Raw genomic sequence first — 288,358 nt, forward strand, 5'->3', positions numbered from 1 at the left:
GTTCAGGAATGTCCAAGGTCGGTCCTTGAGGGCCGCTGTTCTGCAGGTTTTAGATGTTTCCCTACTTCAACATCACTGATTCAGACCAATGCATCATTAGCAGGCTTGTACAGAACTTAATCTTTTGAAGAGATCCATTTAATCTGAATTAGGTGTACTGTATTTTTATTTTTCATATTTTCAATCAGGAGAGAAGTGTACTGTGGATGAGGCCTTGGTTGCTATGGTGATAGAGGACTCACAGCCCTTCACTATTGTGGAGGATAAAGGGTTCAAAAAGCTTGTTAAAGCCCAACTGTGTTCTCCCCACAAGGCAGGAATGTATGTGAGCACATGAAGAATTTCCGATATTTACCAAGAATGTTTTCTCTTTCAGGTTCTGAAAGCTATCATGGACGATAGATACCAGAAGTCCAATGAGAAGACCAAAGCCTCTGTGTCCCAAAAAACAGCAGTTAGCTTGACAGCAGATATGTGGACCTCTTTACAATCTGTTGTTTTAGGGGTGCTGCATTTCCCTCAGTCACATACGGCTGAAAATCTGGCTGGAGTAATAGAAGCACTGATGTCATAATGCAGTATAACTCATAATGTTACTGGCCTTGAAACTGACTGTGCAGCAAACATGGGTACAATTAATTTGTGTCACTCACATTGTGTGACACATTGTTTGAATGTAATTGTTAAAAAGGCTCTTGAACAAAACCCCGTCTTGTGTAATATCCGGGCACAATCTCAGAAAATTGTGGGTAAATTCAAGAGCAGCACCACTGCAAAGGTGAGTTCTTTATCTCACTGACGTATTCTTGTTGACACACCTGTTTAAGTTGCTGCTGCAGTGACGCTTGAATCAATCCCTTTTTGTTGTCAAAATTTGGAGTTGAGACTAGAGTTGTCACAATACCAAAATAAGTAACCACAATACCAGACAAAGTATCACGGTTCAGGGGTATTATCATGATACTGCAGCCTTTTATTATTATTATTATTTTTATGAATTGCAATGTATTTGTACAAGTTATAAATAAATCCAGCATAACAAAACATATAGGACAAAATACAAAAAACAGGAATAGTTTTCCCGTGAAAACTATATTTTTTATGTATTTTCTAGGTGCTTTAACATCTTTTAACTCTTCATTCTTCAGCCTGTACATGGAGCACATAGCCTAATATTAGCCAATTAGAAAATAAACAGGAAAAACAAACCTGAGGGGTATTCCAGAAAGCGGGTTATGTGAAAACTCAGAGTAAGTTAACCCTGAGATAAGGGAAACTCTGAGTTATTCGTTCCAGAAAGAGAAGAAACTGAAACTCTGAGTCAATCACCATGGTAACAGACTCTGTGAACATAACCTGCTCACTGGCAGGTTTTCAATAAGAAACCCAGAGTTTCTACCTGTCTCCTCCCACATGAAGAAAGCTGGTAGACACGGATTGCCCATTCCTACCAAATCCGATTGACATTGAAACCTTATTGATTCAAAATGCTTTACGTCAAGAAACCCTCCCTCCAACTCATGTGGAGAATTATCGGCCGGTCTCTCTCCTCCCGTTTCTGTCTAAAATCATTTAAAGGGCGGTCTTTAAGCAGGTCACCGATTACCTCTCACATAACAACCTCCTTGACCCAAACCAATCTGGGTTTAAAAGTGGACACTCTGTTGGCTGTGACAGAAGCCTTAAAAGAAGCCAGAGTGACAGCTAAGTCCTCTGTACTTATCCTGCTCGACTTATCAGCTGCATTTGACACAGTCAACCACAGTATCCTTTTGTCCATACTCTCTAGCATGGGCATCACAGGGAGAGCACACTCCTGGTTTGAATCATACCTCACTGGTCGGTCTTTCAAAGTATCCTGGCATGGTCACACTTTTGCAGTGCACCACCTCGCCACAGGGGTCCCCCAAGGTTCAGTACTGGGACCTCTTCTCTTTGCCATATACACCACCTCACTGGGACAGATCATCCGATCACATGGCTTCTCATACCAATGGTATGCTGATGATACCCAGCTCTATCTGTCATTCCCACCTGACGACCACACGGTCTCAGCACGAATCTCAGACTGTCTCTCTGACATATCAACATGGATGAAAGCCCATCACCTCCATCTTAACCTCCCAAAAACTGAACTGCTTGTCTTCCCAGCCAAACCAACCATACACCACAGCATCTGCATCCAAACTGAATCCCTATCAGACTATACCTAACCCAACATGCCACCCAACTCCTGGTGCAGGCCATGGTCATCTCCCGCCTTGACTACTGCAATGCTCTCCTAACTGGTCTCCCAGCCTGTCCTGTGAAACCTCTGCAGATGGTCCAGAACGTGGCGGCGCGTCTGGTCTTCGATCAGCCCAAAAGAACACACGTCACCCCTCTGTTCACTGAACTCCACTGGCTACCCTTAGCCGCCCGCATCAAATTCAGGTCACTGATGTTAAGACTACAAAGTGCTTAATGGAACGGCTCCCATCTACTTGAATGCTCTTGCAAAGGCTTATGTCACAACTCGGTCCCTCCGTTCATCCCAGGATTGTCGTCTAGCAGTGCCTACACCACGCCTAAGACAATCCAAACTCTTTTCATGTGTCGTCCCACGATGGTGGAATGACCTACCGAGTGCTACCAGAACAGGGGCGTTCCTGTCTATCTTCAAGAAACTCTTGAAAACCCAGCTCTTCAAAGAGCATCTCCTATCCTAGCACTTACCTTGTACTTACCTACCCCCTCTATCTTTGCACTCTATCTTTCTGCACCTCCTTCTATGTCAACTCTGACAGAGTCGGACTAGTGGGTTCCTTCTATGTAGTTCATTGTTAGCTTTTTATATAGCTTGTTATATCTTCATTTGTAAGTCGCTTTGGATAAAAGCGTCTGCTAAATACATAAATATAAACATAAACGTCGCGAAAGAGTCTTCCTACCCAGATTAGACGTTTTATAATTTCCAGAGGAATATCTACCGCTTTTCCTCAAACGGTATCATTTATCTCAATAACATTCTCCGGCCATATATCACCAACCTCACACCGCGGACATCAGAGCAAATTTTATGCATTGCGCTACGTTTTTGTTTTTTTTTGAAAATGGTAGTTTTCTTTTCAACATCAGGGATGCAGAACACTTTGGAAAGGCAACAGTTTGTAGAGCTGTGAGTAAAGTAAGCCTTGTGTGTGTACTGTTACATTTCTTGTTCCTCTTCAACTACTTAAAATCACCTTATTTCTCCCTATAATTTACACATCTTGCATAGTTAACTCTATCGCATACTTGTTATATTCTAACGCTTACTTTTACAGATCTTTAGTCTTTATTTTTCACTTTTTAGCGGTGTGTCTGGTTCTCTAGCTTAGCATGGCTACCAGTTCTCTTCCTCCGTCTCCTGCTTTCACCTGCTCCGTGTGTCAGATGTTTAGTTACTCCCCTGCCTCCTTTAGTGATAATGGTACATGTAACAAATGTTTTTTTGTAGTTTTGGAGGCGAGGTTATCTGAATTGGAAGCTGGACTCTGTACTGTTGAAAACCAGCCGATAGCGAGCCAGGCCCCTTTAGTCAGTGTTAAGCCAACTAGCCTAGTTAGCTCTATTAGTCGTCCCCATGCAGATCCCGAGCAGCTGGGACGTCAGACTGGCTGGGTGACTGTCAGGAAGAGGAGTCATAGTCCTAAAGTTCACCATCAACCTGTCCACGTTTCAAACAGATTTTCCCCACTCAGCGACACACCCTCTGAGGACAAAACCCTGGTAATTGGCAGCTCTATAGTCAGAAACGTGGCATTAGCGACATCAGCAACCATAGTCAAATGTATTCCAGGGGCCAGAGCGGGCGACATAGAATCCTATTTAAAATGGCTGGCTAAGGATAAGCGTAAATACAGTAAAATAGTTATTCACGTCGGCGGTAATGACACCCGGTTACGCCAATCGGAGGTCACTAAAATTAATGTTGCATCGGTGTTTAATTTTGCCAAAACAATGTTGGACTCCATAGTTTTCTCTGGACCCCTGCCAAATCTGACCAGTGACGACATGTTTAGCCATATGTCCTCATTCAATCGCTGGTGTCCTGCAAACAACGTGGGCTACATAGATAATTGGCAATCTTTCTGGAGAAAACCTGGTCTGATGAGGAGAGACGGCATCCATCCCACTTTGGAAGGAGCAGCCCTCATTTCTAGAAATATGGACAAATTTATTAGTCATCCAAAAACATGACAACCCAGGGTTGAGACCAGGATGCAGAGTTGTAGTCTTACACACTTCTCTGCGGCTTCCCACCTGATGCTGCCCCCCCAATCAAAAAACACAAAAGGAGCAAATCCTCTTGTGCAAAAAATATTTAAAACAAAAACTTTAACTGACCAAAAACATCAAACTATTAAATTTGGTTTGCTGAATATTAGTTCTCTCCTTTGGAAGTCTCTGTTAGTGAATGATTTGATCTGTGATCATCATATTGATATATTTTGTCTTACAGAAACCTGGCTGCAGCAGGAGGATCATGTTAGCATTAATGAATCAACTCCAGCTTACTATTTAAATGTTCACGTTCCTCGAACCACAGGCAGGGGAGGAGGAATGGCAGCTATCTTCAGATCAGGGTTACTAATCAGTCCTAGACCCAAGATTAGTTTTAGCTCTTTTGAATCTCTGATTCTCAGTTTTTCCCACCCAAAGTGGAAATCACAAAAACCTCTTGTGTTTGTTGTTGTGTATCGTCCACCTGGCCCTTATTCTGAGTTTCTGTCTTAATTCTCAGAATTTTTATCACAGTTAGTGCTGAGTACAGATAAAGTCATTGTAGTGGGTGACTTTAATATTCATGTAGATGTTGAAAATGACACCCTAAATATTAACTTTAATTCTGTATTAGACTCTATTGGATTTTCTCAAAGTGTTCACAGACCTACTCACTGCTTTAATCATACCCTTGACCTTGTGCTGACTTATGGCATTGAGAGTGAACAGTTAGCAGTGTTCCCTCATCACTCTGTCTTGTCTGACCATTTTTTAATTACTTTTGAATTTACATTACTTGACTATATGGCTTCTGAGAAGAATTTTACATATAGTAGGTGTCTATCAGAGAATGCTGTAACCAGATTTAAAGAGTTGATTTCATCATCCTTTTCTTCACTGCCATGTGCAGATATGACAGAGGACGGCTACCTAAATTTTACTCCAGTAGAACTCGACTCTCTTCTTGACAGCACTATAATTTGAATGCGTACATCCTGAGCGCTTCAGGGAGAAATTGTCTAGGTATACAGTTACTCTAGATGGTATTTCCTTGGCTTCTAGTACTACAGTGAGGATTTTTGGAGTTATTTTTTACCAGAATTTATCATTTGACGCACATATAAAACTGCTTTTAAGAGAAGCTAATACTAGAGAAATACGGAGAAACCTGATCTCTCCTTTTAGTTCTCATCAGAACCATGGTTGCAGCATTTTGGATCAGCTGGAGGCTTTACAGAGAATATGTGGGACAGTCCAATAATAAGGAATCACAGTAGTCCAATCTTGAAGTAACAAATGCATGGACTAGTTTTTCTACATCACTCTGAGACAGGATGTTCCTGATTTTGGCAATATTACGAAGGTGAAAGAAGGCAGTCCTAGAAACCAGTTTTATATGTGCGTCAAAAGACAGTTCCTGGTCATAAATACCTGCAAGGTCCCTCACTGTAGAACGAAAAGTCAAGGAAATGCCATCCCATCTAGATGAACTATATAGCCGGAGAGTTTCATCATGAAGCGCTAAGGTCCAAAGACAACAACTTCCTATTTCTATGACATTTGAAGCAGCAAATTCTGAGTCATGAAGGTCTTTATGTCTTTGAGACATGCTTGTAGTTAAACCAATTGATTGGTTATATCTGGTTTCATTGATAGGTACAGCTGAGGATCATCAGCATAGCAATGGAAATGTATGCCATGCTGTCTGATAATGTTACCTAATGGAAGCATGTATAAAGTGAAAAGAATTGGCCCAAGCACACAACTCTGTGGAACTCCATAATTTACTCTGGTGTACGAGAAATATTCTTTGTTTCCATGAATAGACTGGATTCAATCAGATTTTTTTTTTACAACCTGTTGTTCAATACTTTTAACGCTTTTTCAAAACTCTTCACACAGTTACCACAACATCAGCCTGTGTGGGCTATACAATTAACACAATTCTTCTTATTTTGATACAAAATACGCACATTTTACACGTTTAAATTAGTTTTAACTCCCTTTACACACAAGTTTAATCAAGACCAAAACAGTAGATGTTAACTGGTGAATTTTCAATTGCTTTCACTCTGTTTTGTCAAAACAGAAAACCTTGTGTTCAAAACTAATGGATTGAAGATTACATTGATCACAGCTTACCAGGGCTGGATAAGGCATGCAAAAAGATACTTCCCAAGATGCCTGGCTTTCTGTGTATTTGACAATACAGTAGTGAATGACAGCTAAATGCTGATTTTTTTCTTTCGTCTTTACTCTGCTGTAAGTCATTTTCATTTGCAATACAGTAAAGTGTTTACTGCAAATCCTGTCATTTACTGTCTTCTTCCTTCATAAACATTCTGCAAAGCTGCTCTGACATGGGTTGTTCACTTTAAGTACTGAGTGTTGTACAAAAAAAAACACAATTCATGCCCAGCAAATAAAAAATGAAGAACATCATCACAAACATTAATTTACATGTATGATCAGTACAATAATCTGTTGATTGTAAAAGAAAAAGGAAAAAAAGTAGATTTGACACTGTGCTGTGACTGACTAAATGTTTCTGTTGGAAGACAATGTGTGTCAGTGCTTTGGTAGATTTGGTGAACTGTGTTAGTGTAATATCATTAGGGCCCGAGCTGTAAAACAGCAAAGCCCTATTGTATTCCTTTGCGTTATTTTTCTTATTCTTTGTACTTTGATCACATTTTTCAGTGCTTTCCCGAGTGCGAAAACTCACCAATTTTGGCATGTGCATCAGGCCTAGTGCGTCATTTTGTTTTACTGTAGTTGCATCATAATTGGTCTTCAGCGCCCCCTAGAAAATGAATAGCTATATATCACATGGGGCTTAGTTTTACGTAGCTGGATGAAATTTGGTACATGCCTTCGTCAAACCGAGATCCACAAAAAAGCGTCTTGACATCATAGCACCGGGTCCACAGGAAGTCGGCCATTTTGATTTGAACATGCAAATTGGTGCCATTTTGCCTTTTTCCACACCTCGCATTTGATCGAACTCCTCCTACAGATTTCATGCTAACGGCTTCAATCTTGGTCTGGTTACTCTTCAGCCATGAGGGATTAAAAGCTGTGATCAAATTTTCCAAATTCTAAAAGGTGTGTCCATGGCAGACCCTCAACCTTTCACCTCTGCTCGCCACAAAACACAAAGTCACTTATAACTTTTGCATACATTGTATGATCGTCACCAAACGTCATAGGCTTGCCAGGGACTTTGCCCTGACTGCATACATATGTGCATCCTGAAACTCACCTATAGCGCCACCTGCTGGTGGTTGGAAACGTCACACTTTTTCCACACCTCGCATATGATCGAACTCCTCCTACAGATTTAATGTTAACGGCTTCAAAGTTGGTGTGCTTACTCTTCAGCCATGGAGGATTAAAAGTTGTGATCAAATTTTCCAAAGTCTAAAGGTTGTGGGCGTGGCAGGGCGGCGAATGTTGTGTTATGGCGTTTGTGGTTTGATAGCCATATCATCATCTCAAGGTCATGAAACTTGGCACAAACGTCCACGCTGAGGACCTCGTACGTATGTAAAGAATATCGTGTGTGGCCAGAGCAAAATGGCTCTGCAGCACCCCCTATGAATTTTCAAAAACCCTGCTGATGATGTCTTCATTTTTTGGCATTCTCACATCCTCCTCCACACTTGACGGACAGCTGTGCTGTGCGATGCGCGCCAGCCAGCGTCCAAAGCATACCCCGACGTGCGCAGATGCTCGCGCCCGATCATCACTGTTTGCAGCTTTAATCATTATTATAAGTGTGTGTCTGTGTTTAGTTACACTGCGTCATTATGAGCTTGAAATTAACTGTTTGAGGAATTGTGTGTTTTAGGTGTGATGTGCTTTAACAGTTTTGAAAAGGTGTTTTAAGTTTCTGACAAACGGGTCATAGCGGTTGTAAAAAACTGTAAATATGACTTAAACCAGCCTAATGCAGTTCCATATTACAGTTACAATTGTTTTTCTATGTGAAGCCATGAAGCAGATATTATTGATAAGAGAAAATATAATAACTGCCAACTTAGACCTGAGTGGTGATGCAGCTTTGAATCCTTCAATAGCTAAGTGATATTACACAGGGGTGCATCACTGTCACGACAAAAAAATCTAAACAATCTTCGTGATTTTGTATAGAATAATTTCTGCCTTGGTTTTCAACGTTTTGACCGCCTGACCTGAACACCCTGAAGCAGGATTTCAGGTTAGAAAGGTAACGTCAAGACGATTTTCTTGTCACGATGATGGTTCACTTCTCATCAGGAAAAAGCTGCACAGCTGTTTGAGCAATTCATTGAGTTAACAGATCATATAAAACCAGACTACAGACAAATTAATTTACTTAGATAATGGTGTTATCATTTCTTGAAGATCAGATGGACTTCGGTGTGCATATGAAGTTAGGATATCTACTCTGTCTTGTCTCTCTCTAGATTTAAACCCTTTAGGTCCCCTTGATGCGCATTTTTACGAGAGCTATAGACTCTCCGTGCTTTATCAAAAAGAGACAAATTGAAGCACTGAATCCTTGTACTTTTTGACCTTATCAAGCAATTTTTGTATGTGCTCTTTAACCTTGAAATTTACATGACATTTTGCAAATGTACTTAAGGTGAAATCACAAATACTGTGGGGAGGTGATTAGTGATGAAGTGCAGCTGTGGAACAGAAACAGGTGACGTGAGTGAAACTTACAAAAAAGATGACAAGGATGAACCTAGAACCTGAAAACATAACAAAATAAAAGTCAAAACGTGACTACCTGGAGGCCCCTCCAGAGCAGCAGCGAGGAGAGGCGAGGGCAGAAGTGAGGCCGCCTGGGCTCCCACTGGCGAAGGCAAGGAGGGAGATGAAATAAATAATGTTGACTGAGATCTTCTTGAATTTTGGAGAACTACTCCTTTCACAGAAACAAGAGGTCAATTTTAGAAAAAGAAGGGCAAAAAAAATCCCTTATTAATTTACCTTTTAGTATTCACTAGTTATCTTATTTTGCTGAGGTTGTTGTTGAAGATGCCATCATCTAGTAGCTTCAGTAACCCCACGCTTAACAAGCAGTACAGTTGTGATTGTGTTCTTTAATTTGATTTTTTCTGAACACAATTCAGGCTGCAATGTTGTGAGTAGGTTCAAGTCAACTGGATTATTGACTACCTAAAAAAGAGACCAGATTGTGAGACTGAGAAGTTATGTCTCTAAGAAGGCTTCCAGTATAACTCAAGAGCTCTGTCATCTCCAGATGACTCTGCAGGTTTTGGGTGTATCAGTGATGGACAAGAGGCTGAGTACATGGAACTAATCAATCACTTTGTAGCAAGGTGTGGGAACAATCACCTCATTTTGAACAAAACAAGAGATGATTTTGGATTTTATGAGGTGCAGGAATTAACCAAATACTATTTTCAGCAGTTGAGGTGGTGATAGATACCTGGGATTTTAGCTGGACAACAGACCAGACTAATAATTCAATACTGTGGCTGTCTACAAGAAGGCAGAGCAGACTATACTTCTTGAGGAACCAAGGTCCATCAGTGTAAGCTCCAAGATGTACTGTATCTTCTTTAAGTCTGCAGTGGAGTACAATCCTCTTTGCAGCATCTGTTGGAGTGGCAGCATCAGAGCCAGAGACTTAAATAAAATAAACAACCTGATAAAGAAGGCTGGTTCTGTGCTGGGGACTGCTCTGGTGTCCCAGTTGCTGATTGTGTTAAGAAGAATGCTCCAAAAGCTGCTCAACATAATGTGCAACAAAGCATGCATTCTACATAACATAGATTGGCTTAATTCAGGTCTGCTGCAAGAAAGAAAGTTACAGGATGTCCATTAATGCCACAGCAATTATTCCACACAATGATACTAATGATGACTAACTGTTAATGATTCTTTAAGTGGTAAAATAATTTCCTATTTTGAGATTGATAAAGTATGTTTCAACTAAATTAATTTAAATATGACTTTTATTTACAGCACACAGTATAAAGCAGAGATATTTCATATTTTCTTTCATCAACTTCATTTAATTTGTTTATATATATATATCCATATGTTTACATTTCAGGCCTGAAACACATTCCAAAAGACTAGAATTGGGAAACTTTCGGGCAAGTAATGCGATCAAAAAATAGCAATGATGTGATTTCAACAGGTGATATCAACTGCCAATTGTAATTATGATTCGGTATGAAAGCAGTATTCAGGCAAGGCTGACTCTTTGAGGTGCAAAAATGGGTAGAGGACCTCCAGTCTTTGAAAAAAATAATCAAACTGTTTAAAAACAAATTTTCAAAAGAAAGACTAAATGGGATTTGCATATTCTGTCCTCTACAGTGCAGCACACTGATTCCTTGAATGATCTAATATTAAACCATTCAAGGAATCTGGAGGAATTACTGAGTAAAGAGCAAGTGTGCAAGCCTAAGCTTGATACCCGTGATCTCTGATCCCTCAAACTGCATCAAGAACCGTCATTGATTACTATGATATAACTACATGGGCAAGGGATTACAGTTTGAAATCTTTTTCAAGCACTATAATAAAGAATTAGATCCACAAACGCCACTTGAAACTCTACTGCAAAAACAAAAAAAAATCTTGTCATCGGCAGTGTCAACTTCTCTGCACACAAAGGCATCTGGGATGGACCATCACACAGTGGAATTGTGTATTGTGGTCAGATCGATCTCTTTTCAAGATCTTTTTGAGCTTTTGCTCCAGACCAAAAACAAAAAAGAGCATCCAGACCAAAAGCCAGGCTCTGTGATGATATGGGGTTGTAACAGTGCCCTCTGCAAAGCTCATTTCCACGTCTGTGATGGCAGCATTAATGCAGAAATCAAGTCAAGACTAAACCACAGTCTGCACACATTACAAAGGCGTGGCTGTGGAGGAGGGGGTGGGGGGGTGGGGGTTGCTGGATTGCAGCAAGACTGGGACAAAATAGTACTTCATTACATTATTGTTCCTTCAATACCAGAAAGTCTTTAAAAGGTAGTGGGATGGAATGGCAACACTTCAAAGAGATAAAAACTTTTTTGGGAATGTGTTGCAAGACCAAAATGCAAAAGTGGATTAATGATGTAAAGAAACTGACAAAAAAAATTAGCATTTATTTTAACTTTCAAAAATGTTCTTTTTTGTGGTTGGAGATCTAAAGCATGATTTAAAACAACTCCATCCAAACATCATCATTCTGTCTGTTGGGATGACGAAAGCTGTTATCGTCGTAATTGCTTTTACTGATGTTGCAGATTCAGTGGTAATGCTTCTAAGATGCCTGTCACTAATGTACACAAATCCCAAAGAGGTGGACAAAACAACCAAGATTTTATTGCCTTTGTGCATGAACTTTGACACTACAGGTTACACATGTTGTGGGTTGATGAACATTCTGACCTGCCAGTAATGTGCTCTAGTCACCCTCAGTGCTGGTTTTGTTGATGGCTTTAGCAACAAAATACTTGCTGTTCCAGCCTCCAATCTAAAAACCAAAGGAATGCAAGATGAGACACTGTCAAAGAACTGGCGAAGTCTGGAAGGACAACACTTTTTTGTTTAGTTTTTTTCCATGTTATTGCACACAACTAGTTTACCAGTGCCAAGTATATGTGGGGCATTGGGAAAGCTATAGCTCTTGGTAAGGTGCTGAGATGTCTTTAGAAAACAACAAAGCACTGAGCCTCTTTAAAAGCCACATACAAACAAAATAAGAATGGAATGTCAATGCAGGGATTCAACAAGCATGCCAGTTATCAAAATAAATGTGGATTATGCTTCACTCTTGCACAAAATATATAGGATGTTAAGAAGGCTGTGTTGCTTCGTGGCAGCATCAAGGTGCCACAAACACTGTAGTAATAGACAGTGAGAGAAAGGCAGGCCAGCACAATCCTTTTATCTGTGCATTAAACACATGAAGGCGCTACCAAATCTGCTACCAATCATCTCTTACATCTGCCTCTCACACTGATCAAATCAAATTGCTGAGATACTTAAGGAATTAATCATCATGAGTCCATTGACTGTATATTCTGGATTCTAAAATCTCAGGAATGCATTTAATGGTTCAGTCTAAGTTTCAATACTGACCTGAATGCAGAGAGGAGATACAGGCTGTAAAAAACATTTATCTGTTTATAGCTCCACATCTTTAGAGTGCCACATCAACTACCAGCATCAAACTTCACACGATTGTTTTTTGGTATAGACATTGTTAACAAAAGTATTGCAGTGCAGGTGCCACACATGCATAAACTTCACAATATTTCAGAATTGGCTAGGTGGCTAGTGTTTAATTCATGAAAAAACTGCAAGCCAACTTTTAGAAATTGACATGATATTTTCTAAAACCAACTTTGGCAGTGTTACACATCTTTTTATTTGACTGCTGATATGGTTTAAAGCAACACTGTGTGACTTTTGAAAGAGGAAATTAAACTTTTGCCTTCTTGAACTCTGCAATACTGGTAAATTGTAGTGTCTAAATCAGATCAATCCAACTTTAACAGCTATTTGCCACTGACATTTAGAAATGGGCCAGACACTAGTTTAGTCTAAGCTGAAATAAACCCCAGCTTCTTTTACTTATAAAAAAGGTTTAGAACATCAAAATGAATAGATAAACCCAAATAAATGTTTTGTGTAACAACTGCACCACCAATCTGCATCCATAAAGAACCAAATACTTCTGTTTGATTCAGCCTTCATGTGACAGAACTGCAGACTCATCAACTTCTGGTCCATTGTTAGCAGGCAATGTCACACTCTCATCAAGCTTAAATAACAACCACTGCACACCATTCAAGTCTGTCCAGCATACTTTCATTTCTACACAAACATCAACAGATTTAATCAATTACAGTGTGTGAGGTTCATGCAGTGTTCCACCACCATCAAAAGAAGGCAACCAAAGGTTAGAAGATTACTACTCCAACCATTTACTCTGCAGCCATTTACTCTGGAACAGAAAGGAATGATTTGTCTGGGAATGAGGGAAACTAATACATGACATTGAATCAGTTCTGCTTTGTCGAGTTGAAGATAGTTATAGTTTAAGATATGGACATACATTCCAAATTACCTGAGTATCGACTCTGATTGTGAAATACCTGAAGCGAGGCCAGATGCACACACTGTGCAATCAATTGTGGCCATTTTGTCTTTTTTTTCCTTTGCCCAAATTATTTACTCGTTGCATTTCTTTGAGAGAGGGTTTTACATGTGACCTGGACAGGTGTAAACATAATCTGGAATAGTGCAGCAATTTTTTCCTGTTCATTACATCACACAGTAATACACAGTTTGGGATTTTATTAAACAAGCATTTTCTTTCTTTTTATAGAGCTATATGTGTTTATATATGTTTAGAGCTTATTCATACTGTGAATGTTGAAACAGAACACAACACATAATTTAATCAGAAATATAATACCGGTTTAAAATGCATACCCCTCCCCCCATCCATAGAGCTCCATTCTTCCCTCCGCTGTCCGTATATGATACCTTTAACCATCAGGTCCCTGCAAACAGCTCAGACATTATGCAGGACATGACATTAAGGTGTCAAGTCTTTGTGGTGGCTGTGGTGGGTATTAAGGAACTTTGTTGCTACGTCATGCAGAGATAGAAGTGGGGTGGAGGGGGTCAGCACAGGGAGACGGCTCTCCTGGCAGAGCAGAGGGAGGTGTTGGTGGGAAAGTTAGTTTTGGTAGTCGGAAGTCGCTTGTATGGATCCCGAAGACAGAGACCAGCTCTGTCCAGGTCTAGCTGATAACTGGGGTTTCTGTCTGGGTCTCTGCAGTCTCTGAGGGCGAGCTCGGCTCTTCTGGGGGGTCATCTGTGCTGGTGCTCGTGGAGACCTGAATGGGGATGCCATAGAGTGAGGTGGCCCCCTGAGGCTCAGAAGCAGAACTCCACTCGGCGTTGTCCTCATCTTCCTCTGGCTCTGAGGCCGGAATGAGGTGCAGGGAGCCGGGGAGTTTGACAGGACAGAAGGCAGAGCCTGTTGGGATGAAGTTGACTTTGTTTTTGTCAGGGCAGGAGAACAGGGGAACTGATGCTGATGCAGACTGCCTGGAGCTGCAGAGAAACATTCACAGTGTCTGATGATCACACATTTTCTGAAGCAGCAGAGTTTTGTTTAAATTCAATAAGTATAAAACAGTCTATACCTCATCTCCTCAAAAGCTTTAATCTTCTCACATCCCTCTGGCGGCTCTCTCTTGAACATGTAGCTGTTGTTGGGTTTGGGTGAGGAGGCAAATTTTGGCAGTGGTGAGCTGCTTCCACTATCTAAACACAGAAACACATGCTTGGGATTGGGCTCAGGAGATTTAAATCCAAAAACACCTTATTCATAACTTCATGAAATGCTCTTCCGGAAGACACAGTGTTTCAGTAGCATTTAAGCCCTGTTATGTCAACTTCTAATTATACAGATTAAACACAAAGGTTGGAAGTAACTAATTACAAATACTTGTATAAATAACTTTTTACTTTCTTGCTTATCTGCCATATTCTAACACAACTGTCTGTCTTTTCCACTTTTCACATTTTTAGTAGAGGTTTTTCATTCCTGTAATTTGATTGTTTTACTTGCTAAACTAAAAAACTACTCTAATTATTATTACTGTATATATATTTGTATTACTACTTCTTATGATTATTGTGATTTTACACAAAATTTAAAAAAAGAGTAAAAGTACTTCTACTTTTATCAAAGCCTTGTAGGTGAATTTTGTGCTTTGCACAGAAGAGAATAAAATAGAAAATACCTTATTCATACCCCGTGGGGGAAATTTAAATTGTCTAGCAGTTCACGAAGGTACATATTCACAAATATTCATATTGAACATTTAAGAAAAAAAGAAAAAAAAAAAAAAGTTAAAAGTTAAAAAGAAGGTATTGCACACTGCCCATCATGTGGATGTGGGGAACATGTCAGCAGTCACTGTTAAAAAGCCTTATGGCTGTGGGGGCAAAGGACATCCTGAACCTCTCAGTCATGTAGCTGCGGCGAGATGAGCCTCTCACTGTAGCTGCTCCTCTGTCCTGCCAGGATGCTGTGGAGAGGATGTTTATTGTTCACCATCATAGAATATAACTTCCTCCTCATCTGCTGCTCCATCAGAGTTCTGAGAGGGTCCAGACCCCTACCTAGCACAGAACTGGTCTTGTTTACCAGTTTGTCCAGATGCCTACAGTTTTTGTCTGCACAGCATAGAACAGTGCACTTCCAGTATGGCAGAATATGCACAGCATATCACTTTGGGCATTGAAGGACCTGAACTGTCTCAGTTGAAGTTTATGCTTTAACGTCATGTTGACGACATTGCTACTTAGTACCGACGTCGTAAATGTTGACCCCTCTGCCATAGCCTGACGTGCACCTCCAAAAAAATTCTAACTACACGTCACGTAGAAGTGAGCCGTAAGGGCTGTGATTGGTCCGCTCAGAACGTAATTTCCGCCAGTTGCCTTTTCCGGTCTTAATGGTGGTATACGGCGAAGAAGCTCGTTGACATTCGAAATGATCTAAAGTGCATTTGTTCATCCAGGTTGTAAATTCACAACCAGTGTTGTAAATTCACCCATTCCCAGCCTCGGTCGGTCGTACAGACCACCCCCGCGAACGTCTTCTTTGTCGCCTGACTTCAACATTTGCAATTTAAGCATTTGTTCTTCACTATTGATGAGTTCCAACTGCAAATACAGCTGCTCCACCTCGGTTGCCATTGTTTACTCTTGTTAACTGTGATCAGAAGAAAAAGCAAGGATTCGGCTATAACTCCCCTACCGGCATGGTGAATTGTAGAGCAACGTGTTCCCTCGACGCAGAACTTTGAATGCTCAATGAAGACGTCACGTTCTGGAAGAGTATAAATCTAGCTTCAGGAAGACGAGGTGGCTCATCCCATTTCTGTACACCGTATCTATGTTGACAGACCACTCCAGTTTTTTTTATCCAGTACCACCCCCAGGTATTTGTAGATCTGCATAGTCTCTATCTCCTCTTCCTCAATGCAGACTGGCTGGCATGGAGTTTTAGCTCTCCTGAAATCCACTACCAGATCCTTGGTCTTGGTGGTGTTCAGGAGAAGACTGTTGTTATTACTCTTTTTTACTCTTTTACAAGTTTCTTTTTGTCAGTGAAGGCCTCAACAAGGTCCCTGTACTCCTTCTCCTGTCTACCACGCACATATGCTACAACAGCTGTATCATCAGAATACTTCTGTATGTGGCAGGACTCGAGTTGTATTTAAAGTTCATTGTGTACAGAGTGAAAAGAAAAAGAACTAAAACAGTACCCTGGGGAGCCCCAGTACTGCGCTCCAGTTTACCAGAAACACATCTAGAGCCTGACATACTGTGGTCTGGCAGTCAGATAGTCTGGGTCACTCAAGTACCTAGAAGCTTGTCTCTCAGTATGGGAGGCCCTATGGTGTTAAATGTGCTGGAGAAGTCGAAAAACATGACTTTCACATATGAACTAGGCACATCCAGATAGGCTTATGCCCGATGCAGCGTGTACACAATTGCGTCTTCCACTCCTATGTGTTTTTGGCAGGCAAACCAGTGGGGGTCAAGATCCTCAGCAATCTGCAGTCTCATGCGACGGACAAGGAGCCGCTCTTCACTATGCGAGATGTCAAAGCCACCAGCCTGTTGTCATTCACCTCCACCAGTCGCCCTAATTTGGGCACCGGTATGAGACAGAATGTCTTCTACAGCACCGGGACTTTTTCCATCTGCAAGCTCATATTGAAGAGACTCTGAAGGGGGACTGCTAGCTGTCCTGCACAGTCTTTCAGAAGCCTTGGACACGCTCCATCTGGGCCTACACCTTCCCTGGAAAAAGTCTCCTGAGTTGAGCTCCCACTTAACCTATAGTTAGAGAAATGGGGAGCTGCTGAGGTCATAGCGGAGGGATGGAAGGAGAGGTGATGTTGGTGGCAGCCACTGAGGTGGAGGTGCAGCTAGGCGTCTTTTTGAGCTCCTGTTGAACACTCCTCTGCTTTACCTTATGCCCGTCCTGGAATGCCCTCTTCTTCTGGTTCAGGAGGTCTTTGATATCACTGTTGATCCACAGTTTCTTGTTCGGATAGCGCCAAATAGTTCTTACTATAATCATAGTTTCCCTACAGAATTTAATGTAGTCTATGATGGTATTGACCTCCTATCCATGTCCACTTCCATTTCCTGCTCTTCCAGCAATTCTCGTCTCGTCTATCCCATAACCCTGGAGGGTCGTTGGGGCACCACAGATGATCTGTTGACCAGCTCTCTCCATCCCTCTCTGTTCTCAGCGGTTCTCATTACCTCACTGAGTTTCAAGTGAGTCCATTCTCCGATGTTGTCTTCCCAATTTTTCTTTTGTCTCCCTTGTCTCTTGCCACCTTTTATGGTTCCTTGAAGGATGGTCTTCGCAAGGCCTGAGGATCTGGTGATGTGTCCGTACCACCTCAGTTTCCGCTTACAAACAGTGGTAAGCAGGTCATCATCTGGGCCTGATCTTCTACCGGACTTCCGTGTTTGTGACATGTTGGGTGTAGGAGATACCCATGAGTCTTCTGTAGTGTCTCATATCCATGCTCTGTATTCTTTCCTGTAGCTCAGCTGTAAGGGTCCAAGTTTCACAAGCATATAGAAATATTGAGATGACAAGTGACTGCAGCAGTCTCACCTTTGATTACAGACTGATGTTTTTGTCTTCCCATATGGGCTTGAGTTTTGCCAGAGCGGCAGTTGTTTGAGCAATTCTGGCAAGGACTTCCTGCTTGGATCCTTTATCGGACATGATTGATCCTAGATATTTGAATCTGGACACTGTATCCAGTACCTGTCCGTTGACCTTGATATCTGAGAGGATGCCCCTGTTGTTGTTGGTCATGATTTTGGTTTTCTCTGCATGGATTTCCATTCCGTAGACTCAGGAAGTGATGTCAAGCCTTTCAACTAGGCTGGCAAGTTCGCTTTCTTCTCCAGCTAGCCCGTCAATGCCATCCAGGTGTGTTCTTGCGACTTTGCTTTGCGGTAAGACGTATTGCATTACTTCCTGTTGCCTTCTGTGTATACTGTGACAGTTCTTGTTCCTCTTGAACTACCAATAATCACCTTATTTCTCCCTAAAATTTACACATGTTGCATAGTAAACTCTATCGCATACTTGTTATATTCTAACACTTACTCTGACAGATCTTTAGTCTTTATGTTTCACTTTTTAGCGGTGTGTGGGCTTCTGCAGCTTAGCATGGCTACCAGTTCTCTTCCTCCATCCCCTGCTTTCACCTGCTCCGTGTGTCAGATGTTTAGTTACTCCTCTGCCTCCTTTAGTGATGATGGTACATGTAACAAATGTAGTCTTTTTGTAGTTTTGGAGGCGAGGATATCTGAATTGGAAGCTCGGCTCTGCACTGTTGAAAACCACCCGATAGCGACCCAGGTGCCTTTAGCCAGTGCGGAGCCAACTAGTGTACCTAACTCTATTAGTCGTCCCCAAGCAGATCCCGAGCAGCCGGGACCTCAGTGTGGCTGGGTGACTGTCAGGAAGAGGAGTCATAGTCCTAAAGTCAAGCCCGTGGTTCACCATCAACCTGTCCACGTTTCAAACAGGTTTTCCCCACTCAGCGACACACCCGCTGAGGACAAAACCCTGGTAATTGGCAGCTCTATAGTCAGAAACGTGGCATTAGCAACACCAGCGACCATAGTCAAATGTATTCCAGGGGCCAGAGCGGGCGACATAGAATCCTATTTAAAACTGCTGGCTAAGGATAAGCATAAATACAGTAAAATAGTTATTCACATTGGCGGTAATGACACCCGGTTACGCCAGTCGGAGGTCACTAAAATTAATGTTGCATCAGTGTGTAACTTTGCCAAAACAATGTCGGACTCTGTAGTTTTCTGTGGACTCCTGCCAAATCTGACCAGTGATGACATGTTTAGCCGCATGTCCTCATTCAATTGCTGGTTGTCTCGATGGTGTCCTGCAAACAACGTGGGCTACATAGATAATTGGCAATCTTTCTAGAGAAAACCTGGTCTGATGAGGAGAGACGGCATCCATCCCACTTTGGAAGGAGCGGCTCTCATTTCTAGAAATATGGACGAATTTATTAGTCATCCAAAAACATTACAACCCAGGGTTGAGACCAGGATGCAGAGTTGTAGTCTTACACACTTCTCTGTGGCTTCCCACCTGATGCTTCCCCCCCAATCAAAAAACACAAAAGGAGCAAATCCTCTTGTGCAAAAAAAATTTTAAACAAAAACTTTAACTGACCAAAAACATCAAACTATTAAATGTGGTTTGCTGAATAGTAGATTTCTCCTTCCAAAGTCTCTGTTAGTGAATGATTTGATCTGTGATCATCATATTGATATATTTTGTCTTACAGAAACCTGGCTGCAGCAGGAGGATCATGTTAGCATTAATGAATCAACTCCCTCTGACTATTTAAATGTTCATGTTCCTAGAACCACAGGCAGAAGAAGAGGAATGGCAGCTATCTTCAGATCAGGGTTACTAATCAGTCCTAGACCCAAGATTAGTTTTAGCTCTTTTGAATCTCTGATTCTCAGTTTTTCCCACCCAAAGCGGAAATCACAAAAACCTCTTGTGTTTGTTGTTGTGTATCGTCCACCTGGCCCTTATTCTGAGTTTCTGTCTTAATTTTTAGTTTTTATCACAGTTAGTGCTGAGTACAGATAAAGTCATTGTAGTGGGTGACTTTAATATTCATGTAGATGTTGAAAATGACACCCTAGATATTAACTTTAATTCTATATTAGACTCTATTGGATTTTCTCAAAGTGTTCACAGACCTACTCACTGCCTTAATCATACCCTTGACCTTGTGCTGACTTATGGCATTGAGAGTGAACAGTTAACAGTGTTCCCTCATAATCCTGTCTTGTCTGACCATTTTTTAATAACTTTTGAATTTACATGACTTGACTATATGGCTTCTGAGAAGAATTTTACATATAGAAGGTGTCTGTCAGAGAATTCTGTAACCAGTTTTAAAGAGTTGATTTCATCATCCTTTTCTTCACTGCCATGTGCAGATATGACAGAGGACGGCTACCTAAATTTTACTCCAGTAGAACTTGACTCTCTTGTTGACAGCACTACAGCTTCAATGCGTACAACACTGGACAATGTTGCCCCTCTGAAAAGGAAGGTAATCAGTCAGAAGAGGTTGGCTCCTTGGTATAATCCACAGCTGCGTGCGTTAAAGCAGACTGCAAGAAAGCTGGAGAGACAGTGGCGTTCCTCTAATTTAGAAGACTCTCAATTAGTCTGGAAAGATAGTTTAATAACGTATAAGAAAGCAAACGTATTTGTAAAGCTAGAACTGCTTATTATTCATCATTGATAGAAGAGAATAAGAATAATCCAAGGTTTCTTTTCAGCACTGTTGCCAGGCTGACAAAGAGTCCGAGCTCTGTTGAGCCATGTATTCCTTTAACTCTCAGCAGTGATGATTTCATGAGATTCTTCATCAATAAAATTGTTTCTATCAGAGAGAAGATTGATGGAATCCTTCCCACTATCATCACTGATGTATCATCAAGTGCAGCAGCTTTAGAAGTATCTTTAGAACCTGATTTGTATTTAGACGGCTTCTGCCCAGTTGATCTCTCTGAGCTAAGAACAACAATAGTCTCTTCTAAACCATCAACTTGTATTTTAGACCCAATCCCAACCAGACTGTTCAAGGAGGTGGTTGACCCTTAATCAATACTTCCATATTGGATTTGATCAATCTGTCTTTGTTGACAGGACATGTACCTCAGACTTTTAAGGTTGCTGTAATTAAACCTTTACTTAAAAAACCTACTCTTGATTCAGAAATGTTGGCTAATTATCGACCTATATCCAATCTCCCTTTTTTGTCTAAAGTTCTTGAAGAAATAGTTGCAGCTCAACTTTGTGATCATTTATACAGAAAAAATCTGTTTGAAGAGTTTCAATCAGGATTCAGAGTGCATCATAGCACAGAAACAGCACTGGTGAAAGTTACCAATGATCTCCTCTTAGCCTCTGATAGCAGACTTGTTTCTGTGCTTGTCCTGTTGGATCTCAGTGCTGCATTTGATACGATCGATCAAAACATTCTGTTACAGAGACATGAACATGTTATTGGGATTAAAGGAACTGCATTAGGCTAGTTTAAGTCATATTTATCTGATAGATTCCAGTTGTTCTTGTAAATGAAGAATCTTCCTCACACACCAAAGTAAGTCATGGAGTTCCTCAGGGTTCTGTGCTTGCACCTATTCTTTTTACTTTATACATGCTTCCATTAGGTAACATTATTAGACAGCATGGCATAAATTTCCATTGTTATGCTGATGATACTCAGCTGTACTTATCTGTCTGTCTGAACTGTCTGCTTCTAAATTCAGACAAAACTGAAGTTGTTCTCTTTGGACCTGAGCGCTTCAGGGAGAAATTGTCTAGTTATATAGTTACTCTAGATGGTATTTCCTTGGCTTCTAGTTCTACAGTGAGGAACCTTGGAGTTAATTTTTACCAGAATTTATAATTTGACGCACATATAAAACTGGTTTCTAGGACTGCCTTCTTTCACCTTCGTAATATTGCTAAAATCAGGAACATCCTGTCTCAGGGTGATGCAGAGAAACTAGTTCATGCATTTGTTACTTCAAGATTGGACTACTGAAATTCTTTATTATTGGGCTGTCCCACATATTCTCTGAAAAGCCTCCAGCTGATCCAAAATGCTGCAGCCAGAGTTCTGATAAGAACTAACAGGAGAGATCATGTTTCTCCAGTTTTAGCTTCTCTTCATTGGCTTCCTGTTAAATTCAGAATAGAATTTAAGATTCTTCTCCTCACATATAAATCTCTTAATGACCAAACTCCATCATATCTTAAATATCTCATTGTAAGATATTTTCCTAAGAGTACACCGAGACCAAACTGCAGGTTTACTTGTTTTAAAATGGGAGGCAGAGCCTTCAGTTATCAGGCCCCTCTCTTGTGAAATAAGCTGCCAGTAAATGTCCGGGAAGCAGACACACTTTTAAGATTAGGCTTAAAACTTTCCTTTTTGATAAAGCTTATAGTTAGGGATGGCTCAGGTAATCCTGAAACATCCCATAGTTAAGCTTCTATAGGCTTAGACTGCTGGGGGACCTCATCTGTCACACCTCCTCACTTTGCTCTCTTTTTCCCCCTGTTTAATTTCTCAAATTATATTATGTACATGTGACATTATTGTGGTTATTAACTTGTGTTTCCCTGTTCCAACAAGTATCCTTTGAATGGTGCCAGAGGTTTCTTCCTGTTAAAAGGGAGTCGTTCCTTTCCACAGTCGCCTCAGGCATGCTCAGGACGGGAGATTGGACTGAAGACAAGTTTTGGTGCAATCTGTTGGTTTCCTTAGCTTGGATATTGTTTTTGAATTGGCTCTACATGAATGAATTGGATTATTTCTAAATTAATTAACTGGATTTCATTGGATTATGATTACAATGAATTGAATTCTAATTGGCTTGAATTGGACTATATTATTTAAGTGCCTTGAGATGATAATTGTTGTAATTTGGCGCTATATAAATAAAACTGAATTGAATTGAATCCGCAAAAAGGAGGTTTGTAATTGGTATGCCTCCTATACTGACGGTTCCTTCATGGTGTGCCAGGGCATCCGTCATGATATGCTCCAGAAAGATGTTAAAGAGAACAGGGGAGAGAAGCCCTCTTTGGCCTACTCCAATTGTTGTCCTGAACCAGTCTCCGATAGCTCCGTTGTAGAGAAGTGCACAAGTGGGTTTGAACAGGTGTTGAATCACTCTGACAAGGTTAGGGCTGATGTTGTACTTCCACATAGTTGCTCACAGTGCAGCATCCCATACCCGGTCGAAGGCTTTCTTGAAGTCTACAAACACGTGGTAAAGGTGTTGTTGATGCTGCAGGTATCTCTCACAGATAATTCTTAAGTTGAAAATCTGTTCTGTGGTACTCCGCCCTGCCCCAAATCCGGCCTGTTCTTCAGCTATGATCGGTTCAGCTTGAGGTTTTAACCTGTTCAGTATTACTTTCAGAAGGACTTTTCTGGGATGGCTGATAAGACTGATGGTACGGTGGTTTTGGCACATTTTGGATTGCCTTTTTTTTCCGGAAGTGTGACGATGAATGACTGGGTCCATGATGTGGGCCACTCACCACTCTGCCAGATTTTATAGCACAGGATGGTGAGAGTGTCGATCATGTCGATCCAGCAGTTCACCCCAGTCTATGTGATGAAAGCAGTCTTTCAGTGCATCCCTTGCCTCTGGTGGCCACTTCCTGAAAGACCCAGTGGTAACAGGAAGCCTCTGTACACAAGGTCTGTATGTGGGCTGGAGATAGACTATGCTGTGGTCAGATCTGCCCAGTGGTGGAAGAGACACTACTCTGTAAGCCTCCTTCACATTGGCATAGAACAGACCCAGTGTCCTATATCAGTCCACATACTGTGCAAAGCCAGTCAGACAGGAAGACAGAGAGACGTGACTGAAATACCCTGTAACTGCAATGAAGGCTTTAAGGTGCTGGGTCTGTATCCTAGCAAAAGCGTCATGGATAATGTCACATGCTGTCGTGGGTGCTGCCCTCGGTTAGATATAAGCAACAACAGCAACAATGTATGGAAATTCTCTTGGCGCATGGAAAGCACAGAAACAGCAGTTCAATATCTGGACAGCGTATCCTCTCATTAACAGTCACATTCTGGGGGTTAACCAAGCCGGTGTCCGGTGTGTTGTTTGTCAGGCAGGACCCAGAGAGACAGATCTAACTGCTCTCCCTGTACAGCCATTGGTCCTGCACAACCACCTGCAGCTCATCACACTTGTTTGGCAACCAGTTAACTTTCCCCGTAAGCACAGAGGGCAGAAAAGGCTTGTATCTCCACTTAGCCCTTTCTCTGCATCCACGGTACAACTTCCTCAGCTCGGTCGGAATTGGATGTTTTTCTCCATGTCCAGTCTTTGACAGAGCCAACAGTTACTCTCTTGTGTACACTGTTTTACCCCAGGCAGTACACACTGTACAAAAACACACAAAAAAATCTACAGAAAAAAGGCAGATAACTACCAAAACAGCAAAAAAAAAACAAAAAAAAAAAAACCCAAAAAAACCCCAGTGAAACTGCCAAAAAACAGCAGAAAAAACCCCTCAGAGCTACTCAGGCCGGCACATAGCAACCATGAATACATGGTTTTCTTGCTAGTTTTTGTGATAAGACCAAACCAACAATGCGTTAGTCTGAAACACTTAAAAAACACAGGTTTTGATGAGAATGAAATGTGACGGATCTTTGGGTTCGTTTTCAGTGCCAGAATGATAATCATTTGGTACAAGTGTGAGAATGTCAGGTCTCACAATGATATAATACTCTAATCAGCCATAAGACTACATCCACAGAGAGTAAAGGTGTAAACACTCTTGAAATTCTTACAATGCAAAGTTCTGCTAACAAAACCTGCATCCTGGCACTCACATGGGCGTGACATTGACACTTGCCACCAACCTAAATATTTCTGCAGAAATTAATGGTAACATCACTCCACTATAATCACAGTTTCAGACAGCGGGTGATACCAATCTGATAGTTCTGATGGCCTCTGTGGAAGCAAGCCCAACTCACCAGTCTCAAATGATCTATTGCTAAAGTCACTGCACCAGATACTCCAAGAAACCCTTACATGATTTTTGTTCCAGCTACGACTAGTGAGAGTTCTTTCGGTGTTGTGTGCAGGACCTACTTAATATTAGGCAGTTGGTCATGTCATGGATGATCGGCATATATGCCAGTTCCATTTGTGCTACATTAGAATTATCAAATTCCTCAGTAAGTTTTTCTTTTACTTTTTGGCAGTCCACCAGATCAATGTGATTCAGAACCATAGAAGCTGCCCCACATATTAAGGCTTCGACAAGACTTTGACATCTCTTACCTTTATCCCGGTCATACAGCAGATCCTCTGTGGAGTAAGGGCTGCCATCATGTGATCCTGGTGGGCAGACTGGTGAGGGACATGGTGACAGACTGGAACAGCTACTAGATCGGCCAGGGGCTGAGGGAGTCTGGGTGTCCACACTGCGGGAACTGCTGCTACGCTGCTGGGGAGGGAATGGTGCCCGTCGCCCATCAGGAACCTCCAGGGACTACAAAGCCCAGAGGAAAATAAATCAACAGACAGAATTCAAGTAATTCTCAGGGTTGAAAAGTGAGGCAGAGGAAAGCCTTGCCTTGAGCTCCTCCTTCTCTCCGTTGTCTTTGATGAAGACTCTCTCTAGCTCATGGTTGATGCCCTCCATGCTGCTGGGCACCCTGGAGATAGAGGGCTTTGGCACTGTGATGTTGGACAGCGGCATCTGGGCCGACCTCGACATGGAAAACTACTGTACAACACACACAGGCGGAGAAGAAAAGCCTTTTTTATGCATATAAAAGTTCTTAAATTCAGAGTGATCCATCTTCACATTAGTGTCGCTTCTGAAGCAGTAATGAAGCACTCCCACTTGCTAAATAAGATTGTACCACTGACCTTCTCACAGATCGATGGCACAGTCCTCAGCTTCCCCACTTCACATAAAAAAGTGTCTTTGGGCAAGATACTAAGCCCCAAATAGCTCCTGACACATTTATTAGCAAAGTAGGTTCACAAATGTATGCACCTTGCTACCACATCAAGGTGTTTTTCTTTTACACAAACACTCCTAGTATAGCTCAGGACAATGATCAGTCTTGTGCCAATTGAACGGTCAATGGTTTGAGCCCTGGACCACATGTCAAAGAGTCCTTAGGCAAGACAGTGAACCTCACGTTGCCTCTGATGCATTCATCAGTGTGTGTGAATGTCTGTAAACACACTGCACAGCCTGTAATGCTGTATAAACTAAGAAGTGCTGTGTGTGGGAATGAGTGAATGTGGTTTGAGTGACCAACTAGACTAGAAAAGCTCTAAATAAATACAGTCTGTTTACCATTCATACATAGCTTCTTATTCTATATAGGTAACATATTTTCAAAACAGAAATTAAGTTTCATGGTGTCAATAAAGATACCTGAATGCGGCTGGCTGCTGTGTAGGTGTCGTTGGTGGTGCTAGTCAAAGCTGTATGAGTGATGTTGTTACACTGAAGGGGGGGGGGATCAGTCCTTGTTTTTACTGTGGCGTCTTTCTAGTTTGCTGTGCTGGATCTGCTGCTGGAGTCTCACAATCTGCTCAGTTCAAAAAAGGAGAAGAGGAGAAGACAACACAAAAACAAAAGTTTTACATTCAGGAGCAAAATCGCCACAACCCCTGTCCCCTCATCTTCACACCATCTTCCCAAACAACACAAGCTAAGGAGCTGAACCACTACAGACCCGTCACCGTGACCTCCCACCTTATGAAGACCCTAGAGAGACTCGTCCTCACCTATCTTCGCCCCGTGGTAGGCACAGCGATGGACCCGCTGCAGTTCGCCTACAGGCCAAACATCGGAGTGGATGACGCAGTGATCTACCTGCTGCACTGGGCGCTGACTCACCTGGACACCGCCATAAGCGCTGTGAGTCATGTTTTTTTAACTTTTCAAGTGCTTTCAACCACCAGTCAGCCATCCCTACTGCAGGGGAAGCTGGAGGGGGCAGGTGTGGATGGACAATTGGTATCATGGACGATCGACTACCTCACCAATAGGCCACAATAGCTGTGTGTCGGTACTCTCACCATTCCTCTTCACCCTCTGTACTTCAGACTTCTCTGATGACTCAGCCATTGTTGGCTGTGTGTCTGAGGGAAATGAGCTGGAGTACAGGTCATCCTGTACTTTGTGGACTGGTGTGAGCGCAACTGCCTGTGCTTAAACACCAGTTAAACGAAGGAGATGGTGATTGACTTTCGGAAAAAAGTATCTCATTTACCAGTGAACATCCAGGGCTCGGACATTGAAACGGTGGACGTTTTTAAGTACCTGGGCTGTAACTGGACTGGTCCAACAACACAGATGCAGTGTACAAGAAAGACCTAAGTTCTTGTACTTCTGAGGAGGCTGAGGTCCTTTGGAGTGTGCACACCTCTGCTCAGGACTTTCTATGAGCCTGTGATAGCCTCAGTTATCCACCATGCTGTGGTCTGTTGGGGAGCGGGCTGCATGGACTGGGACAGAAAAAGACTGAACAAGCTGGTCAGAAAGGCCAGCTCTGTCCTGGGCTGCTTGCTGGACACTGTGGGGGAGGTGTGTGAGAGGAGGATGTTAGCCACACTGACGTCCTTTATTGACAATACCTCTCACCTTCTGCATCAGCCTGTGGAGGCTCTGAGCAGCTCCTTCAGACTGTTTCACCCTAAGTGCAGGAAACAACACTACGGTAGATCTTTCATTTCCACCGCCATGACTGTACAGCTCAACAGTTTAATTGCACTCTGGTCATTTCCCAAAATGTTATTTGCACAGTATTTTTTTTATTTTGCATTTTTCACTTCTCAGCGTTTGCTTTTCTTGTATTTCTATACTTTGAAATCTCATTCTAATTTATATATATCTATATATATATAGATATATATCTCATATTTATTCTACTATCTTTGCACTACTTTCTACTTTCTTTCCTGTGAGCTGCCTTAACAACTGAATTTCGTGACTGTGGGATCAATAAAGTTGATCTAATCTAATCTAAAATGTTAAGATACACTCTCAAGTTTTTTTGTTTTTGTTTTTGGTCCTCTTTGCCCTGTTTCTTGAGTCACTCCTGAGCAGTTTTTTCTATGTGGCCCAATGCATTGTACAATCTTGTAATCTGAATCGTTTAGATTCTAGGTCAGGATCTGACAAAAAGTAAACGTTCCCAAACATAGTTTCTTCAATGTGCTGACAAGTTTAATTAGGTTGACCTCACTTACCCAGTAATCAACACTGGATAGTAGAGGAGAGAGAATAGCAGACTATGACTTGGTCTAATCCAGTTAACCAAAACACTTCAAGATGGTCCGAGAGCCATGATACCAGTTAAGGTACTGTTGGGCATGTCCCCGTGTCTACTTTGTTGGCATCTATGCGAAGACACGGTTAGGACAAATACCATGCCATTACAATGTCTGTTCCACTTTTTGCTTCGTGTTTCCTTTCTCACTCCATTAACACTAAAAGGAGGTGCAGTTACATAATGGAGACGCATTCTGCTGGGCCAGTGGAGTCCACCAGATGTCAGCGTTTCCATTGAAGCTGGCAGGACTGAACTAACCTTCCCCTGCCCTGTCAGTAAAAGCAGGACTTGTAGTTTACTCTTTATGATGTGCTTCACGAGGAGCTGTTTAATATAATTGTGCAACTGTTTAAAATGACAAGAACCAAACTGTACACCAGAACATGTCCAGACATGTCCTCTCACACAGGCCTCACACTGACCCCGTTTCCTGTAGAAACAGAACTAATGGAAAAGGTATTAATAAAAGCTTTGTGTCAAAGCACTGTTATATGATCTCTACACTGGGTCCACTGAACCAGGTAAACAGTATAGTCTTTTTTTTTCCCACTCAGACTTTGTTGAAGTGTCCTTGGGGAAGACACTGAACTCATATAGTTCATCTGTGTGTGAGTGTGTGTGCAATAGAGGGAATAAATACTACTCTTTCATCAGTCAAACAGTTACTGCCAGGTTGGCCATCTTGCAACTGCATCCCACAAACAAACACAGGATGCAGATAAATGATCAATCATGACAACAACTACATTACTATAGCTGCATTCATCTGGAAATTCTCAATCTGCCATGTTCAAAATGTTCTGCTCCAGATACAACAAACAGTTTGAAGAGAAAAAAAAAAGGCAAACTGAAATCGAGAATGTGGCAAATGGTTACTTTACCTTCTCTGTTAAAAGCTCATTTTTGCTTTGTTAATAATGAAAATGTTTTCTGACTCATGTTTTCTTTCAACTGTTAGTTAACTCGAAATGAGGTCCTTACTGGCTTATTAGTGAAAGTCTACAGTCTGTAGGCGCAGGGCTTTCAGTCTATCTATTTGAGTGGGAGGACATCTAAATTGTTCAAATTGTTATTTAAGTAGGCCTGTTGATACTGTTAAAAAACTTCACAAATGTACTGTAAAACTTTTTTCTCAGCTAAAATGGTTACATACCTGCCAAAATAAAGTTTGACTGATAGACTTTCTGTCTTATCCTACAGGCTTCACAATTACTCGTGATGCAAATAAATAGCTCTCTATGCTGCTGTACCACTGAGCTTTGTGCTCTGTCCTTCCCCTCCTTGTAGCTTGTCTATTGCCATCTCTTGTTAGCTCTGCTCCTCCTCTGCAGCCATGTAACTCAATCATGTACTATGCACACTTGGGCTGAGTTGTCATCTGGCCGGCCTGTATTGTTCCCTTTACTGCGGAGGAGCCAGCTGGGACTCAGCTCACTATAAATTGCAGTGGCTACAGCCATTGCAGGGAGAGGAAATGGGTAGTTAGGAGTAAGATAGTGTTATCTACCACCTCCTTGCTGCTACTGAGTATCAGCAGGGCGGAGCTGAGTGAGGCTGATAATGCTAGATGGAGCGCAGTTTCAGTGGATTTGTTTGTTGCTTACAACATCAGTACCATAAACACAAATTTGCCCCAGCTCTCAAACATGAGGTTACAGAACCAGAAAAATGTAAATCAACCGTCCTTGCTTTACAATTGTGTGCTACTACATAAAAATCTTTTGGGTTTTTTTGACAGACGCTTTTATCCAAAGCAACTCACACTCATATCCCAGGTAGGCAGGTAGCATAAGGAGGGTCTTGTCTAAGGAGTCCTACTGGAGGTAGCACCTTTAATGTAGGGAGTCAGGATTTGAACTCTAGTCACCCACATGAAGGGCATCAATCTTACCACTACACTATCCAGTCCCCAAAACTTATTGATCTAACGTGATTTGGGTTTTCATTGCAATCCCTATGGGGAAAGGCTCCCACTGTGTCACACAGGGAATGAGGTTTAAGATTGAAGTAATGATGAGCTCTGAAATTTCAGTACTGGAAAAGTTAACGAAAGTCATTTCCCATTTATGATTGCTAAATAAAATATACTCTTGGTGGTTTTATTCCCGGCTTCCCTTAAGCCCTTAGGCAAGACACTGAATCCTCTATTAGCTCTAATATGTCTGTCGGTGTGTGAATGTGTGTGATAGAGAAAAAAGCACTGCAGACCTTTAAACACTGTATAGACTGAGTGCTGTATGAGTGGTTAATTAAATGAGAAAAGCACTATATAAGTACAGTTGTTTTACCATTACTATTACGTCTATTATTACTTCTAACTTAAGTTACATTGTTTTTACAGTATGAAGAGAGTGGTGTACAGTAAGAAGGTCCGGCTGGTAGCGATACCGAATACCAGGCACTGGTATGTCTGTTGTTAAAAATGTGAACGATACCCAGCTTTATCAAGAAGTGCAACATTTTTAATCAGGCTACACTAACTTCTGTTGTGTACTATATGAACTCTTGATACTTATTGCTTCTTCTTTAGGGAACCCATGTCAATGAGTTTTTGATCATTCACATTATTTAAAAGTGGAAAATGTTTTGGGCAATTGATGTTCACAATCAAAACGGCAGTTTTACAGTTCTGTGGATCAAAAAAGCGTGTGGCGTAAATATGATTATGGTCAGGGTAGTGTCATACCTCTTTGAGCTGGTCAGTGCTGCCCCAAGATGCAGAGCGCTGGTGTGTGCTCCTCTTCTCTGCAGTTTTGTCACTCCAACATCTAGGTGTCTGGAAAGAACACTACAGAAATACAATATTATCAGCACCTGAGCATTTAAGTTTTTAAATGTGGCCACTCTACAGTTCCCAAAAGATAACACCACTTCACTAAAATTTTATGGGTAATCAAGCAAAGAATTGATAATTAAAATGGGAGCATTTTAGCAATGCAATCCAAATTACTTGTAGAAAGAGCCAGCATTGGACACAGTCCACACAGTCCTCAGTGAAAGATGGGATGAGATCATAGAGAGATGCCAGCAAATAAGTTACAAGGTACCTCTTACCACACAGGAAACTCCTCACTGATCACAGCTGTTTTCAAATATTGCACTTGCTTCATAATTACAAGAAAAAAGTATTGTAGAAAAATAAAAGTCTAAGCCTAACATACTGAATGTACCAAACAATTAGATAAGCGATTTTGTTTGCGAGACCACATCGTATGCCCTGTCATCCAAATAATAGGTGAACATGTTCAACAAAAATGCTGGAATACCAAAATGAGGCAAAGGCAGATCTGAATTCTGAACTGCACATTAAATACTGCTCTCTTTTATCCAACAACAGGTAAGTCTCTCTCTGTTCAGGCTTCACATCTTACCATACAGTGGTGATGGTGAATCAGTGTCAACGAGCGTTAACCAGAGAATTTCCAGCTTTCTCTGCCTCCGTACACTGGTGATGTTTCACACAACAGCACACTTGGCATGCTAACATGATTTGTTATTGTAATATGACATGATGTCAGAAAGGTGTGACTGCCATGTTTCCGGGTGGTGATTTGGCTTCTAATGATGTCCATATGGAGCACCTGTTGGGCTGAGCATCTCTTCTCCACACAGAAATCTCCAAGTGAACATATGCTTGCATTTGAGAGGATGGAAAGAGCAGATTACTTTCTATTTTTTTTAGGATTCTTTTCTAGAAATAGTCAGTAATTTAATATTTCTAGTTTACTTTCAAGGAAATTGTTTTTTTTCAACACACATTTGAGGGAAAATTTTCTTTTTTTGTGGAATGGCTGACAAGTGATGAAAATTATTTTGCACCCTGATAAGATTATTTGGTTTTTGTTTTGTTCTTTCCCTAAATCTTCCCCTGATGTTTACACAGCTGTCAGATGATTGTATGTGGCAGTTGTAGAAAGCAGAATTTCAGTTTCTGTCAGCTGGTGCTAAAGGCTATGATTATAGTCAATAAAAGTTGTTTCATGACTTGTTTGATTGTAATGATGATGCAGAAATGATATTCTTCGACCACTGCAGAGACTAAAAATGTGCCACAAGTAGCTGTACAAACTACTATCGTCCCCAGTTTCTGAGGTGCAGACATTCAAAAAGAAGGGGATACATTGTCCAACGTTTCATACTTCCATTCGTCTTGTTTTTGTTGTTCCCAGTGGAAACTAACTTTTCAGTCAGAAACTTGTGGAACACCTAAAATTCAGATGAGAATCATCATTACGTGATTACCACACATATCCAGTATTCTATAATGAAATTAGCATTTGAGCATCATGGTGAAATGCACCATGTAATATGTCTATTTCGATGCAATCTGTTGGTTTCTTTAGCAAGGCAAACCTTTTTGAGTTGGCATGAATTAGACTGCTTTGGATTTGAATTAAGATGACATGGGAAATGATTATATTACAATGAACTGGCTTGAATTGGACTGTATCTTTGAAAAGACAAATAAATGCTCAACACAAATAGTAAATGCACCAAATGTTTCGTGTCTTGGATAAAGTTGTTGGTAGCTGTACAGTCATGATTAAAAAAGCTGTCGGGTTGGCTGCTCTGGTCAGATGTGACTGCTTAACATAAAGGTTTAGACACATCAAGCAAAATATATCAAAATAATTTGGAAAAACAAATCATTTGGATTTATTCACATGTAAATTGATACAGAAAAACAATTAATTGAATAAATATGGGATAGTACATTTTTTCTTTTAAATGGACCATTAAACTAAACAGTGTTTAAACTACATGTGAAGGCCCTCTGTATTGGGGCCTTGAAAATGTACATCTACAACATGTTTTTGAGTTTTGCCGTCACTTGTAAGCAATATCAGAAATATGTGGAACAATCTGAGCTGTTGGCCTCCCCTGGTTGTGTTGGTGCTGCCGTTGGTGCTTTTGCTTGCTCTGAAGCCCACATGCTTTTAGCCTTTTGTTAACCCTGCACGTCTATCTGTTTGTGTTGAAAAAAATTCCCTTCTGCAGGGGCTGAGAGAAACGCAGAGATACCACCATGCAAGCATTAACCGGCCAGCCCTTAGCAGAGAAACACATTCCTGTACACCAATATCTGTCCAGCAAAAGAACCAAGCCAGTCAATACTCATAATCATACCTTTTCTGACACTTCAAGTGTTAATAATCAACTATTATCTAAAGAGGTAATTTAGCTTCTGTGGCTCCACACAGATGTATAGGTGGTAAATGTCACACAAGGTGGAAGAAACAGGATGTATGAGTATGAGCAGGCACATCTGAGGCTGAACAACATGAAAGAATTCCAAAGCAGGAATGTGTGGGTATAAATTAAGGTCAAGGATGACACATTTCTAAAACGGCTACAGGAATACAATGATACTAATATCTTAGCTAGACCCAACACAGATACAACCACGGTATGAAGTGAATTTGGGGCTTCAAGACTCATTCAGGAGAGCCAAGCAATACATTTCGCCATAACAACACTAAGTTAGTAAATGTGGAATGTACAAACATGAATACTCTTGGCTCAAAACGTTCATTTAGGCTTGGGCTGCAAAAAGTGTAACACAACTCTTCAGTCTCAAGAAAAAAGTCCTGTGTAAGTCAAACACAAACCTTAAAAGCAACCACTTTTCTCATCCTTTCCTCTGAGATAACTGTGCAACAACATTTGACAGCATGCTAAAATATTTGCTTGGCTGGACATATGGAGAACGTCAAGTTCTTCAATGGTTGTAACCACCAGTCAGTCTTCGTTTAATGCAACTCCACTCTAATTTTTTCACTGACAGTATTTCCAAGATTGTATTTTGACAATATTTCCTGGTAAAGTTTGCTGAGATCAAAATGCGGTACATCTAAGTATTCCAAAAATGCATTTTGACCACAGGAGCATTTAGGTCTATTAGGGGTTTAATTCCTTGGTACCCCTCCATTTCCTTTGCAGGAACTAAGAGCTAATCTAAAGTTCTGCTGGAGATATTTTACCCTGAAAAATGGCACTGGTAGGGAGTTAGGATTTTTTATATTACCCAGAACCTTCATCTGGGGCTTGGAGCCAGGCCCAGAGTGGCTAAATGTGAGGATCAGTACAATTCCTGGTGGTCCGGTCTGATGTTAGGGCCGTAAGGGCCTGTGTTCAGTCATGGCAGTGGGTTGATTACGAGCTGCTACCGCTGTCCCTCTGTCGCCTACGGCTCCACTGGCTCGTTTTTTTGTTTGTTTTTCTGCAGATGCAAGATGGAAAGTAGAAAGAGCAAGGGTGGCGCGGAGAAGGCCAGAATTAAAAAGAGGAAAGCTCTGGAAACAGACGCAGCTAAATATACAAAAATTGGCAACTTTTTCACAAAGACATGCTTGCGGTTTGTAACGTCAAATGAGGATGATGAAACGGGTAAGGCAATTGAACTCTGCCTGCAAACCACCATTCAAGTTAATTAAATTATTAATTGTGTGGCATTGTGGCATATAACGTAACGTTCTATAATTCAGATGATAGTATGATGCGACGCCACATAACTGGGAAACTTTGTCTTGTCACCCCTCAGAGTCAGAAGATACAGCACCAAGCACCAGCTATAAGTCCAGAGTGGACAGGTAGGATTACTTATTGAGTGAATATTATTAGAATTAATATAATGAAAAGTAGGTGTAGACCTGCTCTATATGAAAAGTGCCCTGAGATGATAGATGATTCAGCACAACATTACTGAAACTGACCTGAATTGATCAGAAGGCTTTGTAAAAAGAGGAGATTTGCGCTGAGAGTTATGAGCATTTTTAAAATGTGATTTAGTGTCAGAAGCAGAGCCAGGAGCGATGAGGGGACTGCTTCTGTCAGTATGGAAGGAACAGGTGAGCTGTTGTAAAGGAGTGTGTGAACAAGCAATCATTAGTTCCAATATAACCACTTTATATGCTCAAATGATAAAGTCAGCCGTTACATTTTTATCATTAAAAGTAAGATAGTAAATACACAAAGCCCACAATTGAAAGGGAAAAGGATGAAAGTAATATGAAATAAACCTGCATATTTTGCTATTGAAAATATCTTACTTAGTTAAGTCAAAATGTGTTTTCCATATCAAATGTAAGGTAATATTTACATGACTTTAATAATAGGTCATGATCTAAAGTGGGCCAGTCTGAGGCATGGAACTCCAGGGCTGAAAATAAGTCCCCACTCCCTGCTTGCAGCACAGAACATCATTGACTGGTCGAGAATTCCCAGTAGAGCTGTGAATCTTTGCTTGCCTCGTGACACAATTACCATTCAGATGTAAACGGAGATGGGACTCATTTGAAATTAAATACATATTCTACACACTTTATTGGTTTTTATGTTTATTTTTTTCTTACTTTTTCTGCTTATCTTTTCTGATCTATGGTGCAAACATTTAATTTCACATTGGGAATGATAAAGTATTACTTTTAATCTTAATGTCTTGCATCTTTAAATTACTACATGACACACATAACTACATATTGATTAATACATACAAAAGGTCAGATTAGTCTGAATTCCCATGTTGTTTAGTTTTTTTAAAAATCCAGGAAAAAAAAAACAGACAACTCGCCCAAACTAGCTCACTCATTAATTCCTTTATGTGGATTGTAATTTGACTGAAGAATGCACATAGATCTGCTTCAGTAGGAAATAGGCTGCTCACACTGTGCTTCTAAGAACTTCAACAGCTGGTGGAACCTGGCGTTCTCTACAAATAAATACAAATTTACTCTGAAAGCTGCCGTAGATTTGGTGATTCTTTTCCTTTTTTCAGAGTTTGAGTGAGAGCTCAAAGTTGATAACGCCTCGCTAATCCCCAATAGTTGGGCTGCCTGCAATGAGGTTGCAGATATTTGCTCAAGGCGTGGGTTACCTGTACCGTTGCACCCCTAACCCAAACCAATCTGGGTTTAAAAGTGGCCACTCCACTGAAACGGTTCTGTTGCCTGTGACAGAAGCCTTAAAAGAAGCCAGAGTGACAGCTAACCAGGCGCTCACACCAAAAGCGTCTTGAGCGGCCGCGGTCGCTCAGGGTGCTCACAACCACCTCTGCTGCCAAAACGGCCAAAGAAGCCAAAGCGGCCGAATGGGCGGGGCTTTCAAATAGCAGGCATTATAATAATCCATTTATACATCGGTTCCTGCAATAATAAGTTTCCCCTTCATGGTTTTCCTCTCGCTCTGCCCTTTTCCGCCTTTTCCCGCCTTCGGAATCCAGATCGGCTGTGTCACGTCACTGCTCATTTGTATAAAGTTGAGCCTCTCTCAACTTTTGAAGCTCACGACGCTCAAGAAGCTCATGAAGCTCACAACGCGCTGCTCACAACGCCGGCTGCTCATCAACGCCAGTTTACATTGAAAATGAATGGCAGCTGGCCGCCTCGGCCACTCAAGACGCCCGGTAAAGCAAGGCAAGGCTATTTTATTGGTATAGCGCATTTCATACACAAGTGTAACTCAATGTGCTTTACATAGCAGGAAAATAAATTACAGAATAAAAGGATGAAAAGATAAAAAGATAAAAACGGCCAAAGACACGTAAAACAAAGCAAGACAATAAAACCCTTCTGTAAGTGCAAGATAGAATTAATAAAATGCTTTGGTAAGTCAAAAGGTAAGTAAAAGGTAAGTCAAAAGGTAAGTAAAAGATAAGTCCTCAGTACTTATCCTGCTCGACTTATCTGCTGCATTTGACACAGTCAACCACAGTATCCTTTTGTCCATACTCTCTAGCATGGGCATTACAGGGAGGGCACACTCCTGGTTTGAATCATACCTCACTGGTCAGTCATTCGTGGCTTGGTCACACTTCTGCAGCGCACCACCTCGCTACAGGGGTCCCCAAAGGTTCAGTACTGGGATCTCTTCTCTTTGCCATATACACCACCTCACTGGGAGAGATCATCCGATCACATGGCCTCTCATACCACTGGTATGCTGATGATACCCAGCTCTATCTGTCTTTCCCACCTGATGACCACAAGGTCTCAGCACGAATCTCAGACTGTCTCTCTGACATATCAACATCGATGAAGGCCCATCACCTCCTACTAAAACTCTTTAAAACTGAACTGCTTGTCTTCCCAGCCAAACCAACCATCCCTATCTCTTGATCCGTCAAAGGTAGCTAGATACATGGGTGTCATGATTGATGACCAATTGACCTTTAAAGATCATGTTGCCTCCGTTTGCATTGGTATTCAAAATCAGGCCGTACTTAACCCAACACACCACCCAGCTCCTGAAATAGTCTACAGTCATCTCCCGCCTTGACTATGGCAACGCTCTCCTAACTGGTCTCCCAGCCTGTGCTGTGAAACCTCTGGTCCAGAACGCGGCGGCACGTCTGGTCTTAAATCAGCCTATAAGACCACACGTCACCTCTCTGTTCATTGAACTCCACTGGCTACCACTGATGTAAGCCTACAAAGTGCTTAATGGAGCGGCTCCCATTTACTTGAATGCTCTCGCAAAGACTTATGTCATGACTCAGTCACTGCGGTCGTCAAAGCATTGTCTTCTGGCAGTGCCTACACCACACTCAAGAGAATCAAATACGTGGCGTAAATCCTTTTTTTTTTACAAACAGTGCCTGTAACACCGATGGTTTTAACTTAAATACCTGTCGCTAATGCACAAATACGTGGCATAAATGTTTTTTTCTCCAACAGTGCCTTTAACACTGATGGTTTTAACTTAAATACCTATCGGTAACGCACAAATACGTGGTGTAAATGCTTTTTTTCCCGAACAGTGCCTGTAACACAGATGGTTTTAACTTAAATACCTATCGGTAACGCACAATTACGTGGCGTAAATCCTTAATATGATGTACAAAGGGAGGCTAGAAAAGGTGCTGGATTTGTGTCCTGGGGAAACGCTGGAGAAGGCAGGTGTCACAAGGAGGTCCTGGGAAATGCTGGAGGAAACAGGGATCACAATGGCCCGGGGCAGCTGGAGCACTGAGTGATGACAGGTTAGTGAGTAGACAAAGTCCAAGTGGAAGACAGTCCCGAACAGTATGGTGAGATTGCCTTACTCTGATCTGAGGAAGCGGCGGCAGGAGGGAGAGGTAACGACTGACTGGCTGGAGGGTGTAATCCAGAGTGGCAGTGGGTGAGCAGGCAGGAGGTGAGACAGGTCCAGAATGCCGAGAGACACGAAGAATGCGAAGAGAACCAGGAAATCTGTAAGACTCAGGAGGACGAGGCAGAGCTGGGGCACAGAGATGACAAAACGATCTGGCAAAGACTGGTGCTCCTGCTGCTCCTTAAGAAGGGCTCTTGATGTTGGTAGATGCGTCACAGGTGTGTCAGCAGGCAGCCGCCAGACTCCGCCCAGGTAACCAAGGAAACCTGCTCACCCAGCCTGAAACTCACAACACACCTCCAAACCAGGTCAGATCATGACACGTAAATGCTTTTTTTCCAGAACAGTGCCTGTAACACCGATGGTTTTAACTTAAATTTCTATCGTTAACGCACAATTACGTGGCGTAAATGCTCTTTTTTTTCTTTTTTTTTTTACGAACAGTGCCTGTAACACCGATGGTTTTAACTTGAATACCTATCGCTAATGCACAAATACGTGAAGTAAAGGCTTTTTTTTCGAAAAGTGCCTGTAACACCGATGGTTTTAACTTGAATACCTATCGCTAATGCACAAATACGTGAAGTAAAGGCTTTTTTTTCGAAAAGTGCCTGTAACACCGATGGTTTTAACTTGAATACCTATCGCTAATGCACAAATACGTGAAGTAAAGGCTTTTTTTTCGAAAAGTGCCTGTAACACCGATGGTTTTAACTTAAATATCTATGGGTAACGCACAATTACGTGGCGTAAATGCTTTTTTTCCGAACAGTGCCTGTCACACCGATGGTTTTAACTTGAATACCTATCGCTAACGCACAAATACGTGAAGGCTTTTTTTTTCGAACAGTGCCTGTAACACCGATGGTTTTAACTTAAATATCTATCGGTAACGCACAATTACGTGGCGTAAATGCTTTATTTCCGAACAGTGCCTGTCACACCGATGGTTTTAACTTGAATACCTATCGCTAACGCACAAATACGTGAAGGCTTTTTTTTTCGAACAGTGCCTGTAACACCGATGGTTTTAACTTGAATACCTATCGCTAACGCACAAATACGTGAAGTAAAGGCTTTTTTTTCGAACAGTGCCTGCTACACCGATGGTTTTAACTTGAATACCTATCGCTAACGCACAAATACGTGGCGTAAATGCTTTTTTTCCGAACAGTAACACGGCTGGTAAAAAAAAAGACGGTAGCCTACCAGGAAAAGTCATTGATCGCCTTCTTCACCTGTGCACTAAAACCATCAAAGTCATCTTTCTTCAGTGTCCGAATTGAACAGCCTCAGAACTTTGTCACTCACTTCAGTCTCTTCGTTGTCGCTCTCACAATCTCATCTCAGATTGATCGCCTTTATTTAAAAGCTGCATATGCATTTCTTCGTTTGTTTTCCATGTTGGGGGTGAGTACAATATTTACAATATTTCAATAATTCAGTAGTGTAAGTGTGTTTGATTTATCGTACAATTTCATTGGACCGCTGTGAACTATTTGTTAATTTTATTGGTCTAATGTTCCGAGTGTGTTTTTGGCATCATGAAAAAAAAGAAAAAAGAAATATTAGCCGCATTGTATTATAAGCCGCGGTGCTCAAAGCCTGGGAAAAAAGTAGCGGCTTATAGTTCGGAATTTACAATACATTGATTTAAAGGCCTTATGTGGTATTGAACATAGCTACAAAAAAACTGTATATGTCATATATTGCCATTCAACCTATAAAATACCAGGATAGAAATTTGTCTTCGTATCACCTAGCCCAAGCCTCAACGAGACCTGGTAAACTTTCCTGCATCTAGCAACAGTGATAGGGTAACACCTGTGTCTGTTCTGCCATGGCTATCAGACACACATGGTTACGTCCTCTGCATAGACATAAACCATATCCATAGGGTTTTGTTATGTCTGGTACTTTCCAGTGTTACACCTGGTACCTATTACTGATTACTCTCACCTGTTTTCAATCCCATCATTACTCCCTCTGTAAATACTGTCTACTACTGTTTTTTTTTGACAAATCATTGTCATGTTGGTTTCTTTTCTCTTAGCCTGCGTTACCTCCTATGGATGTACTTTGTTTTACTTTTTCCCTCAGTTGTACTCAGTTCAGTTTAATTATAAGCTCTATGACCATCTGCTGGCTTCGTCTCTCTCTCTTCTCCACCCTGCTTTTGGGTCCACTTTCTCCTCTAATCTTAACACCATAAACTGTATCTATAATCACGTACACTGGCATTACAGTTTACTATTGAACTAGCAACCAGTATAACTTTTCCACAAATTCTTTTTTCCAAGTATACATTTAAAATTTTACAATTTTTGCAATTCTTCTGTTTCTTACGCCCACAAAATTCCATTAGTTTAAGTTTTTATTTATTATTGAGAGTTAACCATGATAGTTTTACGCTGTAATTTTAAGCACTACATGGTTTTTGGTTATAATGTACCATTGTTAAATAAATTCACTGAAAATAACAGCTGATATACAAATTAAGTAAAAGATTATTAATTTCCAATACAGTTGAGGAGGGTTGGGTTGTTACCAGCCATTTAATATTTTTTTAAATTTTTAATTCAAGTCACATGACTCAAATGTGTACAGTCTGCTGGATGTTGCATTACACATAAAGGCAAAAAGTTCTGTGTTGGCTGTGCTCACCTTTGTGGATTTATCTTTCATACAAGATGTGTGAGGCACATGGGTCACTGCCCTGTGAGGTAGGGCCCACTGATAGTACCAAAAGAAGAAGACCCAAGCTCTGCACCAATTGTCTTTTCAGCTGCACAGATACAAAGAAGAAAGAGAGCAGCTTTAGCTCAATGTAAAAGAAAAAGTTCAGATAAACGTAAATAATTTTAAACTTAGTACAGTTTTTCACTGTAAACTGGAACTCAAAATTATAGATAACAGTACCAGAAAGAGTATCAGTTAGTACTGATATCAAAACCAGGACTGCCACCGACAAAATTCAATCTAAAACCTTTCCACAAAATGTTAACACTTTGGTGAGCTGCTCAGAAATATTTAAAGTCACTATATATTTAAAGTCAATATATTTAGCAACCCACTGACATATTTTTAGTAAATACCATTCCAACACAGATCTACTATTGCAGAGCTGCATGTAGCTCTTCTGTTCAGCCCCCTGCCACTCTCTCCCACACACAGAGACTTTACAATCGGTTCTTCCCCTCCTAATACACATACACCTGATCAATACTTTTTCCCAAACCCTTGGTATATTTTTCAATCTAACATTTTGAACAAACCTTAGCTTCTTTCTCTGTGAGCACTTGTCCATCACATTGCTCCTCTTTGTCAAAAGTAAAATCTGTTTGATTGCAACAACTTTATGGGTGGTGTTACTTTGATGATTCACCAAGATGACAAGCACAAGATCTTTTCAGCTGTTCAACAGTATGGATTTTCAAAGGAATCGTCTTAAACATTTGTTGAATTAAAGTAGATTTCTCATTTAAGATGAGTCTTTAAGACTTGTGGATATCGTTGCGTAGTAAACACATTAGTACTTGTTTAAGGACATGTAAAGAAATGCTGTTTCCTGTATGTGCTTTGGGACACAACAAGAACTTCAATTCATTTGCCCAAATCAAACTGTATTATAAGTGTGGAGTGCAAAACTGCTGAAGACATGCTCATGCAAGACAAACTGTAAGCCTAACTGTTTCATTGGATGATAAAGAAATGCAGTCTTTGGAAAGCTGTCCTGTGTGATCAGTTTTGAGGGATTTTTCAGTTGACACTTGGTCCTTTGACAATGAAATGAAGAAGCTTGAAAGGTAGATGAATGATCTCTCTTTTACATTTCCTGCTCATAATTGGTGTTGTCAGGTCTGGCAGCACATGTAAAATCAAACATAAGTATTCGAGCCATTTGTACATACGAACAAGATGATTAATAATTTAGATTTTGTAATATTTGACCTAATTGTATTTTTGAGTAACAGTTGCAGTTCTGTATCATTTTGTGGAGTGCTTGCTTATTATTGTTAATAACTGCCGTCCTCTCATTAGTTAATACAGATAACGTGATGTAGTACGTGTATTTTGTTTAGTGAAGCTATGGAACCGTGAGAGCACACTAGTTTTGACCTTGCTTGCACAAGAATATTATTTTGTTGTAGTATTGCACAGTTTTTGTAACGCAAAGAATGGTTCTTCAGTAAACCCTTGAAAGAAGAACACGGACTGTGGAGTTTTCATTGAAGCACACGTCAGCTACATGCTCAGGATCTATAGTTTAGTGTGCCGGAGCCACTAGACAGAGCCACACTTACAGTAAGTTTTTGGCTTTTCCTTTGTAGAACAACACACTTACTAACTTCAGTTAAAAAGACTCCTGCAAGTTTCAAATTTGACACCAACTTTGCATGTTTTATCTGAGTTATAGAGATTTAAAAGTTATTTGAAAAGCTGCACCTTGGGTTTTTGACTCAGTAGCTGTTACAATAATTCCATATGGCTCTACATCAACCCCATTAAAGATATGACTTGTAAATCCACTGCTAAAAAATTTAAAGGAACACTTTGCGATCAGATTATAGCATCAAGTCAATTAAACTTCTAGGATATTGCTCTGGTCAGATAAGTAGCCGAGGGGGTTGTTAATCAGTGGCTTTGAACAATCTTTTCTGACTGTTTTTCACAAGTTTTGCATTTGGCTAGGGTCCGTTTCATTACTGGTAGCATGAGGTGATACCTGGACCTGGAGAGGTTGCACAGGTTATCCAACTCCTCCAGGATGGCATATCAACACCTGTCATTGCCAGAGTGTTTGCTGTGTTTCCCAGCACAGTTTCAAAAGCATGGAGGAGATTCCAGGAGACAAGCAGTTACCTTTGGAGAGCTGGACAGGGCCACAGAAGGTCCTTAATAAATCCATAGTACCGGTATCTGCTCCTTTGTGCAAGGAGTAGCAGGATGAGCACTGCTGGGAAAACTACAAAATCCAACAGGTCACTGGTGGGAATGATTCTGACAAAAAATATTAGAAACAGACTCCTTGAGTCCTCCTCTAGTAGGCCCTGTGCTCACTGCCCGGCACCGTGGAGCTCCAGTGACATTTGCCATAGAACAGCAGAATTGGCAGGTCCACCATTGGTGCCCTGTGCTTTTCACAGATGAGAGCAGGTTCACCCATGTGACAGATGTGAAAGGGTCTGAAGAATGGTAAATGGACTGTACGTGTGTAGTGCTTTTCTAGTCTAGTTGACCATTCAAAGCACTTTAACACGACATGCCACATTCACCCATTCACTCACACACTCATGCAGCACGTCTTAGTCCTAAGACGTTATTTCTTTTATGCATTCACACACATTCATACACCCATGAATGTGTTGGTTCAGTGTCACATGTAGCTCAGGGAAGTCGGGAGTCAAACAACTTGCGATTGGTAGGCCACTATTCTTCCTCCTGAGATACAGCTGGAGCCATAGAAAACGTTATGCTGCATGTGACATCATTCAGCATGATCGGTTTGATGATGGGTCTGTGATAGTCTGAGAAGGAATGTCCATGGAGGGACACACATACTCTACAGGCTAGACAATGGCATCTTGACTGAAATTAGGTATCAAGAAGAAATCCATGGACCCACTGTCAGACTCTATGCTGGTCCTGTGTTCCTCCTGGTGCACAATGGCTGGCCTCAAGTGGTGAGAGTGTGCAGGCAGTCCCTGGAGGATGAAGGAATTTATACCACTGACAGGCCGCCAGTCAGTGGTATAAATTCTAGTGGACTAAATCCAACTGAACACCTCTGGGGCATTATGTTTCGGTCCATCTGACACTGCCAGATTGTACCTGTTTTGGAGCTCAGTGATGCTCTGGTCCAGATCTGGGAGGAGATCCCATCTTTTCGTATCATAAGGTACATGCCTCGACGTTATAAGGCATGCATACATGCACATGCATACCATTTTGAGTTGGTGCAATGACATTTAGGCAAAATAGACAACCCTGTTTTATCAATGTTTTCATTTTGATTTTTTGGGGTGTCTTTGAATTCAGGTATGTAGGTTGAGCATTTTAATTTCTATTAAACAATGTGGTATCCTTTCATTCCTAACACATTACCCAGTCCATATCGGTATATGCAGCATGATTTTTTTATCTGATCTGTTCTCAACGTGTTCCTTTTATTTATTTATTTTTGAGTAGTGTATAAAAACAAGTTATTATTAAACACTATTATCTGACTGAAGTGTTTGTTAACTAATGCCACATTTATAGTAATGACTTGCTTTCATTTTGAATGGAAATACCCATGTGAAACAAATGTTTCAGGCTGCACTGAATCATACCAAAAGGTATTGTCTCTGAATCTTATTGTTCCACATGCTGAATCTATGGAGATACACACTCCCACTGCAGTTCAGTTCAATTTGATTCAGTTTTATTTCCATAGCGCCACATCACACCAAATGTCATCTCAAGGCACTTCAAAGACACAGTCCAATTCAAGCCAATTACAATCCAATTCACTGCCAATCACTCATACATCCAAAATTCAATCAAATCCAAGTCGTAAAAATTAGTACAATTCATCAATTCATACAGAGCCAATAAAAAAAAATAAAAAAAGCAGCTTAGCTAAGGAACCAACAGATTGCATTAGAACTTCTCTTTGATCCAATCTCCCATCGTAAGCATGCATGAGGCCAATGTGGAAAGAAAAAACTCCCTTTTAACAGGAAGAAACGTCTGGCAGAACCAGACTCAGGAAGGGCGGCCATCTTCCTCAACCGGCTGGGGTTTGAGAAGACAAAAAAGAGGTGACAATAGATACCATAACACCAGACCAGGGATACCTGCTGAGAAAGAGAAACACGAGTTAATGACAACAATAATGTCATATATACATGGAGAGTAAAGAGAGCAGAGGGAGGAGATGGGCATCATGGAAGCTCCCCCCTACAGTCTAGGTCTATAGCAGCACAACCATGGGATTTCAGGGTTACCCGAACCACCCCTAACAATAAGCTTTGTCAAAAAGGAAGGTTTAAAGCCTAATCTAGAGAGGGTGTCTGCTTCCTGAATGGAAACTGGCAGCTGGTTCCACAAGCGAGGGGCCTGATAACTCTGCCTCCCATTCTACTTTTAGAAACAACTTGAAGTTTGACAGCAAAGTACTTTGTTTGGAAAATATTGCACGATAAGATCTTTAAGGTATGACTGAGCATAGTCATATGTGAGAAGAATCTTAAATTCTATTCTGAATTTAACAGGGAGCCAATGAAGAGAAGCTAAAACTGGAGAAATATGATCTCTGCTGTTAGATCTCATCAGAACTCTGGCTGCAGCATTTTGGATCAGCTGGAGGCTTTTCAGAGAATATGTGGGAATATGTGGATTTTAACAATATTACAAAGAAAGAAGGCAGCCCTAGAAACCTGTTTTATATGTGAGTCAAAAGGACAGGTCAAAATAACTCCAAGGTTCCTCACTGTAGCATTAGCAGCCAAGAAAATGCCATCTAAAGTAAATGTATAGCTAGACAGTTCTTTCCTGAAGCGCTCAGGTCCAAAGATAACAACAGTTTTGTCTGAATTTGGAAGCAGAAAATTAAGCAGTCACTTACCAATTGGAAGGTTGGTGATTCAACTGGGCCACATGTCAAAGTGTCCTTGGTCAAGACACTGAACCCCACTCTTCCTACAGATGCAGCCATCGGTATAGGATATGTATGAATGCTTAGAAGAAAGCACTGTATAGCCTAAGTGCTTTCTAAGACCTGCTGTATGAATGAATGGGTGAATGTGGCATGTAGTGTGAAAGTGCTTTGAGTGGTCAACTAAAAAAAAATAAAAAATTCGCTATACAAGCATAGTCCATTTACCATTTAGGTCTTTATGTCTTTCAGACATGCTTGTAGTCTGACCAACCTATTGGTTCCATCTGGTTTCATAGATAAGTACAACTGAGTATCATCAGCATAGCAATTGAAATTTATGCCATGCTGTCTAATAATGTCACCTAATGGAAGCATGTATAAAGTAAAAAGAATCAGCCCAAGCACAGAACCCATGACTTACTCTAGTATGTGAGGAAGATTCTTCATTTACAAGAACAAACTGGAATCTATGAGATAATTATGACTTAAACCAGCCTAATGCAGTTCCTTTAATCCCAATAACATGTTCAAGTCTCTGTAACAGAATGCTGTGATCGATCGTATCAAATGCAGCACTGAGATCCAACAGGACAAGCACAGACACAAGTCCGCTATCAGAGGCTAAGAAGAGATCATTGGTAACTTTCACCAGTGCTGTTTCTGTGCTATGATTACGGCTGGGTACCGAACTTCGGTTCATTTAAAGCACCGACCGAAATGCTTCGGTAGTACCGAGTATCAAAACATGCCTCGTCTTTCGGTGCCAAGTTTCGGTACCCAGAGATTAATCATGTGATCAAGAACTGATCATGCTATGCAATGCTCCTGGATTGGCTGTATTAACGTTACACTTTGCCGCATGCAGGAAAATGTGGTTACGCCCACAGATGGGGTTCACATGTATCTGCGTTGGGAACTGTAGTTGTGTGTGTGTGTGTCGTCGAACCGGTTAAACAACGCCACCGAGGTCTAAAGCATGGCTCCATTTCACCAAGATTGATGTCAATTGTGCGCGATGCAGTATATGCCAAAAAAAATCATTGCTGCTAAGGCCAGCAACACGACTAATTTAATGAATTATTTGACCGTGCACAAAATCAATTTAAGAGCAGAACGTTGCTCCGTGTTTGACTGCAGGAAGGTCAGACCGCAACATCCTCCTCCCAGCATTCAAGTCAGCCTGTGGACACCACAGAGCCCGAGCAGCATAATTCAAAGTCTTCACCACTGGATTTGGCTTCATCTAAGAGCACCGAGGACGGCGCAGTGTGTGGGATTTTAACAGGAAAATTAACGTTCAGCAAAATCCGGCAGTAATCTCAATGTTACTGCAACTTAATATGTGCAGAAAGCAGACATGTTGACTTTTCTGAAGAAAAACTGCTCAGTGAAAAGTATCCTCAGTATGTAGGATAGTATTAGACACCAACCTGTCACCTGTTTACAACTGTTTTAGACTGGAAATTATTTGTTATCATTTTTTTCTGTAAGAAAACTACTTGGATTGGAAAAATAGATAGACAACTTTTTTAATACCTTTGGGACGTTCCCTTGGGAAATTGAAATACTGAGCTGAAAAAAAAACCCTGAAGATTTGTACTGTTATGTGTAATGTAATTTCCTTTTTGTTAGAATTGATAATATAAAATTGGTATCTCTCAGGAACCGGTATCGAAGTGAAGGTATCAGTATTGGTACTAGTATCGAAAAATTTTGATTTATACCCAGCCCTAGCTAGGATGCACTCTGAATCCTGACTGAAACTCTTCAAACAGATTATTTCTATGTAAATGATCACAAAGTTGAGCTGCAACTATTTTTTCAAGAACTTTAGACAAAAAAAGGGAAATTGGATATAGGTCGATAATTAGCCAACACTTCTGAATCAAGAGTAGGTTTTTTAAGTAAAGGTTTAATTACAGCAACCTTAAAAGTCTGAAGTACATATCCTGTCAACGAAGACAAACAAAAGTGTTTCAAATTCAACTTTTGTACATCAATACATTTTGTTTTCAATTGATACCTCACTACTGAACTGCATTTGGTGGGTGTCAATTTCAGACCCTGTTCAACAATCGCTCAATCAGTCTATCAGACAGCATTGTGTTTAAAAAGAGGTAGGATGTAGAGCTGCCATTCTTTGGTGTGTTTATACATGATGCCTCTGGCTCACTATTCCTGTAGTAATCTTTGGCCTCTGCTCCAGCAATAGAGTATCCTAATCAATATGACAGAAGGCTAGCCAAATTGCTAAAAATCCAAAGGATTACAGGTGCACTCACAGGACTAAATTAGACTTAGCTGGGATTTTATCTGTGTTAAGTAGCTCAACAACATTAAATAGACTTGTATCCCAGAATAATATCTCTTTTCACTCCATCTTCCTTTGTTCCTCATTAGAAGGAATCTGAAACCTGAGCTTTGGCAGTTGGACTAACACACACAACACCCGAGACTCGAGAAAGTAAATTGTGTCATTAATATAAGAAATGTGGTGTAAACTGAAGTGATCTTTACGGTAGATTTGGGTAACAGAATGTATGTTAAGGTTCAAAATAGTTAAAATAAATAAAATAAAATAAAATAAAATCTCTTCTCCATTCAAAAATCCCTACTGGGCTACTACACTAACACTGCAATGCAACATGGCAAAGAAGCAAGGAAGGTGACCCATGGAATTTCCACAGCTTTAATATGAATACTGCTTGTTCAAAAGTTTACATGTAGTCAAGCATGTAGTAAGATAGTAATGGCCTGATTTTCAGTCATAACTTCCAATGCATTTAGTCATCCGACTAAACCATGTGTGAAAATGTGTGAATGAGAGCAGTTTATTGCAGTTTTGGCTGTATCAATCGAGCTTTACTGTTGTTACAAAAAAACTGGAACTTTTGAGCATTAACATGTATATGCATACCAATGCAGGAGAGAACCCCAATTATTCGGGTTTGTTATTCTGGTTTTGGTCAAACAAACAAAAAAAAGTTCACAGTTATGCATGTTTGAAACATGCTGCAAGACAGATGCACAGTGGTGTAGTGTTTAACACTGTCACCTGTTTGCATGTTCTGCCTGTGCATGCATGGGCCCTGCCTCTTGCCTGATGGTAGCTGGTATAAACTCCAGCCCCCTTGTGACCCTGAATTAGATAAAACAAGTATGAAAATGGAATCGATGGCTGTTAAAAAACTCAAAACTAGGGTTTATTTCACAGTGGAGTTATACTGTTGAACATGTTTTCAACATTTTTCTGTTCAGGATGTTTTGGCGGTTTAGATTTCCAGACCCCATGACCCCTTCAATAACATACTGTTAAAATGTGATATATACATTAAAGTGCTCCTGCCTTGGTTATTGAAGTACAACTTCCCTGGATACCGAAATTATAAAAACACTTAACACACTCTTGAATTTCAAACACTTTACTTCACCACTAATAACTAAGTTTTCTAATCATTTTTAAAACTCCTTCCTAAAGCTAAGTGCCCAATTGATCTCTCTGAGCTAACAACAGCAATAGTCTCTTCTAAACCATCAACTTGTATTTTAGACCCAATTCCAATCAGACTGTTCAAGGAGGTTTTCCCGTTAATTTACACTTCCATATTGGATTTGATCAATCTGTCTTTGTTAACAGGACATGTACCTCAGACTTTTAAGGTTGCTGTAATTAAACCTTTACTTAAAAAACCTTGATTCAGAAGTGTTGGCTAATTATCGACCTATATCCAATCTCCCTTTTTTGTCTAAAGTTCTTGAAAAAATAGTTGCAGTTCAACTTTGTGATAATTTACAGAGAAATAATATGTTTGAAGAGTTTCAGTCAGGATTCAGAGTGCATCATAGCACAGAAACAGCACTGGTGAAAGTTACCAATGATCTCCTGTTAGCTTCTGATAGCGGACTTGTTTCTGTGCTTGCCCTGTTGGATCTCAGTGCTGCATTTGATACGATCGATCACAGCATTCTGTTACAGAGACTTGAACATGTTATTGGGATTAAAGGAACTGCATTAGGCTGGTTTAAGTCATATTTATCTCATAGATTCCAGTTTGTTCTTGTAAATGAAGAATCTTCCTCACACACCAGAGTAAGTCTTGGAGTTCCTCAGGGTTCTGTGCTTGGACCAATTCTTTTCACTTTATACATGCTTCCATTACGTAACATTATTAGACAGCATGGCATAAATTTCCATTGCTATGCTGATGATACTCAGCTGTACTTATCTATGAAACCAGATGAAACCAATAGGTTGGTCAGACTACAAGCCTGTCTTAAAGACATAAAGACCTGGATGAGTCAGAACTGTCTGCTTCTAAATTCAGACAAAACTGAAGTTGTTCTCTTTGGACCTGAGCGCTTCAGGGAGAAATTGTCTAGTTATATAGTTACTCTAGACGGTATTTCCTTGACTTCTAGTACTACAGTGAGGAACCTTTGGAGTTATTTTTGACCAGAATTTATCATTTGACGCACATATAAAACTGGTTTCTAGGACTGCCTTCTTTCACCTTCGTAATATTGCCAAAATCAGGAACAAAATCAGGGTGATGCAGAGAAACTAGTTCATGCATTTGTTACTTCTAGATTGGACTACAGCTGTCAGCAACTATCAGCAGCAGGTTCAGCATATGTACCGTGTCCACCGAAAACCGGTTTAAACACCATGACACTATTTCAACGCATTAACAGTAAAGACCTGGAGGACATCTTACGTCACCTGAAGTCCTCCTCTTGCTGTTTAGACATCCTACCAACAGGTTTTTTCAAAGGGGTCTCAAAGACTTTGGAGTCAGACCTGTTACTGATTGTGAACTTGTCCTTAACGTCAGGTGTGTTTCCAGAGCCACTAAAAACAGCTGTAATTAAACCTCTGCTGAAAAAGGACAATCTTGACAAGACGCAAATGAACCACTACAGGCCCATCTCAAATCTCCCATTTATAAGTAAGATCATTGAAAAAGCGGTTTTTCAACAGCTTAATTACTTTTTAACACAAAATAACTGCTATGATACCTTCCAGTCAGGCTTTAGACAGCACCGCAGCACTGAGACTGCTCTGACCAAAGTGTTTAATGACATATGTCTGAATACAGACAGTGGAAAAATGTCAGTCTTAGTTTTACTGGATCTCAGTGCTGCCTTTGATACAGTTGACCACAATATATTACTTAAACAACTGGAGAACTGGGCTGGTCTTTCCGGAACTGTACTAAACTGGTTCAAAACATACTTAGAGAACAGGAAGTACTTTGTGTCAATAGGTAACTTTACATCTGAGCAGACAAGAATCACATGTGGAGTTCCCCAAGGTTCCATCCTGGGACCTCTTCTGTTTAACATCTACATGCTCCCACTGGCACAGATTATAAAAAAACAGCCAAATAAACTACCATAGCTATGCAGATGATACACAGATGTATATAACAATGTCACCAGGAAACAGAGGGCCTGTACAGGCCCTTGGTAAATGCATTGAGGAGATTAATGACTGGATGTGCCACAACTTCCTCCAGCTAAACAAAAACAAAACTGAGGTAATTGTCTTTGGAGCCAAAGATAAACGATTGAAAGTCACCACAGAGCTTCAATCTATAAATCTAAAAACTACCAACCAGGCCAGAAATCTGGGTGTAGTGATGGACTCAGACCTAAATTTGGACAAACACATTAAGGCAATAACAAAGTCAGCCTACTATCACCTTAAGAATATATCAAGGCTAAAAGATCTGATGTCTCAGCAGGACCTGGAAAAACTAGTCCATGCATTCATCTTCAGTAGGCTTGATTATTGTAACAGCATCTTTACGGGTCTGCCTAAAAAGTCAGTTAGACAACTGCAGCTCATCCAGAACTCAGCTGCTCGAGTCCTCACTAAGACCAAAAAAGTGGAGCACATCAGTCCAGCTCTGAAGTCTTTACACTGGCTGCCTGTCCATCAGAGGATAGACTTTAAAGTTCTGATGCTGGTCTATAAAGCTCTGAATGGTAAAGGACCAAAATACATCAGTGACCTCCTGACCCACTATGAACCTTCCGTCTGGATCCGGTTTTTTATCAGTTCCCAGAGTCAGAACCAGACATGGAGAAGCTGCATTCAGCTTCTATGCTCCACATGTCTGGAACAAACTCCCAGAAAGCCTCAGATCAGCTGAAACACTCAGTGTATTTAAGTCCAGGTTGAAGACACACCTATTTTCAGCTGCATTTGAATAAGCTTGAGTTTCAAAACGGAATCATGTTTTAACTATTGATTTTATCTTTCATATATATCATTTTTTCTGATTTTATCTATTGTTCTTATTTCCTTCTTTTGTTTAAATTTTAAATCATGCTTTTTATTTCTTCTGTTTTAATGTCTCTGTGAAGCACTTTGAATCACCTTGTTGTTGAATTGTGCTATACAAATAAACTTGCCTTGCCTTACTGTAATTCTTTATTATTGGGCTGTTCCACATATTCTCTGAAAAGCCTCCAGCTGATCCAAAATGCTGCAGCCAGAGTTCTGATGAGAACTAACAGGAGTGATCATATTTCTCCAGTTTTAGCTTCTCTTCATTGGCTCCCTGTTAAATTCAGAATAGAATTTAAGATTCTTCTCCTCACATAGAAAGCTCTTAATGACCGAGCTCCATCATATCTTAAAGATCTCATTGTAAGATATTTTCCTAACAGAGCACTTCGCTCCCAAACTGTAGGTTTACTTGTTGTTCCCAGAGTTTCTAAAAGTAGAATGGGAGGTAGAGCCTTCAGTTATCAGGCCCCTCTCTTGTGTAATAAGCTACCAGTAAATGTCCAGGAAGCAGACACCCTTTCCACTTTTAAGATTAGGCTTAAAACTTTCCTTTTTGATAAAGCTTATACTTAGGGATGGCTCAGGTAATCCTGAAACATCCCATAGTTAAGCTGCTATAGGCTTAGACTGCTGGGGGACCTCATCTGTCACACCTTTCTTCACTTTGCTCTTTTTCCCTGTTTAATTTCTCAAATGATATTATGTACATGTGACATTATTTTGGTTATTAACTTGTGTTTCCCTGTTCCAACAGGTATCCTTTGAATGGTGTTTTTCCCCCCTCTTTTCCCTCTTTTCTGTCTTCTCAAACCCCAGCTGGTGGAGGCGGATGGCCACCCTTCCTGGTTCTGGTTCTGCCAGAGGTTTCTTACTGTTAAAAGGGAGTCGTTCCTTTCCACAGTCACCTCAGGCACGCTCAGGACGGGAGATTGGACTGAAGACAAGTTTCGGTGCAATCTGTTGGTTTCCTTAGCTTGGATATAATTTTTTTTAATTGGCTCTATATGAATGAATTTGATTATTTTTAAATTAATTAATCGGTTTTCATTGGATTATGATTATAATTAATTGAATTCCAATTGGCTTTAACTGGACTATATTATTTCAGTGCCTTGAGATGTTGTAATTTGGCGCTATTTTAATTAAACTGAATTGAATTGAATTTAAGACAAGGCTAGTATTTTTAGCCATTAGTTGTGTTTTTTAAACTTTGCTGTGGCATATACCATTTCAAGTTTAATTAGCAACAGGTCTCTATCCTCTTTTCTTTGTGTCAGTTATCATGTGTGTACCTTTTTACTGATCCACTGATTTCACTGTTCCAAAGAGTATAAAGTATTTTATTATTCCTGATTTGTATTGTGGTCTTTAATAAACCTTGTGGTACATTTCCAGTGTCAGCTGGAATGACCCTTGTATCAAAATTCTAAGTTTCCTCTCAATGTATTAATAGCAATAAGATCTTATAAAGTGTTAAAGTGACAAACATCAGAATAGCATGTTGCTCTGTCCAAATACTGTCGATGACCAGTTTTTGTGAACAGTTCTACAGTAACTCCATTGAATCAATAAAAACCCACAGGCAAAGTTATTGTAAAAGCATTGCTGAGTTAGTTACAGCTGCTCAGAGCCTGTCAGGAATCTGTCACTTCCCTCTTGGATTTGGTTGACAAAATTGGTGGAATAATAAGTTTATTAAACCAGAGTTTGAGTCATCTAGCCATGTCAAACCGCAGGGGAAATTCTTCCCTCAAAGAATAATCCATTCATACCTCATTCAATCATTCAGAAAGCTCTGCTTAAAGTCTCTTTCACAGGTTTTGCAAGTCTTTGTACAGAATTTATCTATAAGATGCAGTTTTTTTTTTTAGAATCAGACTTATCCCCACTGCACTGTGCCACCACTGACCCCCTATATCATTCTATTACAAAGAAAAAGGTTTTCTTTAAACCAATCGAAACATTCTTGGGCTTTGCTAGGGAAAGGATGTAGAGATAATACATTCATTTTCTATAGTTGCTTCATCCAATTCAGGGTCGCGGGGGGCTGGAGGCTATCCCAGCTGTCAGTGGTCGAGAGGCAGGGTACACCCTGGACAGGTTGTCAGTCCCTCACAGGGCCATACAGAGACAAACAACCATCCAAACTCACACTAATTCCTATTGTCCATTTAGAACAGTGTTGCCAGGTGGGAAATGTAGTATTATTGTACCAGAGACATAAAATTATTGTTTTTTGAGGGAAATTATCGTACACCCGTCATAACCAAAATAACAAGTCTATTGATATGCTATAGTCACTCTAGTGTTGAATAGCATCTAACAGGCACTCACAGCTTTGCGTCAGTACGGAATGGATTCATCAGCAGCCCCACAGATCATGAGGCCTGGAGGCCACCTACAGTTAGGAACGCATGCACGTCACTTATAGCTCACATAGAAAAGCACGATTGGCTAGAAATGGAATTGGCTTCAGGGTTCACAAAAAAATCCAACAGACAGTTGTGACAGGCTGATTACAACCACACATTCACAGAATGGTCAAATTATCGTGGTAAAATGGTAAAATTATATTTTTTGGGATTATTGATTGTACATCGTACACAGGGCAAAATTATCGTACACTGGCAACACTGATTTAAAAACATATAGAAATATTGACCTTGTAAAATGTAAAGAGGCAGGATTTTTTTTATGGCACCAATGCACAGCTATGCAAAAACATCCCTGCAAATGCTGTGAGCAATTTCTTACAATTTTACAAAAAACAGAGGACAAACACAAGACAGGTGCACATTATCGCCTCAGACAAAACTCAATTTCAGCATGTAGGCTGCCAGATTTTGAAAACAAAGTACAGCAAGCGAAAGGGGAGAAGACTCCCACTCAAAATGTGCAGCCAATCAGCAGGCTGATCCTCATGTTTAACAAACGCTGGGTCAGACCACATCCAATATTACACTGTAGCTCTTGTTATATCATCTACAGCTTAAGAATGGCAGAGATAAGTTCCTAATACAGTAAGTTCAGTTACATGAAAGCATACCTACAGTAAGCCCAAAAAATATTTTCTCAGTGGTAATGTTGCCATGGATTTGCCAGGGTCTGTACAACAGCATCATGACAATGGAACATATTTGCATTGACAAGCCAGTGTCAACCACTGATCAATCTTAATCTTAAGTGTAAAACTTTGATTGCCAGTATGATTGCCTTGTGCCCACATGTTATCAGAAAGCTAATGATTTACCTGTATCACATTCCAAATGCTCCAGTCAAGTCACTTTTATGTACTTTTAAAACAACTGCAGTCCTGTGAAGTGCGTCACAGAATAAATAAAACAATGATAAAACATTAAAAAAAAAATTAATAAAAAAATAGATACATAAAAATGATAAAATCAAAGATAAGCTGGGATTATAAAATTGCTCAAGTAAATGGGAAGGCAGAGAGAAACAGCTGCATTTCTAGTAGTGATTAGAACTGGAGAACAGTGGTAGCAGATCTAATATGGAAAGGGAGGCTATTCCACAGTTTAGGGGCAGCCACAGCTTTTGTCTGGTTCCAGGTATGCAAAGGAGGAGTTGATTTGCAGATCTCTATCTGGGGGATGTATAGCTAAAAGCTCAGATAAATAAGATGGAGCCTGTCCATGGAGACATTTAAAAGTAGACAACAAGATTCTAAAATCAATTCTCAGATGAACAGGGACACTCCAAAGGTGCAGTGCTAAACTGGTTCACCAACAAGCATTGCAACTACACTTTATGCTGTAGTGGGTTTAGCACCAATGATATTAAAAGTGAATAGCAGATGAACCACAACATTTCTTTTCCTGACTGGACGGAGGCTGTAAAACTGTAAAACGTTTAACACAGCAGTCCAACTTGACTGGCATCCTTGACTTTTCGGCAAAATCACAGAGATTTAGCTGTCAAATAAGAAAGTGGTGTTGCAGACTCAGTTAAGTAAGAACAGCAGAAATGTTTACAGTAGTGTATTTTTTTCTTGCCAGCTGTACCAAACACCGTACACCAATTTAGTTCTGTGACTACCTTTGCTTCCAGCAAGGAGGCACAGCAACTTTCCACAGTTGCACCTTACAAACAGGATGTACAATGAAAGGGAATCAGTCCCTTCTCAACAGACAGTGTTGGTAATCATTTCAAAGCTGCACATCTGCAGAGTAACTTTAAATTGGATTATGTAACAGTACAGTATGCCTGAATGTATAGAAACATTTTAAGTTATAAAAGTATGTGTATTGTGTTGGATGCATGTGGGGCCTTTACTAAATGTTGCTGGTTACTATTTTGATCTACACTGTTAGCAACTTTCATTTAGTCCTTCAATAAAAGGTTGAACATTTATGTTTCGTCTGGAACTAGAACACTTCCATGTGCACTCTTCATATGTGTGCTATCTAAATATTTTACAAAATAATAACCAATTCCACCATGAATCAATAAAGAGCGTCAGAATTTACATGTTATGTGTGTTACATTTGCACATGAACAAAATCATAACACGTTTACTAGTTTATCAAAGGTCTGTGCCAGGATGAAGTGCAGCAAACACTGTTGTTACAGACAAAGATGGGTTGTGTGAACAAGTGATTGTGTTTTTATGAAAATAAAGGGGAAAAAAATCTTCAAATATGTAAATATCTTGGAAAATGTACAACCGTGTGAACAGCTTACTGGAGCATTTTAAAATGACATACCTCCTGAACACATTCACTGTCGACAATGAGACCAAAAGAGCAGATGCAGAGTCTATCCAACTACTAACTATCCAACTATCCAGCTGTTTATGCTCGAAACGCACATGGGGAGCTACAACAATTTCCGCTGCAGATGAAACGGTCCAGAGGCACATAATTAGCAATATGAGCATGCTTGGAGTAGAAATTAGGTTTCATTCTACAGCTGTTGGTAAGTACCTATCAAAGAAATTGTGTTAGATGTCAGATATTGAGTGCTACCTCACAGTTTGATAAGATTCCTTGAGTTCTTTAGATAAACAATGTGTTTGAAGTTTTGGTAACGATAACCTAAACATCCTTGAATTGGGAAAAATCTTTCATGCATTCATATGCTAACAGGGCAATAAAACATCTAGCAATCTGCAGGAGGCCATGAAGCAAGAGGCCCGGTGCGGTTGCACACTTCACAAACCCTACGCTACAGCTCTTATCATACCAAGATCTCCATATAGTTTTCAAGACCAAGGAGATGATGGTGGACTTAAAAAGGGGCAGACACCTCCCCCTCCCCTGCACATCAGAGAGACAGCGGGGGAAGTGGTCTGCAGCTATAGGTACCTGGGTGTACACATCACTGACGACCTCACTGGAGCAAAAACCCTTCCTGCCTGATTAGGAAGGCACACCAGCCACCTCTACTTCCTCAGGAGGTTGAGGCGCGCCGGACTTGGGAGCTCAGTCCTGACATCATTCTACAGATGTGCGGTGGAGAGCATCCTCTGCTCCTGCGTCACTGTGTGGCACGGCAGCTGCTCTGCGGCAGAGAAGAGGGCACTGCAGAGGGAGATGAAAGCTGCACAGCGGACTGTGGGACACAGCCTATCCACCACCACGTGCAGGAAGGGGGCCTCCTGCATCATGAAGGAACCCACTCACCCCGTGCACACACGGTTTGTCCCCCTCCCCCCAGACAGGAGGCTGTGGAGCATCAAGAGCAGGACCACCAGACTGAGGAACAGTTTCTACCTAGAAGCTGTGAGACTGTTGACTCTTTTCATGTGTCGTCCCATGATGGTGGAATGAGCTACCAAGCGCTACCAGAACAGGGGCGTCCCTGTCTATCTTCAAGAAACTGAAAACCAGCTCTTCAGAGAGCATCTCCTATCCCAGTACTTCCCTACCCCCTCTATCTCTGCACTTTATCTTTCTGCTCTTCCTTCTATGCCTGCACCCTATCTCTACTCTGTCACCTCTGACAGAGTCGGACTCCTGGGTTCCTTCTATGTAGTTTATTGTTAGCTTTTTATAGCTGTTATATCTTCATTTGTAAGTCGCTTTGGATAAAAGCGTCTGATAAATACAGAAACAGAAACATCAATACAGGACTGTTGAATATTGCTGTGTCTCTTCCTTGCAGTTAATTTCTGTGCTTAATGTATAGAACCTTAGCTGGCTATTTCTTTTTTTAATCTATTCATTATTTGGCTTGCACCGGGACCAGAGTAACCAATTTCGTTTCACCCCATGTTTTTAACGTATCGAAATGACAATAAAGAATCCTTGAATCCTTGAACCCCACACCAAACAACAAAAAAAGTTTACTGGATTCTATTGTTTTTCAATGATACACAGGCCCAATCCAAATTCCTCCCACTGGCCCTACCCCTCCATCTTGCTAGGATAAGGTAACCCTTTCCTTTAGGGGATCAAGGAGTGGTGGTGAATTAGTCATCCAAATGTCCCCAGTTGAAGGAGTAGTCCAGGGGGTCGGCAGCCCGCGGCTCCGGAGCCGCATGTGGCTCCTTCGTCCCTCTGCTGCGGCTCCCTGTGGCTTTGGAAAATAAATAATGAGTATTTGATTTTAATTTATTTTATTTTGGTTCGTTGGTTTTTTAACGTAATTCTAAATGTGAAGATTACGGTGAGCTTGTAAATTGAAATAAAACGTGTTTAATTTTTTGTCGCTCAAAATATGCGTCACAACCGCTGATGTGCGACACCCGCCGGCACGCTTTTTATTGAGCTTTTCCACCCTCGGGAGGCAAACCATTTTTCAGATTTCAAAATGTTTTTGTTGCATGCAGTTTTCTCCATAGTAGCTCATTGAGTCATAAATGCAACACACTATAGTTTTTTATACATAGTATAAAGGTAAAAACGATATGCAGTGTTATCTTCATTTTAGATGTCAAAAGGGTTTTGTGGCTCCTGGTGTTTCTTTTCTGTGGGAAACGAGTCCAAATGGCTCTGTGTGTGTTTAAGGTAGCTGAGCCCTGGCCAAGATGAACATTTATTACGCACATTTAACATTTATACACCATTCTTTGATCCCTCAAAGAAAAGGGACACCTCCTCCTTTGGTAGGGCCAATGACAGTGCCTGGGATGGGAAAAGAGATTGGGCCATAAAGTATCTGAGCACAGAGGGAGGCATTCATACTTTCAGGGTGCTTGGCCTAATTATTACCTGAGGTAAAATGGGATGTTGTTTACTGGTTTACTTTTAACAAAAACTATATTTAATTCTATCCTAAAACACTGGTAATAATCTGCACAGTTTCCATGTACTTAATCATTAGCCCCAACTACAATCTGTGTAACAGCAGTGGCTTTTGGCCTGCTCTACCTGACAGATTTGGTACATTTTAGAAAATTTGCTGAGCAAAAAGTCATGCTGAAGAAGCTTAGCACTCCCTGCAGACATTAATCATGGATAGAAATGCGGCATTCAACGAACTGATTTAGAGACAACAAAATTATTCCAACATTACAAATATCAGGCAAATAGTCTTAGCTCACAATAGCTGCTATGATCTTTTACCCAATGTGACTTTTGCTTAAGTGGAAACCTATTTATACAACATTCTCATACCACTAGGTTTGTTAATATCACACATCCTGTTTTTAGTGGATATGTTCATTGTAATCTGTAACACATCAAGTCTTTTGTGGTCAACTATTAAATTATACAGTCTAGAAACCATAGTGTGTAGAAGAACTAACAGCTGAAGGGACTGTCTGAGCATACGCTATAGTGTATTTGTCAGCATTATTCGGTAGTCAGTATGACGTCGACAAGAAAATACCTGCTTTCAACTAACTTTTTAGTCTTCAAAGTATCGAGAGAAATATATCTGACTCTTTAGTAACTAAATGTTCACATGCTATTCTCTAACTTTTAACTAACTATTCTTAACTTAGAAACAAAGCTGATGACATAATGAGTTTGTCTGCAACTATCCGAAACCTTTAATAGGTTAAAGAATACTAATGATAGCGATCTCTGAAGTCTCATAGTCATTTGTTTTAAGTGTAAATTTTAAGATTATTGTGTTTCAATTGTTTTGTTTAAATCCTGTTTAAAATCTATCTATCTATCTCAGACAGGGATAACACTAGTTGCTCATCTGTGGTTCACTTTGCTACTGTTAGCAAAAATTATTCAAATGAGAGCCTATTGTCTGGGTGTCTGTTTACTGGTTGTTGGAAGCAATCAAAAATGCCACACTTAATGCTTCTGCTACCAGCATTGAAGTCAAGGAGAGGAGAGATGAGAGTCAAGTGCATATAGTACCCTGTCATATCCTAAGTGTAACTGTTATTCTCATCAATATGTAGCATCCATGACACAAGCTACATATTGGTACAGCTGCAAAAATATCAATAATCAAGGTCATCATACTCTTTGTAGACAGATACATAGTCTAACTTGTTTGAAGTTACTTAAAGGTATTTTGTATGTGTCATTTAATTTTAGATGCTGGCTTGCTTGCAGGAGGGTTCTGATTATGTCTCAATGACTGCTAGGCCCAAATGTTACCATAGAAGCCACAAACCTACCAGCTGACGACATTTTTTTCTTTGTCTCTTGTTTCATTTCAGTGATGGTAAATCAGCTTTATGGAACAAATTAACCATACATGCTCAGTGTTCACAGCAGTGTAGCTTATCATCCATATGCTTATCAGTGAGCCTTGTTTATTTTCGACAGTAGCTGCACCATCACCTCACAGACATCTCAACGCCAGCAATATTTACCTCATCACCGACAGGATAATTCTAGTATGCTGTAATAACTCTAGGGGATAATTCTAGACTATTCCGTTGAAATCGCTATTGTAACTGGCACGAATAATATACCATAACAATCTAAGCTGTGATGTGCTAAAACACCATTAATAATATGAGTAAAATGAGTGCATGACTGGTGGAAATATAGCGATGGTTTATGTATCGCATCTATGTTGTTAGCATCAAGCAGGACTTCTAATTCATTATGACCTAATTAGACAGCTAGCCAACTAGCCTAGCGCATCGCTACCAGTAAATGTAGCCCTACAGTAGCTCCAGAGAACGGTTCAGCCGGTTGAATCTACCAATGAAAATTGTAACAATTTTAGATTTTTTGTGTCACTGGGGAAGTTATATGAGCTTTAAAAATGTGTTATAGCGTTTGTCTGAATAATAGACAGTCCACTTTACAATTCGGCTTATTTACAACTATTAGAACTGCTACCACTTGATTTCAAATGTAAAATATTGAATGCCTCGCATTTTATTTCGATTAGCTTGACTCACCAAAACAAAACGTGGCGCTTGATAGCGAATGGTGGGAAATTTTAATATAATTTGTCATCATAAACAACGTTTCATTATGGACAGTGGATTATACATAGGACGATAAGGTTAACGTGCAATTATTCATAAATTGATTTGACTGTCCTTTTTTGATCTACGTATTCTGTTTATATCAGTGAAACCTTTCACTTGCAATGTTTTTAAGCTAGACTGTAGTGGTTGACGCTCTATAAGAATCTGAACGTCATTTAGCATAGCACCAAAGTATCTGAACGACAATGCGTGTATTAAAATCAACATTAATAAATACTAAGGGACGAGGCTACCTTCGAGCGTATATAGAGGGACGTCTGGGAGCTCCTGCTGTGCGGCGGTGAAAGCCTCTGTCTCGGGACCAGCCTGCCGTCCGAGCCGCTTCCACCGGGTTGGCGGAACTGGAGCAACTGGACGTCGTCGGTCCTGTGTTGCTCCCGGCTACAGGGGAAGAGCAGGAAGCGTAGCGGGTTGGGCTGTGTTGATTTCCACGCAAAAGTTGAAACAGCACCGTGGTGCTGCTGTTGCTAAAAGAAGAACTGCTGGGGACTGAGAGGGGACGCTGTGTTTATCTGGCTGGTAGGATGAACTGGCTGCTGCTGTTGATGCCACTTTCAGTTGATTTATTTATTTCTGGAGTTAAGAGCATGAGTGATAAAACGGCAAAATCCTGTTGAAGAATCCATAACCTAAATTAACTGGGTAATTTTGCAACACACGAACTTTGGAAAAAAGTTCCTTTACTTCATTAAGGATGTGTAGTGAATGTCACCTTCCTCATTCTAAAAGCCTTACCATGGCCAGACCACCTTCACGGCCTTACTTTTTACCGTAAATCCTCCACAGTGTTCGGCACCATCATCCAATGAAACCTGTAACCGGGGTTGGACCAGGGCTGTGGCCAACTCGCAATGGCTTCTTTTTGATTGGTACAATAGTACTTCCTGGATATGCCAGGGGGTTGTTCATTGGACTGTGGAGCTTTAATCAAAAGAAATTAACAACAGCTAAATCCTACGTGATTTAGTTTTTGACCACTGCATAGAGGTCTTAAGGTTGTTGAGTACAATTTCTATTCCTTTGATTTGATATGCTTTCAAACTGAACTGAACTTTCTTAGCTGTAAAACATCAGACGTATATCAACTAAAATAATTGACATTGCTTAATCTTTTTTTTTTTTAAATCATAATATATTTTTTATTCTCATATTAGCACAACGCAAGTTGTACAGAACTGTGAATTATGTTTTAAATGTTCTCCAAACATCATGTCCTCCAACCAAAGTTTCAGACATTATTTCTCCCTTTGAAAAACAGCTGATGTCAACCATATGAAGTGGGACTGTGAGTGAACGCCTGCTGTCTTGCAGGTCGGTAAAGGTTGTTGCTGTCAGTTTCAGAGCCTTCATGTGTGACATTACATTTGATAAACGTGTGTTTCAGTAAGGAAAAGGTAGCCCAGACAACAGCACCCACACTGTAAAGTACCAGCTGCTGTGTTGAAGCCGGAGTCGCTAAATAGTTGTGACTTCTGCTTGGGAATTTGACAATAAAATATTGTTATTTTTTTTTCTCTTTCTTGCTTGCTGTCCCCTCAACCCAACTTGTAGAGGAAGATGGGTGCCTTCCTTGGTCAGGCTCTGACAGGTTCTCCCAGTTAAAAGAAAGTTATTTTCAACTGGGTGCTTGTCAAAGTAAGGATCCTAGGGTTTGTAAGGAGGCACTTGACAAAATCTTACGAAAGGGCTGTTTCAACGTGAAGGATCTGTTACAGGACTGAATCCTTTCTTCTGCTAATTATTCAAGGTGCTTCAGTGTATCCTCTGCATTCTCAGTACACCCACAATCCATTGTGCGCGTCCGAGATTCCACAAACAGAAGATGTGTCAATGTCAATGCACTATGGATTTAAGTACAACTAAATTTGTTTTCACTGTAGTTGCTGTCACCGTAAAGTTGTTTGTATTGTCATGTGTTACCAGCAATTTATTATCCATCTTAATTTTTCAGCTGTTAGTGTGTATGCTGTCACTGATGGTGGGGCTGTTGTCGTGATGATTGCCAAATTGTTAGGAATATTCCATTAGATGTTTTCAAATACTCTTTCCTTGTCTAAAAAGGATATATCTCAGGACTAGAATGAGCCTCAGTAGAAACCCCGTCTACAGAGGAAGCATCTTTGCCTTTGAGAGACCTTCTCTCGCTATTTTTGGGGGAACTGTTTCGCATATAGTCATCTTTGTTATTTTGTTTACTGTCCTGTGTAATTTCATACCCTTTTGATGGTACAAGTCTGTGCTTGAAATTTATATTTGATGTTAGTTGTTATCATAATCTCAACAAAGCCACATTACTCGATAACTCTGGGAACAAAATGGATCCAGAAAAAGATTTTATTGGCTAATCAATATGTTAAAGGCACAGCTGGCAGACTCCTAAATGTACAACAATCAATACATTTCCAGGTAAATACATGACTCTTTACAAATGCTTTTTTTTCTTATCAAAGCCAGAATTATTTTTCTGATAATGAAAGTTTATATTTACAAAATAGGTCAAATTCAAACAGGGCATCAGTTTAGTAAAAGTGTAATTACAGCAAAATTCATTTTCTTATGTTACAAAAACAGAACTCAAGGGCAATAAATGAAAAATCACAGTAATATTTATAGTATTTTTAGGCAATGAAACCTCATTCGGTTTATCTTAAAATTCATTAAATGGTGGCTCAAATAAAAAAATAACATGAACAGATAGATTAGGTGTTAAAGGGGAACTCTGGTATTTTTAAACCTAGACCTTATTTCTGGCATGAAATACGTTCATCTACTCACCGAGAACAGTTTGGCGAAAGTCGGTGTCCTTCGGAAGATATTTAGATTACTCGCAATCCATGTAGATCTGTAAAACGGGAAAGAGCTGGGCATAGAAAATACAGCCTCTAAATATCTAAATAAGACATTATTTGTCTTTATTTCACCAATACTTTAAGCTGAATGAATGAACGAACATGTACTATAGCTCTGTTAGCTCATAGGTGCTGTTATGTGGCTACTTGCGGCTATAGGAGAGCTAACGGAGGGATTTCTACACAGGCACTCTACTGGGACCACTTCATCCACAAGCCCCCCTGGATCCTTCCTGAACCTTGTCAGAACTCCAACAAGAGTATTTGTAAGGTCGGGGCCTTGAAGGAGTTGAGTGTTCAGTGATACTCCCTGACATGATGCAGTGCAGTGGAAAACAACTCTTAATTTCCTCCTCTTGGGATGATATACCCCATGGTGAGGAATAAACCACACTCTCCCATCAGCACGGTCTATTTCTTCTTCTGGGACCTTAGTGGTGTATCCCTTGTTTAACAACTCTCTCATGAACCTGCCGTACTCCTTATGGAAGTCAGCATTCCTGTGAAACTTCCTCTTGAGGCTTGTAAGTCGCTGCTTGGCTAGATATTCAATTCAATTCAATTTTATTTATATACCACCAGAATACAAAAATTGTCATCTCAAGGCACTTAAGTAATATAGTCCAATTCAAGCCAATTGGAATTAAATTGATTGTAATCATAATCCAATTAATTCATATAGAGCCAATTCAAAAATTAATATCCTAGCTAAGGAAACCAACAGATTGCACTGAAACTTGTCTTCAGTCCAATCTCCCATCCTGAGCATGCCTGTGGCGACTGTAGAAAGGAACAACTCCCTTTTAACAGGAAGAAACCTCTGGCAGAACCAGACTCAGGAACAGGGAAACACAAGTTAATAACCACAATAATGTCACATGTACATGAAACCAATTGAGAAATTAAAACAGGGGGAAAAAGAGAGCAAAGTGAGGAAAGGTGTGACAGATGAGGTCCCCCAGCAGTCTAAGCCTATAGCAGCTTAACTATGGGATGTTTCAGGATTACCTGAGCCATCCCTAACTATAAGCTTTATCGAAAAGAAAAGTTTTAAGCCTAATCTTAAATTCTAATTCTTAAATTCTATTCTGAATTTAACAGGGAGCCAATGAAGAGAAGCTAAAACTGGACAAACATGATCTCTCCTGTTAGTTCTCATCAGAACTCTGGCTGCAGCATTTTGGATCAGCTGGAGGCTTTTCAGAGAATATGTGGGACAGCCCAATAATAAGGAATTACAGTAGTCCAATCTTGAAGTAACAAATTCATGAACTAGTTTCTCTGCATCACCCTGAGACAGGATGTTCATGATTTTAGCAATATTACGAAGGTGAAAGAAGGCAGTCCTAGAAACCAGTTTTATATGTGCGTTAAATGATAAATTCTGGTCAAAAATAACTCAGAGGTTCCTCACTGTAGAACTAGAAGCCAAGGAAATACCAGCTCGAGTAACTATATAACTAGACAATTTCTCCCTGAAGCGCTCAGGTCCAAAGAGATCAACTTCAGTTTTGTCTGAATTTAAAAGTGGACAGTTCTGAGTCATCCAGGTCTTTATGTCTTTAAGACAGGCTTGTAGTCTGACCAACCTATTGGTTTCATCTGGTTTCATAGATAAGTACAGCTGAGTATAATCAGCATAACAATGGAAATTTATGCCATGCTGTCTAATAATGTTACCTAATGGAAGCATGTATAAAGTAAAAAGAATTGGTCCAAGCACAGAACCCTGAGGAACTCCATGACTTACTCCAATGTGTGAGGAAGATTCTTCATAAAAGGACTATTTACTCCGTGCCCTTTGACAGTCGGCTAACTTCACACGGAGTTTGCTACTGATAGTTCTGTGCAACATGGCAGGATATTTATCAAATTTTGATAATGTGAACGATGACTTTAAGTAAGATGGACGTTCTTACCGGAGTGAATGAGCTGTGCTGCAGCCATGCGTGTCGATGAAGTGGTCCCAGTAGAGGTGTGTAGAATTCCCTGCGTTAGCTCACAGATAATGCCTTATTTAGAGGCTGTGTTGGCTATGCCCCGTTCACTTCGCTATTTGGATCGCGAGTTATCTAAATATCTTCTGAAGGAAGACGACTTTCGCCAAACTGTTCTCGGTGAGTAGATGAATGTATTTCATGCCAGAAATAAGGTCTAGGCTTAAAACTACCGGAGTTCCCCTTGAACAGTACATGGGTAAAGCATTGAGAAGGTTGAAAGTACCTGTACTATAGCAGCTTATCTTGTAAAACTTACATAAAGTGCATTTAATTAACATAAACTCCATCTGTAGACCAATAAATTCAGCCCTTACACATTCCTCTGCTTCTCATGTTATAGTAACAGAATTATTACTTTAATTTACCACTGATATTCAAATTCTTCTCTGCTGTTTTTTTCTTACAGATTGTTTGTCTTAAACATCTAAAATAAGGAGGAAGACTGATCGACTTTAAATGTGAAACTCGGGAGATTTAGTGTAAATAGAAGTTTAACTATTAAACAATAGATGATTGGAAGCTTTAGAAACTTCCTACTGAATTACCTAACAGTCATTAGGTAACTATGAGACAAATCACAGCTATCCACATCAAACCCTCTGCTGATCTCTAAATAAAAGGTAAATACCACAGAGTATGTACAGTTTCAGTACGTGTTTAAAAAAAAACAAAAAAAAACATGATTCATGCCATTCACAACATGCAAAGTGTAATGCAGCCTCACCCTGTGTGCAGTACATGCTGTTATGGCACACATGTTTAGCAGGGTCTCTATCACTCAAGCAAGAATATTTAAGCCATAACATACGTCTTTCTGCATTCCATTGAAAAATGTGTGCCATAAACAAAAATACTGAAAGAAAAGCACAAATAATAAACATGTTTCGAATTTCATTAATATATGCAAATAATCGTGCTATGTGTGTTCCCTTTACATTTCAAGAAACATTTGTCCAATCTACATACACCTTTGTGAGTGTATAAGTGTGACCCCAAGGATAGTTAGTGCCAAACTTGAAGTTGCTTAGATCAGAGGCCCTTGTATTTTGACAATAAGCGACTTATCATTATTAAACAGTGGGAAACATTGCATTGAATAAGTCAAAGTCGAATTTATTTGTATAGCACATTTCATGTACAAAACAGTTCAAAGTGCTTTACATAAAATAAAAGCATTGCAGAAGGGAGCAGAAAAAGCATTAAAAATATGTTAAAGAATATAAATAGAAAGAATTAAAGTAATTAAAATGAATAAAAACAAGCAACAGTCTTGATAAGTTAAAAGATACCATGTAGATTTCATGCATAGACACATGAGAAAATAAATGTTTTTAACCTGGATTTTAAAATGTCTACATTTGGTGACAGTTTAATCTCCACTGGCAGTTAGTTCCACTTGTTTGCAGCTTAACAGCTAAATGGCTGCTTCTCCATGTTTAGCCTGGACTCTGGACTGGACCAGCTGACCTGAGTCCTTGGATCTAAGAGCTCTGCTGGGTTTATATTCTCTGAACATATCACAGATGTATTTTGGGCCTAAACCGTTCTGGGATTTGTAAACCATCAGTAGGCTTTTAAAATCTATTCTGTGACTGACTGGAAGCCAGTGTAAAGATTTTAAAACTGATGTGATGTGTTCAGATCTCTTAGTCCTGGTTAAAACTCTAGCAGCAGTGTTCTGGATGAGCTGCAGATGTTTAATGCTCTTTCTGGGAAGTCCAGTTAAAAGACCATTACAGTAATCAAGTCTACTGGCTATGAATGCATGGATAAGTTTCTCCTGGTCTTTTTGAGAGAGAAAACCTTTAATTCTGTTAATGTTTCTGAGTTGGTAAAAACCTGCCTTGGTGACAGCTTTGATGTGGCTGCTGAAAGTCAGATCTGAGTCTATCAACACTCCAAGGTTAAGAACTTGGTCAGTGATTGTAAGGGCCCGAGTCTCAAGATATGTACCAATGCTGACCCTCTTCTCTTTGCTACCTAACAGAATGATCTCAGTTTTGTCTTCATTTAATTGTAGAATATTCTCTCTCATCCAGGAGTTTATTTCCTCCAGACACTGACACAGTACGTTTGCTGGGCTGCAGTCGTCTGGTGACAGAGACACAAAGTTGTGTATCGTCTGCATAACTGTGATAATTGATGTTAAAGTTCTGTAATATCGGAGCATATACAAGTTAAACAGAAGAGGTCCAGTAATTGACCCCTGGGGGACTCCACAAGTCATGGCCACTCCCTCAGATTCATAGCTGCCAATTTTAACAAAATAACTCTGGCCTTCTAAATAGGACCTGAACCAGTTAAGGGCTGCTCCTGAAAGTCCAACCCAGTTTTCCAGCCTGTGCAACAGGATTCTGTGATCTACAGTATCAAACGCAGCGCTGAGATCCAACAGAACCAGGACTGAAACATAACCAGAATCAGTATTCAACCTGATGTCGTTTAACACTTTGACCAGAGCTGTTTCAGTGCTGTGATGACGTCGGAAGCCTGATTGAAAGTTACCGAGACTTCCACTTTCATTCAGAAAGTCATTGAGCTGGTTAAATACAACGTTCTCAATAATCTTGGATATGAAAGAGAGGTTAGAGACAGGTCTGTAGTTGTTCATCACAGAGGCGTCTAGAGTTCTCTTCTTTAGGAGTGGCTTAATGGCAGCTGTCTTTAGTGACTTGGGAAAAATGCCTGATGCCAGTGAGCTGTTAACTATTTGTAGGAGATCACTTTCTACTGAGGTAAAAACAGTTTTTAAAAAGTCGGATGGTATTATGTCCAGAGTGCAAGTTGTTGATTTTAGATGCAGAACTATTTCCTCCAGGATTTTTAAATCAATTAAATTGTGACATAACATCAGAGTTAGTTCTAGGTTTTAGACACATTAGTTTTCTTATTGGTCTGTGTGGCATGAATGTTTTATCTAATTATTTTGGCTAAAAAAGTTGGCAAATTCGTTGCATTTCTCAGTGGAGATGAGGTCTGGGTTTAACTGTTTGGGAGGATTTGTGAGTTTTTCAACCATAGCAAACAGAGTTGGAGAATTATTGGCATTCTTATTGATCATTTCAGATAAATGCAGCTGTCTGGCCATGCACAGCTCCTTGTTATAACTACGCAGGCTTTGTTTGTACAGTTCATAGTGAATCTGAAGCTTTGTTTTCCTCCTCTTACATTCAGCCTTCCTGAATTCACTTTTCAGGTTTTTGACCATAGTGGTGTTTCTCCATGGTGTTTTCTGTTTTCTCAAGGTGCTCTGGATTCTTATCGGTGCAACAGGTTCCATTACATTCAAAATTTTTAAGTTGAAATGATCCAGCAGTCCGTCAACCGACTGTGTGCTCACTGTTGATAACACAGCTATGGCCTCCCTGAACTGAGCACTTGTTCTCTCATTAATGTACCTCTTCTTAACTGAAAAGCTGGTTGTTTGAACCTTCTGAGTAATCAATAAATCAAATAAAACACAGAAATGGTCAGACAAGGCCAAATCAATAATCCTAATGGAGGAAATATCAGCACCTTTAGAAATGACCAGGTCCAGAGTGTGACCTTGAAGGTGGGTCGGTTCTGTTACATGTTGCCACAAACCAAACATGTCCAGCACAGAAGAAAATTCTCTGGCTTTACCACCTGTTATATTATCTATATGAATGTTAAAATTCCCGGGCAAGATCAAATGGTTAAAATCAGTTGAGATAACAGACAATAATTCATCAATAAAACTTGCACAGTATCCTGGAGATCTGTAAATGATTAAGAACAGAAATTTAGGAACACCCTTTAAAATAAAACTAAGAAAGAAGTGAAATCACCAAATGAGACCTATTTTCACTGGAATTTATCTTTAAATAAGGCAGCTTCTCCCCCACCTTTCCTCCCATTTCAGCATTTATCCATGAAACTAAAATTTGGGGGTGCTGTTTCATTAAGAAGAGTAGCACTTGTGCTCTCTGTTAACCATGTTTCTGTCAGGAAAAGAAAATCTAAATTGTGTGAAATTATGAAGTCATTAACTAACAGTGACTTATTGAACAGAGATCTAATATTAAGTTTACACTGGTCTCTGTTGTATTCAGAGTTGTATGTGGTACTGTTAACTGAATAATGGGCACAATTAATGGGGATGGCTCTCAAAAGGTCCGCCTTACTTAACGGTCGTTAAGTCAAATCCTCACTGGCTCCTTTCAAGTTTTTTTTTATTTATTCTTTCAAGTTCATTTGATTTACTGTATTTATTGTGCTGCCTGAGTACAGTATCAGGTGTTTAAGGGAAATAGATTAATTGTAGTATCTCCCTACAATCTGTGTGGGACATCTCTATATGATTGCACAAAAGAATAAACTGGGCAGAGTTCGAAAACACTTCCTAGATCATTTCCTTGACCAGGACAGAAAACCTCATATGATTGAGAGGAGATTTGTTGTTGGTCATTTGAAAGAATAAAAAAAGAAAAGAAAACACCACAGAAGTAAAAATATTTTGCCACTGATTCCTCACATTGACACTCCTATCCTCACGTCCAACACCTCCTAAATCAATGGGACTATGAGAGAATAATTAGCTCTGTTGTGACCTGGGACTATCTCCTTTTCTTTCGTAAAGGGTGGTTCAGTGTATCCTTTTGATAAAGGAGATGATAAAGAAGGCACTGAAGGTCCTTTCCACAGCATTCAAAGAATTCAACTCGCTCTTATAATCTTGAATATATATACTTGTGGATAATTTCACTCAGTTAGGAACAATTACAATAAGTGTAGTCAGTTAACACAATATTACTGTATTACTGTAGTTAACCCAATCTGACTGTATCTCCAACATAAATGTATCATTCAAATGATCTGACAAGCATCAGGTATTTCCAGACAATGATGCTACTGAACAGTTGGGTTTAACTCAAGCTGAGATAGACATTTTTCAGTGTAATTCCCTGTGAAAGGAAAAAAAAAAAAGACTAAGAATAAGATGTGACAAAAAGAGCATCATTTGTAAGGCAAGACACCAGTGGAGTCAGTTCCAACACTGAGGCGTGAATCAAACCTCAAATGACAGAACTCAACTGAAAACCTGATGCTATATCGATAACTAATTACAGTTAACTGACAAAGTTACTTCAGAACATATACTTTATCACTATTCAATCTGGTAACTGCAAGTCTTACTTAATCAAAAACGTACATAGGTGCAGAGGTACCAGATGGTTCACACAGTTGTAGCAGTGAAAAAACACATCCTCAGGTTAGTCCGAATCCGGCTGACACAAGCAGTAGATGTATCAACCCAAATTATTACTGGTCGTAAACAGCAAACTCACTTTTAGAACAACTCCTTCATTCAACTTTGACCTTCTGGACATTAAGTTTTAGTAGTCATGACCTGAGTTGGGCCGTTTTTTTCTCTCCCTTTTCTGACATTTAAAAAGTTTTAAGTGGATGGTAAGGAACAGACTCATTCACTCAATCAAACTAAATTTGTCACAATTTACATTCCATGAAACGTGGAGGATTCAATTTGGCTTCAGTGGCAAAACAGATGGCAGAGCAAGTAACAGAAATATAAAGTTACACAACTGAATTTTTGTTTGTGAATTTACTTATAAATTAATCATACATGACCCTTTCTGTGTTCTTGTAGAGCTAGTTAGTGATGTAATCCTGAACCGTCTGAAACAGCCTATCAAACAAATTGCCCACAGCGTGAACTCAGAATGACAATAAAACTCAAACAGACTAGCCGTTATGAAGCACAGAGTTTTCTAGAGTGAAGTCATACTGAAAACTGGCCAGGTTGTAGTTTATGTCACGGGACAGTAGCACGTCAGGGACCAGGGGGAATCCCGCCTGCATGGCCAAGACATGAGGAGCCAAAGTGAAAGGGACATCCCCGAGGAGATCTGGGAGAGCCGAGACTGCTTCCATCAGAGGGGGCCCCTCTGCTGGCCCCATATGAAGTAAAACTGTCAGCAGCTTTTCGTCAGTGGCTTGAGATGGAGTTGGACAGGATGACTGTGAGGAGAGGGACATTTTTTTTGTCATTGCTCAGTGTTGAAAGTGAGATATTACTTTTATATAAAACCCACAATGACAAAGTGAAAGCATGCTTTTTGTAAATTTATTAAAGATCGAAGTGTTCAGATGCTTCAATACAATACATATAAGACACTTCTGCAAAAATGCTCTTCTTCAGACAAAGTAACAAAACAGAACCATCTTAATCTCATGCTACTGCTCACATGATTGACAGGTTTTGCATTTTTGGTCATGTTTTATGTTTCTGCCATGTTATGCCACTTTTTTCCTCAGTCTCTCCTGCCCTGCCATCAGGATTTAGTCTCCCAGTTGGTTCATGTTCTTTGCCAGATCCTCACCGTCACCCAAGCCAAGTTACCATCATTCATGTCTGTATCAGGTTTGTCCATGTCAGTTTTTTCATAGTGTCAGTTTAGTTTTTTTTTTTTTTGTATTCTGGCTCAGAATGGGAATAAATCAAGTTTTCTTTGGAATGCCTGCATCTGCGTCCTCTCTCATCACACCACACCCTGTCTGACAATGACGAGGTAAATTAGAAAAATCTCAAAAACAAACAAAAAAATAAAAAATACAGTGATAAATCTCACCACCTGCAAATATTTTCTGTGCATATAATTTCTTCTCAAGCTAAACCGTTTACATCACACAGATGGCTCAGAAACTGATTTAAAATATAAGTTCCAGTTCCATACTTGATGACAGCCTAGAAGCTCATCTGTGGCTAGGGACACCCTATATAAGCATCTTCATTCACAAACTTTTTGTGGTGACTGTTATATGCACACACACAAAACACTTTTGTATACATCTGTTATATATATTAATTTCTGACATAATCTTAGATATTTTTTTAGATATGCAATTTTCATGTACAAGCTTTGGTTTATATTGATAGGGAGATTTAATTTCATAGACTGGATATTTTGCTTTAAGAACCGAGCACCATGTAGTTTGCACTTTTCTGATGAGAATTTTCGCTTATGTCATGTATACATGTATATTAGGGGTGGTTCATCTGTCCAGTCGATTTTCCATTATGAACAATTTGCCATTATTGATTTTCCATTTAACAACAGTAACCGAAAATACACCAAAGTTATTGCAGCATTAAAAAAAACAGTCAGCTGCTGAATTACTTAACTCTTTTATTGAGTAACTCAAAGCACTTTCTGTGTTGTGTAGTTGTAATTTCAGAATTGTTTTAACTTGGCAAAACTTATTGTAGCTTTACTAGCTTACATACTGTAGAGCACAACAATGATCAAGTACTAAACAACAATTAAATGGAAGGCTTATTTCCTTTAGAGGTAGAACCAACTTACTATAGCTTTAGCCTATATACTGTAGAACACAGTGACAGAATGCAACACACTAACTTGTGAATAATCAAGTTGTAATCAAGGCAAATATTTTATTTTGTAATTAATTTTAAGCCTTCTGCCTATTGAGTAGGGCCTGCTTTTGTTCCAGCACATAACTGGCGGTGGTGCTGCGGTGAAAGAAGGCGGTGATCCGTCTGACTCGACCCAACAGTCGGGCTACCGCGGGTAACTTCAGCGCTCATTGGCAGGTGAGGTTTATGGTGTGAGCGTAACACCGGACATGTAGAAAGTTACCAAGCACTGCAACCAGGCTCATATTTTAAGCTTTTTCGGTGACGAGAACCAGGTCATGTGTCTCTATCCCCCACTCGTCCGCCACAGCTTGGAGAAACTCGCACATATTTGCGCCTGTGTGGCTATCATCCATAGCTCTCGTCTGAAGCACGTATGACGTTAGCTTCCACTCACTGTTGACATGATGAGCTGTAACGGTCACATATGAGACGGCTGGATGTCCAGGCATTGCAAGTTATTGTTATCCTGAGAGCAGACTTGAGGGACCCTTGTACTAAAAACTTTGTCTCCTTGTAAAGACTTGGAATCGACTTATGTGTAGAAAAAGCTCCGGGGTGGTATCACATACCGTGGCTCCATATTTGTGGACCATGTAGCGGAACCCTTGGTTTTCCACCACACTGCATGGCCTCATATCTTCGGCAATAAAATAAGATATTGATATTGTGATTTCCTTAGCTCGCTCCGAGCCCGGGGCTACTTTTGTCATATCGAGGAGGCGGTCGTCTTTAACCCACCCTGCCTCCTCCGGATGAAAGCGGGAAATGTGAGACCTCAAGTTGCTCGTATTGCCGCAGTACTTCAGTTTAGTGTGGCAATGTCGACAGACGGCGTGCGTTCTATCAACATGTTTAGAGCTCCTGCCATGAAAACCAAAATTAATCCACACGCTCGCTTTGAGCCCAGATGAAGCTGGGTGGATTGGGTGGATTGGTTGGTTGCTCGTTGCTCGTTGTTCCTCCTCGTTCATTTCACACACCTGCTCTCACTCGCTCTGGCCGTTACACTGGAAGTGGGCGCGCTCGCGTGATGTTCAACTTCCGTTGACCGCGGGATGACAGTCTTACAAAGTAAAATAATGCAAAAAAATAACCGATTTTTGATCATTTAATAATTTATTCATACTATGTCATTCCATAACATACTCATGATTAATCAACTATCGTTTTTTTTCACCAACCCTAATGTATATACTGTATCATTCCACAAAAGATAACTAAGTCCATAGTTGTAAGGTGACAAAAATATTTCCTATCTGTTGTATGTCTTTGTGATTTTACGTCTCACCTATTTGGTTCGGTTAAATGAACTCACGTCTGACTAAGGTTTGCCCAGTTATTGCTGTTAATCTAAGCTGGAGTAAGTTTTCAGTCAGGACCCTCAGCAGATGTTCAGAGTAGAGAATCCTGCTTAACTTTACACCATTTCTCAACATTTACTTTCCATTTTTTAATCATTCAAATCAAGCTGGGCGGTTGATAGCACACTTTGTAACTCAGAAGACACTTATGACTAAGGATTTTTCCCTGAGGCTGATGAACAATGGCAATTTGTTTCCTTTTTTTTTTTTACAGCTGTTTATAGTTTATTTATGGACATGGAATTATATACATTTGGATTTCTGGGCAAGATGGGAAAGGGAGCAGACGTGTGGAAGTCGTTCTCTGGAGCAAACCTTGAAAAATCGATGGTGGACCAGTACACAAGAATAAGATAATCTCTCTACTAAACACTGAAGATACTACAGCACTCAACGGTACCATACCAAGTAACAATAGGAGCCCTAAATAACTTTTTACCGTACGCATGACCAAAGCTAATGTCAAAGCTAATGCTAAGCCTAAGGCATTCTTCCCACATGATTACTGTGTCATGGAAGTTGTGGAAACTGACACTAAAGGTACCAAAAATGTTTTGTCGTCACCAATGAAATCTCCTCAACCCCAGAAAAAGGTCAACCCTACCAAAAAGATGACTCCTGACTCTGACACCAACCATTTTTGCAGCCCATTTCCAATGCCACCATTCTTGCTGAAATTAAATCTCTTCAAAGAACGATGACCGACTTCAAGAAGGATTTGCAACAAAACACGTTAGTCATTGCCAACATCACAAAGGCTGTGGATTTCAATGCGGAAGGATTAAAAGAATGCAAATAAAAAAATAAAAAAAGTTGGACAAGGAGCTGAATGGTCTGAAAAAGCAAAATATTCAGCCAGAAAACAGGATGGCAGAGTTGGAGATAAAAACAGCTGAAATGGAGCGGTTTAAATGGAGATGGAACTTCAGACTGAATGGTCTTAACGAAAAGAAAGACGAAAACACCCAAGAGCTTACAGTTGAACTTCTTCTCATGATTGCTCCACATTGGAAGGACAAAATTGACTTTATTCTGAATTCTGTGCACCCAATTGGGAACATCACCAACCGTCTCTGACAAATCATCATGCAGTTAATCAGAAGAAACTACAGGGATGAACTTTGGAGAGCGACAAAATGCCATCCCATCTGCGAGAGTCTTAACCAAATCTTTGCAGAAGATCTCACCAAAGATGGCTGCGAGGCAAGGAAAGGTGTCTGGCCTAAAGCTGGGCAAGAAAGGAAGGAGGGTCTTAAGACTATGTTCCGGGGTCCCTTCGCTTACATCAATGGTCAAAGAGTATACAGATGGTCCTACATTTGATAAGTTTAAAGTTTGGTAATGTTCTAAGGGGTTTGCTCCCATAATATCTAATTTGGTAAAACATTTGAGATTTTGGGCTCAGCAATGGGGAGACAAAGCTTCCTTTAGTCATCAGCAGGGGTAGCTGTTTTGCTTAAAAACTCTTCTAAACATTTGTTCTCTCTCTGGGAAACATCTTCACTATTTATTCGTGACAGATAAACGACTCGACTGTTACTCCTGCGTGGCTGTGTATGACCAACACCAGCTCCCCTGCTCTGCCCCAGCTATCGAGCCTCACCTCGACTTTCTCACCTTAAAGCCTAAGTTGCCCGAGTACATGCCAACAATGTGGTCCGACAGGATATACATCTGGTCCGTGTGTGCCTGGACTCTCCTGTCGCTTGCTCGCCAGCCCGTGATGGGACTGCTCCAGTACCCAGCTGTTGAGCTCCTGAGACTGCTTTCACCTGCTCGAGCCTCCGCCTCCACCCGGACATCGCTTTCCAGCCCAGTCGGATATACATCCACGGGGGGTCCCGTTGGAGCTTCCGACTGGACTCTTCAAACACAATCAAGTCCATCTGGTCCAACTCCCGTCGCTCCACACCCAACACCGGCCGTGCTGCCAACCACAGCCGGTCGGCTTACACAGCCGGTCGGCTTACACAGCCGGTCGTTCAACACCACCACTGTAAACTTCGGTCTGCTAAACAACCGCTCACTCACAAACAAGGGGCATCTCATCCAGGATCTCTTCAGTGACCGTAAGTTTGATTTGATCTGTTTAACTGAGACATGGCAAAAGCCCAACGACTTTTCCCAGCTCAACAACTCAACTCCACCAGGGTTTGTTTACATCTGTCAACCCTGCGGTTCTGGCCGGGGAGGAGGTCTCGCAATGATTTACCGCGATACGTGGAAAGTCTCGTCGCCGTCTGTCCCTGGCTTCAGCTCCTTTGAATCCACTGTATGTCAACTGCCTGGACCGACTCCTACAACTATTGCAACTGTTTACCGCCCCCCGAAACCAAATAGCGAGTTTCTATACGACTTTGCTGCTTTCCTCACACACACCTATCCATTCTCTCACCAAACACAATATTGCTTTAAGATTTTAATATACACATGGATAATATAAACCACCCTCTTACCAGAGACTTTACATCCTGCCTTGAGAGCTCTGGATTTCAGCAGCACCCCCATATTCCCACACACTCCAAAGGACACATTTTGGATTTAATATGCTGCTCTGGTGTCACCCCCACTGACTGTGCAGCAGCTGAACTCACCATCACCGACCATTTCCTCCTCTCGTTCAACGTCGATCTCACTCTCTCTATCACTAAGTCCCCCCGTCTCATCTCCTTCCGTAATATTAAGGACATAAACATGATTTCCTCTCCTCCAGTGTTGATTAGCCCATGGACATTGAAGACTTATCCAGGGATGGCAGCATTCCTCAAGCGGAATGTGATCATCTCTAATACACCTGTGTATTAGCCGCTATGACATGTCAAAATATCTGTTGTGAAAAGGTTCTACAAAGAATCCTACCGGAACAACTATGTGTGCCACATTACTGTTGTGTCAGACTCTGAAGAGCTAAAACTGGGAGCTAAAATGTTCAAAAGTGACTGTATATCTTTCTTAACTGTTAATAACTGTTATTTAGTCTCCAAATTGCAATTGTGTTGGTAGAAGTAAATATATCCTTATTTGTTCAAATTTACGTAAGAATTCTGAGATAAGTCAGAATTTTGACATTGAAAAAAAAGCACATTGTAAAATTGTGTACATTTACTAGGCATTCAGCTAATAATGCTAGTTGATATAAGTGGATAGTCATACTAAAGTTATCCTGCAGCAAATGGCCAGCTGAGATGCTCTCTTACTGATCTCAATGCTGAAACTCTTCAAAATAATTAAAAAAAAAAAAATCAAAGAAAAAAATAATGCCATTTTTTTCCATCTTAGTGCTATTGATCAAACAAAAAATAATGCTTATTACCAAGGTTGCAAATGGTAAGGGTTTCAAAGAACAATCAGTTCCATATTAAATGTCCTGCTCCAGTAAAACCTGTGAGCCATACAATTACAAAAAAGACGGAAATGAATAAATGTTCCATCTTTGCAATATTGATAAATCCTCCAGCCCTTTGAATTCAACTCAACAACTGGACGAGTGAGGAGGCACCTCAAAGCGCTTTCAGTGAAATTATCCCTGTATCTTCTTCTCATATCCTTGCTGGAAGAGGCTGAGTGTCAGGGCATTAACAACTGATACAAGGATGTTATTATTCCTGATACACAACCATATATACCTGTACACACTCACACACATATGTATATATATATATATATATATATATATATATATACATACATACATACACACACATGTGCCACACAGGTAACTCTTAACATAACAATATACAGGTCATACACCAGTACTGACATTTGCATTATTTTTCTCTTTTTCATGACATTTAATAAAAAATAATAGCCATTGACACATTTTCAGAATATTTTTTTGCGTTCATTTCACCAACTGTACTGAAAATGGACTGAACCCTGACCCTAAATCTAAGCTGCCAGCCGAACCACAAATTTTGTGCACTTCTGCACCATTTCTGAGAAAAATGCTACCAAGTAAAGATTGATCATGATCTGAAAACCTCATCAAGCTCACCTTTGTTGGCTGCACTATGACATTTGTTGAAGGCTGTACAATGCTCGTGGTCTTCCGCCTCTGCTCCTCAGCTGTCTCTCCTGCACATCAAATACAAGATGCGTGTTTAAGTTAAAAAACACCCTGAAAAAAAATTATACCAATGTTATTAATGGCATCTTCATTACATTAAACAATCTTACTGAGTTTGTTTGCTTGATATCTTCTTAAAGAAAGAGAAATAAATGCATGAAATGTATCAACAGAAAACAAACACAATTCACACAACTGAAAAATCATCAATCACATCAAGTAAAAGTTTTTAAACCGACTCGACTGCCAAAACAACGCTGATGTAAAGGGCTTTTATTTGTTGGCAGCTCAGGGACAGCTTGTACATTTGAGGAGATGAAACAGTGCTGAATGCAACTTTCCCAGATGTGAGTGGAAGGACATGGATTGTAACTGCTGATGTGCGTTACGTTTATGGTTGCTGCATTTTGTTCAGCTAAACCGTCAGTAAGTTGTATCGACTGCTGCTAAAAGTCAAATTATTCAAAGCCTTTTCTGATGCTTCACCTCTCAGAATTTTGTACTGACACGATCCATTTTTGTGACTGACCTTCTAAACCTTTGTCCCTGGCTTTAAAGCAGTTCTTCCCCGCTCTGAATAAATTGTGCACATCACTGTGTGTTCATGTATCCGAGTTTATTTGACCAGTGACACAGCACACAACATTCTCCAGTTTCTACGTTCCAAGTTTTAATTTGTGAGTTGAGGTTGAAGTATTCAGAGGCAAAAACCACTTGCACAAAAAGCACTCTAAAATACTAAGTTGTACAATTGTGACACGTATACTGCGTTATTTATATAATTACATTAGGCATGCATTAACTCAAATGTAAGGAAGTATTCACAGTTGTCACTAAAGGAAATAGAGCTCAAATAATTAATATCAGGTTGCAACTCGTGATTATTTGATTACATGAATTATTTCTTCAATTGATTGCTTCAGAAATGCATTAAATAGTCTGATAGTTGTGTATAAGTGTATGGACTGAAACTGACACAATCTGAATTAAATACTAAACTATAAAAAATAACATTTAAAATAACAGTTTCTCGGACTGCCTTCTTTCACCTTCATAATTTTGCCAAAATCAGGAACATCCTGTCTCAGGGTGATGCAGAGAAACGAGTTCATGCATTTGTTACTTCAAGATTGGACTACTGTAATTCCTTATTATTGGGCTGTCCCACATATTCTCTGAAAAGCCTCCAGCTGATCCAAAATGCTGCAGCCAGAGTTCTGATGAGAACTAACAGGAGAGATCATGTTTCTCCAGTTTTAGCTTCTCTTCATTGGCTCCCTGTTAAATTCAGAATAGAATTTAAGATTCTTCTTCTCACATATAAAGTTCTTAATGACCGAGCTCCATCATATCTTAAAGATCTTATTGTAAGATATTTTCCTAACAGAGCACTTCGCTCCCAAACTGCAGGTTTACTTGTTGTTCCCAGAGTTTCTAAAAGTAGAATGGGAGGTAGAGCCTTCAGTTATCAGGCCCCTCTCTTGTGGAATAAGCTGCCAGTAAAAGCAGACAACCTTTCCACTTTTAAGATTAGGCTTAAATCTTTCCTTTTCGATAAAGCTTATAGTTAGGGATGGCTCAGGTAATCCTGAAACATCCCATAGTTAAGCTGCTATAGGTTTAGACTGCTGGGGGACCTCATCTGTCACACCTTTCCTCACTTTGCTCTCTTTTTCCCCCTGTTTAATTTCACAATTGATTTTATGTACATGTGACATTATTGTGGTTATTAACTTGTGTTTCCCTGTTCCAACAGGTATCCTTTGAATGGCGTTATGGTGTTTTTCCCCCCTCTTTTCCCTCTTTTCTGTCTTCTCAAACCCCAGCTGGTCGAGGCGGATGGCCACCCTTCCTGAGTCTGGTTCTGCCAGAGGTTTCTTCCTGTTAAAAGGGAGTCGTTCCTTTCCACAGTCGCCACAGGCACGCTCAGGACGGGAGATTGGACTGAAGACAAGTTTCGGTGCAATCTGTTGGTTTCATTAGCTAGGATATTGTTTTTGAATTGGCTCTATATGAATTAATTGGATTATGATTACAATGAATTGAATTCCAATTGGCTTGAATTGGACTATATTACTTTAAGTGCCTTGAGATGACAATTGTTGTAATCTGGCGCTATATAAATAAAATTGAATTGAATTGAATATCTAGCCAAGCAGCGACTTACAAGCCTCAAGAGGAAGTTTCACAGGAATGCTGACTTCCATAAGGAGTACGGCAGGTTCATGAGAGAGTTGTTAAACAAGGGATACACCACTAAGGTCCCAGAAGAAGAAATAGACCGTGCTGATGGGAGAGTGTGGTTTATTCCTCACCATGGGGTATATCATCCCAAGAGGAGGAAATTAAGAGTTGTTTTCCACTGCACTGCATCATGTCAGGGAGTATCACTGAACACTCAACTCCTTCAAGGCCCCGACCTTACAAATACTCTTGTTGGAGTTCTGACAAGGTTCAGGAAGGATACAATAGGTATGATGGCAGACATCGACTCTATGTTTTTTGATTTGGATTTGCTGCGGTTGTTATGGTGGCCAGATGGCGACCCGAGTTTGGAGCCAGCAGATTACAGAATGTGTGTGCACCTGTACGGAGCTACGTCTTCCCCCAGCTGCGCCTCATATGCACTAAGGAGGACAGCTGAAGATGGAAAGCCATGGGCTGCACCTGAAATGATGACAACAGTCTTAAACAATTTCTACGTTGACGACTGTCTGAGCGCAGTGTCATCAGATCGGACTTGAGGTCATTATGCCTCAGTGGAGGATTTCATCTAAGCTAATGGACAAGTAATTCCAGAGCGCTGCTAACATCGATCCCAGAAGAAGACAGGGCTTCAAGGATTAAAAATCTCAATCTGGACAACGATCAACTACCCACGGAGAGGGCGCTAGGTGTCCAATGGTGCACAAACTCTGACACACTTCAGTTCAAGATTGAGGTACAGCAAAAGCCATGTACTAGAAGAGGAATCTTGTCAGTTATAAACTCAGCTTACGACCCTCTTGGATTTTTGGCACCATTCATCCTTCCTGCCAAGCTGCTCGTAAGGGAGCTCTGCAAAGAGAAAAGAACATGGGATGATGAAGTGACAGAAGAACAAACCAAAAGGTGGAAAAAGTGGCTGTCAGTCAAAGGTTGTCATCTTTTTGTGTTAACAGGTGCATTAAGCCTACAGGATTTGGCGTCATCAAAACAACACAATTGCACCATTTTTCCAACACAATCAAAAAATCAAAAGTGGCACCGCTCAAACTGGTAACCATTCCCAGGATGGACTTGAAGGCGGCTGTGATAGCCATGAAAATTGATAAGATGCTTCAACATGAGCTACAGCCAGAGCTGGATGAATCACGATTCTGGACGGACAGTGTGATGGTACTTAAGTATATTGAAAACGGTACAAAACATTCGTAGCTAACAGAGTCTCATTCATTAAAGAAGCTACAAAGTTATCTCTGTGGAAGTAGACAACCAGCAGACAACTCTGCAGATCAGGCCTCGAGAAGGTTAAGCGCAGAGAGTCTTCTGCAGAGCAAAAAGTGGATACAGGGACCAGAGTTTCTGCTAAGACCTGAGGGTGAATGGCCTGAACGCCCAGACCAGCCCGAGAAGAAGAAGAAGTCACTTATACAAGCAGATAAACTGGATACATTGACTGAGTTTGTACATAACTTCTCATGCTGGTACAAACTCAAGAAAGCGACAGCTTGGCTGATGCGTTTAAAAGAGATTCTGTTAAATATGAGACAAAAGAAAAGAGCTTCAAGAATCAATCTACAAATGTGAAAACAACTCAGCTTGAGCAGAGTCCTTGCTCCAGCAAAGGATGCAAGTACAAACAATGTGTTGAAAAACAAGTGCTCACCACTGAAGATCTTGCCAAGGCTGAGATGGAGTTAATTTGTTTATGTCAGAAAGAAAATTACGCAAGAGGACCTTAAAGCCCTGCGAGATGGGAAGGATGACATCAAGAAAGATAGTTGGATCTTTAAGTTGGATCCATATTTGAAAGATGGAGTGCTGAGGGTAAGAGGACGGCAAAGCCAATCTGCGATGCCGTTGGATGCCAGACACCCAGCTATCTTGCACAAGGATGATTGGATTGCTAAGCTCATCCTCCGTCACATGCATAAAGAGACTGGACAGAAATGACATTCTTGCAAGACTGAGACAGAAGTTTTGGATACCAATGGCCTGCTCAGCAATACAAAGAACAATCTCAGAGTGTAGCACATGCAAAAGACTACATGTCAAGGCAGGCGAACAAAAAATGGCAAATTTGCCAGAAGATCGTTATTGCCAGATAAGCCACCCTTCACAAACACCGGCATGGATTTCTTTGATCCATTTGAAGTCAGTAGAGGTCGCAGCAAAGTGAAGTGGTATGGTGTGCTTTTCACATGCTTAACCAGTAGAGCAGTTCACATAGAGGTAGCCCCCTCCCTCGACACCAGCTCATGTATGAATGCACTACGCCGCTTTCTAAGCAGAAGAGGACAAGTTTCTGTTCTCCCGTCAGACAATGGCACCAATTTTGTTGGTGCGGAGAGAGAGCTGAAGGAGGCTTTAAAAGAAATGGACAAGTCAAAGATCCAAGAATCTATGTTGAGAAGAGGAGTTAAATGGATATTTAACACTCCTGCCGCGTCCCCCCACAGAGGTGTCTGGGAACACCAAATAAGAACGGTCAGGAAAGTTCTGAGTTCATTGGATGACAAGGAACTACAGACTCTGTTATGTGAAGTAGAAAGTATCATCAACGACAGACCCATAACAACAACCTCAGATGACCCCAATGATCTGGAGGCCTTGACCCCGAATCATCTGCTGTTGATGAGAACACAGCCAAATATTCCACCAGGGGTCTTCTCAAAGGATGATCTCTATGTGCGTCGCCGCTGGAGACAAATCTAACATATGGCGGATCTATTTTGGCACAGGTGAACACAAGAGTACCTACCTCTCTTACAAGAAAGACAAAAATGGAGCACAATGAGAAGGAATTTTAACGTGGGAGATGTTGTCCTCATTGTAGTCTCCTCAGCACCAAGGAATTCCTGGCTGATAGGAAAAATTGTGAAGATAATGCCAGACTCACAGGGGACAGTCCGCTCCGTCTGTGTTCAGACGAAGACAAGGACGTTAGAGAGACCTATTACCAAGATATGTCTCTTGGAGGAGGCATCACAAAAGGTCACAAAAGACTGAATAAGTTCAAAACATTTTTCTGTCTCATACCATACAATGTGTACAAAAGTTGAAAAAGGGGTTTATAGTTTATTGTAGAGAAGACAACGGCTCTATGTGTTGTGTTTTGTAATTGATATGCAGTCACCCTAATCAATTAGGGGCAGGTTATGTTAGAGCCATTTGTACATACGAACAAGATGATTAATAATTTAGATTTTGTGATATTTGACCTAATTGTATTTTTGAGTAACAGTTGCAGTTCTATATCATTTTGTGGAGTGCTTACTTAATGTTGTTAATTACTGCAGTTCTCTCCTTGGTTAATACAGATAACGTGATGTAGTACGTGTATTTTGTTTAGTGAAGCTATGGAACCAAGACAGCACACTAGTTTTTGACCATGCTTGCACGTGAATATTATTTTGTTGTAGTATTGCACAGTTTTGTTTTTGTAACGGAAGGTTTTTCAGTAAACCCGTGAAGAAAAACATGAACTGTGGAATTTTAATTGAAGCACGCGTCAGCTACACACGTGGACAAAATTGTTGGTACCCCTCAGTTAAAGAAGGAGAAACCCACAATTCTCACTGAAAGCACTTTAAACTTACAAAAGTAACAAATGAAAATTTATTGCAAATTAAATAATCAAACAATTCATTCATGCAGAACGCTCATTGACAAATACAGAAATCGTTTAATTGCAGTGATTGCCTCAAATGTTGTGCAACAAAATATTAAGTTATGGGTACCATCATTTTTGTCCAGCCCTATTTCATTAGTTGTTTTTTTTTAAATAATTATGTTAATCAACATTTCAAAAGTAATGGCTGATTTTGATTATTTAATTTGCAATAAATTTTCATTTGTTACTTTTGTAGGTTTCAAGTGCTTTCAGTGAGAATTGTGGGTTTTTCCTTCTTTAACTGAGGGGTACCAACAATTTTGTCTACGTGTGTACATGCTCGGGAGCTATAGTTTAGAGCGCTCAGCAGGAAATAGACAGAGCCACACTTATAATGTATTTTCTTTGTCAACACTTATCTGCCATATTTATTACTTCCATCGTTTTTTTCTTGTTTCTTGAAGCTTTAAGAGAAAATACTAACGGCTACATTGTTTTTTCTTCTCCTCTGTGTGCTATTAAATCTATGACAACTATCTCTGAATTACTTGTTAAGAAAATCTTCAAAAACTCTTCAAATCCAGGCAAATTCTGAAGAGTTCCAGGTCCTGCTAGTACCTGAGCTCATAACAATAAAAAATGTGTGTGATACAGTATATAAAACAACTTGTTTTGTCATGTTTCCTGCACGTGGGGCAGTATCTTGTGGCGAAAGGGAGTTACTATCTCTTTTTCTCTTAGACGTGGTTGTTACATGAACCAAATCTGAGACTTTAATCTGAATATCTCAACCTTACCTTTAGATAAACTCTGGACTCTATTCTTGCAAAAACAGAACCATGGTGATGGATTACTGCCCCCTAACAGTTACATTATAAGTGCATTGAGTATATTGTATTGTGTATAGAGACATTTTTGGCATTATTTGAACACAAACATTTAGTCAAGACAGCTACATTAAAATTCACCAACAAAATTCCTATTAATTAAGCTTCACAGCATTTTAGTAATTACAGCTTCTGATCTGAATGCATATCTGAACTTTTTTGAGAACTTAGGTCCTTCAATGTTTCCAACATGATGTTGTTTATCTTCAATCATTGTCTTGTGGAAAGTGCAAAATTCTTTGGAGCCATGTGTTGAAACAGCAACATCAGAGCAAGCAAGTCAAAGAAAAGTATTTTGTGATTTCAAAGAAAACGGGGAATTGCACTTCTTTTGTTAATGTATTTATCTTATCTTTTTTAACTTGATATACAAGTCTGTCACATATTTGTCGGTGACATACAGTCTATTTGCTAAGTTTTACCACAACTGTAAGGTATCATGTAAAAAAAAAAAGCCCTCACTCTCAACCACACTGCAAACTTGTAAATATTCAGCAAAACAGTCAAAATTACCTGTGATCTTGTTGATTTGAAGCTAATTTGTCAATGAAGAAAAGCGACACAAAACCCGAATAAAAGAAAAACCTGAAATATCCCTTAAAGAAAAGGGATCTTGTGTGGGCAGCCAACATCCAAAGAAGAACTATTCCTGAAGACTACATCAATACATAACAGAAAAATTTGTCTAAGCGTGTGCAGGCTGTGCCGAAGAGTATAAATGCTTATACCAAATATTGACTTTCAAGTTTTTTAGAATTGTAAACTCCATTTTGGCCTTATATTCTGTATTTCTTTTATATTTGCACGTTTCAATAAATTCTTGAACGTATTTCCTGTTGTCCTAGAAATATATAAGGAAATTAAGTGTGGCTTTAGACTTCAGCACATCAAAGCAGCTAGCCAACTTCTCAAACTTTGTTTTTAGTTTACACGTTTGGCATTTCATATCATGCGTTCTTACCGATCATGACAAAGCCTCCATCTACTTCCTTGTCGGATGTTGACTTCTTCGAGTCCTTACGGAGCCCAAGGAAACTGAACATGATTTCCCTGTATAAACAGAACAAAAATCATATTGCATAACAGCATGTGGGCCGCGACATAACGTTTGCTTGTAAAAATAGCTTCATAGAGCTTAATTTGAGATAGACGCATTTCTACTAAATGTTTAACGTTGTTCTCTAAGCCATCAAGATGTATGTCGTTGTACATTTGAGAAAATCGCAGAGGAAGCAAGGCTTGTCGAGTTCATTTTGCGTTGACAAAGTCAGTTCTTACTTTCTGTGAACTTATTTTCAGTTCGTTGGTTTCTCTTCCGTTTCTGCTCAGCGTGTACACTTCACTTAACCACTGTTCACATCAGAACACAGCTACATTGATTTCTTCGGTACTTTCTGAAATATCATCCGTACTGTTAAAATTATTTTGGTGATGTCACCAATATCGCTTTGCTCCATGTTCGTGTAGAAACTACAAATAGTGCCTAAAGTTCCACTACAAATCTTTTCTGAGCGACGTGAATCGGAACTGTTTCATCGATAATTGTTTATTGGGGAATGCAGTCTTGGAGCTAAGCGGATATGTCGTAATAAAAATGGGAGGCAACTGGTTTTGTTACTAAGTTAGCCGCAGTTACAATGTTTTAAACCGGAAATATCGACACTCCGCCTGCGCGGGCTACAGTTCGACCCAAATTAAAGCACGTCAGATTTCGCGCGCGCTGTTGCTATTATCAAGAAGTCAGCAACGCCAAAACAGCAAGCGGCTAAGATGGCAGGCATACTGGATGTCCCAAAACCAAGAATAAACTGCTCTATGCTTTCGCAGCATATTAGTCGACCGGTGTGTTTCGTTGGCCGCGTTGGAAAGGTCAGATTTGTTTGCTACAAGCTCATGTTAAAATGCAGTTTCAACGGTTGCAACACTGACTAAAAACATACTCTGAATATCCGTAACACTGACTGCTTGCTTTCCGTTTCTGAAGGTTCACCCAAGTGGAAAAACGTTTGCTGTCACGGATGGAGAAGGAAATAATGCTACAATTGAACTGAACGAACCCGTAAGTACATTTAAAGTACTGTTGCGTGTCTTTGTCACGACATTACCACATCTCCACATTTTCTCAGATGTTTCAACTGGTCAATCGTTTTCTGCATTGCAATAGCAGTTTTTGTTTCTTACGAATTTTCCAGATAGGCCTGTTAGGATTTGTGTTTTATGCTTAATGTTTATTTAGCCATAAAACGGCAATGTGTAACGCCAAGGAAATCCAAATAAAACTATAATTACTAGCTAAAGTAATGTTATTATTTTCATTATTAAGCTTTGATTTTAAATCTCACAGTTATCTATATCTGCTGTTGCATTCGGAAGTGACATTTAAAAATGGCATCTAATATTTTTCATTCTTGTTATATTGTGCTGATTTCATATAGTCCAGCAGAATAATGTAGTTCTACTTTTTTCATGATGTTGCTTTCAGGAGTGGGCAACTCACTGATAAAGATGGTGGTACTAAAATTCTCTTTTTTTTTCAGCTTGAAGAAGAGCTGAGTGGCGTTGTGGAGGTCATTGGTATGGTGTCCAACAAAGGAGTAATAATGGCCACTGCATACAACATGCTACGAGAAGACAAAGGCAGTCTCTTTGGTAGTTTTCCATTTACAAAGAGACAAAGCTGGGATAATGCAGTAACAATCATTCATTTTTACTTACTGTGTGCTTTGCTTGACCAACAGATTTGGAACTGTACAACGAAGCCCTGAAGGTCATTCATGATTTCCCCCAGCACTACCCATTTGAGGTGGCTGCAAGTGGATGAAGATTGTGTCCATGGTTTATTTTGTGCCTAATTTCTGTTGTGTTCAGTTAAAAAAAAAATGTTTGTATTAATATGGTCTTTTAATAAATGCAAATATTGGAAGTTTTTATTCATTCATCCATTTTCAACCCCCATGTCATGAGGGCCTGCAGCCTATCGCAGTTGCTCTCAGGAAACCGGCAGGGTACACCTTGGACAGGTCACCAGTCCATCACAGTGACAAACTAGGTGAACAACCATACGTGCTAGTGGAAGCTGTTTTTGTCTTATTTGGTTAAAATAACTGACCAAGTAAACACTGTCAGTGTGAGATAGTTATTCCTGAACTACAGCTGCAGTTATATTCTAAATTGTAAATAGTAGACTTTTAGGTCGGAGTTTACGTTGTCACATTAAATTAGAAAGAACTCTTAAAAACAAAAAAATAAAAACTGCAGCATCTTGTGTTCATGTTTTCAATCTTTTTTTTTCTAGAAATGCATGCATCACATGGATTGAAACTTTCTGCCACACACTTGATCAGCTCCATTAAATGTGTATTGTCATGACTACTAAGTAACAATGGGCCACAACAATGGGTGTGATCCTATCTCAAGATGGTTTCCAGAATTTTTATTTGATTATTTTTTTTAAAGATTCCTTGAGGAAATTACATTTTTCACTCTAACCCCTGGTATCTTCAGAATAACCTCACTGATAGAGAGTTACAATAATTCCAATAGAGCTCATATTTTATACCGGTCAGCAGGTGGGGGTATGACCTTAGAAACTCTAGAAGTGCCTTCATGAGCCAGGAGATGTTCTCTTCCCTAATTAATTGTGTTACCTTGAATTAAACTTCACTCTATATATTCACTTACATTCTAACTATGTCTATTGTCCAGGGGTAAAAAGGTTTTTACCTTCTGAAACCTATGTGGGCAGTAAATAATCACATCTCAGGTTGGAAAGCTGTAACCACAGTCAAGCCTCACCAAGCTGGTAACAATCTTCAGTCTGTTATGTTTATGCATTTAGCAGATGCTTTTATCCAAAGCAACTTACAATGAGGAGCTTTTGGGCAGAAGCTCCTACTTCTGCCCCTTTGCATCCCAACAGCTTCCAATGCACTGTTCCGGCGTCTCTGGTCAGCCCTCGAGTCCCTCCTGCCGTCTCTGCCCCTCGCAGGTCCGTGTCCGTTCTGACCAATAGCTTCTACTCTCTGTCTCTTCCTGTCCACATCCGGCTACCTGGCCTCCTTAACAGCCAATCTATGGGCCCGTTCCATCACCTGATTGGCTGGCGCAGCGGTCAGCTAACAGGTGTATCCACTACTTGCAATTACCGCTTAAACATAATACATGCAATAACTCAAAGAAACTATATCATAATAAACACACAATTGTAACTGAAAATCCAAAACACAAAATATAAGTAAACATGCCACTTAAACCAAACGCAACACACGGCACATAACAGAAAAGATAAAACAAGTAGTGTATAACACTCAACATGACATATAGTCAGCATAACATTGGTATGAGAAGCCATGTGATCGGATGATCTGTCCCAGTGAGGTGGTGTATATGGCAAAGAGAAGAGAATTTATGATTATCTGTTATTTATGGAAATATATATATATATATCTTATCATATGTACCAAACCTAGGATTTATTTTATTCTCATGAAAAAAGCCGTGGTAATCATTGTTATTGTTACATAAAATGGTCATCAAAGGGTCCTGAACATGGTGGAAATGGTGCACTTAAAGATTTTCATCAATGGTTGAATGTATCTATGCTTTTTCCAGATATAAAGCTGATATTTTTCTTTGTTACTAATCCAAACAGAACATTAGTTCAACATTTGGAATTATTGTGGTACATCATGTTGGGATGACATCTGATTTTTTTTTTCCTTTTTCAAGTATGGCACACATGCACAGTTCAAGAAACTCCAGATTCACTTTATGTCAAGAACCAGCAGGACACAGAACACAGATGCCGGATCGATTTCAGAATAAGATTGTTTTTTATAAATAAACTCTTAACAGGTCTCCGAAAAGAGAAAATAATCACTATGAAAATTACTATGGCACTGATCACTATAACTATAGTTGTGACAGATACCGGTATAAAACTTAATCAAAAGAAACAGTCTCTCCACTCTAGGAGGAAAACGAAAATTCTATAAAAGATTATTACTTTAAATTTCGCACTCTCTTCTAAAGAGGTGAACAAAGAAAATCTCTCCTTCTATTGGAGGCACTACAAGATTAAACAAAGAACAGAAAACGAGCATCCACTCCTATAACGGAGGAGCTATGAAACATTACAACAAAAAACTCTCGAAAAGAGGAAACCAAAAATGACTATGAAAATTTAGTCAAAAGCTAAGCTGAGATAATCACAAAAACATTTACCAAAAGAAACTCTGAAGGAGAAACGCTCGACTTCAGGAATCCACCAATGGGTCAAAACACAAGGTAGCACAATGGAATCTGGGTATTTTCAGAACAACAAGGGATATTCGGAGGCTAGGATGAAGACTGTAAAGTACAACACACTGGCAACGAGACAAGGGAAGACAAAGACTATGTACACATGAGGATCCAAGGGGAACAGGTGGAAACACTTGGGTAATCAGGGGAGACACGCAGACGCAAGACACAGGAGGAAAAGCAAGTTAACTGAAACGAGAGGAGAAGCCAATTTTCAAAATAAATCCGGAAATGACAAGCCAAGTTATAAAATTAAAAGTATACAAGAATCATGACACTTTATACTTGAGTTATTACACAAGAGTGACCAGCAAGAGACATATCAAACACAGAATGGCTTATTTAATTGGGTCTCATTGGTAACTAGCATCTTTTTTGCACTTTAATTCTGTTTTTTCTCCTTATCTGTCACTTTAAGACAGCTCCGTTTAGATGCATAAAATCGCCTAGTTCCTAAAGAAAGTGTACGATTTTTCAAATAGACATGGCAGAGTCAGATATCAGAACATTTAGTTTACTGTATGGAGAAGCCCAGATACAGCTAAATCCTACACTTCTCCAACCGTTTTCTTTAGACTCTATATGGAATGCATTCATTTAATTTAAAACACCAAAAACAAAGTCCAGAAGTTTGTGATTCATCACTTAAAGTGGTCCTCCTCAGTAAAAGGTTTTACACCTCGATATTCTTTACTCTCAAACTTCCTTTCACCTTGGATTAACAAAATAGGAGCTGCTGTTTTAGACTGTAATACATGTTTGCTGCATTTAAAAATCATGTTTTGTCCAACCAGCTGTTCAAAACAGAAAAAGTCTAATTTTCTATCAGATAAAAAAACAAGAGGAAATTGAAAATATATTTCTTTTTAATTTTGACTGAAAAACAATGCATTTGTCAAAGTTTCAAATGATTTAATCAGTTGATTTGCACTGGAAAATAAAATATCTGTTATCTGTGAAGCTTTTTGGTGTAACAAATATGTTTAATTTGTCAAAATTATGTACATATGTACAAAACATATATTTTTTATTTCAACAAAAAAAAATAATTTCATGTGTTTTGAACATTGTACATTCACAAAATATGTATACTTACAGAAAGTTACAACAAAAGGGCTCAAAATTCTGTTACAAGTTACAATTCTGCTTTAAAAATTCTTATTAATATTTATGAGAATTTTTGCCTTTTTGTGAAGTCCAAAGTGAAAATATTTAGCAACCCCAATTCCAGAAATGTCATCAAGCTTTTGAATTTGCGTGTGTGTTAAGGTCAAGTTGGGACAGCAGAACACACAGCTCTAACCAACAGCTTTATTATCAGCTGATTTTGCGACTTTTCTTAGCTGTGTGTAAGCAAGCACTTATTGATTTGGCACTGAAATGACTCTCTTCAGTCTGTGTGAATTACAAAAGGGGGACAGTGGCTCTGATGTGACCATTAAGTTTAAAGGGATATAGATTGCAGGCATCAGAGCTGTAATTCAATTGTTGACAATGACTGAAAATTGTGTGAAATTTTTTAACATGTCCAACTGCTCCTTTATATAAAACATGATAGTATTTCTAGTTGTAACAACTTCTTATCAAGCAGAACAGCCAATTCAACTAGTGTTTTACATCACTGGATGTTATTTAGCTGTCAGCATTTCAAGGTAATAATGGTTCCAAATGAGACAAATTTTACAAAGAAAATATACCACTTTTTTCTTTGGCACTGTAAAGACATACTGTAAAGACACCAAAAATACAAATGAAGGAAAGAGGACAGAACAGATTTAAGTTATGTGCAATAAAGGTTGATCAGAATTAAAATGAATGTAATGATTTTTTTCCATCACAAAGTTATTTTGATTGAAATATACTCTTACCTCTCATAAAAACATGGTGTGGAAGGTTTAATTGGAGACAGTGGATGTTGTGAATTTAGCTGTAACATCCCATTTTACTAAGAAAAATTACTGAAGATTCAACTGAATTTTAACATGGCTTTACTTCAGAGCTGCAGCATCGTGATCAAAGACAAGAAACATTTCACATAGCACTGCATACACACAAGGGATCCTTCTTCGCCAGATATAAGTAGAAAAACAACCGTGCAATAACATGTGGCATACGCACTCTAGCGGTGAAACATTTTGGTGCAGCCAAACTAGTCTTGTGACAAAATTAAATCTTTTAACCTGTAAATAGCCCTTTCATCAATCCTTTATTTATTCAATTCTATTTATTTATTTTACTTGTTGAAATATGAATTTACCATATTATAACGATATTCAGCAGACTCTTGGTGTGTTATTGAGACAATCATTGTTTCTTTTTGAAGCACATGGATTAAATGTTATTTTCAAGAATTTTACTACCATAAAGTTCAGAAAATTTGATGAAATCTCTGATATGTTGTCATTTGGTCTTGTAATAAGTCATTATGAAAACTGACCCTACGAGACCATAGGGTTGACTGTATTTTGACAGGACTTTAATTTTGTACATTTTCTAACCACTGACAAAAATAAATGATTAAGCAGGAAATGATGGGTGTAAAATATAGGTGTATTGTAAACCAGTGGATGGATGTGTATATCATCAGTGAAAGGACAGGGTAATAGTGTCAACCTCTGTAAAATAACTAAGTATGTCCTCATTGCATTCAATGCAATGGTGGGAGAGGAGTAGCCTAAAGGAAGGCAGCTGACGTGTTTCAGCAAGTTGAAACACTGCCATTTAAGTTGCAGCATCTGCTCCATCTGCTCCGATCCACAGATACTATCACTTTCATCTTCCACACTGTCATGGAAACATCCACCCTTTCTGTCATGGCCTATTCTTGTCAAACCCTGCACACCCATTCATACATTCTTTATTTTCCCCCTTTTGGTTTACTTAATCTAAAGCTATCATTTTAGAGGGCTAGAGCCTGCATTTAACCCTGATCAGAATTCTTGTCGTTTCCTCTAAAGAAACTGGGAGTTTTACTTGCTGTCATTAGCCAGTCAATAGAAATATCTTCATCATGTGCACCATTTTTAATTTTTTTCCATATTTTTTTATTGATTGTTGTATCATGTAAACTGCTATTTATTGTAGGTGCTGTTGTCTTTACTTGCCATACAATTTTCATCAAAGGATAAATAAAATATCTATTTGATTGATTATTTGACTGCTGGCTGCATATTGTTTACACATACACTCTTTAAACAGAGGCACTTTTACCAGAGTACACTTGCTTATCAATGTAGCAAACACAACAGAAAGTTGGAAGGGGCTAACAAAAGTCTTGAAAAGAAAATAATACTAAAAGAAACAGCAAGAGAAAGATGTTGCAACTAATAAGGTTAATTGGCAGTAGGTAAGTAACCTGATTGGACATAGGAAGGAGCCCCTTACAGAAGTAGAGCCTTTTGAAGTAGAGATTTCCTGAGGTTCAGCAATCTGCAAACATCTCTACCTATGAAATGTAGAGAAATGCCAAAATAATGTTCCTCAATGCAAACTGAAATTGAAATACATTGAATATCCCTTCATCTGCAGTACATAATATGATCAAAAGACACTATTGTGTGCAAGAGACATGGCCAAAAATCAATATTGAATGCCTGTGTTCCCAGAGCTTTCAGGGGCACTGGATTAAAACAGGCATGATTCTTTCATGAAAATTCCCCTATGAGGAGGGGGATCATATGGCTCGTTATCAGCAATCAGTTTAAAAGCAAGAATCTCTCCCGGTATGGGGGTGCATTAAATGCCAATGGAACTTACAAATCAGGAAAAGCACTATCAGTGTTGAAAAGTAAAAGTACGGGTTCTAAAGCAACATATGCCTGAATTTCAGCAAGACTGATAACCCACATATTGCATCTATCACAACAGCATCTATCACAACAGCATCACAAAACATTTTGTTATGAAACCTAAAATATGACAAAGAAGAGCTAGCTACTGTTGAGTTGCTTGAATCTTATACCAGACAATAATTTGAACAGTCCTTTCCCAAAAGTCCAGAAACTGGACAATGGGGAGATGCTACACAGAGATAAACATGATCCTGTCCCTTTTCTGAGACATGCTGCTGCCATCAATGTCGAGATCAGATAATGTTTTTCATGAAACAACAAACTAGTTTGCTTTCAGCAGTTGATATGTTCTCTATGTTTAGTTGTGAATTAAATACTGGTTCATGAGATGTGAAAATCTTTACACTGTTTTTATCTTGCAATTATATTGCAATTGGGCCTATGAATTTTGCCCCCATTTTATCTCTTGCTTCATTGTGCTGAATAGTGTAAAAGAACTTGGATAAACCATGACTGACAAAAATAAAAAACAATTGCTAAAAGAGGCTACAGGCCTTTGTATAACAGTAGGAAAACACAAAACTGGTAATATGTTACAGCTCTCTTGTAAAAAAATTATGATTTAAGGCAAAAGTATTTCTAATGTTAGGCTTAAAGTTTTTAAAGTGGTCAGCATTTTAGACAAGCCAGTCTACTGAAGATCTATTGAGTGAAATTCTTTGGGCAGACTGAGACATGTTTCATTCCAGGTTTTACAGGCTGACACCCCTGAAACTGTCAAATAGAACGATCCTTTTGAGAGTTTTGGTCAGCCCAGACTGACCAAAATCTTGCACTTGTTTATTTGAAGGACTGGATGTTTATGATTCAATTCTGTTTTCCTTCTTAACTCTAACATTACAGCAATAACTACAAGAATCCACGATGAATCTTGTTTCAACCCATACCATTCCTCCAAAAGTTATTAGTTCATATTCTACATACCAAGGTGGACACTGACTTTTATTTATTTATTTTCTTTACACTGAAATGTAATGTACTGTGAGCCAACTTGCCTAAAAATCTGCTGCATATCTATCACATGCATCAGGGCCCCTGGGCAGGGTTTTAGATGGATCATATGAAGCTGTCAGACCTGCCAAAGGTTGAAGTGCCACAGGGAGTGTTAACAAACGATCTGAGCATGGCAAGTTCAAGAAGACTTTATACCTCCAAAGCATTTCATGTAAGCATCACAGGCTATAAAACTGTCTCTGCAGCCTGTTACTGCAGCAGAGATGGCGGCATGTTTCACTCTGAAGTTACGAATAAACTATGCTTCTATTTTAAATGTATAACTTTAAGTTCAGTGTGAGTTTGTCAACAGCAAATCCCACCCATACCATTATAGCCCTTTTTTGATGCTCCACAGTTAGAGCCACACATTTAGATACCGTCCATTCACCCTATCCATCTCCCACAAAGATATGCTATGTAAACTCTGGGAAACACTAACATTAGCTCTGATCTGAAACCCTGTTTATTGAGTATCTAAGGCTGATCACAATGAGAAACTTCAACTCTCAGAGAGCTTCTGTTATTGTTAACAAACAGTAGCGTAACTGAGCAAATGCCTAATTAGTAGGAGGTAATTAAATAACTTGCTGCTCAGACATGGCCGCTCTCTGTCATTTTTTTTAACTTTTTAAACCAAGGACTTGGCGGGAATAAATCCGAACAACGTTCAGTGTTACAGGAACATAAACCCAAAGAGATCACTACAAAACGTCAGGATAAATGGCTGATCTCTTTTAGTTTATTTTCTCATCTACTGAGACTATTGGTGAGCGGGTAGCATGAATTGCTATCACCAGAGTAATTTCACTTTATACAGCGTTAAGACTAAATCAGAAGTTGACTGTAAAACCCACAAAGTGAGCTTGAAGAAGCCTAATTGCTAATCAAAGGTGAGTAGAATGTTCTACTTCATACTTATATATCATTAAATGCAAAGAGAGGTGGAGCAGTCAGGGTGTGTATGTAGAAACCTTGGATGTCAAATGCTGCTGGGTCTATGGGAAGAGACTGGTGGTAAAGCTGGTGGTGGCACTGTCTGCAGACAGCTCTGTGTTAAAATAACACAGTCAGGCAGCGACAAAGACAATACCATACAGAGAGTTTACAGAGTACTTCCTGATGTATTTCAACATATTTTGATTAAGTCAACTGGCTTTTTCAAGACAGGGACATGCACACAGACACTATGGTCACAAGCTGGATTTGGAGAGGAGCCAGTGAGAGCAAAATACCTTTCACTTCCCACAGTGAATCCATATTAAGTAATACCAAAATTAAATAAATGAGGGAACATGTACTGATAAAATAACACATATCGCATGGCAGATTATACAAAAAAGGGCAAACAAAGCGAAATATATTTCATGCTTTAGTCTCCCCAGATAGGTCACTGCTGGATTGTGACGTCTTTGAACACTGTTGGCATTAACATAACCAACTTCATGAGGCTGTCAACTGAAATGGTTTTGAGTTAAAAAAAATGTAGCCTTGTCAAAAGTTCTTTTGTGTAGTATCTTCATTTTGTACTGGGTACGAGGTTATCAGTTGTCTTGTGCTGAAGCGGTGTTGATATCACAACAAATACATCCAAGGAAAGAAATGTGTTGTTGTAATCTATTTCATGACAAGAACCCTTACCAAAGTAAAGAAAAAGTGGAGTGAATTACTTATTTAGAATATGAAAAAATCCCAAACCTTAAAAGTTTCTGAATTTGCTATCACAAATGCCATTCAGTGCCACAATGCTCTTATTTGTGTTATTTACTCTTTTCTGCCATCACATGAGTAACATATTGATTAGTGCAGTTTTATATGTGAGTAATTTGTGTGAGCAATGACAGAGACATTTGACCCCAAAAAAAGGTATTTAATGTAATGATTAGCCTGTCATGGATACTGACGGGAAAATTCATCATCTGGTGTGAGCTGAAAATGTTAAAAAAAATCCGTCTGACCTTGTAGAATAAACTATACTGTATGGAGGAGCTGACTTTTGTGCTATTCTGTGTTGTACCTCTGTAGAATAAAGAAACTTAGACCAAGACTTTGCTGTCTGATTTATTAAATATAGCTCTCATAGATACTAAGCCATTTTTGCTGGTTAACTTATTGACCGTTTCCTCTTCAAATTCTTTAAAGTTTATGAGGTCAGTTTAGAAGACAAACTGATAGCCTGCATCATATAGCAGGATATAGGTTTACTATGTTTTCCCTAATATTCCAGGTGAAATTGATAGAATGATTGCTCACTTTTTACAGAAAGATTAGGTGTGGCCCACAGACATATTAATGATTGATGTCAGGCATTGGGCATGAGGCCTTAACTTAGCCTGTCTATTTGAATTATATGAGCTGCTAATAGAAGTTTTGCCTACCGATGTCCCCCAGGTACAACTTCTTACAGCTGCTCAACAATTTCAAGTTGCTACTCAGAACATGACTCCATAAAGATTAGCTTTAAAACATCCCAAATAGACCTGTTTTTCTCCCTCACCACGAATCAAACATATATTTCAGTGTAAGCCGCAGACGCTGCTCTGCTTTTATCTGCATGTTCTTTCTTCCTCACACTATAAGTCATTTTATTCGTTCCACTCTAAACAGGAGCATATAGAGCATAAACATCCATTTAGCTGACGAATGAATGACACGGCTGTCCGTCTGAATGGACCTTCTAGTTCTGCCTTTTGTAATCAATTTACATTCTGCATCTCAGTTAGCCTTACTTTGTGTTTCATTTTGCGGCACCTGCCCCTTTTGCTTCGTTGAGTTTCGCTTTAGTTTAGTTTTCATACCAGGTTCTAGTTTACTAATGGCGACACCTGCATTGCTTTAATCATTATTTTCCCTCTATTTCCCTCCTTTGTTCTCTGTCCTCCTTCTGTCCTTCTGATCTCTACTATTTATTGCAAAGTTTAGTTTAGACCTGTTCCCTCATTTCTGCTTATTGTCAGGTGTTTGGGCTTTTCATCCTGCTATGCTTTGTTACTTCAAATTTTCCTCGCTGAAAAACTCACCTCATTCTTTATTCTGTCATCATGCGTCTGGTCCAATCAACTTCTTGCCTACGATTTTTTTAACTAATCAGTCTGATCACTGTTCTTTAAAACTCTTTTGTCATTTCCTTTTCAGGCTCACTTTCATGCAACCCACCTCATTCCTATCTTCACCTATACAACCTATACATACCAATACAGCCTAAACTGAAGTATCGGCCACATCCTGTTGTTGTTCAGTCATCACCAGCAACTAAACTCCGGACATAAAGACTTATTGTCTAATTATCATCGTTATTATATATTCCATTGCTCCATGGAGATGATGCAGTGGAGGCTAATGGCCAAAATTTTGAACAGGTTTAAGGCAAATCTGAGTTTAATTAATTGAATCTTTTAAAAATTCCCAGTTCACTAAAATTATTTTTGTGATGTTTAAACCACAGAATAGTCCCATATGTTGAGCAGCTTCAACAACGTTCTTTGATCTGGCTCTGATGCTGCTGCTGCAACAGATAGACCTAAGCTTCCTCGAAAAGTAAAGTTTGCTCTGACCTTTTTTGTCAATAGTCTGAGCTTTGAATTTCCAGAAGTTTTCCACCAACTCTCTTCTCCTGGGATGGATATAGTTCTTAACCTATTCCCAGTCCTCCTAAAATCCATAATTATGTAATTTGTCTTGTTCACTTTCAATTTTAGGTGATACTTCTTTTAACTCTTTTAACAATTATGTGACGCATAAGCTGCATTCACAATTTCTTACCATGCATTACTCAGTTTGTGTACTTTTTTTCAAAATACTTTTGATATCAACACTCTGGGCTGGATAGTGTAGTGGTATGATTGCCACCATGTGGGAGACCTGGGTTTAAATCCCCTGCATGAAAGGTATTACCTCCAGTAGGGGTCCTTAGGCAAGACCCCCTTAGCCTACCTACCTGTAAGTTGCTTTGGATAAAAGCGTCTGCTAAATGCATAACACATAACACTCATACGAATATGCCCATAGTATTGATATATCCACTCTAATCAACAACAGAGCTGTGGGAACTGGAAAACGTTACAAGCATTGTCATTGGCTCTATATGAATTAATTGGATTATGATTACAATGAATTGAATTCCAATTGGCTTGAATTGGACTATATTACTTAAGTGCCTTGAGATGACAATTATTGTAATCTGGCGCTATATAAATAAAATTGAATTGAATTGAATTGAATTGAATTGGTCAAAAAGAGCTGTCAGTGATTAATTATATTAGCACAAAAAGACTTATGCAATTACCATTTGTATTAAACACCGCTTCCTCTACTTACAAGGTTGAGCTTGATTTCAGGTGTAACTATATGACCAAACACTGCCATTTGTGTCTTGTGTATTCAATGTAGTAAAAGCTTCCAAATATTTTTCCCTCTATGGCTACTGAGACTGTATATGGGAAGTGGACCAAGCAACTGTAACACCAGCTGATGGTAAACTGTGAAACTGGAATTTGAATTATGCTGTCGCCATCTTGGTCTTTTTGGAGCCAGAAGTGACCATTTTAGGACAAATGGGTCGAGTTGTAGAAAAACCTGATCCAAAAAAAAAAGGGGTTGCATTTTTTAGTGATGGAATAATCTGTTATTCTTAAAAAAAGGCTTTGTGTAATGACTATCAAAATTTCTAGATACAAATTATATAAACTACTCCAAATTATATAAAAGGGCTCTGAAGGAAAATATGAATAACAGTTCTAACTTTAAAATGCATATCTAAATCGTGTAGTGATGCCTCGTTTTTAACATTAGGCTTTATTGTGAAGGTAGTACCAGGAAGTTGTAGCAACTGCAGGGACTTGTCAGTGGCTGTAGGTTTGAACCAGAGTGACTGTTTTCTGTGCCTTTGCAGGAGCAGTACAAGGTGCCCCAAAGGGAATGCAGTGCAGTGGTGCTTGTTCATCTCACTGATGGATTAACTTGGAGCTCTTTTTTATAAACACACAGGTACGATCTATTTATCTATTAATTATTATCATTATTTTTGTTGTTGTTATATTAAGTTATTACAGCATCAGTAGCAGCACCACAGCAAGGCTATTTTATTTGTAGGAATATGGATAATTCTGATGACTGGTATGAGTAATACTAACACAGTAGAGTATGTATCAAAGCAAGTAGTGACGGACAGTTGGAGATGCAGTGTAAGTAAATGAGTGGCAGCTGTAAAGCAGAATATATACTTGATATACTTGGTGGCAGTAATAACATTAAAGGTTATAATTGTGGTAGTAATAGAAATGACCATGGCAATGTGACGAGTGTTCTATAATATGATGATTGTATCAGTTAATATGATACAAAATTCAGAGACATGTTGTTATTAAATAAACTAAGCAGAGAGCAATTTCTGTTTTTTGCCAATGCATCAAATATTTTACCAGCGTTGTAGCAAATCACTACTAATCCCACACACAATGTCAGTGGTTGTCTGGAAACTCTGATGGCAAGTACATTTCCGTGGTGTCTCAGTATATATCACTGTGTTGTGCAGTATTCTGATATTCTAATATACCAGTAGCATTAGTGAGTGCCTGTCAGCATTATCAGAATATAAAATTATGTTCAGCAGTCATAGTATTTGATATAATATACCACGATCATCACTTGACTATGAAATTTACCAGTAGCATCTGTGAGCAGTTATAATAGTCATTTCTTCCTCTTGTGGTGATAAGAAGTAGCTGGAGCTTTGCTACTACCAACTGAATTTCACAGAAGCACAATTTACAGCCAATGCTACCCTGATCTTATCTGCATGTTTCCAGGCTTGGCAGCTGATTCTACAATGACTGTGCAGTGGTCTGTGAAACTTTTGATTCTTACTTTGGTGCTGTCAAGCCCAACTGGATGCCAAAACAGAAGGACGAAGGAACAGCGAGATGATCATCAGATCATCAGGAATGAAGTCAAAAGTGAGTATTGTGTCAGTCATCTTTTCTATATGTCAGTTCTTTGAAAGAAAGATTTAATGCATATTAATCACAGAGCAATGTTGACCTGTAGAGGAGAGCCTAAATGTAGTTATAAGTATGTATATGTAAGTTGTTTAAATATTCAGTTCTGGATATGCGGCGGGATCAGTGTTGTCTTCCATACATTATTTTTGTTGTGCAAGGATGTTTCCTAATTGAAACTGAATTGAACTTAGCTGATTCCATTTACTCACACACAAACCAGTGATAGTGCTGACCCCTCTTGGGAGCAGCTTGGGAGCATTCTTGGGAGTATACTGCCAAACGATACTCTGGCATCTTGAGGAGCTGGGGATCCAACCACCAAACATGCAATATGAGTTGAACCCCCAAGTTGCTTAAGAGAAGTTACTGTAGTCATAGTCCACCAGCGGACCAACTGCTTGAACGTGTTGTGTATGACAAATGTAAGACAGCATCTTTTTCCTCCTGCCCAGCCCTCATTTGCCCAGTGGAGCTCATGTTCATTGCTGACAGTTCAGAAATAGCCAAACCGCTGCTATTTGAACAACAGAAGGAGTTCATCCTGCGCTTCAGCACTAAGCTCATGCATCTCCACTCTGGTGGCTGGCGTCTGCGCCTGCGCTTGGCAGCTTTGCAGTACAGCAGCACTGTATCAGTGGAGCACAACTTCAGAGACTGGCAGGACTTAGATGTCTTTCAAAGTCGGGTGGCCTCCATGACTTTCACTGGCCATGGCACCTTCTCTGCCTATGCCATCACCAATGCCACCAAGGTGTTCCGGCAAGAAACGTCCTCCAGCAGCCTAAGGGTGGCGCTGTTCATGACAGATGGAACTGATCACCCACGCAGCCCCAGTGCTGTGACAGCTGCTGCAGAGGCCAAACAGAACAACATAAGGGTATTCACCATCAGGTTGTCTGGACTGCCCAAACAGGGTGCCATGGGTACAAAGCTGCGATCCATCGCCAGTGCCCCACCACAGCAGCATGTATTCAGCCTCACTGACGATCAGCTGGATGATAAACTCTTCAGTGAAGTGGTAAGTGATAATAGTGTTACCTAGCTGTTAAACTCAACAGTTATGCAATAGTTTCTAAGCAGAGGGAGAAAATATAATATAAAGGGAAAAAACACACAACAAACAAAACATATATTTCATAAAAAGTTCCATAAACATACATCAAAGAGCTAATAGTGTTGATTTTGATATACAACAAAGATTGATAGCAATTCATAACAAAAATACAATGATGCAGGTGAAAGCTGTAGAAAAAGCTCGAGATGACAGTGAAAATTTTTAAAGACCTTAATTCTAAGCTTTACACGTTTACTTTCGTATAATGTTATATGGCTGTTTCTTTTCTTCTTTCAGAACACAATTGTAAAGACAAGGGTAAGTATTCACGCAGATGATCTAGCGTCTTTATTATCTTATCATAAATGTGACTGTGTTTTTACATGTTGTTCTTTACCACCTTCTGCATAGAGGCACACCTGCATGAACTGGTCCACAACTCCACTAATAAAGAAATACATAACACAGACTTAATACATGAAATTTTCCATATCTTTATTTCAGTGCCCACAGCCAAAGACATGTCTGTGTAAAAAAGGGGAGAGGGGTCATCCTGGAAGTCCGGTAAGGGTGTTATACTGTATTCATGATGCCACATCCCAAAATTTGTATTGGGTTACAGTACTATCAAAATGACATATTAAAGGGCAAAATTCACACAAGGAAAACATATCTATCAGACTGTACTTCACCAACTCCTTTATTGATGACATTGTTCTCAATATACTTATTTGACACTGAATGTTAATTACTGTACTACCAATTAGCACTGTATAGAGCACGGTTTCACTATGACTATTGTATGACTATGGTAACCAAAACCAGACTAAGTGAATCACTCCATTTCCCCAAACTAGCTGATATTACCATTTGTAAAGATTGCTTTTGGGGCACTGCTACAACCTGTCTCTATTTTGGTTTTTGATTTACATTTAGAGGATGTTAATATGAAAAGTGGAAAGAACATTGTAAAAAAAAAAGAAGACAACTTCTATCTTTATGGAAAAAGTTTACATATGAATATGAATGAGAGTTAAAGCACATTAGAGAGAATGAAACAACTCTGCCAATTGCCTCTGACCTGGCCGAGTTTAAAATGACATGACTCACCAGCTATTCCCAGACTGAGCAAACAGTAAACTCACATACTCTAACTGGTGTCAAATTTCCCAAATATTCCCAGAAACTAAAGTAACTCCTGAAAATGAGCTCTGTCCAGTTTTGTCTTATAGATGTCGACACACTTCTTGTTGGTTTCCCCCTCAAAGGTTGTTTCTGGTTATTTCTTATTCTGAATCGGAATTGCGTACCACCAGATTAAGTGGCGGTACGCAGTAGCAGGAAGATGAGAGAGTGGCTGCCTGTTATAAAGCCCTCATTCAGAAGCAGTCACGGTTCCGCTAGCAATATGCAGTCTTGAAAACTACTTTCTCTGTTTAGAAATTCCTTTTAACTCATTCTGAATTGTTTCTGAACTGTCCGTGCTGTGTTTTAAATTTAGTCCATGCTGGACGGAGCCTTGGCCGGGCATCTCCCTGTCTTCCTCCAGGCTCTTGCCCTGCTTCTCTCCCCCTCCCCTCGGTCTCGTCTGCGCCTGGCCTTTCACACGTGTACACAGTACCGGTTCACCCAATACGCACACTACGCAAAGGGCCCAGCAAACTCACAGAGGCCCCGTGGGAAAAAAGAAACAAACAAAAAAAAAACGCGACGACGAGACCGTCCGTCGCACGTCAGATTCCCAGTGCATGTGCATCAACCTAGCAGGATGAAGCGGAGTTAAATGAAGGGCGTGAAAAAAGGAAAAAGAAACTGAATGAAAATGAACAGCGGGAACAGCAGTCGGGTAACTCTCCTCTCCGGGTGGGAGAGTGGGAGGGACGGAGCTCGTCGGTGTTTGACCTACATAACAGGGCTGTGAGCCCGGCTGGTGAACCCCGGACAGACCGTCCGTGTGCGTCTTGCTGGCTTCTACAATTTAAGTGTTATATAAATCGTTCTGAGTGTAGTTACAACTACACTTATACAAAATGGAAAGTAATGGATAAATATTTACTAAGATTGAATTTTGTTTGCTTGGATAGTCCACAGGCAAATATAGATGCAGGTATATTTGTGAATAAATAAAACTCGTGAAATGACAATGGTGCTAAATAGGCTAAATAATAATCTAAATCACCTACATTTTAAGTACAGTGTCTGAAGGTGAAACAAGTGCAGCCAATTTGATGGAGCTGAATTAATAGTAGCCTCTATATTTTGCAGGTGCTATGCTTAAGTTTCTAACAAGCAGCACAGAGACCAGCCAGTCAGCCAGTGGAGGGAAAGAACCAAATAGACATGCACAGATTAGTCACCTTCAACCAGCACAAATGAGTCATATGCAGTTGCCTCAGCTGAGAGGAGCTTCAGCAAGTTAAAAATGGTCAAAAATGATCTGAGATCTTCCATGTCCCAGAAACGTCTGAGTGGCTTGGCCATCATGAGCATCCACCATGATGTGGGGAAGCAAATATCATATGACGACATTATTGATGATTTTGCATCCAGAAAGTGCAGACAGGGGCATTTCTAATGGTGAGTAATTTGTTACACATTCAGTTCTCTTATTTATTTGGAGGTAGACCAACAGGTGGCGCAATATGTTTAAAGGGGGGATGAGTGGAAGCACTGGGTGTCAGGTGCGACTGTTGAACATTTTGGGGTACAGATAAGAGGGCCCCATAGCAGAATTTTGCCGAGGGCCCCATGAAGGTCTGAACTGGCTCTGTGCCACACGTTTATGTCTTTACGTTTGTAAAATAAAATAAAATGTCCCAATTAAAATCAGTAGGAGATTAAACAGTTGTTTTTCCTGTTATTTTGTTCAATTTTAACGATACATAACAGCCCGGAAAACAAACTGGTTATGAGCTAACGACCGGAGATTTCACTCAGCAGTATGTGAGTGCGCATGCGCGTCTACTTTCGAAACGCAGCGGTTGCTATGGGGATCGGTGCGTTTGATTTAATGTAATAATGCCGGCAAGAATTTAAAACTACTTTCAACCCTGATTATAACTACTTGTGACTTAGCCTTTGCTGCCACCCTCTGGCAACAATATGCAGCCTAGGTTACTAACTTCAAACCAGTCAATGGAAATGTATGGAACATTTCTTTGGATAGAATTAACTTCAAGTTCAAGTGTGGTATTCCTTGATGATACTACCAGTGCACTTAAAACACATGTTTATGTTTAAATCTGCTGGTGTAGAGATGAAACAGGGTCAGCTAAATATGGTGAAAATTCTGATTATGACCTGAAAACATAATGGAAATCTTTCAATTGAAAAATTATGGGTAAAATCAAAACAATAAAGGGGTTTTGGTTTTGGAAATAAACCACACATTTGCTCAGTTGTGTATCTGTTATTAACAGTCACCAAATTTGCACACATGACTTTTTTAGTTTATCTCATTCAGATATAGTCAGCCATTCAGATAACCACTCAGTTTTTTCTGGAGTTTACAGGTAACTGTGAGGTCAGATTGATCAGTCAATCTTTACTGATATGGCTTCATATGACATTAATAGCCACTGTGCCATCCTTTAGGGTTTATGGGCATCTATACAAAATTTGTCTTTCAGTCTTACTAAAAGTTGCCTTGCAGCAAAATGCTGTTCAGGTTATCAGAATAACTAAAAGCTCTCATTTTATTTTCTCCAATATTAGAACATTTGGGTAATGGTGACACAGTGAACAGCTGATACCTAAATACTACTTCTTCAACAGCCTTCTGCCCAGCTGTGGTCATATCTGCTGTTTTTTGGCTGATATTCTCTTCCTCTGCCTCAGAGAACCCATAAAAGTTCCCATAGTGGTTTGTTAATGTTTAAATAGTCAGGTATTCTCTCAGACTTACCACCGTGGATGGTGGCATCTACAAGCAGGTGCAGCTGGCTAATTTCCAAAGCACTACAAGGAAAAAATGTGAAAGAGCAGGGATTTAAAAAAAAAAATTTTTTTATACAGGTAATAACACTAAAGATAGGCCTTTGGAAAGAAGTGAAAGTCAGTGATGGAGGATTAGACATGAGCAAACACATAGGTTTTGATGATTAAATGAAATTCAGTCCAGTTTTATTTATACAGCGCCAAATCACAACAAATGTCATCTCAAGGCACATGATACAGTCCAATTCAAGCTAATTAGAGTCCAATTCATTATAATCATAATCCAATCAAATCCAATTAATTAAATTAAAAATTAATCCAATTCATTTATACAGAGCCAGCTCAAAAACAATTTCCTAGCTAAGGAAACCAACAGATTGCACTGAAACTTGTCTTTGGTCCAGTCTCCCGTCCTGAGCCTGTGGCGACTGTGGAAAGGAACGACTCCCTTTTAACAGGAAGAAACCTCTGGCAGAACCAGACTCAGGAAGGGTGGCCATCCGCCTCGACCAGCTGGGGTTTGAGAACATAGAAAAGAGGGGAAAAAAACCACCATAACACCATTCAGAGGATACCTGTTGGAACAGGGAAACACAAGTTAATAACCACAATAATGTCACATGTACACAATATCATTTGAGAAATTAAACAGGGGGAAAAGAGAGCAAAGTGAGGAAAGATATGACAGATGAGGTCCCCCAGCAGTCCAGGCCTATAACAGCTTAACTATGGGATGTTTCAGGGTCACCTGAGAGCGAAGTGCTCTGTGCTAAAACTGGAGAAACATGATCTCTCCTGTTAGTTCTCATCAGAACTCTGGCTGTAGCATTTTGGATCAGCTGGAGGCTTTTCAGAGAATATGTGGGACAGCCCAATAATAAAGAATTACAGTAGTCAAGTCTTGAAGTAACAAATGCATGGAGCAGTTTCTCTGCATCACCCTTAGACAGGATGTTCCTGATTTTGGCAATATTACAAAGGTGAAAGAAGGCAGTCCTAGAAACCTGTTTTATATGCAAGTGAAATGATAAATTCTGGTAAAAAAAAAAAAAAACTACAGTATAGCTAGACAGTTTCTCCCTGAAGCGCTCAGGTCCAAAGATAACAACTTCAGTTTTGTCTGAATTTAGAAGCAGACAGTTCTGAGTCATCCAGGTCTTTATGTCTTTAAGACATGCTTGTAGTCTGACCAACCTATTGGTTTCATAGATGAGTACAGCTGAGTGTTATCAGCATAAGAAAGGAAATTTATGCCATGCTGTCTGATAATGTTAACTAATGGAAGCATGTATCAAGTAAAAAGAATTGGTCCAAGCACAGAACCCTGAGGAACTCCATGATTTACTGCAAGGAACATTCTTTGTTTCCATGGACAGTCTGGAATCTATCAGATAAATATGATTTAAACCAGCCTTGTTCAGTTCCTTAAATCCTAATAACATGTTCAAGTCTATGTAACAGAATGCTGTGATCGATCGTATCAAATGCAGCACTGAGATCCAACAGGACAAGAACAGAAACAAGTCCGCTATCAGAGGCTAAGAGGAGATCATTGGTAACTTTCACCAGTGCTGTTTCTGTGCTATGATGCACTCTGAATCCTGACTGAAACTCTTCAAACAGATTATTTCTATGTAAATGATCACAAAGTTGAACTGCAACAATTTTTTCAAGAACTTTAGACAAAAAAGGGAGATTGGATATAGGTCGATAATTAGTCAACACTTTTGAATGAAGAGTAGGTTTTTTAAGTAAAGGTTTAATTACAGCAACCTTAACATCCTGTCAACAAAGACAGACTGATCAAATCCAATATGGAAGTATTAATTAAGGGGGTGATCTGTTGACAACAGAAGTAATCTAGATTATTTCAATCAAAACTTCCTTTTATTTGCCATGCTATTTTAAAGAGACTGGAGTTGTCAGCACCCTGCATGAATGGATGGGATGTGATATTTCTTTAAGAGGAATCCAGTCCAAACAGTGGGGTAGGCTATTCCAAACCGCATTTTGGAAAAAGTACAATCTAACTTTCTGTTAACTTTATTTGTGTCACGATTTAGGATTTTTTCATGTCTTTCTCGTCATTTCCTGTTTTATTTTGAAATTCACTAACTTCCCCTCTTGTTTCAGGTACCTTGCCCTTCCTCCTGTGTCAAGTGTCTGATTGTCTTCCCTGATTCCCAAAGTGTTTTCACCTGTTGCCCATGGCTCCTCATGTGCTCAAATAGTCTCCCTTGTCTTGTGCCAGTATGTTGTCTCTGTCCATGAGCTTCATTACCAGCCATTCCTTGAACCACAGCCACAGAATCCTCGAGCCAGCAGTGAGCGATTTTCGTGCAGAGCCATTTCCTTGTAATTTATACCTAGCCATAGTTTATTTGATAACGGTAAGTTTTTCATAGCCTGTTTAGTTCCTCCGTTTTTGGGAGAGATCTTTTGTTGTAATCGTTTATAGTCACCTCCGTTAGCGGAGCTTTTTTGTGCGTAAAATTGTTCATAGTCCTCCGCCAGTGGAGTGAGTTTGTGTTTTGTTTTACATCTGTCACTTCTCTGTTTATGTATTTAGCAGACGCTTTTATCCAAAGCGACTTACACTGGTAGGCAGTCAGGGTAAGGGGGTCTTGCCTGAGGACCCCTACTAGAGGTAGTACCTTTCATGCAGGGGAGCGCGTTAAAGGAGCGCTTTAAGTTTATAGTTAATGTTTCATAGTGCCTCAGTTTTTAAGAGAGCGTTCCTTTGTTTAAATCCGCCACATTAGGAGAGCGTGATTTTGTTTTATTATCTTTCATAGCTTTTCTGTTTTCCTCGCGTTTGGAGAGAACTATTTTGATAATTTTTCATAGCGGCAATCTCCCCAGCCATAGTTACTGAGGAGAGCGTTTTAGGATTTTCAGCCTTTTTCTTTGCTCTGTCGGGAGATCCTCAACTTAGTTTATTGTTTATATTTAATAAACCTCTTTGCTTTGGAACTGACCCTGCATCTGTGTCCTGTGTCCGAGGCTGTGACAGTTTGTCATAAGTAAATGAGTTAATCGAGTTCATTCAGCAGTCTGTAGCTCATTTTCTTGCATTATGTCAGTCATTATAGTTATGACAGTTTAAATATCTGCTGGAGATTTCCTTTGTGGTCTGCATGGTTGTGCTCTGCTTTCTACCACAACTCAAAAACATCCATGCTAGGTTGATTAATAATTCTAAATTACTCTTGATGTGACTGTAAGTCTGCATACTTATTGGTCTCTTTGTTAGCCCTGTGATGTACTGGCAATCTGTTCAGCGTGTGCTGTGCTTCTTGCTCAATGGCAGATGGCGTAGACTCTAGCCAGTCAAAATCTGTTGTGACCAAGGATCAGTGATGGGTTTCAGTGAAACAATTCAACAGATGCTTGAAAGGATTGCCCATATGACTTACTCAATTACTTGTGTTATTCAATTGCTGAAAATGGTCAAATTGATATTAAAATGGACTGCTTGAATAACATCACCTGATTATGGGCACTTAATGATGATGAGATTATTTTTAAAATAAAAATTTGAGGAGTGAAGTGAAAATGTTGCTGCTCCTTAATTTGATAAAACAATGTTAATATATTTGACCAACTTGCCTGTTGCTAAGGTAAGCGGTACCAGCCCCAATTAAAAGGGAGCTGAAAGTTGTTGTTCTGTTCCCTTGTTTTCATTTAGGGGATACCAGGTGAGCCAGGGTTGGATGGAGTTCTAGGTCTAAAGGGATCTCATGTAAGTTTCTGCTGGTTTCATAAAGTGTAGTGCTGTAAACAGAAAGAATTTATGATGGGAATTTGATGGTCTGGGCTTCATCTTTTCAGGGTGATCCTGGTAATAATGGTCGTCCAGGAGTCAAAGGCCTTGAGGTAATCATCAAATATTTTTGTCAACCTTCTCTTGCCAAGGCACAGGCGTCTTAAAGCATTTTCCTTTAATCTTGTTCACAGGTCATAAATTATGTCACAAGGATTTTACCTTGTTTTTACTATAGTTATTTATTTTTTTTAAATCTAGGCTTATATATAGACATGTTTTTCCTCTGTTTTGTTTATACTTTACAAGTTGGAAAAATAGTGTAATATTTAGTTTGACTAGGGGTGTTGATCTTCTCATCTACTATGTAGTTAGGCTGGTAGGTATTTCTATGCCAGTAGTATCTACCCAGACACTAACACGTTTGGATAATTCAACAGGGTTATCATTTAATAAATCTACAGATAATTTTGTAACTGAACTTATAATAACCTGGACTCCACCTGGTCCTAATTGGATAATGTTTGGTTGTCTATTCTATTACAGTAGCATGTAACTGTTCTATTACAGAAATGTTATGTTTGTTGGATAATCATTGGACTGATAGTAATGTAAAGTATTTGTTTCTGTAGGGCCAACCTGGCATCAAAGGGGAAAAGGTATGCATTATAATTTATAAAGTACAGTTTAAAATTTCACCTATGCTCTACCCTCAAATTTAATTATTACATATATACATGCATATATTATTGTATAATATATGTAAGAATTCCTAGGGCTGAAGTTGCCAAGGTGGTCAAAAAGCTCCTCGGTGGCAAGGCCCCAGGGGTGGATGAGGTCCAACCGGAGTTCCTCAAGGCTCTGGATGTTGTAGGGCTGTCTTGGTTGACACGCCTCTGCAACATTGCGTGGACATTGGGGACAGTGCCTCTGGACTGGCAAATCGGGGTGGTGGTCCCCCTCTTTAAAAAGGACTGAAGGGTGTGTTCCAACTACAGGGGAATCACACTCCTCAGGCTCCCTGATAAGGTCTATTCGGGGGTATTGGAGAGGAGGATCTCGGATTCACTGGGTGTGGTTTTCTTCCTGGCCGTGGAACAGTGGACCAGCTCTATGCCCTCAGCAGGGTCCTGGAGGGTGCATGGGAGTTTGCCTAACCACTCTACATGTGTTTTGTGGACTTGGACAAGGTGTTCGATCCTGTCCCTCGGGAGTCCTGTGGGGGGTGCTCCGGGAGTATGGAGTGCCGGACCCCTTGATAGGGGCTGTTTGGTCTCTGTATGTCAGTTTGGTCCGCATTGCCGTAGTAAGTCGAATATGTTTCTGGTGAGGGTTCATAATTTTCTATGAAAAGAATTTCTAGGTGCAGCAAGGGCGTTGAGGGGGTCCGGCGACTTCAGAATTGGGTCCCTGCTTTTTGTGGATGATATGGTTCTGTTAGCATCGTCGAGCCGTGATCTTCAGCTCTCACTGGAGTGTGAAGCGGCTGGGATGAGAATCGGCACCTTCAAATCCGAGACGAGAAAAAAAAAAAAATCCTCAGCCGGAAAAGGGTGGAACGCCCTCTCCGGGTTGGGAATGAGATCCTTGCCCAAATGGAGGCGTTCAAGTATCTCAGGGTCTTGTTTACGAGTGAGGGACGAATGGAGTGTGAGATTGACAGGCGGATCGGTGCGACGTCAGTAGTGATGCAGGCTCTGCATTGGCCTGTCGTGGTAAAGAAGTAGCTGAGCCAGAAGGCTCAGTTTACAGGTCAATCTACGTTCCAACCCTCACCTATGGTCACGAGCTGTGGGTAGTGACCAAAAGAACGAGATCGCAAATACAATTGGCCGAAATGGGCTTCTTGTGCAGGGTGTCTGGGCTCTCCCTTAGAGATAGGATGAGAAGTTCGGTCGTGCGGAAGGAGCTCGGAGTAGAGCCACTACTCCTCTGCATGAAGAGGAGCCAGATGAGGTGGCTCTGGCATCTGGTTAGGATGCCTCCCTGGTGAGGTGTTCCGGGCATGTCCCACTGAGAGGAGACCCCGGGGAAGACTCAGGACACGTTGGAGAGACCATGTCTCTCGGCTGACCTGGGAAGGCCTCTGGGTCCCCCCCAGACGAGCTGGAGGAAGTGGTCGGGGACAGGGATGTCGGGGCTTCTCTGCTCAAGCAGCTGCCCCTGCGACCAGATCTCCGGAGAAGCGGTAGACTATGGATGGATAAATGGATTATTCATGATACAAATTATTTAAAAGAAGAATGTATCTTTTGAAACAATTTTCATGCATGTATAGTCATGTGTCTGTTATTTGGATATATCAAAAGACCTACATACACAGACAGCAGCTGTTGCCATAGTTTTCAAACGGACAAGCCAGTGAAGCTTCTGCATCAGTGCCCAGATAAGTCAGATGCTTGATTTGAACTTCATGTCAGCTATATTTTTTGTGATTGTATCTTCCAGGGTGAAAATGGAGAATGTGGTGCCACTGGTACAAAGGGAGAGCAAGTCAGCTTTGTGGTTTATCTTTCATCTATTCAATAAACAGTAATAGAAAAAAAAATAGTGTTCAGCATATAAAAGTCGCAATGCCTTGTTGTGTCTTAACAGGGTGCGGAAGGAACTCCTGGTCCTAAGGGTCCCAAAGGAGAGCAGGTGAAATTTGTAACCTTTTACTCCATTGTCCAATATACTTCATGCATGATGGATACACACTCGCCAAGCAATTCAATGAAAGCCCATGTATGATTTTCAAATAAACAGACCTTTTTGTGGTCAGATCTAACAGTAAAACTGAAAAATCTTGACTTCATCCCAGTAATCTGTAGAGTTGACAACAGCCATATAACTTTGATTCTCTGTCAACTATGTTTATGAATATGCTCTGAAAAGACAGTATTTCCCCACTCCTGTCTTTAGGGGCCAGGTTTTAGATGATACTGTGCTGCAACACACCTGATTTTACTAAAATGGCTCTCTTCAGTAAAGTTTTTATTTTATGTTATTTCAAATAATTTAATTTCAACAGCTTGTCCTTAAGTTCTGGACAAGCCTCTTAAGGACTCGCTTATTTGGACCAGGGGTGTTGAATCAGGGACACATCTAAAACATGCAGGGAGGGGGCCCCAAAGGGCCAATATAGAGGAACCCTTTCCTAAGCTGTACCTCTACCAAATTTGATGGAAATTAATGGATAAAAATGATGCACTTCAATACCACTTCAGTGTTAGTCGAAGTTATACCAAAAATGTGATATTTGTCTGCTCTGCAAAGATTGATATGAAAAGAGGTATTTCTCCTGGAGGAGTTTGTTATGTCTCAACAGGTAGCTAACATCATGTGTAATTAGAATGATTTTGCTACCATTGCTTTTAGGTTTTTACATTGATAACAAACATGGACTAGTGCTAGTTGTTCTAGCTGTTCTTTTATTATCTAAAAGTGCTTATTAATGAACTCTCAATCATTATTGAGGCTAGACTTTCCCTTTACTTCCAGTCTTAAGGTTAAGGCTGGCTTCATTCTGTCATTAAGATGTTATAGGGACATGTCAAAGTGTCTTTGGGCAAGATAAACCCCACAGCCTCCCCTCATGTTAGAGCCAGCATGTGAGTGTAAGTATGGTGGACAAATGTGCTGAACGTATATCAGAAAAATGCAGTAGGTGTGTGTGTAAATGTGGCTTTTCCTGTACACTACTCTGAGTGGTCATCAAAACTTGGAAAGTGCTATACAAATGCAGTCTGTTTACCAAAGACAGTCCATTTCTCATCTTTTTTTAACATGGCTGCATCTATGCAAAATTATAATCAAAGTGGGAACTTGACATTGATACAGAATGTGTACTGTTCCACAGCTGGCTGTTACTTTCAAGCTTATTTTACCATTATGTACTTCAATTATGATACAGACACATTTGGGTGTGAGTTCAAATTGAAAGAATTTTGTGTCCCCCTTCATCTTTGATGTAACAGTCAGAGCTGCAGTGAAAACTACACACTCTTAGCCTATCTTCTGCTTTGCACTTGTGGAATGTGAGCTGTGGATTAGGTCTTATCCCCCTCCAAATGTAGCCTTTCTAAAGCAGGTATTCCAAGCTTGCAATGTTTGGTTGAAGTCTTTTAACAGGCGTTGTCCCAGAGGATTAGGATTTGGGCACATATTATCCATTCATCCTCTCCTTAAATTCTTGCTGCCCCCTTCAGCATTGGTAGAACAACGGGAAGCATCATCAGAGGTCCACTGGGTTTTATGTCTCCAATTCCCATGAACTCCACCTCTAGATACCTCCAAAAGTTTAGACAACTATCTATTGTTGCACATATACCGTTTAAAATATTACTATCAGCAGTATTTAAGAACAAGAGTCACAGATTTTCAGTTTCAATGGCCAACTGGTGTTTTCCTTGAGTCTGACCTGGTGAAAGAAAGGCACAATGCAAAGTTTGCTGATCAAGTGTGGAACAAAATGTGGCATAATTTCTTAGGAAAGATATTCACAGAATTTAACTTATTGGTGAGCATGAGAAGCTGTGGAAAGCAGTGGATCCTATGTTTTGTGGAGGACTAACTCCCAAAAAACCTTTGCTCCCTATCAGAGCAAGGCCTATAATTATCACTATTTTTCTTTTCCTTACTATTATAATTGCTATTACAATTTGTCATTATAGGTGTTATTAACATTATTATTCCTTAAAATAATGAAAAACTTCTTAAAACGACTCCAAAATAAATGAATACGTTAAACTGAATTCGTAGAACAAATGATAATTAAAATGTATTTGACAGGTCAGACTGTCTGTCAAAAACCAATGCTGACAAAGGTCAAAGTGCACGAATTGGCCATCCTTTTATATTTCTGACAATTCATGAATCATACACCTACTTTTTGGTTGTCTTATTGTAAAACACAATAAAACTGAATTTCTGAAGCTTTCTAGGATTTTAGAATAAGATTTGTGCATTCGAGTGTTCTGTGGAATAACAATACTCCTAGAATCCAGCAGATGGCTATGGAAGTAAATCATAACCATAATTCAAATTAAAAAGAATTTGCAGAAATGCTTTTTCATTTTAAAAATGTGGCTGCATTATTTGACTCATGAATTAAATTAATAATCAATCATCTTATTTGCATTTTAATTTTCTTCTTCAAGAGTGCTCAATCTTTCATTTAATTAAAAAGAAAGACATTTGAGATTTAATTTTCAAAATATGCCCCAGCAAATGGATACCAAAATTCAATTTGAAAATTCAAATGCATTTGCAGAAATGCTTTTTCATTTTAAGAATGTGGCAGCATTATTGGACTCATAAATAAAATTGGCAATCAATCATTCCATTTTATTCTTCAAGACTGCACATTTTTGCTTTTTCATTTTCATGGTCTGCCCGCAAAGTACTGCCCATGATTCGAAAACGAAAAAGCATTCTGAGCGGCGCAACAGAGTGATTTCAGCTCCCTGCTGGCCGAGCTACCCATCTTGTTCGGTAGGGGGCGGTATGCACATCTGCATTGCATTACACTGCAAATGTGCCGGGAAATTGACTGAATTGCCGGGTCTTTAGAGGACGCATCACAGATCATTGTGCGCTCTCAGATTTTATATCTGCAAATGCATTTTAATTTGAATTATGGTTACAATTTACTTCCATAGCTGGCAACCAAAGCCAACCAGAAGCTCTCAACCAAACGTGCTCTTGAAAGATGTCATGCAGTTAAATCAGAACACTCTTAGCTCTATCCGACCCTTCTGACGTTAACTGAACGTGTGCGGAACATGCAATAATGACATGTACATAATAACATGCATACCTTTTAAAGAGAGGCTTCACTTTTGATATACAATTATTGTAAAATAATAATTTTGAGCTTCTTGACTAGTTTAGAATTTTCTTTTGAAGTATTTTTCTTTTTTATTCTATTCAATTCACTGATTTTTATGCATCAACATGTCTTTCCAGGTGTAAGTGAATGCTAGTGAATATGTGCAGAAAGGTGGCTAAAGCCTTCTGCAGAGTATGTCTGCAGAGGCTTATTTAATGTTACACAATCAGCATTGGTAGGGGTTGAGTTTTGAAAAAGTTAAGTGGTAGGAATGACCTTACCTGACCTCTGTTGCGCACATCTAATTTCTTCTGCTGAATAGAGGCTCCTGGCGGCATGATGTCCTTGAATCTGAGACGGAACTGTCAGTGGTAGAGCCACAGTATGATTGATATATAGTAGGTGTCGGGTTTTGAGGGGGAAGAATGTATGGAATATATAATTTGTGCCTAATTATCTTATTATGCATTTGGAGGATTCCATGCACTCTGTGTTCCTGACTGCATTAGTTTAGTATCTTTTTATAAATTCATCATATACTATGTTTATTACGTTAATTATTTTGGTCCCTTGCTAATTAACAAGTAATATTACCAGGAATGAGTCCACAACCCATTTTACAGTACCCATGTACAATCTGTAGGCTTTTCTGAGACTGACCCAAAATTATAAATCCACCCAAAGTGGTGATGCACTCTTGGTGGACGCAGTTGAAGAAACTGTCACTCTCCTCCACGTCTTTGTTTGATTCTATGCTACTGTTTGTTGTTATGAAGCCAGTGAGGGATTCACACTGCAATAAATGGGGGAGACAGTCTCATGTCAACCGACAGAGCTGGTAAATGATCTTTCCAAAACAGTGACAAGCAAAGAAAAAGAGCAATACTTCCCCTTACATTGCTCTCACGTAGAGGAAAATCTTTCAAATACGCCCAACATCTTAATCTATGCATCACAATGTAAAAAAAAAAAAAAATCAAGTTTTCTTGATATTATTTGTAACATCACATGCAAATTCTTCTCCTTCTCTGTTTTGTTCCTCTTTAGGGAATCAAAGGGGCACCTGGAGAACAGGGTCCTGAGGGGGGTTCTGGACCTAAAGTATGAACATTGGCAATTAAGTGTCCGATACTTTAAGAGAAATTTTCTATGCTTGAGGGAACTTGAGTGAATCTCATATCCTTTCCGTGAAAGGGTGACCGTGGTCCAAGAGGTGCGCCCGGACCTCCAGGAGATAATGGTGTTGGATTCCCTGGACCGAAGGTGAATTCATACTTCCTTTTAATATTTGATTAAATAAAGACCGTTGCCTTACTTGGGCTGGCCAGTGGATGTCTTGTGCTCAATCATTTTTTTATCAGTCATCTGTTATTTACATTTCAGGGTGACAAGGGGAACCAGGGAAGATCCGGTTCACCTGGACCAATGGGTATCGGTGAGCCAGGGATGCCTGTGAGTTAATAACTTTTGTTTTCATATTTGTACATAAGATTTTCACATTAGAGATCCAATGAGCAAGCAAAACAATGAACATTGTAATCTATTTGTTGAGGAAATGATCCAGTATTACATATCTGTCAGTGACAGTGATTGGTGGTTTTCTTGAAAACCTTAGGAACAAAGAAAAACTTGACTATAACTAAGAAAAACTACTTGACTTAAACATGACAAAAAAAAAAAACTGACATGAACAACATAACTGACGGTGAGGATTTGACAATAAGCATGAACAAACCGGGAGACTAAATACAGAGGAGGATGATTAGTGAGTCAGTGCAGCTGATTATAATGAAACACAGGTGAAGGGAGTGGAGTTGATGACCAGAGGGAACTGAGGAAAAAAGGTGAAGACAAGGCAAAACTAAGAATAATGGGACTGTGTGTGTACTGAGTGGCTGGCATAAACCTGTTATAACACGTAAGGCCTAGTTGATGAATTTAGAATAATAGGAATATGTGCGCCCTGTCGCGCATGTGTGTCATGAGCAGTGTTGGGCACATTACTTTTAAAAAGTAATTAGTTATAGTTACTTATCCAAAAAAGTAACTGTTAGTAACTGAATTATTCTACTATAAAAGGAACTAGTTTCCAGGGAAAGTAACTACTGCGTTTTTTTTTTACCCTGTTTTTTAGTTTAAACATGTCTAAGAATTTGGATTTTTTTTCTAAGCAGGTTTCACAAGCCAGTTGCATTTTTCCAATGAGAGCTCTGAAGGAGTCAACTGTTGATACCAGGAGCATGTTCTCAACAACATATCTGCCCATCATTCCATTCAGTTCAGTCTGTCACAAGTTTGAAGCTGGAGCACAGCGTGATAACACCTGCTATCATCATCAACGGTGTTTTTGGCCACTAGTTATGTAGAAGCAGGGGCACAGATGGGAACAGGGGACCAAGCTGTCAACAAATGATTTCAACTCAATAAGTTATTTTTGTGTAATTTGGGCATTAACTGGCGCTCAAGTAGTTACTTTTGTAATACCCTATGGGCCAATAGTTTGCGCTAAAAAGCCGTTGTAGAATTATTTGAAATCATGGATAAACAACAATGAACATTGTTAAACAAAGGCCTACCCGATTAACATCAGCCATACATTATGAAACTGTCTGGAATACCAATCATCCACCAAAACCTCATGCTTTACGCAGAATACTTTTTATTTAAACGTTTGTGTGTGAACTCAGAAGTGGAAACCACAACATATTTTTATAGATAAAAATAAGTATGCATACTGTAAATTAAATTCACATTTTAAATGACATTGGTACTATTAGGAATTCCCTATAGTGCAGCTAAACAAATTTATTTTCTAGGAGCAGACTCAATGAAGGATCCAAAACATGTCTCCTCCTTTTATTAGTCTTTTTTCTTCATTTTCTTTAATTTTTCTTGAATTGAAATTAACCACTCCGTCACTGACACGCGCAGCAATGCGTTCCTCTTTAGGACCCTGGGGAGTGACAGTTGTCCCTTGTGCGTTCATTTACAATGAAACTTGGAACTCAGAACTAGATGAAACCCTAAAACTTGATTTATTTTTAAACACAAACAAACAAACAATCCAAACAAAAGTCACGGCTGAGCCGGAATTCCAAAAAAACCTAACAAAAACAAAACCTGACATGAACTATGACTAAGATATGGAAGCAAACTTGACATGACCAACCTTAACACAGGAATGATGGTGAGGATCTGGCAGAGTGCATAGGGAATCTGGAAACTAAATATTGAAGGGAGGTGATTAGTGATGTAGTGCAGCTGAGGGGGAATTCACAGGTGAAGTGAGTGTAGCTAAATAGCAGGGCAAGAGAAACTAAAACTATGGAAAAACTAATTATTTCAACAAAGAACTAAACACATAACAAAGCTAACAGATGTGACAAAAGGAAACTATGGCAAAACTAGTGGTATGACCAAAAGCTAAAACCAACAATTTGTCTAGGAGCAGCAGACATGTTGGACATGAGAAGTGTTTGTGATTTTGGTATTAATTTCAAACTGGTCAAAATAGAGTGTGAGACTCCAGGAGAGTGAGAGGAGTCCTGATTTTTCCTAAAACTTAAACTGCCATTGTGTCAAAGCTATACAATATTTCAACAACCTCTTTAGTCAATTTAATGTTTAGTCTTTCCTGCCCCGTCTAAACTTTGAATGATGTCTCTGTAATGCCATATGGCTGAGTTACGAGGCCTCCAAATAGGACTGATTTTGTCCTATTACTTGCATTACTCATGCATTTACATAGGGCCAAAATTCCCAGTTTTGCCCAATTTTCCTGGATTACGTTCAAGTAATGAGAGAAAAGAATACTAGCACACTATTTCCGATCACTGGGCACATGGGGATGTGCTTTTTATCACGGTGGGACTAACGGTGCGGGACTTGTAGCACGCCAAAATTTAGGGTGTAAACGGGATAATAATAAGAGTCTGACACAATAGTAATATATGTTCTCTAATGCCTTCGGCATTGCCACCCATAAAAATGCTTATAATTATGTACTGTAGCAGCCCCTCTAACAATTCTGTTTACATTTTTATTACGGTGAACATTTTTGCCTTGATGTGTTTAGGGTCCACCAGGGCCTTCAGGAATACAAGGGTCACCAGGTTTTCCAGGTGAGGGTCTCCCAGGACCCCAGGTAAGTTCCTGGAACATACCTTTTCATGACAAATATCACATGTTCTTTCTTTATTGATAATCATATACATACACACACATATATATATATATTAACATATAGATTAACAATAAAGAAAGAACATGTGATATTTGTCGTGAAAAGCTATGTTCCTTTTCATTGTAATGAAAAGGTATGTTTTTTTTTTTTTTTATATAAAAATAAAACCATAATCTTTACCTGTGGTATAATCTAGAGATAATGGTTTTATGGTTTGACTCTTTATTTTCCTGTATGTTTCTTACAGGGTGAGAGAGGGTATGAAGGCCCCAAGGGCAGTCGTGGACCTCCAGGACTTGGGTACAAAGGTGATAAGGTATGGTTTGTTGTTGCTGGAACTGCCAACACGTGCAGTATGAAGCTGTGATGCCATAAAGGTTGATATGCCTCACCTCTTATTACTCTCTAAGGGAAATGTGGGTGACCCGGGGCTGCCAGGTTTATTAGGGTTTCTAGGTGAAGGCATCCAAGGGGAACAGGTAAGGCCATTTGAATATTAGGATTTTCCCTATTCCTATTATTTTATATTTGTGTAACTACATTTTAAATCTTAAAAAATTCATTCTGACTTTAGGGGGAACAAGGACCTGCTGGCCTCTCTGGTGCCAGAGGACCTCCAGGACTGGGTATTGTTGGATCAAAGGTCAGAATAAAGCTGAAACTGTGACTTTCATGTTTGCAGAAGTGGAGAACTGAGAGTAAAGTTCTCTAGAATTAATTATTTTAGATGGAGGAGCTGTGAATAATTTTTTATAAAGGTTTTGCATATATATATATATATATATATATATATATATATATTGCATATATAACTTTATGTTTATGTATTTGGTCGACGCTTTTATCCAAAGCGACTTACACTGGTAGGCGGATAGAGTAAGGGGGCCTTGCCTAAGGACCCCTTCTGGAGGTAATACCTTTCATGCAGGGGATTAAAACCCAGGTCACCCGCATGAAAGCTGTGTCGTGGAAGTTTTGCACTTCCTTCCTAATACCTCTGATGTGAAATTAAATATTAGACCTTTATTTTCTGCCGGACGGCCAAGCTTTTATTTTCTTCTGCAGGAGAGGTCAGTCCACACAACTCAGCGAATTGTGGTGAAAAAAGACCCAGGACAAAGGGAAGCCAAAACATTTCTACCTGAGGGGGGGAGCTTTGTTCTTTGGGTGTGTTACCACACCTCCAGGGGAGGGCAGGATGCAGGATGTGGTCTTGAGAATAATTAAGAGACAGGAAGTTAAAACAATTATCTTGAGACAAATAGTTTATGCAGATTGGAAAGTCTGTTGTGGAGGTTTCTTAAGCTGTCCTAAGAGACGTAAAATTTACCATCACAGGTGACAATCTTACCACTATACTATGCTGTACTTAACGCCAAAAATGAAGTGCAAAAAAAAAGTAGGGTACTCATTACAGAAAAGTAGCCCCTTGGACTGTCTAAATTATATTCGTATTCTATATTAGTTCTGTAGCCAAATTATATATAGCCAGCACATGAGACACCAACAAAATATATTTATAGCGGACACGTAGCGTGATGTGATAAGATATAAGAATTTATCCGAAATTTCTCACTATCTGAATAAGCCTTATTTTACCTAGTTTTAGGGCACCACCTTCAATCGAAGGGGAAAAAAAACAGAATCTTACGATTATAGTATGTTAGATTAATAATAAATTATTAATCATGAATTAATAACAAATTCCAGTCTCATATAGTCTCTACTCGTGAATTCTCATTTTGTTGGACTCACACATACGTAAAGAACACCTACACAAAAACCATTTGATTTGATATATGTATATATATATGAACCATTTATTAAAATGACATGACCAAAGACATGAACCTTAAGACAACAGGAGAAATGCTTTGAATATGGATGATTATATAAGAAACACGAGGGGATGGGTGGATACCGGAATCATTCAAATAGTCTAGGTTTGTTACTATTTGAATTTAAAAGCTAACAACTTGGGTTAGTTTATCATTTTAGCAGAAAATTCTCTCGACACCCACCATCTGAAATGTAAGAACAGGACAGGTCTTACGGTTAGGTCAGCTCCGAATCACAGGTAATCGCCAGTGGGTCCCATTGGGTCCCTCTCGGTTCCACGTCTCGCGGCCTTCGTTGTGGTTGACTTTCAGGAACTGGACCGGTTGCTTTCCTACGCTGGAGGGCTTCTGGTAGCTCAGAAGACGAACGGGGTGGTGTGTCGGAATTACCGCAAATAATGACAAAACTGTCCAAGGGTCAAGTTGGTTTTGGTTGCTGACCAACTCTGATGAGGTGAACTTAAATTCACCAATGATTGACAAAAAGGTTGACAAGCTTAACATTTGTTCCTTTTGGTGATCAAAAATAGGTGAGGAGGCGTACAGCAGCAGAGTTTAAAACGTGCTATAGAGACGAGACAGGATGATGGACAAAGGAAAAATGCAAAATATATCATTCTACTACATTCTTCTCTTTCTGTTTTGTTTGGACCTTCTTCTACCATCTCATCTTCCTCTCCTGCCATTTTCAAAGACTCTTCGCCAGACTCTCATTCCATCAATCTTAAAACTCTCTGCTCTTCATCTTATCATCTGATCTGGACTGCTGATCTTTCAATATTCTGACTTTCCCTTGCGGTTTCCGGAGTTTGATTCGCGGAGGCAGGGCATGATGTAGACCTACACTACACTTTCAGCCAATGGTATGCGTGAAACTGTTTGTAAATAACCAAACAAGGTTATTTTCCTGTGTTAAACATGGAATACAATAAGAAACAGCAGGAAAACATTGGTTAACAGTTGCATTATCTCATATAAATGTCATATGCAAGTTGTTGATTTCGTTTTGGGTTTAACTATTCAGTACTATGGACCACTCTGGGGCAATGTGGCTCCATAAGCTGATTAGTCATTTTCCAAAATAATTACTTCTTTCGTATCCTTCCACGTACGATCATGAAAAAGGTATTAAAATGCAGCTTGTGATATCACTGAGAACATGAGAAGATATCAAGCACATTTAATACAGTTTCAAGATTCAGCTAAAAAGTGATTCTGGGTGAGATCCTTTTGAGAGGTCCATGCAGCGACTGTCTCTGGCTTGAGTCAGAGTCAGGGCAAACTGTCACCATTGTTTACTTTGACCCAGATAGGGTCAGAAGGGTCCTGCTTTGGTTTTCCCCAATACTCTCCTGAGAGGGTCTGTTGTTTGTTCAGCTTAGTTGGCTCTAAACTATTAATGCATTCACCTAAATTTATGGCACAGGTCTGTGGAAAGAGGGGCTGAGAAAACTCCCCCAAAATGCTTTCATGGGCAAAGGTTGTTGTAAATTGATCTTCTTTGATGTAGAAATCCCCCATCTGGTATTTTCACACTGACAATCCACACAAAAGAATGTTGCAGTCATTTAAAGTCTTAAGTTTGTATTAAATTCCACACTTGAATTCGCTACAGTTTATATATAATATACATCCCCAATTCAAAAGAAAACTGTGTAAAATGTAAATGAAAACAGAATTCAATGACTGGCAAATCTCATGAACCAATATTATTTCACCAAAGAATATAGTAAAAACATAACAATAGTTAAAAGTGAGACATTGGATCATCTTATGAAAAATATTAGTTAATCTTGATGGCAATTTGATGACAGCAACGAATCTCAAAAAAGTTTGGACAGGGCCATTTCTATCACTGTGTAGCAGCGTCTCTTAACAGTCCATGAATGTCTGGGAACAGAGGACACCAATTGTTAGAACTTTGGGAGAGGAATACTATTCCAATCTTCCTTTCCTACCACAGCTGGATTTAAACAATGTAGAAATGTAGACACAGACAGAGTGAGCCAGGGACATTGATTGATGCAATTCAGTTCAGTTCAATTCCATTCAACTTCATTAATGTATGATTCAAGCAGATGGGTTTAAAAAAAAAAAATGCTTGGAAAACATGACAGAACAATTTAAAAATAGAAATAATAGTACTAATTAAAACAACGAGCCATCACAGTAAGATGCTAACATAAAAACGAGTCAAAAGTATAGAAAAAGTCATTAATTTACTGTAAAGGTAGGCTCTCTCAAAAACACGTTTAAGGTTAGTTTTAAAAGCAGAAGGGGTCTCTGTGCCGTAGTCAGGGAAAGGTAAATGTACTTTATTTATACAGCCCTTTACAACAATTCTTTCAGTGTACCAAATTGCTTTACAGTAGATGATAAATAAAGAGAAGAATAAGTAAAAACAATTTAAAAAAAAAAAAAAAAAAAAAAAATCAAACAAGATAAGTTTCATCATACTACTAGGTATTAAAAGCCATCTGAAATTAGTATGTTTTTAGCCTAGATTTAAAGAGGCCCAGGTCAGAAATAAGATGCATCTCGGCGGGGAGCTTATTCCAGAGCCTGGGGGCAGTTGATTTGTTGACCTAAAAGCTCTCCCAGGATTATGGACAGTTAAAAGCTCAGATAAATACGATGGGGTGAGGCTGTTAAGAGCTTTAAACATTAAAAGTTTTAAAATCAATTCTAAAAAAGGACAGGAAGCCAATGAAGGGAGTTAAGAACAGGAGTGATATGCACACGTCTGTTAGTGTTGGTTAAAAGACGGTACAGCAGCATTTTGCACAAGTTGAAGGTGACTGAGAGAAAACTGGGAGATGCCGACATAAAGTGCATTGCAGTAGTCTAACCTTGAACTTATTAGGGCATGGATGGCTTTCTCAAGGTTGTGACAGCTTGAAAATATTTTAACTTTGGCCAGGACACGCAACTGGAAAATACTAGTCCTGACAACATTGTCATTTTGTTTGTCAAACCTCAGATGACCGTCAAAGGTCACGCCCAGATTTCTGACGGTTGAATTGAGCTTTGAAGACAAGGTGCCAAAGTTAGCCATCACAGTATCCCCAAACACAATACATTCAGTTTTATCATCATTTAAATTAAGAAAATTTGGGGCCAACCACTGCTTAATATCAGCAATATAGTCAAACAAAGAACATTGTGTACTGTAACTATTTGGCTTCACTGGCAGATAGATTTGTAAATTGCCTTGGGAATTGGTTTTGGATTTTGTAGGGATTGGTAGGAAACTGGTTTCACAGGAGAGGAGCCCAGAAAATAAAGGCTCTACATCCCTTTCTAGTCCCTTTCTAATAGACCTAGATACTGAGAGCAGTGGTGAGTGTGAGCTTTTTCTTGTGACAATAGAGAACAATGAAATATTTCAGATAGGCTGGAGCTCTGATATTAAGTGAAATGATGTTATATGATAAAGATTACTTTAAATTCTGTTCTAAAATTTACAAGGAACAAGTGTGTAGAGACTTGCAAAGAAGAAATGTGTCAGAATTGAATACCGTAAATTCCGGACTATAAGCCGCTACTTTTTTTCCCCAGACTTTGAGCACCGCAGTTTATAATACGGTGCGGCTAATTTATTTTATATTTTTTTTCATGCCGCCAAAAACATTTTGCCTCTTAACATTAGACCAATAAAATGAACGAATAGTTCAGTGGTCTGATGAAATTGTACAATAAGTCAAACACACTCACACTACTGAATTATTGTAAATCGGTCATTTGTACTCACCCTCAACATGGAAAACAAACGAAGAAATGCATATGATGCAGCTTTTAAATTAAAGGCGTTCAATGAATTTTCCTGGTAGGCTACTGTCTTGTTTTTTTACCAGCCGTGTTACAGGCACTGTTTGTTAAAAAAAAAAAAAAAAAGCATTTGTAGTATGTATTTGTTTATGTTACCATACACATTTAATTAAAAGTTTAAAAATCCTCATATGTAACATCTTTCTGTGTAAATATTTCATACTACAGTGTGGACACCCGCGGCTTATAATCCAGTGCAGTCTATACAAAATGGATTTTCTTTTTAAAATTAGAAGGTGCGGCTTATATTCAGGTGCGCTCTATAGTCCGGAATTTACGGTAATTGAATTAAAAATTCAAGTCATGTGGACCTTTATCCCTCCAAGACAAGCCTTTAACTTTAGAAACCGATTAGTTTCATCAGGTTCCATTGATGAACAGAGCTAGATGTCATTGCCATATCAGTGGAAATGTATTTCATGTGTCCTTATGTTTCTCAAAGGAAGCATGTATAGATAAAACAATATAGGTCCCTTTTGGGCAATTGTTGTTGTTAAGCAGGCTTATTAAACAATGTTTAATCACAACTGACTTAAAAGCCAGTTGATAGACTTATTTGAGCAAGTAGAGAGGTCTTGATAAGGGGTAGAGCATCCTCAGTATGATGGAGTCCAAGAGTCATCAACATGATTTAGAGGCCTTTATTATTGACATTAATTCAGAAAGGTCATTGGGAGAAACTCAATGTAAATAAAACTCTGAATCAGACCTTCCACAATTTTCTAAATCCATAGCCTTAGACAAAAGAGTGAGTCAATTGTGGCATGAGAGAGATTCTTTTTCTCTAGTGGACAACTTTCTTGGTAAAAAGGTTGATAAAATCATTACTACAAAGCACTAAATGAATGCTTTGCGCAACAGCACTATGACTCTTTGTAAATCTGGCACATATTCACACAATGCTGAAAAGAAACTTAGTGTTATGTCTCTATTAGCTTTGAATAATTTGAACCAGAAACTGTGCAGGGATTTTATATCTGCAATAAAGGTATCTTACCATGCTTAGCAGCATTAGTCAGTATTTTCTTCTTTAGTGGAGCAACAATATTGTATGTTGAGAGGCTTAAGTACTGTCAATCAGGCAGCCCAATTGTGTGGGCAACACATTTGGAAGGCTACTCTAATTTTACTTTACATCTGAGGATGTGGGAAATGATGATAATAGTTCTTTAAATCTTTAAAACTTTGTCCATAATAGGTACTATTTCAGATAACAAATCAGACAAAAACACCAAATAAAGCTGATTTTTGTGTCTTCCAATGTGGGTGAGCAACGTATTCTCATGAACGGGTTCATATTGAAACGTACGAAAAGTTATGTACAGATTTTTGTGCATTATCCTACCAATATCCAATGACACTAGCGACCAGTGGGAATGCACAATTCCCTGCAGTGAAAAATGGCTTCCATTCGTTTCAGATATTGAACACGCTCCCTTCTGTAGACGAAGCAGAGTGCCAGGAATCCTGTCTAAATTAGCATATGTTTATGTTTTCATAGCTTTTCTCACAACATAAACATACATGTTAGGGTTATACTTTGTCAGTTAAGAATGCGCAGATATTTTTAAGTTTTTTTTTAAACTCTAATTTTGCAACCCTGACCCTAACCCAGAAGCACGATATAAAAACTAAAATTTGTACTCAATTGCCGTACACAGTGGCGGGCAGCGCCATATGTTTTGTAGTTTGAATGTGTTTCCTCTAATATGTGAAATTGTGGCCAGAAAACTTTCAGACTTATTATAGGTTTTGGGGTTGGGAAGCACATCTGTTTAGTCAGACTTGATCTTGCTTATAGTTAAAGGGGTGAAATCATGTTTTTTTTTTTTTTCTGGGTTTTGACCCTACTTAGTGGCACCCCCTACAGGTGTCCCACTGGTGATAGTAGTATAGTAGTAGGTCAAGAGCTTTCCAAAACTGTTTACAACTGGTCTGTAAGCTTTCAACAGTCTCTCAGGTTCAAGGTTCAGAGGTCACCTCCGAGGAGCAGGAGCTGCCCACAATTTTCATACTGACATATGTTACTCCCTGGGTCAAGACCTTTCCAATGATGTCGTCACTCTTGTCCTACACCAAAGTTTAATTTCCATCTCGCTCCAAGGCAAGGCCCTTTGAGGTGTACTTTCTCAGACCCTTATTAAGACCAAGCTGGATTAAATAATGGTCCTAGATGACCAAGACTTCAGTATGTTGTAGTGCCAATACGTATCTGGATATACAGTTTTAACTTTTGCATACATAGCTTTACAAATGTTGTTTATTAGCGATGATGTGCAGATGATGAAGGGATTTCCGGACACTTACAGTGTTTCTTAGCATTTGGATCTTGCAGTAAATTCAGCCAGCCTGGGTCTCATTTTATTTGCTCCACCCTGTCCAAACTGTGTTAGTTTAGCTCAAAACAGAACTGCTATGAGTGTGTAGTGTCTGTAGCTGTTAATTTGTTAGAGCACCTATTAAATGATCATTTTTATTCTCTTTTATCTGTGACTATTTTTATCTGTTTTGATTTATTTATCCATGTTTCCTTATTTATTTATTTTTTTGTTGAAATTAACTGCACTGATCTCCAAACGGTGGATGTGTGAAACGCAATTTAATTTTTATGTGATGCATAAGAATGACAAATAAATCCTATCTTTATTTTGTTTGTTTATATATTAGCTGTCCGTGAATACATCCTCCTGTAAATATAATCATTCAGGCTATCTCCATTCGCCTCAGCGCTCTGATTTGATGCAGAAGATATCGGTGGGCACTGATCGTTCAGGGTGCGCTGTTGTTCATCCAAAACAGTTATTTCTCCGTTGCCTGCCTGTATTTCCTTTATCGCCATGTTTCAGCAGCAAAGCCGGAATAAAAGCAAATTCAAACAAACAAACAAACACACAAAACAGTAGCCTATGGTGATTAACGTGACGCTTGCGGACGCTACAGTGATAGTAGTGTCCTTAGTAACCACTATAGTAACCTTCGAAACAAAAATAAAAACTAACAAACTAAAGCTTGCATACATTCCCTGGAGGAAGATTGTAAAAAAAAAAAAAAAAAAGTAAATTTTTTTTTGTTTTCGACAATGTTTTATAATGTCGAAACTATTTTAAAATGGTTATTTTCCTCTGAATAAAAGCCACGTAAGCCCTGACTTCAGGCTTTGCGCAGGCGCACTGGTCACTCATGTTGATGGATATTCGTAGGAATATGCGCGAAAATCTGTGCATTACTTTTCGTACGTTTTCATACTGTGGGTGAGAGTAGCCTGGGGTGAGACAGGTTGAGTGTGAAGCTTTCAAAGGATTTACTATCATTTTTGCTTTCATATTAAAGGATTTAAAGAGATACTTTAATTTACTTTGGCTATCACTTCTCCTCCTCAGCCAGCGGTACTATAAAATTCAATTCAGTTTTATTTATATAGTGCTGCTTCCCGGACATATACTGGCAGCTTATTCCATAAGAGAGGGGCCTGATAACTGATGGCTCTACCTCCCATTCTAATTTTAGAAACTCTGGGAACAACAAGTAAACCTGCAGTTTGGGAGTGAAGTGCTCTGTTAGGAAAATATCTTACAATGAGATCTTTAAGATATGATGGAGCTCGGTCATTAAGAGTTTGTTATGTTATGTTTATGCATTTAGCAGACGCTTTTATCCAAAGCGACTTACAGATAGGGTAAGGGGGTCTTGCCTAAGGACCCCTACTGGAGGTAGTACCTTTCATGCAGGGGATTCGAACCCAGATCTACCACATGAAGGGTGGCAATCATACCACTACACTATCCAGCCCCTGGAGATTTATATGTGAGGAGAAGAATCTTAAATTCTATTCTGAATTTAACAGGGAGCCAGTGAAGAGAAGCTAAAACTGGAGAAACATGATTTCTCCTGTTAGTTCTCATCAGAACTCTGGCTACTGATTACTCTGCTTGGTAGGAACAGGTAACTATCTAGGTAGGACAGTGGATGTTCAGTTTCTGTTGCATGCACTGCATTTAGTAGACCAGGCTCGAGAGTCCTGGCTGAAGGGTCTTCCCTAGATTCAGGACAATCACAGGAGTTCCTGATAATGGCCTCCTTAAAAATGTGATTCTTCCTCGTGAAAGGATGGCATGCCCCCATTAACATTTGCCACATGTGGACACCACCTCAGTTCAGGGTGGCTGAGACCGAAGATCAACTCAGCTAGGCATGACGGTTAAAACCCAGACCTTGGAATAACTCTTGTATGAACCTCTGGATTACTGTTTAGATAAATTCAATTCAAATTGAAAAAAAAAAAGAAAGATTTGATTTTAAAACAAATCAAAACAAAATCGTTCTATTTAGTTTTCTTTTTCACCAACTCAAAACAAGCTAAAATATCAAACCAAAAACGGCAAAAATAAAAAACCTAAAACAAAAACAAACTTTTATTTTTTTTAAAGTTCAGGATCAGTGTCCTCTAACAGAGTACAGGACATCCTTCACTCCCCATATATTCACAAACTCCTGTGTTTTTACGGTCAGTTTATAAAACCTGAAATCTACTGAGCTGCCATCAGCCCAGTCACCATGGCCACCACGTCTTCTGATCCCTGACCTCTGACCCTGTTCTTCCTGGTCTTCCAGATGGCCAACTTTGCTGTCCCTGAAACACAGTTGATCAGTTGGTGGAAAAGACTTCTCTTTGGAACAATATCGTGGGCCAAAAATAAAAAAAACTAAAACAAAACACCTGACTAAACCCCTTAAACCACCTCTGAAGGTGTTTGAACAGAGCCTCTCATCTGGGACACTGCACAAAGAGATGGAAAACTGTCTCTGACTGGGAGCAGAAAGGGCAGGCGTCCCCCATGTTTGGATCAAGGTGCACCAGATACCTGTTCGTAGCTATGGCCCCGTGTACAATCCTCCACTGGCGGTCTCCTGTCCGTTTGTTGTCAGGGGATTTGTACAGGGACCTCGGGGAAGATCTCACGCTAAAAAGCTCAGTCCACCTCGACACCTTCACCCCTGCCAGCGAGCGTACGTTTAACACCTTAATGCAGAGGAAGTAAATGTCTTTCTTCCCCAGAGTCTCAAAGTCTGTGGCCTCTGAGGTTTCTAGACTAAGCAGGTCATTCTCCTCTGGCTGCCATTGTCCCAAGCTGGAAACACAGCCAGGGAGGGAAAAACGTACTCATCATCCCATTGGTCAGATAGAGTCCGGTTTTCAGCAAACGCCCTGAGGCCTGCTGGCAGGGAAACACAGATCTCTTCCACCAGCCTGAGCAGCACTCTGGTGGACTTGATGCACAGCTGGTCTGCCAGGTGAGGGACAGATGTTTTTAATAGATGGCCAAGTTTCACCAGTCCAGCCTCTCTCAGGCTGGCAGAAGACAGAGAGTGGCTCTTCAAAGAGCCACATCCCCGGTGTGGTTCCAGTTTTCTGTTTAAAAGTTAAAATCTGCCAGGCCTGGAGCACCGACCAGTAGAAAGATGTCAGTCCAGTTAAATCCACTGTCTGAGGCTGGATCAGGAACAAGTGTTTATCATAGCCGAGACGTCCAGCTTTCCTCAGCAGGAGACAGGCAATGTCCGTCCATGGCAGACCAACGGTGTAGAGCAGCCTCTGGGTGGTCTGAAGTCTGAGTGCTGCAACACGACGTGATGTCCACCAGTCCTTGTCCCCCCTCCTGCACCGGAAGATACAGGACAGCAGCCCGAGTCCAGTGCCGCCCAGACCAGAAAAAAATCTACAATCTTCTTCTGAATGTCCTCGATCAGGCCTCTTGATGGAGGCAAGACAGTCAGCCTGTGCCAAAGGGCTGAGGCGACCAAGTTCTTAGCAATGAGGATCCGGCCACTGTCTGAGAGCTGAAAGAGCAACCATTTTCGTTTGGTTAGTCTGGCACACACCCTCTCCAGAACAGCCTCCCAGTTCTTCCTCTCGTACTCCTTAGTCCAGAGAAAAACGCCTAAAATCCTTAGTCACTGTCTTCCCAAGCCCAGGTTTCCTGGTAGCTTTGGTGTCTGTCCAGTGTCCGATTAGTAAAGCTTCACTCTTGTCCCAGTTGACTTTGGCAGAGGAATCTTTCTGGTATATTTTGAGGCTTTCTGTCAGGTTGTCTACGTCTGCCTGGTCCCTAATAAATACATTGATGTCATCAGCATAAGCTGATAACACCAGTGGAGGTCGTTGAGGTAAACCAGGTAACAATATTCCCTGCATTTTGGACCTTAGTCTACAAAGGAAGGGTTCAATGACTTGATAGGAGATAGGACAGTCCTGTCTAATCCCCCTCCTCACCTTTACTCGACAGCTCAGTCCTCCACCCACCTTCATCAAACAGCAAGCATCTGTATACAACAAACCCAGCAGTGACAAAAAAATCCCACTAAAACCAAAAGCCCATAAAGTGCTAAAAAGAAAACCATGATCCACCCTGTCGAAAGATTTTTCATGATCCAGTAAAAAGACTCCGATATCAATACTATACAATTTACATAAGTCAAACAAATCCCTCAATAAAAACAGGTTGTCCGTAATGGACCTGTCAGGAACACAGTAGAACTGGTCCCGGTGGATGATCCCGTCCAGCACTTGTTTGAGCCCGTTGGCAAACACCTTAGATAGGAGTTTGTAGTCTATGCACAATAGTGCCACAGGCCTCCAGTTTTTTAAAAGCGCCAGATCCCCTTTTTTTGGGATTTGTGAGAGGACGGCTCTCCTGCAGTAGGCTGGCAGAAAACCTGTCCCTGAACACTCCTGCAGCACCTCCCACGGGTCAGCACCCAATACCCTTCAAAAGTGTTTGTAGAAATCTGCAGGTAAGCCGTCCAGCCCCGGGGCCCGACCAGACGCTAACTATCCCACTGCAGTGGTCAGCTCCTCCAGCGAGATGTGGGCATCCATGGAGAGCCTGTCCTCAGGGCTCAGCTGAGGAAGTCCCCACAACAGCTCATCCTGGCACCCTCTGTGGATGTCCTCCGCTCTGAAAAAGGTGCTGTTAAAGTCTACTGTATGCCTCCTCATTTCAACCTGCTCTGTAGTCATTTTTCTGTCAGGCAGACAGAGACAGACCATCTGCTTTTTCCGAGAGATGGTAGAGGTGGGCAATATGGCAAAAATATCATATCACAATTTTTTTTTAAATGAAATCACGATTTCAATTTTATCACAATCTTAAATTGAAAAATGAAAAACAGGCAGTGTTGCAGAAGTATTTTCGGCTGGGCAGCTCGTACCACGGGTCAACTACTTGAAGCAGGCGTTCGAACCCCTCCTTTTCTACCGTCTTGAACGGTACCATATCTTTAGCAAGATAAAAGGTAACTGCTTCTGTTACCTCTTTCCATCGCTTGCTTGACTTGTCATACGGAGTGCCTTTGTCAAATGCCTGTGTTAATGTTGTCTGTTTTGGTCTTAGCTAGCTGCTGCCTCTGCATGCGGTGCCGGTGCCACCGGGCCCCTCGCTGTTTGGCTCTCAGCACACTGTTTAGGATGCTTCCTCTTCAAGTGATTGAACAGGTTCGTCGTGTTGCCACTCGATGTGCGAACCGTTTCTGTGCAAACATTGCAGATTACATTTGCTTGCACTTGATCAGTTGCGGAAAATCCAAACCAATTCCAATGGAGGTGGAATTTTTTTTAGCGACCAACTCCTCTGTTTGGATTTCAGCAATGGCTCTCCATGTGCTACTGCTACACACACAAACAAGGAGGCGGGTAAGAAAGCGCGTCACTGCCCGTAATTCGCTGTGATTGGTCGGTCAGGTTGACGACGTAATGTGTCTGGTGCGTCGGTGCATCAGCATAGAACTGCAATTTATAGAATGTGCCTGAGACGATCCCACGATCTCTGAAGTTTGACAGATTGTTACGGATCGTCTTCACGTTGCAATCCATATAGCCCACCCCTAAGAGACGGATTTGGTGCAGTGTGTGTGCAGTCTGTCCTCCATGTCCCTGATGTCCTGCTCTAAGTGTTGTATGGTCCTTCTGACCTGTGTTGTGGAGTGACTGGTGTATTGCTACAGAAGACCCTGATATGTGCCTTACCTACCTTCCACCACTGACTCAAAGACTCAAATTAACCCTCCCTCCCCCTCCAAATTTCCCAGAAAGCCTCAAACATTTTACAAAAACGGTGTCATGCAGCAGCTTTAGGTTAAAGTGCCAATGCAAGCTGTGTTTGGGTGTTTGTGTGATGTGAAAATCTAAAGTGACAAAATGGTGATCAGTGAAACCTACAGGATAAATGTGACTGTTTAATAATCTATTTCTATAGGACTGTGAAATGTAAACCCTGTCTAACCTGGCTGCACTCAGCCCCCCATTCACCACCTTCACCCATGTGTATTGTCTGTCGGTTGGATGTTTGACCCTCCACGCGTCCACTACCCCCACCTCTGCTCCCAGCTGCCTCAAGGCTGCAGTAGACCGCAAGTGGGGATCCTACCCGGTCCTGTCCAGGGTGAAATCAGTCGTGCAGTTCCAGTCTCCTCCCATCACTAGGCAGTCATCCTGACTGCACTGCTTCACAAAGGCAGACACCCTCTATAAGGGTGTTCTATAATAAGCCTATAATAAGTTCAGTCTTTCTGAGCCCAAATTTGGGGCATAGATTTTGAGGAGGCAGAAACTGAAACCTTGAATTTGGGCTTTGACAGCCACAGCTCTGCCTGCCATGATCTCAGAGGTGGAGGTGATGTTAATATCCAGGCCCGGAGAGACCAGAGTGGCCACACCTGCAGACAGGTTAGTGCCACGAGACAAGGTGTGATGGCCTCTCCACCACAGACCCCAGTCCACCTCATTGTTCATGTCACTGTGAGTCTCTTCCAAGAAAATAATGTCCATTTTTTTTGTCCGAGATCTGTGACACTAGTTCGGGGACACCTGCAGGTACAACCCGTTCACCGTCACACCGCTCGCCAACAAATCGGCCACTATTCGCTCCTCTTTAACAAAAACCACCAATCCTTTGTTCATTCTCGAGGTGTGGGACAGGTTGGTGTCCCATCTGGTCTCCTACAGCCAGGAGAACCTCCTCCGCTGGCACTGTCGGGTCAGGCTGAACCCGCACCCCGTGCTGGATTGAGAGGGAAAACGTCCCCGAGGATGCCATCCCTGCCGTGAAACACGGCTAACCCTCCACCAAAACACACCAAAAAAAGAAAAACTATACTTAACTACCCAGACAAAAAACACAAATCCTCACATCACAATCACACCGTAAAAAAAGAGAAAACAGACAGAAAAAACTCAAACTCTCAGCGAACTCACCACGTGCTCTACAGACTAACTCCCAGAATGCACTCAGCCAGGAAGAAAGAAAGAAAGAAAGAAAGAAAGAAAGTTCGCAAACTACAGACGGTTTGAAGTGTAGCAGTGATAGAAATGTGGCCGAAAATATCCAGAGCTTGCAATGAATGCATTGGGGTGCTGTGTTTGTAGCCTGGCAATAACTGAGCTGATGACTCTACATGCATTGTTGACAGGTAACACGGATCTCTCTCAGTTGGTAATGTTGACGGAACCTCACTGCTGACAGTTCACTATCTGAGATAAATCTGCGATCAAGCACTGAAATCCCTCCTCCTTTATTCTTACCCCTGTGTCTGAAGTCTCTGGCTGACAATATAGTCTGAAGATGGTTATCCAGATTTCAGAATATGTCCCTAATACTATGTCTAATAGTATTACATAGTACTACATTCAAGTATTCATTATCATTGAAATAACTGAGTATGATAGTTTAAAATGTGATCGATGGATGGTAGAATACTCATTACTTGACAAAAAAATCTTTTTTCCTTCTTTCAGTTATTGGTCATGTAGTGTGCAGTATGTGACTTCCTTCTCTGATTTGTGTTTCTTTCCAGGGTGACCAGGGTTTCCCTGGAGACCCTGGACCTCAAGGAGAGAGGGTAATAGGTGAACCAGGATCAAAGGTAGGAGAGGCAATTTCAATTTTCAATTTTATTTATATAAAACTGAAGGCACTCAAAGCACTTCAATAATATAGTCCAATTCAAGCCAATTGGAGTTCAATTCATTGTAGTCAAGTTAAGTCAAATTTATTTGTATAGCACATTTCATCTACAAAACAATTCAAAGTGCTTTACATAGAATAAAAGCATTGCAGCGGGCAGTGGAAGAAGCATGAAAAATACATAAAAACTATAAAGAGAAAACAAATAAAATTATTCCAAATTAAATTTAATAAAAACAAGCAACAGTCAAGATAAGTTAAAAGATACCGTGCAGATTTCATGCATAGACATGAGAAAAGAAATGTTTTTAATCTGGATTTAAAAATGTCCACATTTGGTGACAGTTTAAGCTCCACTGGCAGTTTGTTCCACTTGTTTGCAGCATAACAGCTAAATGCTGCTTCTCCAGGTTTAGCCTGGACTCTGGACTGGACCAGCTGACCTGAGTCCTTGGATCAAAGAGCTCTGCTGGGTTTAAATTCTCTGAACATATCACAGTTGTATTTTGGGCCTAAATCGTTCTGGGATTTGTAAACCATCAGAAGGCTTTTAAAATCTATTCTGTGACTGACTGGAAGCCAGTGTAAAGATTTTAAAACTGGTGTGATGTGTTCAGATCTCTTAGTCCTGGTTAAAACTCTAGCAGCAGTGTTCTTTGTGAGCTGCAGATGTTTAATGCTCTTTTTGGGAAGTACAGTTAAAAGACCATTACAATAATGGAGTCTACTGAAGATGAATGCATGGATGAGTTTCTCCTGGTCTTTTTGGGAGAGAAAACCTTTAATTCTGTTGATGTTTCTGAGTTGGTAAAAAGTTGCCTTGGTGACAGCTTTGATGTGGCTGCTGAAAGTCAGATTTGAGTCTATCAACACTCCAAGGTTACGAACTTGGTCAGTGATTGTAAGGGCCCGAGTCTCAAGATATGTACCAATGCTGACCCTCTTCTCTTTGCTACGAAACATAATGATTAATAATAATGTTTTTTTTTTATTTAATTGTAGAATATTCTCTCTCATCCAGGTTTTTATTTCCTCCAGACACTGACACAGTACGTTTGCTGGGCTGCAGTTGTCTGGTGACAGAGACATAAAGTTGTGTATCGTCTGTATAACTGTGATAATTGATGTTAAAGTTCTGCAATGTCTGAACCAAAGGGAGTATATACAAGTTAAACAGAAGAGGTCCAGTAATTGACCCCTGGGGGGACTCCATAAGTCATGGCCACTCGCTCAGATTCATAGCTGCCAATTGTAACAAAATAACTTCAACCTTCTAAATAGGACCTGAAACAGTTAAGGACCGCTCCAGAAAGTCCAGCCCAGTTTTCCAGCCTGTGCAACAGTATTCAACCTAATGTTGTTTAACACTTTGACCAGAGCTGTTTCAGTGCTGTGATGACGTCAGAAAGTGGTTGAGCTGGATAAATACAACTTTCTCAATAATCGTGGATATAAAAAAGAGGTTAGAAATAGGTCTGTAGTTGTTCATCACAGAGGCGTCTAGAGTTCTCTTCTGTTGAAGTATCTTAATGGCAGCTGTCTTTAGTGACTTGGGGAAAATGCCTGATGAATGAGCTGTTAACTATTTGTAGGAGATCACTTTCTACTGAGGTAAAAAACAGTTTAAAAAGTCAGATGATATTATGTCCAGAGTGCAAGTTGTTGATTTCAGATGCCAAACTGTTTCCTCCAGGATTTTTAAATCAACAATATTAAATTGTGACATAACGTCAGAGTCATTTCTAGGATTTAGACATCCATCCATTTTCCGTCTGTCGGGTCATGGGGGGGCTGGAGCCTATCCCAGCAGTCATCGGGCGAGAGGCAGGGTACACCCTGGACAGGTTGCCAGTCCATTACAGGGCCACACAAAGACAAACGAGACAAACAACCACACACATGCTCACATTCACTCCTAAGGACAATTTGAGAGTCACCAATTAACCTAACATGCATGTTTTTGGACAGTGGGAGGAAGCCGGAGTATCCGGAGAGAACCCACGCATACACAGGGAGAACATGCACACTCCAGGCCCCAGCTGGGAGTTGAACCTGAAACCCTCTCGCTGTGAGGCGACGGTGCTAACCAGGTTTTAGACACAGATTAGTTTCCTTGTTGGTCTCTGTGGCGTGAATGTTTTATCTAATTATTTAGATTTTTTTTTTGGCTAAAAAAGTTGGCAAATTTGTTGCATTTCTCAGTGGAGAGGAGGTCTGGGTTTAACTGTTTGGGAGGATTTGTGAGTTTTTCAACCATAACAAACAGAGTTGGAGAATTGTTGGCATTCTTATTGATCATTTCAGATAAATGCAGCTGTCTGGCCATGCACAGCTCCTTGTTATAACTACGCAGGCTTTGTTTGTACAGTTCATAGTGAATCTGAAGCTTTGTTTTCCTCCACTTACATTCAGCCTTCCTGAATTCACTTTTCAGGTTTTTGACCATAGTGGTGTTTCTCCATGGTGTTTTCTGTTTGCTTAAGGTGCTTTTGATTCTTATCGGTGCAACAGCTTCCATTACATTAAAAAATTTTAAGTTGAAATGATCCAGCAATCCGTCAACCGACTGTGTGCTCACTGTTGATAACATAGCTATGGCCTCCCTGAACTGAGCACTTGTTCTCTCATTAATGTACCTCTTCTTAACTGAGAAGCTGGTTGTTTGTTTCTGAGTAATCAATAAATAAAATACAGAAATGGTCAGACAAGGTCAAATCAATAACAACAACAGAAAAAATATCAACAGCTTTAGAAATGACCAGGTCCAGAGTGTGACCTTGAAGGTGGGTCGGTTCTGTTACATGCTGCCACAAACAAAACATGTCCAGCACAGAAGAAAATTCTTTGGCTTTACCATCCGTCATATTATCTATGTGAATGTTAAAATCCCCAGTCAAGATCAAATGGTTAAAATCAGTTGAGATAACAGACAATAATTCATCAATAAAACTTGCACAGTATCCTGGAGATCTGTTAATGATTAAGAACAGAAATTTAGGAACACCCTTTAAAATAAAACTAAGATATTCAAAAGGAGTGAAATCACCAAATGAGACCTCTTTTCACTGGAATGATTCTTTAAATAAGGCAGCTTCTCCCCCACCTTTCCTCCCATTTCTGCATTTATCCATAAAACTAAAATTTGGGGGTGCTGTTTCATTAAGAAGAGTAGCACTTGTGCTCTCTGTTAACCATGTTTCTGTCAGAAAAAGAAAATCTAAATTGTGTGAAATTATGAAGTCATTAACTAACAGTGACTTATTGGACAGAGATTTAATATTAAGTAAAGTTGGCTTAGTGGAGTTTACACTGGTCTCTGTTGTATTCTGAGTTGTACGTGGTACCGTTAACAGATAAGTTAGATTCACCCGGCAAGTTGACTGTATTTTGAGTCCTTCTTTTACTAACTAGTACAGGAATCCTACTCAGTCCCAGCCTGTTCTCAGAACAACTGTCAGTAGTAAGACTACTATAGCAGGGACCCTGAATGCATCATGGCATGTTATCTTTGTTTTGAACTCTGCTGCTGCTCCTTGAACATCCTACACATCCCCTTGTGCCCCGCTCTGCCAGGACAGATGATGTAAGAGGAGGAGGAGGGGGTGCCCTGCTCTGCCAGGACAGATGATGTAAGAGGATGTTAGAAAAATTCTCTGTAAAATTAGGCTCAGAGTCGCTGGATACGATTAATTAACACAAAACATTTATTTCTTGCAAGAAAGAGACAAGTCCGCACAACCTGTCGGGAAGATCGCTCAGAGTTGTCTTCCGACAAAATGGTGCTCCAGCTATTTATGTTGCTTATGCTTGCTGATCACACAATGTTATGAGAAAAGGCGCTTTTCTCACCATTCATTATTATGGGTAGGAATATTCAATGTTATGGGGAAAGGTGCTTCTCTCCCCATTCCTTGTTATGGGAAGGAACATAAGAGGTGCTTCTCACCAGATAATATTATGGGAAAGTCTAGTACCAGAGTCAAAACACTTTTGCTTGAATCATAGAAGGTGAACAGATGGAGTGACTCTTCTGTCATAGTATAACTATATAATTTTTCCAACAGAGGAGGAGGAGGTACCCTATGTTTCTTGGTAGATGGTGGTCGCTGGAGTCCTGGCTGGGATACAGACATCCTTTGGAGACTTTGGGTGATGTGGAGTAAGGGGTCTGGTGAGGGGGAGGGCTGGGGGTTGTTTGCCTCGCTGCTGTGTCCTTCACCCTTATCTGCACACTCATGTTTTGGTTTGCCATCCCAACAGTATGATTTAAGTGTGCAAGTAGTCTGCATCCAGTTAAATTTGGATCCATCAGGTCTGAAATGCTCCTTACAGTTCCAAAAGATATTAAAGCTATCAATGAACTTAATCCCATGAACGATGCATGCATTTGATAACCATGTATTCAGGCCAAGAAGTCTGCTCAAAAGTTCAATTCCTTTACCCACAGTAGGAATGGGGCCTGAAATGGAGACACGGTGTGCCCCATCGTTACACAGTCTCTCCAACAGCAGAGAAGTCTTTCTTCAGGATCTCAGAGCCAGTCTTCCTTCTCAGAATATCAAAAGACCCCGTGTGGATAATGATCCTCATGCCATCTGCATGTGTAGACAGAATGGTCATCAAGTCAGTTCTCTGACTGATGTATCAGAATAGTTATATTATTATTGGATTTGATTTTTATCATAATCCAATTCATTCATACAGAGCCAATTCAAAAACAATTTCCTAGCTAAGGAAACCAACAGATTGCACCGAAACTTCTCTTCGGTCCAATCTCCCGTCCTGAGCATGCATGAGGCGACTGTGGAAAGGAACGACTCCCTTTTAACAGGAAGAAACCTCTGGCAGAACCAGACTCAGGAAGGGTGGCCATCTGCCTCGACCAGCTGAGGTTTGAGAAGACAGAAAAGAGGGGGAAAAAAAAACACCATAACACCATTCAAAGGATACCTGTTGGAACAGAGAAACACAAGTTAATAACCACAATAATGTCACATGTACATAATGTCATTGTAGCAAAGCTCACTTTCGTAAAACCATATTCAGAAGAATGAATGACAGGATGTCATTGTTGGACACAAGTTCCGAGTTGATATGTTTGTGATTTTCTAGGGTGAGTCAGGACCTGATGGGGCTGCTGGGATACCTGGCATTCCTGGTGAAGATGGAACTGTTGGTCCTAAGGTGAGTATACAGGCCTGGTGACTTGACTGGACTCAAAGGTCAATGGTCATCCTTCCATTCATCTATTTTCTGCCTTCTGTCTGGGACCAAGTTGTGTGGGGCAAGTTTAACCAGACATCCACAGACCACCACCTGTCCCTACAGAAGGTGTCTTTGGTCACATTTTGTAAGGTTCACTCTGGATTAAGTGCAGCACTAACATTATAGTACACAGTTTTGTTTTTTATTTCAAAGATTTTGAATTTTTTGTAATATTTCCAAAATCTCTATTTGAAATTGTGTGGTCACTACAAAATTGCAAAAGACATGAAATTAAACAGTTATTGCATTAGACCTTATGTACAATACTGCAAAAAGAAAGTGTCAAAGTTCTTTTTTTTCTCCTCTATCTTCCTATAAACAGTTACAGCCTTGTTGTGCAAATTGAAACGTATTGCTCGTGACCACTTTGGACCTACCATTTTGCAAATACTGAATCAGTTTGTTATAATACAGATCTTACACCACTATGTTAGACTTCATACAATTCTGTGGCATGGGTTTAATACTGTATAATGAGCCTAATATTTGAAATCATATTACGGATTAAAAATATGCATCCACCCATCCATCCAGCCATTATCATCCACTTATCTGAGGTCAGGAAGCAACAGTTTCAAGAGAGAAAGCCAGACATCCCTGTCCCCAGCCACACTCTCCAGCTCCTTCTGGGGGATCCCGAGGTGTTCCCAGGCAATAAGGGATATATAATTCCTCCAGTAAATTCTGGTTCTGCCTTGGGGCCTCCTCCCAGTAGGATGCGTACGGAAAACCTCCAAAGAGAGGCGACCAGGAGGCATTGTAACCAGGCCCGGGCATGGTGTGTGCGTATCTATTGAGCCTCTTCTTGGACAAACTAACTGGGGAGTCTGTTATTCTCAAAATGTCCTTGATTTAGCCTTGTCACAATGTCCTTGATTGAGTGATTGAGACTCCCCTACACAGCTGGTGGTTATCAGACTTATCAATTCCTAAAAAAGAATTTGCACAGGTGGTAAATATCAGACACTACAATTGTTTGTAAAGAATGCAAATAATGTTTACAAACTAATAATTAGTATCTTTCTACTGGTGAACTGAGCATCAGAAATGGTCATGGGAGCTGTTAGCTGGTAACACTATACTGTGTTACAGTGTTGCACTATAATGTCATAGTGAGTGACTCACAATAGGATTGTGAGTGAACGTAGCAATGCTTTATGAGCTTCTAACATATTATCAGGACCAGGAATTTGGATTTGTATATATAACACCCAGAAGTGACACCTGAAAGTTAGGAGAGGTATTGAATATGCCTAAATTAGGCCATCTGTCTTGCCTGTGATATGAGTTACATAAAACAACAACAAAAAAATTACCTCACACTCTTATTCAAAATTTCTTTCTCACATGTGTTATGATGACATATCATAACTCTCACATGTCAAGTAACTAACTGTCTTGTGATAAATGTGGTTGTTTAATGCTACTGATGCATGTTCATCTATTGTTTTAACAAGGGAGAGCCGGGGTTGCCAGGTTTGCGAGGCCCAGAGGGAGCACCGGGGAGAGGCATACCAGGAGAAAAGGTCATTTCAGCCAGCCACAGTGCAGCTGCAGTCCAGATTTTATAAACACCCTTTGGGAGAATGTCCTGGTTACTTTATGTTGTACATGATCAAGGCTGCTTTAAGACTCCTACACCTTTGGCTTTCCTGAGCACACATGGCATAAAATCACAGACTTGCATGTAACCACTTAGGTACATGTTGGCCTACCTATACAGATTATAGTTTAATTGTTCTAGATGTGTGCAAAAAGACTAGTAAAACTAATTGTATTAGTAGCATCTTATTTACTCTTCAGACAAGAGGGGGGGGGGGGGTTAAGTTCCTTACTTCCTTCCTACAGTGTGAGGGGTACTGATTTATGTGATGCTGTGTGTTTGTGGTCTTCCACAGGGAGATAGAGGTGATCGAGGCCCAAGAGGACTCTTAGGGTCTCCAGGCCCAGTTGGACCTGCTGGAGCAAAGGTATGTTGGAGACAAGTTGGCATTAAGAGCAACATGTAACAGCACAAACTGTCAATTTTTTAATATCCACTGTCATTTCAAAAACAAAAAGGATGCTGTCAACGTTTTTACTGCCAGTAGAACAATTCAATTCAATTCAGTTAACAAATATCATCACAAGGCACTTCAAATGATAAAGCAATTCACTGTAGTACAATCCTAATCCAATAAAATCAAATTTATTAAAATCCAAATTAGGACGATTTATACAATGCCAATTAAAAGAAAAAAAAAAAAGGTTCCAAACTAAGGAAACCAACAGATTGCATCAAATGTTATCTTATAGTTCAGCAGAACCAGGCTCAGTAAGGGTGGTCATCTGCCTTGACCAGCTGGGGTTTGAGAGAACAGTAAAGAGGGGACAACAAGCACCACAACACCAGGCCAGGGATACCTGCTGAGAGAGAGAAACACAAGTTAATGACAACAATGATGTCATATGTACATGGAGAGTAAAGAGAGCAGAGTGAAGAGAGGTGCATCATGGGAGCTGCCTAAATAGTCTAAGCCTATTGAACGGATAACAAAGAGATGTTTCAAGGTCACCTGAGCCACCCCTAACTATAAGCTTTAGAGGAAAGTTTTAGGACTAACCCTAAAGGTAGAGAGAGTTGTTGCTTCCTGGACTTTACTACCAGCTGGTTCCACAGAGAGGGGCTTGATAACTGAAGGTTGGTTCATGTTCTTCGTCGTATCTTTCTCAGATAGGTGTGTCGTGGTGGTGAGGAAGGACCCGGATGCAGATATTAAAAAAAAAAACTTGGTTTATTTCAAAGAGCTGTAACAAAAGGCGCGGCTGAGCCGGTATTCAAAAACCCTAGCAAAACAAAACCTGACAAAAACCTGTCATCAACTATGACTGTGACTGTGACTATGACCAGGGTGCAATTTGCCGGTGGAGATGGAGGGGATTCCCCCCTCCCCCTCTGGTTTACACGTTCTACCCTCTGCTGAATTATTTTTACCTCGGTGGGGACAACCTATTTCAACCATTACATCGTAATTATTAACAACCAAAATACAAAGGTTCATTTTGATCTACCGGGAGCGAGTCAGAGATGTCATGGTCGCAGAAAGTAGTTTTATTTTGAAAACCAACTGAATTTCCTTGCGTTTCACAAGTCCAACTTCCTGTCTGCGTCATCCGCGCCCAAACAAAAGCTTAAATCAAGTGGAGAAAAAATTAAAAGAATCCAGAGCAGCATATCATCATATTTTACAGGACCACCACAAAAAATATATACTGTTTTCATAGTCTGACCTATAGTCTACCAGATTAACCATTTAAAAAAAAAAACATGTTGACAGCACATTGTGGTATTTCATGTTTTCCGTTGAACTGATATCGGGAAAGAATTAAAATGTTATTTTTATTTGACAAATTTAAAAACAATATTTTGAGAAAATGTTTCTGCAAATGCAGTGATAAATTCACGTTCAAAATAGCCCTACTGCCTACATTATGTAGCCTAATGCTTAGTATATACTCCTCCATAACGTGACGCCATCATTGAGCGTTCGAAGCAGTTGGAGCTCATCAATATTGAACAACAAATGCTTATATTGCACCTCCAAGATGGCACAGTGGACGGCTGCCTCGGCATGTTGGTGCGCACTTTTTTGTTTTGTTTTGCATTTTAACTTTTTTTTGCGATGGTACCCAGAGCTCTTTCACCAGAGAAGAGCTCATGAACATCAGGGTAAGGTCACCAGAGTATTTATCCCCTACTTTTCTGCTCCCTACACTGGAAATCTTGGACATTCTGGTCAAAGGTGCGCTCACATTTGCTCACACAGTGAAATGCCGGAGGAGAGGGAAACGGGCCGGTGCTCTTGTGTGTCTTTGCCAGTGTGGATTACGCACACCATTACCGGGAATAATTCTCTCTAACGTGCGTTCCCTGTACAACAAACTGGACGAATTACAACTGCTGTTGGGAAAAAACAAGGACTTTTCTTCATCCGCTGTTTTGTGCTTCACGGAGCACCGGACTCTGCGCTGCAGCTAGCAGGCTTCCAGCTCCACAGAGCGGGCAGAGACACAGAACTTTCCGGCAAAGCTAAAGGTGGGGGAACCCGTAACTTGTCGGTGTTTACATCCCGCCGCATGCCAACGTGCAGGAAGCACAGCACATGCTCGCCGACCAGACAATGTGTGTAGAGCGGACCAACACCGACTCTTTAGTTATTGTCCTTGGTGACTTTAACAAAGGAAACATTACTCATGAACTTCCAAAATATAGACAGTTTATCAAATGCCCGACCAGACAGGAGAATATTCTGGATCACTGTTACACCACAGTCAGGGATGCTTATCATGCCGTCCCCCGTGCTGCACTGGGCCACTCCGACCACGTCATGGTTCACCTGATTCCTGCTTACAGGCAGAAACTAAAGCTCTGAAAACCTGTAGTGAGGACATCAAGGAAGTGGACCAGTGAGGCAGTGGAGGATCTCCAGGCGTGTTTGGAATCTACTGACTGGGATGTGTTCTGGGCTGCTACCAACAGTCTGGATGAGTACACAGAGGCTGTGACATCATACATCAGCTTCTGTGAGGACTGCTGTGTTCCACCACGCACCAGGGTGAGTTACAACAATGACAAACCCTGGTTCACAGCCAAATTCAGAAGGTTAAGGTTGAATAAAGAAGAGGCCTTCAGAAGTAGGGACAAAAACAGATTCAAAGAGGCAAAGTGCAGGTTTAGCAAGGCGGTGAAAGAGGCTAAACGACTATACTCTGAGAAGCTCCAACACCAGTTCTCAGCCAACGACTCTGTGTCTGTCTGGAAAGGGCTCAGGCAGATCACCAACTACAAGCCTAAAGCCCCCCACTCAATGAACGACCAACGCTTAGCCAACGACCTGAACGAGTTCTACTGTCGGTTCAACAGACAAGACAGTCCTGTAACCATCCCCCATGACACCTCTCAGCAGCTCCAGCTTCATATCACGTCCACCTCCCCCACCTCAGCAGAGGCCTGGGCACCTCTACCAATACCCACCTTAAAGGCCCACACCTCCTCCCCTCCACCCACCTCAGTGACGACTCTTTCCACACATGAGAGAGATGTCAACAAACTCTTCAGGAGACAGAACCCCCGGAAAGCTGCTGGACCAGATTCTGTCTCTCCATCCACCTTGAAGCACTGCGCTGATCATCTGTCTCCAGTGTTCAGACATTTTTAACACCTCGCTGGAGACCTGTCACGTGCCAACCTGCTTCAAGACCTCCACCATCATTCCTGTTCCCAAGAAGCCAAGGTCCACAGGACTTAATGACTTCAGACCCGTCGCCCTGACCTCTGAGGTTATGAAGTCCTTTGAGCACCTTGTGCCTTCACACCTGAAAGAGATCACTGACCCCTTCCTGGACCCCTTACAGTTTGCCTACAGAGCCAACAGGTCTATAGACAATGCAGTCAACCTGGCCCTTCAGTACATCCTCCAGCACCTGGATTCCACAGGTACCTACGTCAGTATCCTGTTTGTAGATTTCAGCTCTCCCTTCAACTCAGTCATCCCGGCTCTGCATCAGGAGAAGCTCTCCCAGCTGAGTGTGCCTGACTTCACCTGCAGGTGGATTACAGACTTCCTTTCTGACAGGAGCCGGAATGTGAAGCTGGGAAAACACGTCTCCGACTCACACCTCCAGTCATCAGTTCGTCAAGCTCCTGAAGTTTGCGGACGACACCACTCTCATCTGACTTATCTCTGATGGTGACGAGTCCGCCTGCAGGTGGGAGGCTGACCATCTGGCGACCTGGTGCAGGGAGAACAACCTGGAGCTCAACGCTCTAAAGACAGTGGAGAAGCTGTCAAGGACAATGATGGTGCACTTCTACTCCTCCATCATTGAGTCCATCCTCACCTCTGCCATCACCATCTGGTATGCTGCTGCCACCACCAAGGACAAGGGCAGACTGAAGTGTGTCTTTTGGTCTGCAGAGAAGGTGATTGGCTGCAATCTTCCATCTCTCCAGGACCTGTACACCTCCAGGACTCTGAGCCGTGCAGGGAAGATTGTGGCTGATCCCTCGCACCCTAGTCACAAACTATTTCAGACACTTCCCTCTGGCATGAGGCTGCGGTCCATGAGGACCAAAACCTCACGCCACAAGAACAGCTTCTTCCCATCCACTATTAGCCTTATCAACAAGGCCCGGAGCCCCCCTTGACACTGACTCTCTCCCTCCCCCTCTAGACCTTCTCTATTGTAGTCTATTGTGTATATATATCCAGGTATATATATTGTCTGCACCAACTACACCAAGTCAAATTCCTTGTAAGTGCAAACCTACATGGCAGTAAACTTGTTTCTGATTCTGATTCTGAAATGTTGAAGCGCAGGCGACAGAGAAGACGTTTGCGGAGGTGGTCGTCTATACGACCACTAAACCGGCCGAGGCTGGGAACGGGTGAATTTACAACCTGGATGAACAAATGCACTTTCGATAATTTCGAATGTCAGCGAGCTTCTTCGCTGTATACAGCCATTAAGACTGGAAAAAGCAACTGCCGGAAATTACATTCTGAGCGGACCAATCACAGCCCTTACGGTCTACGCGACGTGTAGTTAGAATTTTTTGGAGGTGCACGTCAGGCTACGGCGTAGGGGTCCACATCGACATCGTAGCTATGACGTTGAAATGACGAGTATAAACTACACTCAAGTGTAAGGTTTATCTACACAAGAATCAACAGTTTTCACACTGTTGTGTGGTAATTTTTCTGAATAAAATGTTTCTCAAAATTATTCTCTCCTCTGCTTTTTTCACAAATCGCACCTTGACTATGACTATGGATAAGGACAAACCTGATAACCAACTTGACTTTAGCATGGATGACGATGAGGATCTGATGAAGAACATGAACCAACCTGGAGACTAAATACAGAGGAGGGTGATTAGTGAGTGAGTGCAGCTGAGGGAAGGAACACCGGTGATGTGAATGAAGCTGATGGCAGGGCAAGAGAGACTGAGGAAAAAAGTAGCAAAGACTAAAGACTAAACATGAACATAAAACATGACAAAACTGATAGACATGACACTAACAAAGAGGTCTGTGTTGCAACCCTCAGCTTTTCCTGTTTGCATATATCCTAATATTACCCCAGATTGATCATCGGTGTGTATAAAATTAGAAAAAAATAGTAATGATATATATGTATGTAACAGAGTGAATGAAGCTTGGAGTGTAAGGGCTTAGAGTGGAAAATAAGGTTATTTACCATATTTTCCTCCGCACCATAAGGCACACCTAAAAATCTTAAATTTTCACAAAAAACGGCCGTGCGCTATATAATCCGGTGCGCTTTATGTGTACACCTGATTCCAAAATCTGTCACGGCTACAGCCATTTTGAATTTACCGCAGGGAGTGCCGAGCATTCATCTGGGCATTAATCCCCCTCTGCATCACTCACCGCTCTCCCTTCGTGCTGCTCACCGCAACTTTCACTTTTGCCGCGCCTCTTCGCTCTCATACATTGGAAAAGAATGTTAACTGGCCACTTCCGTCACTCGCTTTGCGTTCGGTGTGAATCCAGGATCAAGCGGATCCCAGCCATTCACTCTGAATGGGGCGAAGATTGTATCAAGCTCATACTTACAACAATCAATGATACAATCAATACTTTTGCCTATGTCCCAGTGAGTGCCTATTCTTCAGTCTGAAATGGGTGATGCAGAACGATGTGCAGTTTATAAGTGTAAAAATGACCGACGATGTTGTCCTTGACCATCGGACCATTTCCCGCTGACACAGGGACGTAATACATACACTACTTGTGCTGGCAGCGATAAAACAATCAGAGAACATTACGTAATACGTACGCCTTATAATCAGGTACGCCTTATGTATGGGTTAAGTACAGAAATGGATCCCATAATTGAGGGTGCGCTTTATAATCAGGTGAGCCTTATAGTACATTATATATGTATATATATATATACTTGTGAAAAATAAACATTTAATACATATTGATTTTACAACCACAGCGTAGCTGAAGAACATCACATTTGAGCAGTGAATTTGACTCTACTTACATGTAAGACAATCTCCTACAGAAAAAGTTGGAAGCCGAAGAATGTCTCGTTAGGGTTTGTGGATTTTTTTGGACTTGTTTTTTCTTGTCTGTATTTGTTTCTATTCTATTTCCTCATTTAGATTGTCGGTGTTTTTAGTCATTCAAGTAATCTCAAGTAATTTAACATACTGACTAGCAGATCACTTCCTTAGATGCTGGATCAAATTTGGTAATGGATCTTTTATGATGGAAGCTTTCATTTTCAACTGAACGTTTTTGTATGATGTTTTTTGAAAATTCATTAATCCAATGTATTTGCATGTTGTGGACAAAAGAATGATCTTTGACATTTTGCTGACTCAGGGAGAACCTGGCAGCCTAGGAATGGTCGGCCTACCAGGTCCTGCTGGGAGTGGCTTTCCAGGGCCAAAGGTGAGTCATTAATCATACACAAACAGAATGATTTTCAGATGGAAATTACTCATACTAGGACTACAATGAAACTAACGCTAACACTTAAAAAAGAGCTATTACTTAAATACAAACAAACATGAGCGCATTCAGCATTCTACCAAAGGTCATTAGTGTTATTAATTATAATATTCTTCTTGTAAACTTTATGCGTGGGATAGAGCAGAATGTGCTGCTGCTAGGATTAAAAGTCGACAAGAAATATAAGCCTTTTAACAAAGCTTAATTAAGAGAAAGTGAGGAGTAATGCCCAGATTATTGTGCCTCTGTTCATTGTAAATATAAACCTGATAAAAATATGTAGGAGCCCTGACTGAATTAGTAGGTGTTTTTCTATTATTAAGGTGAATGGACGTTGCTATTATTTTGTGTTGTTTGTTTTGGTTATAGTATAATTTATTATGTGATGATATTGAGTAGGGGAATAGTGGGTCACATGCTTATGGGTGGGGATTTTAGTTAATTTAGTCACCTGTTCATTTCTCATTGTGAGGCATAAAGAAAGGGGGTGAATTGGGTCGCAGTTTTTGTTGACCGCTATTTTCTTTGATCACTGTGATTACTTTGAGTTTGTGCACTTTATCGTGAGTTGATCATCTTTTTCTTTTTGGTAATAAAAAGTTAAACTTATTAAATCCCAGTGACAATTCGGCCCAACCTCAGTCTCTCAGCAACTCATTTGTTCCTTAAAATCGCTACAGAATATGATTATGTGACTGTCCTTGAGTGAGATATTACTTTATGTTTGTTACATCTATTACATGGACATCCATCCATTTTCCCGCTTAATCCGACTCAGGGTCAGGGTGCGGGTTGTGGAGCCTACCCTAGCTTCCATTGAGCGAGAGGCAGGGTACACCCTGGACAGGTCAAAAGTCCATCACAGGGCAACACAGACACAAACAAAACAAATAGTGAATGCACACTCACTCCAAGGGTAAATTTAGAGTCACCAATAACACTAACGTGTGTTTTTGGGTGGTGGGAGGAAGCCAGAGTTAATGGAGAGAACCCACGCATGCATGGGCAGAACATGCAAACTCCACACAGAAAGGCTCCAACGGGGATTAAAACTAGTAACCCCCTTGCTGTGAGGCGAAAGTGTTATCCACCTCACCAAACATGCAGCCCCTTTACATGGCAGTTATACATATTATTGTTGCAATTGTTCTAAGGTAATGAATTGTATTCATGTCAGCTGTGATTAGTTAGAATGCTATACTGTAGCTCTTCTTTTTTTTTTTTTCCCTTGTCCTGTTCAGCATTATGGCAGCAGAATTGTAGTCTGAATACCTTTGATGCCAAACAGATTTGCTTTGCCAAGGGAAGTTTTATAAATGTAAAGCTCCCCTTGATGCCCATTTATTTATTTCTGTTGACAATATATGACATGTAATAGAACTGAACCGGACCGGGGGACAAGGAAAGAAGAAGAGGAAACAGAACAAAAATAGAAACAAAAACCAGACAACCAGCTGCTACACCTGTAAAAAACAAAACAGACAACAATCCATGGCCTTTGAGGGGAATCCAGCCTTAGCGCCACCAGGAGCACCTGAAAGCAGACAAGCAGAGAAAAAACAAACACACAAACAAACAAAAACAAGCACAAGAAGCGGTAATCGCATACAACACAGCTGTGGATATAGATGACCTGAGACGACATGATAATACATCAACTGCTTAGCGAGCATGCTACTGGGCTAATAAATGTGTGTGTGTGTGTGTGAGAACATGCAACACCCATGACACAGGTCCTACATGATAACCGTGCTTAGTTATGAGTGTATAAGTGTACAGAGCCACAATCCACAGCCCCCCCCCCCAGCAATCAGAGGCAGGCAGAGAGGGCCACAAGACCCAGGCCACCAGCAGCCCCCACGGAGCACAGAACCCAGGAAGCCCACTGCAGGGACAACCACGCATCCACCCAGAAGACTGCAGAGGAAGCCCCCGGACAGAGCCCCCATAAGCATAGGGCAGAGGCCCTCTGAGAGCCAGGGGCAACAGCCCACCGACCCCGCCAGGCCCCAGCCGCCCAGACACGGGCCCCAGGAGCCTGAGCGCCCCCAAACCCCCCGGCAGAGGCCCCACCCAATACCCAGGAGGGCCAAGGGCCCCAGACAGCCACACAGTGGGTCAGCGCCTGCCCCAGCGCCCCTGGCCAAGTGCCCTGGGAGTCAAGACGTGCCCACAGGTGGGTGAAGTCGCGAGCAGCGGGGAGAGGCAACGCCGCCCCCCCATCGGGAGAAGCACAGGCAGGCCAGGCGACAGCAAGTCCCAGATCCAGGCCCAATCATTACCACACACACTTTCACGTCCCATACATCCACACATCCACACGTCCTCCCTCCCTCGACTCCGCTGGGGTGTAGTGCAGCGGGCACACCAGGGGGCCAGCAGCCCCCCAGCCACCACAGACCCCAAACCAGCAGAACAATTAATTAATCCTCCTGGCCTCTCCCGCCCCGAGCAGCAACCAGGAAGCAGGGGTGTGGGAAGAAGACCCCTCCCCTCACCCTTCTGGCTCTTCAATATTTTCTAATAGTGAGCGATTAAAATTGAGGGGCAGCCAAACTTGTAGAACTGGGAGCGCGGCCCTCTGGGCAGCCTACATACCCAAAGAGCCCCGCCCACCAGATGCCACTCAGTGTAACCACCCCCCAAGACCTAATGTGTGTGTGTGAGTGTGTTTGATAAGTAGTAATGTCTAAGGTGTAATTAAAACAGGGGCGGGGAACTGCAGAGTGCAACCAAAGGGGACCACCTACGTGGCCCCATCCACTACACCCCACCGAACACACATGCCTCCAAAACCCTTCATGTGTGAGTGTGTGCTGTGTACAGGAGCCAGAAGGGAGAGGGGTATGGGGATATACACCGGGGGAGCTACTCTCCCCCGGAGAGGGCAGCCAGGGACTGGCTGCAATAGGCATCCCCGCTACCTGGGAGCCAACCCAGGGCAGGAGGGGCTGATGTCCACCAGGCTCGGGGCCTGCAGCGACCATATTCCGGGAGCTACTCTACCCCCAGAAGGTACCCATCCCGCCCCACCCCACCCCACCCCGGAGGACCTCTACAAAAAACAAACAAACAAAAACAAACAAACAAACCACCCGGTCACACCAGTCGCAGCAGCCCGGGCCTGAGACCCACCATCACCCAGGCCCCCCCAGGCCCCCCCCAACAGGGGAAAAGCAACCCCCCACCGCACGCCCCAACACCCTGAAAAAAAAACAACCATCTGCGGACACCTTGGAGGTCCCAGAGCAACAAGCCCGGCACCAGGACCTGCACCAACCCACCCATACTGTGGCGCGTCCAGGGCAACCCAGCCCCCCCAGGCACAGGCAGGCCCCCAGATTGTTCTTCGCTTTCCAGTTCATGAGAATAGTTTTCTTTGCGATACATAACACTGTGAGAACCATGTGTGCTGAGTTAATTTCCATGTTGATGTTGTCTAAGTCACCCAGTATGCACAGTGTGGGGCATGCAGGGATGCTACACTTTAGCCATGTTGATAGGTCCTCACAGACTTCAAGCCAGAACTTCTGGACAGGCGCACAGAACCACAAAGCGTGTGCATAATCATCAGGTGTGTTATCTGTGCAATGTGAGCAGATGTTTGAGTGTGTTAGACCCATCCTGAACATCCTTTGTCCTGTATAGTGTGTTCTATGAAGGATTTTGTATTGTATGAGCTATAAATTAGAATTCTGAGTCATTGTGAAGGTGTTCAAACATGTTTGTGGCCAGAAGCTATGACTAGAACTGATGGATAAATCTGCCTCCCATTTTGAGGATGGAAGAGACATTGTGTCATCTATTTTAGACAATAATTTATATATTTTTGATAGTAGTTTTGGGGTGCAGATGCTTAGAAATTCTGCTACCCTAGTCGGGAGTTGTAAGTCTGGTTGGTGGAGGATATATTTCTTTGTTATTATAGACTTAAGTTGTTGATATTCTAGGAATTTATTGCTGCCTATCTCGTGTTGTGATATGAGCTCATCAAATGAAATAAAATTTCCATTTTGGATTATATGTTCCAGATGTTTGATTCCTTTGATCTTCCACAGAGTAAAGTTTAGCATTTTTTTGTTTTGCAGGTTGTCAGGATTGTTCCAGATGGGTGTAAGCTTACATGGGACAATTGAAGACTTTGTTATTTTAAGAAATTCCCACCAGGCTGTCAGAGAGGTGCTGATGTTAATGCTTTTGAAACATTTGTGATTTTTTACGTTTTGACTAATAAGTGGCAGGTCAGAGATTTCTAGATTATCACACAATGCTTGTTCTATATTTATCCATGGTTCATCTATTGGGCTAGGTTTAAACCATTTTGATATATACTGTAACCTATTGGCTAAGGAATAGTGCTGAAAATTAGGTAAATCTAATCCACCACAGTCCTTGGTCTTCTGTAGGGTTTTTAAACTAATACGTGGTGGTTTGTTTTTCCACAGAAATTTGGAGATGCATGAATCTAGTGACTTAAACCAAGTAGCAGATGGTTTTATGGGGATCATTGAGAACAAATAATTAACTTTTGGTAGTATCATCATTTTAATGGTTGTAACTCTCCCCATAAGTGATATAGGTAAGGACTTCCAACAAGAGAGATCGTCCTCTATGGTCTTTAATAATTGCACATAATTTAGCTTTGTTAGCTCTGAGAGCCTGGAGGAAATGTTTATGCCTAAATATCTGATATTTCCTGACTGTAAAGTGATCGCAGGTATATTCTGGACTCTGCAGTTAATGGGCAGAACTGTGGTCTAAGACCAATTGATAGAGTAGTCAGAAAGTGCTGAGAATTTATTTATGAGTGTGATCGTGTGAGTGAGAGACGTTTGAGAGTTCTGAAGGAAAAGTAAAACATCATCAGCATAAAGACTTATTTTATGCTCAATATTTTGGGGTTGGATGCCTTTAATATTTCTATCTTGTCTGATAGCAGCTGCTAAAGGTTCGATGAAAATAGCAAAAAGTGAGGGAGAAAGTGGGCAACCCTGTCTTGTACCTCTCTGCAGACTGAAGCTTGGAGAGGTTTGATCATTTGTCCTGACACACGCATTTGGGGAGCTATATAATATCCTTATCCAGTTGATGAAGTGTGACCCAAACCCAAAAAAATTTCCAGTTCACTCGATCAAATGCTTTTTCTGCATCTAGAGAGACTATTGTGGTTTCCAGGTTGTTGATGTTAGAATAGTCTATGAGATTAATTAGCCTGTGAGTGTTAGTGGATGAGTGTCTACCCTTTATAAAACCTGTCTGGTCAGGATGTATTATAAGTGGAGTTATTTTTTCCATTCTTTTGGCAAGGGCTTTACAAATTATTTTGAGGTCTGCATTTATTAGAGATATTGGGCGGTAGCTGGATGGAAGTATGGGGTCTTTTCCTGGTTTCTGTAGCAAGATAATGTTAGCAGAGTTCATGTGTGGGGATAATCTGCCATTCTGCTTAACTTGTAATACCATTTTGTGAAATCCCGGGGCTTTGTTACTAGGCATATGTTAAAGGGCTTCATGGAGTTCTCCTATTGAGGTGAATCCAGAGCCATTGCCTGTTCGGTTTGTAATTTTGGAAGGTTGATATTACTAAGAAACTGATCTATGTTACTGTCTGATGGATCATTTTGTGATGAATATAAGGTTTTATAGAAGTCCCTAAAAGCATTGTTGATTACATCGGGGTCATGGGTGACATTTCCTTTTGAGTCTTTAATAGAAGTGATTATTGTTTTCTCTTTGTTTCTCTTTAGTTGGTTGGCTAGGAACCTTCCAGATTTATTGCCGTGCTCAAAGTTCTCCAAGCGAAGTCTTTGTATGAGAAACTGTGTTTGTTTATCAATAATTTTGTTTAATTCAAGTTTAGCTTTTCTTAGTTCATTCAGTGTGTGTTCCTCTTTGGAGGTACTGTAGACAATTTCTAATGATTTAATCCTGAGTTCTAAATCTGATATTCTTGAACTTTCCCTCTTTTTCTTATTTGATGAAAAAGAGATTATTTTGCCTCTCATAACTGCTTTTCCGGCTTCCCAAAGAGTACAAGCTGACATTCCTGGCAGGCCATTATTTTCTAAATATACAGACCATTCCCTTTTGAAATAATTAATAAAATCAGGGTCTTTTAGTAATGATGTATTAAATCTCCAATTCCTAGCTGGTGGTGTAACTCTGTTATTCTTCAGTGTGATAGAAACTTGAGCGTGATCACTGATAGTGATGGGGTGGATTTTGGTGTCTGAAATATCCCTCATCAAGGAACTGCTAACTAAGAAATAATCTATTCTTGAATATGAGTGGTGTACCGATGAGAAGAAGGTGTATTCTCTAAGAGTGGGGTGGTGGGAGCGCCAAGCATCACAAAGACCAAAATCTTTCATATACTGTTTAACAATATTCGTGGACTGCCAGTTCCGCTGACTTCCTGAAGTACTGAGTCTGTCTACTCCTGAGTCTAATACCATGTTAAAGTCCCCTCCTATGATGAGTGTGTTATCTGAGTGATCAGAGAGTGAAGTGAAAAAGGAGTGAAAAAATGAGGGGTCATCCACATTTGGACCATATATATTTGCAATGCATATATTCATATTTTGAATAGATAAATTAACTATTAGAAATCTACCTTCTGGATCTATAACTGTGTTGTTTACGGTGAAATTTACTCTTCTATTTATCAGAATGGCTACACCTCTTTGTCTGGAGTTGTAACAGGCTGAGTACACATGAGGAAACTGTGCTGTGGTGAGAACATCAGCTACAGTCTTTGATAAATGAATCTCCTGTAATAAAACAATGTCCGCCTGTAAATCCTTCAATTTTTTGGAGATTTTTAATCTCTTCTCCCTGGACCCAGCTCCGTGCACATTCCATGAGATAAACCTCAGCGTGGACATGCTCAGACTAACGCAGTGAGTGCTGGATGCTTGCTAAAAGCATCCCGTGCGTGTGTGTGCATATATGCTTCCATGAACATGCCATTGTTGGTGTTTCAGTTGTCAATATGAGCTTGCTACAATATGTACTTGCGCTGTCGATGCTGTGTGGAACTTGATTATGTGCTCTGCTCAAAACTCTATGTGCGCCGTGCTTGTTAACATTACTTATTAAGGTGGAAACGCAGCGGGTTGGGGAAGAAAGACAGAATAGAAAAACAGTGCAAAAGAGTGGAAGTGTCAGATAGAAAAAACAAAAACAAAAAAACATACCCAAATAAACAAATATGAACTGCATATATCCTATGCTGGTGAGACTGGCAGTGAGCTATATATTTTGCCTTGATAGATAACTGTGAATTGGATAGATTATTTCATCTTACTTATGTCATCTACAGTGAAATGATTCATACAAGTTAACGAATACAGATCACCTGGAGTTTAGAAGAGCCAAGGAGTGGTTTCCTGGTCGCGGTACAGCTGCCCGTTGATGAATAACTTATCCACCGCGATGACAGCTCAGGAGCCTCCTTCCATGAACTTTCTCCAGATGGGGAACAGAACTCTGCGTCTTTCCAGGATTTCTTTGGGAAACTGGTCGTTGACGCTGAAGTCCGTTCCTCTCAGCTCCCTGCCGCGTCCCCTCACCCGGACCTTCTGTTGGTAATGCTCGAACTTGGCCACAATCGGTCTCGGTCGGCGGGCATCAGGTCTCTTCCCTCCCAGGCGGTGGACTCGGTGAAAAGTAAGGTTTTTCACTACATCTACTGGAAGTTCCAGTTGATTTTGGATGAAGTTTTTCACTGCGAGTTCAGGATCCTCGTCTGCCTGCTCCGGGATTCCAGAAAACACCAGATTGCCCCTCATACTTGAGCCTGGAGATCAATAATTGATTCTTTTATCCTCTTGTTCTCATCAGAAATCCGGCTCATTTCTTCGGTGAGTGATTTCACCGATCCTCCGAGGGTTGCGTTTTCTGCAGCCAGCGTCTGCACCTGTTGCTGGCTGAACTCCAACGACTCCCGTAATGCCTGGAACTCTCTGTGTAGAATTTCTAACAGAGACATACGGGCGTCGAAGCTGGATAATTTGTTATCTATCGATGTTAAAATGTCCGTCGAATCATTACCAGCTGGAGACGTCGCTCCGGATGACTCTTCATTACGACTTCTCTTTGAAGTTGAAGCCTTGCTGCTAGCAGATGGGGTTTGGTTAGTTTTCCCCATGACGATCCTGTCAAAACACTCGTCGATGAAATCCGTGAGGCTCTCCAGGCTTTCTTCACTGTACTCCAGTGTTTTGTTTTTGTTTCACCCGATAATGTATTTATTTAAACAGTAGTTATTGGCGTAATTATAATCTTACTATATTGTTTGCTCTATTTGAGGCGCGTCTTGTTTGAATCTGCCGATAGTCTCACACAATCTCGCGACACTACAGCATCACACTCCGTAGGTTCCTAACATGCCTCAGAAAGAGCTGTGACCTGTCAGGACATGGGATCTCAGTGGGTGTTCTGCAGTCCTCAGTGGGTGTTCTGCAGTCCCCAGTGGGTGTTCTGTAGCTCTTCAATATAAATTTATAAATGGCTGTTCTTTCATCTGCTCAATGAAACACTCACCGGCCATGTATGCATTTGATCATCTCGTAGTTCCCTGTGAGGTGGACTGCACATGGTATTCAGCAGTATTGAGTAGGATTAAATTAAGAAACTGTTATATAAGGGAACGTTTGCCTGCATAGGGAAAAATTTAACAGTCACTTCACAATTGAGTAGTAAACCTCCTATTAGAAAGTAAAAATAAAACGAGAGCGCTTGTTTAAGAGTTCACATACGTGTTGTAATTGTGATTAATGCTATTACTGATGTCATTTGTGAGAATAAGTTATCTCAAAACAACAGTTTCCTAAACTTTATCCACTGTCATTTGAAAAGAAGCTAAAATATCTAAAACAAGACTAAGCTGATGTTGGTTCAGTTAGCTTAGCTGTGGAAATCTTAATGTTAGCTTTTGATGCTAAAATTTATTTCAGCAGCAGTAACATGTATCTCTTGTACAGGGTTTTTACATGCAGAGAGAGAGTTCCAAATAAAGGAATTTTGTTATGTAATGTTTAGTTGACCCTCCTTGAGCAGGGAGCAGTGAAGTATAGTGTTGTTTATATAAACTACATTGGGGAACGTATCACAGATCATGAGATTCATTGACTTAGCTATGTCTGGCCTTTGTTTGCTACTCAATTGTCTATGCATCTGTTCTATTTTTAATCTAAACTTTGTTGTAAATAAATATATTTCTATGAGTTTCAGTAACATCATATTATCCATTTAGCATACTATGAATAATAACTGCTGTGATTCTTACCAACAGGGAGATCATGGACCCGTGGGACCATCTGGACCTGTGGGAGATCCTGGAGTGGGAATCATGGGGCCCAAGGTAACATGATCACAGATTAGATGTGTAACTTGTTTTAGTCCAACGTGTAATTAAGAATGATGTGTAGGGAGAAGCAAAGTTATCATGGCATTACAAAATTTATCCTTCTAAAAGTATTTTTCAATTTTTCTAAATATAGCGAGTAGATTTTTGTGGTTAGTTGCCCTTCGTTTAATCTGCAATTGCTCATTTTGTTCCTGTCAGTATTCTGACTATTACTTTCTCCCTCTTAAGGGAAACAAAGGAAATATTGGACCTGTTGGTCCACCGGGGGCCAAGGGAGTTGGCTTACCAGGACCACAGGTAAACACAGTTAGGGTCCAGCACGATGACTCTTGTATTCAGTGCAAAACTAGAAAGGGTTTGTCCCAACATATTTGACTTGATCACCAGGGTATGCCTGGCTTGTCAGGAGTACAAGGAGAGATGGGACCTCAAGGGAAAGGATTACCTGGAGTGGAGGTGAGTTTTATCTTATTGCATGAAGTAAGATAAAGTCCTCCAAATTAAGAAAGCAGAATTGTGTTGAATTGTGAGTTGAGGTAGAGACATAATGAACCAAATACATATGGACTGAAAGTGTTGGAAGAGTGGTCGAAAGTTGTATTTGTCCAAGTTTGTTTTTTCTTTTGTTTGTGTTAGGGTGACAGAGGCTTACCGGGTGTCCCTGGACCATCTGGTCCTCCTGGAATCAGACTTTATGGACCAAAGGTCAGGGTGTGCACACAGAGGAAGAACAATTTTTGTCCTCTAATAAAAAATGTATTCTGCTTCTCATCATACTATTAGCCTTATAACTTGCTAGTAGCTTCAATGTACTGTATCTCCAGGGTACTATAGGACAGCCTGGTCCACCTGGTTTGACAGGGCCTCCAGGAGAGGGTATCCAAGGGCCAAAAGTAAGCAAGGAAAACACCATAGTCAACATCATAAAATCAGAATTTCATCTCACTTGACATGTTATTGGCCAAAAATGGGTCAGATATTTCTGCCTGGTATTTGTCCACCCCACTATGTTGGAGCTTGCTGTATTGATCTTGATTGATCTGTATTGATGTATTGATTGAGTCTTTGGCCTTCACTGTCACATTCAGTCAATTGGTATGTTTAACACTAAGTTTATATATAGATTACATTTGGTACTCCTACCAATACATCAATCTTTATTCTCAGGGAGAGCCTGGGTTTCAGGGGGCAATGGGTCCCAGGGGGAAACCAGGTGACAGTCTTCCTGGAGAGAAGGTATAATGGTTCAGATACTGCATGTGGTAATGATTACACAACTCGTCACATATTGGATTCAACTACGAGTGCACCAAATTGCTATCAATTAAAGGCCTTTATTACATACATAGGGTGACCAAGGAATTCCTGGACACAGAGGAAAGAAAGGAGACAAAGGCGACTATGGAACAACTGGTTCACCTGGACAGATGGTAATATAACATGTTCTGTTTATGTTTTGTGATGATCATAATATTTTGTCAATGATTTGTTCTTTTTATTTTACAAAGTTACAATTTATTCTAGTCTTCTTTTAAGCACAGTCGTCTCTCTCACTGAATGAAAAATGGAATCTGGAAAGAAGATTTTACTTTGTGATTGAGAGTCTGAGCTCTGTTGAGTCATGTATTCCTTTAACTCTCAGCAGTGATAATTTCATGAGATTCTTTATCAATAAAATTGTTTCTATGAGAGAGAAGATTGATGGAATCCTTCCCACTATCATCACTGATGTATCATCAAGTAGAGAAGCTTTAGAAGTATCTTTAGAACCTGATTTGTATTTCGATGGCTTCTGCCCAGTTGATCTCTCTGAGCTAACAACAGCAATAGTCTCTTCTAAACCATCAACTTGTATGTTAGACCCAATCCGAACCAGACTGTTCAAGGAGGTTTTCCCTTTAATCAATACTTCCATATTGGATTTGATCAGTCTGTCTTTGTTGACAGGATATGTACCTCAGACTTTTAAGGTAGCTGTAATCCTTTACTTAAAAAACCTACTCTTGATTCAGAAGTGTTGGCTAATTATTGACCTATATCCAATCTCCCTTTTTTTGTCTAAAGTCCTTGAAGAAATAGTTGCAGCTCAACTTTGTGATCATTTACACAGAAATTATGTGTTTGAAGAGTTTCAGTGAGGATTCAGAGTGCATCATAGCACAGAAACAGCACTGGTGAAAGTTACCAATGATCTCCTCTTAGCCTCTGATAGCAGACTTGAGTCTGTGCTTGTCCTGTTGGATCTCAGTGCTGCATTTGATACGATCGATCACAGCATTCTGTTACAGAGACTTGAACATGTTATTGGGATTAAAGGAACTGCATTAGGCTGGTTTAAGTAATATTTACTTGAGAGATTCCAGTTTGTTCTTATAAATGAAGAATCTTCTTCACACACCAGAGTAAGTCATGTAGTTCCTCAGGGTTCTGTGCTTGGACCGATGCTTTTTACTTTGTACATGCTTCCATTAGGTAACATTATTATACAGCATGGCATGAATTTCCATTGCTATGCTGATGATACTCAGCTGTACTTATCTATGAAACCAGATGAAACCAATAGGTTGGTCAGACTACACGCCTGTCTTAAAGACATAAAGACCTGGATGACTCAGAACTGTCTGCTTTTAAATTCAGACAAAACTGAAGTTGTTCTCTTTGGACCTGAGCGCTTCAGGGAGAAATTGTCTCGTTATATAGTTACTTGAGCTGGTATTTCCTTGGCTTCTAGTTCGACAGTGAGGAAACTTGGAGTTACTTTTGACCAGAATTTATCATTTGACTCGCATATAAAACTGGTTTCTAGGACTGCCTTCTTTCACCTTCGTAATATTGCTAAAATCAGGAACATCCTGTCTCAGGGTGATGCAGAGAAATGAGTTCATGCATTTGTTACTTCAATATTAGACTACTGTAATTCTTTATTATTGGGCTGTCCCACATATTCTCTGAAAAGCCTCCAGCTGATCCAAAATGCTGCAGCCAGAGTTCTGATGAGATCTAACAGGAGAGATCATGTTTCTCCAGTTTTAGCTTCTCTTCATTGGCTCCCTGTTAAATTCAGAATAGAATTTAAGATTCCTCTTCTCACATATAAAGTTCTTTATGACCGAGCTCCATCATATCTTAAAGATCTCATTGTAAGATATTTTCCTAACAGAGCACTTCGCTCCCAAACTGCAGGTTTACTTGTTGTTCCCAGAGTTTCTAAAAGTAGAATGGGAGGTAGAGCCTTCAGTTATCAGGCCCCTCTCTTGTGCAATAAGCTGCCAGTAAATGTCCGGGAAGCAGACACCCTTTCCACTTTTAAGATTAGGCTTAAAACTTTCCTATTTAATGAAGCTTATAATTAGGGGTGGCTCAGGTGATCCTGCAATGTCCCATAGTTAAGCTGCTATAGGCTTAGACTGCTGGGGGACCTCATCTGTCACACCTTTCCTCACTTTGCTCTCTTTTCCCCCTTTTTAATTTCTCAAATGATATTATGTACATGTGACATTATTGTGGTTATTGACTTGTGTTTCTCTGTTCCAACAGGTATCCTTTGAATAGTGTTATGGTGTTTTCCCCCCTCTTTTCTGTCTTCTCAAACCCCAGCTAGGATATTGTTTTTGAATTGGCTCTGTATGTATGAATTGGATTATTTTGAAATTAATTAATTGGATTTCATTGGATAATGATTAATTAATGAATTATTCCAATTGGCTTGAATTGGACTATATTATTTAAGTGCCTTGAGATGACATTTGTTGTAATATGGTGATCTATAAATAAAACTGAATTGAATTGAATTGAATTAATATTCATTCAGTCAAAAATTATTAGAATTACAAGCAGATTTTAAAGCCAAAGCAATCCTCAAAAAAATAGTAAGGTCCTGTTTGTGAAGTTCCTTTAAGAAGCAGGTGCAGTAGGCAATAAACAGAAGACTGGACATAAAAGTTGCCATTTTAGATATGTTGACTTTATGTGCTATTGGTTTTCTCATTTTCCAATTCAGGTGGATTTGTATACTGTACACTGTATACTGAAATACAATTGTATACTGAAAGTAAAACTGCAGTGTAATATAAATTTTTCTTTATAGTCTACTCGTTTTCAAGGTATTATTATAAATGAAAAGTTTTTAAATCTCAGACAGCAATGTAGCCCTATGTGTTAGTTTTCTGCTTCAGAGTTTGAGTATCTTTATTTTAATGCAGATATTAACCAACTGCCTCAGCCATTTTGCCAACAGTGATATTCCTATCAACTCCCCAGTCAACTTCATGAATAGCTTATTCTTCCATGTTTGCCTACTTCTTTGCTTTTTGAGGCTGAAAACTGATGTTGAGGTAATCAGTAATGAACGAGTTACTGTTTACTCCACAGGGTATGGTATGATTAAAAAAAAAAAAAAGAAAAAAAATTTCAGTTCTATATCTGTTGCATTCAACAGTTTCAGTAGCTATAAACCTAATTGAATGAATGTACTGATTTCACTTACAGTACATTTCCCCTCCAGTCATTGTGAAATTGTGGAAAATCAAGCTGCTTTTTTAAATAATTTGTTTTATCAAGATTACGTATGCACATTTTTAAAAACCTAGATGTCTACCTACCAAAAACGAACAGAGCATCTCATACAAGGTTATATGTACTTTCTTATCATTATATTTACAGGGGAGACCTGGAGAAAGGGGGGTACCTGGGCTGACAGTGAGTAACAGACAGACACAAATTACATATGGAGACAATACTAGTTTTCTTATCTTCTTCTTTTTTTTTCCTCACACAGAGAGAAGACGTCATTAGAATAATAAGGGAAATATGTGGTAAATTTGATGAAATTATGTTTTATTTACTTGTCTAATAAATGTAACTTTATACAGCTTCTAATTTCTGAATGTTTAATTTTCCCTTTACATATGTTGACTAGGATGTGGTCTCACGTGCAGCAAGAGCCCTCTCGAGCTAGTGTTTGTGATTGACAGCTCTGAGAGTGTGGGGCCGGAAAACTTTGAGATGGTCAAGGACTTTGTGAATGGACTTATCGACCAGGTGACAGTGAGTCGGGAAGCCAGTCGGATTGGTGTGGTACTTTACAGCCATGTGGACATGGTGGTGGTCAGTCTGCAGCAGCAACCCAGACAAGAGGAAATCAAGACTGCAGTCAGAGGAATGCCCTACCTGGGTGAAGGCACCTTCACAGGCAGTGCCATCCATCGGGCAAATCAGTTGTTCCAGGCCTCTCGGCCTGGTGTGAGGAAAGTGGCTGTAGTTCTAACAGATGGTCAGTCTGACCCACGGGATGTCATCGATTTTGAAGAAACAGCCACAAAGGCCCATGCAGAAGGGATCAAGATATTTGCCATAGGAGTAGTGAACAAGAGTGATCCTCTGTATGAGGAGTTCCAGGCTGAGATGAAAACTATTGCCTCTGACCCTGATGATGACTATGTCTATCTTATTGATGACTTCAGAATGCTACACAGTAAGAAGAAACAGCAAAGCTCACTATTGACATAGGCATGCTGACACACTTGTCAAAGAATGATTGATACAGTATTGATCACTTCTATAACATGTTGATAACCCTTCAAATCTGATGCAGTTTACACCAAAACTTGGACCACTTCACAGATTTCAATCTGACAGGAATATATGTAAGATTTCAACTGTATGAAGAAGAATGCAACTTAAAGAGAACTGTGTAGGGAGGAACTGAGAAATGGTCACTTCTTCACTTTAGTCACTTCTTCACTTCACCAGTCAGTCACTGCATTCCATTTTCCATTTCAACACTATACTAAAACAAAGAATATAACCACATACATGTGTAATCACGGAAGATACAACTTCATGAGTTTAATATCATGGGCATTGTTTGGTTTACATTTTAAAGTCAGGTTCCAAAAAGCTCAAGAGATGGGGCCAGAAAGTAAGCAAGTATTTCATCATAGCTCTGTTTTATACCCCTAACGAAGGTATCCGCCTGCATTGCTCTCAGATAGACAATTTTTCAACACAGACGTGCAGTCCTCCAAAAAGCTAACAACGCAAAGGCTCCAGGGCTCACACAATGTGTTGAACCAGTACTGATTGATTGGAAGTTATCTCAATCTGATAACAATCGATTTCAACAAAAAAAACAACAAAAGAATAAAGCTCCAAAAAGCATAAAAAGAAAAGCAAAAACGCACACAACAGCTGCACAAGATAATCTTCATTATCTTAAGCCTCATTCACTCATTCACATCACAAAGCAGATCTTTGTCCACTTTAACATACTCTATATTGCCAATAGTGTTCAATCACCCATCCATAATTAAATTCATGTGTTCCAATAACTTAATAACAATAATAATACATTTTATTTATAATACACTTTACATTTACAACAAAATCTCAAAGTGCTACAGTGGGATAAAAGACAACTAATAAGATAAAAACAGGGGCAGTAAAATGCAAACAAAATACATAAATCAAAGTAGTGAGTCCATTAAATGCAGAAAGAAATAAAAAACAGGACAGGGCATTTAAAGGGAGATCATTAAAAACACTGGGTTTGAAGGATTTCTCAGTCTGTTGAGCCCTCGGTTGTGGAACGCTCTGCCTCCACATCTGAGGGCTCTCAGAAAAAGGCCCAGTCTCCAATGGTGCGGGAGCAAGTTCTGGGAGTGTGAAGAAGGCTAGTGTTGGAGGAACGGCGAGAGCGTGAAGGACAGGGAAGGGTGAGAAGGTCTTTTATGTAAGATGGCGCATTATCATGCAGGGAGTGGAAGGTGAGCAGAGAGATTGGAGAACAGGGGTGATATGTTCATGTTTACGCACTCTCATCAGGATCCTGGCAGCACAGTTCTGAACATACTGTAATCTCTGTATGTTCTTGCCAGGAATCCTAAATAGAAGTGCGTTGCAATAGTCAAGTCTGGAGGAGACAAAGGCTTGGACGAGCCTCTCTGCATCAGAAAGAGAGAGTAAGGGCCGGAGTTTTGCAATATTTTGGAGGTGGAAGAATGAAACTTTGCAGATATGCTTAAAATGGTTTTCAAAGATGAGTTGTGGATCAAAAATAACACCAAGAATGTTGACCATACTGGAAAGAGAGATGTTCTGGCCAGAGAAGGTAATGTTGAGAATTTTTGTTGTTGAATTTCACGTGACATACATAGTATCCAGATCCTTATCCTGGATGTGCTCTTGGATAAGGCATATTTATTTTTTTTGCACATTGCACATTGACGAGTTCAATTTTAAGACGAGACCCAGACGTGTGTCTTCCAGTAGGCCTGAGAAATTTAAACTCTGTGTTTATTATCTGGCGCCCAGAGAGAAGCAGGATCCGCTGTAGTCGTGTCAGGATTACACGTCCAAAGAGCCGCAGCCCTCTGATGTGAACGCCGTGTGCCAGAGCGCCCAGCTGACCAGATACCGGCACGGATGACCCAGTCTGAATGAGCATAAACTTTCTCTGGGAGTTTCTGTGGACATTGCCGTTATTGAGGTTCAACAACTCTGCAGCAGAATAGCTTAGCATCACGCTAGCCGAGTCACACTTTAGCGTCACACAGTGGCACCTGGATGCTGGAGTATAATGTCCCTTCAATGGTTAAACCAATATCCAGGACCGCAGCGAGGTTCAATGACAGCAGAATGTGTATCGCACACAATAAAAACAAAACAAAAAAAACACTGTCATTCAGGCGCAGAAGCGGTGAAGCTTCCTCTCCTCTCCTCTCTTTGGACATCAGCTGCTTATACTTCCATGGCCATAGGTGTATAAATTCAAGTACCTAGGCATGCAGATTGCCACAAACACCTGTGAAAGAATGGATCGCTCCCAGGAGCTCAGTGAATTCCAGCATGGTACCGTGATAGAATGCTACCTGTGCAACAAGTCCAGTCGGTAAATTTCCTTGCTACTAAATATTCCACAGTCAACGGTCAGTGGTATTATAACAAAGTGGAAGCGATTGGAAACGACAGCAACTCAACCACGAAGTGGGAGGTCATGTAAAATGACAGAGTGGGGTCAGCGGATGCTGAGGCGTACAGTGAGTCAATTGCTACAGACCTCCAAACTTCATATTGCCTTCAGATTGGCTCAAGAACAGTGCATAGAGAGCTTCATGGAATGCGTTTCCATGGCTGAGCAGCTGCATCCAAGCCATACATCGCCAAGTGCAATGCAAAGTGTTGGATGCTTTGTTGTAAAGCATGCCACCACTGAACTCTAGAGCAGTGGAGACGTGTTCTCTGGAGGGATGAATTACGCTTCTCCATCTGGCAATCTGATGGAGGAGTCTGGGTTTGGCAGTTGCCAGGGGAACGGTACTTGTCTGACTGCATTGTGCCAAGTGTAAAGTTTAGTGGAGGGGCGATTATGGTGTGTGGTTGTTCTTCAGGAGCTGGGCTTGGCCCTTAGTTCCAGTGAAAGGAACTCTGAATGCTTCAGCATACCAAGAGATTTTGGACAATTTCATGTTCCCAACTTTGTGGAAACAGTTCCAACATAAAACATGGATGAGCGAGTTTGGTGTGGAAGAACTTGACTGGCCTGCACAGAGTCCTGACCTCAACCCGATAGAACACCGTTGTGATGAATTCGAGCGGAGACTGTGAGCCAGGCCTTCTGTCCAAAAGAAAAAAACAAACAGTGTCTGACCTCACAAATGCGCTTCTGGAAGAATGGTCAAAAATTCCTATAAACACACTTCTAAACCATGTGGAAAGGTTGCCCAGAAGAGTTGAAGCTGTTATAGCTGCAACGGGTGGGCTGACGTCATATTAAATCCTATGGATTAGGAATAGGATGTCACTTAAATTCAAATGCATGTAAAAGCAGATGAGCGACTATTTTTGGCAATATAGTGCATGTCTTTTCCAAAGAGAAGTCAAGGAAACAGCATCAATGCCAATACAACTAAGAACAGCCCACAGTTCAGATTGTTCCACAAGTATTATGTAACTGTCCCCAGATGGCAGACACATGCTTTAACATCGAGATGTGCATTTGGAGGTCCCAGTAGAGAGCACATGAAGCTCCATTTTTGGGCTCTTACCCGAAGTGGGACTTCAGGAGGTGAGGTGGAAGACACCAATTTCAATCAGTTCTGTTTGAGAGTTGATACACACAGTTTTTAAATATCTGTATAACTCTGTCCACACAGATTCTCCTAAAAATTGGCACTAAGTACAATATTTTTCACAGGAACAGCTAATTAAAAATTCATCAAAATTTGTCTACGAACCATTTTTCTTAATGGCAGAAAGTTTAAATGCCAGTACTTCAATATTCAATTCAATTCAGTTTATTAAGATAGTGCCAAATCATGACAAATGCCATCTCAAAGCACTTCAATGACAAAGTCCAATTCAAGCCAGTTAGATTCATTGTAAAAAATTTGTTCAATTCATACATACAGAGCCAATTCAAAAACAATTTCCTTGCTAAGGAAACCAACAGATTGCACCGAAACTTGTCTTCAGTCCAATCTCCTGTCCTGAGCCTGAGGCGACTGTGGAAAGGAACGACTCCCTTTTAACAGGAAGAAACCTCTGGCAGAACCAGACTCGGGAAGGGTGGCCATCTGCCTCGACCAGCTGGGGTTTATTCAAAATCTAACCATAAGACAATGTTGATTTAATTGCATATTTTTAACATTTAACCAAGAAAACATTAATTCACAATAGACTTTCAATGTAAACCATAAATCAATCATATTGGCCCCGAAAAAACTGAATTAACAGCCTATTATTCACTCACTCTTTAACTAAACAGTTGCGTGTGGATAATAAACAAATGATTCTGATATCCTTTAAGATTAGACAATACAATAGCAAACACTGAATTTTTATGATTTATTATTAATTTCAACCACGAAATATAATTATTTTCTCTTTAGTTCTTGTAATGAGTATAACCTAGAACAACTTTTCTGTTACCTCTCTTCATTTTGGTACAGCTCTAGAAAGTAACATACTGAAGCAGATTTGCCGCCAGGATGACACAATGGCCTTTCTACCAAAGTCTGTCTTTCCATCTGTGGAAAGCTCTCCAGGCGCTCCAAAAGACATCCACTATAAAAAGATCCCAGAGGAGAAAAACATAGAGGTAACGATGCACTCATCTCATTTACAGATATGATAGATTGACATAATACATGAAAATACATTTTACTTCAGCCTATGAATGCTAACATATAACATATAGCAATTTGAGTTTCAATTTGAGTTTGGAATTAAATCATTATTTAGAATGTTAATTGCTGTCTTGAAGTTTGCAGAGACAGCATCAGACATACTGTCTCAAATTTGTCAAGTTATTTGTTTTCTGATCAAATGTATAGAAAACTTTCCCTTCACCTTCCAGGACACTTACTTAGTGCTAATCAGCAAATCTGTCAGTGCATACCAGTTGCTGTTTGATGAAAGTGTAAGTAGGCGACATGTAGGGCATGAGTACAGTTTGGTTTTATATATACGTGCGTGTAAGTATAAAATTATAGAAAATTGAAAGAGAAAGAGCAAACTAAAGTAGGCTGCCGTTTACTCACAACTAATTTATTATCTGTTCACCCATTAGCTTTTGTGTTATCGTTATGTAGAAGACTTGCATGTGTAGTTAAACCAAATAAAATACAGGAAGATCATCAATGCCAAATCATCTTTAGGTACAACTAATTCTACTAAATGTCATGGCATTGACGCTATTCTGGACAAAGTAATTTATGCAAAAAGCTGACATGATGTTCACCTGGTTATGACCAGGTGGTATCTCTGTACATTGATTTTCATACTAAGAAATCATGTAAAACTAGTGAATACTTTGTTGGTTGGTAAGACTGCTTTAAACCTGAAATATTGGCAAATGTGTTGTGTTTATTCTCATCCTCTACTTCTCAGCTTGAGTTCCCAGAAGAGGCTGCAACGGTCCAGCCTTCACAGACCCCTGAGCCAGGAAATCCTGATGAGAACCAGGTTGAAACTGATTTGCTGTTGGACCCCAAAGATAAGCTGGCAGACTTCACATATACTCTCCCTGATGGCAGGATGATGCACAGCACAGGGCTGACCTTGGTGACAGGCCGACAGAGTCTGACTTACTGGCTGTATGAGACAGAGAGCACTCAAGCGCCCTTCAGTCCTCCTCCTCCCACCCTGACAGATTCACCAGTGTCAGGTAAACAGGCACAACAACAACAGATATATATCTTGTCAAATTGACATGCCTTACCTTTGTATTATATAACTGACAATAGATTCACACAAAACAAAACCTTATATATAAGTTATATATGTGTGTGTGTATAAGTATAAAATTATAGAAAATAGAAAGAGAAAGAGCAAACTAAAGTAGGCTTGACCCACTCCTAGCATGGTGTCCCTGATAAATTATTTATTCATTATAGGAATTTAACTTGTGATGGAATGGAAGGAGCTCCTGATTCAAAACTGCTGAATGCTGTTTACACCACAAACAGATTATAATGTGCTGAGTCGTCATATGTTGAAACTGAAAAACTCAGAGAACAAGTAAAAGGTCCTCTGAGACCTTTTGGGTATATTTTGTTATATTGGTATGCATTCAAGAGGCCCACAACATCACAATAAGATGATGTTAGTGTCCAGTGAGCACAGTTAGATTATTTTTCAGTGAAAAGACAAGTACCACCTTTACAGATGTCTATTGCTTTACCTTCATCTTAATGACTGTGGCACATTGGCATGTTTAAAATAATTACCTGCCAAATTATGAAGTAGCTGAAATGATTGTGGTAATTTATCAATGTAACTGAAATAGTTCACGCATTGCAGACATCTTCTTCTTTCAGATGATGGGTGCAGTCAGCCTTTGGATCCAGGTCCCTGTCGGCAGTACATTATCAGGTGGTACTATGATCCTGAGGCCAATGCCTGTGCCCAGTTCTGGTATGGAGGCTGTCAGGGCAGTGCAAATAACTTTGAGACTGAAACCACCTGCAGGAATACTTGCATCTACACGTAACATACTATTTAGGGGGAAGGGTGTATGCAGAGCTAATGGACTCCATCTGTGCCACTCATGAATAAAATGACTCAGGCTTTACTTTTCAACTGGTGCCCAGGCCAGCAGCTGTTGCTGTCACACTCTGTGGACTACTGCATGTGAAGAAGATGATGGAGAGCAGATATGAGCCTTTATGCAGTCTCTCAGACAACGTTCACACTGCAGTCCCTCCTGCTGTCTTACCAGCTACACATGATGTGTAATCATTGTATGGAAAAGGTGCAAAGACTCATTTGCTACAATAACTCCATGCCCCCCTAAGAACAAGTCTTTTCAGTCACACTTTCTTTTTCTGTTGTTAAGTTGCCGTTCAGACCAACAAACGCTTTGATTTATACAAGTCACCAGGGATTATCATAATGTAAGTTCGACAAATCTGTCCCCTTTTGCCTTACCTGATTTTACTGACTAATCTTACCTGACAGTGAAAAGACATGGCTAAATGTGGTCACTTGATTACATACATTCATATTTGACTCCAGCATAGAGTATAACCACCATTAGAATATGAAATGGAGCACCTGCAGAAAATGAGGAATAAGCAAATAAGAGTAAATAGAAGTAAATGAGAATAACACAACATTTTCAGTATTTTAAGTAGTCTGTTATGAGTATTTCAATCTTAAATGCCCTTCTGGTCTCAGGAAGAACTTATGACAATGTGAGGCACCTAGTTGTCAATTTCATGTAAAGTCTGTGTTGAGATCCATTGAACTGATTCTTCTGTTGGCAGGCTGATCATACCAGCAGTTTAGCTGCAGGTATTACTGGTTATAATCCACGATTAATAAATCCAACTCCAAACATGTATAACTCTGCCCACACCAAATTTGACTGGTTAGTGGGCAGGGTTAGTGTTTAGTGGGTATTAGTGTTATGTGTAATAAATCAATAAGCGAGGTCTTGGTCTAAGTTTCTTTATTCTACAAAAGTACGACACAGAATGGCAGGTCAGTTTTTTTATGACTGGAAGCTTTCCTTGACTAATAAATCAGACATTTTATATACCTAAGCAAACATTCCAAGACTAGCCTTGTGTAGTATCCCTGATTACGTGAGCATTCTGTACCTAGCACAACTGCAATCAGATACATTTTAGATTACCAGTATGGCTTATTCTATTTTAAATGAACACAAAAGTATCAGTCAGATTTGAAAGCTACAGCTGGTTATTAAGCTGTAACTTCTTGTCGTTTCTTTTTTCTAATGAAAACTCAGGTGAAGAATTTGAATTTGTATTTTTGCCAATACAAAATGGTCTAACGAGTCTCAACAAAATAACACCTGGAGGGTTTTACAGCAGCATCAAAAGGATGTTTGGAACACAACAGTATAGCATCAAAGCTCTGAAGTAAAAACCCTATCAATGCAGAAAAATGTGGTGATTTATACCTGTTGAGGAGGAGCGGCTTCTCGTCTAGGTGAGAGTTGTGAGTATGTGTTGAGTATGAATGAGCCAATGACAAGTGTGGGGAGTAGGAATGTTGAGCCAATGAGGAATTTGTTATTGTACTCTCAAACTGCTATGCTATGCTTGTAAGTGGCATAGTGGGGCGCTGCTGCACCATGGCTTGGTGTCTGAGGGTAAATTTGAATGAACAAAGGATTTTCCAGACTAGCTGGGCGTAGTTGTGAAACACAGGATATGTCTGGGAGGGACTTGTAGGTATGGATGAGGGATAGCTCTCACAGCTGGATGTTGCCAGAAAGCTGCAGGGTATTGTCTTCAAGCCAGAGTAAGTGTCATTGCTCAGTCTACATGTTAATGTCTGAGGGTATTCTGCGTGTCTGCTTGCAAATGTGTACGTGGAAGGGGCTTTCAAATGTAATGAGTGTCTGGGCTGACCACACTGTATGGCGCCAAGGGCTGAAAAGCCATCAAAATCCAACAATCTCCTCCAAACAATATAGCTTGTTCTACAAGGTCAAGCAGATTCTTTAAGTAACAGTTTAAGTTCACACTAGATGATGAATTTTCCCATCAGTGGCAAAGACTTCTTGGATGTGGGCAGGATATTGTACTTTAGGAGGATTTTTTTTGCTTCATGTATTTATTCTTCTAAATTTACTTATTGTGAAAATACTGGGAATGTAGTTGCAATTTTCTAGATTGTGACATTTCCTAATTCTAGCTTTTTAGCATGTTTTGAATGAGATGAATGGTAAAGTATGGAAAAAATGGACAATGCTTTAAAATCAGTGCTGTAAATAAATTTAGCTGTTCTTAACTATTCTGCTACCCTGTGCAGTAATTAGCATTCTCAGAAGCTGCTCCGTGGTCAATAGGTACAAAACAACCCAGTTTTCTTCTGCTAACACAACTGTCTTCTACAAAAGCTAAGATAAATTTCACTTTCGATCTTGCATTTTAACTTTTGATTGTGTCTTTATATAAATAACTGCAATTTATTCAATATTTTTTCTAACCTTCCTGCCTAGAGTAAAAAAAATTCCAGTTTGGATAAGAGCTTTCATGTGTCAGCACATGGTAGTTCATGAATATAAGTTTAACTTTACTTAATGTGCTTAGCTTAAATCTAGATGTTTCTGATGCTGCTAAAGTGTCCATGGATGCCACTTGCCTCTTTGGAAATGTGGAAAAAATATACAAACTCTTCTCAGGCTCCCCTCAAAGGTTGGCCATCTTGAAGAAGCATGTGAACATCGCACTTAAGTCTTGGAGTGAAAAACAAATGGGAAAGTCGGGTTAAAGTATCAAAGCAGTACACTACCAAGCAGATAAGGTGAGAGAGGCTTTATTAGCGGTCAGGGAAAAAACTACTATGGATGGTAATTGAGAACCAGTTGAAGAACGATTCCGTGGAATCGTTAATCTGCCTTCCCGTTAATAGGTTCTGTTAACGTCTGATGCATTTGCACGATGTCATGTGCATGTTTTGTATTTTGGCTCAGAATGTTTCATAGCGTCGAGACAAAAGCGCTCTAAAGTTTAGTTATATTTCACCAAAAAGGACAATACTAGGGCCAGTTGCAACACGTGCAGTGCTTTGATCACATCAAAGGGGGAAATACCTCCAGCATGCTGAAACATTTGACCACACAGCATGCAATTTCTTTGCACGAATGTAAAGTCTTTGATGCGCTGCTAAGCGATAGCGGCAACTCTCGCAGGGGAGCAAGTCCCACTTAACGTAGGGCTCTCAAGTAGGGTGCATCCCAATCAACGTGGAATTGAGCGCACATGTCGGAGTATCCGACTCCACGCTGTCCACTTCCCTACTTAAATATGCAAATCATATTTAAATTAGCCCTGCACCTGCGATTCCCCTCTGTGCACGATCAGAAAATGATGTCCTCTGACATAAGCAGCAAACGTAAGAGGAGTGGGTGGGAGAGCTTGTGTGAGACTGTCAATGCTGTGGGGTATGAGAAGCGCACACAAGCAGAGGTGAAGAAGAAGTCCAACATTAAGGTGGATATGAAGCGGAGATTGGCTGCCCACCACCGAAGTGTGGCCAAAACAGGTGGGGGGGGGGGGGCAAGAGAAGAGGGGCCCACCCTGTTTGAACAACTATGGGTGACACTGCTCTCTCAGGGGTGGTGGGAGCATATGTGGGTGACTCTGATTAAAGGTAAATACCTATGTTTTTGTGTAACTCAAACTCAAACGTGTTCATACAGTAACCTTGTGCAAAAGTGCACCGCGGAAAAGGTGAGGTTGATTAAGACATTTCCCACTTTACACACGGGGTTATTAACATTCGCACACAGAGACGATCAGGGGCTTCTTAGAAAGATCTTAAGCTGTAGTTTAACCATCAAAAAATAGCAAGTTACTAACTTTAACCACCAACTATGATGCTGTAAAGACAGGATAGAAATTGGGGGCGCACATGCTCAATGCACATCCTGATAATATTAGGACAATTACATGAATAAAGTTACACACCAAGAAGCCACCCATCGCGCACAGTTCCAGCTTGATTGTTCCCAACAATGCTGTTACTCAGAATGTATGAATCGTGCATTGAACCAGGCCACCTCGCCACAATGTTGGTTAATTGCATTTGTGCATCACATACGATCTGTACATTGATGGAATGAAAATGTTTCCTGTTGACATATACAAATTCATCATGTGATGGCGTTTTTATAGCAATGTATGTGCAGTTGATAACTCCGATTACATTAGGAAAACCGTCTCTTGCTTCAAATTGTGCTTTAATGTTGGCCTGTTCAACTGCATTGTGGGAATTTGATAAACCTGCTGAGATGCAGATAATTCCGTCCCACACGGCTGGCATGGCTCAGGTCAGGGTCGACTGGCACAGTCCCAATCGGTTGGCCAGCTCCCTCTTGAATGCCCCGATTGCTGGGAACTGAAGTGCGCATATCACCTGTGGCACAAGCAGTGCATGGCTCCTCGCTGTGTTGTGCTCCAACGCCGGCCGCAGCTCTGCGCACAGTTCCAGTAGGATTGCCCTCAAAACGGCTGACGAGTCAGTTGTCATCATGTGCCAGCAAATCCTCTCTGTCTCTTAACACACGCTCTCTTCCAATTGCACCATTTACAACGTCTTCCCATACTGCTAAAGCAGCCATTGTTTTTAATGGTATGCATTGCACCACTTTGCACATGCTTTTATATCCACTCGTGTAATTGCAGACACGTGTGAATTGTTCATGTGTCTCACATCACTCAGAGGACAAATTGTGTTCACATTTATTTATTATAACAGTTTCCTAACATCACCTCTAAGTGTCACCAAAGAATCAACAGCTGTAGTATGTACGACAGCCCTAAAGTTGGCGTGAGGCACCCCACATTTCCACGGTCATTTCGCTCTTGATACATCTGATCGTTGATGTGAAAAAGTGCCACCCTTTGTACATGAGGCCCCAGATGTCCCGCTTTGTACGGGACAGTTACGCATTTTCATTACTTTTCACACGTCCCGCAAATTGAGATGTTGTCCCGCATTGTTATTGTCAGGGTTCGTAGTGCGAGAAGGGAGGACTTCACAGTAACTTGGGTTTATTAACAAAAAAGGCACAAGGCAAGACCAAAGGACATGGCTGAGCCGGTTATCAAACGGTGAAACTAAAAACAAGACTATGATTAAACAAGACTATGAATTAAACCTGACCTGACGAGACTGTGGCAAAACGTGGCATGAAAGGTAAGGTGAAGATTTTTGCCATGACTGATGGAAACCTGGAAACTAAATACTGTAGGGAGGTGATTAGTGATGAGGTGCAGCTGTGGAACAGAAACAGGTGACTTGAGTGAAACTTTAGTGACAGGGGAAAAAGACATGACAGAAATTAACCAAGGACCTGAAAACATGACAAAACAAAACTCAAAATGTGACAGTTATTGACAGACTCCAGTTTTGAAATGCATGTTTTATAATCTGGCATTTATCAAATTACTGTGTGGAGAAAGCAGTGAGGCTGTCATCAGGGGGCGGGGCAGGTTGTTTGATCATTTTAGTCAAACGGCAATGCGGACGCAGGTTAAGGGCGCGCCCACTAACAAAAAACAATCCAAATCAGGTCAGAACGACACCGGCATGCAGCGCGAGACATGGTCGGAAAGGGAGGAACTTGTCCAACTAAGGAAAGAAACTGCAGCTACATCAAAGACTGGGAAACTTGCTTGAGTCATTTTTCCGTTTCACATCAGGTGAATACGACATGAAACGACACAAATAAGCACTATAATTGAAAGAATAATTGTAGTCCTGACTGTCTGTTCTGTTTAATTGTCCTCAGTCAGGTGTGTTAACTTGAGACATACTGTGAAATAGTATGAAAGCTCCATGCTGACTATGTTTTCTTATGTAAGAGAACTTGGGAAAGTTGCATTTAAATAAAATATATTTGTTAAGTTTTTATTTGCAGTCTGTTATGTGGTACTGAATCAACCAGATGGCAAAGCATAGTAATGTTACAAGCTAGGGGGCAGAATAGAGAGGTTTATTTTCTAAAGTTATTTTAGACTACCTCGATGCATTGGTGTCCCACATTGTCCCGCACAAACATAGTCTTTGTCCCACATCTGGTGAATTGAAATCTGCTCACCCTACTCTTAAGTCTCATGCATTGAGTGTGACAATCACGCTTTTCGGTCTTTTGTCACGCTGTCCTGTCACGCACTCCTGCCATGCATTGTATTTCTCACGGTGAAAAATAATAATAATGAATTTCTCTGGCGTGCTGCATTGCTATGGAACGGCAGGAAACAAGGACGTCTCTCATGAGTCTGAGCAGAGCAGTTATTAATAACAACAACAATAATATTATTATTACTGAAATACCCCCCTGCATTCAAAACCTGACAGTCCTGTAACATAACACTTCCTGGTCCTGTTGACTGTTAGCGACATACTGTATGAATAATTTCCATCTGGTATTAGCCTTTAGTTGACGAGGACTGAGAGTGACGTCGGTTCAGAGGCAGTCTGTAGCTACCCCTTTCATCGAGGCAGGGAAAAGTAAAATAACGGAGGCGAAAATAGATAAAATGTTGGTGCATACTTGAAATTAAAGTGTTACTGCAACCAAAGCCATTTGTACTATATAAATAACTGGATGAGAATCGATAAGAGAACCGAATCGATATTGATAATGGATAATCGAAATTGCTAAATTCTCAACAATTCCATCCCTAAAAACTACTGACCCCACAGTAAAAGTTGAGACCCACTCGTTTGCTGAATAAACCAGGTCATTCAGATTTCAAATTTGCTGTGTGGTTTGGTATGACAATCTCTCCAGGATTAACACCGCAAGCAAACTACTTCAGTCAGCCAACATGCAGTTTGACGGTGCAGTGGGCCTCATTCAGAAAAACAAAGAATATTTAATCAGTTACAGGGCAACTGGTTTTAAAGATGCACAGATCTCAGCAAAAGAGACGTGAACAAATGAACACTGAAGCAGTGCTGAAACAGAAGAGAGTGCGATCCACAAAAAGGCTACAATGATGAGCCGCAATCTGATGCAATGAAGAGGCTGGAAGTATCCTTTTTTAATGCTGTGGTAGACTGTACCATCCAGTCTTTGGAGGACCGCTTTCAGTCCTTAGGTCAGACCCATTTTTAGAGTGCTTTTCAACTTTGGCCAGCTTAATACACAGACAAGGAAGGACCAGTGTAAACTTGTCAGTGACAAACTCACCTTCGGAGAACAGTCTGATATTGATGGAAGGGCACTAGCTACAGAGATGGAGAACCTTCCAGAACTCCCTAGCACAGATGACCCCATTTGAACTGCTCACTTACCTCTCTCAAAATTATATCTCTGAGCTGTACCCAAATCTTTCGGTAGCTCTATGGATAGCCTGCACTCTTCCTGTGACTGTTGCCTCTGCAGAGTGGAGCTTTTCCAAGCTCAAATTAATAAAGAATTACTTGAGATCTTTCATGGCACAAGAAAGACTGAGTGGACTGGCAGTGATAAGTATTAAGGAGTATTGAGGAAGAACATAATTACAAAAAAAAGTCAAATGTGTGGGTTAAGGTAGTTTATTTAGATTATTTTTTACAAAAACCTTTGCACATAGTTACATGCATTTACATAGTTTTAAGACCTAATTATTCAACTTTATATTTGAACCATTTTTGTTACCTTGTTTCAGGTTACTCTGTTCATTTACATCACTGAAGTATTTGTTTGATATTTTATTTAATTCTGTCTGTTTTTGTACAATTGAATTTGTTATTATTTTTTATATCTAAGTGATTTTATTTGTTGTTGCGCTTTACTTTATTGTTGTTCTTGCACTACAAATTATTTTTGCACATTGCTGTTGCGGTTTTTTTAAACCAAAAATAATAAACCAGATGACACTTTTACAGTAAATACAATGTTGTATCACTTGGAATGTTGTGTAAATCAACCCCAGGGTACTCTTGTAGCCGAATTTTGCTATTAAAAACCATATATGGCACCGTGGACTTCATTCATTGGTATTATTTATGTCATTAACTGAACCAACCCCTTAAATGTGTAAAGATATGTCAGGCTGACAAAAGGATAATGTAAACAACACTGCCAGAGCCGCAATGAGTTTATAGTAGGTGTGCAAATGATCAACAATAATATTACTGGCAGAAATACAGGGCCCCAAAATACAATTTTGCTTAGGGCCCCATGGAGGCTTGGGCCGGCTCTGGTGTGAGTGTTTTTTCTAGGCATGTATCTAATGTAACAGACCTATCTGACAAGATGGAGAAGCTTCATTTGTCCCTGTTATTTAGTCCAGTTATGCCATCTTAAAGTCTTGAACCTTTCAAGGACATACATTGTGTATGAGCAAAGTGGACAAGTACAAAATGGGAACATAGATTGTTTACAAACATACAGAATATGAGTACATAATTTCTAAGAATGAAGCCAATTATAAGCCTTGTGTTGAGGTAACCAACATATTAGTAACATTAACTTTGATTCGTCTTTTTTTTGGTAGCATAAGCAGAAAATGTACAGAAAAATACACCCTTGTCCAAGAACCAGTTTGCAGGATTACCTTCAAATATGTTATTGGGTCATCATTATTTGTGGTCCTGTTGTTTCACCCTTTCCAAACAAAGAGGAAGAAAATTTATGGCAGGGACTATCTTAACATTTGATTTTTCGTCACAATTCTTCATGACTTATTGTACTACTTTATTTAATTTCAATACATTTATCATTCAACTGCTCAGTAAAACTCCCACTCACTGCCAAACATCATGACCACAGTTAACAGAAGACAGTCAGTGCGCAGGCTTTTAGTTACATGGAATTAGCTGTTGTGTTTACTTCCACTTTTTCATCTGGATTGAATCTGTATTTGTATCCATATGGCCGTAGATGGTAGGTCAGGTAGTTCAACACATAGAGCTGGACACTGTTGATATAGTGAAAGGATACAGCTAAATCTGAGCAGCAACCTGGACCCTGGAGACAGAAAGAGAAAAAGCATTTATTTATTTCTTCAGGTGAAGCTGTACCAGCATTTGTGTCAAAGTGAAGCAGGCAAGAGGAAATGTAGACCTGAATATTGTCTACCAGAATATACGGGGACTCCTTGTAAGATGAAGCACCATTAATCTTATAGTTTTATTGCTGCCCCTTGTACATTTGTAACGTTTTTTTACATCTATGGTCAGTTTGAGTGTGATTCAGCTTAACTCTTCAGTGTCCTGTAATACTGGAGGAGTGCTTGGTGTAAGAGTCTGAGCCGGCTGACCTTATGAACTGGCCTAAAATGCAGTCACCTTCCCTTTTATCTATTTCATGTTTATTAAGTTTTAGACAGCAAGTACTAAGTACTAGTGCACAAGAAGGGAGGCTAACTTAACATATCGCACACTCAAATCGCTTTGAGTGGTCAGAGAGACTAGAAAAGTGCAGTCCATTTACCATTACCATTGACAACATCTTCTTATTTATCATCTTTTTAAAATCCAAAACGAGCAACACTTATGACAAAACTTTCTTTTGGAGCAAAGAAACTGAGTACTCAAGAGAGACCTGCTTTGTATGAAATGGGGACAGCAAGCAAACACTGCTTTGTCTAATTTTATTCATATGATCGTACGGTTCCCCGTATTGTACAGCATAAGTACTATCAAACTTCCATGTCATCTTGCATAGGTGTTGATTTTACATCCTGTCCAGCTGTCGGAAGCCATCTTTGCAGTGTGTTCATATGCTTTTTTTTGTCCAGACCCTGGCAACATGAGGAGACCCATTAGGGTGCCTCTTGTTGCCTCTGGTCTCACTCAGTGTATAAGTTTCATACCATAATGATCCTGTCCTCCATGTCAGGAAATTATTCATATTAGTAAATAATTGTTGATAAATGTGCACAACTTTGGAGATGCTCACATGGATTCTGCAGCTGTATGAAGATTCAGTTATTCATAGTGGCACTTTGTGAAAGGGCATGAAAATAATAAAATACACAAGTTGCATCTGAGTCTTTAGAGTAATTGAGTAGTTCTCTTCAAATTATGTTAGAAAAGTATCACTATAGGGTACTTTGTTATCCATTACCATCAGCCTATGTTGTATTTGTGTTTATATGGTGTATGGAGTAGGGATCGACCGGCAGCATTTTGATGCATATTGGCATTGGCCTTTTTTTTAATCCGACGGCCGATAAGAGATCAATTCTGTATATAATCATTTTATTCTAATGGTGCACTGTTATATTATATAAATAATATTATTATTTTTGCACTATTGTTTAGGTTATTTAAATGTTCGCACGGACTGAAAGAAAAATTAATGTTTCACCTTGGAGACTTCTTGATTTTTTAGCCTTTTTCACAATGATTTGGAGACTGGAGTAGTTTGGAACTTGTTTCTACATTCCGTGGCGCACACTCTGAGTGACTGATTCAAATGACTCAAGTGACTCGAAAACCCGATTCACTTTAGTGAGTGATTCATACAAACTCCAGTCAGTAAAAGGAATCGAGTATCCCATCACTAGCTGTCCCTCCAGACGCTCTGCTGAACATATTGATATGGAAATAGTTTGTGATAGTAGACGATAGTAGACGAGAGAGAGAGAGAGAGAGAGAGAGAGAGAGAGAGAGAGAGAGAGAGAGAGAGAGAGAGCTGGGAAGCACGTTGAGGGGATGGCTAGAGAATAGTGTGAATCTCTCCTATTGCTGTTGTACAATTTTTTTTCAGCTATAGTAACATTAATCATTAGTAACGTAGCAGCCTAGCTTTATAAAACGTCAGGATGCTATTTATTTATTTAAAATTTTTATTAAAAATACAATGATTAAAAATAGTTCTGTTATCGGAAAATAAAAGGCATTTAAACAAATTTAAGTTTGGAGTTTGTATTATTAAAAATTTTGCTGCCAATATTTTCACTTTTACTGCAAACGAATATCGGCTCCAAATATCGGTTATCGGCCTCCTTGACTACTAATAATTGGTATTGGCCCTGAAAAAAACATATCGGTCTATCTCTAGTATGGAGTTACTTACCTCTACTGGAGTGTAATACTCATAAGTCAGATGTGAAGGGAGAGGTCTTGGTCGCTGTCGAACTAGGTAATTTTCTGGAGGAAACGGATGAAATGTTTGCCTCTCTTTCACGTCTCTGGTGTCTACTGGCTTCACCTTCATTTTCTCCATACATGTCCCAAGAGCCATGTCTTCTATGCTGGAGAAATGGGTGCACTCTCCTGTACTGAAACCTGTGACAAACCTCCTCAGTGCTTCCTTACTCAGCACGTACCCTGCTCCTCCGCTCATGTAGCCTTGACTGACAAAAGGTCTAAACCTTCTTCCCAAGTACAGTGGCTTCTCTGGATCATATTTGGATAGTATGTAGTGAAGATTCTCTATAACTACAAATGTATCGTCATCTGCTTTCAAGAACCAGTCTGCTTTGTCCAGATAGTGATGGTAAATATACTGGAAGGCCCGGATGGTCTTCCAATACAGGTTTTCCCTCCCCTCACTCACGTTCAGCCCCACGGTGGGAAAGTCAGTCTTCTTCGAGCTTATGTACAGCACGTTCTTGCAGCGTTTGGCCCATGTTTCCCTGATGTGCTTGGTTCGGGAGTCCAAGTACTTGGGTCCGGTCATGATCCAGCATAAGATCTGTGTTGTGTGAGAGGAATTAGCCGAAGAGCTGTTCTCACCTGCTGATAGTACAAAAACAAAATATCATATATGTGTTGCTCAATAACAGTTAACTCCTCAGCATTGTCAGTACAATCCCAGAAACAAAAGTCATTTCATTACTGTACAGCATTAAACACTGAGAGTTTTATGATTGAATGACCCACTCAGCCTCATAAAAGTGCTGTGTTTTTGTTTCAATGAACGGTTGATTATAATAATAAGTTTATATGCATGGGAGGGGAATCAAGTGGTTGACCGACGTATGTCCAATTCCAGATGACTACGGTTAGAAAGGTCATGAAGTCATACTATGAGAAAAGCTTTGAGAATAAAAGTTTATGTGATGGGGCTTCCTCCTACCTTTTGGTTATAATAACATTCTGTAGCTAGCTGTTTTTTGACTGTCTGAACTCAATGTCTCATAACATGACTGTCTGAACTCGTTTTCTCATAACATAGTATGACTAGTAATGTTAGTTTCCCATAACTTTGTGTGGCCAGTAAACATAAATAATATGAATAGCAATAGTATAATTTTGTGAAGGCAGACATCTCTGAGCCAGCTTCCTGATAGGTTGTGCGGACTTGTCTCTTTCTTGCAAGAAATAAATGTTTTGTGTTAATTGTATCCAGCGACTCTGAGCCTAATTTTGAGAGAATTTTTCTGACACTACCCTTTCAGGTTCTGATGTTTTTTTCTTCCTACAGTTGCCTCGTGCATGGTCAGGGTGGGTAATTGGATTGAAGAGAAGTTTGATTGCAATCTGTTGGTTTCCTTAACAAGGCAACTTCTTTTCTTTTAAAATTAGGTTGGACCAATTTGGATTTTGATAAATTTGGCTTGATAGAATCCAATTCATTGTAATACAAATTGGCTTGAAATGGACTGTATCTTTGAAGTGCCTTGAAATTATGTTTATTGTGATTTGGATCTTATTGAATTGAAGTGAATTGAATTCTAACTTTTTCTGAAGGGGAAAGGGGGGCGCATCACAACACAGATGTCTTTAAGTTACTTGAACGGTGATTTTTGTTATCAATGCTGGCGTTATAGAATTAGGATTTCATAAGAGCAGAGAGTCTGTCTGGAAATTGCTTTCAGTTACCATGAGGTCATGTTGTCTTAATTGGTTTATTTTAGTCACAATTTCTGAAGAGTTTAGCCATCTGACAAAAGAAACAAACAAAACAAGACAAAAAAAACAAATGACAGCAGCCAAAAAATATACACTTACACTTTACCATTACAAGAAGATCCAAAACATGGAGCTTTGAAGCATGTGTGGATTGAGGCTTGCAAAACATTTTGGGATTTTTACTCCAATTTTGTGGTTGTTTTAATCCAGTTTGCAGAAACTTAATTTTATGCAATTTGTGTGGGATAAATATGTTTACATGCAGTTTAAAAGTCTAATTTTGATCAGACTAACTAACAACTCTTACACAGCTGTGTAATCACTGTCATGTGTCTTGTTTGTCTTGTGTTTCTCCATCCTCATGTGTAGGAGTTTTGGTTTTGTTGCTGTCTTTCCGTTACTCCTGCCCCCAGAATTCCCTGATTATTTTCACAGCTCTTTTGTTACTCTTCTCACTTCTCAATTTGTTCAGTCTCAATCCCTGCCCTCACCTTCCCACTTTATATCATAATAACCTCCACCAGAGATGAAATTGGAGCAGAGGAACAGACATGAGATAGAGCAGTTGAGGCAATGCAGATAGAATAGAACAGAATGTCTTTATTACCATTGTAAATGCACAACGAAATTCAGTGCAAACACCCGTGATCATAAAACCATGAAAATATTATCCATATAAAATGCTTGTACTTCTAAAGTGCTATTACAAATATAACAAAAAGTATCTAAAAATGAGTAAATAAATAAGAACACCACCAAATACAGACTGCTATTGCACACTCCTAAATAATATTGCAAAAAGTTTACTACGTTTATTGCCATTCAGCAGACTTCTTGGCCTGAACACATGGTTGTCAAATGCATGCATCGCTCATGGGATTAAGTTCAGTGATAACTTTAATCTTTTGGAACTGTAAGGAGCGTTTCAGACCTGATCGCGTGCATCCGAATCGAACTGGATGCAGATTACTAGGTACACAGTTAGGTCATGCTGTTGGGACAGCAAACCCAAACATGAGTTTACAGATAAGGGTGAAGGACACAGCAGCATGGCAAACAACCCCCAGCCCTCCTCCTCACTAGACCCTTTATGCCACATCACCCAAGGTCTCCAAAGGATGTCTCTGTCCCAGCCAGGACTCCAGCGACCACCATCTACCAAGAAACGCAGGGCACCCCCTCCTCTTACATCATCTGTCCTGGCAGAGCAGGGCACAAGGGGATGTGCAGGATGTTCAAGGAGCAGCAGCAGAGTTCAAAACAAAGATTACATGCCATGATGCATTCAGGGTCCCTGCTATAGTAGTCTTACTACTGACAGCTGTTCTGAGAACGAGCTGGGACCCAGTAGAATTCCTGTGTTAGTTAGTAAAAGAAGGAATAAAAAACAGTCAACTTGCCGGGTGAATCTATCTAATCTGTTAACGGTACCACGTACAACTCAGAATAACACAGAGACCAGTAAACTCCACAAAGCTCGCTCTACTTAATATTAGATCTCTGTCCAATAAGTCACTGTTAGTTAATGACTTCATACAGCACGCAAAGAACTGTGTGTCTGCTAGTGTAAGTTTTTTCTAAGCTTCTTGCCAAATTCAATACCACAACATCTTGGTAACTGCACCGGTCAACATCTATATGATTGTCGTATATATCGCCCACCAGGACAACTCGGTGACTTTCTAAATGAACTAGACACCTTGCTCTCTTCTATCCCGGAGCATGACTGTCCTATAATTGTCCTTGGTGACATGAACATCCACCTTGACAGTCCTAACTCTTCTGATTTTCTGACACTAATGCACTCTCGCTACAACTGATCAGCAGTACTCCGACCCATAAAGCTGGCAAAGTGCTCGATCTCGTTTTCTCAAGAAACTGTGCTACAGAGGCCCTATCTGTCACACCTCTGCATTTCTCTGACCATTATTTCATTCAGTTCAGAGTGAGTCTCCCGAGAAGACCATCTCCTTCATCCCCTATGGTTTCCTTCCGCCGCAATCTCCGCAACCTGTCGCCCACCTGCTTCTCCTCTGTTGTTGCCTCCGCTCTTCCAACCTCCAGCACATTCTCCTCCCTTCAGGTTAATGATGCCATGGAGTCCCTTTGCTCTACACTGAGCTTATCTCTGGATAGTCTTTGTCCTCTATCCACCAAACCAAACCCCGATCCTCCCAGTCTCATCCCTGGTTTAATGATACTCCCCGAGCATTGCGCACTAATCTCAGACAGCTGCCGAAAGGAAATGGCACAAGTCAAAAGATCCTGCAGATCTAGCTAAACTCCAGGCGCTACTGTCATCATTCGCATCCAGTGTTACTGATGCAAAAAAGTATTTCTACAGCAACAAGATTCATAGTACTACTGACACCCGGAAACTTTGTTCCACCTTCAAAACTCCACTTAATCCTCCGCCTCCGCCACCTGCTACCAATCTAACAGCAGACACCTTTGCCTCATTTTTTACTGACAAAGTGGCAGCTATAAGCAAACAGTTTACCGAACCTTCTACCACAAAATCTGCATGCAGAAGTCCTACTGCATCATTTTCCTCATTTACCCCTCTTGCTCAGAGCAGTGTGTCTAAACTTCTCACATGTAGCCGTCCTACTACATGCCCACTGGACCCTGTCCCTACTAATCTTCTCCAATCCATTGCTCCTACTGTAACTGCAGCAGTCACACATGTGATTAATGCTTCACTGACATCGGGCAGATTTCTTACCACATTCAAGCAAGCTCAGGTTACATCACTGCTCATGAAACCTTCCCTCCCTCCAACTCATGTGGAGAATTATCGGCCGGTCTCTCTCCTCCCGTTTGTCTAAAATCATTGAAAGCGCGGCCTTTAAGCAGGTCACCGATTACCTCTCACATGACAACCTCCTTGACCCAAACCAATCTGGGTTTAAAAGTGGACACTCCACCGAAACGGCTCTGTTGGCTGTGACAGAAGCCTTAACAGAAGCCAGAGCAACCGCTAAGTCCTCTGTACTTATCCTGCTTGACTTATCAGCTATCCTTTTGTCCATACTCTCTAGCATGGGCATCACAGGGAGAGCACACTCCTGGTTTGAATCATACCTCACTGGTCGGTCTTTCAAAGTATTCTGGTTTAGTCACACTTCTGCAGAGCACCACCTCACCACAGGGGTCCCCCAAGGTTCAGTACTGGGACCTCTTCTCTTTGCCAAATACACCAACTCACTGGGACAGATCATCCGATCACATGGCTTCTCATACCAATGTTATGCTGATGATACCCAGCTCTATCTGTCATTCCCACCTGACGACCACACGGTCTCAGCACGAATCTCAGACTGTCTCTCTGACATATCAACATGGATGAAAGCCCATCACATCCAACTTAACTTCCCAAAAACTGAACTGCTTGTCTTCCCGGCCAAACCAACCATACACCACAGCATCTGCATCCAAACTTAATCCCTATCTCTTGCTCCATCAAAGGTTGCTAGAAACTTGGGTGTCATGATTGATGACCAACTAACCTTCAAAGATCACGTTACCTCGGTTGCTTGTTCATGCCGCTTTACATTACTAAACTTAAGAAAGATCAGGCCATACCTAACCCAACATGCCACCCAACTCCTGGTGCAGGCCATGGTCATCTCCTGCCTTGAATATTGCAATGCTCTCCAAACTGGTCTCCCAGCCTGTACTATGAAACCTCTGCAGATGGTCCAGAACGTGGCGGCACGTCTGGTTTTCGATCAGCCTAAAAGAACACGTCACCCCTCTGTTCTTTGAACTCCACTGGCTACCCTTAGCCGCCCGCATCAAATTCAAGTCACTGATGTTAGCCTACAAAGTGCTTAATGGAACGGCTCCCATCTATTTGAATGCTCTTGCAAAGGCTTATGTCACAACTGGGTCCCTCCGTTGGTCCCAGGATTGTCGTCTAGCAGCTCCTACACCACGCCTAAGACAATCCAAACTCTTTTCATGTGTCGTCCCACGATGGTGGAATGACCTACCGAGTGCTACCAGAACAGGGGCGTCCCTGTCTATCTACAAGAAGCTCCTGAAAACCAGCTCTTCAGAGAGCACCTCCTATCCTATCCTATACCCTATCTCTACTCTGTCACCTCTGACAGAGTCGGACTAATGGGTTCCTTCTATGTAGTTTATTGTTAGCTTTTTATATAGCTTGTTATATCTTCATTTGTAAGTCGCTTTGGATAAAAGCGTCTGCTAAATACATAAACATAAACATCATAATTTCACACGATTTAGATTTTCTTTTTCTGACAGAAACATGGTTAACAGAAAACACAAGTGCTACTGTTCTTAATGACACAGCACCCCCAAATTTTAGTTTTATGGATAAATGCCGAAATGGGAGGAAAGGCGGGGGAGAAGCGGCCTTATTTAAAGATACATTCCAGTGTAAAGAGATCTCATTCAGTGATTTCACTCCTTTTGAATATCTTAGTTTTATTTTAAAGGATGTTCCTAAAATTCTGTTCTTAATCATTTACAGATCTCCAGGATACTGTGCAAGTTTTATTGATGGATTTTCTGAATTATTGTCTGTTATCTCAACTGATTTTAACCATTTTATCTTGACTGGGGATTTTAACATTCACATAGATAATATGACAGATGGTAATGCCAAAGAATTTTTTTCTGTGCTGGACATGTTTGGTTTGTAGCAACATGTAACAGAACTGACCCACCTTGGAGGTCACATTCTGAACCTGGTCATTTCTAAAGGTGTTGATATTTCTTCTATTGTGGTTATTGATTTGGCCTTGTCTGACCATTTCTGTATTTTTTTTTTTATTTATTGATTACTCAGAAACAAACAACCAGCTTCTCAGTTAAGAAGAGGTACATTAATGAGAAAATACATGCTCAGTTTAGGGAAGCCATGGCTATGTCACTAACAGTGAGCGCACAGTTGATTGATGGACTGCTGGATCATTGCAACTTAAAAATTTTGAATGTAATGGAAGCTGTTGCACCGATAAGAATCAAGAGCACCTTGAGCAAACAGAAAACACCATGGAGAAACGCCACTATGGTCAAAAACCTGAAAACAGAATGCAGGAAGGCTGAACGTAAGTGGAGGAAAACAAAGTTTCAGTTATAACAACGTTATAATAACATAGTTACAACAATGAGCTGTGCAAGGCCAGACAGCTGGATTTATCTGAACTGATTAACAAGAATGCCAACATTTTTCCAACTCTGTTTGCTATGGTTGAAAAACTCACAAATCCTCATAAACTGTTAAACCCAGACCTTCTCTCCACTGAGAAATGTATCGAATTTGCCAACTTTTTTAGACAAAATAATTAGACAAAACATTCACGCCACACAGATCAACAAGAAAACTAATCTGTGTCTAAAACCTCGAAATAATTCTGATGTTATGTAACAATTTAATATTATTGATTTAAAAATCCTGGAGGAAACAGTTCGGCATCTAAAATCAACAACTTGCACTCTGGACATAATACCATCTGACTTTTTAAAAACTGTTTTTACCTCAGTAGAAAGTGGTCTCCTACAAATATATAGTCAAATGCATTCCAGGGGCCAGAGCGGGCGACATAGAATCCTATTTAAAACTGCTGGCTAAGGATAAACGTAAATACGGTAAAATAGTTATTCACGTTGGCGGTAATGACACCCGGTTACGCCAATCGGAGGTCACTAAAATTAATGTTGCATCGGTGTGTAATTTTGCCAAAACAATGTCGGACTCCGTAGTTTTCTCTGGACCCCTGCCAAATCTGACCAGTGATGACATGTTTAGCCGCATGTCCTCATTCAATCGCTGGTTGTCTAGATGGTGTCCAGCAAACAACGTGGGCTACATAGATAATTGGCAATCTTTCTGGAGAAAACCTGGTCTGATGAGGAGAGACGGCATCCATCCCACTTTGGAAGGAGCTCTTCTAATTTCTAGAAATATGGACGAATTTATTACTCATCCAAAAACATGACATCCCAGGGTTGAGACCAGGATGCAGAGTTGTAGTCTCACACACTTCTCTGTGGCTTCCCACCTGATGCTGCCCCCCCCTCAATCAAAAAACACAAAAGGAGCAAATCCTCTTGTGCAAAAAAAATTTAAAACAAAAACTTTAACTGAACAAAAACATCAAACTATTAAATGTGGTTTGCTGAATATTAGATCTCTCCCTTTGAAGTCTCTGTTAGTGAATGATTTGATTTGTGATCATCATATTGATATATTTTGTCTTACAGAAACCTGGCTGCAGCAGGAGGATCATGTTAGCATTAATGAATCAACTCCCTCTGACTATTTAAATGTTCATGTTCCTAGAACCACAGGTAGAGGAGGAGGAGTGGCAGCTATCTTCAGATCAGGGTTACTAATCAGTCCTAGACCCAAGATTAGTTTTAGCTCTTTTGAATCTCTGATTCTCAGTTTTTCCCACCCAAAGTGGAAATCACAAAAACCTCTTGTGTTTGTTGTTGTGTATCGTCCACCTGGCCCTTATTCTGAGTTTCTCTCTGAATTCTCAGAGTTTTTATCCCAGTTAGTGCTGAGTACAGATAAAGTCATTGTAGTGGGTGACTTTAATATTCATGTAGATGTTGAAAATGACAGCCTAAATATTAACTTTAATTCTATATTAGACTCTATTGGATTTTCTCAAAGTGTTCACAGACCTACTCACTGCCTTAATCATACCCTTGACCTTGTGCTGACTTATGGCATTGAGAGTGAACAGTTAACAGTGTTCCCTCATAACCCTGTCTTGTCTGACCATTTTTTAATAACTTTTGAATTTACATTACTTGACTACACGGTTTCTGAGAAGAATTCTACATATAGAAGGTGTCTGTCAGAGAATGCTGTAACCAGATTTAAAGAGTTGATTTCATCATCCTTTTCTTCACTGCCATGTGCTGATATGACAGAGGATGGCTACCTAAATTTTACTCCAGTAGAACTTGACTCTCTTGTTGACAGCACTACAGCTTCAATGCGTACAACACTGGACAATGTTGCCCCTCTGAAAAGGAAGGTAATCAGTCAGAAGAGGTTGGCTCCTTGGTATAATCCACAGCTGCGTGCGTTAAAGCAGACTGCAAGAAAGCTGGAGAGACAGTGGCGTTCCTCTAATTTAGAAGAGTCTCAATTAGTCTGGAAAGATAGTTTAATAACGTATAAGAAAGCACTTCGTAAAGCTAGAACTGCTTATTATTCATTATTGATAGAAGAGAATAAGAATAATCCAAGGTTTCTTTTCAGCACCGTTGCCAGGCTGACAAAGAGTCCGAGCTCTGTTGAGCCATGTATTCCTTTAACTCTCAGCAGTGATGATTTCATGAGATTCTTCATCAATAAAATTGTTTCTATCAGAGAGAAGATTAATGGAATCCTTCCCACTATTATCACTGATGTATCATCAAGTAGAGCAGCTTTAGAAGTGTCTTTCGAACCTGATTTGTATTTAGACAGCTTCTGTCCAGTTGATCTTTCTGAGCTAACAACAGCAATAGTCTCTTCTAAACCATCAACTTGTATGTTAGACCCAATCCCAACCAGACTGTTCAAGGAGGTTTTCCCCTTAATTGACACTTCCATATTGGATTTGATCAACCGGTCTTTGTTGACAGGATATGTACCTCAGACTTTTAAGGTTGCTGTAATTAAACCTTTACTTAAAAAACCTACTCTTGATTCAGAAGTGTTGGCTAATTATCGACCTATATCCAATCTCCCTTTTTTGTCCAAAGTTCTTGAAAAAATAGTTGCAGTTCAACTTTGTGATCATTTACATAGAAATAATCTGTTTGAAGAGTTTCAGTCAGGATTCAGAGTGCATCATAGCACAGAAACGGCACTGGTGAAAGTTACCAATGATCTCCTGTTAGCTTCTGATAGCGGACTTGTTTCTGTGCTTGTCCTGTTGGATCTCAGTGCTGCATTTGATACGATTGATCACAGCATTCTGTTACAGAGACTTGAACATGTTATTGGGATTAAAGGAACTGCATTAGGCTGGTTTAAGTCATATTTATCTGATAGATTCCAGTTTGTTCTTGTAAATGAAGAATCTTCCTCACACGTTGGAGTAAGTCATGGAGTTCCTCAGGGTTCTGTGCTTGGACCGATTCTTTTTACTTTATACATGCTTCCATTAGGTAACATTATCAGACAGCATGGCATAAATTTCCATTGTTATGCTGATGATACTCAGCTGTACTTATCTATGAAACCAGATGAAACCTACAGGTTGGTCAGGCTACAAGCCTGTCTTAAAGACATAAAGACCTGGATGACTCAGAACTGTCTGCTTTTAAATTCAGACAAAACTGAAGTTGTTCTCTTTGGACCTGAGCGCTTCAGGGAGAAATTGTCTAGTTATATAGTTACTCTAGATGGTATTTCCTTGGCTTCTAGTTCTACAGTGAGGAACCTTGGAGTGATTTTTGACCAGAATTTATCATTTGACGCACATATAAAACTGGTTTCTAGGACTGCCTTCTTTCACCTTCGTAATATTGCCAAAATCAGGAACATCCTGTCTCAAGGTGATGCAGAGAAACTAGTTCATGCATTTGTTACTTCAAGATTGGACTACTGTAATTCCTTATTATTGGGCTGTCCCACATATTCTCTGAAAAGCCTCCAGCTGATCCAAAATGCTGCAGCCAGAGTTCTGATGAGAACTAACAGGAGAGATCATGTTTCTCCAGTTTTAGCTTCTCTTCATTGGCTCCCTGTTAAATTCAGAATAGAATTTAAGATTCTTCTTCTCACATATAAAGTTCTTAATGACTGAGCTCCATCATATCTTAAAGATTTAATTGTAAGATATTTTCCTAACAGAGCACTTCGCTCCCAAACTGCAGGTTTACTTGTTGTTCCCAGAGTTTCTAAAAGTAGAATGGGAGGTAGAGCCTTCAGTTATCAGGCCCCTCTCTTGTGGAATAAGCTGCCAGTAAATGTCCGGGAAGCAGACACCATTTCCACTTTTAAGATTAGGCTTAAAACTTTTCTTTTCGATAAAGCTTATAGTTAGGGATGGCTCAGGTAATCCTGAAACATCCCATAGTTAAGCTGCTATAGGCTTAGACTGCTGGGGGACCTCATCTGTCACACCTTTCCTCACTTTGCTCTCTTTTTCCCCCTGTTTAATTTCAAAATTGATTTTATGTACATGTGACATTATTGTGGTTATTAACCTATGTTTCCCTGTTCCAACAGATATCCTTTGAATGGCGTTATGGTGTTTTCCTCCCCTCTTTTCCCTCTTTTCTGTCTTCTCAAACCCCAGCTGGTCGAGGCGGATGGCCACCCTTCCTGAGTCTGGTTCTGCCAGAGGTTTCTTCCTGTTAAAAGGGAGTCGTTCCTTTCCACAGTTGCCACAGGCACGCTCAGGACGGGAGATTGGACTGAAGACAAGTTTCGGTGCAATCTGTTGGATTCCTTAGCTAGGATATAAATTTTTGAATTGGCTCTATATGAATTAATTGGATTATGATTACAATGAATTGAATTCCAATTGGCTTGAATTGGACTATATTACTTAAGTGCCTTGAGATGACAATTGTTGTAATCTGGCGCTATATAAATAAAATTGAATTGAATTGAACTTTAGTTTGGTATTAGACACAAACATGGATAGAGCCTCATTTTCTTCTAAGCCTTTATCCTCAGCAGCCAAGGCCCTTAAAAAAGAGCTGACAGATCTCAATCTGTTTGATGTGTGGAGGGCGAAGCACACAAATCTTTGTGAATACTCTTTTTACTCACACGTACACAACAGCTATTCCAGAATAGATATCTTTTTCATCCATGTTGGGATGGAGCACCTTGTCACGTCCTGTGATTATATAGCTAAGACGCACTTAGATCACGCAACTCTCCAACTTCACCTGAACAACCAGGACCAAAAGAAGAGACCTAAACGCTGGAGGTTTCCTACCCATTTGGTCAATGATGAGACTTTTGTCAAACTAATTAACATACAGATTTATTTTGTTGCGTACGGTGAATAGAGGCTCGGCCTCCCCCTCCACAATCTGGGAACCCATGACGTCTTAACATCAGAGGTTCCACAATTAGCATGGAAAAAGAATTATGTTTCTGGAGACTGATATTAAAGCCCTTGAAATTGAACACTCTCATTCTCAAACACAGGCAATCCTAGATAAACTAATTGCCAAAAGATAAGCTTACAACACGCAAGGTAGAAAATACAATGACTATCCTGAAACAGTACTATTATGAACAAGGTGACAAGTCAGGGAAGCTACTGGTCTGGCAGATTAGAAGGGAGGAGGCCGCCAGATACATCTCAGCTGTTAAATCGCCAAGTGGAGATGATGTGGTTCGCAATCCTGAACAAATTAATTTAGAATTCTACAAAACCTTGTACTCTTATCAAGGTGCGAAGAGTCATGACATGCACAGCTTTTTGGACCGCTTGGATATACCAGAAGGAGCTCAGACTAGACTAACCTTGAAGATAAAATATCCAAACAAGAGGCCCTAGATGCTCTGACTAGATTGCCGGGGGGGGGGGGGGAGAGACCCCTGGCCCTGACAGCTTTACAATAGAATTCTTTTAAAAATCTGCAGTAAAGTTAATTGATCCTAATTTAGAGATGTTCAACCACACAACTGAAAACAACCAATTGCCTCAAACACTGGAACGGGAGCTCATCGTTGTTCTGTTAAAACCAGGTAAAGACCCTAAGCGGTGCGGATCCTACACACCAATCTCTCTTTTGTCAACTGAATACAAATTGCTTACTAACTATTCCACTCGAGAATACAGTTCCTTATCTGGTAGACACAGACCAGTCTGGATCCATTCAAAATTAGTCATCAGTAGACAATGTTCTTCAACATAGTGCATTGTGCTAAGTCCCAGAATGACCCGGTTCTTGCAGTCTCACTTGATGCGGAAAAAGCCTTTGACTGTTTGGAATGGTATTTTTTCTTTGTGGTCCTACAAATGAACCTTGGCCCAAATATGTTAAGTATGATTCAACTGCTTTACCATTTACCCCGACAGGGGTGTCCACTATCACCCCTGCTTTTCGTGCTAGCAGTGGAGCCCTAAGCTATTGCAATAAGGACCTACCTCCTGATCTCAGGGGTCAGGGTTGGGGATCCAAACCATGTTATGTCTTTATATGCAGACAATATAATCCCATTTTTGACAAATTTATCCACCACCCTGGAAGCCCTTATAGATTTGCTCAATACATGTAGTGAAATATCCGTATATAAAGTGAACATGCAATAAAAGTGAGGCCTTGCCCCTTAACCTGCCAGTTGAACAAATCCCACAGGAAAATTTCCCTTTTCACTGGATGCTCACTGTTACGTACCTAGGCTTAGACATCCATAACCAGTTGGATAAGACTTTCTCACTTAATTATGACACACTGTTAACTATCCATCTCTCTGATAGGGCGCATGAATTGTACAAAGATTAGCTTGCTGCTGCGACTTCTCTACCTATATCAAACCCTTTCCATATCAATCCCAACACAATTTTTCAAGAAACTAGAAGGTGTGATATCCAGGTTTATATGGAGGGGGAAAGTACCCAGAATTTAAATTAAAATGCTATATAGCGCTCCCCGCCACAGTGGGTTGAAACTTCCCAACTTTGAATATTTTTACTGGGCTGCTCAGCTAAGAACTTTCTGGTTCTGGCAGACAGAGATGCCCAATCCTCCAGTTTGGAAAAAAATGGAGCAATTCCATGCAGCTGATGTGTCACTGGCTAGTATCCCCTTTATTAAATCCTGTCATACTTTGAAGGATAGCACAGATAATCCACTTATCAACCATATGTCCAAACTATGGTCAGTGATACAACTACGTACCCGTAGTGTGAAACTATTAAATAACAGCTCCCCCTTCCATAATAACTGTACTACCACCTGTACTAAGAGATGGTCTCACTAAGACAGTGTTTCTCAGTTCCGGTCCTCATGACCCACTGCCCTGCATGTTTTCGATGGTTCCCTCCTCCACCACACCTGATTGAAATTATCAGCTCGTCATCAAGCTCTGCAGTGGCCTGATAAGGAACCATTAATTTGGATCAGGTGCGGTGGAGAAGGGAAACATCGAAAACATGCAGGGCAGTGGCTGCACTAAGAGGTGGCACAACATTGGGATTTAGACATTTGGTGATCTCTATGAAAATGATATATTGAAATCCTTTGAACAGTTAAAAGATACCTTCAATCTCACTGCTGCACATTTCCTTAAATACCTGCAGGTCAGGCATTTTATTTGCTCCAAGCAGGGTGGACAACTAACCCCTCTGGAATCTCCTGTAACTAATAACATTTTGAAAGGCATTCAATGCCCTAAGGGCATGGTGTCCCTGATATACAGCAGAATACCCGACCTGCTGGCAAATAAAATTCTAAAATCTAGGGTTAAATGGGAACAAGATCTTCACCTTTCACCTTTAAAGACTCTGATTGTGAAGCGCTGTGCAGTGCAGCTCAAAATTTCTCCTATTATAGTCGTCATAGGCTTCTGCAGGTCAACCTCATTCACAGAGTCTATCTCACACCAGAGAGACTCCATAAAATGTACAGTACTATCTCTGAACTTTGTCCTCGTGGTAAGGTTGCAACAGGAAGTCTTGTCCATATGTTTTGGGATTGTACAAATTTGAAACAATTTTGGGATCACATTCTGGATGCACTCAGGGATTGAGATTACTCACTCACCAAGATTGATTTTACTAGGAGATTTATCTGTTTTACTCACTGACATGATAAGGAAAACATGTTTTATTAGGTTATCCCAAATTGCTGGAAATAAATGCAATAATTTGCTATATTGTGGGAAAGGGAAGTATTTTGCACAATATAAATATAAAGCACAATATTTCCTCTATCTTTTTATGGTCTCAATCTATTTTTTATTAATTACCTAACTAATTTGTTTATTTATTATTTGTATTGGTCACAGTTTATGTTCTGTTCCATGTCTTGTCTCGTCATTTCCTGTTTTATTTGGAAAAATTAGTGACCTTCTCCTCTCTGTTTCAGGTGTCTTGCCCTTCCTCCCGTGTCAAGCGTCTCATTGTCTTCCCTGATTCCCAAGTGTTTCCACCTGTTCCCCATGGTCTCTCATGTGTTCAAATAGTCTGCGTTTCCCTCGTCTTGTGCCAGTATGTTGTCTCCGTTTGAGCATCTTTACCAGCCCTTTGTCTTGAACCATAGTTACCTTGATCCATAGCTTCTACGAGCCTGCAGTGAGCGATCCTCCTGCAGTGCTATCTTGTTTTGTAAATTATTCTTGTTCCTAGCCTTAGTTTATTTATTAATACGGTAAGTTTTCGTAGCCTTGTTTTTTCCTCCGCTTTCAACGAGAGATTTTTCGTTGTAACTTTTCATAGTCGCCTCCGTTAAAGGCGAGTTTTAAGTTTAAGTTTAAGTTTTATCGGTGAAGTTTCATAGTGCATCTGTTTGTTAAGAGTGCGTCTTTTGTTAAATCCGCCTCGTTAGGAGAGCGTGTCTTTGTTTTGTTAAAGTGTTCATAGCTTTTCTGTTTTCCTCCCAGTTTAGAGAGCTTTATGTTTGTTAACTTTCATAGCTGCGCTCGTCCTCCACCCCATAGTTACTGAGGAGAGCGCTTAGGTTTTTTTACAGCCCTTTGCTCTGCCTGGAGATCGCCCTGCCTTGCTATGCTCTGTTTGCTTTGTCAAATAATAAAACCCTCTTGGAATCCAAAACGACCCTACGTCTGTGTCCTGAGTCCCCTGGTAACTGACAGTATTATTGTATTTTATTGACCCTTTATTTATTTTTGCATCTTCTTTTATATATATATATATATATATATATTTTTGTAGGGATGAAGGCAGGCAAGAGTTGGCCTATGGGGTCTAATCTGAGAGGGTGTTGGGTTTGGGTGTAATTTGAAGTTCTATTGCTGTTATTGATGCTGAAAAAAAAATTAATAAATTGCTTAAAAAAGATTAAGGTAAATACATTAAATAAACAACATATTCTAAACTAAAATAACATGGATTACAGTGTGGATCTTGTATACCTCTCAAATTCAGATTTATATCTGTAAAGTTACAACATATGAATAAAGAACCAAACAATTTTATCTTCCATTTGAAGAGAACAATGGAGCACAAAAAGAAACAACAGGGAACATAAGTAAACAGTTGAGTTACTTCATATAAATGTCTGGTTACCACAGACTGGTAATGTGGCAACAAAGAAAAGTTGGTCATTTTATTTTAGTTAGAACTATGGGCATCAAGGGGAGCTTTACATTTATAAAGCTTCCCTTGGCAAAGCAAATCTGTTTGGCATAAAAGGTATTCAGACTACAATTCTGCTGCCATAATGCTGGACAGGACAAGGGGGAAAAAAAAAGTATGATTTCTTCCTTATTATACCAAGTTTGGTCATGAAAAGGTATCAAAATGCAGCTTGTGATATCACTGAAAATCTTAAAGAACCTGTACAAAATGTATAAAACACATCTAACACAACTGAAAATCCAACTGAAAGTCAATCTGAAGAAAATAGTTGGTAGAGGTTTGAGAGGTCTGTTTCTTGTCTTGCTAGATCAAAGCCGATAGGGGTCACCTTTGATAAGAATGAAGAAACATGTGGTCTAGTTTCTCCTGCAACTCTCATATACAGGGGTTCCTTTGTTTGTTCAGGGAAAGCTTCGCTAGTTGGCATTAGGGCATTAATGTTTTCCACATAAGTTATGGGACGGGTCTGGTGGGAGTGAGTCCCTGAAATCGTCTCCAAAGGACAAAGGTTGTGGTAAATAATATGATGTCTCCTCCTGGTGTGGAATTCCCACATCTGTGTTTTGAACCAGCATTACCACACAGTAATGTTGCTGGGGCCTCCCAAAGATCAAGTCTCATATTAAATCCACACTTGAGTTCGCTACAACATAGACTTATCTCCTAACAGAGATGAGCTCCACAACAGTGGTATCGGCAGCGAACTTGATGATGTTGTTGTTGGTGTGGGTGGGGGTGCAGTCGTGTGTGTACAGGATGAAGAGCAGAGGACTCAGCACACAGCCTTGGGGAAGCCAGTGCTGAGGCTGAGGGCTGCAGAGATGTGGGGGCCTACTCTGATTTTCTGGGAGCGCTGTCTGAAAGTCTTTAATCCAAGAGTATATGGGAAGGCACAGTATCAGGTCTGACAGTTTGGACACCAGTCTGTGAGGAAGTTTGGTGTTAAATGCTGAGCTGAAGCCTGTGAAGAGTAGCCGACCGTAGCTTCTCTTTTACTCAATGTAGCACAGAGCAGTTTGGCGAGCTGTGGCTATGGCATCTTATGTAGACCTATTAACTCTATATGCAAACTGTTGTTGGTCAAACCTGGGTGAGAGGCTTGTTTTTAGAATCACTTCATGATGAGTGGTGTGAGTATCACTAGACAGTAGTCATTTAGGCATTCATACAGTTCCTCAGTTTAAAATGCTGTACGCTGTCTTTTTTTGCTCACTGGTCTACTTCTCTATTTTGTGATCACTATTAGATTAGCTGCTCAGCACTCATGAAGAGTATACAATTTCCACTTTTAATTTAACTCACAATGGATGGCAATGTGTCTTGCCCCATTCATGTTGTATTGAAATTTAAAAAAGCTTTACAGAGAGATTTTGATTCTGAGGCCAGGAATAGGAGAAGAGTAAATATGCAAATGTAACTTGAAAGCCATGAAATAATCAGGAAATCAGAGAGCAGGATTCTGACTTGTGGCTTTGGGATTTTTCTCACTTTCTCTCAGCTTTGTACAGGGGTGGATTGGCCATAGGGAGTATCAGGAGTTTTCCCGGTGGGCCGGTCAGTAATGGGCCGGCAGCGGCTGACCTTTTTTTTTTTTATATGTATGTAAAGATGCATAAGAGGCCCAGTGGCCCTATGATAGGCCCAGTAGTCCTGTCCACGCATTTTCCCTGCGCAGCGGGTCCCTGTCAGGAGGTGTCGTCGGACAGTGAAAATGAGGCTCCCGCTGCCATGGTGGTACAGGAGGGGGAGGAGGAGATTGGTGGTGGTGGTGATAGCAGGTGTGTGTGCTAGCTAACATGTTGTGGATAAACACTCATTCACTAAACGTTCAGAAACGTTGTCTATGAACTTTACTTGACATAATAGATAGCGTGTGGTGTACACCTAGTTCTAAAGTGTTGGAAAATGATATACTACCCTGATATGCTTATGCTTATGGCAAATTCTCTTTTTTGAGTAACTTCTGTAGTTGTTATTGCATAACCAAGCCACTTGTATTGCTGCCAAGAAATGAATGATTAACTTACAAACACAGGAATCTATCCAGAGTATCCCATTGTGCCTGTTTGCGCCTCCCCCATGATGCAACACACACCCTTTTTTGGTGTGGCATTGTAAAGCTGTGGTCATTTTTATGCACAACAAAAAATTATGAGAGCACTTTTGTTGCCATTGCTGTTTTTCAATAGTGTAGTATAACTGTAGTCATGAATAATATTAAACTTGCATATTTTTTGCCCAGTTTTAGTGACATACTGTGTCCTATCATAGTAGCAAGTAGATAACTACTCAGTTCATAATTAATAACCAAAGTATGAGCTATCTCTGATTAATAACATATATGTAGAAAAGCTTCTTATTCTGTAGTTTTACATAAAGTTCCCCAACAACTATATACAGTATGTTACATTCTTAGTACAGAAAATTCCCCACTTTGAAGGAATTACATAATACACTACTGACTCTTCTCTCAGTTGTTGCCTAAAACTTGAAGAAAATCGTTACCTACCTGTATGTGGATGCTGGAAATTGATTTTGACTTCAGCATCCCTCACTGAATAAGTAAGCTGTTTTATCCTACGGCTTGAGTCCAACCCAAAGTGAAATGAGAAAAATCCACTCATAAGCCCAATAGTGAACAATAAGGTAGATGTGACCTTTCCCATTTTCCTGATACCCCTGCTAAACAGAGACATGAGTAGATGGTGAGAGGGAAATTAAGGAGACACACAGAGGAACATATAAGCTCAAAAACACAAAGTTGCTGAAGCCACACAGGCTTTTTTTTACCTATTCAAATTCTATTCAGGTAGAGCTAAGGTAAACACACCCTGATGTCACCAACTAAAGCAAACAGTGAGAGAAGGAAGAGGTGCAGAGGAGACTAGGTGTGGGAGGAGGACAAAAACAGGTCTAGCAGCTAGTCTGCCAATGGTTTGGTTGGATAGATATTGTCTTTTGATATGCATGTTGCAGGGTTACAGCACAAGCACAAAATCCTTTAAAGGAGACAGGAGGACCAATATTATTATTATTAACTAATTTCAGTTTTTTCACTTCAGATTTATGTTCAGTTTATAATACAACAACACTTTACTAAACACACTGTGCTCTGGTACCAAAGGAGGTGTTTCAAGCCTTAATGTCCTTGCAAAAAAATGTAAAGTTTCAACTGTTTCTATGTATAGAATTTTAGTAATTCTGTTGAAAGATTCAGTACAAGTGTTGCAACCACAAAGACATGCATGATAGGTTAAATAATGATTCTAAATTTACTCTAGGAGTCTGTGTGTTTGTGCAGGGTTGTTTTGTCTCTGTGTTCGTCCCAGTACCCAACTCTCCGGAGATGGCCAACCGTTGAAGGTTGTACCCTGTCTCTCACTCCGTGGCAGCTGGGAAAAGCCAAAATATGTACTGATTGGAACAAATGAGGAAGTGATTGCAGCTAACTGAGTAGACACAGGTGTGCAGTGGAACTGAGGACCAAAACAGGGGTACTAAGGATAACTGGGAGTAATGTCTAGAACAGGATTCTCAAACACAATACAATGTATTAGCTCGAACAAAATGCCAACTAAGAACAGAGAACAGAGTAAATCAAACAACTAAGAAATTGATAGACCAGAAACTCAAAGGACAAGAAAATTAAAACACAAAAAAACATGTACCATGACACCTGTAGAGCCTGAGATGTAGCGCTTGGATTGAACTTTCCACTGTCTGACCTTATGGGAAACTTGCTGGGAAGTCAACTCCTTGGAACAGTCTTAAAAGTTTTCCTCTTATAAATAATTTATGTGAAATTGTTAAACTGTGAAATTATGGAATTTAATTGGAAATTGCATTGTAACCCATCATAAATTGGCATGCAGAAACACGTTTCTGAAAGGCTGCGTTCACATGGCCGAAATCCAACTTTTTTTCCCATTTGTCTGAAGAGTGCAAATCTTTTCCTCTTTTGTATTGTGTTAAAACACGCCTGAATGCTCCAGACCAGCAAACTCTCAGAATTTTGCTTTTATAGAAGTGCTCACACTTGCTGATGATCAAATAATCACATGCATTTGAACAGCCTGGCTGCTATTTAACCTTGTTATTCCTGTGGATGCAATCAGTTTTGACTTAGGTTCTGTGAAATAGATAATGACACATCATAATCTGTCATATACTGTTGCGCATTTAAAGTTATATTTACCTCAATTTAACATGCAGTAATGACCAGATATTTTCTTATACTGTCCCAAACAAAATGAATAAATCCCCAATGCCAACTACTAGTCTTAAATATCAAGCCTTAAAATTTTCATATGATTGTAAATGGGCAATTAACAATAAGAGAGGGTTTGCACATTCTTAACTCCTAATTTAACTGAAAAAAGGGTTAATCAAACATTTTTTTGTAATGCGACGACAGGAACGTTTTTACAATTTTGGAGAAAAATCCAAGTTCTGCAGTTAAGAAAGAAAAACAGTTCTATACATCTTGAATTGCACTCTGTTTTATGTCTTAGGTGTCATGTAGTATTTTGTCACAGTAATCTATTGAACGTTTTTTGTGTGTCTATTTAAACAATGTCAAGTTTAGTTGTGAGTTACTGCTAAAGAACAAGAAAAGCAAGCTAAACAAGATACGGCTAAGCAAACTTCATGTGGGTGAGTGTCTGGATTACATCTCTGACTGTGGCACTTATCAGGAAGCTAGAAATTAGATAGCAATAGGCTTTAGAGAAAAAAGTGTTTGAGATTGAGGATGACACAGAACATAATCCATAAGAGGAGGATTAATCCAGTGATGAGGAAAAAGAAAAAATCTAGCATGTTGTTGTGATAGTTCTGTATAAACTATTACAGATGTGGTCCTAGCAGTATAAAAAGCATCTTGTTTTTTCTTTACAGTATAAAATCCTATGTTTTGAATGAATAAGCATACTAAATTGTGGGTTTCACAGGCTGCTGAAAGGTGGTTTGCGGTACTGTTGGACAGAACCAGCATAGCTGTTTCCCAAATCCCTGCGTTGTGTTGAGGTAACCAACATAGAATAGAATAGAATAGAATAGAATAGAATAGAATAGAATAGAAAAATACTTCATCCCCCAGTGGGGGAAATTCAAAATGAGTCAATAATAATAATTAGTCAGTTAATAATAATAGTAATAATAATAATAATAGTAATAATAATAATAATAATAATAATAATAATAATAATAATTATAGTAATAATAAATTAATACACAAATAGATAAATATATTTGAGAAAAACATCAAAGTCACTGTTAAAAAGTCTTATGGCTGTGGGGACAAAGGACCTCCTGAACCTCTCAGGAGGTCATATTATTAGACCTCTTAGAGGACCAATTATTAACATCTCATATTATTAGAACCTGTGTCTTTTTCACGTTTGTTCAGTTTAATGTTTAATGTTCACTCAGTGTATAAGTTTCATTTCATAATGATCCTGTCCTCCATGTTAGGAAATGATTCATGTTTATGAATAATTATTTATGTTACCGCTGTTGGACCATGTTGAGAAATGTACACAACTTGAGTCAAGCCAAAAAATGTGACGTCTACAGACTGCAGTCCACTGATTGTCCAGGGAGTGACATCACTGGATGAATCATGAAGCAGTCCTAGACAGTTTATATTATACTCCGTTTAACTTCTTACGTGTCATGTTACAAACTTGTCAAGGTAATCTATTCTATGTTTTTTGTGTGCATAATCAAACAAAGTCAAGTTGATTATGTGATTTTAGCTCACTACAGAAGTACAAGAAAAACAAACTAAACAGAGATGGGAAGAGATGACAAGAGCAAGTTAGACAAGTTAGCACCGATCAGGGAAGTTTGGCTGAAGTGGGTGGAGCACCTGCCAGTCAATTACAACCCAGGTCTTTACATCACCATCGACAAGCGACCTGTAGCTTTAAGGAAACTGTTCCTTCAAACAATGTAACCTTCCCTGCAACAATTGTTTTACCAGCTAAAAGAACTGACCATAGTTGGGACAATCAGATTGTGATAAACAGTATAAAAGCTTAATCTGCGTATGTGTTACAATTAAAATATTATCTCCACAATGTTTTTTGTTTCAAAAACTAGTTATCTGCAATAACAATAACTACATCCATGCGCAATAATATATCAACCAGATATATTTCCAAATGTGCAATGGTGTAAATTCCAACACTGTATATATACATATGTAAATGCATGTTCTATATTGTTTATAGAGTTTATATTGTTATTTAAATTTTTTATCTCTTGCTGCTGCTGCTTTAACGTGAAAATTTATCCACTCTGGGACGAATAAAGGAATTCTTATTCTTATATAGTTACAATCATATAAGATGTTATGGTCAAAGGTGAAAAGGAAAATAAGGATACTTAAGCTTAAATGAAAAGTATAGAATAGTTGAAAAACATTGGTCAAGCAGAATAAGTGAAAATAGAAGAAGAGTCAGTTGAGAGGAGCAGTGCACTTATATTTGATGAGATGTTTTTATTTTCTACATCGATAACACTGGAAAAAAACTGTGTGAACAAAACTGGATCTGAATGATTAATGTGAAAACTATCTGTGTAATCTGATGTGTACTCCTGTTTTTAACGTAATCATTCAATTAGATGAAGATACTATACAATGATCAAAATGTGGAGCAAATATAAAGGCTGCATTTTCAGGTCTTGATATATAAATATTGATTTGTTCCCCTTTTTGGGAAGTGATTAAGACAAAGAAACTATAAACAGCATATATCAATCTAATCTGACTGAGATCAATGATACAGTCATGACTTATTTGTCCACAAAACCTCTGCTACACTGATGAAAAGGAAAATAATAACTGAATAAAAACAACAGATCAGTCTTGATAGTAACTCTCAACATTGATGAATTATATTTTTATTGTGTTCTCACACATTGCAACCCTGTTCTGCAGATACAGTTCAGGGTTCTTTAGCGCAATAGGCTTGCTGCTCCAAACCAGCAGATGGCGGTAGCAAGCAACACATTTTTCTGATAAACAGAAAAAGAAAAACAATTTCCGCTATAAACAAGGACACACATTGAATAACCATCCTTGTGAATGTTGGTTTGTGTCTACACCTTCAAACACCGTTAAGTAAAGCTGCTTTGGGGTCTGCATTACAGTAACTAGAACGTTTTTTTGCGTCAAGACACAGTTCACCAGTGGTGTTTGATGTGATGGCGGCGGCTGCACATGTATCCAGAGTCCGCTCACTGTACAAGAGGATTCTGGTCCTACACCGGTTCCTGCCGATAGACCTTAGAGCTCTTGGAGACCAGTACGTGAAAGACGAGTTCAGAAGAAATAAAAGTGCATCACCGGAGGAGGTCAAGAGCTTCATTATAGAGTGGGAGGTAAACAGATACATGTTCAATACTGTTGCGAACATTAATTGCAGAGCCAGCTCAGATTCAGATACCGTTTGACATTTTTACCCATAGAAGAAGAAATCAACCTGCTCAGTCTGTTAACTATACTTTATTATTACAGAATAGAAATCTGAGTTCAACTCAAATGCTGCCTCGTTGATTTGTTTTTGTCTAATTCTGTTCACAAGGTTACTGGCAGGTTAAAAAGGATCCTTTAAACGGGAACAATCATGGTAATTTGGTTTGATATTCTCTGTGAAACTTCTGTCAAGGTGTCTTATAGTCCAGTTGTGAGAGTTTCGGAAACATTAGAACCTTGACACGTCATCAAATCACATCTTTTGTGATTTCTCTAAAATCAAAGCCATCACTTACAAGAACTTGTTTCTGGCTGTTTTAGAAGTGTAGAAGAAGTGGTGAAACTTCTGAGGCAACAAACCGGAAGAGACCTCCTGCATGGCTTTAAGACCAGCCATGTGTAGTTGGAGAACATAAATTAATTATGTACAGACATAAAATGATGCTTTCTTCATTAAAACTGGATGATGGTAGCAATGCCATTTTGTGATAGTCATAGTGCATATTTTGAATCTGAATTTGTGTCATTCAAGAATTACAGGAATTGCTGTCCGGAGATGTCACACTTAATCCAACATGACCATGCTGAACAGCTTCAAATTAATGTCTGTTTCTGAAAGACAAAACTACTATTCTGCTGTGTTCATAATACATCATCAGCTACAGTTGATTGTACTAAAGTAATAAACTCTGTTTCCTCTGTAGGGTTCTCCAAGAATACAGATGGTCACAATCAGTACCCTGTGATATTTTCAGTGTAAAGTCCTCAGACTCCTTTCCATAAACTCAGTGGAGGACATCTTTATGTCAATGTCTCACCAATCTGTTGCCTGTACGGTGTGCTCTGACCTACCATCAGTAATGCTGTCCTTGAGTTTTGTCATGCTTATGTTATATCAGCCTTTCACCACATGATGGCAGAGCAGCCAAAGAAAACAGCATAACATTTTCATTCACCCTGAATTAATGAGAACTTGCTCAATAATGACAATGGAGCTGTATTATTTGCTTGGAGTACAAGCACAAGCATTGTAACTGCTGAGTGCGTCTTATTGTCAGACTAAAGGTGGCTTTGAAGTGACAGATGAAATTTGAACCTGAGGGAACTTGCTCAGGTAGCCAGGGAGACGGTTGAGGAAAGTGTAACTGTGCCCATCCTAAGGTCAAGGTGAATAAGAGGAGATCTCTGAAATATAGCTTTATATTAAGTCCTACTTACCCAGCTATGGAGTTAGGTAAGGTCTTATGTTGCTAAGGTTTTGAGCTTTCTTTTTCTACTACATTTTAAAGGTGAACTCCAGTATTTTTAAACCTGCTTTATTTCTGGCATTTAGTATGTTCATCTACTCACGGAGAGCAGTTTGGTGAAAGTCGGCGTCCTTCGGAAGCATTATCTGTCTTATATGGATCTCGAGGAGTCTAAATATCTTCTGAAGGACGCCGACTTTCACCAAACTGTTCTCGTCAGTAGATGAACGTATTTCATGCCAGAAATAAGGTCTCGGTTTAAAAATACCGGAGTTCCCCTTTAACACCCAGAAAAGATGACATAGAGTCTTCTCTGAACCTGACTTTGCCCCAGATTGCTTTAAGGTGAGAAACTGAGGTGTATCTGTATCATTGATAAGTGATGCTTTGCTATTTAAGTTTATAAAAGGTCAATTTCTCACCTTTGTACTTGTACAAATGCTTTAATTTGATGTTAATGAAAATAAATATGTTTCACAGTTTGAACTGACACCAACCAGAGAGGACTTACTCTATGTCATGTGCTGATGGGGACCAGTGTGTTTGCAGCTTGCCCTCCAGTTCCCAAAATAATCTGAACCATGACAGTATTCTAGGTCTTTCTTTTATGTTGCTGTTGGTGAAGGCCAATTTTTTTCCAGCATAATTATGCACTGCTGGGAGTTGCTAAATCACTCATCTGTAGGTAATTCGTCTAATGAAGTGGACAGTTATTGCAGCTGGAATCCTGAGAGGTTTCCATCATTTGAGAGATGGCAGTCACTCTAATTATGCCACACTGAATTGGCATTGTTTTGAAACCCAGAGTCCATTTGAACTGAATCTTAGCAGTGGATGACGCTTTTTTTCAATTTTTTTTAATCATATTTACTCACAGCTTTGGCTGTATTTGAAATTGATCAAAAAACATTGGATGATGTCTAGATCTAGATTGGGCTGGAGTTGCACAGTGAAAGCCTCCCCAACCCCCATAAACACACACACGCACACAAAAGAAAATCAATCAACACCATACTTGTATAAAGCAGATTGAGCCAAATGTTAAATAATTTTACTTTTACTTTGTAAGGGAAACTTTAAAAAAACAACAACCTTGTTGTTCGTGACATTGATCAACAGCCTACTTTTTACGCTCTTGTGCATACTTGCACTCGGTTGGAAAGCGAGTGGGCATCATAACAGTATCTTGATTTGAAACATGATGAACTGATTGTGTGTGATTGTGATTGACTGGCATTCTATAGATTGATGAGGCATTTGGATTACTCTGTTATCAAAGTTCAAGAAGAAGCTATATTTGAGACTATAGACTATATTTGAATCTTCAGCACTGACTCATTGCTAAAAGAAAGAGTAGAGACTGATCAGACTATGCAAGACATTTTTCCACAGAGCACACATTTTACTTTCTCCAATTTGAATCTAGTCCTGCAAAGCAGTTTGTTAATTTAAAGCAACAAGGTTGAGGTAGTTTAAGGATGTATCTGAGATTCCCTTATTCTTAAAGTCTTGGAAAGCTTTCCAAGCAAGCTGTTATTTGAAAAAAACAAGCCAGCAAGTCGTTACCCTTTATAATCAAGCTTTAGAGAAAGAAGGCTTTTAAGGAAATACAGTGCAACTTTAATTCTCTTGTCAGTTATGCAAATACAAACATGGGGGGGAAGTAAACCCCTAAATGGTAAGTTATTCAGTCCAGCCGAATCAGAGTAGTCCAAAAGGAGGGAAAGCTGGCCGTGTGTATAAATAAGCTTTAGCGGCTAACTAATATTTATCTGAGGAAGTGAATACTTCCTAGGTGTAGGCTTGTCTCCATTCTAACAGCTTGGTCATACCATAAAGACGAAGGGTATATATGGCAAGTCATCAGGGACATATTTGTGTGGGCTGTGGAATCTCCATGTGTCTGAAAGATGGACACGATAAGTGTATGCTGTGTCTGGGTCATCAACATGCCATTTTACCCAGAGAGGATCCTCAGTGCTGCATGTACCAGAGAGGCCTGTTGTTTCTTTGTCATAAAAAAAGGCTGGTTCTCTTACTTCTCAAGCACCCAAGGGTAAGTAGAAGAAAATGGTGGGAACTAGGATGGAAAAAGCAAAGTGTTCAGGGCTTTGGCAGAGTGTCTTGCCATCTTTCACTCAGAGGCCCAGGGAATCTCAGCCTCATGTTAAGATTCTTCTTCCCCATACCCTCAGGGTTGGAATAAGGAAGAGAGGCGGAAGAGGATGCAGATAGAAATAGAAACAGAAGCCATCTTCTCATCTGAGGACAATGAACTGTTCTGTGGGCAGCAAGTGGCAGATAACGATTTGATGAGGTCATTAGCAGAGAAGCCAGAGGCAGATGCTGCTCCCCGTGCCGATACCTCTCTGCCCAGTTCTCGATTTGACGAGGATGTGTGAGACTGACATACCAGCTCAGATGCCCCTCCTAACTGATTTCAAAGATCTGGTGTGTAAACAATTCAGTTTTATGATAACTACACACAAGAGGTCATCATCACATCGAGACTTTCCAACATGCATGGGAAGGAGCACATTGGTTGTTAATCAGATCAGGCCTAACTTGTGTTGTAGGGTTATGGATAGCCTATTTACAAAGTTGGACAGAGCTATGGCTACACCGATGCCCCTGTCCAACACTGGGGCCATTATGTCCTTTTACCTTCGTCACCTGTCCCATCAGGTGCAGGAAGAATCTGGGGATTCCAGCTCACTGTGGGTGAGCTTCAATTAGCTTCTTCATGTAGGCATTATGAAGGAGCAGGCAGATAGTGTAGGCATCTAGAAATCCACATAGATCCCTACTTGGCTTCAGCCGTCAGATCCTGCTCTTTGTGCATGCTCCGCTGGATGGCTGCTGTTACCTTGCGGGTTATGGTGGCAGCAATCACAGCAGTTTGTATCTCTGAATATGCACTGTCTGAGGAAGACAGCTTGATGATTTCCCGATTTCTTAGAGCATTGGAGCTCTCCCCTTGGTGATGCTAAAATGGCTGTCCCTTAAAACTGCATTTCAGATAGCAATAACATCTACCAGGAGGTTTAGCGAGCTCCGAGTGCTGTCTATTCACGGTCATTGTTATAGGTTTCTACATAACAAGTCAGGCATCGTCCCCTATCCGAACCCCCTTGCCTAAGTTCCATCTGCTCCATTTGGTTGAGCTGCAATACTTTTTTTTCTCTTCCAGTGGGGACGGGGAGTCTGAACAGCGCCAGACTACCCTGTCTGCTACACACAGGTCATTCGGAAAACCGATCAGCTCTTTGTCTGCTTTGGCTCCTGCAATTTGGGTGGACCCTTGTCATAGTCCACAGGGTTGTGTGCACAATTTGGCATGCATAAATGCTCTCAGATGTCCCTGTAACATCAGGTGTTCAAGCTCGCTCAACACGTGCTGTGACTACGTCTGTGGCGGGGAGCTTTTTATGTGCAGTAGCGACATGGTCATTTTAATCCACATTCTCTCGATACTGCCGTCTGAATGTGGCAGCCAGTTCCTAATTTGGGATGCGGGTGCTCAATGAGGTAGATGATTGGGCCAGTCTTCTCTTTGCTTTTGTTACTGTCTCCATAGTTGGTTTGCCAATTTTCTGGCTGATCTGTGCATAATTGTTACATTTTTTAATTTTTTTTTAAAGTTGTTTTTTGTTAGTGTTTTGCAGGACTTTCCAAGTCTTATAGTCCAGGACTTGTAAATACTTAATTTGCTGTATCAGGTTGTGGGCTGCATCGTCTTCTCTCTCCAACGTTAGAAAATGTGTGGATACATTGGAGACACTTGGAGACAGGTTTCAATCAAACAATCACTGATTACACGCCCACAAAGGTGTTTTATGTGTTTTATATTAAACCATAAGGCGTGTACAGGCAGGCCAGTGTGTCTTAAATAAATATCCATGTTGTCTGATAGACAAGGGGATCATTTTCCATACATTTGGAATATATAACGGAGTGGAGAGATAGTCTCTTCACTTAGAGAACCAAGGTTATAATGTAACCACATGTTTTTTGTGTTTGTGTATGTTTTTATACCTGGAAATGGTGAAAGCGATGGTGGTAATGAGATCGAAGAAGTGCATCATTACTGACTTTGGCAGAATGAGCTTCCTCTGCAGAGATACACACGTGGACAAAATTGTTGGTACCCCTCAGTTAAAGAAGGAAAAACCCACAATTCTCACTGAAAGCACTTGAAACCTACAAAAGTAACAATAAATAAAAATTCATTGAAAATTACATAATCAAAATCAGCCATTACTTTTGAAATGTTGATTAACATAATTATTAAAAAAAAAAAAACTAATGAAATAGGGCTGGACAAAAATGATGGTACCTCTATAAAAGATTGAAAACTATTTGACCAGAGTGACATGATTAACTCAGGTGTGTCCTTTAATTGACATCACAGGTGTTTCCAAACTCATAATCAGTCAGTCTGCCTATTTAAAGGGAGACAAGTAGTCACTCTGCTGTTTGGTGAAAAGGTGTGTACCACACTGAACATGGACAACAGAAAGCGGAGGAGAGAATTGTCCCAGGACATCCGAAAAAAAATTATAGACAAACATCTTAAAGGTGCAGGCTATAAGACCATCTCTAAACCGCTTGAAGTTCCTGTGACAACAGTGGCTCATATTATTCAGAAGTTCAAGACCCACGGGACAGTAGCCAACCTCCCTGGACGTGGCCGCAAGAGGAAAATTTATGACAGATTGAAGAGACAGATCGTTCGAATTGTATCCAAAGAGCCCAGGACAACCTCCAAAGAAATTAAAGGCGAACTCCAAGGCCAAGGTATATCAGTGTCAGATCGCACCATTTGTCGTTGTTTGAGCCAAAGTGGACTTCATGGGAGACGACCAAGGAGGACACCACTGCTGAAAAAAAATCATAAAAAAGCGAGACTGGAATTTGCAAAAATGCATGTTGACAAGCCACAAAGCTTCTGGGAGAATGTCCTTTGGACAGATGAGACCAAACTGGAGCTTTTTGGTAAGGCACATCAACTCTATGTTCATAGACTCAAAAACCAAGCATACGAAGAAAAGAACACTGTCCCTACGGTGAAACATGGAGGAGGCTCAGCAATGTTTTGGGGCTGCTTTGCTGCATCTGGCACAGGGTGTCTTGAATGTGTGCAAGGTCAAATGAAATCTGACGACTATCAAGGCATTCTGGACAGAAATGTGCTGCCAAGTGTCAGAAAGCTTGGTCTCAGTCGCAGGTCATGGGTCTTCCAACAGGACAACGATCCAAAACACACAGCCAAAAACACCCAAGAATGGCTGAGAGAAAAGCGTTGGACTATTCTAAAGTGGCCTTCCATGAGCCCAGATCTGAATCCCATTGAACATCTGTGGAAGGAGCTGAAACATGCCATTTGGAGAAGGCACCCATCAAACCTGAGACAACTGGAGCAGTTTGCTCATGAGGAGTGGGCCAAAATACCTGCTGACAGCTGCAGAACGCTCATTGACAAATACAGAAATCGTTTAATTGCAGTGATTGCCTCAAAAGGTTGTGCAACAAAATATTAAGTTATGGGTACCATCATTTTTGTGCAGCCCTATTTCATTAGTTGTTTTTTTTTTTCAATAATTATGTTAATCAACATTTCTTTCTCATTTGTTACTTTTGTAAGTTTCAAGTGCTTTCAGTGAGAATTGTGGGTTTTTCCTTTTTTAACTGAGGGGTACCAACAATTTTGTCCACGTGTGTACATCCTTTGTGGTTTCTTTATGAAGAGCTCCAAATTAAGATTCCATTTGAGGCCCTTGATACCAACAGTGTCCACAAAAAGGAGGGTTCCTTAACATGCACTAGGGAGTCCCATTGGATGATTGTGAAAGATGGACTCTTTCTAAATCTCTCTACCATCTCCTTAGATGAATAAGTTAATGGTCACGAGGTGTATCTAATTTATTGGCAGACAGTGATGAGCCAGGGTCTTTAAGAAGGCAGGTAAGTCACAGCATGTCTGAAATGGAAGGGGGTTGTGGAGTGCTCCCTGTCAGCGGTGGTGATGGTCCACTGACAGTGGTGTAAAGAGGACCTAACAACAAACTAGTAAAAGAAGGTTGGAACCACAAAAGCTTCAACTTTCATCTTAAATGGAAAGAACTGCCACTACATGTCATACCACCATCACTATATCAGCTAATAGGGCTAACAGTTATAACCTTTGTTTGCAATCACATGTCCTCCTCCACAAAAATAATCAACTTTTCCACATTATGGTTTTTTATGCGTTTGGAGACATCAAAACTGTGCCTGTTGTGGATTTCTGCTTTGAATCTGCTGGGCACCGCTCTCTTTTTTTTTTTTTTTTTTTTTAAGAGATCAAGAAATGCTGGAGAGAAACATATTAACTCGAAAGGTGTTTAAGAAATGGATATGGTAACTTTCTGCTTTTTCCAAAGTGAAATTAAGGGAAGGACTGACGACCTGTCCAGGGTGTACCTAATGGGGGGGTTTTCAAAGCATTTTAGTCAAAATTTCAGGGTTTCAGTTGACCAAGAATTTATTAGATTGATTACAGCTCTAATGCGGTCCAATCAAACATCACATTAAGACATAAAAACAAACATACTCTGTAGGATTTGGCTGAATAGTGGAAGGAGGAGACTGGTCTCAAGACGTCATCTGTTGCTTGACTTTTATTCAGGTTCACCAGTAAAGTGGCATGTGCAGTTGTGGTGCATTGTGGAGGAAAAACAACAAATAGGACAAACTAAGGGAACTAACTACAAAAATCTTCCAAAATTAACCAACTTAAACTTATCAGTCACATGATTTAACACCAGGCCCTTAGCTGTTGGGCTCTAGCACTGATCTTTCATTGCCCAAACTGCACACTACTCTCTCGCTAGGAGCTGCTACTCCAGACTTTATACTGGAACCCCCTCCTACAACGCCATTCATGTCCCACAAACATTTATGTAATAGCATACTGTATTTGCATGAATATAAATGAACCAGTAGAATTGACTTGACAAGGAAATGCTCAGATTCACTACATTTCTAAGTCTACTGAATGAGGATTCTTTTAACATTAGCAAAAACACCCCAGTGTAGTTTTATACTATTGGTACATCCCAAGCTTCTTGCTCTATAAAAGCATTGGGACACTTCTCATTCTGGTTTAAATGCCAGTCAAAGAAACTGTGCAGGTGAGACAAGGAAAAAACGTGCAATAATCCAAACATCCACAGAAAGGTTTAAAAGTACCTAACATGTCTTGTTAAGAATAATGCTCTGCTCAACACAGTATTTAAAGTGGAGCACAATACAAGACACACAACACAGCATAAACTCCACAATTCAATAAGCCTACCAGATGGAATAATACAATAGAACACTAACCTGGTCTAGACCCTATATCAAGTCATAATGTAAAAATTTAACAAAGAATAATACAACTTATATTATACAACAGTGGCAAGATGAGAGAAATGCAGAATTAAATAAATGTCAAGAAAGCTTTGGAATCAACACAGTCACGAGGAGTAGTTCCAAATTGATAATAAAATGTTCTTCGTGAAAGTAAAAGCTTGCTTTTGCTAATGTCTCAGAATTAGCACAGTAACCCCATGAGTGCTGTCAGATATGTACAAGTGAACTACAAAGTCACAATGAATTTGGAAGACCCTTACGTGGAGTTCGTTGTCGTCCTTGTTATTCATTGTTCATAGGGATATTTCCTTCTTTTAAGTTAAATCCTCCCATCTTCTGGTATGAAAGGCCAAACAGTCCAGCTATGAAATGAGTACAGCAGTGCTTGAACACCACAAACTCTCACTCGGAGGTGAATTACTGCCCCGTATCAGCTTCCTCACTAAAGTATAGCAGACTGAGAACAGATGAAGAGTGAGACTCAAAATGAGATTACAAGGCTTGAGTGTTCAGTGTGAGTGCTCCAAAAAATTAGCTTCAGTGGGCCAAACAATTTCTCCTGAAATAGACAAACACACAAAAGAATTACACAAGCACAAAGTGGGGTAGGAATTTGGGTGGCGCAAGCAATATATATATATATATGTATATATATATATATATATATTTATACTATAGCATACTGCAGAAGTATACATTGTTTAATCCATAATTAAAATGAAAAGAAAAACTCAATTTTAGGAGGAATTAGAAAATCTCAAACTTTTAGAATGAAGTGGAGACAATATGACATAAAAAAAAGACCGCTTGGTTGTTATTAGGGATGGGTATCCAAAAGATTTAAACAATACCACTATTCTTATAAATACTGCTTTTATATCCTTTGTCTTTCAACATTTTTTTTTCACAAGATTTTTTTCTGTGTGATATAATCATTTTATTTAAGAAAAAAATTATTACATCTTTTAGCATTGTGATTAACAACATTTAGTCAGAGAGTGAAAGTAAATCAACACAGTGGTGGTTGACTAGTAAAGGCTGATAGCAGTGCAACCAATGGCCAATACATAATTTCTATAATATGAATAATTGTTTTAATCAAATTAAATATAATGGTAAAATAACAGTTCTTGATGAGTTTAAATTATGTATTTAATTTAAATTGCAATTTCATTAAAAAAATGGATTAAATAAATGTACATGCTGAGGTAATAAAAAAAATGCATACTAGAAGTGTGAACAACACGCATATGAACAGTAACATCCCATTCTTAATCCACCAGGTTTAATATGATGTCGGTCCACCCTTTGCAACTATAACAGCTTCAACTCTACTGGTCAGGCTTTCTACAAGGTTGAGGAGTGTGTTTATGGGCATTTTTGACCATTCTTCCAGAGGCGCATTTGTGAGGTCAGACACTAATATTGGACAGAAGGCCTGGCTCACAGTCTCTGCTCTAATTCATCCCAAAGATGTTCTATCGGGTTGAGGTCAGGACTCTGTGCAGGCCAGTCAGGTTCTTACACACCAAACTGGCTCATCCATGTCTTTATGGACCTTGCTTTGTGCACTGGTGCGCAGTCATGTTGGAATAGGAAGGGGCCATCCCCAAACTGTTTCCACAAAGTTGGGAGCATGAAATTGTCTAAAATCTCTTGGTATGCTGAAGCATTCAGAGTTCCTTTCACTGGAACTAAGGGGCCAAGCCCTGCTCCTGAAGAACAACCCCACATCATATTCCCCCCTCCACCAAACTTTACACTTGACACAATGCAGTCAGTAGGGATCGGAATTGTTAAGAATTTAGCAATTCTGGTTCCATTATCGATATCGCTTATCGATTCGGTTCCTCATAAGTGCTCTTATTGATTCTCATCCAGTTATTTATATAGTACAAATGGCTTTGGTTGCAGTAATACTTTAATTTCAAGTATGCACCAACATTTTATCTATTCCCCCCCCCCCCTGTATTCTCTGTTACATACTTTATGTTGCCAAGCTGTTTTGTGTTGCTTTGTACTGTTAATATACAGTGGGGCAAAAAAGTATTTAGTCAGCCACCAATTGTACAAGTTCTCCCACTTAAAAAGATGAGAGAGGCCTGTAATTTTCATCATAGGTATACCTCAAATATGAGAGACAAAATGAGAAAAAAAACAGAAAATCATATTGTAGGATTTTTAATTAATTAATTGATAAATGCCTTGGTAAAATAAGTATTTGGTCACCGACAAACAAGCAAGATTTCTGGCTGTCATAGACCTGTAACTTCTTCTTTAAGAGGCTCCTCTGTCCTCCACTCGTTACCTGTATTAATGGCACCAGTTTATACTTGTTATCAGTATAAAAGACACCTGTCCACAGCCTCAAACAGTCACACTCCAAACTCCACTATGGCCAAGACCAAAGAGCTGTCAAATGACACCAGAAATAAAATTGTAGCCCTGCACCAGGCTGGGAAGACTGAATCTGCAATAGGTAAGCAGCTTAGTGTGAAGAAATCAACTGTAGGAGCAATTATTACAAAATGGAAGATATACAAGACCCATGATAATCTCCCTCGATTTGGGGCTCCACGCAAGATCTCACCCCGTGGGGTCAAAATTATCACAAGAACGGTGAACAAAAACCCAAGAACCACACGGGGGGACCTAGTGTAGTGAAGCACTTTGAGTGGTCAGTTAGACTAGAAAAGCGCTATACAAGTACAGTCCATTTACCATTTACCATAGAGAATGACCTGCAGAGAGCTGGGACCAAAGTAACAAAGGCTACCATCAGCAACACACTACCCCACCAGAGACTCAAATCCTGCAGTCCCAGACGTGTCCCCCTGCCTAAGCCAGTACAAGTCCAGGCCTGTCTGAAGTTTGCCAGAGAGCATTTGGATGATCCAGAAGAGGATTGCGAGAATGTCATATGGTCAGATCAAACCAAAATAGAACTTTTTGGCAAAAACTCAACTCGTCATGTTTGGAGGAGAAAGAATGCCGAGTTGCATCCAAAGAACACCATACCTACTGTGAAGCACAGGGGTGGAAACATCATGCTTTGGGTCTGGTTTTCTGCAAGGGGACCAGGATGAGTAATCTGTGTTAAGGAAAGAATGAAGGGGGCCAGGTATCGTGAGATTTTGAGTGAAAACCTCCTTCCATCAGCAAGGGCATTGAAGATGAAACGTGGCTGGGTCTTTCAGCATGACAATGATCCCAAACACACCGTCTGGGCAACGAAGGAGTGGCTTCGTAAGAAGCATTTCAAGGTCCTGGAGTGGCCAAGCCAATCTCCAGATCTCAGCCCCATAGAAAATCTGTGGAGGGAGTTGAAAGTCTGTGTTGCTCAGCGACAGCCCCAAAACATCACTGTTCTAGAGGATATCTGCATGGAGGAATGGGCCAAAATACCAGCAACAGTGTGTGAAAACCTTGTGAAGACTTACAGAAAACGTTTGACCTCTGTCATTTCCAACGAAGGGTATATAACAAAGTATTTGAGATTAACTTTTGTTATTGACCAAATACTTATTTTCCACCAGAATTTGCAAATAAATTCTTTAAAAATCAGACGATGTGATTTTCTGGATTTATTTTCTCATTTTGTCTCTCATATTTGAGGTATACCTATTATGAAAATTACAGGCCTCTCTCATCTTTTTAAGTGGGAGAACCTGCACAATTGGTGGCTGACTAAATATTTTTTTTTCCCCACTGTAAGTGCTGTGGATGTTTTTAGTTTCACGGTTTTGGCGCGATTTGTATTAGGCCGTATAACCCATGTAGCATTAGTTTGCTAGTTTGCACATCTTGGTGGTGTGCAAGTTTAAGAGCAGAGGTGTAGGAAGAGACAGAAGATTAATAATCTGTGTTGATGTCCTCTGCAGAAAATAAATGCAGGAAAGCAGCATCTTGAGTCCTCTTCCTCCATGCCCCAAACACACACCCGTTACACAGGCAAGAGTGACATCTCGCTTGTTAAAGCTAAAACTGCTCTGCTCAGACTCATGGGAGACGTGCTTGTTTCCTGCTGTTTCCATAGCGACAGCTGCACGCCAGAGAAATTTATATTATATATTTTTTTCAGCATGAGAAATACAATGTGTGGCGGGAGTTCGTGACAAAAGACTGAAACGCGTGACTGTCACGCTCAGACTTGAGAGCCCTGCGTTACCTGGGACTTTTCAGAAGGAAGACGCTGTCCCACAAGCTGCCCTGCGAGAGGTGCAGCTATCGCTTAGCAGCGTGTCAAAGACTTTACATTCGTGCAAAGTAATTGCATGCTGTGTGGTCAAATGTTTCAGCATGCTGGAGGTATTTCCCCTCTTTGATGTGATCAAAGCTCTACACGTGTTGCAACTGACCATAGTATTGTCCTTTTTGGTGAAATATAACTAAACTTTAGAGCATTTCTGCCTCAACGCCATGTTGGAAACATTCTGTGCCAAAATACGAAGCGTCCACTTGACATCATTGTGCAAATGCATCAGACTTTAGTAGAACCTATAAACGGGATCGTTAGGCAGGTAGATTAACGATTCCACGGAACCGCCAAACCCAGACTCGTCCATCAGATTGCCAGATGGAGAAGCCTGATTCGTCCCTCCAGAAAACGCATCTCCACTTCTCTAGAGTCCAGTGGCTGCGTGCTTCACACCACTGCATCCGATGCTTTGCATTGCACTTGGTGATGTATGGCTTGGATGCAGCTGCTCAGCCATGGAAACGCATTCCATGAAGCTCTCTATGCACTGTTCTTGAGCCAATCTGAAGGCAACATGAAGTTTGGAGGTCTGTAGCGATTAACTCTGCAGAAAGTTGCCGACCTCTGCGCACTATGCGCCTCAGCATTCGCTGACCCCACTCTGCCATTTTACGTGACCTACCACTTTGTGGCTGAGTTGCTGTCGTTTGCAATCACTTCCACTTTGTTATAATACCACTGACAGTTGACTGTGGAATATTTAGTAGCGAGGAAATTTCACGACTGGACTGCACAGGTGGCATCCTATCACAGTACCACGCTGGAATTCACTGAGCTACTGAGACCCATTCTTTGGAACAGCTGAATTTGATTATTTGAATGGGTGAGTGATTACTTTTGGTAATATAGTGTAAATAGAAATACAGTATATAATGCAAAAATTATTTGTAGACCTGTAATAAGCTCAATATTTGATATGACCATCTTTACTCTTCAACACAGTCTAACCCTCTTAGACAAACTGTCAGAAATAGTTCTCCAGGCTTCTCGAAGGACAATCTAAAGCTCTTCTTTGGATGTTGGCTGCTTTCTATTCTTTTCTCTGTCAAGATGATCCCACATTGTTTCAATAATGTTGAGGTTGACAGTAAGTGGTAGATGACAATAGATCTGGGACGATAACAAATTTTGCTGGACGATATATCGTCCCACAAACTATTGCTGATAAACAATATTATTGTTGACATGATAATATATCATAATAATGCACACCCTTTCGAAGACAATAAACTTATTTCTCAGTGTTTTACACCTCAGTGAGTGTTGACTGTCGGGATGAAGGCTCTGCATCTCGAGGTGCAGTTTTTTTTCCCCAGCTGGGAAAACTGGGTAGGGTGGTTGTGCTTTAGGTGGGCATGCAAGTTTATTGTGTTGCCTTTTTTTGTTGCCACCACTTTTGAACAAATTCGGCATACTGGCTCATCCGTGTTGATGGGCTCACCTTTCTCATTTGGTTTGAAGCCGAAATATTCCCACACCGGGGCTGTGGCATTTGGCGTTGCAATCATCTTTTTTCCTCGCGCTACTCCGCACGACGCTCACTTGCTGCACTCTGTGTGTACCCATGCTAGTGGCCCAGCCTCCTCCCACAGAGACATAGAGACTGGATGACTGACAAGAGGGTTCACTCCGTTCATTCCGCTATGGAACAAATGAGCCCAGGTGCTGAGACTGAGCACAGAGTGAACCCTCCTGTCATCCAGCCTGCTAAGAGGCGAGAGACGAGGAAAACAAACACCCATGCACATGGCAATATATCGAGGCCGGTAAAATTATTGAGTGCGTTTGAATTTATCGTGTGATTAATTGATTTATTGATTATCGGCCAAGACCTAGATGACAACCTTTCCATGAAGCTCGTGTCAGTAAGGAGAGGCCGTTTCAAATGATGGAGCAATATTTATTGATGAACAAAGAGTAAGATTACAAAAACCTTGGTGGACTCTAACGAAGTGTCATAGTGGAGAGTGACATGATGAGAAAAGGGAAAGGACATGACACCCGAGTCTTGATGCTGTTTAATTCAGGAAACTTCTGATGAAGCTCCTTATTGAGCATCGAGGTGGAGATAGGAAGTTGGTGTACAAGGCATAGTCTGGAGGAAGAATGACACAACAGAAGTAAGTTATACACTGATAAGAAACATACCAATTTGCTTGAGGATTACCAGAAAAGAAGACCACTGGACCAGAGTAGTTATGTCAGAATTAAGAATACGAGAAAGTGAAAGTGCGGGAAAACAGAAAGTTGCTGAGGAGAAACCCTAACGCCTAAGAATAAGAGCACTTTTAAACAACTTAAGAAAAAGCAAGGAAGTGCAAACAAAATGTCAAGAATTGTGGGGTGGCTAAACCAATATATTGTATCAGTATTGGTTACAGTATGACTCTGACGATGTTTCCTCATATTTCCTTTTGGATTAATCAATCTCTTTTTGGAAAGAACCACCAAACAATGATGCTGGTACCCAAAAACTCAAAAAGATGGTTCCATGAGTAAGTGCTAAGTCTTGCATCCAGACAAATTTAATGACCTTGACTTTGCCCATTACAATTTATGAGTCAAGTTTTCTGAATATTCCTTTAAGGATACCTCCTTGGCAAGTATTCAACATAATTATATTATGTGCAGGAAGAGGCCTCTCAGAGAAATGGCTTGTTACTGCTCACAGCAAAAGCATTCCAAACCCAAGAAACTTTGTGAATGGGTTGGATGATGGATGGCTATTTTTTTTACAAATGGAACCCAGGGGGTGTCCATTTAGTTGCTCGTGGGTTGATTCATATTCAGCACATGCAGCTTCAACTAATTTCACATGGAATGACGTTAACTAGACGGTTTGTTTTGCATTAAAGATAGATTTAGCTGTGCATAGACTGGCCCTGAATGACATAAGTACACTAAAAAAATAAAACAATTTCACCTCGAGTTGAATGCACAATAAACATTTTCCATTTATAGTCTGATATACTTTGTGTGTTAGTAAAAAGCATGCCCACGGTAGTTGGATCTTATCAGGTAAGCTTAATTTTAACATTGTATCAGTGTTGGACTGAATTCTCAGACTTTTTAACACTAGAATTCCTACAGGTTGAAAAAACATTTTGTTAGACTGTAAACAAAACTCCAAGTTAGTCCAAATTACTTGGAAGTTCAAATAAATAAGTGTTATAAAATGAGTGTTAAATTTGTTAATCATCCTATCATTATTATTCCATTGGTTTTTGGTGACTAAAACGATATTTGGGAATAAACCATTTGAAACTGAGATCTACAACATTAAGTTTATAGACAGTCATTATGAAGCTTTAAATGGAAAGTGTCTCATAGAGTGTTAAGTATAGAGTATCAGTGATTAAAAACCTTATTTAAAATGAATGTTTTATGGTTTTGCACCCCCCCCCCCCCCCAAAAAAAGGAAAAAACTGCATTTAAAATACTGTCAGAACAAAAAAAATAACTTTTTTGCATGTCCAAGGATATTTCTTAACAGTTGAGATCACTATTTGCACTTTTCTTTTATAAATGTATTATATTTGTGATGTAGGCATTGGTTATTATTTGTAAGTCCTTTAGCTCATAAATAAAGCATTTGTTTTGTGGATGTCGAGTTGTTGCAGTGTCTTCAAAATTTTCCGATCAATTAAAGATGTAGCGATAGTGTAGATTGTAGCTGGAAAAAATTGTTGCCTTGAGCTACAATGGTTTGGTCAACTGGGATATAAATACTTACAATATTGACCCACTCCAGTATAAAGGGTTTTCATGAATCACGTTGGTTAGCTAACTCAAACTCAGCTAAACCAAACCTCTTTTAGAGGTGCTATTAATGATAGCAACGGAGGAACTGATATATGAGTAGTTTCAGTTGAAATTGTCTATCGCTAAGACATATGAAGTGGAAGAAATTTGTTTACTTGTTGTTACTGCAAGCTAGTCAGCCATCTTAATCAGTCTGGATATTTGAACTTCAAATCAAATCAAATCAAGTAAGGAGATCAGTGCCAGTTTCTAGACCTAACCACTATAGTGCTTCATATTTAGGTTAAAAATTCAACTGCATCAGTTGGGAGAATTTACCATCATAAGAAAGATTGAATTTCTCAGAGGTTCCAGTTCTGTTCGAACTTTTCTTTGGAGAGAAAAAAACTAACTTTAATCAGTTGTGGAAAACCGTATACTAATGCTGAGGTTAAAGTTTGACCATGTTCCTTAGAAGGTTCTTGTAAATTATGAGATTGCTGTTAGGTTAATTTTCAACAAATCTTCTGAAAACAAAAACAGTTTCCTTCTTTTTGTTCAATTCAATTCAATTCAATTTTATTTATATAGCGCCAAATTACAACAATTGTCATCTCAAGGCACTTAAATAGTGTCTTGTTCTCTCTCGTGTGCCTGTAGCTGGTCGCTGCAGGTTTTATCAAACAGAGAAATGTTCTCTGTATTAGCCCTGTAATGAAGTGACAACCTATCCATGGTGTGCCTCACTTGCAGTCCCCTAGAATCCTAGAGGTTTTGGCCAATTGTGGGCAGATTACGTTCAGTGATGGTGTAGGAATTTCACTAGTCGTTTCCTTTACTTACAAATGCCTATACTGTACACTGTATGCTTAAAGACTCTTTCACTCTCTTAAAGGCGCTTTCACACCTGAGCTGTTTGGCCCACTTTAAACGTACCAGAGTTTGTTTCAACAGATAGTCTGCTTAGTATTGGCAGGTGTGAAAGCTCATCCAAAGTCTGGTGTGGACCAAACAAGCAAATTCTGGTCTTTATTCCTCACGGTCTTTATTCCTGAAAACGTGGATCTCAGTTCCCCATGCAGTCCCCACACAAATGAACTGAGTCCCCCAAACTACCCTGGTGTGAAAGTGCCCTTTATGGTAGATTGAATGGTTGACTTTATTCTCAATGATGCTGCTAATCCAGTTCTTGTTAAAAGTGACCTGTGTATGTTCCCTTGCAGAACTATAAGGACACTATGCAGACACAGGTACTGGAGTCAGCAGGGAGGCAGTTCAACCCAGTGAAGTTTGGAGCCCACCTCTCAGAGGCAAAACTCAGAGACTTCCAGGATGATCAGATGGGGCAGCTCTATGAACTCATGCTGGAATCCACCAAACCCAACAGACAGTTTGACATCCAAGAGGATGGCAAATGATGCAGCAGGCCACAGGGATGTGTTCAGACAATGAGATGCGAAGACGAATTCAGACCACTATATTACTTCTGAGTACTTCACATGAAGAATGGTGCTGTAAGGCAAAGGAGATACTTTTATGAATATTTGATTATGTTAAAGTGCTCTGTGTAATTTTTCTGGTCCTGTGCTTTACTCTTTTACTGTCACAATAAAAAGATTCCTCATGCTCCTCCACAGGTGCATTAATATAGAATTTATTGGTGTCTTTTGTCAACTTTTTACTCTCAAATATACAAGTTCCTGATAGAAAGACACTAAGATGTATGGCTCTGGCAGATGCACCCAGAGTTCACATCAGGAAAGCCTTCAGCCTCAGTTTGATGAGGAGGAATGACTGGGGGTGTGGGAGTTTTTTATAAAAGCCAACTCATGCTTGTTGATGCACTGAGTTCAGAAATAATAGTCATTTCTCGAAAAATATATATGTCGTGCTTGGTACTAAATTTACAGCTGCTCTGTAAATGAGTAAATGAATAAAATACTCAAACTCCTACTGAACTCTCATCTTCCATAGACATTGTTTTTGTTTTCCTTTTTGGGGAAAAAAAATCATCTGTTCTATATTTTTCAGCCTAAATGCTAATTATTTAATTTTTTTTTTTCAAAACAGAGCAATGCTAAAGGACCAAAAACAGTCCATACCACATATTTCTGAGACTGCACCAAAGTGGCAGCAACCTTAAGGCTTTGTGGTATATAGCCTGTCAACAAAGATAGATTTATCAGATCTAAAATGGAAGTGTTGATTAAGATTTTTTTTAAAAACTTTCTGGTTGAAGAGAATGAGTTGGTCTGTGTACATCTTAAGAAAAGCCTAATAAGACTTTATCTGTACTCAGTATTCAGTGAGATAAAAAGAAATCTAAGAATTCAGAAGAAGGGCCAAGTGGATGATATACAGCAACGAACAGATTAGTTGATTTCCATCATGGGTGAGAGAAACAGAGTCAGGCATTTGAAATAAGTAAAACTAGTCTTGGGTCTAGTACTAATTGGTACCCCTGATTTGAAAATAGCTGCCACTCCTCCTCCTCAGCCGGTGGTTTGAGGAATGTGAACATTTAAATAGCTTGGGTGAGATGATTAATTGATACTAACATGACCCCCCTGCTGTAGCCAGGTTTCTTTAAGACAAAATAAATCAATATGATGAATCGAGTCATTCACTAACAGACTCAGACAGTCTTGATGTTCAGGTTTTCATGAGTTGGTCTTACATTTTTTTGATGAATCAAAATTGGGTGGTCGGGCAGCAAACTTCTTATGGGGATTTGGGAGGGTGGCAGCAGATGGGAAACTATAGTTGTCAGGTGTTTGTGGATTTTGGACTTTGGTTTAGTTTTTCAGGTCTTGGTTTTTGTTTTTATTAGTATTTATTCTATTCACACTTCTCTGGTCTTGATTTGACTTTTTGTTCATAGTCTCCTTGGTTTCTCTCTGATCTTAGTTGGTTTTTGTTTTAGCTCAGTTTAAGGTGTTAAGATGTTGGTTTGTTCTGAGGTTTCTGCAGTCCAGTCTTTAGTTTTCTTTTAGAGTCGCATTCATGGTTTGTCATCGTTACTTTTGTCTTCTCAGTTCTTTTAGTTACTTGTTTCATATACTCTCTCAGTTTCCTCAGTCTTTGTGTTTAGGTCACGAGCTCCACTACTCATCTGTCATTGCAGTTACATGCGGGCAATCGGATCAGATTAATGGCTAAATTACAGTAAGATTCAGTTATTCAGCTCACGTAACAAGCGTAATCCGACAAGAAATCGAATCGGATCGGGTTACTTGCGATCGAATTAAGACCCTGAGATAACTCAATCTGATTGCCCACTTAACGTGCCTGGAGACGACAGTGGATCGGATCGAGCGTTCTGCGCATGCTCAAGATTTTTTCCTGCGATCGTCACCCGGAAGTCGAAGGAGACGATATTACTGTTGTTGTCGCCGCCGTCAGAAAGAAACAAACAACGCGATGGAGAATGCGCTGTTGTGCATCGCGTTTTTGCCATAACTATGCTCATCACAAATGTAGACGGACGTAGTTTCATCTTGCTCTTCATTCATCTTTCTTGGATGCCTGAGTTTGTTGTTGTTGTTGGTGGTGAAGACCGTGCCGTGCTTTTTATTTGTAAAGTAATAAATTACATCAATTCACCTTCACCTTGGGTCCTTCATCAACATATGTTATACCTCTGTAAAGGTATAACGTGAGATTGCAAAATTGTCACATGTGCCTTGGCGTGTTATCTTGCATTAAGATATTATTTGATTGCATGTTATTTGATTGAATTGCATGTAGATATTTTGAATATATTTTCTCAGGAGGGATTACCTAAAACTCCTTAACATTTTGATACTTAGAATTCAATGTTAGCAACATAGAGATAAACATCAGTGTTACTCTTTGTCAGAAAGGCAAAGCGTGATAAGGCTTTGAGGGTAGCAGATGTCTAAGTCTACCCATAACCAGCGAGACACTGGACTTTAAGTCCATCAGTGTGAACACAGAACAATTTCACACAAGTGTCTGATCTGTAGTCTCTGAACACTTGTACCAGAAGGAATTCTACATGAAAGTCTACTCAGAAATAGCATTAATTTGAATGCACTGAAAGGCAGTATTTCCTTCCCACAAAAAAAGATTTTAGTTTTTATCAGTATTTTTCTTCTGATTCAGGGCACATATAGATATGCAGCTAATTGCAATTGATCATACACTATATTTCAAATATTTGTAAGTTCTCCTAATACATTCCCCAGCTGTTATTGTTGTACAACATTTTTGTAAGATTTCTATTGGTGAAATCTGTGATTTGAATCAGCTGTGAGGAGCCTTGGTTGCGATTTATTGAATAAGCAAGGCAAAGTGCTTTTAGTGACAGTTCAACTGCGCCTTGGTACTTAATACTTAAGTGCCTTGAGATGACATTTGTTGTAATTTGGTGCTGAATTTAACTGAATTTAATTTAATTAATAACAAGCCATGCGTATGCCACCAAATGCAGTGGATGGGTGGATGTGGCAGATTAAACTACCCAGGCAAAGCCTCAAGGTATCATTTGATCCTCATATGTTATCTATGGGGCTGCACAGTGGTGTGGTGGTTAACACCATTACCACACAGCAAGAGGGTTCCAGGTTCAATTCCCAGCTGGGGCCTTTCTGTGTGGAGTTTGCATGTATGCGTGGGTTCTCTCCAGGTACTCCAGCTCAAAGTTAACAGCTCAAAAGACTCCCTATGATGAACAACAAATTTGGACCTCGTGATCCCTTGCCCGGATATGGGACACCGGGGCCTCCCCCCGGAGCCAGGCCCGGGGGTGGGGCCCGGCAGCGGGCGCCTGGTGGCCGGGCCTGTGCCCATGCGGCTCGGTCGGGCATAGCCCGAAATGATGACGTGGGTCCCCCTTCCGACGGGCTCACCACCCGTGGGAGGGGCCAAGGGGGTCAGGTGCTATGTGAGCTGGGTAGCAGCCAAAGGCGGAGGCCTTGGCGGTCTGATCCTCGGCTACTGAAGCTAGCTCTTGGGACGTGGAATGTCACCTCTCTGTTGGGGAAGGAGCCGGAGCTGGTGCGCGAGGCTGAGCGGTTCCGGCTAGATATAGTCGGACTCACCTCGACGCACGGCTTGGGCTCTGGAACCAGTCCTCTTGAGAGGGGTTGGACTCTCTTCCACTCTGGAGTTGCCCGTGGTGAGAGGCGCAGAGCAGGTGTGGGCATACTTATTGCCCCCCGGCTGTGTGCCAGTACATTGGGGTTTACCCCAGTGAACGAGAGGGTAGCCTCCCTCCGCCTTCGGGTGGGGGGACGAGTCCTCACTGTTGTTTGTGCCTATGCGCCAAACAGCAGTTCAGAGTACCCACCCTTTTTGGAGTCTCTGGGGGAGGCACTGGAGAGTGCTCCTATCGGAGACTCCCTCGTTCTGCTGGGGGACTTCAATGCTCACGTGGGCAATGATAGTGAGACCTGGAGGGGTGTGATTGGGAGGAACAGCCCCCCCTGATCTGAATCAGAGTGGCGTTATGTTGTTGGACTTCTGTGCCAGTCATGGACTGTCCATAACGAACACCATGTTCAGGCATAAGGGTGTCCATATGTGCACTTGGCACCAGGACACCCTTGGCCGCAGTTCGATGATCGACTTTGTGGTTGTATGATCGGACTTGCGGCCGTATGTCCTGGACACTCGGGTGAAGAGAGGGGTGGAGCTGTCAACTGATCACCACCTGGTGGTGAGTTGGCTCCGCTGGTGGGGGAGGATGCCGATCAGACCTGGCAGGCCCAAACGTATTGTGAGGGTCTGCTGGGAGCGTTTGTCAGAATCCCCCGTCAGAAGGAGCTTTAACTCCCACCTCCGGCAGAGCTTCAACCATATCCCGGGGGAGGTGGGGGACATTGAGTCCGAATGAGCCATGTTCCGTGACTCCATTGCCGAGGCAGCTGATCGGAGTTGTGGCCGTAAGGTGGTCGGTGCCTGTCGTGGCGGCAACCCTCGAACCTGCTGGTGGACACCAGTGGTGAGGGAAGCCGTCAAGCTGAAGAAGGAGTCCTATCGGGCCTTTTTGGCCAGTGGGACCCTGGAAGCAGCTGATAGGTACCGACAGGCCAGACGGGCCGCGGCTTCGGCGGTTGCTGAGGCAAAAACTCGGGCCTGGGAGGAGTTCGGTGAGACCATGGAGAACGATTTCCGGACGGCCTCGAAGAGATTCTGGTCCACCATCCGGCGTCTCGGGGGGGGGAAGCGGCTCACAGTCAACACTGACCTCAACTAGGGATGTTGTGAGTCGGTGGGGGGAGTACTTCGAGGAACTCCTCAATCCAACCAACACGTGCTCGGAAGAGGCAGAGTCGGAGAGCTCGGAGACGGGGCCTCCCATTTCTGGGGCTGAGGTTGCCGAGGTGGTCAAAAAGCTCCTCGGTGGCAAGGCCCCGGGGGTGGATGAGGTCCGTCCTGAGTTTCTAAAGGCTCTGGATGTTGTAGGGCTGTCTTGGCTGACACGCCTCTGCAGCATCGCGTGGACATCGGGGACAGTGCCTCTGGACTGGCAGAGGCACTGTCCCCGATGTCTTTAAAAAGGGGGACCGGAGGGTGTGTTCCAACTATAGGGGTATCACACTCCTCAGCCTCCCTGGTAAGGTCTATTCGGGGGTATTGGAGAGGAGGATCCGTCGGATAATCGAGCCTCGGATTCAGGAGATGCAGTGTGGCTTTCGTCCTGGCCGTGGAACAGTGGACCAGCTCTATACCCTCGGCAGGATCCTGGAGGGTGCATGGGAGTTCGCCCAACCAGTCTACATGTGTTTTGTGGACTTGGAGAAAGCGTTCGACCGTGTCCCTCGTGGAGTCCTGTGGGGGGTGCTCCGGGAATATGGAGTGCCGGACCCCTTGATAGGGGCCGTTCGGTCTCTATATGACCGGTGCCAGAGTTTGGTCCGCATTGCCGGCAGTAAGTCGGATACGTTTCCGGTGAGAGTTGGACTCCGTCAGGGCTGCCCTTTGTCACCGATTCTGTTCCTAACTTTTATGGACAGAATTTCTAGGCGGAGCCAGGGCGTTGAGGGTGTCCGATTTGGCGACCTCAGAATCGGGTCTCTGCTTTTTGCAGATGATGTGGTTCTGTTAGCGTCGTCAGGCCGTGACCTTCAGCTCTCACTGGAGCGATTCGCAGCCGAGTGTGAAGCGGCTGGGATGAGAATCAGCACCTCCAAATCCGAGACTATGGTTCTCAGCCGGAAAAGGGTGGAATGCTCTCTCCGGGTCGGGAATGAAATCCTTCCCCAAGTGGAGGAGTTCAAGTATCTCGGGGTCTTGTTCACGAGTGAGGGACGAATGGAGCGGGAGATTGACGGGCGGATCGGTGCGGCGTCTGCAGTGTTGCGGGCTCTGCACCGACCCGTCGTTGTGAAGAGGGAGCTGAGCCAGAAGGCGAAGCTCTCTACTTACTGGTCAATCTACGTTCCCATCCTCACCTATGGTCACGAGTTGTGGGTAGTGACCGAAAGAACAAGATCGCGAATACAAGCGGCCGAAATGGGTTTCCTCTGCAGGGTGTCTGGGCTCTCCCTTAGAGATAGGGTGAGAAGCTCAGTCATCCGGGAGGGGCTCGGAGTAGAACCGCTGCTCCTCCGCATTGAGAGGAGTCAGATGAGGTGGCTCAGGCATCTGGTTAGGATGCCCCCTGGGCGCCTCCCTGGGGAGGTGTTCCGGGCACGTCCCACTGGGAGGAGACCCCGGGGGAGACCCAGGACACGTTGGAGAGACTATGTCTCTCGGCTGACCTGGGAACGCCTCGGGGTCCCCCCGAAAGAGCTGGAGGAAGTGGCCGGGGACAGAGACGTCTGGGTTTCTCTGCTCAAGCTGCTGCCCCCGCGACCCGACCCCCGGATAAGCGGCAGATGATGGATGGATGGATGGATGTTTGCTACTAGTCTAAACTTAATTCATTTGATGTATGAGTCATTGAACAACTGTGGTAAAAATATACTGGGGGCTAGAAGGAAACTACAAAGGTTATCTAAAGCACTAAGAGCTTCTTAGGAGCGGTTTTAAGACAGAGTTTATGCAGGAATCCTGAGGTTAAATTTAATACCATTTAATACCTTTGAAACATTTCTTTAAAAACCTCAACGCCACTTGCCTCTAGCCATATAGCAAAAACAGGATCGATACATGAGAGGGCATGCGCATTGTTACTGTTAATCCATTACTTATTGTCATACAATAGTGTGCATGCTCAACGGGCCTGACGTGACGCTGCAGCACCCAATCAGACGCTCGGATCGGACAAACCTCCACAGTCAGCATGAAATGTCGATGAAGATGAGACTATACAGGTGGATTCATGGACTAAACTCTGATACACTACCTGTTGTGTTCTGATTTTGTTTATTTCATGATGTACCCGGCTCCTAAATCTGAATCTGACTCAATTTATGCTGCAAACAGTGACACAAAGATTTAATTTGATTTGTGTCCGATGGGTTAAGCCCCCTCCACCAACTTATCACGTTATAACGTGATAACTGATTCTGGCATGGCAGCAATACGGTTCCGTGAAAACATTATAAACCAAATGATACATTTTTATAAATGTTATTGAACAAATATGATGCAACTTTGAGCCATGCGGCTGGAGCGGTAGCGGGGGACCAAGCGTCTGTATAATTCTCCTCCAATCACGTTGACCCATTTCCATATGTGGTGATTCACACGTGTTTCTGAGTGTTTGTGTGTGTGTGAAATTAGTGATAAATTTGTTACATTTCAGTGAGTGTCTTCAGTTTTTTCTGCAGACATTCAAACTCATTCAGAGAAGAAGATTACATTGTTGCGGTACTTAATTCAGAAATTTAAAAATGACTATAAAAGTACATGTAGTTACATTTGAGTTACATCAGCGAGGAAGAGCAGTCGCCCATCAATCGGAAGGTCGTGGTTCGACTCCGGCTTACCCGGGCTACATGTCGAAGCGTCATTGGGCGAGACAGCGAACCCCACGTTGTCTGTATCCATCGGTGTATGAATGCTTACAAAGTACTTGTATGTGTAGACTTAATACGTGCTGTATGTAGTATTAGCAGTATTGAGTGGTCAGTTAGACTGGAAAAGGGCTATGTACAGTCCATTTACCATTCAACGTAACTGTGAGGCTTATGGTAGTTATGGTAGGGAAAAATCAATAAAACCATTCTACATTAATAAGTGAATTAACCATACAATGCCCATAATTAGAATACTAGTAGGTTAACTTACTTTGATTTGATGCAATCAGGGCCCCAAAGAATACTGAGGTCATGAGTCAGAACTTCTAGGTGGGGCATGCTCCCTCGGAATTTTTTTTTTTAAATTCCACGATTTAAATCTGGCCATTTTCAGAGTCTTAAGGAGCAAAAACAACATTATGACTTCTGAATAGGCTTATTTGTTTTGTTTGTCATCAGAGAACATCACCCTCATCCTAAATTATTTGCAAATGAGTCCCATTGTAACAGACATTGTGACAGAGGATAATATATACAAATGCTGAAAGTCAGTTTAACTACTACTGCAACTTATAGTACCTACATTTTGAGGTCTTAAATGGCCAGAAAGTAAAAAAGACAAAAATAGATCGATAAAAATAATATTATATCAATGTAGATGTGTTCTAAATAGACACACTAATAGACTATAATGAATTCCTTATTCATATGCCTCAAATATGCCTTCTTCATTTGACATATGTTTTCCCTTTAGTGAATATAAACACAGTCAATTACTAAACTGGTGGAAATTAAAACAATACACCATTTCAACATCATGCTTTCAGATGTGTCAAAAATCTTAAAAAACCTTGAGGGCAGTGCGAAGCTTTTGACATTTTGAGGTAAAAATGGGACCATTATGGTGACTCATGAAGTAAGGGCAAGTTACCATTACCATTATTTTGAAAATTAACTGGATGTTTTATTTTGTTTCTGCGCACAACTTCCTGTCCCACACATCTGCTCTGTGCCGTGTTGCTGCGTTGTGCTCCAGCAGAAATATATCACAGGTTCAACATCCAACATTGAGAAATCAACACTGAATGAACGTTTCATTTTCAATCGAAGACGTCGCTGACATTTCAATCCCAACATGAATCTTGGGATTGGATGCAACAGATTATCAGCTCTCCCGTGTCCCAGAAACTGCGATCCAAAGTATCTGGACTGAACACATACACCTTCCCAAAACCGCACATGGACGTATAGTTGTTTTTTTTGTTTGTCTGTACAGACAGTAGTCTGTGTCGCTCCCATTACTGTCCGGAGATCCCCAGGGCTGCCAGTGGATGCGATGGATGAGGTGGAAGCCTGGCTGATGATGGGGAAGCCTGGCTGATGGAGGTTAAGCCTGGCTTATGGTGGGACTCGGTTCAGGCGTACTGGGCACACGAGCAGCAAATAAATTTGATATGGATAGCTGCTCTCCGCGTTGTGTAGTCGATGTGTGGCTCGCAGACTGCATGTGCAAAAGAACAGGGTTTATACCCATCCAGGTAATACCAGGTAATAAGCCTGCCGGTCATTTCTAGCGACGGCCCTCAGCCACGGTTTGAACTCCGGTTCGTCGGTCCACACTAAATTTGCATTTCCTCATATTTAATCTTTCTTTCTTTCAGCAGTAGTAGTAGTAATAGAAATAGTAACTTAGACAGCAATAAAAACTGAGCCCGCTAAAATGTTTACTTCATTATGTCAGTCAAGTCTCAGATCTAACCACGTAGAACAATCCCGAATCTGTGCAGTATGGAAAATAGGTCTACTGTACAGTCTATGTAATAAATTCTGGCGAAGTTTTAACAAAGAAACTTACAAAAAAATCATGCATTAATTAAAAAAAAAATTTAATACCTCTTAATCAGGCATTTAATACTATTTGATACTTGTTAAGGGCCTTAATTTTCACTAAGTTGATTTACTACCTTTTAATACTTTTTAATAGCCCGCGGACACCCTGTAAGAGCGCTATGAAAGAAGGACGTGTTTCCCAGAGTCAATCTTAGCTTAAGAAGATCTTTCACTAAGAAGGAAACGTAAGATCGCCCTGACCCACTCTTAAAAGCCTTCTTAGCGATCAAACGCTCACTGCAGCCGCGTCAAGTAAAGTTATATCTGACACTCAAAGGAATACTAAAACCATGTGTAATGATGAATGTGCGTTCATAGCTGCAGAACACCGATGCAAGAAAAGGAGTATAAGAAGAAAAATAACAATATACAAATAAAGAATTGCCCATGTGTTCCTGTAGCTACATAAATAAAATGAATCATACTATCACTCATTACGTTTTCACACACATTCTATATCTGCATATGAGTTTACAGAAGCTATGAAAACATAATCAACCCTGTGGTACTTCACAGATATCAGGGAAACTGACAGGTGTAATTGAACTCGACTGGAACCTCATCAAGAGAGGCTCCACATGCTAGTGTCTATAAAGGTGTTGCTGAAGTCCAAGCGTGTGAGACACCATGGCTGCAATACAGCATATTCTCGCTGCTAACCAACAGCGTTGCCGTGCTGTTGGTTAGCTCCTCCTCCTCCTCCTCCACTGATGCCTTCAGAGGCTCTTTCCAATTATGGAAAGGTCTTTTTCCTCGTCGGGGGTGAGGGTTGTAGCACCAGGTGCGCCACCACCCATGCCCATGCTCTCTCGCCTCACCTTTGCACTTTGTTTTTTGGTTTGGCTTTGGAACTCCCGCCACTTCTTTCTCACAGCACCCCAGTTTGGGCTGTGGCCTGTCAAATTCGGTTCTTTAATACATTTTTTTTGCCCTTTGTTCCCCCAAATAACACATCACGGTGCTGCCAGACTTCGTCCACTAATACGGTCATCTCCTCTGCGGTAAACGAGGGTGACCTCTTGTTCCGTTTGCTGGCTGCTATTTCTATTTGTGTCTAGCCGCAGGGGTGTATATATATATATATATATATATATATATATATATATATATATATATATGCGTTAATGGGCTTGATTACTACTTGGATACACCTGTTAGCTGTGATCATACACACACACACATACTGGCGCGCGTAGCCTAATTGCACCTGTGTGTGGGGACCATAGGGCATTGTGTGTGATTTATGCACTGATAAAGTGGTGGGTGATCTGTTTGCCTGTTATCGATTGATTTAGTTTCAGCACCACGGCGGTGGATGGCTCCCACTAAGAGCTTCTTAAGAAGCTTCTTTGGCGGGATCTTAAGATCCGTCTGGGAAACACCCGTATCTTAGTGCTCCTTCTTAGCCGAATCCTTCTTGAAAGTCTTCTTAAGTCCTTAAGAATGATCAAATCTGGGAAACGCAGCCATTATTGGCAAACACTGCATGTTATTGGTGTGAAATTAGAGTATTGGAGAACAAACACTGTTGTGGACAGTTAGTAATGTGACAGAACAAAGAAAAATTATGAGATTATATGTAACAGCAGTCAGTGCCGATGTGCCTTGCCATTCAAGCAATTAATTCAAATTTTGAAAGACTTTGAAATATTTCACTTTTGCTGTAATGATTGTTGTGATTTTTTTCAAAGCATTATAAGTGCTTTTAACCCTTTTTTTTAGAATTATCACGTCACAGATTTTTGTAAATGCTTAGAAAAAATGCATGGAGCTTTTAGTTATTCACTCATTTTTAAAATATATAAATTATTGAAACGACCAATTTGTATTCCCAAAACTGGTTTAAAACTGCAATCATACAAAATACAGTGAGCTTAACTGTGGTGAAGACAGGAGGTAAGGAGCTATAAAAGCAAGGTTCAGATGTTCAGGATTTGATGTAACAGGACAAGTGACAAACTGTGTTAAATTGTAATATCAAATAATAAATATAAATGTTTAACATTGATATTCCATATAAAATATATATTTGAATAAAGATATTTGGGACAAAGCCCTGCAGAGTGATTTTCAGGTCTGTCCAATTGTAGCCATGGTGTACAGTAAAATTTAATTAAATTCAATTACATTTTATTTATATAGCGCCAGATTACAACAATTGTCATCTCAAGGCACTTAAGTAATATAGTCCAATTCAAGTCAATTGGAATTCAATTCATTGTAATCATAATCCAATTCATTCATATAGAGCCAATTCGAAAATTTATATCCTAGCTAAGGAAACCAACAGATTGCACCGAAACTTGTCTTCAGTCCAATCTCCCGTCCTGAGCGTGCCTGAGGTGACTGTGAAGAGGAACGACTCCCTTTTAACAGGAAGAAACCTCTGACTGAACCAGACTCAGGAAGGGTGGCCATCCGCCTCGACCAGCTGGGGTTTGAGAAGACAGAAAAGAGGGAAAAGAGGGGGGAAAAACACCATAACACCATTCAAAGGATATCTGTTGGAACAGGGAAACACAAGTTAATAACCACAATAATGTCACATGTACATAAAACCAATTGAGAAATTAAAACAGGGGGAAAAGAGAGCAAAGTGAGGAAAGGTGTGACAGCAGTCTAAGCCTATAGCAGCTTAACTATGGGATGTTTCAGGATTACCTGAGCCATCCCTAACTATAAGCTTTATCAAAAAGGAAAGTTTTAAGCCTAATCTTGAAAGTGGAAAGGGTGTCTGCTTCCCGGACATTTACTGGCAGCTTATTCCACAAGAGAGGGAACTGATAACTGAAGGCTCTACCTCCCATTCTACTTTTAGAAACTCTGGGAACAACAAGTAAACCTGCAGTTTGGGAGCGAAGTGCTCTGTTAGGAAAATATCTTACAATGAGATCTTTAAGATATGATGGAGCTCGGTCATTAAGAGCTTTATATGTGAGGAGAATAATCTTAAATTCTATTCTGAATTTAACAGGGAGCCAATGAAGAGAAGCTAAAACTGGAGAAACATGATCTCTCCTGTTAGTTCTCATCAGAACTCTGGCTGCAGCATTTTGGATCAGCTGGAGGCTTTTCAGAGAATATGTGGAACAGCCCAATAATAAGGAATTACAGTAGTCCAATCTTGAAGTAACAAATGCATGAACTAGTTTCTCTGCATCACCCTGAGACAGGATGTTCCTGATTTTAGCAGTATTACGAAGGTGAAAGAAGGCAGTCCTAGAAACCAGTTTTATATGTGCGTCAAATGATAAATTCTGGTCAAAAATAACTCCAAGGTTCCTCACTGAAGAAGCCAAGGAAATACCATCTAGAGTAACTATATAACTAGACAATTTCTCCCTGAAGCGCTCAGGTCCAAAGAGAACAACTTCAGTTTTGTCTGAATTTAAAAGCAGACAGTTCTGAGTCATCCAGGTCTTTATGTCTTTAAGACAGACTTGTAGTCTGACCAACCTATTGGTTTCATCTGGTTTCATAGATAAGTACAGGTGAGTATCATCAGCATAACAATGGAAATGTATGCCATGCTGTCTGATAATGTTACCTAATGGAAGCATGTATAAAGTAAAAAGAATCGGTCCAAGCACAGAACCCTGAGGAACTCCATGACTTACTCCAACGTGTGAGGAAAATCCTTCATTTACTAGAACAAACTGGAATCTATCAGATAAATATGACTTAAACCAGCCTAATGCAGTTCCTTTAATCCCAATAACATGTTCAAGTCTCTGTAACAGAAGGCTGTGATCGATCGTATCAAATGCAGCACTGAGATCCAACAGGACAAGCACAGAAACAAGTCCGCTATCAGAGGCTAAGAGGAGATCATTGGTAACTTTCACCAGTGCCGTTTCTGTGCTATGATGCACTCTGAATCCTGACTGAAACTCTTCAAACAGATTATTTCTATATAAATTATCACAAAGTCTAGCTGCAACTATTTTTTCAAGAACTTTAGACAAAAAAGGGAGATTGGATATAGGTAGATAATTAGCCAACACTTCTGAATCAAGAGTAAGTTTTTTAAGTAAAGGTTTAATTACAGCAACCTTAAAAGTCTGAGGTACATATCCTGTCAACAAAGACCGATTGATCAAATCCAATATGGAAGTGTCAATTAAGGGGAAAACTTCCTTGAACAGTCTGGTTGGGATTGGGTCTAACATACAAGTTGATGGTTTAGAAGAGACTATTGCTGTTGTTAGCTCAGAAAGATCAACTGGGCAGAAGCTGTCTAAATACAATTCAGGTTCTAAAGATACTTCTAAAGCGGCTCTACTTGATGATACATCAGTGATAATAGTGGGAAGGATTCCATTAATCTTCTCTCTGATAGAAACAATTTTATTGATGAAGAATCTCATGAACTCATCACTGCTGAGAGTTAAAGGAATACATGGCTCAACAGAGCTCAGACTCTTTGTCAGCCTGGCAACAGTCCTGAAAAGAAACCTGGGATTATTCTTATTCTCTTCTATCAATAATGAATAATAAGCAGTTCTAGCTTTACGAAGTGCTTTCTTATATGTTATTAAACTATCTTTCCAGACTAATTGAGACTCTTCTAAATTAGAGGAACACCACCACTGTCTCTCCAGCTTTCTTGCAGTCTGCTTTAATGCACGCAGCTGTGAATTATACCAAGGAGCCAACCTCTTCTGACTGATTACCTTCCTTTTCAGAGGGGCAACATTGTCCAGTGTTGTACGCATTGAAGCTATAGTGCTGTCAACAAGAGAGTCAAGTTCTACTGGAGTAAAATTTAGGTACCCGTCCTCTGTCATATCAGCACATGGCAGTGAAGAAAAGGATGATGAAATCAACTCTTTAAATCTGGTTACAGCATTCTCTGACAGACACCTTCTATATGTAGAATTCTTCTCAGAAACCGTGTAGTCAAGTAATGTAAATTCAAAAGTTATTAAAAAAATGGTCAGACAAGACAGGATTATGAGGGAACACTGTTAACTGTTCACTCTCAATGCCATAAGTCAGCACAAAGTCAATGGTATGATTAAGGCAGTGAATAGGTCTGTGAACTTCTTTGAGAAAATCCAATAGAGTCTAATATAGAATTAAAGTTAATATTTAGGCTGTCATTTTCAACATCTACATGAATATGAAAGTCACCCACTACAATGACTTTATCTGTACTCAGCACTAACTGGGATAAAAACTCTGAGAATTCAGACAGAAACTCAGAATAAGGACGATACACAACAACAAACACAAGAGGTTTTTGTGAAAATATATTTTCCAATGTCATCCTATATATATATTCAGTATAGTCACAAAAAATATACGGGGCACCCCTTCGTCAAACTGGTTTGACAGGTGACCTTTAAATGACATGTCTGTCCCGTGACTTTGAGAAACCAATTAGAGGAACAGGGTGGGGTTTTAGTCATAGATAAAACCCAGAGAGAAGCCATGTGCAGAGAACGACATCAGTGTGAAATATAGCTGGTTCAAGATGGTTAGGACAAGAAGAAGAATGAGGCTAGAAGAAGAGAAATCTATGCAGACAATGGAGAGGGTATAGACTCCTCGGTCTCTCATTTGCGAGACTCCCGTAACGATACATCAAGATCCTCCTCTGATACCAAATGCTCCTAAGAAGAGTATGTTTCTGTGCAGAACATAGCAGAACATAGCAACCACCGCCTGGATCTCTCCAGGAAGAATGGTCACTGGAGCCCTATGGAATGCGTGAAAGATGGGGCTATGTGTTCAAGTATGAAACAGGTGACCTCTGTCTGTATCAGCTCGACGAGGAAGATGAGAAGCTGCGCCCTCTGACCACTGTGGGTATGCTAACTTCCAATGGCTGGAGAGTGCTGAAACTCACGGTTCCCCATCTTCTAGGAGGAGCAGGAATAAATTGGGACTCAGCGGTTGAAGTGGTAGCAGTGAAAGAAGAACCTGAAGAAATCCTGACAACGCCTGCAGCCAAACGGGAGAGATTGGAGGTTCCTCTGAATGACATCGAGCTAGCCAAGAGAAGGGTAGTTTTCACTGCTGTGTGGCAGTTGAAAGAGGTGTTACTGGTCGCTGGTTCTTCCGTGCTGGCTACCGGAAATCTATTGAAAAGACGCATGGGGATCTTTTTGTTCTCAAGTGCTTTAACTCTGACTGTGGCGTGTTTAGAACGTTGCTAGCAATACCTCAAGCAGCGTGGGTGGAGAAGATGAATGAAATAGCGGATCGGCATGAAGAACGGGTTGAGAATCGACGTCCAAAAGATACTATACGAGGAGGCCCCTGATTGGGATTTGGAGAGAGATTCCCCATCGCTCTTGATCCCGCCAGGGAGTCCCTCATCATCGTCCACAGACCCGCTGTTTGGATCGTCAGACAACGGTAGATACAGCCAGGATCTGTATCACCCACCTTCACCAGTGACTTCGCCCAAGAGCTTCTCCGCCTCTTCACAGAGCTTGCACAGAGCAAGCCTAAAGGAAGGAAGTTTGCACGGAGCAGATATATTTCAGGGAATCATAGAGAGAGAGAGAGAGAGAGAGAAAGAGAGAGAGAGAATAAAACATGGCTCTTTTACATCACAAATCCTCTGAATGCACCCTAGCGGAGTTGGACTTATTTTCAGTCCCTATGACCCAGCTTTCTATCGATGATAAAGTCGACACGGAAATTATGCTTCTATCCGCCATTACTGAGAATGGTCCAATTGAGTTTTTTATACCGGGAGATGGTGAAAAATATCTGGATCTGAACGATACCTTGTTACATCTTCGTGTGAAGATCACGAATGCAGATGGTACTGACTTGTTAAACGATACACCCGTAGGTCTCATCAATTATCCTCTCAATACACTTTTCAGTCAATGCGACGTTACTCTGGGGGACAGATTAATTTCACAGTCTCGCACCACCCATCCATATAGAGCTGTTATTTCTGAAGATACTTTAAAGAGTCAGTTCAACGCTGGTCTTTATTATAAAGATACAGCCGGAGCCATAGACTCTATAGTGAACAATAACGGCACAAACAGAGAATTAAACAAGAGAGCTACAGCTAATTCCAGAGAAGTACACCTAATGGGTCCCCTCCAGGGGGATGTTTTTTTCTGCAAAAGACTCCTGCTGAACTCTGTGGATATGAGAATCAAACTAACCAGGGCCAGTGAGGCTTTCTATCTCATGGGAACCAGAGACTCAACTTTCCGATTGATAATATTAGGCGCCTCTCTTTTTATAAAAAAAAGTTTCCGTCTCCCCTGCTGTTTGTTTAGGCCACACATCGGCCTTAATGAGAGGAAACGCTCTCTACCCACTGTCAAGCGTGAATGTAGAAACATACTCCATCCCTGAAAATTCTAGGATAAGTAATCAGGAGAATCTCTTTCTGGGTGCAATGCCTAAATATATTGTTTTAGGTATGGTGCATCATGAGGCACTCACAAGAAGAAGGGACCTGTCGCCCTTCAACTTTAAACATATGCATATAGAGTATCTAGCCCTCTGTCAAGATGGTAAACAAGTTCCTGCCAAGGTATTCCAACCCCACTTCAACCAAGGCATTTCAGTCAGAGAATTTTACAGCATGTTCACCACTACGAGTCGCCATTTGAAAGATCTTCCTCTGAGTATCACTCGTGAAGAATTTAACAACAGTTACCCACTGTTTGTCTTTAATCTTAACCCGGGTGAGGATATTGATGCCTTGTCACCTGTTTCCAACAGCAATTTAAGATTGGAATTGAGATTTAGAGTACCGCTACCTCACACCACTACTCTCATTGTCTACGCATGTTACGACTCCATTCTGGAGATCAACACAAGAACACAAGTGTTGGTGGACTACTATTAAAAGAGTAAGCATGAATAACCATGAACTGGAGAGCCTATTGCATTATCTGCTGGGAAACCTGTTTTGTGGTGTGTGGGCTTGTGACCAGCTCCCCTTACTCACACAGACGTTTACTAAACCGGCCTACTTTATCGTGAACACACATCCTTCTCACATGCCTATGGAACACTGGTTAGCTCTGACTTTGGACGAAAATGGTCAAGCCACCTTTTTTGACTCTTATGAATTACCGCCAGATTTTTCCACACAACCCCTCAGACAGATCCCTGAAAATATTGTACCATAATCGCCAACTTCAAAACACTTTGTCCGTCGTCTGTGGTCAACAGTGCGCTTATTACCTCTGCCAGCGAGCCTGTGGTCCATCCCTGCAGCAAGTATTATCTTCCTACGATTACTTTGTTCATAAAAATGATGCGATGATATCTAACTTTGTGAAAAAATACCAGAGATGCATCAAAAAGCATAGTGGTACCTCTTTCCACCACGGAGCTTGCTCTTTACAGATGTTCAAAGACTGTTATTGTGCACTGTAATTGTGAATGCATGAAAGTGATCCCTCTCCTTCTTTTGTATTTTTTATCATTATCTTTCTTTTTTTTTAAAGACACAAAAAGAAAGAAAAAAGACTGTATACTCTGAAAAATTGGGATCAATGAATGATTCATTTAAAACAGAAAATGGTGTCTCTTGATGAATTTCTTACAAACATTTATTATGAGGAAATGATGAACCATCGTGGAGGTTTTGTCCTTCAACGTGAGCTCTATTCGTCTGCAACCTCATCTCGCTTACCCTACTCCGGTCTCAAAAAATGCAGGGAGAGAATTATTTTCTTCTTTGGTTTAACAGAAGCCGTTTTCTCCACACCAGTTGGTTCTGTTTTAAGATGACGGTATCGTTCACGGGCTTGCGGGTTATTCAAAGAGGATATGGGTATGTTCAGTTCATTTAGGGTATTGAGAAAACTTGCCTGTCAGTTGCAGGTCAGGGGATTTTCTTTTAAAAGGTAGCAAGTAAATTAATCAAGTGAGATCCTCTCACAGCATGCCCCTGATAAATAAATTCTCCTTTGGAGGTCCATCAATTTCTCTCAGATAATTTTTTCAAGAGGTATTCACCATTTCTGCGATCACGCTTGGGAAGGATTTTTAACACCTCACTCGCTGTTGAGTCCAGTTCTAACTGATCGGGCTCATGAACATGGCCTGTCTCACCTGAATCCGATTCAGGTACTGGATTAAGACGGTCACGCTGTAGGGTCACAGTCATTCGGGGCTCCTCTATCTGACCCTGCTTGATTAAGGTGAGGAATCTTTGCAACAGAGCATCATATTTCTTAATTTTTTCATAAGAGGTCATTCCGGGCTCATCGAGTATTATCCAAATCATAGTCAAATGTTTGAACTGATGCGGTGAGACGAGAAACATCTATTGCTCTGTCCTGAGAGACACGGTTCCTATCTTCTGAAGATTCCACCTACTAGAACGGCTTCTCTTATCATCCAGCCTGATAACTTTCTTTTGCTTTTTCAATTTCCGATATTGAGAAGGGGTCAGCTTAATGTTACCCTTTAAAATATTCAAAGTAATCTCACACAGGGCTTGAAGAAAGTCTGGCGAGCAGTGATTGAGGATGTATTTACGTTTCCAAGGTGTGGCGTGGTACAGAGCTCTGAGTAGGGGAGCATTCCTTTTTATATGCGCAGGCATGATGACAAACTTACTTTGCTTTCGGGATGTAAACAACCGGCCAGTGACTAGGAAGTAGACCCGATCTGACTCTGTACTGTTCTGGGCAAGAGTGAGTGAGATCAACGATTACGTACCCGTGCGGCTCTCTGGTGGCATCTTCAAAACTCTTCAGGAAGAGAGCTTTCTCTGAGGGGAAGTTTGACAGGCATTCACCTGCAATTTGTCTCTGGGATTCTTAAACAGCACGAGGTAATTACTGTTCAGACTAATGGTGCAGCTGTATTTCCCTTGATGAAATGCATTTTGAGTCAACATCATAACACTCATATTTCTGTGTTGTCTGTACTGTGTGAAGATTTTCACCACTTTGGGATGGTCAGAGACTTAAACATCATCCAAATCATCCAAAATAACAAAGTGATTTCGATCAGGAGGAAACAGATTTTCTTCTTCAAAAGAATGAGGCAGTCCTTCCACAAACTTAATCTTTTTATTAATTTTCTGAAGTTCAGCATACAAGGATTGGAAGGAAGTGTAAATCCATACAATATTAGCAGGTACAACATCCATCGCATGGTTACAGTTCTGTAAAACACTAACAAAAAAAAAAATTCCCACATCCACTGGGCCCCATAATCAGACATGAAAAAGGAGTCTTTAGTCTGGGGTCAAAATCAATCTCCTTCACGTCAGTGAAGCGCGACATTTTCTTTTTCTACTTCTTCCTCTTAATCACCCTGATGCCTTAATAACCAAAAGGCAGAGTTGTCCCGTCAGGAAAAAGGCGTCTCTTGTCATACACCACCCTGAACTTTTTCAGGAATGTCGCATTTTTTAACAGATACCCCTTTTTATTTCTTCTGATGGTACACTGAGGGGTCTCGATCACCATTTCTCTGGAGTCAGCCAAGTATCCCTCCACTAACTCTTTGATGCTGTCAAAGTTGACCTTCTCGCAGCATTCGTGTGTCTGAGTGATGCCTTTAACGCGCATCAATACCTTTTTCTGGTTTTTGGTCTGGTTGGCGTAACTCTTGGGTCCTGCTGCAACAAATTCCTGAATTGTGTCACCCCCCAGTTCCTAGGTCAAATCCCCCAGATAGTTTCCCAGTTTCAGAGGAGTCTCACCCTTTTTCACCACATTGATCTATGTGGCTGATATGACTGTCTGTGTCTATGTAGAGAATTTTGTTTTGCGTTACTTCCGGACAGCTGTACATCTTTAAACATGCATAAGCGGTGGTGAATGCTGCAATGAATACATTGTTTACCTTGTTGGGAAGAGCGATGCATCGTTTGTTGTAACTCCACTGCCCCATGCATGCATCATGGTTGAGGAAGTGGAAGTACTTGATCGTGTATTTACCCGAGATCATGAGATTAAAAAATTAATTCGGGTCAGTAACAATGGTAGTCTGAGCCAGATCATTCCTCTGCGTGAATTTCCCCCAAAAACTGTTCAGACACAGTTTAGCCACCTGTCTTTTAGCAGGGTTCACCTCTATTTTGCTGACATCGAGCTGGATACCTTGATGGAGTTTGTAGTCTCTGACATACCTTAACTTGCTCTCCTCATCACCAGCCTCAGTCGGGTAACCTGACGCCTCCTCTTTCCCCTTAAGAAAAGTGTGTATGTACCCTTCAAAGATGGAGCTACTGCTTCTGTCAAAGTGCCACACCTCTGTGATTTTAGCTATGTGATAACCAAGTTTTAATGCCTTGCTAAACTGCACACTCACCCACACACCCGTTAGTGCTCTCTCATCACTGTGGCTGCAAGAACCTGCCTGATTATTCATTTCCGCACAGGTGCAACAGAGAGTGAACATTAGTTTACCTCCAGATGACTTGTAAGGTAGAACAGGGAAGAAGAGACCTCGTGGTGGATAAACGACAGCTCCAATGAAACCAAAGTATTTGTCAGGGTCATCAAAATCTTTGCAGATAATCTCAGGGTGGCCCAAGGAGCACGGAAAGCTGCAGTTTACATAAGGGTACGGAGATGTAAAGTCTGCATAGTGCACAGTTTCATCTATCTCTGCAGTGTATCTCAGTCTAAGTGAACAGGTCTGACCACCGTACAGAGCCTGCTGGGGCGAGAGAGGCTCGGGGGGATTAAATTTCTCTAGAAATTTGATCACTCCTGGATGGGATTTTTTCATCTCCGACCAATCGTGCTCCCACAGGACCTGCACACGCAGACCGTGCACAGACTGTAGCACAAGTCACTGCATAGACCTGCTCAAACGATACCTTCCTCAACGGACATGTGTCCTGAGGCAGATAACAGTTGGGACACCCGTGAAAGAAGCAGCCGTAAAACTCAAAAGCCTGCCTCACAGCATCAGTTTCTGCGTAACCGTCTACGTGATAGGGCCCGATTTTCTTTTCCCCCGTGTTCAATGCATGCTGGATGTTCATGTTTCTGCTAGAAGCTAACAACTCCAACCACTGTATGGATGCATTTGAGAGAGTTTTACATTGATGTCTGTAGTCAATGGGTGATGGTATAGCCAAGGTTTTAGGCTGCAGAAAGTTTCATACAGGCTGATGCAATGGTGATGCATGTGAGGGGATCCACGCGCGTCTAGTTAAAGAACTGGTCCCTGAATTTAAGACACCCTCTGAAAAGTATGTCAATATCATTTTTACGGTAAAGAAGACTCTGTTCCTGAAAGTTAAAGGTGCCCTTGCAAGCTTCACCGTACCATCTGTCAAACTCTTCCCGCTCGCGGGGGTTAGTAGTAGCTCGGTGAAGGAAAGGGTCCCAAGTATTTCAAATTCTGTTCTGATGAGAATCTGTGGGGGAAGAAACCCTTGGCGTGATCAGTAAAACCAATGCTTTTGGCATCATACTCAGTTTCATAGGGTTTAATACCTAGCTGTAGCATAACATTGAGGATCAGGTAGCTATCGTATCCTCGCCCGTTGTGTGCAATAAAAGTGTATCCTTTGTATCGAGGCCTCCTGAAATGGAGGAGCAATTGTTGGACACAATCCAGACCTTAGGCAGACCACTCTACACCTTTCAGCGTTTTTGCACAGACCAGAAAGGAGAGGTGTATGTCGTTCTCATTGACAAAGCATTCAAAATCATAGAAGATTATTTTTTCATCACACATGCGAGGTTGAATGTAGCATAGGTGTTTACCGAGAGTAACATTAGCATCGGCAGGTAATTTCTCACCACAGATTGTGCATTTTAGCCCTTCACACACGTGCAGAGTTTTTTCTTTAGTCATTGCAACACAATAAAATCTCTTACACGATGGACACCTTTTAATCAGATCACAATCACTCACACACATACCGGCTCTGGGTCTCTCCCAAGGTTCTTTGTGTCTGGTGAAGCATGACGAGTTACGACAGCTCCTGTTACAATCAGCACAAAACACACAGTTGAACTGTTGGCTAGTACAAGAAGGGTCGTAACAGACGGAGCACTAACCTGGACAGTAATGCGTGTGGGGATGATTATAGCTAGTGTAACAGTATCCGCAGACGTATCTTGACCCGATAAAACCCTTAAGATTTTTTATTCCATAGTAGTGGTTTTGGAGTAATAACAGAAAGAGAGGGTTTGATCGATCTCTGAAATCGGTCTCAAATTTACACAAAGCTTGGTCATCTGAGGCTCTGTGAAACGCCACAATTTTTCTCTTTAGGATGTTTTCATAATTTTCCAACATCACTGAAGGATACAGGTATCTGCTCAGTAAGGCCAGCTTGACGTTGCCACTCTCTCCCTTGTACTAAGGCCTGGTTATCAGTGAGGTTAAGGTCAGAAACATGAGTGAGGCTGATGGCAAAGCAGAGCTGGTTGGTACAATTATCTGTAAAGTACAAGTACACTTTTTCTTATGAAGCAACTCACAGTCTAAGGTTTTTGCAGCCTTGCGTTTTGAAGCCCCTGTGGGTTTTTTTTACTATTTGAACTGATCTGAAAAGTCTAGAAATACATCCAGAATTACATTTTCCTCGTCAGTGACGGGAACTGTGATGTGTCGAGAGAAACCTTTGCTCACAAATTCTAACTGTACGATATCGTTACTTCTGGCAGTGATCTCGCTAATTCTGCCCGTTCAGTAAGATTTTTCGTGACTGCATTGTAGAATTCCTAAATATCAGGCACTGTACCGGGGCATGGACACGGAACTGTGAAAGAACACCTTAACACCGTAGAAGCATGACTTATTGAGACAGTTTCTGAAGACTTGTTTTGCAGACTGTGGGTGGAAGAGATAGGTTCATTTAAATTCAGGATGGCTTGATCTAATTCGTGTAAGAAATCGACTCGGTCATTTTCAGTTATTTCATCCTTTTCACTATCAGACGTAGGTAACGGGTCATTTATATGTAGGAGTGCGTTGTCAAGCCCACCAAAGAAGTCTGAATCATACCCTGCTATAAGTAATCCTTCTGCTATCTGTCACAGGTTTTCTTGAGCTGATTCTACTTCATTTCAAATGATCCCAGCTGCCTGTTCACCCGACAAGTCTGAATGATGGTGTGCTAGCTGCCGCAGTTTCTGTATAGCAGATTTTAATTAATTTGGAACAATACCAGCAGTCTGATTATCCATGTTTACACAGGTTTAAGAATGATTAAGAGAGGGAAAAACAAAAACAACAAAACAAACAAAATGAACAAATAAAAAAAAAAACTGACACGTTTAGTTTACTTGAGAATTACCTTCAAGTCACTGGACATTTTCTGTAACAAAATGGTAAATGGACTTGTATAGCGCTTTTCTAGTCAAACTGACCACTCAAAGCACTTCTAACACTACACACCACATTCACCCACTCATACAGCACGTCTTAAGATACACATAACTACGTGCTTTTTAATCATTCATACCCTGATGGATACATCAGGAGGCAACGTGGGGTTCAGTGTCTTGCCCAAGGACGCTTCAACATGTGGCCCGGGGAAGCCAGAGTTGAACCACCGACCTTCCGATTGGTGGGCGACTGCTCTTCCTCCAGAGCCACAGCCGCCCATCTGGACAATCTGACTTGTATGCATGAACATAAGGGCTCTTGACTTTTCACGTGGATGTTTCTCCTCTGCTGTGGGTCTGCCAGGAATCTGGGATGTATCCGATCTATCAATAACACAGCCTAAGGGGTGAAAAGAAAATAAATAAACTATTTTAAATATTCAAGTACGAGGTTGTGAACATTACAAAGCAAAAGTAAAGAAAAGAAAACACACCCCTGATTAATCCTTTGATGCAAATTTCTCGAGCGCACTCTGCTGCTCCACTGATTTGATACCACAGACCTGACCAACCTCACAGGATTTAAATTCTCAAATTCTATGAAATAGAGCAATACATAGTTTAATAACAAAACAAGAAAACACACATTTAGAACAAGATGCTTAAGTGCACACTATGCTAAATATGCATGTAGGTTACCGGATAATGAACTAATTGAAAGCAGCACTTGATATTGGACGGTGCATTATCATTACATCGGCAGACTTATTTTACTGACAGTCACACAATGCACAAAGTTCATCTGAATGCGTGACATTAAGAACGCCGTTTCAGTCCTCTTTTTTTTATGTCAGTTACGTAGTGACGTCACATGGCGTTTACATAATGACGTTGCATGTAGGAAATCCAGCTCCACATTCAAACGCGAATGTAGACTTTTCCCCAGTGACAGAAAGAAGAAGCAGGAATAATAGATAAAGAATGACACATTTTAACTTACCCACGAACAAGAGACTCTTTCTCCTTCTCCTTATCAAGAGGTTCCATGATTACAATTCAGCTATGACAGTCGGTGAGTAGGTCCTCTGCACCCGCGGGCTGAGGATAATGGTGGATGGTATATGCAGCAAGTCTGATTCTGTCTCCTTTCCTCTGGTAAGGGAACCCTCGAGCGGGTTGGTTGCTGTTGGAAACGGGTTATTTTGACCGGAGATTATGCGTCTTCTGATCCTGTTGTTCTTCAATGAAAGATGTTTACCAACCGGCACAGTTATAGTTAGATCACCTTCAAACACGGCCAGATTCCTCCTGGAAACCCCTTGCTCCCAGTTGTTTTTGAAATCTGTAAATAGTTACAAGCGTTGTTGTTGTTATTTTATTGAATTATTTGAATCATTAAGGTTATTGATATTTACATAAACAGTACCATAATCTGACTGTATTAGCACGAACTCTTCCAGATCACTGGGATCAGGTTCTGAAAAATAACAGTTAGAAATATGTCATAATGGTATATAAGAATACATAACATACATACATATATATTCATTATTAAGATATTTTACTCACTGCTGAAGAGTTCCGAGAATTCATCCTGTTCGTTACATCAATGGACCTCAACTCTGACATTATTTCCTTAAAAGAAAAAATATATATATATATATGTATATACATATATATATATATATATATATATATATATATATATAATTTTATTGACACTTTTGTCTCCTTTCTTAAATTAATTGTATTATTTTCACTTTAAAGGAAACTTTTGCGTACCTGAGGCCATGGTCCGATCTTCACTTTAAGGAACGCTGAGAGTAAATGGTTGAAGCATCATTTTTATTATATACCCCTCCTACAGAAATACAGGATTGATCTGTAGTGTCTGACACTTAATAAAGGTTCAGAAGGGCATCAGGTTTGTGTGCTTGGTGTGTCCAGACAGGAGATGAAGAATGGTAAACATGAACATCCGGAGAAACACCCCTTAACACCCCATGCTTAACTCCCTCAGCTAAGAATGTCCAGATACACCAGGGATATATAAATATCTTTCAGTCTGACTACTGAGCCCACCCAGGCTCAACCCCATAGGGAAAGATTTTACCCAATATAAGGGGAGAAGCACCCCCAGTGAGGGAGAGATGGCACAGACTTTTTGATTTATACGCTCAGCAAATATATTTTTCCAAAATATCCTAGCTGTATCCCCTCCTGGAGACTCTTACAACCTTTATCAACTTCCCCCTAACAATATATGAATGGGAGCCTTTGTCTACACACGTGGCTATCTCTTAAGAAGAGTATCACAATACTGAAGCTACCAAAATGAGGATTTTACATCATTTCCTGGCTCCGACTCATACGATACTTAAATGCTGGCAGCTTCTCTCCTAAAATCAACCTTTCCTATTATTTAATGAGCCATTCTTTCATTTATTCTATAATAAAACATTATTTCATTTATACACTCAACAATTATGTCTCACCCAAATGACGTCACTGAAACCACTCCCCTAACTCCTCCCCCAAACTCCTCCCCTATACTGCAGCCCAACACATCAGGTCATTGAAAGTTCACCTGTCAAACTAGTTTGATGAAAGGGTGCCCTATATGTTTTTTGTCACATGTTGTTGAATTGTTGAAATGTTCACAAATAGAAAAATCTAATACATAGTGCCACTAGCTGTTAATACATTTAAATTCTAATAAAAAATCTAATTACTACCTTGACAGCAATTCAAAATACTAATGATAGATCATGCATGAACAATGATAACATGAAAAAAAGTAAAATGCTTAAAACTTCCATTTCATACCATCATTTACATTATGTCCTTTATATACGGTCAAAGTTGTATTTATTGTAGCGTTCTAGATATGAAATTAATTAGATTTTTTTTTATTTTTACCTTGAGGGGCACCACCTCCCTTCCAAATTGGGAGGAAACAGGATCAGAAGTTATAAACAGGGAGCTTATTACTGAAAGAGAGAGTTCTCATCTGAATTGACCGGAATTATTTAAGAAACATGAGATACGGCTAGTGGCTAGATATGGGTTGTTTATTTAACATTAACAGAAACAGAAACCTTCAAATTCGCTCAGGACATCTAGTGATAATGACTTAACACCATGTCACAGTCTATGTTTTATCTGTCACAGTTTATGTTTAATCATGGTTTCAGTTATGTTCTAGTCCTGTTTTTCCCCTGCCAACTCGGTTCACTCAAGTCACCTGGCTCATTGTTCACAACTGCACCTCATTCACTGATCACTCCCTCCACAGTATTTAGTCTTCTGGTTTCCTTTCAGTCATTGCAGAATCCTTACCTCACTATCCCTCCATGCTTCGCCACAGAGAAGTCTGGTTATGCCTCAGAGTCCTGTTTTGTATTTCAGTCTTGGTTTTTTTGTCATAGTTAAGTATTTTGATCCGGCCCTGCCGCGCCTTTTGTTCTTGTCTTTTGGTCCCTGCTTGTGGAATAAACCCTTTTTGTGAACTTTGAAGAACTGCATCTGGGTCCTACCTCTCCGATCCGTGACACACCACAGTTTTGGTTAATAGCAACGGACAGGGATTAGAGAGATAGGGCACCTTTTGTCTTTATATCAGTTCTGATACGGGTCTCGTACTGGAAGAGCTTATTAACGGTGGGTAAAGTAATGATTATTTTGAACTCTACATTTATTCCGCACCAATCCACAGCACAAGACTCTCAGGAAGCCAGAAGTGGGTCGCTCTTACTTTGAGCAGGTTCAACAGAGGTATCCACCAGCGTCCTCGAGCTATTTCAGGCCATCTGGAAAGCGAATTCCCAAGCTTGTACCAAGTGGTTTGCTCTGAATCAGCTGAACGGCACTTGATGCGTGCCCTGTCTCCCTTTAGCCGAAGATGCTGGATCTGTGGCTGAGTAGCTTCAGAACGGTGTCGAGTCAAAATAACCAAAAATAAAGTTTAAATATACTTTATCAAAAAAGGGAATTGGATTAAGTGTAAAAGAGTCAAGAAATTTACAAGGAAGAAGAGAGGAAGAAGCAAAGCGGTTACCAGATTACTCGTGGCTTTGAATCTCTTCGTGCATGGTTTTCAATGGCGAAGGCGGAGTTTTGTTTTTAGCTCTCAACCAGTAAGATGTCTGACTTGGTTTGGGCGTAACAGACTGGCTTCATTCCTAAATTAACTTTTATAAAAGAAAAAATTATTAATTAATTAAAAAAAGAATCTCTTATCCCAGCATCCCAACACACATTCAAAGAGTACATTAATACAATGATTATAACATAAGCATGGAATATAAGCATGATATACAGGAAACAGTTGACAACTGATAAAAGACAATTGAAGACAATTGATTATGGTGAGTTTAAGTCGGTACCAGCTTCAAGTGGAGATGTTATTACATACACATTTAATTTTGATGTTATTAAATACACATTTATTCCGGTGGCTGGACCTCTGGTTTATTTTAACACACACACAGTTCATTTTTATCAATGCTATAGTCACAGTATTCAAAGTATTTAAATGCAGCATGATTCTAATTCAAAGTTTCGGTACCACCGATCTGGAGATGGTGCTGTGGCTCCACGACACGACAGCCTAGACTTATGACAGAATAATTACTTTGCTGGTGTTTTACTATGATGTCGTGAAAAGTCTTAAAATGAAGCTTGGGCTGTCCGTTTTTATGTTTCACAGCTTGTAGGTATTTATGATGCATATTTGTCACAGATTCATTAATCCGTCTGGAGTTAGCTCTGAAGACTTTTCTTATTTCCAAAAAAGTCTGTGTTTTGTCCGATTGGTTAGTGTCATGTTTTAATTTACAACTCTTTAGATAAGAATGGTAATGTTCTTTCTTGGTAAGCATCCTTCTCAAACCATTTTGGTACCAAAAGGTGAGTCTTTGTTTATTCAAACCCAGCTTTGGCCGGGCGAGCAGATGTTAATCTGACTCCAGAATCTTCCAAAGGTGGAAGGTCCTTGGTTGGAATGTTTTTTCACCCCCTTTCTCATGATTGTAAGTTAGGCGGTCTTTTTGAAACCATTACCAACAGATCAAAGAAGAAAGGTTTCTTGGGTCTCCCCCCTTTCCGGGCACCCCTAAGCACACTACATTATTTACCACCATAATTTAAGTTTAAGTGAGCACTGTAGTGATGTGGTGGTTAGCACTGTCTCCTCACAGCAAAAGGGTTTCAGGTTCAATTCCCAGCTGGGGCCTTTCTGTGTGAAGCTTGCATGTTTTTCCCCGTGTAAACGTGGGTTCTCTCAGGGTACTCGGGATTCCTCCTACCGTCCAAAAACGTGCAGGTTAATTGGTGACGCAAAATTGTCCTTAGAAGTGTTTGAAAGCGTGCATGGTTGTATATCTCATTTGTCTCTGTGTGTCCCTGTCATGGCTTGGTGACTTGTCCAAGGTGTATTATTCTTGACAATCTATATATAACTGTTTTATTCTTGACTACAATCCTTTCAACATGCCCTGTGAAAGCTGTCGGACATATCAACAAGAAATCTGTGCGCTACAAGAAAGGACGTTTGCCTTAGAAACTGAAATGGGACTTAATTTCTCTTGCCGCCGAGAGACAAGAGGAGCTAGAGAAGAGCTCCTGCCTCACCACTCAAGGACCCAGCAAAGGATTCAACCACTGCAGCACCTCCAGCATCCCGAACACAGGATTCAGCAGCTCCTCCATTGCCTTCACCACGGCCCTCACCACAGTCCTGGGACCCACCTGCTGCATCTACACCCTCCAGAGATGTTTCACGATCAAGTTTTCACATAGATCAAGAATTCTATCCTCAAAGCAGCATCGAGCCCCTCTGCCTCCTCAGCCTACTCCACCGACAAAAGCCCCCCCCAGCTCGGCCCCCACCATCTGTGCCCACAGCTGTTATTTCCAACAGCGTTGGACGCTAAGGGCCTCTGTGTTGGTAAGCACCATCTCAACCAGAGGTCCAGGGAGGGAGTGAAGAGAGGGACAACAGAAGCCTTAAAAGAAGCCAGAGCGACAGCTAAGTTCTCTGTACTTATCCTGCTCGACATATCAACTGAATTTGACACTGTCAACCACAGTATCCTTTTGTCCATACTCTCTAGCATGGGCATCACAGGGAGAGCACACTTCTGGTTTGAATCATATCTCACTGGTCGGTCTTTCAAAGTATCCTGGCTTGGTCACACTTCTGCAGCATACCACCTCGCCACAGGGGTCCCCCAAGGTTCAGTAGTGGGACCTCTTCTGTTTGCCATATACACCAACTCACTGGGACAGATCATCCGATCACATGGCTTCTCATACCACTGGTATGCTGATGATACCCAGCTCTGTCATTCCCACCTGACGACCACACGGTCTCAGCACGAATCTCAGATTGTCTCTCTGACATATCAACATAGATGAAAGCCCATCACCTCCAACTTAACCTCCCAAAAACTGAACTGCTTGTCTTCCCAGCCAAACCAACCATACACCACAGCATCTACATCCAAACTGAATCCCTATATCTTGCTTCATCAAAGGTTGCTAGAAACTTGGGTGTCATGATTGATGACCAATTAACCTTCAAAGATCACGTTACCTCGGTTGCTCTTTCATGCCGCTTTGCACTACTAAACATAAGAAAGATCAGACCATACCTAACCCAACATGCCACCCAACTTCTGGTGCAGGCCATGGTCATCTCCCGCCTTGACTACTGCAATGCTCTCCTAACTGGTCTCCCAGCCTGTACTATGAAACCTCTGCAGATGGCCCAGAACGCGGTGGCGCGTCTGGTCTTCCATCAGCCTAAAAGAACACACGTCACCCCTCTGTTCATTGAACTCCACTGGCTACCCTTAGCCGCCCGCATCAAATTCAAGTCACTGATGTTAGCTACAAAGTGCTTAATGGAACGGCTCCCATCTACTTGAATGCTGTTGCAAAGGCTTATGTCACAACTCGGTCCCTCCGTTCGTCTCAGGATTGTTGTCTAGCAGTGCCTACACCACGCCTAAGACAATCCAAACTCTTTTCATGTGCCCACGATGGTGGAATGAGCTACAGAGCACTACCAGAACAGGGGCGTCCCTGTCTATCTTCAAGAAACTCTTTAAAACCCAGCTCTTCAGAGAGCATCTCCTATCCTAGCACTTACCTTGTACTTACCTACCCCCTCTATCTTTGCACTTTATCCTTCTGCACCTCCTTCTATGCCTGCACCCTATCTCTACTCTGTCCCCTCTGACAGAGTCGGACTAGTGGGTTCCTTCTATGTAGTTTATTGTTAGCTTTTTATATAGCTTGTTATATCTTCATTTGTAAGTCACTTTGGATAAAAGCGTCTGCTAAATACATAAACATAAACAATCAGATTGTCCAATCAGAGAAATCTTATCCATATCCCCTGCAAGAACAGTGTCCAGTTCAACTCCAGCAAATCTCAAACATGCAGTGCTCAATGTTTTCAACAATTCAACAATATGCGACTTTAATGAATATTTTGACATTGGAAAATATATTTTACTGTACACCATGGCTACAATAGGACAGGCCTGAAATAATGCTTCCTGCTTCTGAAGAGTGCAGACGTGTCTCTGCTTCCTCCTGCTGCTTATTGCTTCATTTGCTTTTAAATAGTTTGACTTCTTTCCACAAATCTTGGATATAATTTTATTCTTTTTCTTTTAAGTGAACCAAGACTTTTTAAATAATTTTCATTACTTTTTTTACAACTTATCTGACGAGCCAGCGACTACAATCCTTTCAACATGCCCTGTGAAAGCTGTCGGACATATCAACAAGAAATCTGTGCCCTACAAGAAAGGATTTTTGCCTTAGAAACTGAAATGAGACTTCATGAAACGCTCCCAGTGCAATCCAGTGGTAAGAAATTCACATTTACTTCCAAAGGACATGGTGAAAAAACTGCTATTTACAACTTAAAGCTAAATAATACTTTGTCTTTTCCAAGACTCTGTAAAGATACTTATAATCGACTTGGTGCTAAGCCGAAGAAACGTCAAGCTGTTGGTATCAATTGAGGATATGTAACATCACCCGGAATAAAGTTAACAAACAGATTTTTACCATTGTCAGAGCCAAATGTGACTGAATGTAACAAACAGAGACAGTACAAAGCAGATGGACAGAATAACTTTGCCATGTGTCAAGATCAAAGATATTCTTGTGCTTGGAGACAGAGCCATATCTAACATAAACATAAACAGAATAGAAAGTGCCACTGTCTCTGACATCACAAAACGACTACCTGAGGTACTGGCAAAACACCAAGGGGTGAAACAGCTTATTGTGCACGTGGGTGCAGTGGACATCAGAAAGAATCAGTCTGCAATCTTAAAAAAAGACTATTTGAGAGTCTTGATAAAGTGGTGATACCAACGCTCTTTAGTGGAGTTCTCCCAAACATCGACAGGAGGATAAAATTCAGCTGGCTGCTTCAGTTGAACACGTGGCTGTCCAAAGTCTGCATTTCATTGAGAACTTTAATCTTTTATGGCAAAGAGATGATCTGTTTAAAAGAAAAGGCCCAAACCTGAACAGAGGTGGAATGAGACGACTGACGGATAATCTCCTCCACGCTCTGAGGAATCAGAATGGGCCAGGACCGGGTCCTGTGCTGCCACCGAGAGACAATAGGAGCGAGAGAAGAGCTCCTGCCTTACCACTCAAGGACCTAGCAAAGGATTCAACCACTGCAGCCACAGCAGCACCTCCAGCATACCGAACACAGGATTCAGCAGCTCCTCCATCACCTTCACCACGGCCCTCACCACAGTCCTGGGACCCACCTGCTGCATCTACACCCTCCAGAGACGTTTCAGTATTATTCTCTATTCCACCGTCACCCATGAGACTTCCTGATCACCTTGAAAGCTTGGTGAAATCAAAGATTAAAATGGTTCCTCTCACGCCAAACATGGCAAGATCAAGAATTCTATCCTCAAAGAAGCATCGAGCCTACTCCACCGACAAAAGAACCCCCAGCTCGGCCCCCACCACCTGTGCCCAAAGCTGTTATTTCCAACAGCATTGGACGCTAAGGGCCTCTGTGTTGGTAAGCATCATCTCAACCAGACGTCCAAGGAAGGAGTGAAGAGAAGGACAATCAGACTGTCCAATCAGAGGAATCTTATCCATATCCCCTGCAAGAACACAGCGTCCAGTTCAACTCCAGCTAATCTCAAACACGCAGTACTCAATGTTAGATCTTTAAGTAACAAATCATTCTTAATTAATAGTTATGTTTCTTCTCACAATCTTAATTTTGTTTTCAACTGAGACATGGCTCGACAAAGACACAGCTAATTCCATTCAATTAAATTTTATTTATATAGTGCCAAATTACAAAAACTGTCATCTCAAGGCACTTAAATAATATAGTCCAATTCAAGCCAATTGGAATTCAATTCATTGTAATCATAATCCAATTAATTCATATAGAGCCAATTCAAAAAATAATATCCTAGCTAAGGAAACCAACAGATTGCACCGAAACTTGTCTTCAGTCCAATCTCCCGTCCTGAGCATGCCTGTGGCGACTGTGGAAAGGAACGACTCCCTTTTAACAGGAAGAAACCTCTGGCAGAACCAGACTCAGAAAGGGTGGCCATCCGCCTCGACCAGCTGGGGTTTGAGAAGACAGAAAAGAAGGGGGAAAAAGACCATAACACCATTCAGAGGATACCTGTTGGAACAGGGAAACACAAGTTAATAACCACAATAATGTCACATGTACATAATATCATTTGAGAAACTAAACAGGGGGAAAAAGAGAGCAAAGTGAGGAAAGGTGTGACAGATGAGGTCCCCCAGCAGTCTAAGCCTATAGCAGCTTAACTATGGGATGTTTCAGGATTACCTGAACCATCCCTAACTATAAGCTTTATCAAAAAGGAAAGTTTTAAGCCTAATCTTAAAAGTGGAAAGGGTGTCTGCTTCCCGGACATTTACTGGCAGCTTATTCCACAAGAGAGGGGCCTGATAACTGAAGGCTCTACCTCCCATTCTACTTTTAGAAACTCTGGAAACAACAAGTAAACCTGCAGTTTGGGAGCGAAGTGCTCTGTTAGGAAAATATCTTACAATAAGATCTTTAAGATATGATGGAGCTCGGTCATTAAGAGCTTTATATGTGAGGAGAAGAATCTTAAATTCTATTCTGAATTTAACAGGGAGCCAATGAAGAGAAGCTAAAACTGGAGAAACATGATCTCTCCTGTTAGTTCTCATCAGAACTCTGGCTGCAGCATTTTGGATCAGCTGGAGGCTTTTCAGGGAATATGTGGGACAGCCCAATAATAAAGAATTACAGTAGTCCAATCTTGACGTAACACATGTATGGAGCAGTTTCTCTGCATCACCCTGAGACAGGATGTTCCTGATTTTGGCAATATTACGAAGGTGAAAGAAGGCAGTCCTAGAAACCAGTTTTATATGTGCGTCAAATGATAAATTCTGGTCAAAAATAACTCCAAGGTTCCTCACTGTAGAACTAGAAGCCAAGGAAATACCATCTAGAGTTACTATATAACTAGACAATTTCTCCCTGAAGCGCTCAGGTCCAAAGAGAACAACTTCAGTTTTGTCTGAATTTAAAAGCAGACAGTTCTGAGTCATCCATGTCTGTATGTCTTTAAGACAGACTTGTAGTCTGACCAACCTATTGGTTTAATCTGGTTTCATAGATAAGTACGGCAGAGTATCATCAGCATAACAATGGAAATTTATGCCATGCTGTCTTATAATGTTACCTAATGGAAGCATGTATAAAGTAAAAAGAATTGGTCCAAGCACAGAACCCTGAGGAACTCCATGACTTACTCCGATATGTGAGGAAGATTCTTCATTTACAAGAACAAACTGGAATCTATCAGATAAATATGATTTAAAGCAGCCTAATGCAGTTCCTTTAATCCCAATGACATGTTCAAGTCTCTGTAACAGGATGCCATGATTGATCGTATCAAATGCAGCACTGAGATCCAACAGGAAGAGCACAGAAACAAGTCCGCTATCAGAGGCTAAGAGGAGATCATTGGTAACTTTCACCAGTGTGGTTTCTGTGCAATGATGCACTCTGAATCCTGACTGAAACTCTTCAAACAGATTATTTCTATGTAAATGATCACAAAGTTGAGCTGCAACTATTTTTTCAAGAACTTTAGACAAAAAGGGAGATTGGATATAGGTCGATAATTAGCCAACAGTTCTGAATCAAGAGCTATGCAATACTGGTTGAGTCCAGTCCACCTCACTTCAATTTTGTTTCTGAATCACGAGAAAACCAGACGGGTGGGGGTGTTTGTGCCATGTTCAGGGACAACATACCCACCCACAAATTGTCTTTTTTTTTTTTTTCATCATTTGAGTATGTGCCATTCAATATGGAGAGAAAACAATCTTCCATACTTTATATCACCATTTACAAACCACCATAGAACTGTTTTATTGATGATTTTACTGAATTATTTTCACCTGTGTGCACTGCTTTTGACTGTTTAGTCAGTTTACTAAACCCGTGTTCTAATGTTGATGATCTGTTGAATTCTAACACATCAAGTCTCTTAAATGTTTTGGATACCATTGTTCCTGTCAAGGTTAGAATGGTTAAAAGTGAGCAAAGGGTGCCATGGAGAAGAGAAGAGTCGGTCAAGGCACACAAAAGGGAGAGCCGGAGAACCGAACAGAAATGGCACAAGTCAAATCTCCAGGTTCATTATGAGGTTTACAAAGAAAAGCTATGTGTGTTCAACCAGACTTTGCATAGAACAATGGAGAGTTATTTTGAAATCATCAAAAACTGCAATAACAACTCTCGAGTCTTGCTTTCTACAGTAAACAGATTAATAAACCCTCCAGTTTCACTGCCTTTAGAACTAATTTCTACATCTAAGTGTAATGAGTTTGCAATATTCTTTAATGACAAAGTTCAAGGCATTAAAATGCAACAATTTCCACAACACAAATAACTACTCTGCAGCCAGCTAGACATCTAGAGCTGACACATTTCACACCTGTCACTGACAAAACCGTCAGAGATCATCTGCAGTTTGAGTTCATCAACATGCTGCCTTGATGTGTTGCCCACTAGATTTCTAAAGTCTGTGCTTAGCAGTTTGTTACCACAACTCGCTCATGTAGTTAACATCTCACTCCATTTGGAACATTTCCAAATGCCTTAAAAACTGCTGTCATTAAGCCTCTTCTAAAGAAAAGCAATCTTGATGCCACAGTACCGAACAACTACCGACCCATATCAAACCTGCCATTCTTTGGCAAAGTCCTAGAAAAAGTTGTATACCAACAGCTTTCTGACTGTCTCCCGTCTAACGAGCTTTTGATACTTTTCAATAAGGCTTTAGGCCCCACCACAGCACTGAGACAGCTCTGATCAAGGTGACAAACGATATCCACCTGAACACAGATGCAGGCAAAGTCTCAGTCTTAGTTCTGCTGGACCTGCGTGCTGCCTTTGACACAGTTGACCACACAATCTTATTACAGAGGTTTGATGACTGGCTGGAAATCTCTGGTAGTGCTTTAAACTGGTTCAAGTCCTATCTCGAGGACAGGAAATAATTTTGTTGAAATTGGTAACTCAGACCAAATAGCCATGACCTGTGGGGCTCCCCAGGGGTCTATCCTGGGACCCCTATTGTTCAGTCAGTACATCCTCCCATTAGTCCAGCTAATACACAGCTATAATGTGTCCTACCACAACTATGCAGATGACACTCAGATCTATGTGTCATTGATGGCAGGAGAACACGGGCCTGTAGATACATTGTGTCACTGCATCGAACAGATCAGTGTGTGGATGCAAAACAGTTTTCTCCAGCTAAACTCAGACAAAACAGAAATAATTTTCTGTGGCCAACAGAAACAAAGAGAAAGCGTTTTCAGTCAACTTGAGTCAGTCAACTCTCTCTCTAAAACCTAATAATCAAGTTATAAATCTAGGGGTAATATTTGTCTCCAGCAGGTTAGGCTACTGTAACGGCCTGCTCACTGCAGTTGCAGTACATCCAGAATGCTGCTGCTCGAGTCCTGACTAGTACCAGGAAATACGACCATATTAGTCCAGTGCTTAGGTCTCTGCACTGGCTTCCTGTCGCTCAGAGAATAGACTTTAAAACAGTTCTGCTCGTGTACAAGTCTCTTCATGGTCTAGCGCCAAAGTACATCTCTGACATGTTAGAGCCATATGAACCAACTCGGACTCTGAGAACCTCAGGGAGGGGTCTCCTGCTGGTGCCCAGAGTCAGGACTAACGTGAGGCTGCGTTTCAGTTTTATGCTCCTAAAATCTGGAAAAGTCTTCCAGAAGATGTGAGACAGGCCTCATGTTTAAATCCAGGCTGAAAACAGTTCTATTTAGCTGTGCATATGACAACTGAAAGTATTATATGTGCACTCTTTGCTTTTAATTTAATCAATGATTTTTTTTTATATTTATGGAATAATTTTATTTGCATCTTGTGATTTTATGTTGCTGTAAAGCACTTTGAATTGCTTTGTGTACGAATTGTGCTCTACAAATAAACTCGCCTCGCCCAATTCTTCTTCTGCTTTCGGCCGATCCCTTTATCGGGCCACCACAGCAAGTCAATCTTGCATCATCGATTTGGCACACTGGATGCTCTTCCTGACACAACCCTCACCATATATCTGGGACTGGGACCGGTGTCACCAATTAACCTAACGTGCATGTTTTTTGGGGGTGGGAAGAAGCCGGAGTATCCTCCCACCCTGAGGCCTACCCTACCTCTCACCCAATAACATCTGGAATAGGCTCCAGCACCCTGTGGGCCTAAATTGGAATAAGCAGGTATAGAATATGGATAGATGGATGGACTGTTAAGACTACTATTAAAAGTAAACATTTGGTGAAATCAAATGAATGAAAATCAACTTCAGAATTTACAATAAAGTTTGATAGTGAAAGTGAAAGAGCCTTTAGTCATAAACACTCCAGAGAGAATGCATGGTTAAAGCGCTGTGTAGCCTTAAAGCATCACTAGAGGATTTAGCAGTTTTCTAGCTATTTTGTCTCCCCCGATAGCTGTGGGATACAACACCACTGTCTTACAAAACAAACTTCCGTCTGAGCCCTGCACATGCACACCCATATATGAGAATTTGTTGTCATGCTGACAAGGCAGGGTAATGTGTTAAAACTGAATAAGTCAACATACTCACAAAATACAAAACAATTCAAATAAACATGTAATATAAGAATGTAAAAAGTTTGTTAAAACTGACCAAACATTTTTACTTGAGAAGAGCTTGTTTCCATGTTAGTTTGGAACAGTACTGAGATGCTAACTAAGGCTTTATCTGTGAGGCAAAGATGATAACGATAAGGTTAGAACATTTTAATTTCTGATGAATAACTTAACACGAATGAACATGCTACTGTTGTAATATTGTGTGTTTTTAAGTTAATGTCTTAAGTATGTAAACATGTTTCGTCAGTTTTGTGATAGGAATCAACCACAACTTTTAACATCATCCGATTTATAGCTTATACATAGCACAGAGATAAATTACCATGATTGTATTCTTTTCAGGAATTTACACCTATACGTTGGCAACTTTCCTGACAGAGCAGAGAAAAGCAAACATGAACATAACTTTATTGATTATGTTTAAAATGTATTTTTATTCAAATGCTGGCTTGTGAACCATTAAGCAAAATGGTGTCGTGCCTGGCAGGAAACCTGTCACGGCCTCAGGACACAAATGCAGGGTCGGTTCAGATGCAAAATGTTTATTTAATAAACACAGCATAGCAAGGTTAAGGATCTCCTCACAGAGCAAATGAACAGGGCTGTGAAAAACCAAAGCGCTTTCCTCAGTGACTATGGCTGAGGACGAGTGCAGCTATGAAAGTTAACATAAGCAAAAAAACCTCTCCACTCTAGGAGGAAAACAGAAAAGCTATGAATGATAACAAAACAAGGTCACGCTCTCCTATTGAAGCGGATTTAAACAAGGACACTCTCTTAAAAAACCGAGGCACTATGAAACGTTAGCTATTAACTTAAATCGCGCCTTTAACGGCGGAACAAAAGGTCTTAATGAACACAACAAAAAACGCTCCACTAGGGGAGGAACTATGAAACTCTCCAAAAAAACGGAGGAAAAGAACAGAGCTATTAAACTTACCGTGAGTTAATAAATACATAAACTATGACTATGGATATATTACAAATAAATGTGCTCTGCAGGAGAGTCGCTCGACTGCAGGCTCGAGGCAAGACTGTGACTATAATTCACGAGGCGAGTAATGCAGGTCGAAACAGAATGCAACATACTGGCACAAGACGAGGGAGACACAGACTATTTTGAGCACATGAGGGACCAAGGGGAACAGGTGGAAACACTTTGGGAATCAGGGAAGACAATCAGATGCTTGACACGGGAGGAAGGGCAAAATACCTGGAACGAGAGGGGAAAGTTAATTATTTTTCAAAATAAAACAGGAAATGACGAGACGAGACGTAAAATGTGACAAAACCAAAGCTGTGGTATCTCAGTCGCCGGGCTCTCCTGGGCAGTTTCAGGCCTGGGAATGTGCATAACAAAGGTTTGTGTACTTCAACATGAGTCAGAAGCATATAGCTTAAGGTCAAAACTTCTCTCGTGTTGCTTTAAGAAAACCATTGATGATAAGTTAAGATTGATGATAAGTTAAGATTTCCTTTGTTTCAGAATGATGGGTACATCAGGATAAGGAGAGTGACAAATAAAGTGCTGTACCCATGCATAGCACACACATACAAGGCTGTGGGGGCCGCATTAAACAATATGGGGTTGGTTAGTCAGGTCTAGTTTCATCAGCGTTGTGTGCCCAAAAAATTATGTCAGCTGCGGCTACCTAAATATACTAAATAATCAGGTTTTTCCATCTTAATTTTTATCTTCTGAGATGGCACAGGCACATACTATGATGACAAGCCAGGACTGATATAATTTACATTTTGTAATGTGGTTCAGAGAGAATAAAAAACATATTTTTCACACATTGTCTGTCGCCCACAGAGCTTAACTTCAATGAGAATCTTGAAAATGTGCAAGAGAAAACTTACACAGCAGTTCAACTTTCCCATCACAGATACAAGATCTTATAAATCTAACTCTGAAAGGAAATAATGTTGTGACATTGCATAATATTATCAAACTGATTCCATAGTGGTTGAACAAAATACTAAGAGCGTGTGTATTTTTTCAGTTTTAATTTCAAGTGGTCAGTGTAAATGTGTGAGCAGGGAAGTAGATAGATATTCAGTAGAGCAAATAGAAGGCTGTTACTGTTACATCAGACATACCCTTCTCAACCCCCACCCCTGTCACCACTCTCAAAGCACACACTTGACACCACTTTAAAAAGTAAACATTGAATAAATCGAGTGTTCCAATTACCTGTAGTGATGGGTCCATTTTGCTGTAGCTCAGATCAAAACCGTTTGTGAATCACTCCATGTTGATCTGAAGGATTGTAGGTTTGTATGGTCAGAAGTGATTCATTCTTCCTGTTAAGAAGAACAGAAAGGATGTTATCTCAACATCTGTGTTGTGCCCGTGTGAGTATGTGTAAGTGTGTTTTCACCTCCCCCTCAACAACTCTGCAAGTCAGCTGCCTTCAATAATAACAAGTACAGTACTGTTTACCCTAAAGCTGTTTTTCATTTGATTTTCTTCATTGTATGGCGCATTTTTAAAAAAAGTGAACACTAAGCTTTACTACCTTCTTTTCTACTAGTATTTGTTCTGATGACTATATCTGTCATTTTCAGACTTCAAGCCTGTCTTAAAGACATAAAGACCTGGATGACTCAGAACTGTCTGCTTCTAAATTCAGACAAAACTGAAGTTATTCTCTTTGGACCTGAGCGCTTCAGGGAGAAATTGTCTAGTTATATAGTAACTCTAGATGGTATTTCCTTGGCTTCTAGTTCTACAGTGAGGAACCTTGGAGTTATTTTTCACCAGAATTTATCATTTGACGCACATATAAAACTGGTTTCTAGGACTGCCTTCTTTCACCTTCGTAATATTGCCAAAATCAGGAACATCCTGTCTCAGGGTGATGCCGAGAAACTGCTCCATACATGTGTTACGTCAAGATTGGACTACTGTAATTCTTTATTATTGGGCTGTCCCACATATTCTCTGAAAAGCCTCCAGCTGATCCAAAATGCTGCAGCCAGAGTTCTGATGAGAACTAACAGGAGAGATCATGTTTCTCCAGTTTTTGCTTCTCTTCATTGGCTCCCTGTTAAATTCAGAATAGAATTTAAGATTCTTCTTCTCATCACATATAAAGCTCTTAATGACCGAGCTCCATCATATCTTAAAGATCTCATTGTAAGATATTTTCCTGGGAGCACTTCACTCCCAAACGGCAGGTTTACTTGTTGTTCCCAGAGTTTCTAAAAGTAGAATGGGAGGCAGAGCCTTCAGTTATCAGGCCCCTCTATTGTGGAATAAGCTGCCAGTAAATGTCCAGGAAGCAGAAACCCTTTCCACTTTTAAGATTAGGCTTAAAACTTTCCTTTTTGATAAAGCTTATAGTTAGGGATGGCTCAGGTAATCCTGAAACATCCCATAGTTAAGCTGCAATAGGCTTAGACTGCTGGGGGACCTCATCTGTCACACCTTTCCTCACTTTGCTCTCTTTTTCCCCCTGTTTAATTTCTCAAATGGTATTATGTATATGTGACATTATTGTGGTTATTAAAGGGGAACTCCGGTATTTTTAAACCTAGATCTTATTTCTGGCATGAAATATGTTTATCTACTCACTGAGAACAGTTTGGCGAAAGTCATCGTCCTGCGGAAGCTATTTAGAAAACTTGCGATCGGCGCATATCCATATAACGGAGTGAACAGGGCAGGGACAATGCAGCATCTAAATAAAGCATTATCTGTCTTTCACCATCTCGAAAAATCAATAAATCAATCAGTCAGTGGTGTCCAGTCCCACCCAGGACCAGACTCAAATGGGGGACAGTTCCTTTCAGGCTCCTGCTCCAGATTTACAACAGCCGATAATATCAAACAATCTACTGGCTGACATATTTGCATTAAGTTCATCATCTCCCTCAGGTTTCCCCAATGTTATCTTTGTACTGTACCCATGTACGCATCCAGGCCCCTGCTGGACCTGTGGAGGCTGACTACGTAAACTGAAACTTTTTTCATAGCCTAAATGTACAGGTACGTATTGGGGATAATTGTCCATAGACTCTGAACTGGATTTCTCATTTGGAAAAATATCACATCAACTCTTTTGATTAATGCTGAGCAATATTACATTAGTACCTCATCACTGACTCCTATCCTCCATGCATACAGATGATCTGTGATGGAGGTAATTTAAGTTCTAACATCAGTTCATGATTCTAGGATCTTTGAGCATTCTCACTGTTACAGAGTTTTGCACAAGGCCCGAGAATTTTACTTACCCGAAGGGGTGTACTTTTGAAGTAAAGTGTATATAGCATAGGCATAATTTTGGTAATCTAATGAGAGGTCAGGTGTAGAGGTCATTTTAAGGAATTTAAAGTGCTTGTCATACTTTATTATAGATAGCCAAATAGGGCACATATTGCATCAATTTGCCAAGTCTTGATACATGTATATCCAACGAACATTTCTCTTATTCTGCAGTAGAGTTCAATGGTGTCCTGCTTGGGGACAGAGGCTATGGATGCTGGCCGTACCTCCTCACGCCATAACCTGATCGAGGAACAAGGGCGGAGAGGGCATTCAACCATGCACATGCTAAAACAAGGGCACGGATAGAAATTACCTTTGGCCAAATTAAGTCCAGGTTCATTGCTTAAAATGTTCTCAGGCACCATGGCTGACTTCTGACAAAGCCAGCTTAAATTAATAGTATACTTCATATTTTGTACATTTTGTCTTGTGGACAACTGTTCAGGCTCAATTCTTTTCTTGCTTGATTCCCTGCAGGTTCCAGTGCCTGAAAGGACTCAGTTTCTCCTGACACAGTGAGGGACCTATACAGGAACACTTATTTCCGTTAATAATTGTTGTGACCTTTGAGTTAGAACTTCTTTTCATTATTTAGCATTGACAGAGTAGCAGTTAAAGTTAAAGCAAGTGTAAGAAGGCTAAATGAACAGAGATAATTTATCATTTTCCAAACATTAGGTCATGGCACCCCACTGTGAATATAAATGTAGAAACAAATGTAACACTTTGCATGAACCGTACAATAATGACAAGTTTCAAGTTCAAGTTGTGTTGATTTGCTTAATTTTTCATGTTTTTCAAGCTGTGGAGAGAAAAAAGAATTTAATACAGTTCACACCATGACCTTCTCCTTTGTCAGAATTTATACTTACATCCCTCTCTCATCTCATGTATTCCACATCTAGTTTGGTGCTCTCTATACCCAACAGAAATTTCAGTATAGGAAATGTGCCTGTGAGCAACAAAGTATGTGGGTAGTGATAATAATGTGAAGAGTTACTTACTCCACTCTTTGCTGCTGGAATTTGTGTTCTTGTTGCAACCTGCAGTAAAGTGTATTGGTGATAATTAGGCCTGTTGGTATAGAACAGGCAGACTGCAGACATATCCAAACAGTTTCACATTTTTAATAATAAATAGCTTACCTGTGGCATTTATGTGTCTACAGACACAGTTTCATCATCGAATGCCCGAGATGTGCTGGGGCCATCAAACTGCAAACAGAGAAACACGCAGCTGTTGAAGTAGGAGATCACAGGGATGTATGAGATGCAGAGTATTTCCATCGAAATAGAATTAAATAGAACACAACTACTCACAGATTGGTTAGGGATGTCCTCTGTGGTAAAGCAGGCAGATAGTGTCTCCCACCACTGACAGATATAGGCACACCATCAGTTATTATAACTGAGAGACTGACATTTTGAGGGAAAGTGATCAATACCTTCTACATACTGATCCCGCACACTTTTGTCATATTATTGTGATTGCAAAGGATTAACTAGACTTTTCTACCATCAATAGGCAGCAATAAATTCCTGGAATATCAACAACTTAAGTCTATAATAACAAAGAAATATATCCTCCACAAAAAAGACTTACAACTCCCCATTAGGGTAACAAAACTTTTAAGCTTCTGCACCCGAAAACTGCTATCAAAAATATATGAAGTATTATTTAAGATAGATGACACAATGTCTCTACCATCCTCAAAATGGGAGGCAGATTTATCCATCAGTTCTAGTCATAGCTTCTGGCCACAAATATGTTTGAACACCTTCAGAATGACTCAAAATCCTAATTTGCAGCTCATACAATACAAAATTCTTCACAGAACACATTATACAGGACAAAGGATGTTGAGGATGGGTCTCACACACTCAAATTTCTACACACAATGCACACAGTGCTATGTATCACAAAGAAAACTATTCTCATAGACTGGAAAGCGAAGAACAATCTGTGTATTTACCAGTTTAGAAATTTTCTTTTAGATTTACAATGTCTGCCTCCTCAAAACATCAATTGGCTGAATTGGTCCCTGCTGATTAGCTTTATCACATAGTGGTGGTGGGTTGCTGTCCTGCCACTCTGGGCAGTTGGGGGTGTGCTGGGGGGCTGTGTGACTTCCGGCGTCTGATGGTCTCTCGGATTGTGGGGGTCAGTTGATCATTGTTGGGGGGGACTGGGTGTCTGACCTGGTTGGCAGTTTTGGGGGCTTGCAGGTGGAGCGGTGTGGGGCGGGGTCACTTAGAGCTCCTGGGGTGGTGGCCGCTGGCTCTGAGCCGGGTGGCCGGGCCACTCTGGCATGGGTGGTGGTGCTGGGCCTGGGCCCTGGTGTCTGGGCTCTGCCTGGGTGATGGTGGGTTTCAGGGCTGCAGCGACTGGTGTGACTGTGTGGTTTTTCTGTTTGTTTGTTTTTTTCTTTTCTTTATTTGTAGGGACCCTCTGGGGTGGGGCGGGTGGGTGCCTTCTGGAGGCAGTAGTTGGAGTTGTTCTGCTGGTTTGGGGTCTGTGGTGGCTGCTGACCCCCCGGATGTACCCCAGCGGAGTTGAGGGAGGGGGGACATGAGCGGATGTATGTGATGTGCGAGTGTGTTTATTTATTTAATTTTTTACTATTATTATTTTTTTAAATTTATTTATTATTATTATTTGGGGGGGGGGGGGGTGATTGTGGCCCTATACACTTATACACTCATAACTAAGCACGATTATGATGTGGGACCTGTGCCATGTGTATTGCATGTTCATGCACACACACACACACACGCACACACCGTCATTACCAAGTAGCATGCTCGCTACGCAGTTGATGTGTTATCCTGTGGTTTGAAGTTATCTATATCCACTGTGCTTGTTTTTGTGTGTTTGTTTTTTCTCTGCTTGTCTGCTTTCAGGTGCTCCTGGTGGCTCTAAGGCTGGATTCCCCACAGAGACGGTGTATTGTCTTCTGTTTTGTTTTTTACAGTTGTAGTAGCTGATTGTCTGATTTTCATTTCTGTTCTGTTTCTTCTTCTTTGCTCTTCCTCTTTCCCTGTCTCCCGGTCCGGTTTGGCCTTATTACATGTTAAATACTGTAACAAAAATAAATAAATAAGCAGTTGATGAGCATCAAGGGGAGATTTACATTCATAAAGCTTCCCTTGGCAAAGTAAATTTGTTTAGCATAAACGGTATTCAGATTACAATTCTGCTGCCATAATGCTGTACAGGACAAGGGGGAAATAAATGAATTAATTAATCATTAAATAGGTGGGTGTTGAGCCTGTTTTAAAAGATATCAACACTCTCTGCGGCTCTCAGGTCCTCCCGCAGGATATTCCACAGACGGGGGCCATAGTGCTGAAAAGATACCTCACCATAAGTTCGTGTTCTAGCTTTGGGTATTATTAAAAGGCCAGTGTCAGAGGATCTCAGGGTGCGCAAGGGTTCATATGGTAAAAGAAATTCTGAAAGATAAGAACGTCCAAGACCCCTGAGAAATTTCAAAACCATTAAAAGGACCTTTAAAGAAATCCTAAAACACACAGGAAACCAATGCAGTTATTTTAAGACCGGTGTAATATGTGCCCGCTTTCTTGTCTTTCTGTAAAAGTTTCTGTAAACCTAAGATGTTTCTTTTTGGAAGATCAGAAAGCAGGGCGTTACAGTAGTCAATACAACTGGAAATAAAAGCATGCATTAGTGTCTCTGTGTTAACACGAGAGAGAAAGGGGCGGACTCTGGCAATGTTCTTTAGGTGATAAAATCCTGTTTTTGCTACATGTTTAATTTGAGGAATAAAGTTGAGCTCAAACTCACAAATAACTCCCAGATTATTTACCTGATTGGATGGATTTAAAGACAGTGTTTGCAGTTTTAATAACAGTTTCTCTTTCTGAGCCTTAGGATTGATAATTAAAATTTCAGTTTTGTCCTGGTTGAGCTGTAAGAAGTTTTCTGCCATCCAGGAATTAATGTCTAAAATACATTTAAAAAGGGAATCAATTGGCCCTGTGTCATCAGGCAACATGGATATGTATAGCTGTGTGTCATCTGCATAGCTGTGGAAATTGATACCATGCCTCCTGATGACATTTCCAAGTGGGAGCATGTACAAGTTAAAAAGTACAGGGCCTAAAATTGAGCCTTGGGGCACACCACATTTAATTTCATGGATCCTTGAGGAGCATGTGTCCAAACTTGCGAGGAATTTTCTGTCTGTGAGATAAGAACTAAACCATTGGAGTAAGGTGACCAGACGTCCCCGATTTCCGGGGACAGGTCACTCAAAACGTGGTCAAAGCTGTCCCCAAAAATGTCCCCAATTTTGAAATTGAATGGGGTAAATGCGCGCAGACTCAAAGTAACACCAGTTATGATGGTAGCCATTTAGCGCATCGCCAGAGACGACGTCATATGATGTACAGACACAGCAGCGTCAACAACAACAATCTAGAGGCGACAAAAAGGAAAGAAGAGGAGACCAGCGGCCTCGATAAATGGTATGTTGTGTATTAACTTATTTATTTTGTGTGAACTAGCAGTAGACTTGTGTGTGTGTGTGTGTGTAAGTATGATTGTTTATCTGAATTGAAGACCTAACATAACATTATAAAAGTCAGTGAACGTTAACGTTATGACACTGTTTTCATATCTGTCATTAGTGAAGCTGTGACGTTAACATTAGCATGAGATTACCAGGTGATGACATGTTTTTCTCATGTTCTCCTCTACTCTTATTCTACCAAAGCTCCTGAGGTGGAGGTGGATGAATGAGGAGATAACTGTAATGTCACAAATTTTTGTGATTGCAACCTTTTGTGTAATAAAAGGTTAAAATATATGAAAAAGTACTTGTCCCTATTTTTTTATTTCATAATGATGATATTTGATGATTTTTCGCCACTACAATGAAAATGTTACAGATTTTCATTTCAGAAATCTGGTCACCTTACATTGGAGTGTAGTACCAGAGAGGCCGACTTGTCTTCACCCGATTTAAATTAATCGGGTGACCTACTGTATCAAAAGCAGCACTTAGATCCAGTAGCACAAGGACTGTTAGCTTGTGTGAGTCCAAGTTACACCTAGGATCGTTAACAATTTTCAGTAGTGCAGTCTCTGTACTGTGGTTCATCCTAAATCCAGATTGAAATTTCTCAAAAACAGAGCGTTGATTTAAAAAATCATTTAACTAAGTAAAAACGAGTTTTTGTTCTTCTTCAGAATATGTCTCACTACTGCTGTATGAAGGGCATCAAGGAAATTACCTGTCTGAAGGGAACAATTCACAATATTCAAGAGCTCATCTTCAAAGAATCCATAAAATGTTTTAAAAAGTGTTTTAAATTGGGTCTAAAAGACAGGATGTTGGTTTTACTTGGGAGAAAACTCTACCAAGCATCTCCGCATTAACCAGGGCAAAACTGTCCAGTATTTCCTCAGGTAAAAACAAGCTTTCTAATGTATTATAAACAGTATTTTGATAAGATAAAATAGAGGATCTTATGAAATCAGATTTAGCCCCGAAGTGGTCTGCAAAGTCCTTACAGATGGAGTCTGAAGAAGACTTTTGATACCTGTTAAAATCAGGGTTGATTAAAAGATCAATAGTATCAAAAACGATTTTTGGGTTATTTTCATGATCCATGATTATGTTTGAACTGAAGCGTTCTCATCAGCAAACTGTTGAGATAATATTTTTCGTTTTTGTCACATTTTGAGTTATGTTTTTTTCTTGTTTTCAGATTTCTTGGTTAACTTCTGGTTATGTTTTTTCCCCTGTCACTTAGTTTCACATAAGTCACCTGTTTTCTTTCACAGCTGCACCCTATCACTAATCACTTCCCCACAGTATTTAATTTCCAGGTTTCTCTCACTCATAGCAGAATCCTTACCTCACATTCCATGATCAAGTCACGTTTTTCTCAAGTCTTGCCATGTCAGGTTTTTGCCTTGTGTTATTTAATCATAGTCTTGTCTTGTTTTGCTTTCTTTGTCTTCCACAGTTTAAGAATTTTTTACATCCGGCTTTTTGTTCTTTGTTTTGTTAATAAATCAAGTCTTTTTGAGGTTCTGCATCTGGGTCCTCCCTTTCACACCACCCATTTCTGACAGTTTTGTTTCTTAATATGCTTGTTCTCTAGCATACATACATTTATACACTACAATAAATACATCAGTGAAACCAAAAAAATATATTCCAGGTTTAGTGTCTTGCCCAGGGACAATTTCACATCAAACCACAAACCTTACAGTTAGTGGATGACAGCTCTGTTGCCTAAGACAAAGCTGTCACAATATAGGCTTAAATTTGTCTAAAAAATAACTGCAAATGCACAGGGTGATCTACAAATATGCCTTGAGTTGCAAATGTGTTTTGCTATTCACAAATACATGTATTGTGTTTATGTATTTGTAAATATATAATTTAATATATAATTTGTAAAACTGAAAATTCTGTTTGTGAATTGAGACTCAGCATTTGTGGATCACCAATCACAAGTTCATATTTTTGAGACATTATTTCCGCAAATCCACACAGATCCTGCTGCTAATCTGCGATCTTCTTTCTTCGTCGTTCTTAAGCTGAGCCATAGATACATCAGTGAACAACAGTGCCATCTCCCGGATGGTGCTATTTGTTTTACAAATGGAAAATGATATATTTACAAATACACATATATTTGTAAAAAACAACACACAAGTTCCAAATAGGAAAGTTGTATTTGTGGATAGCAAAACACGTGTGCAACTCAAAGCATATTTGTAGATCAACCTCTGTGCATTTTCAGTTATTTTTTAGACAAATTTAAGCCCATATAATAATGTATTGGCTTACCACTGGCAAATGTACATGTTTCAATTCGTAGCTATAACATAACATGAAGTCACATTTCCCACCAAATAATCATAATCCTGACTTGCACCTGTTCAGACATGACAATAATATGAACCCTCCAGTCAACACCTAGTAGGCCAGCAAACAAGCAGGCCCTCTCAAAATGTCATTAATAGCAGTAACAGAATTGTTTGTTTGTTAATGTAATTTCTTGTTCCTAAAGAAAGTAATCATGCTGCCTCAATATTTTAAAATGTGTTATTGCCCAGCGCACGTGAATTTCCTTTTTGGAATTTTAACACATAGTGACAATGTTTTTCAGTTGCTTTTCATAAGTAAGATTACTCATACCACACTAAAAATATACTATCACTGAAAAAGCAGAAGTATTTGAGTATGGTTAGACAAATGTACTTACAGTAAAAATAATCAAAGCAGAAATATGTTCCCTATGTTTCATGTCAATCCATCCATCTGCACTCCAAAGCATCCTGCAAAAGCCCAAGGCCTTTCCAGAAAAGACGGGATGTGCCATCAATCCAGAAAATTCAGGATCTAGTCTTGGTCCAGGAAGAGGCCCCAGCTGTTTTAATCAGGTCAAAGTGCTTCTTCTTGGCCGATTCATGAGGATCTGCTTATCCTAGTCTGGCCTCTCCCCAGGGACCAAAATGCATTGGGAGATCCTACCGAGACGCTGAATGCCACCACCTGAAGGAGCATGTAAATCACCACACGCATCATCATGCTACCTCATCAGACAGAACAGTCATAAAGCCATCCTTGTCTCCCTTTCCGTTCCTTCCTGCCTTCATAAAAATGAATAGGGAGCTGGGGAGGACATAAAATATTTAAAGTCAATTACTGTGCCTTACTTTTTTTTTTTTTTTTTTTTTTTTCAAATACGACACAGTGGGTAATGTCTTGAACCAGGTTCAGTAGTATTTTTATGAATTTATCATACTTGATATCTTTATATACATCACAGAAAACCCAAAGCTCATCAGTATCATGTATCAGTTTACATCCAGAGTAAATAATTGCAATCTCTGTCTTCTCTCCAAGGGACACGTTTCTTTATGCATACATATTTTATTTTGTTTTTACTAGTTCTTATCATAAATCCTTTCTTTTTACTTTTGGTACTTTATTACTGCTCTTTTTTATGATAACTTGTTTTATTATCCTCATTTTTCCACTGGAAGGGACTGCATACATTTTTGTTATACTTTATTGTAAAATTACAATAAAGGCTCTGAAGTTGCCCTTTATTTCCTCATAGCATATGATTCAACATGACACTTGAATCACTTTTATCCTAACAGTATTTGTGGGCATATTTTACAGATGGTATATTTTTCTTTAGCTATAGATAGCACTTGTTGCTTGATCTTTCATTCACTTTAAAAGTAATTCAAACTTTTTACCACCAAGCCTCTTAGAGCATCTAGCGAGAAAAGTACCACAATCCCTTGAAGCACCACTCTGCTTTCATATTTGATGCCTCCAAGGACTGGGACCATTTTTATCACAGATGGCATCTGATCTTTGGGAATAAAAGGATATTTCAAATTAACAGTTTATTATTTTTGACATATCTGAAAAACTGTGTGTCCCCGCAAGCACAACTCATACACCCATCTTTGAAAGAGTCACAAAAGGCAAGATGATTTGTGTAGCACAATTCAACGACAAGGTGATTGAAAGTGCTTTACAGAGACATTAAGACAGTAGAAATAAAAAGCATGATTTAAAATTTAAACAAAAAATAAATAAATCAGAACAATAATGATAAGATTGAATAAAAATCTAATAAAACTATATATTTGAAAGATAAAATCAGTAGTTGAAATATGATTATGTTTTGAAACTCAAGCTTATTTGGAGCTTTATTCAATGCAGCTGAAAATAGATGTGTTCAACCCAGATCAACCTGATCTGAGGCTTTCTGGGAGTTTGTTCCAGACATGTGGAGCATAGGAGCTGAATGCAGCTTCTCCATGTCTGACTCTTGGAACTGATTTATATATATAAAAAAAAATAAAATAATAATAATAAAAAAAAACAGATCCAGATGACCTGAGGGGTCTGGAAGGTTCATACTGGGTCAGGAGGTCACTGATGCATTTTGGTCTTAGACCATTCAGTGTAAAGACCTCAGAGCTGGACTGATGTGATCCACGTTTTTGGTCTCAGTGAGGACTCGAGCAGCTGAGTTCTGAATGAGCTGCAGTCTAACTGACTTTTTAGGTAGACCTGTAAAGATGCTATTACAATAATCAAGCCTACTAAAGATGAATGCATGGACTAGTTTTTCCAGGTCCTGCTGAGACATCAGATCTTTTAACCTTGATATATTCTTAAGGTGATAGTAGGCTGACATTGTTATTGTCTTAATGGAGAACTCCGGTATTTTTAAACCTAGACTTTATTTCTGGCATGAAATACATTTATCTTCGCACCGAGAACAGTTGAAAGATGATGAAGACATCTTTCGGAATACATTTAGATAACTCACGATTGGCATATATCCATATAACGGAGTGAACGAGGCTTAGACGATGCAGCCTCTAAATAAGGCATTAACTGTCTTTATTTCACCAATACTTTAAGAAGAATGAATGAACGACCGTGCACTATAGCTCTGTTAGCTCATAGGTGCTGTTATGTGGCTACTTGCGGCTATAGGAGAGCTAATGGAGGAAATTCAATGCAATCCATAACATTTAACATTTTAGCATTGAAGCTACTGACGAGCTCGCTGACTGAACCCCCAGACAGGGTAGGTGTTAAAGAGAAGACCTGGTTAAAGAGCCCACTACTGTTTTCAGTTATACACCGTTTTGAGATCACTGCTGTTGAGACATTTGTGTGCACTGAAATCGTACTCTCAAAGATAACACAGGAATGGTCAGACAGGCCCACATCAGACACAGTAATCTTTGAAATGCTCAGACCCTTAGAGATCAGTAAGTCTAGAGTGTGCCCCCTATTGTGCATGGGCTCTGTTACATGCTGAGTCGGCCCAAAGTTGTCCAGAGTGTTACTTTAGTCCCTTTGTCCTGAGGGTTGTCCATATGGATGTTAAAATCACCAACGATAATTATACAGTCAAAATCAATACAGATTATAGACAGCAGGTCACTGAGGTCATCAAAAAAGTCTGCACAGTATTTGGGGGGCCTGTAAACATTCAGAAACAGGACTCGGGATGAGGCCTTCAGCTGTATAGCCATATATTCAAAGGACTGAAAACTTCCAGGAGATAACTGCTGACAGTGAAATGATTCATTGAATAAGACTGCGACCCCTCCTCCTCTCCTGCTCATTCTGGCCTCGCTGATAAAACTGTAACTAGGAGGGGTCGACTCAATGAGAACAACCCAACATAAACTACATAGTTTATGTACAATATAACAAAACACGTGATGGTTGTAATACCTACAGTTTAGGGAGAGCATTGCCTAAGAAATTGGCTGCAACCCTTTCGTGTCCAATGTCAAGATGGTAGTCTTGGATGGTTAAAGCCCGACGCATGAGCCTTTGGTTGTGATTATTCGGGATAGAAAAACAAGTGGCTTATGATCTGTGTAGACAATAGGGGTGAAGGGCTTTATCCAAGGTGAGGTCTACTTCTAATACTGTGCTGAAGTGCCAAGAGCAAAGCCACAGCTTCCTTTTCATTGGTGGAGTATTTTAATTGGTGTTTAAACAAACGGGATGGTCAGCTCCAGCCGTAACTTCCTGTAACAAAACATCTACCTCAAGTTTAAAAGATCGGAAATGACATCCATTCAGAAGCCACTCTGTGCTCTCACCAACAGATCAGCTCTCAGCTCTCCGAAGACGTAATCCCAATGGAATACATTGTTTACAAAATCTTCTTCTGACACCAGATCAGTCAAGATAAGTCTTTTAATACATGTCTGTCACTTGTAAATTTTGACACCAATTTTACTGCTCACAATTTTTTTAACTAATCAGAATTACAAATTGAGGAATAATTGATTTTTGGAAATAAAGAATGTGTGGATGTTGACACTGCTTCCTTTCACGGCTGTAGCTCAGGAGGAAGAGCAGTTACCCACCAATCGGAAGGTCGGTAGTTCGACTCTGGCTAGTTATATTTCAATTTGCCAGGCAAATTACATAAAATCATACATAATATTAATAGTCAACATCAAATCTATGAAGAAATTCTCCCCAAAAGTAATAAAAACATTAATCGGATTAACTACAGGTAGTGCATAAAAAAAATTCATTCCAGGACACAATTGTGTCAAGTGAGGAGATTAGGATGCTTCTGAGGGTGAAATATGAGCATAACTTCATTCACTTATATTTTATGGTGCTCTAAATAAAATCCAAGTAGAGCAGCTCTTCTCAAGCTTTAATCATTTTACTTGACAATTCTTTTGTTCCCTAGAGAATCTAAAGCCCTAATTAAACATTTACGCCTTGTCCTTTTGAATTATTTTCTTGACAACTGATAATTTAAACATTAATATATGATATCTCAAACTTTTAAAATTTATTACAGTGTTAGGATTAGATCTGCGATAAAATTCCATTCTACCTGTGAACAGTTGCATATATGACAGCACCAAATCATCTTCATGTTTATCATTTAAAGGTATGATATCAATCCGGTGAGAATATTTACAAGGGGAAGGTTAAACTTAATTTATGACACTATTTCAACAAAGTGTCTTTGATAATTCATAGATAAAAAGAATGTGAAAGATTTTCCACAATGCACCATTTTTACCAACTGTCACATTTAAAATAAGGACAAGTCTGTCAAGATCTGTGTTTTGTTTGTGGTTGTGTGTGATTCCTGTGCTCCATGGGCGTGGCAGTTGCTGGCTCTTGATTGTCCTGATTCCATCCACCTGTGGCTGTGTCACACCTGGTTCGTAACTCACCTGTGTTCCATCTTCCCTTGATTGCCCCGTTAGTTTAAATACCTGGTCTTCTCCGCCTTTCTTTGCTCGTGTGTTAATGTATTTGTTATGCCTGTTTGGTTCACGACCTGGATCCTGACCCTTGGTGTTTTGTGGATTATTTTCTGTTCTTGGCTTACCTTGGTTTTTTGCTCCGGTCCTGCTGGCCGACTTCCCTGCTCACCAGGCCAAGTTTTTCCTCTGTGTGAGATTTTCTGTTAACCAATAAACTTTTGTTTGAGCTAACAGTTCTTGTTCTCCTGACTCTGTGACCGCACCGGGGCCCGCACTTCATTACGGTGTGACAGGCTGAAGCTGTGGTTTCCGCATTTTTTGTTTTTTTTGGGGGGTGGGGAGGACATTTTCAGAGGGTGACACCAGCCCTTTTAAATTTGAGAGAGACCAGCAAGAGAGCTTATTCTCCGAGTAGCGGTGAGTTTCTTTATTATCCAGAGAAGGTAAATACATAGTGTCTTGTGTTCTTCATCAATAAAGGTGGTGTTGTAGTAATCGTTATAGAATTCATTAATGACACAAATTTCCGAATGTTACATGTCGGTTTGGGTTGTCGTTTTGACGATAAGTTAGATGACTTCAAAGTTTACTTTCACAAATGGTGGTTAGCATCAACACCTAAGGATTCTCAACATGACAACCCAGGGTTGAGACCAGGATGCAGAGTTGTAGTCTAACACACTTCTCTGCGGCTTCCCACCTGCTGCTACCCCCCCAATCAAAACACACAAAAGGAGCAAATCCTCTTGTGTAAAAAAAAATTTTAACTGAACAAAAACATCAAACTATCAAATATTGTTTGCTGAATATTAGATCTCTCCTTTCGAAGTCTCTGTCAGTGAATGATTTGATCTGTGATCATCATATTGATATATTTTGTCTTACAGAAACCTGGCTGCAGCAGGAGGATCATGTTAGCATTAATGAATCAACTCCCTCTGACTATTTAAATGTTCACGTTCCTCGAACCACAGGCAGAGGAGGAGGAGTGGCAGCTATCTTCAGATCAGGGTTACTAATCAGTCCTAGACCCAAGATTAGTTTTAGCTCTTTTGAATCTCTGATTCTCAGTTTTTCCCACCCAAAGTGGAAATCACAAAAACCTCTTGTGTTTGTTGTTGTGTATCGTCCACCTGGCCCTTATTCTGAGTTTATGTCTGAATTCTCAGAGTTTTTATCCCAGTTAGTGCTGAGTACAGATAAAGTCATTGTAGTGGGTGACTTTAATATTCATGTAGATGTTGAAAATGACAGCCTAGATATTAACTTTAATTCTATATTAGACTCTATTGGATTTTCTCAAAGTGTTCACAGACCTACTCACTGCCTTAATCATACCCTTGACCTTGTGCTGACTTATGGCATTGAGAGTGAACAGTTAACAGTGTTCCCTCATAATCCTGTCTTGTCTGACCATTTTTTTATCACTTTTGAATTTACATGACTTGACTATACGGCTTCTGAGAAGAATTTTACATATAGAAGGTGTCTGTCAGAGAATGATGTAACCAGATTTAAAGAGTTGATTTCATCATCCTTTTCTTCACTGCCATGTGCTGATATGACAGAGGACGGCTACCTAAATTTCACTCCAGTAGAACTTGACTCTCTTGTTGACAGCACTATAGCTTCAATGCGTACAACACTGGACAATGTTGCCCCTCTGAAAAGGAAGGTAATCAGTCAGAAGAGGTTGGCTCCTTGGTATAATTCACAGCTGCTTTAAAGCAGACTGCAAGAAAGCTGGAGAGACAGTGGCGTTATTCTAATTTAGAAGAGTCTCAATTAGTCTGGAAAGATAGTGTAATAACATATGAGAAAGCCTTTCGTAAAGCTAGAACTGCTTATTATTCATCGATTGAAGAGAATGAGAATGATCCCAGGTTTCTTTTCAAAACTGTTGCCAGGCTGACAAAGAGTCCGAGCTCTGTTGAGCCATGTATTCCTTTAACTCTCAGCAGTGATGATTTCATGAGATTCTTCATCAATAAAATTGTTTCTATCAGAGAGAAAATTAATGGAATCCTTCCCACTATCATCGCTGATGTATCATCAAGTAGAGCAGCTTTAGAAGTATCTTTAGAACCTGATTTGTATTTAGACGGCTTCTGCCCAGTTTATCTCTCTGAGCTAACAACAGCAATAGTCTCTTCTAAACCATCAACTTGTATTTTAGACCCAATCCCAACCAGATTGTTCAAGGAGGTTTTCCCCTTAATTGACACTTCCATATTGAATTTGATCAATCTCTTTGTTGACAGGATATATACCTCAGACTTTTAAGGTTGCTGTAAATAAAACCTTTACTTAAAAAACCTACTCTTGATTCAGAAGTGTTAGCTAATTATCGACCTATATCCAATCTCCCTTTTTTGTCTAAAGTTCTTGAAAAAATAGTGCCTTGAGATGACAATTGTTGTAATTTGGCGCTATATAAATAAAATTGAATTGAATTAAATCAACTTTTTAGGGCATAATGTAAAGTAACTGTTCGCATTTGTTTGTATGTAACGTTATGTAACATTTTTGTAAACTCTTCATGCATAGTTAGAAACAAAAAATTACCTTGATCGAGGGACCAGCCCAGCAGGGGTTACAGGTTGGGTTTTCTATATGTCAGGATGTATTTTCTTCATCATAACATAACGTATTAAATTACTTAAGTGTCTTGTTTTATCCACATTCACTTAAGTTAGTACTGATGCAGGCTGTATACATTCATTTGAATTGAAGTTCATGTACTATAATTCAAAAGCATTATATATTTTATGTGCTCTTTTTAATTTTTATTTTATTTATAGATGCATCTTTCAGTTATCTCATCAGATGGAATACCTGCAGTGGAACGCAACACAACATGCTGCAGTCAGTTCCACTGTGTCCCAAACACCTTTTTAAACCAGGCAGACTTCAGCAGAATTTGGAGGTCCACATTAAAAATGCCATTACATTTGAAGGTAATGCCATTGCATTTTAGATTAAAGATCCATGCGTGCACACATACACAGATTTGTGTGCGTTCATGTGACTTGTTTGTCATTGTCTCACAAACATTTTCTTGACTTGCTCTTAGATAAGATCCAATCATTTTTTTGAGTCATGGAAAGCTGTCTACGCCTGGACAGATGCATCAAAGGCCCTTCTGCGAGGTTTCACCAGTGTTTAGGCTGATGACATTACTGAGGTCAGATTTCATTTAGTTTGAGTTCTGTCTGAGTTTTTTCTTTTGTTTCAGTTCAGAAACAATTTATTTATTAATTTGTTTTACTGAGATATTGGGATCACTTTCAAGAATATGCCATTCACAAGATAAGATCAGACCTGCTGTCTGCAATTTAAAAATAAAGTGTCTGGATAATGCATGATTGAATTTGAAAATTAACATTTGTTGAACTTTCTAATGTCTAGGTAGACCTATTAGAGGAGGGTAATGATGGAATCTTTTCTTTTTCTTCTTTTTGGAGCTTGTGTTTTGAATATAACAACTGATCATTTTGCTTATATACATATTTTCAGGAAGAAGAGCAGCAGGCAGAGGTCTCAGTCAGACTTCCTGATGTGGAAGGCGTAAGCTTTTTTCATAGTATCTATTGGTCAGATACTGTTGGTGTGGCAGCTATGGTACAGACCTTTCTGTCTTTTCCATAGGACTCGGTTGAAGATTGCATTCTTCAAATTGCAGACATGCAGCAGAGTGAGTTGAGGCCAACAAATCACTGTTCTCTGCCAAAGTGGACCTACCTGATGTTCTGGGCATGGGGGAGGAGGAACAGGCGGAGGCTGCTTAACAATAGGGGAGGTTGTGGAATGTAGAACTGGATGAGAACGAAAGAGAAGCAATCCTGTAGCCATTCAAATTCACATTTCACAACCCTGATGACATGTGGAGATTTTGTCAAAATAATGGACAATAAAATTATTTGGCCTATTGTGAATGTCACACTGAGTGAGTTTGTGTGTTAGAATAAAGGTCTACGGAACATTTGCTCATGTTGTGACTTGGTGTGTGTGTGTTTGTTTTTGTTTGCTTGTTTTTTTTTTCGGGTTAAGGTTAAGGTACGAGTTAAGGTAATATTTAGTGGTACTTAGGTGTTCCAGCAGCACAAGAACATAATTGACATAGACATAGAGCCAAACATGAAATTTTGTAATAGCTCAAGAGAAAATGTGTGCACTGAATAAACAAGTTTATTACACAAAAACAATATATACAATAGACAGGGAATTGATAGATTTTGTGGTATTGTTTGCCAACTAATTCATTTGTGAGAAAAACGATTCAACCAGAAGTGCATTCGCGATTTTATTTCGAAATGTTTCCCTTGCATTTTCGGGCCTGACAGTGGAAGTCTGCAGCCAGGACCTCTTGGAAATAACAGTATTATTTTACAGTAACTTGTTGTAATTGTTGTAATACAGTTACCCTGTAATATCCCAATGAATACCTTGTACTGAAATATGCCCTGGGAAGTCGCATAACATAACAAACTTGGCACTGTTTTGAACTGAAGGCTGTTTCTCTCTTCTTTTCCCGGGTGAATGGAGAAGGTGAGCAGCATGCATAACTTTGTTTGCAGCACTTACATCCATGTTATTTTGATATATTTACTTTCAAATGAACGTTTAGCGCATGACAGTTCATATTTTGTTAGCAAGTGCCCAAAATTGTTGAACGTTCTCTCACAGTATTTGCTATAGTAGTAGTGATAATAATAGCTAGCAAAATGCTGCTGGTACCATTAGCAACTATTAGCTATGTGAGAGAAGAAAAAGACGAAGAAGAATAAGAAGAGGGAAACGGAAAAGTAAGAGAAAAGTAAGTGTTTATTGTCACTATGTATACTTTTCAATGTGTTTTATTGTTTGGCCATGTCGCCCCAAGTTTGATTTGAAGCTGAACTGGAGGATGCTGGTCAATTAGCTGCCAGTTGTTTCCACTCAGATGTGTTTTCGTTTCAGACTTCCAGTACCTGTTGTTGTCAAGTTTGCTCACAGTGGCTAGTCTGCTCTAGAGTGAGAGCTTCCGGCGGTACATGTGTTTTGCTGCATATTCAAGTAAAGTTGCTGAACTCGATTCTCCTCTCATGAGTGGTCTAGGGATGTAACAATTATCGGTATAAGGGTAAAGCGCAGTTAAATTTTACTCGATAAATATTACCGTTTGTTTAAATTAATCTCATTATCCGGTGGATTATTGGGATATGTAAAAACAGCCTCATCCACGCCTCCCAAGCTTCGAGCAATATCTATCCTCCTAAAATGCAACAACGTTTTCTGTTTTCGTTTTGAGACACTTAGCAGCTACTAGCCGTGTTAGCAGCTGTGTTGTTAAGTGTCTCCAAATGAAACGGTACCGAAGGCTGCCAGTCTAATGTCAGCTCCACCAAGCGGAGCCCACATAATGTAAGGCGGCTTAAAATAATGTAAACATGTTCGTTAATGTTAGGAAGAATATATAGTGATATTTATAATAGCGAGTTAAAAAATTGAGTTGATATTGACAGTGAGTTATGCTGTCTGTACTTAAAATAATAAAATAAAACGCTGTGTTAATTTAATTCACTGCTCACTGTGTTGGCCCAAAACACACACAGACAGACAAGAACATACACTCATTTTCTCACACAGGCACTCCTCTCACTAACACACACACTTCTTATGTATGAACAAAATATTTAAACAAATTTTGTTTACAAATTACAAAATAAATTCTCTTTCTGTGCCAGTTGTGCTCTTTAATGTAAACGTTTCATATTGATAAGATTTTGGCTTCAAATGTTTTAGTATGATAAGAGAATCACAAGATTTCATGAAATTATTTCAATGTATGTGTTTTTTGGACATTTGTACAGCAATTAAGAATACCACGATAATATTGTTAACCGTGATAATTTGGTCACTATAATTGAGATATCAAATTTACCATATCGTTACATCCCTACAACAAACTCATGATCATAATCTGCATTCAAAGTGAAATTCATATTGTTGGTTGCCTTTGTGTAATTTCTTTTTCTTTTCTTTCGAGGTTATCAGAGGGCGAGGCTAACCATCCTGTTAAGTGTCAGGCTAAGAGTGAGGAGAAATAGATTAGGTAGGTGACTAGTTAAAATGCACCACAATGTTCCACTGTAAATTGGTTGGATGTGAGCATGTGTCTGAGAATGTGTATAACTTTGTTCAGGACACAAAACTGCATAGGAATGCCCCCAATTGTCACTACCAGTGTGGGGTGCCTGACTGCTCACGGAGGTACAGAAAACACAAATTCTTATGTATAGGCAGCGTATGTCCTACCTACAGGCTGCTGAGCCTATACTGTTGACACATTGAATTGTCTCTATATGAATGAATTGGATTATTTTGAAATTGATTAATTGGATTTCATTGGACTATGATTAAAATTAATTGAAACATCAGCTCTACTACCTGACACATCGGCTCTACCACCTGACACATCGGCTCTACCACCTGACACATCGGCTCTACGACCTGACACATCGGCTCTACCACCTGAAACATCGGCTCTACCACCTGACACATCGGCTCTACCACCTGACACATCGGCTCTACCACCTGACACATCGGCTCTACCACCTGAAACATCAACTCTACCACCTGAAACATCGGCTCTACCACCTGAAACATCAGCTCTACTACCTGACACATCGGCTCTACTACCTGACACATCGGCTCTACCACCTGAAACATCGGCTCTGCTACCTGACACATCAGCTCTGCCACCTGACACATCGGCTCTACCGCCTGAAACATCGGCTTTGCCACCTGACACATCGGCTCTACCACCTGAAACATCAGCTCTACCACCTGACACATCGGCTCTACCACCTGAAACATTGGCTCTACCACCTGACACATCGGCTCTACCACCTGAAACATCAGCTCTACTACCTGACACATCGGCTCTACTACCTGACACATCGGCTCTACCACCTGACACATCGGCTCTACCACCTGAAACATCGGCTCTACCACCTGACACATCGGCTCTACCACCTGAAACATTGGCTCTGCTACCTGACACATCGGCTTTGCCACCTGAAACATCAGCTCTACTACCTGACACATCGGCTCTGGCACCCGAAACATCGGCTCTGCCACCCGACACATCGGCTCTACCACCTGACACATCGGCTCTACCACCTGACACATCGGCTCTACCACCTGACACATCGGCTCTACCACCTGACACATCGGCTCTACTACCTGACACATCGGCTCTTCCACCTGAAACATTGGCTCTGCTACCTGACACATCGGCTTTGCCACCTGAAACATCAGCTCTACTACCTGACACATCGGCTCTACCACCTGACACATCGGCTCTACCACCTGAAACATCGGCTCTACCACCTGAAACATCGGCTCTACCACCTGAAACATCAGCTCTACTACCTGACACATCGGCTCTACTACCTGACACATCGGCTCTACCACCTGAAACATCGGCTCTGCTACCTGACACATCAGCTCTGCCACCTGACACATCGGCTCTACCGCCTGAAACATCGGCTTTGCCACCTGACACATCAGCTTTGTCACCTGACACATCGGCTCTACCACCTGAAACATCAGCTCTACCACCTGACACATCGGCTCTACCACCTGAAACATTGGCTCTACCACCTGACACATCGGCTCTACCACCTGAAACATCAGCTCTACTACCTGACACATCGGCTCTACTACCTGACACATCGGCTCTACCACCTGAAACATCAGCTCTACCACCTGACACATCGGCTCTACCACCTGAAACATTGGCTCTACCACCTGACACATCGGCTCTACCACCTGAAACATCAGCTCTACTACCTGACACATCGGCTCTACTACCTGACACATCGGCTCTACCACCTGACACATCGGCTCTACCACCTGAAACATCGGCTCTACCACCTGACACATCGGCTCTACCACCTGACACATCGGCTCTACCACCTGAAACATCGGCTCTACCACCTGAAACATCGGCTCTACCACCTGACACATCGGCTCTACCACCTGAAACATTGGCTCTGCTACCTGACACATCGGCTTTGCCACCTGAAACATCAGCTCTACTACCTGACACATCGGCTCTGCCACCCGAAACATCGGCTCTGCCACCCGACACATCGGCTCTACCACCTGACACATCGGCTCTACCACCTGACACATCGGCTCTACCACCTGACACATCGGCTCTACCACCTGAAACATCGGCTCTACCACCTGACACATCGGCTCTTCCACCTGAAACATTGGCTCTGCTACCTGACACATCGGCTTTGCCACCTGAAACATCAGCTCTACTACCTGACACATCGGCTCTACCACCTGACACATCGGCTCTACCACCTGACACATCGGCTCTACGACCTGACACATCGGCTCTACCACCTGAAACATCGGCTCTACCACCTGACACATCGGCTCTACCACCTGACACATCGGCTCTACCACCTGACACATCGGCTCTACCACCTGAAACATCAACTCTACCACCTGAAACATCGGCTCTACCACCTGAAACATCAGCTCTACTACCTGACACATCGGCTCTACTACCTGACACATCGGCTCTACCACCTGAAACATCGGCTCTGCTACCTGACACATCAGCTCTGCCACCTGACACATCGGCTCTACCGCCTGAAACATCGGCTTTGCCACCTGACACATCAGCTTTGTCACCTGACACATCGGCTCTACCACCTGAAACATCAGCTCTACCACCTGACACATCGGCTCTACCACCTGAAACATTGGCTCTACCACCTGACACATCGGCTCTACCACCTGAAACATCAGCTCTACTACCTGACACATCGGCTCTACTACCTGACACATCGGCTCTACCACCTGACACATCGGCTCTACCACCTGAAACATCGGCTCTACCACCTGACACATCGGCTCTACCACCTGAAACATTGGCTCTGCTACCTGACACATCGGCTTTGCCACCTGAAACATCAGCTCTACTACCTGACACATCGGCTCTGGCACCCGAAACATCGGCTCTGCCACCCGACACATCGGCTCTACCACCTGACACATCGGCTCTACCACCTGACACATCGGCTCTACCACCTGACACATCGGCTCTACCACCTGACACATCGGCTCTACTACCTGACACATCGGCTCTTCCACCTGAAACATTGGCTCTGCTACCTGACACATCGGCTTTGCCACCTGAAACATCAGCTCTACTACCTGACACATCGGCTCTACCACCTGACACATCGGCTCTACCACCTGAAACATCGGCTCTACCACCTGAAACATCGGCTCTACCACCTGAAACATCGGCTCTACTACCTGACACATCGGCTCTACTACCTGACACATCGGCTCTACCACCTGAAACATCGGCTCTGCTACCTGACACATCAGCTCTGCCACCTGACACATCGGCTCTACCGCCTGAAACATCGGCTTTGCCACCTGACACATCAGCTTTGTCACCTGACACATCGGCTCTACCACCTGAAACATCAGCTCTACCACCTGACACATCGGCTCTACCACCTGAAACATTGGCTCTACCACCTGACACATCGGCTCTACCACCTGAAACATCAGCTCTACTACCTGACACATCGGCTCTACTACCTGACACATCGGCTCTACCACCTGAAACATCAGCTCTACCACCTGACACATCGGCTCTACCACCTGAAACATTGGCTCTACCACCTGACACATCGGCTCTACCACCTGAAACATCAGCTCTACTACCTGACACATCGGCTCTACTACCTGACACATCGGCTCTACCACCTGACACATCGGCTCTACCACCTGAAACATCGGCTCTACCACCTGACACATCGGCTCTACCACCTGACACATCGGCTCTACCACCTGAAACATCGGCTCTACCACCTGACACATCGGCTCTACCACCTGAAACATTGGCTCTGCTACCTGACACATCGGCTTTGCCACCTGAAACATCAGCTCTACTACCTGACACATCGGCTCTGCCACCCGAAACATCGGCTCTGCCACCCGACACATCGGCTCTACCACCTGACACATCGGCTCTACCACCTGACACATCGGCTCTACCACCTGACA

At 40.5% G+C, this 288,358-nt stretch overlaps 6 protein-coding genes and 1 pseudogene across 7 annotated transcripts; 4 read left to right on the top strand and 3 right to left on the bottom strand.

The window, feature by feature from the left end:
• Positions 1 to 10,239: 10,239 nt before the first annotated feature.
• Positions 10,240 to 43,248, bottom strand: glcci1a (glucocorticoid induced 1a). Its single transcript, XM_072370119.1, is given in 10 exon segments — positions 10,240 to 14,334; positions 14,427 to 14,547; positions 25,231 to 25,441; positions 25,526 to 25,675; positions 26,345 to 26,437; positions 26,439 to 26,504; positions 30,937 to 31,026; positions 41,004 to 41,050; positions 41,053 to 41,124; positions 43,203 to 43,248. Coding segments are annotated over 10 exon segments (1,212 nt in total). The 3' UTR covers positions 10,240 to 14,018.
• Positions 43,249 to 63,972: 20,724 nt separating this feature from the next.
• On the bottom strand, positions 63,973 to 87,514 carry umad1 (UBAP1-MVB12-associated (UMA) domain containing 1). Its single transcript, XM_072370852.1, has 4 exons — positions 87,329 to 87,514; positions 87,012 to 87,100; positions 79,277 to 79,356; positions 63,973 to 72,501 (listed from the first exon to the last, which is right to left on the bottom strand). Exons 2-4 carry the CDS (start codon positions 87,091 to 87,093, stop codon positions 72,226 to 72,228), a joined length of 438 nt encoding a protein of 145 aa, XP_072226953.1. The 5' UTR covers positions 87,094 to 87,100; positions 87,329 to 87,514; the 3' UTR covers positions 63,973 to 72,225.
• A 170-nt stretch (positions 87,515 to 87,684) lies between these two features.
• rpa3 (replication protein A3) lies at positions 87,685 to 88,945 on the top strand. Its single transcript, XM_072370855.1, has 4 exons — positions 87,685 to 87,919; positions 88,035 to 88,109; positions 88,588 to 88,699; positions 88,789 to 88,945. Exons 1-4 carry the CDS (start codon positions 87,821 to 87,823, stop codon positions 88,869 to 88,871), a joined length of 369 nt encoding a protein of 122 aa, XP_072226956.1. The 5' UTR covers positions 87,685 to 87,820; the 3' UTR covers positions 88,872 to 88,945.
• A 971-nt stretch (positions 88,946 to 89,916) lies between these two features.
• On the top strand, positions 89,917 to 172,564 carry col28a1a (collagen, type XXVIII, alpha 1a). The gene is made up of 33 exons (XM_072371099.1): positions 89,917 to 90,160; positions 102,647 to 103,227; positions 103,753 to 103,812; positions 110,873 to 110,926; positions 111,016 to 111,060; positions 111,580 to 111,606; positions 113,396 to 113,440; positions 113,543 to 113,587; positions 117,807 to 117,860; positions 117,954 to 118,022; positions 118,143 to 118,211; positions 120,835 to 120,903; positions 121,190 to 121,258; positions 121,353 to 121,421; positions 121,517 to 121,585; positions 136,458 to 136,526; positions 141,680 to 141,751; positions 143,290 to 143,358; positions 143,731 to 143,802; positions 150,232 to 150,300; positions 159,656 to 159,724; positions 159,959 to 160,027; positions 160,118 to 160,186; positions 160,367 to 160,435; positions 160,555 to 160,623; positions 160,898 to 160,966; positions 161,080 to 161,160; positions 164,393 to 164,428; positions 164,508 to 164,544; positions 164,649 to 165,203; positions 169,678 to 169,826; positions 170,618 to 170,894; positions 171,547 to 172,564. Exons 1-33 carry the CDS (start codon positions 89,917 to 89,919, stop codon positions 171,717 to 171,719), a joined length of 3,642 nt encoding a protein of 1,213 aa, XP_072227200.1. The 3' UTR covers positions 171,720 to 172,564.
• A 7,923-nt stretch (positions 172,565 to 180,487) lies between these two features.
• c1galt1a (core 1 synthase, glycoprotein-N-acetylgalactosamine 3-beta-galactosyltransferase 1a) lies at positions 180,488 to 201,540 on the bottom strand. 2 transcript variants are annotated; one of them, XM_072370868.1, is made up of 3 exons: positions 201,287 to 201,540; positions 182,724 to 183,385; positions 180,488 to 180,668 (listed from the first exon to the last, which is right to left on the bottom strand). In XM_072370868.1, exons 1-3 carry the CDS (start codon positions 201,471 to 201,473, stop codon positions 180,504 to 180,506), a joined length of 1,014 nt encoding a protein of 337 aa, XP_072226969.1. In that variant the 5' UTR covers positions 201,474 to 201,540; the 3' UTR covers positions 180,488 to 180,503. The 2 variants fall into 2 exon arrangements, with proteins under 2 accessions (XP_072226969.1, XP_072226968.1); XM_072370867.1 differs by having other exon boundaries at positions 182,724 to 183,388; positions 201,287 to 201,539.
• Positions 186,143 to 199,685, top strand: LOC140275588 (uncharacterized; annotated as a pseudogene).
• Positions 201,541 to 205,819: 4,279 nt separating the features above from the next.
• On the top strand, positions 205,820 to 224,551 carry sdhaf3 (succinate dehydrogenase complex assembly factor 3). Its single transcript, XM_072370774.1, has 2 exons — positions 205,820 to 206,163; positions 224,122 to 224,551. Exons 1-2 carry the CDS (start codon positions 205,987 to 205,989, stop codon positions 224,314 to 224,316), a joined length of 372 nt encoding a protein of 123 aa, XP_072226875.1. The 5' UTR covers positions 205,820 to 205,986; the 3' UTR covers positions 224,317 to 224,551.
• Positions 224,552 to 288,358: the final 63,807 nt, after the last annotated feature.

The sequence above is a fragment of the Leuresthes tenuis genome, unplaced genomic scaffold, assembly GCF_036924035.1.
Source record: "Leuresthes tenuis unplaced genomic scaffold, fLeuTen1.0.hap1 SCAF_18, whole genome shotgun sequence".
NCBI classification, from domain to species: domain Eukaryota; kingdom Metazoa; phylum Chordata; class Actinopteri; order Atheriniformes; family Atherinopsidae; genus Leuresthes; species Leuresthes tenuis.

Coding starts and splice junctions, on each gene's coding strand:
- col28a1a (XM_072371099.1), top strand. CDS start 89,917: ATGAGGAGCTTTTGGGCAGAAGCTCCTACTTCTGCCCCTTTGCATCCC. Junction 160,187..160,366: donor AAGGATTACCTGGAGTGGAG/GTGAGTTTTATC, acceptor TGTTTGTGTTAG/GGTGACAGAGGCTTACCGGG. Junction 165,204..169,677: donor TGACTTCAGAATGCTACACA/GTAAGAAGAAAC, acceptor ATTTTGGTACAG/CTCTAGAAAGTAACATACTG.
- rpa3 (XM_072370855.1), top strand. CDS start 87,821: ATGGCAGGCATACTGGATGTCCCAAAACCAAGAATAAACTGCTCTATG. Junction 88,110..88,587: donor CAATTGAACTGAACGAACCC/GTAAGTACATTT, acceptor TTTTTTTTTCAG/CTTGAAGAAGAGCTGAGTGG. Junction 88,700..88,788: donor AGACAAAGGCAGTCTCTTTG/GTAGTTTTCCAT, acceptor CTTGACCAACAG/ATTTGGAACTGTACAACGAA.
- c1galt1a (XM_072370867.1), bottom strand. CDS start 201,473: ATGTCTCTGTTTAGCAGGGGTATCAGGAAAATGGGAAAGGTCACATCT. Junction 183,389..201,286: donor TTTCCAGCATCCACATACAG/GTAGGTAACGAT, acceptor TTGTACTATCAG/CAGGTGAGAACAGCTCTTCG. Junction 180,669..182,723: donor AGTATTACACTCCAGTAGAG/GTAAGTAACTCC, acceptor TTCTGTCTCCAG/GGTCCAGGTTGCTGCTCAGA.
- sdhaf3 (XM_072370774.1), top strand. CDS start 205,987: ATGGCGGCGGCTGCACATGTATCCAGAGTCCGCTCACTGTACAAGAGG. Junction 206,164..224,121: donor GCTTCATTATAGAGTGGGAG/GTAAACAGATAC, acceptor GTTCCCTTGCAG/AACTATAAGGACACTATGCA.
- umad1 (XM_072370852.1), bottom strand. CDS start 87,093: ATGTTCAGTTTCCTTGGGCTCCGTAAGGACTCGAAGAAGTCAACATCC. Junction 79,357..87,011: donor TGGAGGCTTTGTCATGATCG/GTAAGAACGCAT, acceptor TTTGATGTGCAG/GAGAGACAGCTGAGGAGCAG. Junction 72,502..79,276: donor TCATAGTGCAGCCAACAAAG/GTGAGCTTGATG, acceptor CTCTCCTCACAG/TCATCCTGTCCAACTCCATC.